The sequence below is a fragment of the Acipenser ruthenus genome, chromosome 10, assembly GCF_902713425.1.
Source record: "Acipenser ruthenus chromosome 10, fAciRut3.2 maternal haplotype, whole genome shotgun sequence".
Taxonomy (NCBI): Eukaryota; Metazoa; Chordata; class Actinopteri; order Acipenseriformes; family Acipenseridae; genus Acipenser; species Acipenser ruthenus.
Window position 1 is genome coordinate 15,531,275 of NC_081198.1, and position 288,358 is coordinate 15,819,632.

General features: G+C 37.3%; 1 protein-coding gene across 2 annotated transcripts; it reads right to left on the reverse strand.

The window, feature by feature from the left end:
* Positions 1-1,898: 1,898 nt before the first annotated feature.
* LOC117413023 (neuronal growth regulator 1) lies at positions 1,899-243,423 on the reverse strand. 2 transcript variants are annotated; one of them, XM_034021722.3, is made up of 8 exons: positions 243,031-243,423; positions 157,988-158,226; positions 115,614-115,739; positions 96,350-96,481; positions 73,963-74,083; positions 70,038-70,189; positions 62,050-62,091; positions 1,899-11,688 (listed from the first exon to the last, which is right to left on the reverse strand). In XM_034021722.3, exons 1-8 carry the CDS (start codon positions 243,204-243,206, stop codon positions 11,588-11,590), a joined length of 1,089 nt encoding a protein of 362 aa, XP_033877613.1. In that variant the 5' UTR covers positions 243,207-243,423; the 3' UTR covers positions 1,899-11,587. The 2 variants fall into 2 exon arrangements, with proteins under 2 accessions (XP_033877613.1, XP_033877622.1); XM_034021731.3 differs by lacking the exon at positions 62,050-62,091 and having other exon boundaries at positions 1,901-11,688; positions 243,031-243,417.
* Between the last annotated feature and the right edge of the window lie 44,935 nt (positions 243,424-288,358).

A 288,358-nucleotide genomic window follows, 5' to 3' on the forward strand; every position in this document is an offset into this window, starting at 1 on the left:
GAGCTCTAATTCCATTTGCGATCTTCTTAGCATAATTAAAAGGATTTTTTTTTTCAATACAGTCCCAGTAGTATTGTGGCAAAAAAAAAAAAAAGAAAAAAAAAAATCACGTCCTTATCTAATTATAAACTATAAGCATATTATAAAACAGTTTTTGTAAGTCAATTTAAGTATACACAACATTGAGCTTAATCGACTGCACTTTGAAGAGGACTTCCTGCAACCTTAGATCATTATGGAGAGCCAATGGAAACTCTGATGCTATTTTATGGACATTTTGTAGGATATAAGAAAATAACAATATATTTTTATAGTTGTCTTCAGTTGAACTTTCTGAGCACTATCAATAATTATGACCCTAAGATAACTTCTGTAATTAGATAGTTACATTGATTTAATGCCAGCACACACATATATTGTACTGCATATATGCAGTGGAGTTATCTTTTTTCCTACTCTGTAATATGAATCTGTTTTTTTGAATTGAGTAATTTTTCCTAGACCTTTATATAGCTCTGCACTGTTGAATGAGTTCATTTCGGACGAGAGATCTCTGAGTTGTGAAACAGCTGCCTATATGCTATCAGTGAATTCCCCCCCCCCCCCCCCCCCCCCCAAAAAAAAGATCTGACATCTAATTAAATGAGTATATATCCAGTAATTCTTTGACAACTTTTAATGAAAAATTGTACTTTTATAAAGCAATTTCACAATGTGGCCAGCAGGTTGTATCAAAATACCTCAGTGTACAAATGGAGAATCTCAAGTATCAGACTTGGAAATCAGTTTCTATCTTATACTAAAATAACTTTTCTTGACATATGTTTTGCACAGTCACAGCTGCCTGATGACAGATCAAATGCATTACATTAGCTCCGAGTAGCAGTCTGCCAACAGATTGATTGGAATATGCCTTTACAACATATTAGTGAAATATTTCCCTGGGAGAAGGCGCTTGCAAAGTAAATATGCAATGTCTGACAAGCAAGTGACCTTCGAAACCCTCTTGTTATGACATCAGGTATGGATTTTACAGGAGCAAGACTTTAGGATCAATTGGCTCTAGTATCGAGCTATATGCCAAACTGACTACAAAGATACTGTTTGCATACTACACAATTTAAGCTATATAACTCAGAGAAAGGGCACACATCCTTGCAAGGTTCCAGGAGTGAAATATATGTTGAGCAGTAAGACAGCATTAGAATAATTGCATTGCCATATTTGGTATTATGCTGCCTAGATACTGTGCTCATAACACATGAATCTTTTTCTGTGCTACTCTGATTAGACCATAAATCTCACTCTCTCATATGTCAAGAAGATTGATTTTTCTTTTATTGTTTCATGAGTTTAAACCTTTATCTCTCTTTTAATAGTGTGACATTCATTTCAGAGGTGAGTTTTTTTTCAATGCAGCAATGTTTGCAGGTCGTTGCAATAAGGCAGTGTTTGCAGTTAGTAATAGGCTTAGTAATACAAGCCTATTACACATTAACAAGTTTAACTGGAGAGATGCATACATTATGGAATACAAACAGTCGAAATGCAGCTTCAACCTGAAAAGCTTCCCTTAATCAGTATTATGAGTATTCACAAATAAAGTACAGTTTTGTAATATGTTTGCTAACTAAACTAATTGTAGAAGTGTTTTCCAAGGCAACTGGCTTGAAGATGATGTAACCCTTTGAAACAGAGAGATGAATATAAAGACATTCAGCACCTCTGGTATTCAGTACACTGAGATTAACAAAATGTTGATAGGATCCTTTCTCAGTCCTATGGGGGGGGGGGGGGGTAATTAAGTTCATAACCTAACTGGGCAAACCAGAACGCTTATTTTAATGTAATTTTTTGATTACCCAATTATTTAAACCCTGAACAGTTACCCCACAACAGATTACGATAACTGAATGGCAGTAAGCATCCTCCGATCCCACAACCAAGCAAGCCAATTTACTCTTTACACCCGGAGAAAACAGAAGGTTCATTTAAAATTGAAAGTATTAAGTGAAATTATACTTTTGAAAATTAAATACAAAGTGAATCAATTTACTTAACATCAATTTACAGTACCGGGTTGTGAAAAAAAACCTAAAACCTGTAGTGAATTTGAGCATCTAAAAAAACAGGAATTTGAAATCATAATAATCTAGCCCAGAGGTCTCCAACCCTGGTCCTGCAGAGCCCCTATCCAGCAGGTTTTATAGGTGTCTTTACATCATCACTGGCTAAAGATCTGGAACACCTGTTAATCTTGACTAATTAAGCCAATAATTGGTAAAATTAAGTAACTGAGAACTCGGTTGAAACGAAAACCAGCAGACCCAGTGGCTCTCCAGGACTGATCCCTGATTCTAGTCAGTAGACTAACAGAAGATGATTCATTTGGTCAGCAACAAAGGGGCACGGTTAATGTGTCATTTCAGCTTCATTAACAATTGTATAATATAATAAAGCCTATTTAAAACACAAATGTACAACCGACAAAGACTTGAGCCTACTTTTTAGCAAGATAATGAAGAATCTTAAAATATTTAAAAGAAGCCAGTCAAACACATAGATCATTGGTTTATATTAATTGCATAGCATGGATAATATTTTTCAATTTTTGAAGTAGAAAAAATAAATAATTATTATTTGCTTGCATAATGCATTCTTTCTATGTGAATTCAAACAACAAAGGGTTCATACTGCTATCTATATACTGTACCATAATAGCTATAGTTGGACCCAAATCAACCTTTAGGTTACTGTGAACAGTCTTCATTGATTGCTATTAATATAATTTTAATATGATACAGAGTATAATAGCCAGAATTTGCCTTTAGCCTTGGTGCCAAGGTTCATTATCTCTTTTCACAATTTTTAAAAAAAGCAAGCCTAGAATAACTAGTGGATATAACATACTGTTTTAATAGTGCTCTTCTTGAAGGGTATGATGCGTATTTCATCGCCAACATGACAGTTATATTAGTATTGATCAGCTCACCTTCATTCACCCTGTAACATCGCTATTTTACTGGCTCAGTTACTTTCCTTCATAAAAAATGAACCATATTTAACAATTTAGCCCAAGCTGGGAGACACCTAAAGCTACCATATCTTATTAACTCCTCTACAGAAATAGATGTGTAACAGGGGCTCAGTGGATCACTTCAGTTAAGGATCAATTTCTAAAACATATCTAAAACAAGTTATTTAAGGCTTTTACAATTATTAATAAGGAATTCCAATTCAATGTTTTTGACACATTACCACTGAAAAGCATCATGTTGTAAAGTATAATATTATTGATTATAACGAAAGTGTTACCACGGAAGCTTTAAGCAATAATTAAAGTATACTGAAAATACACTGTGGTCTACAGACATTAAAAGAGTAGTAGTTTGGAACACCTGTTAATCAAGATCAGGAGCCATCTGGACTGACCAAGTTATTACAATGTATAACATAAAGTACTACAGAAATTGATACATTATAAGATCTGTTGATGTTAATGTAAAAAGGGGGTCGTGTATCACACCATTTCAGAAAAAAAAGCGTCTCCTTTTTTTCTTTTCTGAATTTGTTTACATTTTTGGTTTACATTTCTGAATTGCCTCTGTGTTCCAGGTGACATTATTCCACCTCCTGCTACTGAGGGCAGGAGTCTGACTGTTTAAATGACAGAATGACAAGGCGGCTTTGGAGAGGAAAGAAAGGGGTACACATACAGCTGAAACCAGCTTTATGAGACTTGAACATAAGGGAAACCTGAGTCTTTTTTTTTTCTAATGAAGTACAGTGCAGTGCACAAAAGAGCAACATAAGGAAGAATGTAGACAATAGTCAACCCTATACTTTAATATCAAATTGAAGACCACGGTGGCCGAGTTTAATATTAAGGGTTAGTGTTTGGGTTAATAGGATTTTGCTACCGCTAGAAAAAAAATGTCAAGTTGGAGTTAGTAATTGTTAATAAAAGTTTTTAATAAGTGTACATAGGTTATCCTGCAGTATATATAATGAGACTTGACAATCATATAGGGTGCACAGGTCCTAATTTCAGTACTCTGAACAGTAACTTGTGGCTTTTTGACTGTATTAAGTATTCTTTCTTGCTTAAAATAACAGGAAGAGCCATCTGCAGAATGTGTACTTCAAATCTGTGATGGTAAGTAGTTTACAACCATAAATTTAAACTGTAATTAACATACCTGAATTAATACACTTGCTGTAGAACTTATGTATACATGCAAACAGTTCTTTGTGTTATTTTGGGTGGAACAATTGACCTTGTAGATATGTAGTGCTTGATAAGTCCGAAGGATAGAAGAACATTGTGAATTTAAATAAAAGAATGCCACCTCCCACACCTCTCGCCCTGGTGTGTTGCCCTTTCCAGCATGCAATAGTCCTGGGGAGAACGCAACATTTGATAAAGCTACATTAAGTACAGCAGAAATATTAAGGTATGATTGTAGTAAAATGAAAGGATCATCAAAAGTATACTTAAAAAAGAAACTGCAAGGGGCAACAGCTTGAAGGATTTAAATATAAGTGTCTCATCTATGTCTCGCTATCAAACCACTATGGATTTCTTGTATAATCATGTTTCATTTGAAGTTAACCCTTTTCAGAATTATATTAGCATACCATACAATTTCCTTAAGGAACACATAATCAGTGGTTTATATATATATATATATATATATATATACATACAAAAAATAAGCATCAGCATCAGCAATTCAGCATCTCAGCACAAAAGACAAACCGTGTTTAAAATATTTTGGGTATTGAATCTGCAATAAAAATGCAACATGGTATATAGGAAGTTATATGAAGTTTATATGTATTTCCAAAGCTCAAAAAGGAACATTGGTTTGTGGAGGATGTTGGGAAATGTATTTTGAAAAAGAAGCAAACAATTTAAAAGGTGTCTTGATAAACATTTATTTTAGTTTTAACACCCTTCCATTAAATCTTTGAAAATCACTTTCCAAAAAGTGAATCACATATAGAAAACGTGTAACATCAAGCTCTGACATATCTTTAAAACAAGGAATTAATTACTCTGTGTGTTTAAATGGCACATACAAAGGAGTTTTATCAATATATGATTAATTTTGCCTGAGATTAATGTCTGAATTTTATCAACTGAGAACTTGCATGCCACTCGTGTTTTAAAAGACTTATTTCACAGTTATCTGTAACCCTTGATTTTAAGTATAATAAAAGCAATGTGAATGCATGGTTATACATACATCAAGTGAACAAATGATGGTGACAACATTGTTATGAACAGTCACGGGGTCAATAATATGAATTAAATGTGTTGTTAATAATTATTTACTGCATGTTTATTATATTGTAAATGGATGAAGGAGTTTAGGAGACAAGCATGTGATGGCGTATATGTAATAATACTGTTATTAATGGAACTTCAAGTAATGTGGCATCTAATTATGAATAAATAGAGTAAACTAATACCAGAAAGTATTTTTCAGGGACTTGGGGTGGATCATTAAGTACAGGTAAATAATAAAATACATGAAAAAGAATTGTTACGTCGAGCTCACAAGATAAACATCTCAGGATCTTGTCATTCCAAACTGACAGTGCATGTGATTTTAGCACAATGGTTTGACCAAACAGTCTAAAAAAACACAGTGACATTACAGAATGGAACCAAGTCATAATTTACTCCAGTCTTTTAGCCATTAAAAAAAGGTTAAATAATAATATCAGAATATCATTCAAATTACCTGTGTATCACACAATACTATCAGAAATGCCAAAACACACATTTTTAACATATATTGTACAGTGGTCCTGATATGGCATCGAACCATTAACTATACCCTGGTATGACACTGGGATTGAACAGGGTTGGTTTGTAATATTGTGGTATTGGAATAGCAAAATTGTTTATATCCTTACCTTGTCAAAAATGATATTGCTGTATGTGATATGATAACTATAACTATAATTCTGCAGTATAAAGCTCTGCCAAATTATATGTTTAAAAACCCTGACGCTAGACATTTCAGTACCCCACTTTTAGCAAGAACATATCAATTTCAACTATAGTAGAAATACAGCGATAAAGAACCATAACTGTAAAAATGTTAAATGGCAAACATTTCATTATAAACAGAAAAGGTTCCCCCAATCAATGTTGTTTGACGTGTGGAATATAACTAAGCTTGCTCCTTTTAACGTTTATTTTCCAGGGGCTGAAATTTCCAAGCTAAGGAAAATCACAGCACATGAAACTGGTGTCACTCATACAGGATGCTTTCCTATTGATTGTATACTAGTATCTCTGCCCCACTCAATCATGGTGTGTCAGCTCAGCTGGTTACAAATTACTCATAAAATGGAAGGTGGCGACACCTGTTGTATAATTAGGAGGTGTCATGGTATTCAACCCCCAAAAATAGATGTTGAAAAGAAGCATATAACCACATATTTAATGCAATTGATAGATTCCCCAGTACTGTATAACAACATATTTATTAATTATAAACAAATGCATGTCATTTCACCTACAGGGCACCCTTTGCATTTCTCAAGAGAACCTGGACTATACATTAGGCAAGCATGCTGCCTCGCATATCAAAATGCTAACTATGACCAAGAACCTACAAACAAAAACACATATTCCGATGAGTACAGTGTTTATACAGCACCCTTTTTTTCCAAACTATATTTGATGCCAGAGTATAGTTTACAGCGTTCATAAAACTACTTACATAAACACCCCACGCAATGCATCTCACTCATCATCTTAACATGAAGACCAGGATTGGATAGCGCTGTTACATTTTTAAATGATCTCAAACTCTACATGATTGCCTAGCTAACTTATTTTCCAGCTCACTGAAAGTAATGAGGGGCAGGTTGGCAGATACTTGAAGGAAATCTTTTAAAGCTATACTTTCTTTTTTATGACTCGTGCATTGTAGTTTGGAACATAAAAGTTGTATGAAATTTATGGGATGGATTTGATCATACTATACCACGCTGGGATAAGCTGGATATTTGAAGAGCATTTTACAACACTGGAGAATAGTCCTAGATTGTATCAATCATTGATTTCTGGTTATCCTCGGATTCAACATAAAGTGGTTTACTGCATGCAGTCCAGGGTGATTACCCAGTGCTGCAAAATACTCCAGCTGTATAGGTTGATCAATTCTGACCCTAAAGCTAGTAGACAAAGGTTTGTCTGCTTGATGAAGTTGACTGTTGTTTTTATTTAAAATCTAAGTGGGTGTTTTAGAAGTTATGTATGTATTATAGTTTGTGACACAAGTCTCTTAGCGCATCATTACATTACATTCCTACTTTGTTTTAATAATACAGTTTAATAATAAAATATTCTGCATGTTTGTTTTTTGACAGCACTGTGGATTGTTGGTAAAATAGGACACAATCACATTAAACTTTTAAAATCGTAACGAATCACGCTGGGAATTGCAATACATGTTTGATATTAAGATAAGTTCTATGATTTACAATCCCTTTTTAATCATTTAAAGATACCGGTGGTTGTCCTGTCAAGCATTGCAGAATGTAGGCATTAAAGAAATATAAAGGGAACAATATGAATAGTTGAACATATGTCATAAATAGCAAAATAATAAAATATCATGTTTCAAAAATGAACATAGTTTCCCTTTTAAATGATCTGTTTGGTAAATGTGAGTTGTACCGATATCTAAAAAGTGAGAATTCATGTCCACATAAATGAATCAGTATTTTCTAGAAATTTGAATGTGATATTGAATGTAGTACCCAATTCCAGATATTCTTCCTAAGCTTTTCTTTGGCCCAAAATGTGGTCTTAAATATAATATCAACAAAATACATAGTACTGTATAAATGCCATTTAATAATAATAATAATAATAATAATAATAATAATAATAATAATAATAATAATAATCTACAGGCTGACTGGTCATGCCTTCCCTCCCTCCACTCTTCATCCTCCTGTGCCCACTCCTCTTCCCTAGCCCCTCTGTGGTCGAATCAGCTACTGTCTCTTACTACCTTACGCCGCTTCCTCAAGACCCACCTGTTTAGACTGCACTTGTAGATCTCTTGCTCTACCTATTACGCCCTGGACTTGCCTGACTTATGCACCATCTTACTGGATCCTCAGCTAATACACTATCCTTGCACTACTATGCCATTGTAGATATAACTTGTTGTAATCCAAACTTCAGTTTGTTCATATTGTATTTAGTTGTATTATTTGCACTTACTGTAAACTATACTATTTAAATATGAAGCTTGCCTGTAACACCTGTAAGTTGTCTTGGATAAAGGTATCTGCCAGGTAAACACATAATAAACTGTTTATAGTAAGAGGAACTATCTGTATACAGTATGTCTCTGTAGACTTCTAATGAAAGTCAGATCTTCAGAAAATAGCACCCATTTTGAGATCCGTCCGCTATAGTGAGCTCAACCTCATGCCTGTGTTATTTCTTTTGTTTGTAAGAAAGTTCTGCTGTAAAATTAACTTTACCCTAATTTTAGATCACTGTGTAAGTCAAGGTAAATTGATTTCTGACTTGTTCAAGTCTGTGGTTAATGAGCTAGAACTTTTGCTTTTGTAACCACATTACAGAGCTAAAACAAGGTCACATCAAAGCAATTTAGGAAGTGCTTTTACATGTATCTCCCGTTTAAAACTGAGCATGCTTTTTCAAAGGCCTATAGAAAAATAAAGTCTACAAATATATAACTGAAGTTTTGGATGCATTATAGTTTGTGACAAAAATCTCTTCGCTAACCATTACACTCTGTTTCTGCTTATAACCAGTTGAATAATGAACAGCTCTGTAAAACAGGACACAATCACATTAAACTGTAATATGTAAAACGAATGAGGTTGGGTAGAGCTGTGGGAGATTTGGGTCTAGCTAACAATTGTTGACTTGTTGACATATACATGATTAGGTTTAAGCAAGGACATTTGGGGCCAAAGGCTAGGTTTGGAAATCAAATGTGTCAGTTTGGTGGCAATAACAGAACATCTTGCATGTTTTTGTTCACTATCTTTCAGACTGCAATTTAGCCAGTTGAACACACACACACATATATATATATATATATATATATATATATATATATATATATATATATATATACTGTCATGAAAAAAAGTGCCATTTGATTTTATTTATAACACTACAATAGGAAAACACCTTTGGAAGCCGTGGGATGTGGCCTTTCAATTAATGACATGCATATTTAAACAGCTGCTTCTTAATTATTAATCATTCTTAAAAGCTACAATCATTCGTAAAACAGGTCATGGCATTTTATAAAGAACATTCACCACGACTTCAACACAGGTTTAAAAAATCTACTCTTTCATTAGCATATCAGCTTTCTCAATTTCTCATTTGTTTGCTGTTGATATTTTCCTGGCTTTCTAATGATTCAGTCCATTTATCCTGCCACAATGCTGTATGGTTGATGGAAGTTGCATCTTCCCATTCATTTCCTGTGTTGCAGATCAAAGGACCCAAACCTTACCCCCATACTTTTCCTGGGGTGCCATTGCCTGAACTTACTGCACCCCCTTAATCAGAGTTAAAGTAAAAATAAATCCTCGAAAACTAAAATAGTCAACAGCAGAACATTAACATTATCAAAAGCTGAAGCAATTACATTAAACCTTAAAGGCTTTGTATAGGATTATTTTTAATTAACTGTGGTAAATTGTAACTTGAGCATCATGAAAAAAGAAGACTGGGATTATTATTCATGCATGAATTGACATGGTAGAGGAAGTGCCACTGTCCTATATTAATGTTAGTTTCATCGCCTACACATACTGTATGGCAGGCACAACACAATCAAGCATAGCCCTGCTGCCAATGACATAACGTGGACTATTCTCAGGAGAACTGATATTAGTAAGTAGCAATGTATATTAAGTTAAGCCAAGGTTCTTTCCAGTTATCTGAGATAGTTTTTAAAGATGTGCATAAATCACTTTAGTTTGGTACTGGAAAAAGGAAAAGTCAATATGAATTATTTGCACACCCCCAACAGGTTATACCTGATTTGACCTTCAAACCTCAGAACTGATTTTATTAGTGTGTCAGTTAGTCCAGGATATCTATCTGCTATAAGGCAATTGTTAATTTGTTTATAAATCCTCAAACAGCAAGACATTTCAAACCTTAAAATACAGTATTCTCTTTCTATGTTGACCAAATAAGTTCTATCTGCATCAACATAGTGTGAATGGAAAATTCTTCAACAGAAGCTGACAGGTATGATTTTTTTTTTCTTCCTCCATTTTATCTAAGGGTTAAATTGGAAAAATAAATTCTGGTCATGGTTTATATGAACCAGACAATAGTTAACAGTAATAATCTCTAATTTTCTCTGTTTCAGTGGTGATCTGTTTTAGCGTTGGGACTGTAATAAGGGTAATTCAATTGAACAATATAAAATGATTTAACAATGTATAACAACAATAATAATTACTGTAGTTTATTGCCTAGTTAACATAAACCAAAATCTTCAAATTACTTAGTACAACCTAAAATACAGTACATTTGCCAGACCATGTATATAAACCTTTAAAATACTTTTCAAGTGGTAGAATTGTGGATTTTTATTGATGCAAAATATATACAGCCTTATCCAAATTCAACTGCTAAATGGACAAGAAAACAGCTACCACATACACAATCCATTTAATACATACAGTACTCATGGCTGTAACTTTTTTTATAATCTGTGCAAAAGACCTGACGCAATTTAATAAGTCCTGACTGTGTTCCACCTCACCCCCTTTTTACATGATTCCACCACTGCCTTTTCAAAAGGGCATGGTTGAACCACAGCAGACAGAGCAAAGAAGCAGACTACTTTCATGTTTGATATGTTTTTACTCCCAAGACCAGCAGCTAAACCTTTAAAAACCATAACAGAGAAAATATGCACCCTCGGTGATATAATTGTTCATGTTTTTGACCAAACGAATAACTACTTTCTGAGAATCTTTACTTAAAAATCTTGGAGCGCTTGCCTCCACTGCTTCAGATGTTAGGTATCATTTCATATCAAGACATTTTGTTAGAACAATTTTTTTTTCTCAAAATAGGGGGTTAAAAGGAATGGCATTCAATGGGGTTTAAATTATAGTGTTTTTTATGTTGACTTCTTGTAATGCTGACTGCAGTATTGTTATGTAAATCTATTTTACTTTACATGGGACTTGTCAAACCAGGACATAACATTTTTGAACCATTAAAGATAACAAACACGAAAATGACAATTAATGCCCCCCCACCCCACCCCACCTAAAAAGTAATTTCTGAGCTTTTACGTTTTGAATAGGACAATGTGTACTGATTCACAAGGTAGATAATCAGAAAAAAAGTTGAATTCAGGTATTTACATAATGAGCAATTCTACAGGTGATCATCCCCACATCATGTAATGCTGATTATATCCCACGCTGCTTTTAACAAACTGTACCAGATTGGATCCAGTCATCAACCATATCAAATGATTCGTAAATGCTCTTAGGGTTCTTTACATTCCTTGTGAGTGGTGATCTTCATTTAATATATGCTGATGTAGGAGGAAAGCGCCAGCACCAGGTACCACCAGGAAAAAATAACTTCAGCACTTCCTGTAATCCCATATTGTGCAGTGCTTGGTGCTAGAAAGACAAAAGAAACTGTCATTAATAATCGTATATTCCACAGCAATCCTCTTAAAAATGCAATATTTTATGTAATGCTGTGGGTGAAAAGCTGTGTTCAATATAATTACAGGAAGGATGTCTTTTTAACTGGAAAGTGTTTCATTATGTTCATGCTTGACTTATCTATGCAACCTTTTGCAATCATTTTTGCATTATTTAGACAATGAACCAATTAATATTCACATTTAGGTTCTATTCTTACATTCATTAGGCAATCCGTCTCAATGCTTTGCGTATTACAATCATTGTAAAAACAGTTTAGAAGTATTTCAATAAGTGACATGCTCACATTTACATAAACGGTGAATAGAAATACTTAATGCCCAACTGAGACTATTAAAAGAATTAGAGAAAAGCTGGTGTATAGAATGGTAGCCCTGTTATATGCTATAATACATTAATAAAACTTGTAAAATATGTTTAACAGTTTAATGTCTATTACGTTACATTAATCATGACTTCATAAATAAACATGGAGACAGTTTCTACTACTACAGCAAAAAAAAAAAAAACCTTACATTATAAATACTGTATAACAAAAGCTTGAATAAATGAACACAATTGTTCAAATGATATTTTGTTAGAATTCACATATTTATCCTAGTTGAAAAAAGAATATAGTTAAAAGAATGATACTCTTTATTACAGTATGTGTCACTGTGGACGTTCAAGTATGATGTCATCACAAGAGCGCTTAGACCATGAAGGCCACGGGGGATCATGAAGGATGTAGCAAACCTTTTGCCAACAAAAAAATGTTTGTGAACTATTTATTTTTTAACAACAACAAAAAAAAGATCACATACTTAACACACACGTTGTAATAAATTGACATCTCAGCCCATTGAGTTCAATGGAAAGGCAAGGACTGGACAGAAATTGTAAACCTCACAGTTCAAAGCCAAACATCTCACCATTCAACTAAAGAGCAAGCTTGGAACGTCACGATTCAGAATGATCCTAAAACTATTTATGGGTCAATGTTAAAAAAAAAAACGATATAGATATAAGATCATAGCAACAGTGAAACACGTTTTAAACATAAGTAATGCTATTTTCTCTGAACCTTTAATTATGTGTTGCAATTGGGATGGCTAGAATTGTTTGTTGTTTATAAGCTGGCAGACCCAAAAGTGCCAACTTCCCAACGTTTCAGTATGTGTGTGTGTGTGTGTGTGTATATAATTCTGGCCTGTAATTGGTTAAAACCTCATCAAGGAGCAAAAATAGATTGAACTATCGCCCTGACACCCTTACACCACCGGGCAATAGTCTCCCTCTGTCATGTGATTGGTTCACATCACTGTCAGTCCCGCCCCCTTTCAAATGAACGCCTTTCTCCCCTGCACTCCTCAGAACACTGATTCTTTGACTTAACAGAAAATGAATTCAAAACATACTACAAAAGAAAGATGCTCCAAACACTAAAATGGTGATTAAAACATCACTGTCACTGTTTTCAGACTTTCTGAAACTCAAACAAATTCAACTTGACGAAAACAAACATGATGGGCTGGATATAAACTGGATTATGCAGCAGTCAGCAAACCAGATGGAGACGGAGAAAAACTTTGATAACTATACGGAATGAACTTCAAAAACAATTTTTGTTATTTATTAATTTACTTATGGGTCATTCCATGAAACCGGTACGATTTGAGTCCCTCTGACCTTTTTAAGTATATTTTAAAAGCTTTTTTTTTATATAAATTGAACTGTCCCCTGTAATGAAGTGTAAGAAATATTACATTACTTTCATCTTTAATATCAGAAAATATCTTGTTTTCAACTGACACCAAGCTTTTTGTCATGTCCTCCGTGGCCTTCACTGAATTTGTACTTAGAATATGACTAATAAAAATACCAAATAATGCATACATTTTGCCATTGATCTAAACATCTAAATGCATGATTATTGATTAAAATCACAATATTTAGTTGCGTACCTCAGTCTACCCTCAACCCCGTTACGCCAACCAATCTCCCCCCATAAAAATAGTGAACTTATCCTTATGTGACATCTTCAACTGGAAGCTACATCATACAAGTCTTCTGAACAACATAGTGCAAAGACAGGCATGTTATCACATTATTTTATATCTATATTTCATAGATTTTTATTGTTAGATTGGGGCCGTCGAGCTCAACAACTCAACTCTGTTATATGAAATAGAGATAGAAAACTATTACTTATCAAAACTATCTTTTTTATTGTAAAAATATATGCAATTTCTTAATTTCATGCATGCCATGTGGTCTCCTGTTCTTCACCACATGAGGAGCAGTGGCCATTTTGAGCCAAAGAACTCAACCCCGTCACACTCAACACTGTTACTCAACACCTACTTGCACAGGTTTAAAAGACACTTGTTCAACATTAAACAGCAGTATGCTTACTGCAGAGAGCTGAAGGAATGCATGTCAATGGATGAGGCCTTGATCCATGTAGACTTTTCAGAAAACTACACCTGTAAATACAGCTCTGAGATACAAGCTGTCCACTTTGGGCCTCACACCAGCAGGCCACTCTGCATACGGGGGTGTTGTACATAGGTGAAAAACCAGAGCCCATATGCTTCAGCACCATCTCCCCCTCCAGGCACAAAGGCCCTCCAGCAATATGGCAACACCTCGATCCAGTGCTGGATTACCTTCAGGTCACACATCCGCAAGTGACTGTGCTGCACTTTTTTAGTGATGGCCCCTGTACACAATACAAGCAAAGAGGCAATTTCTTCCTTTTCAGCACAGAATTGGACAGAAGAGGCTTCAAGGCTGGCATTGGAATTTTTTCAAGTCAAGTCATGGCAAAAAGGGGCTCCTGATGGTGTCGGGGGAACCTTAAAAAGAACAGCTGACATGTTGGTGGCTAAGGCCCGTGATATCCCTGATGCACATGAGCTCTTCAAGGCCCTGACTGAGACAAACACAACAGTGAAATTGTTCTTTGTGAAGAGTGAGAATGTAGAGAACGCATTGGAGAAGATGCCAACCCAGATACCAGCAGTGCCATCAACAATGAGGATCCACCAGGTGATTACTCTTGCTCCAAGAGAGCTGGTATATCGTGATGTCAGCTGCATGTGGTCAACACAGAAGCAACTCGACTGCAAGTGCTTCAACACACAGCATTTCAGTTTCAGCAGGAAGGTTCCAACTGCTACGCCACAGCCAGCCAGTGAAGGAAAGCCACAACCAGTGAAGGAAATCCAGTGGGGAAGTCCAGGGCTGCTTGGGCAGTGGTGTATGCTCAGATACGATGAAGACCTATATCCAGGCATCATCCTTTACACAGATGAAATGCATGTCCAAGTAAAGTGTATGCATCGCGTTGGATCAAACAGATTCTTCTGGCCTGTTCGTGATGACATCCTCTGGTACCTGTTTGATGATGCCCTTGAAATCATTCCACCCCCACAGCCTGTGACATCATGCGACGTAGAGATCTTGAAAGAGGCGTGGGACAGACTTTCGGGATGACGCCATGAAGCAAGACACACACACACCAAAAGTATGTACCTACCTATGAAACCAGCACCATAGTGCTCCTGAGTGTCTCCATGTCCATGTGCAGACAATGTTTTTATGATTCTGATGACCTGTTCTAACTTGTTGACCTGTTATTAATGTCTGCTATGTTTTTTTTTTTTTTTTTTTTTTTTACTGCAGTTGGGTTAATAAAACTCAGTTTAATTCAAATTGATCTTTCTATTGTCCTCATTACATGGTTATATATATATAAGAAATACAATGTTTATAGAACATCTTTGAGTGAATTTGAGAGTAAACAAAACCAATTTATATGGAAGCCCTATTTGTCTCTTCAACCCCGTTACCCTAGTCTCAACCCTGTTACATGACAATTTTGTGATAAAATGTTGGAAGGTTTATGGAATATGAATTCAATGTTTGTTGAGCTCAGTCTGAAATGTTTAGAGCAATCATGAGAATGTTGATTTTAGTTCAAATTCTGAAGTGAAACCATACTTTTGATAAAAAAAATGATGAGGCCGCTGACACACAAAGTGTCAATTTGAGGCTTTAGTATAGCAAAAGTGTGAGATTTTATATGAATTTTATATTTGCAATTATTGAATTCATTTGAGAGACATATGATTAATAAAAAAATGTTGATTTTATTACAAGAATCTTTTAAAATCATATTCAGACAACTTCCATAGTATCCGTAACGGGGTTGAAGACAAATGGTGTCCATATCACAAGAAAATGGCTGATAATAATAGGGCTTTGATGCCTGAGATGGGGAAATATGTTTTCTTGGAGGTTAAACATGTCCTTCGTGTCATGGGGAGTTCAGAATAATTATTTATTTTGCTAAAAATGTCAAAGTCCAAATCATACCGCTTTGGTGGAATGACCCTTATGCAGTATCACCTATATTTAAACAAAATATATGTTAATATTTATTTACGTATGCTATATCAGCTATATTTAAACAAAATATATACAGTCGTTTTTACTATCCAACCTTGCCTCACTTATTTTCTTATTAAATATCTACTGCAGACTCAGCTTATTGGCCAATATCTTTTGATATCCATTTTGTCATGTATTGGGACTAAATTAGAGGAAAAACAGCCCCGTAGAAGGATATTACCTCCTCCATGCTTGACAGTAGGTATGTTATTCTTTTCTTTGGACTTTCTCCAAACGTAATGACTATCAGTGTGACCAAATAGCTTGATTTTCAAATGCTGTTCTGCAAACTTTAAGTGATAGTCCTTGTGACATTTTCCTAAGAGTAGCTTTTTCTCTAACACTCGACCTATGGTTGAAATGGAAACCCCAGTCCCACTTGCAACCAAATCACTTTGAATATCTTTGGCATTCAATCTCGGATTGTTATTAACCTTCCTCACAATTCTTCTACTTGTTCTTGGTGAAAGTAGCTTTTCTTCCAGACCAAGGGAGCGTTGTGGCAGTACCATGAGTCTTGTACTTCTTGATAATAGAAACATTAGTTGAAATTGTGAAACTCAAATGCTTGGAAATCTTCTTGTATCCTTCTCTAGCTTTATGACAATAAATCATTTTCTTTACTTTTTTCCATATTGACTTATTGGTAATGACAGCAATCATCCTATGCCTAACCCTTTTATACTCTCTAAGAATGTTCACCTACAATCCAACATTTGGTAGACTTTTCTAGAATTAGGTTCTGCATTATCATATTGAAATATCTAGCTCCTTGTAGACAATACTATCATATCATTAAATTGAATTAATACTTTTGAATTAGCATTTTTGGAGTTTTGCAAAAAAAAAAATGCTGAAATAATTGTAGACATCTATTTCTTGTAACTTTTCTTTCTCATTCACAAAAACAAAACTTTTGCTACTAAAGATTTTTCTAAAAATTCTGTTTTCAAGACATTTCTAGAAATATATTCACAGATTATAGCTGCCTTGAGCGACAGCTGCTGTCGTCCCCAAAGCTAACTGAACACATTTCATATTATTGTAATGGTGTATGTCCAAGCGTAGAAAAAAGCAGACCTAAGCTGCAACTAGAGAAATAATTTAAATTGCTGCCCAAGCTCAGCGCTAACAAGATTTAATTGGCTAAACTCTATTTAAACAAGCCATGTGGGCAGGAATACAAATACAATTACTGAATATAAAATAAAAAAGGCAGATGAAAACAAGAACATAAGGTATGTATTGTAATCCCAGATCTAGAGTGTAACATTAATGTGTACAGTCAAATAAGTAAAGAAAAGGGTCTATTGAATCTAAACAGCGGTGAGCGTTAATACCACCACTGAGATCATTAAAATATATTCTCAAAATCAAACATCTAACTGTGTATGTGAGTCTGTATGTTAAATGTCAGAGAAGGTCCAGTTTTGTTATTTAAAGAACAATGGTAACATTTAATAGACCTTACAATGTGATAACCATTGAGCCAGTGAAATTAGTTTGATGGGCTCAACCTAGCCTCTAGTGCAGTGGTACTCAACTCTGGCCCTTGAGATCGAATCCAGTCCAGGTTTTTACTCCAAGCAGGCTCTAATGTAGTTAATTGAAGCTGCTAAGAGGCAATTACCTAGTTTAAGACCTGGTTGAAATAAAGACCAGGACTGGAATGGATCTCGAGGGCCACAGTTGAGTACCAGTTGAGGCCGACAAAAAACAAAGCCATTAATTCAATAAAATTGCACCTGGAGAGAGTCCTGAGACTGAATGGCATGGTCCGCTTACAGAACTGTAAGGGGAACAATGTCTACATGTAGTCAGTGCCATTTTCCTCACCTTCACAAAAAAAGAAACAATAGGAAAAGACTCCTGGCCACAAACAGTGTTTAACTATCACTTACAATTACAAGGTCATTGATAATTTTCCAAACCTTGTCCCACGGACAAAGACAGACAGGGACATTAAAGCTTAAACAGGACTAGGATCAGGTATTCTCAATCCCTCAATCCAAAATCTCACTGTTCTGAATCCCCATCATAATGATGGAAGCCATGCATATAAGCAGCGTTACAACCTCTGACCTTCAACTCAGGAGATTTTATTCCAACCTTACGAGTCTCATTAGCTGCTGTCAAGTTTAAATATATTATTTAATATTGCATTTTCAGCACTTCCAACCTGCTCGCAGATAGTGATGTGGTTAGGTAGGAATTTTCAACACAAGCTGAAACAAACAGGATAATCTTCATGTCCATAGGGATGAATAAAACTGCATTAAGCAGCGGCCAAGGGGTGTTATCTGGGATTTACATATGTTAGACTGCAGGCTTTGATCCTGCAATATTATTTTACACCTGTACCTTGTTATCATGCCTATCTGGCCAAATGCAAAATGCTGAAATGCAAAGTAATATACTGGGAAATGGGAAACAGCCATGAGTCAACAGAAACCCCTCAAAGCCACAGACTGCTTGTTTCAAGATGAACACTGCAACGATTAGAAGGAGAGTAGTCCATATTTTCAGATACTTGGTACAGTTTCTGCAAGTGTTGAGAGAAACCTGACCACTGTAATACTTGCATTGTGTCACCACATTAGCAATCTGGGTATTGCTGTAGCTAAGTGGTGGCGGTAACCAAGGAGACCAATTCAGAGCTTGCATAGTCATTTTGCTAGTGTCAGAAGATGCACTGCTCATCAAACAAGATAATTGACCTGCTGTGCAGCCATTTTACAAAGTATCAGAAGATTTCACTTCTCTTCCAGCAAAATAAATTGAAGGCAAATTGATAAACTATATAAATACAAGAAAATAGAGGGGTATTGGAAAGTAACATCTATACAATAAGTCAATGCAATGCATTATTGTCTGTTCAACATAAATTGACTTGAGCTTTGGGCGTGCCCATTTTAAAGCAGTCAGGGGAGGGTGACAGATTTTCAGAAACAGCGGTTAATAAAAGTGGTTTGGACTGATTTGTAATTACTGTTAGTTGAACTAAAATTAATAAAATTAAGCCAGCTTTTGATGAGGCCGTATCAGAACATGAATTCATTAACTTAAAAGGAAAGTGTTTTTCCTGGTGGACAATACTTGAATCACATTCATCATAAATTGAAATAATTTGAATAATTTAAAGGAAATACCAACATCAATCATCTACATACTGACCTCAAACCAGTCCCCCTATTCTAGAAATGTCACAATTAATGATGAATGAGCTATAAACATTAAACTTGTGGCCTCATTGCCACAGTGATTGATCATTGCTATGCAAAACAGTAGGGCCAAAGCCTTCTGGTATAATACATTTGTGGGGTTGTCTATAGAGACAGTGAGGTCTAATCTATCTGAAACAAAAGCACATTGGAAATGTGAAAAAACGGCAAGTTATCAAAAGTGCCCAGCCATTTAAAGCGGAGCTATAACAAACACAAGCCAAGTTTCAAGAAACCATTTGGGGCAACGTTGGCCAGCACCAAGCAAATAGGCACAACTGTAAAAGCGGTGGGGGTCAAGGTTGCCCCAATTGTTTCTACTAACTTGGCTTGTGTTTTTGATGCAAGTCTGATCCGCTTTTATTGTGCCTGAAAAAAACACAAGCCAAGTTAGCCTATTTGCTTGGTGCTGGCCAAGGTCGCCCCAATGGTTGGAGTGAAAGTATGATTAGTTAGGGTTCAAATCCTGGCATATATATATATATATATATATATATATATATATATATATATATATATATATATATATATATATGTATGTATATATATATATATATATGTATATATATATACACAGTATTTATCAATTAACAAAATGCAAAGTGAGTGAACAGAAGAAAAATCTACATCAGTCCAGAGCACCTGCTGCCATTTTTCTGCACCCCAGTTCCTGTGTTTTCGTGCATAGTTGAGTCGCTTGGCCTTCTTTCCACGTCGGAGGTATGGCTTTTTGGCCGCAAGTCTTCCATGAAGGCCACTTCTGACCAGACTTCTCCGGACAGTAGATGGGTGTACCAGGGTCCCACTGTTTTCTGCCAATTCTGAGCTGATGGCACTGCTGGACATCTTCCGATTGCGAAGGGAACTGAGCATGATGTGTCTTTCATCTGCTGCAGTAAGTTTCCTTGGCCGACCACTGTGTCTACGGTCCTCAACGTTGCCCGTTTCTTTGTGCTTCTTCAAAAGAGCTTGGACAGCACATCTGGAAACCCCTGTCTGCCTTGAAATTTCTGCCTGGGAGAGACCTTGCTGATGCAGTATAACTACCTTGTGTCTTGTTGCTGTGCTCAGTCTTGCCATGGTGTATGACTTTTGACAGTAAACTGTCTTCAGCAACCTCACCTTGTTAGCTGAGTTTGGCTGTTCCTCACCCAGTTTTATTCCTCCTACACAGCTGTTTCTGTTTCAGTTAATGATTGTGTTTCAACCTACATATTGAATTGATGATCATTAGCACCTGTTTGGTATAATTGTTCAATCATACACCTGACTATATGCCTAAAAAATCCCTGACTTTGTGCAAGTGTACCTAGAAGAACTGATGCTGTTTTGAAGGCAAAGGGTGGTCACACCAAATATGGATTTGATTTTGATTTTTCTTCTGTTCACTCACTTTGCATTTAGTTAATTGATAAATATAATCTATTAACATGTCTATTTTTGAAAGCATTCTTACTTTACAGCATTTTTTCACACCTGCCTAAAACTTTTGCACAGCACTGTATATATATATATATATATATATATATATATATATATATATATATATATATATATATATGCATGTTAAAGTTACACACTTAACAGACAACAAGTCCTGCAACAAAGCAATTGTCCGGGTCATTACAATATAAGTATAAATATATGAAAGCATGGTGACCTTCATGTACACAAATCTTCAATAATATACAATTAAACAAGAACTGTTGAGTATTTATTTTCGTTTCAGTATTAAATGGCAGTTTTTATATCTGATAGTGAAAAACAAATAAATATCAAGATAGATAAAGAAAGAAAGAAATGTCTATGTATTGATTTATGTATTCATTTATTTCAATATTTATTAATGTATTTATTTACTATTTATTTATGTTTTACTTTTACCAAATATATAGGCTAACTAATTCTCAGAAAAATTAACATTCCTTTTTGTCCAGTGGGGACCACAAATAGCGTTACTCTCATCAACCAGTAACGAGAGGAGGAACCGTACTTCCTTATGTCAATAGGGACCACAATGAGCATTACACTGACAGGAAACCAACATTTTTCCGAGCTCAAGATCAGAATCTCAAGATGATGATGATGATGATGAAGAAGAAGATGAATGATGACTCGAAAAATCTCGAGTCCAGAGAATTTTCAGCTGGCTGACTTCATCTTTCAAAATACTGCTTGTTTTCGCAACTAATCGTGTATCGTGTAATAATATAGCACTGACAGTATAACACAAAATACTTGCAAACTGAAGGTTATAGTTTCAAATCCCATGCATGGCAGACCTTTATATATATATATATATATATATATATATATATATATATATATACCATATTACTTCAATTTGGCGCCGCAGCATTTATTTTAAATTGATCAAAATTACTGCGGCCCATAAAAGAGGGCGACAATTATATGAGGACGGCCTTTATTAATAATACTATGCTTTACAAACGCTGCAATATTTTATTAAATGATTTAAGGCATTTTAGAAACGGCGCCATGAGAAGCTCAGATCTGCAGCACTATACTCTTGTGTGTTTTTGGGGCTTGAATACAGTACATTTACTGACAGTTAACGAGAGCCTATTAGGTGGGAGTTGGGAGGTCAGGGGAGTACTGTACCAACGAATCAGGAGTGTGTATTGGTTGCTATGGGGCGGGACAAGAAGAGGAGAGAGAACGGTATTTGAGTGTGATGCAGTTGTTTTTCTTAAGGAAAAATATTACCTCTGAATAGCGGTTTGATTTCTGTTAAAACTAAAATATATCCTATTCGATAATTTTTTTATTCTCACTGTAATTTACCTGCTTGTTTGTAATTTCTCTGTAAGAGAAACCGAAACAAAATCTTCTCATAGATAGTAAGCATGTTTTTTTAAAAATATAATTGTACAAGGCTGTAAAATTCCAATTGAATAAAAAACAAAACAACTTAACCCCCTACAAGAAGATATCTTCAACCAGCTTTCGGATAGCTCTTAGAATGACTGGCAAAGCTCTAAGTTCCTCTGAGTTTAAGTTTTCACCATCCAATCTGATGAAGAGGTAAACAGACAGCCCTTGTTTTATCCCCTGCTGTGTTGGCACTGAACTCTACTGGAAAAAAAGGGACGTGAAGGACTGCTGTGCTGTAAGTAGTTCATCTTGGGTTGTCTGTCGGGACTGTACTATAAAATAACAGTTGCTTACTAAGGTGGGTGTACATTAGTTTGTATTACATGCTGGATTGAGGCTGCAGTCTCTTCGGGGGTGTCATGTACAGAGGCAGAGTTGCGTGTTTCTTTCTTTATTTTTTGAGCAGGGGTAGAAAAAAAACACCTTTACATTTCTTTATTGAGAGCGGCGTTTATTTGAGGGCTGTGTTAATTAATAAGTAATACGGTGTGTGTGTGTATATATATATATATATATATATATATATATATATATATATATATATATATATATATATGTTGTAGGCAAATGATCCATTTTAAAACATAAATAAATCATTTAATATAAATGATATAGACATCAAAATAAGTGTATTCAAAATAAATGCATTCTAGTATATGTCCATGTTGACAAAACAAGTTAATTGTCATTAAACTTGGATGTCCTCTAATATACATATATGTAGATAAAAGTGCCTGGGGTCTGCAAAAATCTGCAAAAAAACTGGCAGAAAAAGGAGGAGGAGAAGGACATTTTTACCTTACTTTAGCAACTTATTTCTCTTACTGTATGACAGGTATTGACTTTTTCTGAATGTCACCTAAGAGTGCTGGGAACTACAAATTAAAACTGAAATGGTGCTTTTGGCTGATTTACTTTTGCTGCGCCAATACCCTGACAACACGTAAACTATCCTTGCTTTATAGAGAGTCTTTGGCAGTTCTCACTAATAACTTGGCGCGAGGAACTACTGTTCCTCTCAATTGATATGGAATAGTGCTGGATCCAAATACTGGCACTACACTGAGATAATTAAAATCTGAGAACCAAGAAAAATCAAACATCTAACAGAGCATTTCTGTCTGTAAAAATATATAAAATGCCAGAGGGTCCTATTTAGTGATATAAAGGATGATTGCATAGTATTTAGATCCACCAATGTTTAGATCAATTGAATACACTTCAGTGTGTAAAGGGGTGTATGGTAGCAAACAGACGCAGATGTCCATGGAAAACATACAACATTCCTGTCAGTCTGCCTGGGCAAGATGGGAATGGGCTAGTTGCCACGTACTGTAATGTCAACACAGAGACAGTGAAATGGGAATCCTTTTTTAAGAGCTTACTGCTTCTCATATTTTGACTGACAGGCGATTATTTGTTTGGAGACTTAAGGGCAAGTGATATAACAAGGAATGTTCTGTCCACGGGGAGAATTACATTTAATGGCAAAATACTCCTCAAGCCTATACTCAGAGAATAGCATGGCTTGGTTTTGCTTAGCTGCTAGAGGCGGTCCAGTGCCCAACTGAACACATTGTGAATTTAGGTGAATAAGCCCAGGGACACAAGGCATGCAAGGTGACCTTCATCATAGATAATGCCGTTAAGAAGTTTTAATGAAGCATTGCATGCATTTTTCCCCATAGTTTTGTGTTAAATAGAGTAGATCAAATACAATCTTAATCGTGGATCTCCTTTATATAAAAATGGAAAGAGCCCATTGAGTCCGACATGTCTGTTACAAGAGACTTCTGGCAAGGCAGCCAATACAGTACTTCCAGCCGCAGCATCTTACAATTTACATAAACACATTCATCCAGTTAATACCAGCACACATCAGCATAGGATTAAAAACCTGTTATTTAATAGTTTGCTGCCAAGAAACCACTGAATGACCCTTAATGCATGTCAGAAATGCAGATACAGAGATGGTAGAACTAATGGATACAGGGAGTTTATTCCAGAAGCAAAGGGTGTAGCTAAATCAAAGTCGATGTGCCAAATTTTGCAGCAGCCTTAGGAATCACCAATACTGTAACTAGCTGTCAACTGATCACAAGTTGGCTCTTAAGTTGGAACTTAAAGTTGAAGTGCCTCGTAATCATATTCAATTTCAAACCATAATATAGTTAATGTGTCACATTTGTAACATTGGCTACTAGGGTCAAAAGTAAAAGTTCTTGTAGTTCCCTGAATATTAAATATTCGTTACCAATGTTACATCTATATAGGTTTAAATATAGGTGAATGATAAAGTAACAACGCTTTTGCTTTGATTGTTCTACATTTAACCAGAATTTTCAGTGCAGAAAGACTACTACCAAATACTTCAATTGAAATCAGAGACAGAACAATTAATTATTCACTTAATTGAAATAACAATAATTGGTAAAACGGTATAGAAGGAAAACATATCATGTTGCTTCGGATTAGCCTTTTTTATATACTATCTCTTTACCACATTCTAATCAGAAAGGCCACATTAGTCACAAATTTTAAAGGCAATCTATTCAGTTTCTGAGCAACCAAGGCATTCACGATTCATTGAAACACAAAGACCATGTGAAAGACAAAATCAAATGGTCTCAAATTTGGTGACCTCCTCTTCAAAATAAGTGTCAGGATACTGTAGTGCAGAATGGATGAATTATTAGCTAAGATGAAATAAGGTTAGGCACAAAAAAAGCCTAACATCATCACACTCCATCAGGATATGTATTTAGTTTACAAGTTCAACATGTCGCAGATCTCTCAGAAGAACATTGAATAAAAGGATAGCTATAATAACGTTTAAAAGGCTGACTTTTTGAAAATGAAGGCCAAGCATCTTTATCCCTCACATAACCAAATGTGTTTTTTGCAATGAGTACCTGCAACATATTCCTAAATATAAAAGTGTACTGACTAAACTATGGTATTACTGCCATTTTTCATTTAGTATAGATTACTATATCCTGTTAGCCTTTAAACAAATGTCTTCTAATTAGAATGTCTTTAGGACTAAAAATACCATATTCAAGCAACTTGCAGTATCAATAAAGGATAACACATCATACTGGATGTGTGGTGCTGTAGGTAGTAAAGCAATTCGTTTTAGAAAATCCCTTTCCTGGTATTATGCCTTCATATTCATTTTGGAACCCTACAGTTAATGTATCCCAAATCTGTAGATGCTCTATTTTAAATACAAATATAAATTGAACTACTGTACCATTGATTCAAAATTCAGACTATGTCAAAACATACCTTGTGTTCCCTTGTTGCTAAGCAACTCAGCATATGTGTGGTTAGGCTTCAATCTAAATAAAAATGTGATTTCTTATCCTGAATATGTTGCAAAGACCAGGCCCTTCTCTTTGGGAAACCAAACAAGGAATTGTGAGAGTTAAAGTACACAGTAGCCTCAGAAGATATGGGGTTAGGGCCTATTTCTTTCAAAGACTTTTCTACTATACCAGCAAGATTATCTGCTCACCTGACAATAACCCTAAACCAGTACGATCTGACAAGATGTCCAAAGAAACTGAAGATTTAAATCCCCTACCTTCCTACAGATTGGTATGGTATAATCTCAAAACTGTCATTTCATAGAAAAGCCTTCCTTGCTCTGGACTGACAGATGGCTAGAATTGTCAATCTGTCAAACCTGTATCTTGTAAAAGCTGTAATCCTTTGAAATGTAATGGTAATGAGTACATGTTTTATTAGTTACCTAACTTAATCAACTGCATACAGTACTTCTGTTTTTTTTTTTGTTTTTTTTTTTAGCGTACAAGTGACCTGCATATTTCTTATCATATGTTTTAGCAAACATTAATCGACCTGGACAAATTAAATGAATGTACTGTACTCTGGTTGTACTGCTCTTTTACGTTCTGACTGCAAATGTTGATATGCTGAAACTGGAGGTGAAATTATAGCTAAAATCATTTCCCAAACAATACAATAAGAAAACAATTTACCGTCAGTTAAACACATACTCATTAGCTTATCTGCCAATACAGTAACAATACTATTTTCCAGGGAACATACAGACGTGCTCAAATTTGTTGGTACCCTTACAACTCATTGAAATAATGCTTAATTCCTCCTGAAAAGTGATGAAATTAAAAGCTATTTTATCATGTATACTTGCATGCCTTTGGTATGTCATAGAATAAAGCAAAGAAGCTGTGACAAGAGATGAATTATTGCTTATTCTACAAATATATTTTAAAATGGCCTGGACACATTTGTTGGTACCCCTTAGAAAAGATAATAAATAATTGGATTATAGTGATATTTCAAACAAATTAGTTTCTTTAATTAGTATCACACATGTCTCCAATCTTGTAATCAGTCATTCAGCCTATTTAAATGGAGAAAAGTAGTCACTGTGCTGTTTGGTATCATTGTGTGCACCACACTGAACATGGACCAGAGAAAGCAAAGGAGGGAGTTGTCTGAGGAGATCAGAAAGAAAATAATAGACAAGCATGGTAAAGGTAAAGGCTACAAGACCATCTCCAAGCAGCTTGATGTTCCTGTGACAACAGTTGCAAATATTATTAAGAAGTTTAAGGTCCATGGAACTGTAGCCAACCTCCCTGGGTGCGGCCGCAAGAGGAAAATCGACCCCAGATTGAACAGAAGGAAAGTGCGAATGGTAGAAAAAGAACCAAGGATAACTGCCAAAGAGATACAAGCTGAACTCCAAGGTGAAGGTACGTCAGTTTCTGATCGCACCATCCGTCGCTTTTTGAGCGAAAGTGGGCTCCATGGAAGAAGACCCAGGAGGACTCCACTTTTGAAAGAAAAACATAAAAAAACCAGACTGGAATTTGCTAAAATGCATATTGACAAGCCACAATCCTTCTGGGAGAATGTCCTTTGGACAGATGAGTCAAAACTGGAGCTTTTTGGCAAGTCACATCAGCTCTATGTTCACAGACGAAAAAATGATGCTTTCAAAGAAAAGAACACCATATCTACGTGAAACATGGAGAAGGCTCGGTTATGTTTTGGGGCTGCTTTGCTGCGCCTGGCACAGGGTCAGAATCTGTCAATATAGTGCCTGAGGGCAAGACCCAAGCCTTTAATATAGCAGTGAAGTGGTTAATATATTAATGTACTTTTCTACTTTGGACTAAACAAAAATATGACTGTCATTAAAACTTTAAATCAACAAGTAACATTCCATTCAGACAGCTAAATTATTGATTGAAGGTGTCAAAAGTTATAGGCACTACTGTAGGAAGCAGAATGTTACAAAATCTATACATGCCAGCAGCCAAACAACATCACTGATCCATAGACATACCTATAACTGTTCCTCTTTTTCTGGTCGAGTGCATACCTAAGTCCGCTGGCAACACAACAGAAGGTATCTTAGATTCTCAATACACCCTACTTATAGCCAGCCTACCATGACTAGATTTTTAAAGACTTTAAATGAATGTAAAGAATAGAAAGGGGTGAGCATTTACACTGGCTGAATAGCTAAGAATAATCAAGACTATGAAGACTGGCCAGTTACAGCACAGCCCTCAAAGCAATGTTTCATAAAAAGGCACCACAGTCTGAGATCATGGTGTCAGTGAATGTAGCTACCTAGTTTTAAATCAGTATTTACTATACATTGAAAAAGCATCTTTCATATGTGTCGGATTACAGTGACACTTTAAAATAAGCATTACATTTGTAAATAAAATCTAGATTAACGATAACTTTACATTTGGTGTCTCTAACTACTATGTATTTGCGTGGTTAGTAATTACATTGTAAATACACAGCCACGTGTGAAATACAGTGTAATAATTGCAAAGACTATGAAAACTACCAAAAGTGTTCATTTTTTAATTAAAGAGCAAGTACCTTCAAATGTCATTGCTATTGTTTTGTTATTTTCCTTGCTATTTTATGGTGTTTGTAACCATTCTGAATGGTTCTGGGTTATGTCTCTCTCATGTAGAGTTATGATTTTAATCTAAATCTGCCTTTGCCTTTGTGGTGGAGTATCCCACCCCTTTGTTTATTATTTATTTATATTAAGATTTTTATATGTTTTATATTACGGCGAAGCGCCGCTGTAACAGGGCGATGTGCCCTGTACATTCATTTGTTTATTTATTTTCAGAACGGGGGTTCCCCCTCCGCCCTTGTGTTATTTTGTGTTTTTTTATTATGATTTATTGTATTTATATGACGGCGAAGCGCCGGTTGTTTTGTATTTTTACGGCGTAGCATTTATTTAAAAATTCGTGCAGAAGGTGGCCATCTCCCGAATTAATTAGGTGATTTAATTTGCTGCTAATCGGGAGATGGTCACCTGTTATAAAAAGCCTGCAGCTCTCCAGCTCGGGGTGGGAGTTCAGAGGAGGAACGAGAGAGCAGAGAGACGGCGAGTAAAAACGAAAACGAAACTTAATAAAAGAAACATAGGAACAGTGAAGGCAATCTGCCCAGCCTGACCTTTGTTTATGTACTTTTGTGTTCGTGATTTTGTTTTGTTCAAACCTTTTATTTTCGCTCTGTGAGCAAGTGTTTTTGTTTGAACGTTTTATTTATTTTTGTTAATAAAAACGGCAAACGCCACCTTTAACTGCAGTGCTCCTTGGTGTCAGTTTCCCGTCCTGCTTCTGCCTGACGTCACCACACACGCTATCCTGTCACACGTGGTGTCCTGCGTGGGATCTACAGCGCCTCCAGGACTCAGGCCAGATCGGGAACCGCAGTTTTTTTTTTTTTTGAAAAAAAAACAAAAGGAGAAGAAATGGGGAGAAGAGGCTGGAGAGGAGCACAGGAGGGCAAAGGGAGAAAGGCGGAAGCAGGGCTGTGGTGTTTCGACTGTGGCCAAACTAGCCACACCACCATACCCTGCTCCGTCCACAGGACCCTACAGGCAATGGCCCAAAGACTGGGCACATGTTGGCCCTATGCCCCATGCAGGATGAAGAAGAGGAGCCCTTGCTGCCACGTCCTATGCCTGAGCGGGAGGAGCCTGAGCGTCCACAGCCCAAGCGGGAGGAGCCCGAACGTCCTACGCCTGAGTGGGAGGAGCCCGAACGTCCTACGCCTGAGTGGGAGGAGCCCGAACGTCCTACGCCTGAGTGGGGGGAGCCCGAACGTCCACAGCCCAAGAGGGGGGAGTTGATGCGTCCACAGCCCAAAAGGGAGGAGTCGGTGCGTCCACAGCCCAAAAGGGAGGAGTCGGTGCGTCCACAGCCCAAAAGGGAGGAGTCGGTGCGTCCACAGCCCGAAGAGAGGGAAGTCGGGGCTTCCACAGCCCGAGGACCCAAGCTGCCAGCAGAGGGAGAATGCCTGCTGGTTCCACCTCCACCAGCAGAGGAAGAATGCCTGCTGTTCCCACTTCCACCAGCAGAGGGAGAATGCCTGCTGGTTTCCCCATCACAACCAGCAGAGGAAGAATGCCTGCTGGTTTCCCCTTCAAAGGCAGAGCCGCACCAGTCCCCTGCAAGAGAGGCAGAGCCGCACCAGTCCCCTGCAAGAGAGGCAGAGCAGCACCAGTCCCCTGCAAAAGGGGGAGACTACACGCTGCTCCCACCTCCGTCGCCAGGAGACTACACGCTGTTCCCACCTCCATCGCCAGGAGACTATACGATGCTCCCACCTTCACTGGCAGGAGCAGAGCAGCCGGAGCTGCCTTTGCCTCCGCCACCTTCACCGGCAGGAGCAGAGCAGCAGGAGCTGCATCTACCTCCGCCAACTTCACCGGCAGAGCAGCAGGAGCTGCCTCTGCCTCCGCCACCTCCACCGGCAGGAGCAGAGCAGCAGGAGCTGCCTCTGCCTCCGCCATGTCCACCAGCAGAGGGTGAATGCCTGCTGGGTTCCCGTCCACCAGCAGAGGGTGAATACCTGCTGGGTTCCCGTCCACCAGCAGAGGGTGAATACCTGCTGGATCCCTTTCCACCAGCAGAGGATGAATACCTGCTGGTATCACTTCCCCCACCAGCAGAGGATGAATGACTGCTGGTATCACTTTCCCCACCATCACGAGGAGAGGAGTGGGAGCTGCCTCTGCCTCCATCACCATCAGGGGGAGAGGAGCAGGAGCTGCCTCTCCCTTCAACAGAAGGACCAGGACTAATTGCTGGCAGTCCAAGGAAGCATGGGGAAGAACTGCCCGGCCGCAGAGGTCGAGAAGAGGGCCAACACCCGCACCCCAGCTTGTCCTGACTCCCTGCCTCGCTTCGCCCAAGGATGCCTGCCTCGCTTCGCCCAAGGATGCCTGCCACGCTTCGTCCAAGGATGCCTGTCTGGCATCGCCCGGGGCTGCCTGTCGCGCCGCATCGCCTGGGGTTGCCTGTCGCTCCGCATCGCCTGGGGTTGCCAGCCGCTCCGCATCGCCTGGGGTTGCCAGCCGCTCCTCATCGCCTGGGGTTGCCAGCCGCTCGCATCGCCTGGGGTTGCCAGCCGCTCCGCATCGCCGGGGGCTGCCTGTGGCTCCGCATCGCCGGGGGCTGCCTGTGGCTCCGCATCGCCTGGGGCTGCCTGTGGCTCCGCATCGCCTGGGGCTGCCTGTGGCTCCGCATCGCCTGGGGCTGCCTTTTGTTCCGTACAGGGTACGAGGGAGAAGTGGAGCTCCCGCTGCCGCCTCCATGGCCAGGGGCTCCCCTCCTGAGTTCGCCTCCCGAGGGTCCGCTGCTGCTGCCGTCGCCTCCCGAGGGTCCGCTGCTGCTGCCGTCGCCTCCCGAGGGTCCGCTGCTGCTGCCATCGCCTCCTGAGGGTCCGCTGCTGCCATTGCCTGGGGTCGTCGAGGATCCTGCTTCGCCTGGGGTCGCCAGGGATCCTGCTTCGCCTGGGGTCGCCGGGGGCTCTGCTTTGCCTCGGGTCGCTGCACTGTGGCCGGAGCTCCGTGAAGGGGAGCTGCCAGACATGAAGAAAGGGGGGGAGGTCAGGAGACCAGCTCCTCCAGCCGCATTTTCGCGGCCGGAAATTGGATGGCCGGAGCCCCACGGAGGGGAACTGCCGGCCATGAAGAAAGGGGGGGAGGTCAGGAGACCAGCTCCCCCAGCCGCACTTTCGCGGCAGGATAGAGTGTGGCGGGAGCCCCGGAAGAGGGAGCCGCCGGCCACGAAGAATTGGGGGGTGCCGTACCTCCCACCATGGCCACCCCCATGGACACTGTGCTTCCCCCTCTTCCGGGACTTTGAGACTGAGAGGGGAGGTGGCCGTTGAGGCCAAGTGTGCGTTGCACAAGGGGGGGGGGGATATGTAACAGGGCGAGGTGCCCTATACATTCATTTGTTTATTTATTTTCAGAACGGGGGTTCCCCCTCCGCCCTTGTGTTATTTTGTGTTTTTTTATTATGATTTATTGTATTTATATGACGGCGAAGCGCCGATTGTTTTGTATTTTTACGGCGTAGCATTTATTTAAAAACTTGTGCAGAAGGTGGCCATCTCCCAAATTAATTAGGTGATTTAATTTGCTGCTAATCGGGAGATGGTCACCTGTTATAAAAAGCCTGCAGCTCTCCAGCTCGGGGTGGGAGTTCAGAGGAGGAACGAGAGAGCAGAGAGACGGCGAGTAAAAACGAAAACGAAACTTAATAAAAGAAACATAGGAACAGTGAAGGCAATCTGCCCAGCCTGACCTTTGTTTATGTATTTTTGTGTTCGTGATTTTGTTTTGTTCAAACCTTTTATTTTCGCTCTGTGAGCAAGTGTTTTTGTTTGAACGTTTTATTTATTTTTGTTAATAAAAACGGCAAACGCCACCTTTAACTGTAGTGCTCCTTGGTGTCAGTTTCCCGTCCTGCTTCTGCCTGACGTCACCACACACGCTATCCTGTCACAGCCGCGTATTTGTTATTGATTTATATTTATATTTTAAAAACCTTGTGAGGATGCGTGACTGATCAGCTACTGATTATTTAACTAGCTGACAGTCACGCATCCTTATTAAACTCGTGCAGACTGTGGCCGAGGGGTAATAAGATAATTAACAGCTTGCGGCTATCTGCGCAAAGTGGGGAGTGTACAGAGGAGAGCATGGGAGAGCACGGGAGAGCGAGCAAGTTTTTTAAAATATAAATATAAAACAATAACAAATACGCAGCGCTTCGCCGTAATATAAAACATATAAAAATCATAATATAAGTAAATAATAAACAAAGTGGCGGGACACTCCGCCACAGCCTGGCTTTGATCTTTGAGTTACATTGTCTCAGGGTTTTAGTAGCTTTTTGGATTATCCAGACAAGTCAGGTAAATGCATATTTAAAGAAATATTGCAATTACTCAGTACTGAAGCAACAGTACCTAGAACCACAGAAATAGTGTAAGCATCATAAAATTGTAATAGGAATATATAAAAACACAATTAAAATGACATTAGAAGCTGCCTACTCTTTTTTTGCACTGTACTGCAACTACTGTACATATCCATATGTGTAATTATTGGGTTCTGACAGCATAACTACAGAGTAGTTATGGACACTTAATGTAAAGCTTTACAAACTTAACATTCAGCTTGACAGCTTCAGCAGGCTTGTATTTATTTTAGACATCTAGAATAGTCAATAGTGAATCAAACCAATATCCTTACAGAATACAGAAAAAACACAGAGATTTGGATAATTAGCTGTGAAAAAGCATTGTAAAAATGTTTAGCAATCTTTAAGCTCCTAAAAATAATGCTCTTTCTTCTTGTTGTTACCAGTCCCCTTCCAGTCACTCTATAATACATGTTCTTAAATGACTAGAAATGGAAAAAGAATTGGTGGTTTTAAACATTGAAAACTCTACAATTGCAATTTATGTCCCAATCCTAAACCTTGAATCAATAGCACATTTCTGTAGTTGACAGCTTAAGTAATTGTGGCGGAGTGTCCCGCCCCTATGTATTATTATTTGTATTTTTGTTTGCGGCGCGGATAAAAGCGCCACATCTTTTATTATTTATATTTAAAAACCCTGTGAGGATGCATGACTGATCAGCTACTGATTATTTAACTAGCTGACAGTCATGCATCCTTACCAAACGCGTGCAGACTCTGGCCGAGGGGTAATAAGATAATTAACAACTAGTTAACCCCTCGGCCAGAGTATTAGAACCTGCAGCTGTCCGTTCTGCGGGGGGGAGTGTACAGAGGAGAGTACGGGGAGAGAGCGAGAGCGAGAGCGAGGAAACATAACGACATTTAAAAACGACTGCTAAACAGTCTTTGTTTATTCATTTGGCCCTTGTGCCTTTTTGTTTTGTGTTTTGTTCATTGTTTAAATCTTTTGTTTTTGTTTATTTGATTAATTAAATACACTGAATGCAGTAGCATTCAGCTTCACCCACCCATCCATTGTTTTGGTTTCTGTACTTCCTGGTCCGTGACGTAACCACACCTCACCACTGCGAGCCAGCCTGTCACAGTAATACAGTACATTACCTGTTTTAGTGTTATAGCATATACTATACAGAAGTAGCTGCCATGCCCACCCTTATGAAAATCAGAGCAGCATGTTTAAGAAAGATGATTGCAATCTTCGTGGGGGGGTGGGGGGGTGGGGGGGGGTTACTAAAAACCTATTACTCATCAATATTGGAACCATCGGCTCTTATGTTTCTTGAACATTTGTCTTGAACGTGGTGTGTTATATTAAGTATTCATGGGATTGGAGGTAGTTCAGAAATTGCTATCACTTTTCAATTTGATGGGGAAAAAAATTGTGAAAATGCTGAGCACATGCACAGTTTCAAATAAAGGTCTCAGAACAGGATCACAAGCTGCACAATGTTCTCCCAGCTGGTGCCTAGGGATGGATTTGCAAGGAAAGGTCTGGTTCCCCCTCCAAAATTGATTTATGATAACTGTCTCTATTTTGGTCAGAAAGGATTTAACTGCTTTAAATTATAATTAAATGATTTGTCACCCTGAACATGGAATTTGTCATTTTGTAGCTAAGTGCCATGTCATTATCAGAACATGACTTAAGGGTGAGGCATTTATCTTTCCTGTCATTTTAACTCACATTAAGATAATTTGGTGTCTGTGTTGCAGTAAAGTTTGGAATTAGTTCTTGCAGTCTTCAAATACCTTTACCAGGACTGTATTGTGTCCTAAAGAATACAACATGAAACTAATGTGTTCCTTAATTAAACCCTAAGACTTATTGTGCACCTGGTGATTTCAATTTCTTATACGGCGGGTTTATTCAAATAAGGTTTACTTTGAGCTTGATAGAATATATACCCTTTCACAGAAGGTGATAATAATTACATAATTTAACTACAAACATGTTTGATAGGTCGGTGAACTGTTTCCCCTAAACCGCAGTCTATTGATGCAGGTTTTTTGCAACCTGCAAGCACACAGAATATGCTATCGTAAGATGAGGAATCTTTTGTCAAAAAAAGATAATTGCTTCCTTTGGGAGGCATTTTATAGTAAGTGTACCACCCACCCTTCACACACACACATGAATAAGCACATAATGTAACATTCTTATCAGAACATCCCCACAACATGTAAACTACTATACGGATTGTTCAATAACAGCTATATTTTTATTCTGTCCAGCATTAAGACGACAAATGAAAACAGGACAACAATGTAAAAGGATAAGCTCCACTGGTTTATCAACTGATTCCCTCTAAAGTAGATGGCTTGGCATAAGATCTAAGCAAGGAGACAAGCGATTTGTTGACATTTTCCAGATATTGGCAATACATTGTTGGTTTTGGAATCATGATTTGGAATCATGATCACACAAAGTAAATTGTTTAGCCCTACAGACACTGTGGTCAAATGTGATACCCTCAAAAAGATTACTTTCTATTATGTTAGTGTTCAGTAACGGCGCTAGGATTTATTGGGCCCTCTCCAAAAATAAATAAATAAACAGCACTGCTGCCTCACAACCTGGTGGCTTCTCTTATGAACTTTCAGACGAAATGAGAAATTTAGGTGTGATCTTCAACCCAAATTTTTCTTTTGAGACACACATCATGAATATTAATAAAATGTTTTTCTATCATCTAAGAAATATCGCCATATTGAGAAGTATTCTCTCCCACTCAGATTCTGAGAGACTGATGCATGCTTTTGTATCTTCTAGAATTGATTATTGTAATGCCCTATTCTCTGGTACTCATAGCCATGTTATATCTCAACAGCAAATTATACAAAATGCTGCAGCGAGAATTTAAACGGGACAATGAGACAAGATCATATTACTCCTGTGCTAGCTTCTCTGCACTGGCTTCCAGTCCAATTCAGGATAGATTTTAAGGTGCTGCTTTTAACTTATAAGGCATTAAATGGCCTTGCACCAGCATATTTAAATCTTTTAATACCATATATTTCTAGACATCCACTCAAAACACAGGTGGTACAGCATTCAGTTATAGGGCCCCAAAACTCTGGAATGATTTGCCTAGCTCTGTAAGGGAAGCACCAAGTATCACTGCTTTTAAAACAACATTAAAAACACACTTTCATAATGTAGCATTTATATGCTAAAATTATGTTCCTTTTATTCTCTGCTTGTTTTACTGTTCTATGTGTTTCTTTTGTTTTTCTTGCTTTTCTTGCATTCTCTTATTAATATTTGTCAGTGTTTTTATTCATGTGAAGCACTTTGTGGCAATCTTGATTGTGAAAGCCGCTATATTAAAAATAAAGATTATTATTATTATTATTATTATTATTATTATTATTATTATTATTATTATTATTATTATTATTACTTTAAAAAAAAGCCTTTTAAAAATAAATACATCAGCTGCAAAATCTGAATCGTTCAAAAAAGTATTTTTTTAAAAAAAATTTCCCAACAAACCACATTCTAACATTATTTGAAAATGACTGTGAACAAGACAGTAATCAATCAACTAACAGTAATAATCATTTTAATTTTAATAATTAATTACGTAACAAGCTTAATCAATTTGATTAATAGCTCGATTTAGTTAATATTGAAACATATTAATAGCTTCAAATTAGTCAAAAAATGTATTAATCATAGGCATCAATTGGATTTTTTAAATTAATGTTATCAAGTACAAAAGTTAGTATGAAAATGTTTCTATAAAATAATCCATGTCTGCATCTCAACTTAGCCCACAATACAAATACATTTGTTACAACTCATAATCGAAAACATAATTCTATGAACACACTTAAATTAACACTTTTCAGTGGTGTTACATTTATGGGCATATCTGGTCAACTGATTGAAATACCGCAGGTTAAATTTAAAATAAAATGAGAAATTACATTTTCTATGTAACTTTAAATCCCTGGAAAAGTTATTTCTTAACATAAAACAAATTGTATATGTCTCACATTGCCAATATGTTGACTGTATATGAAGAAAATAAAAATTCTAACAGTTATGTTTCTGTAACAGCTCCTTAAACATTATTATTAAAAATAAACTTTTTTTTTGCCTTTGTTCTCTATTTTCTGACCCCTCTGCACAAACTGTATCAAAGGAATCTGGAAAACTATATATATTCTGAAACTGTAGGTTGTGAGGATTACAATGGTACTAGACTCATAAACATGAAGTGAACTTTAACCCCTCTTGCAATGCATAGAGTATAACATGCCCAATTTTCAAAATTAAGGATTACCACCTCACATTATAAGGCATATTCTAACTTGAAAACTTCAAATTGGCAAGATAACTGTCAAATGTTGTGCTTGTTTCAAAAAGTGCTTTACAAAAACTAGAACATTTTATACTTGTTTAAAGCTTTTCTTGCTCTAAAGGGCCGACTATTGTTAACCATACAAAAAATAATATGCACAAATCAAAAAATGTCATATTTTCTCCCATTGTGCCACAAAAGCTAGGTACATGAACTGCAAATGTAGATTTCCTCGTTCTGCAGGTTCTAAGGTTTGCAGGGATACCAAACATGTATATTTAGTATATTGGGTTCTTGCCTGTCACACCCCCCCAAAATCCACTGACACCCCTAAAAGAATATTTCCATGCAGTACCGGATGTTTCTTTTCCAGCACCATCATCGGATCCCTGGTCTTTCCCCTGTCGCCCAGCACAACAACCGGCTCGCTCTCCTGTCCACCACAGCTCCTGCTTGGCCACTCGTTCCTCTGCAACCCCTGACATCAGAGACTGGAAGATCCCCAGGCTCTAGCATTATCTCTGTAGCAACAACATCCCCTTCAAATCCGCAGCATGTAAGGATCATTTGTTTAATATTTTTCTCTCCACTCTGCAGCATCCTTCCCGTCTCAGTCGTTATGATGACAGCACAGATCGCTGCTTTCCAGCTCGCCCTGCACCCACTGCCCCAACTCCACAAAACTCTGCGTCTACATCCGGAAGACAACGAAGGTGGGACCTACATAGCACCAGTAAGGCTCATTCAGCAGTTTCTGAGCATTTGGATCCAGAGACTGCTTCACAGTCAGGAACGACTGCTCCCGCCACTGCTATCCAACATGCCCCCCCTGTACCTCCAACTTTAACCTTTCAGGTTACTCCCCCCCCCCCCCCCAACAACTGCAGGTGTCTAACAGGCCCCCATAGTGGTCCCTTCCCTGTCAAATGCTTTTATTCCTTCCTTCTGCCTTTCCAGCTGCAGGCTTTCATCAGGGCCCTGCAGCCCCCTTCTATTCCTTACCTTAAATGGCTGCCCAGCAGGGCCCCACTTTTCTGTCCACTCTTCCCTCCTTTCCAGCTGTCCAGCAGGCCCCTGCTTCCTTTTCTTTCCCAGGCTCGCAGCCTGTATTTCTTACTTCCTTGCTGGGTTCCCAGCAAGCCCCCTCAGTAGGTTCTGTGTTCCCACCTCAGCTGGGCCCAGCTCTCTTTTCCTCTTCCTTCCCCACGGGAACGGGCGCCCAGCAGGCCCCCATAGCCGCTCCCTCCTCCTACCTCGCCAGCGCCCCCCAAGTCCCCCAGTGCTCCAGTTTTTCGATAACCACCCTTTACTTTCTCCCTCCGCAGTGTCCGTTTTTTCTTTAAAAAATGCCGTGGCCCTGCCTCCTCCTAGAAACGCCCTGATCTACAACCCAAACCTGTCCCTTATCTTACGTAACCAGATTTTAGCAGGTGTGGATATTAACTTAGTTTCTCTACTCACTAACACATTAGATTCTGTCAGTACCAGGGTGGTTCAGTGCGCCGACCTCTCAGTTGAAACCTCCGACCCCCGCTTATACAAAACACTGGCCATTTCCCGACCGCTGGTGTGAGCTGGATGAGTATTTGTCCATCATTTTTACAAATACCACAAAGCCTTTTCTGCCAAAGCCGCTGCCTGTCTCTAACAATGGAACCAGAGGATCTACTGGGGTGCCCTGGATCAAGACATATTCTCGCGTTGTTTCACAGGTCTCCGGCTCCTAGCATGCTCTGTATGAGAGTCCACTGCTCACCTCACCATTTCCTGCTCCCTTATTGACCCTCCACCCCGTACCCTCATGTCCCTCCCTCGCAATCCTCCCCATTCTTTCAGATCAAACAACTTCAATCAAGGAATCTGCTCCTACCCTGCCTGTAACTTCCTCCACATATGCAGTCATTGCGGGAGAGCCCATTCCCAATTAGTTTGTCGCCACAAACCCCAAAAATCAACTCCAAAAAAACACTCCTAATGTTCCAAAATGTCTTAAAATTTCTGTCCACCCCTATTAACATTAAAACACTAGCCTCAGAACTACACAAGCACCCCAACCCTACTTTTCTATTTTACTTAACCCTTTGCGGTCCATTTATTCACTGCCTGTCAGGTCCAATTTATTTTCACATGCGCTGTTTATTACAAAGTAATTTTATTCATAGTAAAACTGGTTTAAAAGGCACTGCATATCAACAGGACACTCAGTACTGCATCTCCAGCCCCGTCCCACCCCTTGCTCGCTGTGTTTTTCACATACCTCTTATAGCAGTGCATACTGATAAATCATCTCCTGATCACTCGTTTCATCACCAAACTCCTCAATAATGCTATCCAAGTCATTCTTTTATTACTATAACATCTCAAAAAGCTTGGCAAATGTCTGTGATATTCTTTGAGCGCTGGATGCAGAAGCAGCTATCTTGTTTGTTTATTTTCGTGTTATGCCTGTGGTGAAGGGACTATGTGTATTGCTCAGATCCACCTACTTATTTTTTTTTTGGCTTTTTCCAGAGAAAAAATGACTAGAGACCTGTGCTTGACGTCTTTTTTTCAGACCGGAAAGGAATAATTGTAATGTCAGACCTGGTCCGACATAGGACAGCAAAGGGATAATTAACAGTCTCACTAAAGTGTTTTCTACTGGTCTCTTTTCTTTCCCTACCTCTTCCACTTTTTGTAATCTCCAATCTGCCATCTTAGACCCTGACTGATGTTGATAATTTACTAAAGAAAGAATCAGACAACCAGTTTATGATAGGTCGCTTTGAATCCCCTCCTTTTCCCACTCTTCACATTAACCCCATCAGGGTTGCAATAAGGAAATACTTGGGCAACAAGAGACTGATAATTGACCTTTCCGCTCCCCATAACTCCTCCCTGCAACATGCAACAATCGATCACGCCATATCTTTAATCAAAATTGCTGAAAAAAATGCATGGCTGGCTAAAGCCGATATATCAAATGCATTAAAAATCATGTCCATTGATACTGCACTCTGGCACCTCTTTGGAGTACAGTGGTGCTCCAAATTTGACTTTTCTGTTCACCTGACGTTTGGCTGCAGGAGCAGCCCCAAGATATTTGATACCCTGTCAGAAGCTCTGTGCTGGATCCTTCTTAACAACTACTGCATTCCCTTCCTGCTATATTTCTTGGATGATTTTCTTATTGACTTTCCCCAGACACCCCCTGCCCAGAACATAACAATTCTCAAATCATTATTTTCAAATCTCGGCATCCCCCTAGCACCAGAAAAGACCTTGGGTCCTCTCACTTCCATCAAGTTTCTAGGTATCACCCTGGATTCTCAATCTTTTTCAGCTTTGCTCCCCTGAGAAAAAATAGATCGTATCATATCTATTATTTCCACTTTTCTTTCCGGTCCCCCTCCTACCAAACGTGATCTTCTGTCCCTGCTAGGCCATTTGAACTACCCCATGAGAATAATTCCTCAAGGAAGAGCTTTCATCTCCTACCACCTTCTCCTGATCCCTTCTGTCGATTGCCTTAATGACATCATATTCCTGGACTCTTTTTGCCACAAGGAACTACTAAAAACCTACTAAAAGAATGGAACGGCATTACATTCTTTTATAATGACTGCTTCCTGCTGCCCAAAGACATTCAACTGTTCACAGATGCAGCTCCCTTTCTCGGCTTTGGAGGACACTATAAGGGAAAATGAATTTCTGCTCCATGGCCTGAAGAATTCAGCACCATTCCTACACCCGATCAGTCCTCGTCATTGTATGAGATGTATCCAGTCGCTGTAGCCGCATTGCTTTGGGGGTCCTTCTGGGCCCAAAAATCCATTCTTCTCCACTCAGATAATTCAGCTACAGTCCAAATTATCAACAAAGGTCGTTCATCCTCCCACCATATAATGAGAATATTCAGAAGGATTATCTAGTTATCTCTTAGTCATCAGTTCATTCTCTGAGCTCAACACATTCCCAGCCACCTGAATGTAATCACTGATTCTCTTTCTCATTTTCAAATGCAGAGATTCAGAGCATTAGCACTGGAAGCCGGCCTCCAGCCAACTCAGATTCCTCCCTTTTCAGACTTGACATTCCTGTGAGCCACCCGCTGCATTCCCTGGTTCTGCAGGCTCGAGAAACAGCTCCCCACTCACTACAAACGTATTGGTTATCCTGGAATTTCTTTGAAAATGTTCATATTGCATTCAACATTCCCTTCCCTTCAATTTCAATGCCTGTAGTATCATCTTTTATTATATCCCTTAAAAATACGTCTATAAGAGTTTCCTCCATCAAAGTTTCAATTTCCGGTATCCAGTTTTTCCACAAACTCATTTTCGGTGCCCCCAGCTCTACACTCAGCAATTCACAAATTTCACAAATTTCCTTAGATGCTCTGAGTTTACTTCACATTCAAATAAATTCAACCCCCAGATTCACCCCTGTATCTCTGATCTATCTATCATATCTTCTGATACCCTGCTCAAAAGAAGTAAAACTTACCAGGAAGGACAGTGTTCCCTAGTCTATTTGTTTAAATTAAACTCCCATGTTAGCCCTTATGAACCCCTTCTCTCTTTTCTCCAACTCCGCCTTTCTCAGGGCGCATCACCCTCAGACTCGTTGTTTATTAACGAAAATGGAGCAATTGTCACCCGCAATTGGTTCCTCTTTCACTTTCGCCAGATTCTTTCCGGTTCCGGACTTGCAGTTGAGCAGTTTTCCGGTCATTCCTTCAGGATCGGACCAGCTTCTTCAGCTTCTCGCCACGGAGTTCCAGACTCCCTTATCAAACAGTTAGGTCATTGGTCCTTGTGGCAATGTGCCCTGCCCCTGTGTGCATGTGTGTGTTAATGTTGGTGTATAGAGATTGGTACACGGAATATAAACGGGTCTGTGTTTCACGTGTGATTTAAATTGTATATTTCTGTGCAACCCCGTGCTCACATACTATACTTTAAATGCACGTGCAGTGATGTGCAATCCCGTGCCTAAATACAAATATACAATTTAAATCACACGTGAAACACAGACCCGTTTATATTCGGTGTACCAATCTCTATACACCAACATTAACACACACATGCACACAGGGGTGGGGCACATTGCCACAGTCCTCCAGTGCTTACCAAGTTTACATTAGAACTAATATTAAAATCTTAAAAATGCTTTTACCAAAATCTGCTCTTAAGTGTTAGTAGCCTGCCCGGAGGAAGGGCAATCGGATCAGCCCTGGATTCCCAGAGGTTTATCTCCCAAAAACTTCCTTGAGACATCATTGAGACCTGCTTATTCTTTTGGGGCTTCTCTACCTTGCCCATTCAGCCAGGCAGCGAGTCCTCAAGTTAAGTTAGGTTTGATGCCAAATTAATGTTACAATCAATGTTATTCTGTATTGTCAGTCCCTTGCATACTCTGCATTCTTTAATAAATATTTTGTATCTAAAGCACGTGTGATTGGTGTTTGCCCCGAACTACTGAAATCATTGATGTAGTAAACTTACTTTCTAATCACCCTGTATATATATTTGGAGTTTAGATGTATTATTATACCATTTGTCTGCAGAATATGATACATTGCAGTTAAACCTGAGAGAAAAATATTATAACAACTTATAACATACTGTAGGCATCTGTTAAAAAAAAAAAAAAAGTATGTTATGAGTTGTTTAATTTTCTGATGCTGAACTGACCTGTAATAGGAATTTTCTGTACCTCAGTTTCCACAGCGTAATCCCATTTTATTTTGAATAATTTTTACATAAAGAAAGCCATACCAAGCTGTATTGTGAAAAAGGTTAATAGTTATAAACTGTGTTTTTAAACAGTGCTCATTCAGACAGCAGGAAGTGAGTAATACAACAAAAAATGTTTTAGATAGATGAATGACAGGGTGTAAAAGGTACAGAAAGAAGCTGAGATTACTGGCAGCGGATACAAGGATAATTGGAAGCCAGAATGTCATAGCCTCGCTACTTCAGATATGAGGGACAGCCAGAACCAAGGAAATTCAACAAGAAAATCAACTGTCCAAGGCCAAAATGAGAAATACAAAAAAAGTGTCCTTACAAGTTAACAATAACCATACAAACCCACACAAAACAACAAAATCCAGGAAACTACAAACTATGAAGCATTCTCAATTAGTTTACACACATATGATTAATAAGGTGTAAACAGATTCCAGTTGGGTGGGGTGTCTATGTACCATATAATGTCCAAGAACCCAACACATGTCTAGATTACATTTGTGATTTTAGAGCACATAACCCTTTTGAATCTGTCCATAAATCTAAAGTAGGCAACTCGCTGAATTCAATTTATATTCTTTCAAGACAAATCACTCTTTAATACTAGCCTTGTAACCCAATAACCTATTTTGCATCACGTACCAACTGAGCAGTATATACAGCCAGTCTTTCAAGATACACCGTGTCCTTGGCAGATTTGTCAGAATTATTGAAAGGGCCATTTTAAAAAATATGCAGGAATGAAAGTCTGATTGTCTCACAATTACATTATGCTTGACAGCAGTCACAGGGAATCACTAAAAATGCACAGGTTTTTTAACTACCAGATAAATGGCCTACTAAAATGTAAATTGAACACATCCTTTATAATACTAATAAATAAAATCAGACTTTTTACATACAATAAAGTTTGTGCCTTTGAAATAACCTACTTTACCACTTGCTTTAAAATAAATGATTTCTTTGTGAGCCCTCAAATCAATGGATAAAGCATATAGCACACTAACCAGTTGCAAAATTTACCTTTACACAAAGACCAACATTGAAAGCTATCACTGTTCTGTCTGTCTTTGAAAATGTAGATTAATGTTTCCTTGACATATATCCTTGAAATATTGGATTCTATAGGCCTATATGTATTTTACCATAAAATGCAACTGGTTTACACATTATATTCATTTTAAAACCACTTAAAAGTTACGGGACAGTGCCACAATCCATATAAAACAACATGTTTGTGCTTTACCACAGTGAGGCTTGTTTTTGTATACAGCTGTTTGCTGATTGTACTTTGTTTTGTTGCAGACTCCATTTCTTGTTATTGACTTTTATTTGAGGCTAAAAACCTCTTCATTTTCAAATGGGTTAAGTATTTTTTTTAAATGAACAATAACCAAACAATTGTTGACATGCCTGCAGCGAACAACAGAAACCTGAATTCTCAATCAGCCAGCAGCCCAGAAGCACTGAGGAATGCATGTAACGATCCCGATTTATCCACGTGAAAATATGTAGATTAATTATCACCCCTATATAAGAGAGAGCATGAGAGAGAGACGAGAGAGACCAGACAGGAAGCAATACGTAACAGAGCAAGCAAAGAGCAGAAAGAGAGCTGTTTTCACATACTGTACTGTTGGCGAACTTGGGCAGACTTGAAGCACAGACCTTGTGTTGTGCTGGTGCAGATAACGTGATGGCTGGTGTAGGCATCATTGTTATCAGGAAGTCGGAATCCCCGTGGGACGCGGAGTGCAGCTTGGTTGTGGCAAGTTCTCTCTCCCTTTCACTCTCTCTTGTATATGTCTGGTGACTGATTATTGACGGTGTCTTAGTTTGCTATTTTATCATGAATTACTACTGTGGTAGTGTATCTTAATTATTAGCATTTCAGCGATAACATGTTTGTTTTCTAGTGTAATCTTATTCCTGAGATTAGAGTATTGCCAACTGGTATATGGTTTTATTTCTTTGTTGATTTGTTTATTATTTACTTGAGTTATACCACTCTGTTTTTGTTTCTTTATAGTTTATATAGTATGTTAGATTAAAATGTGTGTGTTTCACTGTTCATACTTTTCATAGTTGTGTGAACTGTTTTAAAGGGGCTTGATTGGCTTCTATAACTTGTTGGTTTATCCGTGTGCGGTCCTATGTCGGACCTGGTCCGACATTGCAATTATTCCTATCAGTCCAATGTCGGACTCTGTCCGACATCATCAAAAAGATGTAAAAAACGGGTTTTTAGTCGTTTTTTCTCCGGAAAAAGTTTAGAAAACCATTCAATGGCTGAGTGGGAGCGACAGGAGTCGAGACAAGCCGAAAAAATAAAAAAAAGGGTGTATCTCATGAATAGTCATACTTGCCCCTGGCATCTGATAATGGAGGCCATAAAGAAACAAGCTGACTGTGACTGCATCAGCGCTCAGAGAATATCACGGACATTTGCAGAGCTTTCTTCAGATGTTATATTAATAAAATAATGACTTGGATCGCATTATTGAGGCGTTTGGTGATAAAACGAGTGATCAGGAGATGATTGATCGGTATGTACGACTATTATTATTATTATTATTTATTTATTAGCATATGTGAAAGCTATAGTGAACTAAAGGGTGGGGCGTGGCAGGAGATGCCTAGTGAGTGCTTTGTTGATATGCAGGGCCTTTTAAACCCGTTTGACTGTGGAAAAAAAATACTTTTAAACAGCGCGTCTAAAATTAACTGCGAGTGTGAAAATAAATTGGACCTGACGCACCTGACGTGCACTTAATAAATTGACCGCAAAGGGTTAATGACTGTATGTATATTGTTTTTATATTGTGTTGTGACTTATTTTAAAATTACATAAAAGCTTAAAATGTGGCTTGGTTTGATTATCCTGGTTTGTGGCAACGCCTTTCTTGGTTCCATCCCTCTATCAATAGGTTCCTCTGTAGTCGTTCACTTTGTCTAAACTCTATTTTTCGCTTTATTACATTTTGCCCCCAGACTCTTCCGTTGTTTGTTCTTCCCCTTCCCTTGCTACCACCCATTAGTTCCCAGGTTTCCGGGTGGTGGCAGCGGCACATTACTGAAGGGTTTGAGTTCGACGGTTCCCTTGAGTCCATCAAGACGGCCATTATTTCTCCCTGAACCTTTTACATGTGAAGGACAGGATTGGCTGGAGCAGTTTGAAGAGGCTGCTGAGATAAATGGTTGGGATGAACCAACAAGGTTAAAATTTTTGATGGTGCTGCTTAAAAAGCGAGCACATGAGATGTATAGGGGCATTCTGCCAGCTGCTCCTGTTAATTACCAGCCATTAAAAGAATTACTAGTGAGATATTTGGGTCCCCCAATAAGTGAAGAAGGGGACACAGTATGTTTTCATAGTTTGGTATGGAAAACTGTAGAGAGTGTAAGAGATTTTGGTAATGTTGTTCAGAGAGCAGCTGATAAAGCTTACCCAACCTTAGAGTTCCCCATCAGAGATGTTCTGGCTCGGCACCATTTTATTATGAATGTGGGAAAAGGGGATTTGTGGATCCAACTTAGAAATGCTAAACATGGCAGTTTGGAAGAAGCAATTAATTTGGCCACAGAATTGGAAATGATAACAGATTTTGAGAAAGAGATCCCTTCGTGAAACTAGAATAAGGGAGGTACAGGTGGGGCAGGTGAGTGCCTCTGGTGGAGAAACTGCGATGAATAAGGTTCTAGAGGCCATAGGACAGCTACAGAAGGATGTGCAGCAGCTGAAGTACAGGGATTCCGAGAGAATGGGTGCTACAGCGTGTTCTGGAGTATATAGAGAAAGTAATTAATCTGTAAGGGGGCCTAACCCAATGCTGACTAGAGGGGATCAGAGGAGTAGAATTTGTTGGAGGTGTCAACAGGAAGGCCATGAGAGGGAGGATTGACCCCAGGAAAACTAGAACGGGAGGATACATTGGGTCAAGTGTCTTCCCCCTCTGTGATGGGACCTATGGTTAGTGAGTGTGATAGCTTAGGGACAGGTGTTTTCTTGAGAGGAAAGATTAAGGAAAAGTGGTGTCAGTTTTTGGTAAATACAGGTGCCCAGGTATCTTTAATTAATCAGGAATTCTGGGACCAGTTTGGGTGTCCTACCTCAGAGGTGACAGAGTATAGTGGAAATGTATGTGCTGCTAATGGAAGCATGTTAAGTATAGCTGGGGTGTGGACAGGATTAGTTGACTTTGATAATTTAATGTCTTTTTAATCGACAGCAATTCCAGGCAACGAGCATTGCTAGGGATGGATCTTTTAAGGAAGTTTGGAGCCAAGCTTGATGTTCAAGGGGAGATTTGCTGCCTTACAGGTAGGAAGTTTCCATTAATTTGTGTAGAGAATGGGGTAGAAGTTAGAGTAGTATCACTGGAGGACAGTTATACTGGTTGCCACGTTATTCCACTGTTTTTAGTATGGGGGATAATGACTTAGGAAGAACTCATCTGTCTTGTCACATAATTAATACAGACGCAGCAGCCCTTGTTCGGCTTGGGCCTCATCATGTCCCTGTCTGTTTCCAAAAGGAGTTCCAGGAGCAGCTGAAGCAGATGGAGACCAGTGGAATTTGTTCAATGATCACATAACCCATGGGCTGCTCCAGTCATCCTGGTAAAAAAAAAGATGGACACATGCGTTTTTGTGTGGATTATCGGTGCCTGAATGAGGTGACAATTAAAGACGCTTACCCTTTACCTAGGATTGATGACACATTGGATGCGCTGGCTTCCTCAAAATGATTCTCCACACTTGACCTAATCAGTGGTTACTGTCAGGTCGAAGCTGACCCCTCTGATAGGGAAAAGACTGCCTTTGTAAAAAGACAGGGTTTGTTTGAATTTAACGTCTTACCTTTGGACTTTGCAATGCACCAGGTACATTCCAGAGACTAATGGAATTGATCCTGGCTGACCTTCAATGGAATACGTGCCTGGTCTACCAGGATGATATCATTGTTCTCGGTAGGTTGTTTGAAGAACACCTGGGGCACCTTGGAGAAGTACTGGGTAAGCTGTGACAGGCTAATTTAAAAGTTAAACCCAGTAAATGCCTTATTTTTGCTTCTCAAGTTCGATATTTAGGACATGTTATTTCTGAGAAGGGAGTTGCAACTGATCCTCAGAAAATTGAAGCTGTCCAGACTTAGCCTCAATCAAAGTGTGTAACTGAGGTTCGGAGTTTCTTGGGAATTTTGTCATACTATAGGCGTTTTGTGGCAGGATTTTCAGAGGTGACTCGTCCTTTACATCGTTTGACAGAGAAAGGAGTTGCGTTTGTATGCATTGCATCATGTCAAGCTGCTTTTGGAGAACTAAAATGTATCCTGATCCAGGTAAAACCATTATATTGGATATTGATGCCAATAAAGAGGGAGTGGGAGCAGTGTTATCCCAAGGGGAGGGGCCAGGTGAACGTGTCATTGCCTACGCAAGTAGAACTCTAAATAAGGCTAAAAGAAATTATGCTACGACAAAGAAAGAACTGTTGGCTGTGATAACCTTTGTTCAGCATTTTAGGCACTACCTCCTGGGGAGACGGTTTTTGCTCCGCAAGGATCACAATTCTTTGAGATGGCTGCATAATTTCAAAGAACTGGCAGGACAGATCGCCAAGTGGCTGGAGTAATTAGCCCCATTCCAGTATGACATTATGCATCGGCCTGGTAAGTTACACCAGAATGCAGTTGCTCTGTCATGATGCCCACATCCAGCCCTTGTGGAGGCCAGTGTGGAGGAGGTACGGATAACCACCTAAGCAGTCCAAGAGGATAAGACCTTGTGGGACTTAGCTGCTGCCCAATGGCAGGATTCTATCTTGCAGCAGTTAAGAAGCTGGAAAGAGGAAGGTAGAGAACAGATGCCTATGGAGACAATGCCTGAGGGAGTACAGAAGTTTTGTGGAGTTTGGGATCAGCTGTAAGGTACCTGGGGGGGAATTTGGCCAAAATAAGGCAGATGGTTCTTCCCAAGTCATTTGTACCGCGATGCTCCATAACAATTTTACTTTGGGACACCTGGGGGTCGAGAAGTTGAAGGGAAAGATTAAAGCTCGGTTTTATTGGCCGGGTTGGCAGAAAGGGGTTCAGGAGTGGTGCAGAATGTGTGTGGCTTGTGTCTCACGTAAAACTACAGGGCCAGCTCCTCGGGCCCCATGTGTCCCTCTAGCACTTCATGAATTTTTGAGAGGGTTGCTATAGATTTAGTAGGCCTGCTCCCAATAATCCCACGACAGAACAGGTACTTCAGATACTTCTCAAAGTGGACTGAGTCTTTTCCCCTGCCAAATCAAGAAGCTGCTAAGGTGGCCAAGACAGTTGTTGAACAGTTTATTCTCTGATTTGGGGATCCCCGGTCAATACACACCCACCAAGGAGCAAACTTTGACTCGGTCCTGTTTAGAGAAGTTTGCAGTTTATTAGGAATTGTCAAAACACATACCACACCATATCATCCTCAGTCAGATGGGTTGGTAGAACATATTAACCGGACACTAACTATTATGCTTTCCTTGTTCGATGTCAACCAGACCAACTGGGATGAGCTACTGCCGTATGTTATGGTGGCATATTGCAGTAGTGTACATGCTACCACAAGACACATCTCATTTCAAGTTGTTTTTGGGAAAGAGATTACCTTACCTGTGAATGTAGTCATGGACATAAACCCTGTTGAGTCCTATCGCTATGCTAGCAATTATGTTGCCTCCCTAGCTGGTAAACTTAGGACGGTGAGGCAGGCAGTGCAGCAACATCAGCAACAGGCCTCCACGAAACAGAAGTTTTATTATGATTTTAAGGTCAGTCACCAGTCATATGCTGAGGGGGACAGGGTGTGGGTTAGAGATAATGTCAGGAGATAGGGTCGTTGTCCTAAATGCCAAATGTGATTTAGAGGACCTTATGTGGTAGTTCAAAAGATTTTTGACCTCTTGTACAGACTGAGAACACAATATGACTTTTGTGACCCACATTAACCGCCTAAACCTTATGTCAGTGACTCTCTTACAGAAGGCTCTAGACCAGGTGCTCCTGCTCTGAGAGACATGCATCGTCCAGTGCTGTAAATTCAAACCTAGCCTATAGCCAGATTTACAGAATGGATTGTTTTTTTTCACTATACTTTATGAGCAGGGATCCTAGGAATCCGTTTGCTGCGGAATAATGTGAAAAAATACGGATTTTCTATGTTGTCTGAGAATTTTTTTTGTTTGTTTGATAACCAAATCTATACAGTTATCATAAGTAATCATCAACACAGGCAATTTTACTTTAAATGTATGTAAACATACTTGTTCAATAAATCTGCTTCTGGTGTACAGAGGTCAAGGAATTCTAGCTCATATTGACTGTTTATTGGACGTAGAATGGTAAATTGTTCTATATTAAATGGTATGCTGATTTGAAAGGCAATCTAGATGGTTTTTAACCTAAGCAGAAATCAATGTTTAGTACAACAGCTTAATTATAAAAGGTCTATTATACTGACTTGGCCTTCTCAATAATGACTGTATGACTAAAGAACGAAGCAGTCTACATTATTGTACCTACCAAACGACCTCAGCTTTAATACTTAACTACAGTAAAAGGGTTGGTATATTCATTGAACATACAATAAATAGCTTGATTATGATTGTTCATTAGTTGAACCATTAGAACACCACCAACCAAAAAAACATTATAAATAAGCAAATCCAATAACTTTGAAGTGCTCAGGCATATACTTTCTTGATCGCCTCATTCCAAAACTTCACATGATGGAGTCTATTAAATTTAACCACAGCAGATTTAAATACCACGATCATTGAAGTCAATAACAATAAAACCTACTATGAAAAATAATAATAAATACATTTCCCAGTGCTGCCGGGCAATGTCCCGCCTTCCTGACTTGTGGAGGAAAATTATGGAATTCTGACAAAATATATTTAACTGAATAGGAAGTGCCTTTCAGTCTACAACAGACAGTGATTACATCAGCTGAAGCCTAACAGTTGAACCCCAAAGCTTCTGGACAATATTACCCCCCACCCAAGGCCCTCTGATAAGACTGGCTCTGTTTTGATCTTATCTTGTACCACTCCCTATCCCCCTGTCCTACTGGACTTTCTGATAAACACCGGCTCTGTTTTGATCTTATCTTGTGCTACTGACCATCCCATTGTTCTACTGAACTTTCTGGTAACACAGACACCAGTCACACCCTACTTTCCAGCTTGTACAAACTGTATAAATATCAACTGCAAACCCACTTGCGTTAACAGTCTCTTGTAGACTCTTCCCTTGTATACTTTGATTAAAATATCTGGAGCTGATAATCAACCTGAATCCTGAGTCTCTTTGGATAGAGTCTAAACTATGCTCACAGGAGTAATAATGAATGCAGGCTGGTTGGATGGTCTTTCGGGACTTATGTTTTGCTTGTTGATTCAAGAACGGCTGGTTCATTTAAACTTCTACATTCAGTTTGTATGAGTTTCACCGCTTCTTCAAAAGTAAATTAAGTTCCAGCTGCAGTCACCTTGAAATAATTTCTCCGCTGTGGTACGCTGTCCTGAAATTCACGATTCACACGACTGCATCAATTGATTCAGCCAGCTACATAAACCTGAAGTTCTTTACAATATGCCGCACAGATTTGTCTGATCCGGTTACTGCTTTTGACACCCTTGTTTTATATGTAAGGCACCTATCTGGCTTTTAAAATGGTATGTTTGCTTATCCAAATGCATTTCTAGTACCACAAGATTTATTTTAAAAACTCCATTGTGTTAGGCACACTTCCACTTACTCCAGTAGACTGGTTAACAATGTAACCCTTATCTGTGCTGAACTTCAATCAACTCCATTCTATATTTCAAGGACTGTAGTATCAGTATCCAGCCTTCAGAACATTTTTGAAAATACTGTAGCCTTTGTCACAATTAAGGACTTTTTATAAGGGGTGTTATATCTCAATCAGCTTTTCCAGGTGAACTAATCCTAGAGTAAAAGCTAATTGTGTGAAAACCTTCAATGGTTTTCATGACTAGTGCTTCAGGTTTTACCAGACAATTTCAACTATGATTATTGCTACTTCCTAAGATTGATATAAAAATGGGAAGGGATCATTTTTTTCAGGACAATGCATTTGTCGTATGCAGTATAAAGCTGTTTTATATTTGCTGACTATTTTGGTTGGGCATGGGAATTATTCCCTTGCTTTGATAACTGGTCTTAGAGAGAAAAGGTACATTTGGAGATATTGCAATGGAAGATCAATGGTGTTACTGAAATAATTAAATATCAAACCATAATAATGCAACTACCGTAATGCCAGTATTTCAGAACAAACATCTGCGCTGAGAATATGATATAAGACATGTACTCTGCTTGCTTGGACAAATGTGCGATGGGATTTTCAGTTTTCTGCATGAAACATGGTTTTCTACATGGTCAGTTGATACCTGCTATATGGTCAGCCTGCTTTACCCTTTTTAAAAAAAAAATTTAACATAACATTTAATCTAATCGTGCATTCGCCGATACGCGTTATAACCAGTAACTGAACCTGAAACGCTCTGCCAAAAAGGATTATCTTCAGATATGCCACAGAATGTCATCTTACACATGCCGTGGAAATGGATATCAAGAGTTTCTAAAGAGAAGGTTAATCTTCTCGAACTGATTTTAATAATAAAGATAGGCAGTTGTGTCCATTAGGGTGTTACTTGAACATCTCGATCTGTTCCACAAAGTAATCGCCAACACTGAAGAGGCACTAATGCATGGTTTACATGATAAAGTTCTGCAATTAATCAAATAAAAAAAAGTAATTAAAATCAAAGCAACAGATCTAAACTTTCCAGTATATTGCATTATGAGCATCAATAAAGATAGATATTTATTCAAGGGCACACAAAAGAGCTGTTCTGGTGAGACTCTAATAAAACGTTGCAGTTTACGTTGTCATGTTAACAGCCTGATTTGCAAGGAAATACGGTTTCCTCAAATTCCTATTCACGGATTATCATCAACTCCAAGACACTTGTATAATTGAAACAGAGTTACATTTGTGTAAGATGTCTCTGTAATAACATGTTGCTTCTTAAATTGTATTACCGGTATTATAAGTAGGTTAAGCAATAGAACCCCAATTAGACTGCATTACTGATAAGGTAATGTCTGATAACCAGGGGTTTATTGTGAATAGAAAGTGGATAACAGTGCCGTTATTATTATTTTTAAACATTTTATATCTCTAATTTACAGAATTATTTACATTTTCATTGTTTTGTTTTCCTTCTGTATACTTTTTTTTAAAGGTAGACATTCTAGTTTCCTTACAAACAGGGCACTCCCCAGTTTCATCCTTGCAACCAATGTAATTGCCACAATGTGAACAGCAGATGTGAAACTATAGTTTTCACATGGGAGAGGACTTTAAAGAAAAATACTTTATTGTTGAATTCATTTTGGTTACATTCTGGTGGCTCTGTAACATCTGCAGTGTCTTCCGCTGGATCATTGTCTGCATTGATGGTGATATCCCCTTCATCTTCACTACTACCTTCCAAGCCTTCCTCTCCCTCTGAGACTTCAGTCATGCTGTCGCAATCTTCCTCTACATAAGCAGTTGGCTGTCCACTTTGTAAATCATCAGTTCTAATGGGCCAGTGTAGTATTTTTGTAGGTCTTTTATTATTATTATTATTATTATTATTATTATTATTATTATTATTATTATTATTATTATTATTATTAATAAGGTAAATGCTACAACTATTTTTTTTTTTAATTGCCCATTTATTAAATGTAATTTTATTATCTTTTGAGAAAGACAAATATTTATTTGGCAGATGAGGCATACAACTAAATTCAGGCAATACATGCAGCTGACACAAAAAATACTAGTACACTAGCTACATGTTTTTTGGGTTTTTTTTTTGTTTTTGTTTAAATTAGATTACTTCTGCTTCCACCGTCGAAGTGTTCTTTCGGGAATGGAGGTTTTAGAACACAGTCGAGTATAGCTTTGTTTAAAAGATTTACTCATTTTCTAAAAAAACAAACAAAAAAAAACAGTATAGTATATTATCTGGATTCAAATTCACAAAATGAAAATGTAGAAAAATAACTTTCTAGTACAGTATCTAGCAATTACAGAACTCACAATCTTAAAATAACATCATTTTATAATAAACACAGATTTGTGTAACATTATAATCCAGATATATTTTAATGGTAACTATATAAAACAGAATTGGACGTTTTTGTAACTTATTTCTCCATATTAGATTAAATATATATATTAATTGAAAAACCTGTTAAGTACCTTCTGTTGCCACGCATCTCCTTGGCAAATAATTTGTTATAAACAGGAAATGCATCTTATTGCTTGTTGTTGGTTTATGGGAGAATTTGAGAAAAAGCCATTGGATTAAGCGCGAAGACCTTTCATTTTCATTTCATTTTTTTCATTTCCAGGAAGTTCGCATTGGGAAGTTGGGCTGCTGGTCTCGATAAAGAATGTGTATAGTCAGAACATCGTGGATACTTGGTTTTAACCCCATCGACCTTGATAAAAAATACTTTGTGGAATGCCAAGTTACAGGAAAAAAGAAACCTACCACTGGATGGCCTTCAGAACAAGTGAAAGTACTGAAAGTATCAGGTGAGTAATTCGTTTTCACTCAAATTGACAAAATGTAATGTTGCCATATTTTAAAAGTAGTGAAAATATTATCTTTACAAACTACTGAATACTTTAGTAAGGGCTTAAAGTCAGTTAATGCTATTGCAAAAAACAGACTTTGTTCTATAAGCGTGGTTTTAAATACTGTATACAGTGATGTGCTTAATGGGGCTGTTTGCAGATATGTGCAGACAACTAGCGAGTAATTCAAATAAATATAAATAAAAAAAATGACGTCCATAACTCTCTTTTAGCTCGGAGCACGTTGGATGCTGCTGAGACATTTTGAAAAAGTCATTGCATGCTCCCTGCCTCATCCCCGATACTTGTTTAGTATTTTTTTGTTTATGCAGTTGTTCTTTTATGACACAATCAGGAGTGCCTTCAAGCAGAGAGCCCGGGCATTACGTGCCTTTTCCTATTGAGCCGAGCTCAGAGCTGCCTCGCTGGAGGTTCAAAATGGCCGACCTGCATGATCAGTGCGGTAGCTGCAAAATGATTTTTTAAAATATGAATTTATATCACCAACACATGTGTGATAAGTAATATTTTTGTTGTAATTTTAGATTTTTAAAACAGATTACAGTCAGCACTCAGATATAAACACTCAGATAAACGTCAGTTACGTTTTACCATCCTTGTATTAAGAATAAAATCAATCCTCTTACCCGTCATACTCGATTTCCGACTCTGTCACCAGTTTTCTGATACAAAGCCCAGCTCTTCAATGTTAGAATTGACTTGTTTAACCGTCACTGCACTGCAGTTATACAGCGCTTCGTCCAAAAACAAATTGAACGAGACAAGGTACGGTAATGTAAAAGTTAAACATTAAACAGTTTTAGATACTGTGATGCATTTTTTTTAAAAATCTATTTTAGTTGTTTTTGTGCATTTTCATTTGCAAGTGAACTGTGACATTAGGGCTATATCGAGAACTATGTTCTGCAATTTTTAATACTGACTTTAGATATGGTTTTAATTCTGGAGACTGTTTTTATTTTTTAAATCTTTCCCTAAATTGTATTGCATTTACGTTTTAAGCAGTTCTGTGCATAGGTAACATTTTGATTTCATTTTGCTGTTGGGTCATTAATGGTAACTGCTACAATACGTACTGGATTTAAAAATATGTACTGTATTACAGTCCATGTGTCCAGTCGTCTCTTTTGGCAAGTGATATTTTCAGAATCATATCGTTTACATATAGTGCGTTATATGTGGTAAGTTAGAAAATAAACCCTTTTATGTTTAATTGTTCATTTAAATACTGCGTTTTGGCTGTGCAGATGTTTGATATGATGTGCTTGAATAAAACTTTTGAGTTGTATCCGATAGTTTGTCTTTCATTTTAATATTGATGTTGTTTAAAATGTAACCATCATAATGACTGCCGGCGGGGGTTTTAGGTACCGTATGAGTATAACCGTGGTGGGTCTAGTGTTAACAGGTGTTACTTGTGTTTTTGGAAAACAGCTTTTTTTTATATCTGCAAAAAATATTGTAAGCTTTTGTAACCCTCTTTAAATATTACTTAATTCCTTTATGTGCTGACTGCAAAGGTTTAACATCATAGAGTCAGACTACAATTAAGTGTGCAGCCACATGTTTATATTGGCGATGAAGAGGTAAATGAACTGCATTTCTTGGTTGATTTAAACAGACTTGGATCTGAAGATCCCAGCGGCATACAGATTTAAAAAAATGAAACAAAAAAAAAAATTGCTATAGCATTATCGTTTGGCACCTGCTTCAATTTTGCGTAGTGAAGCTGTTCAGATTCCTATTAGAACTAAAGTGACCCTGAAAATGACAACATCAAAAGCACATACAGACCAATTTGAGTCTGAGATGCAATGCTGAATATACTGCCAGGACCAATTGAGACAGTCAATAGTTTACTATTAAGATGTAAGCTAACCAGTTTCTGGTATGATATGAACACCCCCATCTTCTCAAACACATGAACACCAGTGCCCTTGAACCAAGGGGAATGTGGGAGCGGAATGTATAAAATGAAATAAGATTATAGCTTGAAGACTAATTCAGAGCCCCACGTAAGCATAAATGTTACAATTATAATTTTTCCATCAGGCCATTTTATGACTTTTCCTTGCTTATGGCGAAGAACATATACAGAGATAATTATAGTTTTTCCATTTTTAGCATATGTTTTGGATCAGTGTGACAAATACTATGACAGTAGCCACAATCTCAGTGGTAAAGTAATATTAAAGATTCCAAGCATCGGTACAGTAATCGTTTCAACAGTTCAGGAACCAGGGAAGTCTCTTTTAAGAGAGATGTTTTTTTAAAGAGTAAGTAACTTCACGCCAATGTTAATTCACCTTTTTGTGACTTCTATAAACAGTTCACGATCGCATAAAAATAAATGAAACTATTCTACCTCTCAAACTCCAACTACAGCTTCATTTCTGTATGGAGATTTGCAACAGGTTGAGTGGTGAAGTCAATTCTCAGACTATGTCCTTATTTCCTGCATGCCTTAGGTGTGTTCTTAGTGCCAACAGAACAAACGGGCACAGGGGGTCATTCTTACTGGCTGAGAAACTTGCATGCAGTCATACTTCCACAGGTCCATAAACTACTAGAAAAAAAATCCAGTTAGCTTCAGTATCTAGAAAGAGAGTGTGCTGTTTTCTGTGGAGCCCGTGGGGCACATAAGCAATAGAACCCTGTTTGGAGAACATTACTGTCTGGTCGTCAACCACGTTGGAAAGGTAGGGTTACATTATAGACAACTAGCCAGGTATTTGCCTTTTGATGCAATTAGAAACTGGTAAACAGGGCCTGCATTTCTATTTAAAGCTTTAATTTAAATTACAGATTGATGAAACTTTTCAATATATATATTTTTTAAAGCTAAAACTAGTGCCCGCTATGTGGTGCTTAGGTTTCTATTAGCCAGTAAAACTCTGAATAGCTTCAACCACAGAGAAGTGGTACTATAATTTTGGGCAGAGGGGTGGAATGGTCCAGAGCTTGAAAGGGAGGAACAATCTATGTTAATCCAGTTAGAGTTCTGCATTTCTTTTTGATGTGCATTCTTATGTCTGCCTGTGACAGAGAGCGAATGAATCAGGATCAACAATTTCCCTTTCGACATGTGAGGGCGCTGTACAACAAGAACTGTGCACCTCATACTAAATGGTTGGGCAGTTCATTCCATATGCAGTCGGAAGCCAGCCATTCAGGAAAGGGGCGGAGTCACAGTACCAGGAGTCATTGCCCTAGTATGGTGAGCGAAGTGTCAGGTGACTGAACTAGCTATCGGAGGAGGCGGGGCTTAGGGTACTTTAGGGGGACGTGACACCATAATCGGTTCCTTTGTTGTGGTTAATGGGAGGTAACAAGGATTGTGGAAAACGTGAGTAGAGTTTCTAATCTATTGACGAAAAGTCTGTATTTGTCTTTGTCAGACAGCTAATAGGAAGCTGGGAGCTGCAGCACAAAGCCAGCGCTAAGCCTGGACCGCACCTGTATATATTCACCACCACTGCTGAGAGCACCGCACCTGCACAAAGAGCACACACAGTCTGGGGACGTGTTTTTGTGTCTGTTGTGTGTTTGTCTTATTATTTCGGGACTGCGACCCCTTTTGTTATATGCTGGAAAAACCCATTGTTGGGTAGAGCCAGCCTTATTATTTGACGGTCTAAAAACTGAGAAAATTACACAATTAAAGTGTGTTGTTGGAGCACCTACATCACCTGTACACCTGAGTACTGCAAACCACTCGTTTACACTGACCCACAGCGACTCCTGCTGGTGAACATTGATCTGAAGTGGCTGGGGGATTCCCCATGACATGTGCTGGCTACCTTAGTACAAAGCAGCCAGGTCTGTTGTTGGAGTTAATTTACCATGCTTTCCCTTTTGCCTATGGCAAACCCTTAGCACTTGTCTGCCACACGAGATCGATAACTTGAAACCTGCCACGGCCTTGGACCAAATCCAACATCCCCGGCTGACAGGCCACACTGGATTTAACTATAATGACATTCTAAGGCAGCCTGAGCCTGCTTTTTATTGTTTGGATAGAAAAATGCTGTATATACATATTAATATTCTGGTAAGAAATGTGTCAATTAAGTTTATCTAAGCGGAGGCGGCAGATCTATATATCACCTCTGTTTAAGCAATTAAATCAAGTAATTTTACATTAATAAGTTTTACAGACAGAAGAAACTTGCATGCACGGTTACATGTTGAGATGTTTCATAACCTTGATGCACAAGGGTTATTTTGATCCATTGTAGCCAACTGAATAGACCAGTAGTTTTCTACCCTACTCCTCAAGTACCCCCAACGGTCCAGGTTTTATTTTTAATTTGCATTGTACTGGTGATAAACATAGTGTAACTACACATTGTTTAAATTCACAGAGGTTGCCTAAAAGTACTCATTAATTTGCACTGGAAAACCATGTTTTAAACAAATATTGAGTTCCTATTTGAAGCATGAACATGGACCATTGGGGTGCTTGAGGACCAGGTTTAAAATCTATTGGAATAGACCCTGAGGTCTAATATTTTTTGGACCATATAGCTTATGTTCATTCAATCAGTAACAAATTATTAATGTACCCGAAAACGCCCCCTCCTTTGCCTCTTCGGCGTGCTTCCATGTACCTCTATATTGCTGTCGGTAGATTCCTTTAGACTATGTTGTAAAAAGCTACCTAGGACCCTCAGGGAAGATTTATTGGGCTGATGAGGTCATCAAAAAGAGGACGGATTTTGTTCTTGAATGACTATATGCCCATTTATAAATTTTTATGAATATCAATGCGGATGACTCATTCGTTTTAAACGAAATGCTATTAACTGGGACAAATCGGCAAATACTTTTATGAATAGACCCCAATGTCGTCTTTTAGGTAAACAAATGTATTTAATTTTGATTTTAGCTGAACGTTAAATACACAACTTCTGGGGTGCTGTGTTAAATACTTACTTTGATTCTGTTAAGTTGAAAAGAAATTGTGAAAAATAATTAGCAGTGCTTTAATAAAAAAACAGTAAAGAATACATCATAAAAAATCAATGAAAAATGGGGGTCAGAATGTTTATTATTTATTTTATAGCAAACTAGTTTGATATGTTCAGTTTGTTTTGTTTGTGCATTAGGTCACACAGAAGTAAATAATTTCAGTTGACTTTTAAAGGAATGAGATAATGACATATGACATGTACTGGCACTGAAGTTCATTGCTTTGTGATGAAGTCTTCAGGGGGTGGTCTTGGCCTCTGATGTTTTTGGAGCTTCAGAGGTGGCATTTAAAAGAGACACATTATTAATGCCTTTGAGTTGACAGAAATGCAAACTACACTACAATCCCATCTGCACTTTATGTGAACTGATGCATGTTATTGACTCTTTGAAGACACTGAGATAAATAATTTCCTAACTGAAGGTGATAGCTTACTTCATTTATGTTGTGCTATAAACAAGGTAAGCATTTGGCAGCTATACCAACAGAGAGAAATACAAATCAAATTACAGCAAAGGTGTGAGCTTTAGGATGTACACGGTTGAGCAGGCATTTATGTAAGCACATCTACAGTAGACTTAGGCTTACTTTGTTAAGTAAAATTAATGCAAATTCTCAGTACTTACAGTTACTGCTTGCTGTATACTGTGTACTGTTGACATCTAAAAAAATACAATTGCAATTGTTTAGATTTTTTTATAATTGGTTATTATTCACACGGGGTAATTGTGAAGCAATTGCAGTGTCTACAATTCATCTGACTTTGGGGAATGTGATAATGCAGTGTGTTTCAAATATAAGTCCCACTCAATTAGATCACTGTCCTCTGTGTTTACACATTAGAGGGTAGGCTATTTTTCACGTGTTATACTCACATACATGATCAAATGCAACCAGATGGCACAGCGAAATCCAATGGACGATAGAGGTTATGGAATAAACATACTAAAAATAACCCAAAACCACTATAATATCATGTAAGTAAAATTTAAATATCATATTTAATTAAAAAATGTGTTTTTCCTCAGACCATTTTATGTGGTACGGTTTTTGGGGTTTTGTTTTTAGTTTGTTTATTGTTCTTCTTTTTTTGTTCATCTGTCAGGTTTGGAAAGCATTCAGGGCATTCAGGCAGTGGTTTCAGTGCTGTTATGGTCTTATAACATGAAGTTTTGGGGTGTTGTTATACTCTGTAAACCACTGACATTTTCAAAACAACAATTGGTATGAACTTTATTGTGCTTAAAAACAAATTTCCTTGTTGGATTAATTTCCTCTTAATGAACCATATTTATTATTGATTAACAAAATTGTGACCAAGGACTGAATCCATGACCTCGGAATTCAAAGACTTCTATAGTAACCAGGTCCTAGTGTACAATAGAAACAAGCAAAGACTTCCACCAATACAAATGATTAGGAATAAAAACATTTACAAACCAAGAAAAATGTTCCAGCACATTATTTACTGAATGTTTAACACCATTAATCTAACTGTAATACCTTATTGGTATTGAACATATCTTATCTGAGGATATCTATAAAAGCTGTACACATTTACTGATATGTCTTTTTCACTGTACTGTACTGTATTACAGATTTAATTATATTCCAAATGGTTTGGATGTACACTGTATGCAAACATTAAAAATCAATGGAATCTTATTGACTCAATGTATTACCTGTTGTGACAGGAGCCAATAATAATTTTTATACGGCTAAACTTTTCTAAACTGTTCTTCTGGGATATTTCTAAATAACCCATGAAGGCAATTTGGAAACAAACTAAACAAAACAATAGCTCTAGGATATTGAGTTATTGTGTTGATATTGCAGTGTTGCGTTAGAGCATGAAATTATCATTTGTTCTGCAAGTATTTACATTGCATGAAAGCAGAGAATTACATATTTTCATTGAGCAGATAGTTTTGTGATTGAGAAGAAACCCCATAGATAATTATATTCATTTAAAATAAACGGCTAAGGGACGGAGGAAGAAAGACACAAAAGGTCAATATGTCCACAGTAAGGACAATAACATGTGGATTACAAAATGGTGATGGAATTTAATCAGATTGACTGTGTCATATATTTCAGAAAATAATACCAGCCAATGGCTGGTACCAAATCAAAACTTTGACAACCCGCTAATCTTACTTAACAAAACTGTATTTAATAGCGTTTTCTTTTTATGAGTAGAAGAAATAAGATACTTACATTTAATTCTCTGAACAGTATCCTCTTTTCCCTATGGCATGACACCATTGATTAATTTATTTTTTATTTTTCATGTTGCCTTTTCATATTTGGTTCATGGTACTGTATAAGCAAGCTTCCATTTGCAGGAACACCAAAAATAAACAATAAATCAAGTAAAAAAAAAGAACAGACTGGTTATAACCAGTCCCTTTTCATGCAGAGCTTATTACATAGAAGGAAGGGGACGGCAGGCACAAAGCTTATAAACAGCATTATAGCACACTGCTCTCCGAGCCACAAGAGACAGTCACGAATGAAACCACAAGCTCTTTTTCACCAATGGGCTAAGTGAAGGTTTAATTATGAGGTTTGTAATGACACATCTGCCCACAACACGAAAGCTAAAGCCAACATCCAGGATACCCATTTTTATTTAAAAAAAGGGGCCTTGAGGTTACTGTTTACAGTACCCAAATATACTGATTCAGTACAGTATGTAGATACTGACCTGGACTTGACACAGGGCTAGTAGTGGTAGGTTCAATATATGCTACAGAAAGGAGGAAGAGGAAAAAAAGAAAGAGGACATTCATGTATTATTAACACAATGGAGACACAAAATAAAGTAAAATAAAATAGAAAAACAAAACATGCACAAGCAACAGACAAGACATCAAGACATTATCATGAGACACACTTGTGTCTGGTGATTGATAACACTCTTGTATAATAATTCATTGGCCGTGCTCCCCAAGCCCCCCCACAAATAAAATTAATGGTACATTAATTTCATTACATGGTAATAATATAATAACTACCAACGTGTCCTGCTCTTACATGGTAACCACTGGTGGAATACGTGTTTAATTACCTGGAAATGGCCTGTACCATCAGGTATCAAAATGTTGCTCACAAGACCTTTTCTATGTAATTATGCAGTAGTTACAGTGTAATCATAGGGACCATCAGTAAGTTATTACAATGTATATAATCTACATTGACCTAGGTGCATAATCTAAAGTACTATCATAAATTAAATAGGTACTGTATTTAACTAATTCAGATTAGATGTTACACATTTACTATTTATGTTTAATGATTACCGGTAGTTGAATTTAACACAACATACTGTGGTAAGCATTTAAGCAAGACGTTATACAAAGCTTTACTGCAGTACATTAATATCTGCTATGCTGTGACAATTTAAACTTCTCATTAAAGTTTAATTACAGTAAACTTCACAGCACTGGCACAAACTTTTACATTTGTGTTTTGAAATGCAAATGCAATTGTACTCGTATTAATATGGCTTACCAAGAAAAACAATGTAAAGCATTTCTATTAGCTATAATAGATTTACTTAAATACTAAACCAAACGTCCTCCCCCTTTCCTCAAATAATCTGGTCTAATGTGTATTTTATTGCACTCAAAATCAACTGTGCTATCCTTCTCACCAGATTCTCTCATACTGTATCTGTGATTCTATTTAAGCTTCCAATTGCCCAATATTTAAGACATATTGTAGGTTTTGGAAGACTGTGCCTCTGAAAAGAAGTTCAATGGGCCCTATTCACAAAGCTTAAACCCTTGAGTTATTTAGGATGTCTGTTTGGATGGATTAAATAAAGTTTGATGTTCAAGCCTAAACAGTTGTATGCTGTTTCCCATCTTCCCGGATCACTTGAAATAACTTTCAGTACTTTTTCGGCATTATGAACTTGTATTTACATGTTTATACATGATTTCAATAACTCATACATAGAGCTTTGTGAACAGGGCCCACACAGAAAATGTATTTTTGTCATTTAAAAAAAACAAAACTTTGCTATCTGGTATCAGGGGTTTTATACTGTCTCTAATTTCTGGGTCAATGCTTACACAGACACACACACATGACAAAGCATTTCAGTAATCCAAGGATCAGTTTCCTTTTTTACTCTTTTTCACTGATATAATAGACAGTAATAATAGAAGTAACAGTCTTTAAGTACGAGAGCAAGCTAGGCATAATTGGTGTAAATCTGTATTACTTTGCAAATAGGCGAATTAGCTGCTTTTTGGGTGTGCTTTGTTTTCTGTGAAAATGCAGTTACACCAGTGCCTGAGTAGAAGTGTGGTGTTAGAAAAATACCATAATAGGCCTTGTAGGTGAATTTCTAATAGATTTTTCTTTCTGTTCACCTCTTTTCTAAAATACAGTAGTGCTCCATACAATTATCTCACATGTTGGTACAGCCACACAACATAAGCATATGCACCTATTTGAATAGTTATACGGTACAAAAGAAAAAAGTCAGTTTACTACTCTGAATATTGATTTCTCATCAAGTGTATAGCTTTAGACTCTGAAGCTTTAAAATCTGCCTCCACAATACATAGACATCACAGCTGTCAAAACTATACAATATTACAGGCCACTATTTCTATGTATACTGTAATTTTCCACATAAAACCACAGTTCTAATTAAAGTATAACCCTTCAGAGTGGAAACATGCCACAGGATATATTTTTTAGTAGGACTGATGTACCAGTTAAGATAATATAGTGGAATTATTTCTAAGCTACTTTGAACCTCTTAGAAAAAAATATTGAATCTGATTGGCATTTAAACCATATTATTACCTTAAAGCAGCAATTTTAAAACTCCTAATTTAGAAAGAAACTTCACTTATCGTTATAAGAAAATGTCCTTAACTCAAAAATTTGTGAACTGTGGTATTGCTTGACATATCGAAAAGTACGGGAGTCTGATCAGCATTTCCGATCTGTCCAAGCTGGTACTGTTTGTTAGACACGCTGAAATTGTAAAAACTTCTCTATGAATTCCTCAGGAAGCTAATGACGCTTCTTTGAAAATGGCTGCCTGTATGTCATGGATGATTCGAATTTGGGCAGTACCGTTTTGGTTCGTTTTTTCTTGGCAGTCAGTCTCGTTGCTGTTTGTGTACTCGGGTAGTCATGTCTTTTGTTGGTGAGTTTAATACATGTATCTACTTTACTGTACTTGAGCTATTTTTGAGAAGAAAAAAAAAGAATACGGTATATATATATATATATATATATATATATATATATATATATATATATATATATATATTCCACACAACACTTTTAAAATACATGCAAGGAAATATGTAAATAGTTGGAAATATTTTTTTCTGATTTAAAGCCTGTATCACATCCATATAAATTATAACAATACCTGTATGATGAACTAGACCTTGCTGTGCTGTTTCCTATCATCCCAGATCACTTGAAATAACTTTCAGTACTTTTTCTGCATTATGAACTGCTTTGAGCAACTCTGATCTATATTGAAGCTTGGTGATATGCTTACATTTGCACCATGATAAAAGTCAGTAGATGCATCTATTTTTCAGGTTGCTAAGATAGTCTACCTTGCTTCATGTGTAGCAGTGTCATCTAGGATGAACTAACTCAATAGTCTATTGGTTTTATTTTTGTATTTTATAGACACCATTGAAACAGAATTTTAAAATGTCTGTAAAATGCCTACTGCAATGGTAAATTAAATACCAAGACTACTCTGGTCATTCTCCACCATAAGGAGGCAGCATTTGAATGACAGGTTACTTCTATTGTGGTGAGCATGCTAATAAAATAGAATATTGTACATTATATTCAAAATAAAAACATGTATTGTAAAAGGCAGTCAAAATGACTGCTTTGGCGGTTCTAGGTGGGTGGGATTATAACTTCCTTATTTTCATGATCTTGCCTTTCAAATGTCGTCAGGGTATTGAAGTGATAAAAGTGTTGAGCAGCATTCAGCCACTACCTAATTTAGTTTATTGTTGGTGTTTATAGTTTACTAACAGTCTCCAATCATCATGTAGACAATGTACATATTTCTTTATTAGAATTACATCAAAAACGTGTGTCTTACTATTCAGTGTTTACACAAAAACCCTGTTTTTGTGTAAACAAAGATAATGAAATGTTCTGAATATTTAACATTGTATATCCTATTAACAACATGTCCATATAAATCAAACCTCCAAATTGTAGAAAAGGTTTTAATAGAAGACACTTAAAACTAACCAATTTTGAATTTACTCAAATTTACATGATAAATAGAAGATGTATAAGAAATGTAACCTGCCCTGTTTCAAACTAATGAATTGTGAGCAGCTGGGCGTGTAATTAATCATAAAAATCTATGTAATGATTAAAAAATAATTATGCCAATATGAATATTAATAGCAGCACCACAGAGTTCCATTATTGTTTGTATCCTCACAGTTTTTCTGTAGTATAGAGCTTTAGGCTGTATCTAAGTACGAAGAATCGATCAATGTTTTAACCTGGCAGACCATTTATCCTTGAATGATCCTATACCTGGAAGAATTTTTCCAGCAGCAATAAGGCTTTTCAGAAGCAACAGAACATAAATAACCGCGTAATATCATAGTAATAATCAAATGTTTCCTTCTCTTTAATGGTAAAGACTGGTGGAATACAGTAAAGGTGAAATTACATTGGTCTAAACAATGGTGATCTGTACAATGGTATTACCATGTAGTTACATCAAGAAGACGATGTAATTACATGCTAGTTAACATGTAAGAGCAAGAACCATTGGTAGTTACCCAATGTTTACAATGTCATTGAATGGCTAGTCATGCCCTGTAATATAAAGGGCTAGTGTTTTTTCTTGCCTGGGTATCCACATTTTCTGAGAATGGAATGGAAAATTATCCGAGAAGGGCCTTACAATCCAGCCAATTTTGTTGCTGGAAATGGGATAAATAGTGATAGCAAACCATTTCAAATTATAATGGGAAAATGCATAATACTTACCTATTACCTGATTACACTGCACACCATGCATATACCGTGCACTCTGCATATAAGAAATGCTGACGCTATGTGTTCGCATGTTGCATTCCTAAAATTACGATAATACTTTTAAAACTAGGGAGAATCAACTCAAAAACGTTTAGGTAATGTATCCTTTTGCAACAATCATTACAAGAATACTATTTTTTTTCAGGCTAGACACAAGGGCCATCTCAGATGCTGGTATTTAATTTGTTAATTTTTTTTATTTATTTAGTTATTTGCATGGCATGAAGTTTATTTTTTAAATTACTTTTTCGCTCCAAATAATAATACTGATTCATTGCTGGTAAAGGTCAGAGTAGGTGCATTGTAGTCCTAAAGGAGTTTTTCAGTATCACAGTATACTTCAGGACAGCATATAGCTACATTTGGGTCTTGTTTAGTAGCGCACAGGTGTTTGGCTAATCACAGTCAAATAAGTTTTCATGCGTAACCTAATTCATGTACCCACAATCACGAAATGCAGGTTCGATATCATGAACCTAGCAAGAAGTAACTTTGTTGTAAGTTGGAGCAGGTACATTATTGTTTTGCGTGGTGGAAGCACATTGTATTAAAGTGATTTGTGCTCATCTTTTACTGTACTTATAGATTCCCCTCTATTCTCTTTTCACAGTTATGCACCAAGAAACATGAACACTCACAGCACAGCGTCCATGACACAATGCAACATGAAGAGACTAGGAGAAATGACACATATGAACCACACATGATTGATAAGCATGACAAAGGAACAAGTCATTCATTAGCTGTCAACCAGTGGAGCCTGTGTTTCCATAGACACATCTGAACGACAGCAAGGAACACGGTGTCTCCTCTCATTTCAATTCATTGCTGTGCATAAGCTTTCACAGTATCCATCACAAGATAACATTTTAGAACGCAGAAACATGTTAAGCATGAGGCACTTGTAAACGGCTGAAAGAAAAAAGAAGCAGCAAGCAAAAGAGGAAGGCATTAATGAGTTTTTTTTGTAAACCAACAATATTTACTATAGTAAGATAAACACATGCATTACTTACTGCAAACTAAAGTGCTACCCAACCCTTGTTGTGCCATTAAAAAGGCATTTATTTTAACATTTGCAATTAACATAGCAGGCCTATTACTAAGTCAAGACCTCATTCAAGACCATGCAATAAGCAAACAAACTAGCTATTTGTGCTCTCAAGACATCATACAGTGCCATGCAGTATTATGTGCTTTCCTCCAACAGTATGTAAAGACAAAAACACAAACGGCTAAAAACCTAGTGCACCTGTTGCAAGGAACCTCATATTTATTTAGCAGGTACATCTGCGCTCCTACTGTAGGTGTCTTACCAGATAATAACAAGAGACATATTTATAGCTTCTCGAGATAGCGGGTCATTTACCTGTATAATTAATATTTTCAGTTAGGGAAAAGTTTTAGGTTATGTGAGAATTAGATTCTTTATTATTCAGTTAAATAAAGATATGTGCGATATTCCTTTAAAAGAAAAAAAAGTCTGCTATGTGTGATGTGTCTACAAATAGATCTTTGATGTTGCTCAGAATGCATATAACATCTTGGTGACTCAGACTTTCATTTAATCTTCACTTGATCTTTTAGAACTTTTTCACATACTGTCTTTTAAAGCAGAGTAATTTATAAACTCACTAATCAAATCAAATATCTGAATATTAACAAGACATGTATATCAAATAATTTCAAATATCTGCACAGGGTGCCTACTCTCAGCTATATTTCATTTTTATATTTAGATTGTATAAATATCATAGCAACCAGAACAGAAAACTAGCACATTTCAGCAATATCATGTTGTTAATAAACAGCATCTGTTCACACCCCACTTGATGTTTTTTTTTTAAATTTCTTGAAAGACTGGAGGAGGACTTTATTATTAGATGAACAACACCTACAACTATTTGATTTACTAGTGTAGTGTGGCACCAGATCATATCAAGACAGTAGTTTGTAACATTTAGTTTTTTGGAATATAAAATAGGTTGAATTGTGTAAAACTTTCCTTTGAACTGTAACATACAGAACTATGGACATTGTTACTTGCAAAGGTGTATATATATATATATATATATATATATATATATATATATATATATATATATATATATATATATACACATTAGCTCAAAGAGCCAGCTGCCCAACATTTCGATATGTTGTATATATCTTTCTCGAGGGAGCATGTGTTTGAATCAAAACATTGGAGGTATTTATAGGTTTTTGACAGCATGACAACTACCATAAAAAACGGTGTATAAATCGCACCGGTGTATAAGTCGCGCCCCCCTTTTTGAGACAACAATTTCAGGAAAAAGCCTATAGGTCGCGTCGGTGTATAAGTCGCTCCCCTCTTTTTAGGACCCCCTAAAAATACCTAGAAAATAGACTTATACAAAGGTTTTTACAGTACTTGTTATTGTTTATATTCAAATCCATGATTTATTCTTACATGATGTAATGGTGTTCTATATATTGTGACATCGTTTTTACTTCTATCTTTAAATCTGTATTAATTCTAATTAACATTATTTTATATAAACTTATATTTATATTATCATGCAATGCTGGCTCTGAGGATCAGCCTTGATTTGGCCTCCCCAGCGCATCAGCATGCACAACTTTTGAATGAATTTTGTTTATTTATTTATTTATTTAAGTGTTATATATTTAGTGGCATTAATTAGTTAATTCTTTTCTGTTGAGTCCCGCTGGCATAATCGTGTTCAGTCTATTTATCCATTTACTTTCTATTATTCTTCTATATGTCGCATTGTTTTAGCTGTTCTAATACTATAGTACACACTTTACATAATTTATGTCATGATAGATACAGATATGCATATTCTGAGAATGTATTGTCTATAATTTAGATGCAACTCCTATTGAAATAGTAACATGAGCTTTAGTCCAATGTAAAAACTATAATTCCCTCAACAAGGCAGATGAATTCTACAATTCTGTGAAAAGTGGAATCTCACTGCTAGTCACTTTTATTCAGAAATTCTGCTATCCTGCAGTAGAACAAAACGGTACACTTTGAATAAACAAACTTCATAAAGAGTTTATATATTAACAGCACAGCAGCAGCAGCCTGTTGCACAGCCAAAGTTAGAGTGTAACGGCTCTTACCTGACTTAAAAAACAAAACAAAACACAGACCTTAAAGCAAAGACCCAAGCATTTGTCAAATAATATATAGCTGGAGAAGGCAATGGATGTACTTGGAGATAACAGTTTCCCTCGTTAGTATAATATCCTTGACTTCAACTTCAAGATTTAAGGTTGTTATCACCTTGTATTGAACACTCGAGGCACCCTGTTGTTACTGCTTAGTTGAGCAAAATACAGATAAATGAATGAGTTTATACAAAAAGAGAATGGGAAAACAATGTAATAGATAGTTATTAACCTAAACTTTGCAAATACAGAAAGCTGAAACATATATACAGTAAAAGCACACTGAAATGTTGCTATGATAGAAAGGTAAGCATAAAGAATAAGACGGTATTTGAAGGCCAAAAGTCTTACAAAGTTTTAGGCAATTATGTTGTTAGCAAATCAATAGTACAATACATCGCCACAGTAACAGATCAGCAGCTAGTTAATGTTCTTGTGACTTACGGATTAGAGGCAGGCTGGCGTTGGCTGTTCCGAGCTTGTTGACAGCGACACATGTGTAGTTACCATAATGATCCTCTGTCATGTTGGACAGAGTGAGAATAGATCTCGTGCTGTAGTTCTGAATAATAATCCCTTGTCGCCCATTGGAAAGCCTGTAGAATAACACCAGCAAGGTCAAAATAAGAGACACATTTGACAGAAGCAAACGCCTGTGTAAGATGCTGAGCATGTAATGATGGAAAATGGAATAAATATATTTCCATTTGACTCAACCGTGAATAATTTCGATTTTTTTCTTAACCCATCAAAAAGAAAATTTCACTTTATATTTACTAAGTAACGTAGTTATTATGTGGGTAATTACTGTTTTTTGTTTTTTTTGTTTTTTTTTGCTGGATTGGGAATGTGTGTGTGTTATTATTAACGATCTTGTGTCGGAGATTGCTTGGTGTCTTAATCAGAATGCTGTTAGCTCCATTCCTATCTCTGCTATTGAGGCAAAAAACAACATCTTATCATTCATCACAATGCAAAGGACAGGGCACATATTCCGTAGTAATTACTAAAAAAGTTATTCTGTATTAATGTTACTAGAAGGTACTGTACCTATTTTAGTATGACTTGGTAATGTGTACTACCATAAACTTTAAGAAAGAGGTATCCTAACTTAACTCAGTTACAATGTGCATACCCGTTATTTGAATGGATTTAATAATAAAAACAAATACAGCACCTGCATTATATCCCTATTCTGTGGCGTCATTCAATATATTTCTTAAAGGGGCACAATATAAATATAATTTTTTATTTATTTATTTTTTTCATTGAGTACAAGCAAATGTTAACAAACGGTTTTGCAAATGCAATCACTTGTTTGGGGTATGTCCTCCTATGTGGCAGTCTGATTGAATGTCACAATAGAATGGATATAATGCAGTTCTTAAAGCAGAACTCACTTTTTCATTGACTCCACCACCATGTAGCAGTAATAAGTATGTTATTACTACAGTACATATCTCAGTGGTAAGTCCAAATATTAGCTTTAGGATCAATTTTTAAATTGATCTATAAATGGGTCAGTGAAGGCTCTGAAGATTATTAACAAGGACACTGTTTATTGATATAACATTCGTATTGTAAAGTTTCATGTCATGGAATGACAATGTTTTAGTTGTTTTAACACTGTATAACTGTCAAATGCTTTTTGTAACATTGTTTATATCACATTTATAAATTATAAATCTTTATTATAACCTACTAGGCTTAGGCACTGCATGATGGATTTAATGATCAGGCATATTGTTAAACAAGAAAAGCTCATTGTGAATAATTCAAGACCTCATTTTTAATGACCTGTGACACAATTGATGTGTTATCAATATGATTCTATAACCTTTTTAATTATTTTCAATACTGATGTATATTTGAAGGATAAACGCCATGCTTCCCCACACTTGTTACTGAATAATGTTCACATTCTCCTGAGAATGCAGCATGTGCCATTGGATAGCATTAGTATTCTGAACACATAAGTGTAGTGGCAAAAACACAAAAACAATACATCAAAGAAAAGATGCATTATTCAAAACTCTGCTCTGTCACACCAATTTAAAAATCTATTGTTCGTAAAATGCCACTTAGAGACACAGAATACAATTATACAAACGCCTACCAACAGATTTAGGTTTCATTTCCTTTCAATTCAATGTTATTTAATAGATCTGTCAATTTTATGCCTTACTTGCTTGCCATTTTGAAACTATTTCCTAGCTATAAGTCAAAATACCCATCACTGTGTGTGCTTGTCTCTGATTGGAACAGATTCATTTAAAAAAAAGGTTACCTTTTATGGTAACACTTTACATTAAGTGTCTCTAATTACTGTGTACTTACAATATCAAACATATATAGACGTTAACTGATATTTACATATGAAAAGCAATAACTTACTTGCTTTGCTTCACATTATCCATGGAGAAAAGCAAGGTCTTGTTATACTGTTTTACTATTCATCAGCCATCTCAAAACCGAAATATTTCTATACTTCACTGCGCACAGACTTAAGGCAAACCGGAAGTAATTGAATTGTCAGCTGCTCTGTGTGTACATGCTGACTCACTAAACCTCTAAAAGTATTAAGTAAGGTGTCATGCCGAATTTTGCATTTTCAAATATGTTTTGATGTTTTAAAAGGACATCTCATTTATAATACCGAAAGTTCACATTTTAAAAATACATTAATAATAACGGAAGGAATGAACTGCTGAAGCATGTACATATCTCAAAATAATGCAAAATGGATGGCCAATGGTGCTTATGCAGCATGCAAATAATAGCTACCTTTGTGACTATAAAGGGGAGTTATTACATTTATATCGATTTCTTTATTTAATAAACGTATCTTTTGGAATGTTTTTCAGCCACATTTGTCTCGTTTTTTCATGCACAGGAAATTAATGAAAACTTACTGTTGAATTGTACCGTGCTGAAGCTGAGCATAACATAGCAGTGATCACTGCAGTTTCCTTCTCGTTGTTGATATTTAAATGCTTTTGTAGCTGTGCCTGAACTACAACTCATCCCTTTTCTCTCAAACAAGTAAAAAAAAAACAATTTTAAAACCGTTTAATACAACAAAAGGAAAAGATGTAAACAACAGGATTTCAAATAAACTGCTCATTCGCCGGAAACTGAGGTAACACTATCCTGAAATATGACAGCACTTGGTGCAAATAGGGTACACAATGGTTAAATAATACTCTAGTGTGTGGTGTTTGTCTATGCGACTGACCACGATTGGTATGTATAGGGTTTGTTGTATATTAATATAAGATACATTTAATTATATTGTGTTTGATTTTTTTGCAGTATTAGCAATAAAAAGAATGTCTCTGCGAGTGTATGTGATTTTTTTTAAATCCCACGATATCATGATATGGAAATTCTGCAGTTACCTTCTACTTAACGTGCAAAACTTTTTGCACAACATATGCAAGTACACAATTGTATCAGAAAAGGGTTAGGTTTAGAGTTAGAGTGGGGTTAGGGTTAGGTTTAGAGTTATATCACGCAAAAAATGCTACCAAATAGAGGGGTTGCGAAAAATTTAGCATTACACGCCCCCCAAGTGTTGCAACAACAATTTAAATAATGTACCAGTATTTTTTATTTTCATTGTTAACATCATGACAACTTTTTATACTTAGAACTTTAAAGTTTCAAAGCTCTTTTCAAAATGTTCGCTCTAGTGCACTGATGATGTAAGTATTATTATTGCCAACATTGTCAAACAGGTCACACAGCAATAACAATCCATGATATGGAACGCTACAGAAAAGCCAGAGTACTTGTTATTTATTTATTTATTTATTTATTTATTTTTTAATTGCTCCTGCAGTGATCAGAGGACAGATCTCAAATCCCAGTGCACTAGAGCATTTTGAAGGTACATTTTGAAAACAGCTTTGAAACAGACCTTAAAGTTATGTGTAAAAAGTTGTCAGGATGTTAGCACGTGGGGATGCAAAACGCTATATTCTTGTAACCCGTTACTTACTCTAAGTACATTGTAACTATGCATAATAACACTGTAATTATGTGTAAGTACATGTGCATTACTAAGTAACTAAAATGTAACTACACAGTAATTACAGACACAATGTAAAATGTTACCAATTGTATTAGCACAGCTTATTTATTTCCATGAATATGTTTTTGTGAACTTCAACTGCAAAAAATAAATGCAAGAAATCCACTTTAAATCCAAATGTATTTGAAATGCTTACAATTGCAATAATTGAATGTTTCTTGCAATATAATCCATTTGGATTCAAACAGGGTCCTCAACTGACTCAATCAAATACAAAAACAGCATTCATATTTGGGTACATTAGATCAATGAGCTAGTGTAGAGTACCGTACTTACTTTCTTTCGCCTTTGTACCACTCAAAGAGAGGAGCTGGCACTGCAGCTGTTTCACACCTTATTAATACAGTGCGTCCCACACCCACTCCAGCATGCTTCATTTCCAATATTGCCGGAGGAACTGTGGAAACATTACAACTTGGTCACATCCCTGTAAATATGTGTATTACAACAGAGCTGTCACACCTTGTTGGCTAAAGAGCCATAGCGATGACAAGGGAATTCTTATGGAACCCTACAGACACATCACAAGTTTTACTAAGTTTGACTAAATAGTAGCAAATAAAAAAGAAGCAATAACCAGGAGATGTAACCAGTTTCAGTATTTTGGGCTCATTGTTGTTTAAGGACAACAGAATTTTGCTACATTTTGCTTCTACCAAAGGTGACAGATTGCCCTAGTAGACTTTTCAAACTCAACCTTGAATAGGACACTTTATATCTACTGTAAATCTAAAGTCATGTTGTACCTCCGTGAGCCATATAGGGATCGAAAGCCATCCATTAGACACCCCTAGATTAGGACAAGCTCAGAATCATCTTTTGGACCAGGGGGTTGCAAAAGTTGTTACCTGTGAGAATTCTAGATTCAAGCGTAACAGACTGAGCATGAACAAGTGTTTTAGGTTATTCTCAGTCTCACTCAGGGATCAGCAGAAATCACAATGCCTGTTACACAGTGAAATGAATAATATCTGTACCTTTAAGAGTGAAGGACCAACAAGTTATTTGTTATCCCCTGGTCTTGCGTAAACAGTGTGTTCTTACCTGCCCAGCAGAGAAGCACATGTGTCAGGAGAGAGTCTGGTAGAGCAGGCAGGGTATATAGGAGTAAAGGCTAGGGGTTAGGATTTATTATTTTGTTTACAACATGTAAATTGGCAGATGGCTGTGAGACCTATGTATGGCTACAAGGACTAGGTATGGTCCCTAGCATTGGACAGTATTGATAAAAGTACAGAAGAGTTTTCTACCCTCTAACCCTCCATACGGGACACAATCAGTTACTGCTGAAAAAAACCTTGACATGATGTAACAATACAAGACTAATGCTGTCTAATGTTTTTGATTTGATTTTTCCAAAAAGTATTCCTTCTCTATTCCACATGAAAGGCTTTTTCTTGAAAATTAGGTTTTAATCTATTTTACAGGACTTTTTTTATTAGATTAATTTTATTCTAAGTATCACATAAAAATGTCCTTTTGTGAGTTGGATGGATTGAAGTATAACAATATGAAGCATTGTCAAATAACCTGAAGTACTTTAAAACTCTGAAATCTGCTTAAATGAAATATTCATAAAAGACCAGAATTGTGTTAGTAATGACATCAATAATACAATTACTGGTGTGAGATTCAATATTTTACCATTCTTGTACTTCTTGTCCCACAGCTGCATCACACAGAAAGAAAACATGTTTTTCCTTGGTTGAATTTCTAGCTGCTAAATTGCATGCAAGTTGCTTGGAAAGGAAAGAAATACTATACTTCTTTGAGGATGGAGGTACTGTACTCTGGTTTACACAAAACTACTGGACAGTTCCATTGTAGATATTTGTAGTTTGTTGATATTTGATCTTACTAGGATTACACACATTTTGTATTTGAAATAAATATTACCAAACATTGTTAGAAAAGTACTGCGATTGAGGTGCTTACTTGAGGAGTGCAAGTCATCAGATCATACCCAGCCTCCGCTCAGGGCTTTTGGAAAATTAAGTGGTAAGTGAATCCCAAATTGCATGTACTGTAAGAATGCTCAAATTACAACAGTGCTGTATTTTGAATATGATAGCTATCATATAATATGTAAATCAAACATACTATAAATACAGGCTATTATACCAGTCTTCAAATATCTGCATTTGTTGCCAGCTGGCTTTCGTATAGATTTTACGATTCTGCTCTGAACCTACTCCTAATGTAAGTTTGTATTGTATCGTATCGTATTGTATTGTATTACTGAACCCATGCATCAGTGTCAAGTTCAATAATAGGTGAGGTAAGTAGTTATTTGTGGGGCTCATTGTTCCTTTTCTAAAGTGATTACCTTGCTTGTAGCATAACCTTATAACATAGCATGCTAACACAATCAAACTAATAAACACTGTATTTGAGTGCACAGAATACTACTTTCAAATAACTATAGTGACTGTGATGGAACACTACTCTAATGATGGTGGATGTAACTCATTACTCACTATATTTACATGGCAAACATTTTCCAAGCACTTCAGAATGATCTTATTACATGCAATATTTAATTATTATTTCATATTTACTTAATTAGAAAGTATTTGGAATACTTGCCTTGTGCATGCATTCATAGAGCCCAGTAAAGGTCTTTCACATGTACAGAAAAAAGCAGGTATAGTTCTCATTTATTTATACAGATAGTCAGGAGTCATAGTTAAAAGCCAGTGTATGTTATTACCCAAACAAGGTAATACAAGGGCTTGAAATACTATACTACATTGGCATTAATACAGTATCTCTGTGTGTGCATCAGTATTATAGATTTAGGTCTCCTAAACTATACTTTAGAATTGTTAGCATTTAGAAAAGCTATGTCCGCTAATGCATTTTAAAAGCCGGGTCTATTATAGTGGCTCAGGAGACTTGGTGGTCCAATGGTTAAAGAAAAGGGCTTGTTACCAGGAGGTTCCCAGTTCAATCCCAGCTCAACCACTGACTCACTGTGTGTGCTCCTGAGCAAGTCACTTAACTGCGCCGTCCTTCGGATGAGATGTAAAACCGAGGACCTATTGTAAGTGACTCTGCAGCAGCAGTTGTGATGCATAGTTCACCCCCTAGTCTCTGTAAGTCACTTTGGATATAAGCATCTGCTAAATTGCTATAATAATAATTGCAGTCAATTAATAAGAAATGTATTTTACTGCTCACCTCATTCTGCACTCTGACTGTTCTGAATAACAGAGCTACTTGTGCAGCGACGGCTTTTCTTGGTAACTTATCACTGTAGGACGTGCCTACCTTTGTGGTGTGGGCTGACCTTGGCAGCCTGCCTGCTCGATGTTGGTGTAATTGACCGAGATAGATTTCTTACTGCTTACTGTGGCAAACCGCAAAGTTCACACTAGTATTATCCAGCTTCATCTGAACTGTGGAGGGGCTGACTCCTTAATTGGAGGAAATTATAGAACCAAACTGAGATTAAAGAAAACCACCTCATTATTGTTATACCTAGTGATATTGGATTTAGCACTGTAACATTTTCCTGTGAAGCTATCTAATTATCAAGATAAATAAACAGAAGCCTAGGTATTTCATGTTTCCTGCTTATCTCTCTACAAATCCAAACAAGCAAAGAATACCAGTATGTTGCTCATTATAAACTTACAGGCTGTTGTTTCATGCTGTCGTCTTCTTTTGCAAAATGTTTAAAAGGTATTACGTAGCTTTAACTGCGCTTCTGAATTTAATGTTTACTGATGTGCTAGTAAAATGCACACCAGCTGACTGTCTATTGTTACAACAACAGCTGGAGAACTAGTGCCAGCCAAACCACCCTACTCAAGCTGTTAGCAGTACAATGTGTCTTACAAAGCAGTACAATGTGGTTTTAGTTACATTCCTTTACAACTAAAGTTAAAAATGATTCAAACCATGAATACTAAACATGGATTTAATATAAATGTACATCTGTGTTATGCATTAATTCAATAATGGTTGTTATGAGGTAAATGGTTTCCATAGTAATGCTATTTGTATTTCTATGTATTTTCCTAAGCTGATTATGTAACAATGCATTGCAGTGTAGCATATTGCCAATTTTAAACTTGGAATATTATAGTGTATATATTAACATGTAATTACTTTATTCTACAGTCAAGCTTGGTAACAAACAGTTATGCGGAGGCTGGGCATGAACCAGTAAAATCACTGCTAGGTATATGTAACAGGGCAGACACTATGGATGATTATGCACAGCCCAAGCAGGCATCTTAACCACTATGCAAAAGAGCAAGGCTCAACTGCGGGTGTGGTTATAGAGCTTTTAACCTCCTATCACTAACAGGGGTTAGAATATGTAATATTAGTGCGTCACACAACACTGTCTGTTACTAAGAATAAAGAATATTAAAAAATGGATAACCAATTTGGTAAATGCATACTACAATCCTTCGAAAAGCATGGTAAAAGCCACATTTCCTGTGCAACTGATAACTATGGTAAAACAAGAGTGTGTGAGCATCCCTGCATTTGCTACTGTGTTTTAAGTCATGTGAGAGAGAAGCAACAGAAGAAACCAAGTATACCAATTTGACTTCGACTCCTGAAGCTTTGCTACCGTTTTAGTTAGTGGATTATTTATAATCGAAATGCACCTTTGTCAAACTGTTTCCTTCATTGATATGTGACAAGGTAGGTCTGAACTTACAGTGGTAATAGATTACGAAATATGTTTACTGGCAATAAACACTTTGAAGGTTGTCAGTTTAGAAAATGAGTTTAAGCCCTCAGACATAAAGAAACACTTAAGAAATCTATAAGCCTTTTTGTGCTCAACACAAAGCAAGTGGGAAACAAGGGCTACAGAAAGCACTCAAAATTAAAATGACTACAGCTCTGTTAATCTCTTGGAGGAGAGTCCTACTGGCGACTTGATACAATAATTATATGGAAATGGTCTTGGTGGAGCCCACTGGGGATTGACAGATTACCCTTAATCGCTGAGACGTGCTGTGATTGCAGCACACAATAAGTCTCTCACTTACATTTATGTGTGTCTATCTAGTAAAGATGCATCCATTACTTATAAAAAATAATAAAATCATTTATATTATTTATCCATTACAGATTCAATTCTGATCCAAAACATTCCACACCTAAAAACAAAAAATATCAAGTTTAAAATATTTACTGTATATCAAATGTGCATTAGGGTACTAAAGCTCAACCCTATGGGTAAATACTTTCTGAAATTACCATCTACCATCCTAGATTGCACTTATACAATAAGACACACCCTAAACACAACGTATTAAGAAAACATCAGGTAATAACAACACTCTAAAAAAAAACATTCTACTAAACACATCCAGAAGATTTCAAACAAGAGGCACCTCACCCCCCACCCCCTAAAAACATTGAAACAAATGTAGCATCTAATCTTAATGGTGGTGTGAGCACTGTGAGGCTTTGCCAAACTGTTCTCCTTGACTTAGCTAACTTCAAAGAATGCTCATGAAATTTAATTAACTGGTCTTGATAATAAACAGATGCAGTTAGGCCTGCGTATGCTCATACTTCGAATGCCATTTAATAGATATCCATGAAAAATCTTTTCTACATCCTGGCTATGGTCCTGGCTAGTGTACAGCCAAACTAAATTTATTTACCTAATGTGTTTTGCTGGAGAGCAGCCTGTAACAATGGCATGTAAAGGAACAGTAATAATACTGACAAAAAAATGAGGCAGGCCAAATCTAACTTAAATTTAAAATGGGAACATAGTATGATTTATTTATCATAGTTTAAGACTCAGCTACAGAAATAAAACAGTGCACTGGGGAAATATAAAGGGACATCAGTCAGTTAGGGAACTCAATTTGTATAATACAAGGTACATTGCGTCCCCTTTATAAAGTGGCCCGTTATACTGTGGAACAGGTTATAAGGCGGTACGGTCATGAATGGAACACAAACAACACCGTCTCTTAACTATGGCTAACAGCGTTATAAAGGGGGATTAGTAGTAATTCCCCAACAAAGTGTTGTAGGGGAATTTAGTTATTTTGTTTAGATCTGTAACTTTCAACACTTAAAGATTCCACTACTGTATTTACTCCACAATAACAACTTGATTCAACCAGGATTTGATCTAAACAATCAGCCATCTTATGTTTTGTTTTTGTTGTATACACTGTCAAATCATTTTGCAGAGCACCCAAAGCCAGCACCAAACAGAAACCTTACCACTAAACTCTGAGTGGCAGCAGCACCGATCCTCCAGACTCCAGGTGAAAATACCAAGGAAGGCTTACAAACAAAGAAAATGAAAATATGCGTTTTCTATAAACGGGTCAAATGTAATGATCTAAAAAGCGGCTGATCTAAATAATGCCATCTTAAAACTTTTAAACCTGTATCTATCGTATTTATTAAGTAATGCTAATAGGGTGGACAATAAATCAAGCCTGAAGGAAAATACTTGTGGGGTTAATATAGAAGTAAAGGGTGATTTAGATCTGCCACTGTGTAGATCATCAAAATAGACCATATCATGTGTCTTTCCTCACATTTCACACCTACAAAGAGAATGGAAGCTGAGAACTGCTTAAAAGGTGATTTATCTCCCCTGCTCATAATGTAATTTGCATCAGTACCATTCAACTACTACCTCATTGTGCAGTTCTACAACTCTGTCTCTGAAGGTACAGCACAAGCAGTCCAATATATAAGAATGTATTAAACAGACACCCCAAAATCCTATCAAATACAAAATCACACATATTTATAACCTTACATTGCCACACCTTTAAGGCAAAATATAACTGGGGAACAACATTGATCTAAAGGAAGCAATGGGACATCTAAAACGGTAATGGCAAGCCATGTGTGAATTGCAGAAATGCAAAGCCAAGCAGCTCCACTTTCAATATTTTAATGGGCCCGGGGAATATATGCATATCTGGCCTAATTGCTCATTTAAATTCTAATGTGCATTTTTATAATTCATTAAAAATGATTATAAAGATTTGGTGGTCAATTATTATTAGGGTTCATGTTATAAGGGTATTTTTTACTGCCTTAATATTTACATTGTAAAGCTGTTCTTTCAAATATTATATTATAAAGGTGAAAATGCAGTGTTTTTGTTTTGGTTATTCCCTTTGTCATACTTTCACTCATTTAGACACCTTTAAAATTAAATCAATAAGGTACAAAATGTTAGGCATTTATCAGATATAAAAGTCTAAATTGCTTGAAATATACTTAAAATGGTGTAGCTTTCTGTTAACTACCAATTTACGTACATATATGGATAAATAATTCTTGCAACGTTATGATTAGGGTTAGTAATAATAATAATATCTTTATATAGCGCCTTTTACAGTGGACCACCAGCACAAAGATATCACATTATACAGAGACCACATGTTTTACATACATACAATTACCCATTTATACAGTTGGGTTTTTACTGGAGCAATCTAGGTAAAGTACCTTGCTCAAGGGTACAGCAGCAGTGTCCCCCACCTAGGATTGAACCCACGACCCTCCGGTCAAGAGTCCAGAGCCCTAACCACTAATCCACACCGCTCAATGATGCACATAGAGGCAGTTACATGCTATGTGCTGCTTCTCATTTACAGTCGTGATTACTCACACCTGTTTTCCTCCCCAATTTGTCACATTGGTTGGAATGTCAAAAAATACGGGGGCCTGATCAGCATTTCCAATCTGTCCAAGCTGAAATTGTAAAAACTTCTCTTCGAATTCCTCAGGAAGCTAATTACGCTTCTTTGAAAATGGCTGCCTGTATGTCGTGGATGATTTGAGATCGGGCAGAAAGGTTTTGGTTCGTCTTTTCTCGGCAGTAAGTCATGTTGCTGTTTGTGTACTTTGGTTGTCACATCTTTTGTTGGTGATTTTAATATACGCATCACTATACTGTAATCGAATTTAAGGCGCAGGCTATTTTTGAGAAGTAAAAAATGGTTTAAAAAGTGCGTCTTAAATTCGAAGAAATACGGTACTTCTCCAATGGTCTTTAAGTGAACATATCAATATAAATTCTGCAGAGTTTGCTGTTTTTTGTACCATATTAACACTAAGAGTTGGTACAGTAAAACAAATATATAATAATGTGTTTCATTTTAACCAGGACACTGTGCTTTGCGGCATTGTTTTTGTTTATATCCATTGATTAAAAAAATATAGATTTTTTTTTTCCTTTGGTGCTGAAATTCTGAAATCAGACCCTCAAAGACCAATATTGTAAACTAAAAGCCTGCAGTGTCGTCTAGTAACGTTTTACATTTTACATACCGTAGTTTCATAAGCATAATAAAGGCTTTGTTACTTCTCACAAAACTACAGTAGGTGGATACCATGGGGCCAAGTCGATCAAACTAACTTCCTTGCAACACAGTACTGAAACTTCCCCAAAGCCAGTAAACCTTAAGAGTAGCGGGAAGTTGCAGGGAAGTTTAAGAGAGTTCAGCCAGTCCACAATATGCAGATTGGGAGTGGAGAACAGCCAAGCCACTTCCCCTGAATAAACTGGAGAGTACCGTACAATACATTTAGCTATTTAAAACCGGTTCACATTCATTAATAAAACCCCACAAAATAACAAGGCAATTAGTTGGCAAGGTGGCTGTGGTCATTATTTGCCCCTGCTGCAGTTTGTTTTGTTTTCAGGTTCATTCTGCACTAATCCTATTTTAATATGATCGGTTACATCTATGCAGAAGTCTGAATTGTTTATTTTCCAACTTCCCGTTATCAATTTCACCTACTTTTATTTGGGGAAGTTTTCTTAACAGGAATGTTTGGCCAATTTGTTTGATGGACTACCGGGGAGTAGGTACTGTACATTTTGGGATGTTACTGGGAAGTTGTGCAAAGCTGAGTTGATCGACTTGGAGGAAAGTACAGTTAGGGGGAAGTTTGCAAACTAAGCCCTAAAAATGTACTTCTCTGCAGGGAGAATGGTACCTATGCAACATCGACATAGCACATTGGAAGGCTCTGTTCAAAAAATGTCCAAATGTAACAAAGCAATATACAGTGTATGGTGCCTGCCCATCATCCACAGAAAGGTGCCACTTGAGGTTTTAATTGGCATGATTCATTATGCATAAACTAAATCATTAAAATGCCTTTTAGCTTTTTAGTCTAATAAATAATGAATAATTATATTTGTGTTTGTTGTTTACCCTCAGAACTGTCTCCTTGTTTACTGCATAGCTGCTGGTACTACACTGGAATTTACCCAGCGGGTTTCTGATATTGAGAGATCTTTCAGAAATATGTTATGACAGGAGCTCTGTGGACAATAACATTTTCACAAACAGTGATGTGGCAAATTTCCAGACAAACACTGCCTGAATCAGGCACAAACAACCAGTAAATAATGCCCATTCTCCTGTACAGTACAGTAATTCCATTACAGACAAAGATATTTCCAATAGATTTAAAATGTTTCTGAGAACAACATGGAGAAACATACCTTCATTTACATTTTCCAGTGTGGTGGTTAGATGTGTTTTCAATTAGGGGCTGATTGAATGTTAACATATTAAGATGTTTTTGTGATTTGTCTTCCTTTGTCTGGAAGTTGGATCGGATTATGCAGTAGAACAGGGAAGTATTGCGGTGCTGATGTATCACTGTAATAACATTAAAGGGAAGGTGTAAGATGGTATGTCCAGGCTGTATATATATAAATCAGTCTTTATAACACATATCCAAGAATTCTGGGATGGCAACTGTCCAAAGATGTCAACTCTTTGTTATTACACTTGAACACAAGAACAGGAAATGCATTTCCAAATAATTACATGTCTTTGTTAACATCCAGGAAGACCATCTTCTATATGAAAAACAATGAAGAAAAACACAGACCCTTATGAAACTCCAACATTAATACTACAGGATTGTTTTATTTAAAAAAAAAAAATGCTTGCTGCATCTATTGGTCATGTCAGATGTCAACATGGTTGTGAGCTGCTGAGATGTCTGCAGGAAGAGAACGAACGTAGGAGTGGACTGCTGTTGATGACCAGCGACCCATAGTTTTTATAAGGTGATGACTAACATTGTCTTTTCCTGCTGATGAGGCTGTGCCGATCCTAAATGAGTGTGGAGTATAGAAATGGGGAGAGAGACCTGCTTTGGAGATAAGAGAAGAAAGGAGAATTGCAAACCAGTGTCTTGTAATGACATTATGGGAAAAATCGATAAACGGGATCTAGGGGACTGAAGGGCAGAGATCGGAGTTTATATCGGATAATTGAATAAATTGTCCTTGATGAAGCTGGTCAGTCTTGGATGAGTGAAGGAACAGAATGAAATGATTATCAGGAATTATTGAAAGATCACAAGAACGAATACCTATGGCTGGGAAACTGGATAGTGATGGTACTGTGAATTCTGCACTTCTTAGAAAACCGAAGAAAGCTGACAGGCACATAGCTTCCATCACCAGGCCATCAAATGGGTTGAAACATCCTGGGCGCAAAATTGAAATTAATTGGGAAAGGATGTCTGTAGATATGGATAGTCTGGATGGAGATGATGGAGGAAGCCTCTTGGAAATTCCTCTGAGTGTGCGGTGCACTGCGGGGATGGAAAGAAGTGCCGGCGAGGGGATAGACAAGCTACGATAATAAAATTGGATACCTGAGATGTACGATTTTATGAATGCTAGTGAAAGATGAAGAATGTCTCCTGCGTGGACGATGAAAGCTACAATCCAATTTTCATTAAATGGGGTAGGGGATATTCGGTTCTGGGCGCAGAATGAAGAGAACAACCTGTAGCGTAGGAGGACCTGGTAGATGGAGAGAGGGCTGATGACATGTATTCTCTCGCAGATGAGAGTAAATTGGAGAGTGATGGGTTTAGCTGAATATGAGATGGTGGAACTGGGGAATCTTCTGCCTCATCTGACCCACTTCTGTTATTTTTGCTTTTTGTATACTTCGAAACATTTTTTTTCTTTTAAATATTCATAAATTCATGATTTCTGTTTTCCCTCCATTCTAGGTTACAGGGTGCGTTCACAGAGATCATTCTGCACAGATTCTGTGCACAATCTGACCAATTTAGCCAATGGGTGCGTTCACGGAGATCATTCTAGAAGATCATTGGCTAAATTGGTCACATTCTGCCCAGAATCTGCGCAGAATGATCTCCATGAACACACCCACAGTGTAAGGCTGCTTATTACTATGTCAGAGTTGAAATAAAACAGCATTTTAATCAAAATATTGTGTATTTCCTAGAAAACAGTACCGTGAAAATATTGAATAATAGATAAAAATTGGGTATAAATCAGTAAAAAAACTGTGTCCTGTTAAAAATAAAAAATCCTGTAATTTTTTGGTAAAATTCGGAATAAACGTCCTGCAACGTTACTGTAGATTACTCCCGAAAATCATCTGTTGACAGGCATTTACATTCAAGTGTTCACCGAACGAGAAAGGCAGAAATCAACAGCAGTACCGCAACTGCTTTACTTGCAAAGAAACAAAAAACTCCACTGAAAACCGTGAAGCATGAAACACATAAAATTTTGACCTGACAGAGGCGTTTGTTTGCGCAATAATATTTGGATAACCAAAAGTTAAGTAAATTCTTCAGACTGAGTGTAGCAAATGGTGGAGTGATTCCTTCATCAGCCCAGCTGAGACGTGAATACTTACAGTACCTAAAATTGTGTGTCACAAGCAGGAGATTATGGAATTGGTAAAACAGTCTGGTTGCTTGTCAGTGGTCACTGACGAGTCGACTGATGCCTAAGATCAGTATGGGTTACACATTGAATTTGTTTTGCAAGACCTAAATGGTGAACATGTATCTGATGTACTAGAACTGAAAGCTGTCCTTGCAGATACACTTTACCTAAAGGCTGTTAATTACAACACTGTTTCACAAGCTATTGTAAAGTGTTTGAATAACTTTGACATTAATTTTGTTGATGTCGGTGCATTTATCTCTGTATTGCTGTTTAAAAAAAAAAAAAAAAAAAAAATAGCTGGACACATCATTTATAAAATAGTTCTGTGCACATTCCGCAAAATACGATACTTTACCTGTGACACTGCCGTGAATTAAAAAAAAAAAAAAAACAGATTTTCACAGGGCCTTAATTATTGTATATAACAGTATACATTATAGTATAACAGTTATACTATTATGTCACATACATTTTAAAAAGTACTTCTGGCCCGCATACTCTTAGCTTTTTTCCCCAATCTGGCCCCCTTAAAAAGCTAGTTGAAGAGCCCGGATATACATATTAGTCATCAACTTTTTAGTCATACTGATAGCTCTAATTTTGAACTTACCGTCGTGATGGGGTCGTATGTTCCCGACTTACTCGTTAACACTGGAAAAATAGGCAGTAAAAATGAGAAGCTTCCAGTACTGTAATACTTAAAATCCCTTGTGTTTCCCATTCAAAATAAATGACTAAGAAACACATTTTCATAATACAGCAGTTAACATTCTTAGCTGACCTTTTAAGGACAGTGGGCTCACAATGCATGCTAATTATGGGGATTTAATTGGCAATGTAATACAATTCTTCAGAGAATTTACAGAATGTACTGAGTGCAAACAAAGCCAACTATCATTTAATAAAGGTCAAAGATGTTTCTGACATTCTAATTTTGCCTTAGGTGCACCAGTTTCTAGGTCTACCATTGAGGTTTAATGCTGTTCAGAGTCAGCACTGAAAAATGTTATTTATATGTGGCAGTATGTTTTATTCTATGAACTATCATGGTTGTTTTTAGTAGTTAGCATTTGTATGTAGCATTTGATGTTGATAACAACATACATTATCAGCTGGGTCATGCAAAGAAGATGATACTGTGGGAAACATGAAAACAATACATTCATAGTATTATTTAATTATTATATATTTTTTTTGGTTAAAATCCTCGAATAGCCGGGTAGATTTGTGAAAATATTTGACAGATTTCAGTTCTTGTATCATTTCAATTAATGCTGAGATTTACACATTTCATTATACTGTCAAGTACAGCATTGCTGAAATTAAATATGATGGGGAAACTTCAGGAGGCAGAGGTCAATGCTTGTTGTAACAATGCCCTAGTGTGGACTGACCTGATTCCCTACGCTGTTTTTTGAGCTGGCCACACAATAGAGCTCCCAAATCAACTTAAAGCAATCTGTATGCCACCACTGTTGATCCTCTTCATGGCCTGCTCCATTCAGTTGGCTTTCAATTGGCTCCACTGTTTATCCTCTTCTATATCCAACACCATTAATGATCAATATACCGGCTAAACCAACAATGCCATTTGGTCCTAAACCCTGCCCACGTGTGAAACCAGAATAATTCTGTAAAACAAAGCAATCCACAGAGATTAATTTAGCAAGGGCCCTCAACAATTAGTAAGAGAGTCCAACAAACCCCTCCATCTGAGTTTCCCCCCTGAATTACAGGAGATATAGTGACTGAATGGGAATGTCTAAATATGTTAGGACTAATGTGTACTTTCTAGGTCCCAGCACCAGTTACTGTATTTAAAATTCATGGAAGAAAAAAAAAATCAGTTTCCTTATGAAATGTGTGTACAGCAAGAAATGTAGCAATGCTGATAAAACAGAAAAACAAAAAGCACATTCAAATTAGGAAACAAGGTACGTTTTCATATATATTTATAAAATGGGTATTTTAAATACTCTGTCCTGATTGATATTACAGCATATCTCCATGGGTCGGCACTTATTTTCTAAAAGGGGCAAATCACTGGTCGATATCCATACACCTCTAGAATTTTTTTAAAAAGCACTGAATCCAGGTTGAGCTGCTGCAGCCTGCTGCGTTGCAGTTTTCCTGCTGAAGCGCTGTGGCTAGCCTCAAGATGAAATCTCTCCTACTGATATTTTCCCCTGTGCATTCCTTATACAAAATGAAGGAATTGATGGCTGCCAGGTCCAGTAGAGATAACAACAGGCTTGTATATTTTTAAAAAATAGAATATTGTAGGTTATATTCAAAATAAAAACATATATTGTAAAAGTCAGTCAAAATGACTGCCGTGGCAGTTCTAGGTAGGCGGGATTATAACTTCCTTATTTCCGTGATCTTGCCTTTCAAACACCATCAGGGTATTTAATACACATATTTAGAAAAAGTCATAAACAGACAACCCCATAACTTTCAGACACGCAGAGTAATTTAAATTTGAAAACCTCAAACCATCAAAATGACTGCCGTGGCAGTTCTAGTGTAAATGCATTTTTGGTTTTTTTTTTTTTTTTAGCTCAGTTTTAGGTGAAAGGATATTTAATTTAAAAAAATAAATACTTTTTTGTTAATTAAAGAACGTTCTTCTTTTTTTAAATTTAGTAAGTTAACCCATTTTATACAGCACTTCAGTGTGTGTGATATACTCTAATATCATCATGCCACTGGAGGTTGAATCCACTCGACTTTGCCTCGTGACTTGCAACGCATCCAGGGCGTGGTTATATTACAGTATATCACACACCCTGTCCTGCCTTATTGCTTACATATAAGCATGCATTTGTAGCCAAGTGCTTTAATGAACCATTCACAGAAATACTTTTTAACATACCGGTAAGTTGCTCATATCAAATTAACAAAAAGTGCCTCTAAAATATGTGAATAGGTGTAAAGAAATTATACAAATGTTATACAGTACTTTATATTCAAGTAATTATAATGGTAATCCATAGACTGCTTAAAATTCTCCTGTCAGCACACATTACTTTCAGGCATCCATAAAATAGAATTAAACATCTGAGATAATATGCGACTCTGGAAAGCCATGTTCTCTGGAAAGTATGGATTTTTTTTTTAGCAATGCTGCTTCACTTTTTGTAAAATATTGCTGATATATGTTTTTTGTTAGATAACTAGGATTCCAAGAATATCCTGTCAATACCTACAGAACAGTAACAGTACTTTCATGTCCGTAAATGAAAGAGGAAAATAAGTGGGTGGTTTTAAAGACCAGTGGCTAGTTCAATAACGCTGAGGAAAATCTGCACTTTATCTTGAATGGGCACTCAGGTAAGCCATACAACCAACAGATGTCTAACCAAGACAGAACATGCTACTGCACATGTATATTGCAAGGGGATTTCTGTATTTTGAGTGACCATTTGTTGTTAAAATCAAGATATACGTATTGTCTGTTTTTTTAAAATTCTGTCTATTATAATATCATCATTTTCTAGTAACATCCAATTGCAATTTGTGCAGTGCATGTACAACTACATTCCATATAACTTGCTTTATTAACAATCCAAACATGTATATTTTGCATTACTTTATTTACTTTTATTTAGCATGGCTAATCTGCAATTACCCTTTAGGTCAACCATGCTCTTACTTAAGAGTTGACTGAAATATTTTTGTTAGGGGGGGATGGTAGTTATTTTTATTTATTTATTTATTTATTTATTTATTTATTTATTTATTAATTATTATTATTATTATTATTATTATTATTATTATTTTAATTAGCCGGTGAATTCCTGTGTTATTGCTTTTATTTCTGTGGTATAGCTCTTTATGCTTGTGAAAAAACTGAATAACACTTTGTGGCAAAGTAATTTGCAGTGTGCAGGTGTAGAGGTGATGCAGTGCTGAAGACAATGACAAACAACACAGTACTGGTGAAATGGTGGTTTATTTATAATCCCAAGTCTGATGACAACAGTAAAGAAATGGAGGGCTGGAAATACACAACAATGTGTATTGCACAGTTCAATAAACAACGGGTTGCAGTCCCGAAATAACAGACACAGTTAAACACACACACAAAACACAGACACGGTCACAAGTCCAGAGTAAGTGCTGTAGTGCTTGTGGTGAAATACAATTTTAATCCGTGAACGATGGTGCAGTCTTGTCCGGGTTTGTGCTGGCCTTAAGTGACAGTACCGGATTATGTTAGCCGTCTAATAAATAACAAGCAGTACAATTAGACGATACAAACAAACAAAACACACCGCAGTTGTGCCCCCTTTCTAGATGGCCGACTTCCACCTAACCCTGGGAATGAATTGTCAGGCCATCCAGTCCAGGGCACTCTGTTCCCTTTATACAATGCCCTCACAGGTCAGGAGAGAGATTTATCACCAAGAATCATTCTGTCTCTGTCACACTCTTTTATAAATAAACATATTTTTTTAAAACCCTTAAGGTTTCTCAAGATAGTTATCCGTCTACTGCGTGATCACTTAAAACACCTCAATTCTTAAAGCCTCATTTAGAAATAAAGAATTAAAACTAAAGTGTCTCATACACACATCCCAAGACATAGTATAAACATGGATTTGGATACCCTTAGTCCCTTGATTTCTCTGGAAAGCCAAACTAATGCCGTAGCAGAATCGCTGACCAAGACTTCAGCCATCTTCCAGGACCACCACAATCACCAGATCTTAATCCAGTTAACATGAATGAGGAATTCATCAACCAATCCTTCCCAGCACCTTGTGGAGTCTATGCCACCTTGTCAAGGCTGCGATCAGGTAAAACATTGGCTGACCCGATAGGTACAGGTACTAATAAAGTAGCCAGGCAGTGTTTCTCTTTACTGGAGAAATGTTTAGAGGCCAGACTAAACAAACCAAACTAAGTTGGTCTGAGATCTGAGCCCCAGGACCACTATCAGGGTGATTTCTGTGCCCAGTTTGTTGTAATTGCCAGGCAGGAGATTGAGAAGTAGTTCTGTATGAATGATATCTCTCATCACTTGAAGACATTAGCTCAACACCATTAATTTGTTTGAATGGTTAAAAAACTATCTACGCATTGTGAATTGAATTGTTGTGATATTTTATTATGCAGTTCTTATGTAAAGCCCTAAAGGCTTTTAAAACTTTTGCATAGCTCTGCATTTGCCATGTAAACATGAAGTACAAAAACACTCATAATGGAATATGGCTTGAAATAAAGTCTGCAGTGCTGGGGGGAAAAAATCTACTTGAGTGGTATTTAAATAAAAAATATATTGTGTGGTTCATACAATGAATATGCATAGAGAAATTTGAGTAAAAGGGGAATCACCTAATTGAATGCAGCCTTGTTCTATTGACACACACAGAAATGTTTTTTTTTTTTTCCCCCCGAAGGTCATTTTTACTGGTCCAGAAAATATGTTTTTTTTTAATATTTTGCAAACCATTTCTAGCCCTAGAGATTAATTGAATGAGGACATATTTTACATTAGCATTCTCTGGTTATAACCAACATAGATAATTGGTCATATAGAATATCTAATCTAATAATTGTAAGCAGGGTTAGAAACTAACAATATTGTGCTACTAGTCCAAAGGACAAGTACCTTTTAAAACTTGCTAGTCCTGATGTAAACTTGCTAGTCCTTATGTCAAGTGCCTAATTTGGAATCAACAACAGTTGGGGTCTGTGACAGTCTGGCTCGCAGTGGTGAGGTTGATGACGTCACGGACCAGGAAGTAACTCAAACCAAATCAGTGGATGGGCGGGTGAAGCTGAATGCAATTGCATTCAGCGTATTTAATAAACAAAAAATGATTTTAACAAAACACAAAACAAAAGTGCACGAGGGCCAAACGAATAAACAAACAAGTAAGTGTCGTGCTGGATAATCCAGCACGTTTTAGCAATTGTTTTTAAATGTTGTTCTTTCTCTCTCCGCTCCCCCCGAGTGCTGAGAGCTGCAGGTTTATATACTCTGGCCGAGGGATTAACTAGTTGTTAATTATCTTATTACCCCTCGGCCAGTCTGCACACGTTTGGTAAGGATGCATGACTGTCAGGTAGTTAAATAATCAGTAGCTGATCAGCCATGCATCCTCACGGGGTTTTTAAATATAATAATAAAAGACGCGGCGCTTTTATCCGCGCCGCTAAAAATAACACAAATAATAATAATAGGGGCGGGACACTCCGTCACAGGGTCCCAAAAAATAGGCTTAGATTTTATTTTTCTAAAAAATAAACACAGTTTAAAATTTAGATTTTAATTTTTTTTAACAAAGCACCTTCGTAAACGCTCATACAGATCGATCAATCACCTGTTTGCACCTCGTTACTGTGCGACTACTGTACTGTGTGCTGAGAAAATGACACTGACAGCACCAGACAGGATGACAGAGGAAAGAATTCTCTCAGCTGTGTCACCTTGCCGACCATGAAGCTCCGCCTGAAATTGAAAATGTATATTTCATGTGTTGCTATTTACAAAAATGCTTGCTGGCTATGAATTACTATCTATCTATAATTAATGTACTCACGTACACATGTGGTCTTCACTAAAGTCCCAATTCAAAGACAGTAAGTTTCACTGTAGCCCTCGGCAAGTACAGAAGAATCTGCCAGAACTGACGGACACTGTATCTAGATTTAGATACTAATGAGAGCATAACGAAATACAAAAGAAAAACGAGGGAAACACAGATCTTTTCAAGAAAGCTGTGAGAAATGGATTTTATATCTTTAAATGCTGCAATAACAGTTCGGCTTTTGAAGCATCCACACTATAATTTGGCAGAACAGGTGATTTATTTGCACTGTGCAGGACTTTATTTTCCCCCATTAATCCTCACCAATACTGTACTGGTATAAGAAAAGTGTGTTTTAAAAAAGTAATTTCAGCTTCCAATCACTTAAAATATGCTGACAATAATGTAAAAATCATCAAGCCACAGACAGCTAGTCCCAAGCTTTAAACGTGTTACTGTTGATAGATAAAAACTCAACATTATTATGACTGTATTGTGTTATTATGTTTTAAGAAACATACTACGATAATGTTCACTATGGTAATTGTTTGTTTATTAGTTTTAAAATGTTTAGTAAAATGTTACCTATTGTTTGACCTTGTTAGTACAACCGGCCCCCTTTGCTAATGACATCTTTAGTCAGGGTCGTAACACAGTATAAATCAACACATTTTTGTAAAGTGACTTTACACTTACTTCAAAAGATGCAACACGTTTCTGTAAATTCAAACGATAAACTTTGCATCCTGCGCAGAGGGAGAACACAAACATAAAATGCCATTAAGTGGGGTTGGAATTGCAGGGGAGATGAAGGGAGGTTTGAGTTCTGAGTGACTGTTTTCTGAGCATTATTTGTGAATGTTATTCACCACTGCTACACCCTGTTAGAAAATTGACTTCCCTGCATTTTCTTAACACAAGACTAAACATGAGAGTGTATGTGTACATTTGTTTTAAGTACTTGCCCAGAGGACTATTGAGACACAGACATTAACTAGGCCTCATCAGATTTAATTTGCCTTGGGTGAGCGGGAGTTTCTAACCCTGGTAAGGATATGATAATACATCTATAACCACTTTAATAAAGGTTGGTAAAAGAGTAAGTAGCAGGGTTCCGGAAAAATGTAGCGATACACATCCCCACGTGTTGATACAACTGTTTAAATAACATTTTTCTTTTCATTGTTAATATCCTGACAACTTTTTGACACTTTAGTCTATTTCAAAGCTCTTTTCAAAATGGCCCCTCTAGTGCACTGATAGTGTAAGGGTTATTGCCCTGTTGTCAAACAGGTAAAACAGCAATAACGATCCATGATGTGGCAGGGAACAGAAAAGCCAGAGTACTTCTTGTTATGTTTTCCTGCAGTGATTAAGAGGACAGATCTCCAACCCCAGTGCACTAGAGCGGCCATTTTGAAAAGAGCTTTGAAACAGACTTTAAAGTTATTGTAAAAGGTTGTCAGGATGTTAACAATGAAAAGAAAAATGACAGATACGTTATTTAAGCAGTTGTAGCTACACGTGTGGACGTATAACGCTATACATATATATATTTTTTAACCCCGCTACTTACTCTTTAAGAATAGAACAAATATCTATATAATTGGATTTTTTAACTTGTGTATTAACAATAAAGCAGTATGTAAGACTTAGATGAGGCAAGTGTCTGTGTAAGGTCAGTGGGTTTTCAGACTCGGTCCATTTACTTCTATATATGCTGATGTTTCCTCATACACAGAAGTTCTATTAACATAAGACAGTCAATCAGTCTTGTTCATACACAATGGACTGTGTGTGCTAGAAATGGCAGGTGTTTCCAAGTTTACACTTTTTCTGTCATTCATTCAGAGCTAATTTGTTTAAATTGACAGTTTATCGTGTGGTGGCTAGACAATTACTGTATCCAGGGAACAACAGTGCAACTTATTTCTTTTAGAGGGGAGTACACATGGTACTTTTTCCCTTGGAGGGCAGTAAAAGTTTCATACAGGTTCATTACAAAGAGAAGAAGATTTACAGCACTTATAAAGTTACAGTGACTGCAAGATAAATCAGAGGAAAAAGTGATAAATATTTGAAGATTGCCATCACTACAACAGGATTTACCCCCCCTTAATAACAAGGATGATTATCAGTACTGCTTGAAATAAGTGTCGAGATTTGAAATAAACACATTATTATCAATGTGTATCAGTGATTTAAAGAACTAGGTATTTTGAAAGCTGAGTTTGTTCTGAATCTTGGCTATGCTGACGTGGGATTTACTCTACTTCTCAAATGTAATCAAATGTGAACTAAACTTTCCTGCTAAATTCCAATGAGGCAACCATTCTTTAACTCATTCACATTTTAAAAACCGAATCTTATAGTGCAAACTTTTTTAATACTGACTGCTGCCCTTTGAAAGACAGAAAGACCTAGTTAGGGTGTACGTTGTATAGCTGTATACCTGTATGTTTTATAGTTGAGAAAGTATTTTACTTCTACTGCTTGTTTGGGATTTTATCATGGATGGTGTTTCATAAATCTTGTTCGGTTGACTGGCTTTCGGGAATTACTTGAATTTGGATTAAACAACTGGAACACTCTCAATTAATTTTGTTATTCTCAATGTTTTAGGAATAGGAAAGACTGTCTAAGAAGACTTGAGGAAAGATACAGCGAACAAGGCAAAGTATGCAATTTGCTATAAATTAGCAAACCGCTTAATTCTTTATCCACATAGAGCAAATAACATTTTCCATTTCTCTGATTGAAAACCAATAGTCTTAAAACAGATATTCTTTTGATGAAACTGTTGGGCCAGGTGTATTTTTCCTACAGAAATATACATCCGTAAACTTGAGGCTTCTTTTACAATACATCAGAAATAGGTAATAGGTATAGCAGTGAAGGGGGACACCTGCTGGATTTAATACAGTACGATAACATAATAATTTAAACACATTACTGCAAAACTGTAATGAGACCTCATAGTTCCTAATATACTGTACATTCAATTAGCCAAAGGAAGGCAATTTATTTAAGTGACTGTACCAAAATTGTAGATTTTTGTATATATGTTTTTGAAAATGGTCACTGAATTACAGTATATCATATTGTCCTGGGGTGACCTTTTAAAGTTGCATACAGTATTTGCAACTGTCAGTTATAGGAAACATTAGTCCTAAGTAGTTCTGAATTTTCTGTCTCATGTCTACCTTATGTACATAAGCAAGTATTACTGTGTGTTATTAAATAATTAAATGAGTTCTACTAATCATGTCATGAAAAGCTTGTTAGCACTGTGTGCTGTGGAGGAGACCGGCAATGACAGATTACTTGCAGTATGTTAAAGGCAAGACATTTTATTCATGCAGGCTGCACCATTAGCAGAAAAACAACTGCCTTATTTTTACACACATCCTAACAAATAAACAGTATAACAAGAGTTATACAAAAATTATATAACAACGTTAAGCACAATACAACGGTACTCTGAGAGTGCATCTGAAGCAAGTCATAAATTAATAGAATAGTTTACTAGCTGTTTCTTGTTCTACATTTCTCCCGATCACAAACAAAAACTGGAATTTTAAATTGCATATGGCACTGGTTAAACGAATGATATTCTTAAAGACCTCAGCAAGTAGCATGGACACACATCTGAGTGTCTACTAAATGTTTTCCAGCAACAATTTACAAAACATTAAAAAAAATACCTCTGAGACACCATTATAATACCATTGTATACATTTCAGTGACATGTTTCTCTAAAATAATGGAACTCCCCTGTTGAAGAAAAAGTTCCATTATTACCTTGTAACATGGCACAGAAGTATGATTAATAAAGTGCTTTCTCTCAGCTGTCACATAGTGCAACACAAACTGACGGTACTACTACACTACGTATTTCAACTAACAGTTAGCTCACACAGTATCTGGGGGTAAAGAACTGTATTTCAAGAGACGCCTTCAAGATTAATTTTATCAGCAGTTATATGTTAGAGGATATAATTAAAACAAGACTGTCAACAAAACAAACCTGCACCTTTGGATTTCAGTGTTTCATAAGACAGTGATGTGCACACTCAGCATAACACATTAATGTGTATAGTGCTCATTATTACATCTTGGCACCCATAAAATAAATTCAATTTTGCGCCATTATGTCTACAAGGGACATTTTCTTAGGCATATACTTTTGATAATAATTTCTTGAGACTCCTGTATTCCAAAGCATGTTCCTAGATTTATCAATTTAAAATGATGTACCAAAATCTGAGAAAGCTAATTAGATGTGAGCATAGGAAGAGACACCTCACAGTAAGGGTGGGGACGGGAAAGTGATGGGATCCTTGGGATGTCTTTGGTCAATTCTGCATACATTGTGTTTTATTTAAATAAGAGAAACGCGCCATAATATACTTACAGTTTACTGTGACTTTCACTTTCTTCATATCGGGGAATGATGCATCATTTTCAGCGCTGCATTCATAGTCTCCGGCCTGGTCCTTAGTGATTCCAGTTATCACTAGGTACTCTCCAGTTTCAAACGTCTTGGCTAAATTGAAAAATGAGAGTGCTGTTCAGTGCAGGCACAGTGAAATGACACTTGAATACCAGCTAGATGAGGTTGACAATATTGTTTACCATTGCCACCATTTCGATTCATTTTAAAGTCTCACAAAGAAAAGGCTGCAGCCAGAACCAGATGAACTGTATCTAAAGTATCACCAGAAAAGAATATAATCGTGTTGGTGGGTGATAAGTGTGTATTTATCAGGGATTCGAAACAGAACCGGAACGATAAATGAAAAAAGACAGACCATTTTTATTGAACAGAAATAAAAAACTAAATGAAATTCATTTATTACGTTTTGGAAAGAAAACGATATTCAAGATTTTATTTATTGGTTAATATCATTCTTTTTTTGTTCCCTGACAGCCTGTTCTCTCTGTCTCTTTCCATTGTTTTCAAAAAGTGATAACAAACCACAATAATCTGAAAAAGAGCTCTTCCCATGGTCTTACACCTCAGTGGTCAACGACAAAGCATTACATCACAGCCAGCTAATGAAATTCAACATTACATTTAGCTTGCTTTTTCAGATCAGCCAGAGAATCAAATAGCACTATATTTGTCTTCAGTTCAGGCTTCCACCTTGCGGTCAGCTACATGCTGGATTGATGTTTTGTGATCAATCTTGTATTCGCTCAAAATAAACAGGTACTGTTATTAACTTATTATTAAGTTATGTACACAGAAAACAAACTGTAAAAGTATGTCTGGCAAGTGAAGCGCTTTGTTATAATCTGAGGTTTGCTAGTTAAGACATTTTACCGTCGATCTGAGAAATCAGAAATGTTTATTGTAACTATTATTTTGTTGTATTCTCAATCATTTAACGATTCATGATTTAATTGTTCAGTGTTTCATTTTCATTGTTATATTCAAAAGAACTTTGTAGAAAAGTTGCACGTGTGTACATGTTACATTTGTTGTATACTCTTAAATGTACATACCGATAATAACCATGTTCTCCTTAGTGCTTAATAATAAAGAGTGTTCATATGTAATTGATTACTTGGAGAGGATTTTTTTCTGCATATCTTCTGTTTAAAACATAGTAGCTATGCAATAAGAAATGTGTAGGGTATGGTAAATATATAATGCTTTGAAGGGATGTTTGTCACAATTTTTTTTTCTTTTTGGTATTGCCTTTCAAATACACGGTAGATGTAAAAACCACTGGGACCAAATCATTCCTATACCAACCAATGTAAAATAATCCGCTTGTAAGAATCAAGCAATCCGCTTATAAGAATCATTTCGGGGCAAATGTAATACGGTACTTGATCAAGTTGAATGACGTGTACAGCCAATAAAAGCTGTTTTTGAATTTGAATTTGATCACATCTCCCGTGATTAGTCACGTATGCAGCGTGGGTCGTGCAATGATGCAGGAAACACTGCATTATTTGTAATCAAACGTGACTGCGCCACTGCATTGTGCAGGTATGTTTTTTGTGTTCTCTGTTAGTGAAAATGTGTTTCAATAAAGTGAATACACGTTCATTGAATACATACTAAGCACAGCAGTGTTACTGTGTGATATGCATGTAGACGGCGCGGCGCGGTGAGGAGGAGGAGGGGAGATGATTGCTGCGCTTTGCATCTCCGTTTAATGAAAAACTGTGAGCTTTGTATCGCAACAGAAAATAAGTAAGCCATAGATGTTTAAATGCAGTGGTAGTCCTGACAGTAACATACTGTACTATAATGTCATTTTAATTCAAAGGCCATTACACATAACACCGCACGGCAGTTAAACTAGGCACCCTCACGAGACGATCGCTTCTCAAGTATACTGTAGTAAAATAGGATTCTGCAGCCTTGAGTAAACATAAGTCATAACCGTGATCGTATAACAAGCTGCTTACCCACAAGGACTTGTTTTGATGTATTGTCCTCAGTGATTGAGCACCATTGTATACTGTATTTAAACTGCTGATGGCATGCTAATTGTAATACAATATAGTGGCCAAGGGCAGTGTAAATTATCAGGCTGGAGTCTTGATTTACAGTTTTAGTGCCAGAATTTATTTTTTGTTGCAAAAAAAACTCTATGTACATAACATGTACAATAAAAAAACACTTTTCTGTTCCATGAATTGAATGACAAAAGTGTTCTGTAACGATATATTTTAGGATGCGACATCACAAATCATTTTTTTTTCACAATCCAAACAGCGAAACGCCAAAAAAAAAAAAGTTGTCGCTCCTGCTCATCAAATTAGTTGGCCCACCACTGGTATTGTTAGGATTATGACAAGACATGGCTAAGCAAAGGTCAGCATGCATCTACCAACACCAACAATAAAGCACAAAACCAACTAGTACATGAGAACTTTAAGTGTATATGGAAGCTACTGCAAAGCAAGGTCAGTATATTTAGTTTAGAAACAAAAATGCTATCCCTCTTAAATAATTATACGATCCGATACCTTTTTGTTTACAAATTAACCTCTGAACATAACTAAGAACCAATGATTGTAAACATTGCAAACAGTAAGAGAGAGGTGGACAATAACAGCCGGCACAGTACTGATCTGCATTTATCTTAGATACAATATTGCTTCCTTACTGCCACATATTAATATACCGCTACACAGGCAGAGGATCTGTCTCCTTAACGCGCCGAGATATAGTACTCTCAGGCATACTGATAAGAGGCACATCAAGATATCTGACTCAGCATAAATACAAAGAAAGCGCAAGCTGTCTGCTGATGAAATGTGTGCCTGCAAGCCACCAGGGTAGCATAAAATGACAGACATTGAAGGAGAGCAGAAATTTGAGTTCCCCCTCTCCTGCGAATAAACTCAATTGCCCGCTCAATCTCACAAACCTTCAAATTCCCAGATGAAACACTCAACTTAGAACAATCCTGCCACTGCTTCCTCTGTGGCTTTATGACCTCGCATATATAAAAACAAACGTGCCATTAAAATTCAGACGATAAGATGGCAACAGATAAGTGATTAATCACAAATTTGAAAACTCTCTGTTGTGTAAAGCGATGATGAAGTAGTGTATGCTTTTATTGTCATGTAATGAATGATCACATGTGATAACCCCCAGAGCTGCTGCTCACTTCAGGGATACACCCACTGTGCCAAGACTTCATTTAAGGTGCTTTTGGTATTCTAAATTAAGATGGAAAGAAACCTGTTTACACAAGACGTAAAATGTGATCAGTCATTAAGCACATTAACGAAACAAATTGCTCTCTTGTAGCAAACACAGCAACCTGCCATTTGGCTTGTATTCTGGCTACACCCCCCTTACCAAGGAGTGGTTAGCAGAGAGAAATACAAGTGAGCAGGGGAACACTCTCTGTGATAGCGCACATAAGCTCTCTTTGTTTTGGCTGAGAAAGACATTATTAAATTATTTATTAAATTTGAATTTGCAGCTTGATGGTGTGTGTGTGTGTGTGTGTGTGAGAAGAGTTTGTGCTGTGTTCGTTTGAATTAATAGTGGTCTTAACCAGAGAAACTCTGCCTTACTCTGCATGACAACAGGAATACAGGTGTATTAGAATTCAAATGTCCTGTCCCTTTTATTGTGTTCATGCAGCATGTAATCCAAACTCAATACAATGAGTCTCCAGGTGCATACATTATGTGCACCCACCTACAGTTCTATAATTTTTTACTGTAAAGTGGTACAGGTGAAAATGATTGTTTTATATTTTCACCTGTACCACTTTACAATAAAAAAACAATAATAACTGTAGGTGGGTGCACATAATGTATGCTGCCTAATGTATGCACCTGGAGACTCATTGTATATGAAAAGCAGGGACAGAATGACAGGACATGCATCAAGTTATGAGCTCTTTTCAATCTACCAGAACCCAATTTTCTTTGCCTACATGATTTGGAATCATTTATTCAATAAAAATATTCTAATGTGTTTTCTGAAAACATGCTAGGAACATGTTACTTATTTAACAGGGAATTGGCAATTCCGACTCAGAATTCACATATTGGGAATAATCCTGTCATACAAAACATTGCAACGATTTTCAATTGGAAAATAAGAGCAAATGAAGTCATTGAGTTCCATTATTCAAAACCATGTTCAAGGTGGTGTTAAATGAGGAGCAAGCTGTGTAAACCCTGTTCAGATTACATTTCACCAGCTCCTAATGAGAAGTTAATTCCAGTCAGCAGACCCCATTTGGAATCTTGTGTTGTACACTCCTGGGGAAATTTGAATTATTATTATACATGTCATTTACAGTTCAATCACCATTCACATAGTTCTAGAACTATTTTGTTAAAGCAATTGTATCTAAAAAAAAAAATAGTTCAGTACAATTTCTCCGCAGTGCACATCTATTCATCTCAAATATGCAGTTTTGAAAGAAACAAATGTTACAGCAAACATGTACAGTAATCCGTCGTATATCTGCCCTAACCATTTATCCGCCGTGATCGAGCTCTTTAGCACAGTGTGTGTGTGTGAGTGAGAGTAAGCGAATGAGTGAGTGAGCGAGTGAGTAAATGAGTGAGTGAGTGACAGAGAGAACAAGTACCAGGGCTGGATACCGAAGAGGGAGTAAGCAAGTCGAAACCACCGACAGCCAGGCAAGTAGCCGGAGTTTGTTTATTATTGAACAGAGAAGATTAGTTCAGATACTGTAGATCCCACTAAAGTTTTCATACACTGTGTGTTGTAAGTGCTCCATGCGCTACCATTGCTGGTAGTGTCAAGTGAGCTGTTCAGTGTGTTGATATATAAATAAATCCTGTTCACCTGGGGGGTGTACCACCAACCTCCGTCTCGGTCTCCTGCCTGTCACTCAGCAGCGAATGCACGCACCCAGACAGGAGACGGCTACCCTGTCACAAGGGATTTAGGGGAGCTCCCTAATAAAAGCTGAATCTCAAAACACCTTACTCTGGTCCCAACGCAGTTGGATACCTGACGTACTACTGTATTTTAATTTCAAAACATAATATCTGGTATTACACAAGGTTAATGAAAACTCTGTTTGGAAGCCATGTCTTTTGACTGTCTTGTACTTCTTGGGTAATTTCACCTGGACAGTGAAATTTCCCCCACCCCTACTTCTTTCCAGTTAATAACCAATCAACTGCTTCCCCTACTGAGTGACACGCTTTCCACCAGTAACATACTTTGACCCAGAAGAAACTGCCGAGTTGAAATGACCAAGGGAGTACAAGTGCAACAGATAACCCCTTCCTTTAACTTGAAGTAGTACCAGATACAGTGCTACCCCGTTATAACGCCACCCGGTATAGTGCAGAATCGCTTATAACATGGTAAAGTTGTGGCTCCCATTTCCCCCATAATGCAATTTGACTCACAAATGCTGGGTTTTATTGTTGTTTTATATTACCGTATTTAAAGCCATTTAAGTTGAAACTGGGACATATAATACTTATAAAGCTCCTGTATTTGCACTGTATTCAGCTATATGCACTATGTCCTGTCCATATGACATACACAATTACAATAGGGTATGAAATGGTAGTGTTTATAAAATGTTTTTTTTTCAACTATCCTTATAGTTTGGGAAGCGACTTCATTTATAATCCAAGTTACAAAACAGCCTTTCTTCAGCTGTTTATATGCAGTCAATCATTATCGTGTAATCTGTGCATATTTTTGATATTATTGATATTCTTATGTTTTATTAACGGTAACTGAGATGCATTACTATTATTGTATTTTGAGTTATACTGTCTATGCTGCTACTTTAAAAACTATCTGAGCTATTGTTTATACTCGATCAAACTGTGAGTGACTTTAATCTCCCAGCCCTTTCGGAAATTAGAAGTGGTTTAATTTAAAATGCACTGTGTTTATGTGTTCACAAACAGCCGCCAGAGCAGCAACACAGAACTTCCGCTTTGGTGGGTTATGGAACCATCCACTTTGTTGTACATTTTCCGTATTCAATGGGGCTTTGTCGTCACACCATTTTATAGAGTATAGTAAAAACAATATGTCATATACAATCAATCAATCAATATGTCTTTTATATAGTGCCTTTCATAGTGGACCACCATCACAAAGCGCTTGAAACAATATATATACACAGAAATTAGATATTGTAAGTACACAGTTAAGATAACTGTACATAACAAGGTAGACGTTTTATCTAACAGATATTGGGTTTACTGAAAATGTTACATTCTGTTGTTTAAAAACAAGGATTTTAAAAATAGATTATTTTAATGTTTTTCTCCTAACCCACGGGAGCGCCAGAGTCAACGCTCCCTTCGGAATCCCCAGTGAAGACTGGCGACTTCGCACAGCCAGGAGGTGAAGCTGCGCTGCATGGCTCACCCTGCACACCTGTGCTGCCAAATACTGCATTACCGTGCTTTGTTTTGCAACAATTTTCACTGGTTTTCTTTGTATAGTATACATGCAATAAAGCACTTTAGTATTTCGGACACACTGATGTACCTGACATTGTTCATTTATAATGCCACCACATTAATAAAGCAACAATGTAGTGTAATGACTCCCTCTGAGAGACGGTATTTTTACATATCCTGGAACCAATCGGATATGACAGGTTCTACTGTATAAGCTGAACTTTTCTACCTCTCCTTAATATACTATATCAAATATCCTTTAATGTCCTGTAAAGAACATGTTGTACAATGATATGTAATTTAAGGGAAAGGTAAATATAAAACTTATTAAACCTCACTAAATTGAAGAAGCCACATCTTATCATCCCAGCTAAGTGGTGAATACAGCTTATAGCAAGTGCATGTGTTGTTACAATGCATTGTTACCACAGAAACATATATATTTTCAGGTGGGCAAACGTCAAGGTGAAAAGCATTTCTCACAGACTGGTTTGGCACAGCAGGTCTTTTGCTTCACATAGAACCCATAACTTTCCAAATCAATTGACAGTCTATGGCTATTTACTCTGTGTTGGGTCTCATTCATTAAATAACTAAGAGTTCACTGTACAGTAGTTGGAGGAAGGATTGACGGAAATAAATCACAGCACAAAAGGAATTATAGACTGAGCACCTGACCGATGGAGACAGTGAGCTATAACTCACAGACAGAGGAAGAAAAATGGAAAGGAAGGCACAGTAATAAAAGACCAAACTAAACAGCAGGGGATGTGAAGAAGTGACGATAATTGTTCTTGAACAAAATATATGACCATGTTGGATGGATCCGTGACAATTTTTGCTCCAGAAAGAGCAAGGCCTAATACCTGAAATTCACTCAAATGTTTATTTTAAAAGCTATGCCTTACAAAAAGTTCAATGGGATTTGTGGACTGTCCAAGACAAATGTTACCAATATAAGATATATATGAAATATGATCCTGAGTTTTTAAACAAGAAATCCCCAACCTGTGTAGTCTGGGAGTGTCCCAGGTAGAGTGCATCTTCCAATTTCCACACAAACAAAATTTTTTTTTCTCTATGCATTAAGTAACGCTGTTTCACAGGAAAATCATAGCTGCTATCCATTTACTCTATAAAATGTCTTAAAATCAAGGTGGTGTTGGGAATCACTGGTTTAGTCTTTGAAAACTAGTTTACTTAAAATCAGTAGAGCTAAAGCACAGTATTATATTGCTCAGTCACTGTTCCCCCCACTTGTCTGCGCTCCCTACTCAAAGACACTTTATTATCAGCAGGCCTGAAACAAGTCCTAATTTTCTTTACTTTCCCTGTAGGCCTTATGGTGCAGACTGAATTCCTCAGTACTGTCACACACTACTCATCACTGTTACTCACACCCAACTCCCTAACTTCCCACCCCTTGATTAGGATCATGTTCCATCATGCTGTGATAACCAACCCTAACCTAACACATTTACATCCATGGCAACAGACCCAAAGCAACCATGTGATGTTAAATGTAAAAAATATTTGTCTTTGCTTTATTTGTCAACTATTGGGTTAAAACTAGTGCTGTGTGAACCGGTACCTTTCAAACAGGGTACCCGGTTCCTGCTTTGGAACCGACAAACCATATCCAAATATCAAGGCTCCGGTTCCAGTGAGTACTATAATAAAACTGATTATTAAAAACATAAAACCATTACAATGATCAAAGACTTTTAATTTCTGTCAAACACATTTGATAACTATAATTGACACATCACACAAGAAAAAAACATGCACTTAGCTAGACTATATATTTGCGTTTTGTTGTCCTTGTTTTGGACCACTGACTGATCGCGGCTGTGATCTTAGTTTGACTTATTTTTTGCTTTGTGATTGTTGTGGTCGTTCTAATGTTTTTTATGCTAACGTAGACCTGTAATGGCGGCAGGTTTGTCCATTTTTTGGTGGTGCACAAGGGTGAGTGGGCAGATTCCCCTATATGGGGTTAGGGAGGCAAAACTGGCAGGCACTGTTTTTCCTCATTGCACTACAGTGAACCATGCTGGCCAAGCGCCCAGTGAACTCAAAAGCGGACACCTGCATGGCTGGCCTTTGTCCTCCAGAGGTCAGTAGCTCACTGACATTCGCTCTCTAGTTCCTGGGTATAAAAGAGGAAGCTGGCACGGTTGTGGGATTGGAGGACGCCCACTGAACCTTCGGGTCTGCTGAGCTATGTGGGGAATTGCTGCGGTGAGGGAGAAAATCAGGGGTAAAATAATTGGGCACACTAAATACATAAAATAAAATAAACTATTTGGCAATCTGCAGTCTTAGTCAAGTTAATTTAGCATTTAGCTATCCCTTAATTTCTCTGCTAAATACTGCCACAGTAAGCAACTTTCTACAGTGTTCATAGCACTGAATACATTTCCAGCAGGGATGGCACTAACAGATAGGAAATGCACAATTGTAGAAAGTATTAAAGAGTGAGGCCAAGGCTTCTGGCACTTTCTTCCTCACACTAAAAATAATTCAGCCGGTTATATATTTCATTACTTTAATAATAAAAGTTAAAAAAAAAAAAAACATTGCCTCCAAAAAAGTGAAATCTTTCAGTGCAGCTGAGGTTTTGCCCACACCAATGCAGCTAAGATTGAAGTACATTCTGCTGAGTTACAACTGTGAAAAGCTATTTAGAGACTGTCAAATACTAATATGTGTTTTAGACAGTTTTTACTTTTTTCTTTTTCTGGAGGGCAAACATTCTTCAAATGCTTGGGCCTCTGTGAACCTGAACCCATCTGTATTAATAGGGTGAATCCCAGGACAACAAAGCTCACTCTGGAATGTGAAACACAGTCAGCCCCAAAGGATATTTTAACCAAGCCTTGTATAGCAGCTGGGCCCAATTCACAAACTTTAACTCATGAGTTACTGAAAGACTGCTTTAGTTGGTTTTGATGAATATAATAAAGTTTCATAATACTGAAACAGTTTCAGGCTGTTGTCTATAGTACATTAATCACATTAGGTCCTGTAAATAATAGGAAGAAAGTTAAAATGTACAAGAAACTTTGATAGATTAGTTGTCTCCAGGCAAGCTGGATCCTATCTTGGATCTACAGTATAACTATAAAACCCTAAATCAGCGATGTCCAATCACGGTCCTGGATGGCCATTCCGTCCAGGTTTAACAGGTAAACTGGGGCAATTAACTACTTTAGGGTTTGGACGGAGGTTTAATTTGTTCAATTAAACAATTTAGACCAGGAGTGGAAGGGCCAACTTTGACCATATTGCAGTAAATGGTAGAATATGTAATGTGACAAAGTGGTTGTTTTGTCACTTGCAATAACCAGACTGTATGCAGTTTCACCATCGGCCACCAGGCGTGCTTATTATTTACAAGTTAGTGCTGTGCAAAAATCCCATCACCCCAGACTTCTCCTTAAGCTCTGCAATTATATTGAAGTTGGATAGTTTTCCAATGTCTTTTTGGGTTGATTATAGTGTACTGATTCCAGAAATAGTTTGATTTGTTTGAAAGTCTTTCCTTTGTCCAAAACCCACTGGCTGATGAGGTCCTGAGGAAAGTGACCTCTAGTGGTCAGTGGCAGAACAGTGGTTTCTTCTTGAAGGTCCAGGTGAAGGTTTTCCAGAGATCCACAAGGTGGCAGCGAAGGCTCCCAGTAGGAACCATAGGTAAGTATTCTCATCCCGCTTGTTATATAGTTGCCCCTTGTGGTTTTCTTTCCACAGATATCACCACTAGATTTCAGAGTGAGCATTAAAACCGACAACCAACTACTATTGTGTTTAGTCTTTTCTTGAATTTTCCTAAAATTTCCATGATAGTTCCTTTTACGCTTTGCCCATAAAACACTTTAAAATCATGGCTATGTTACCAAAAATGACAATCGTAATGGTGAGGTTCAGAGTGGTACTCACATTGTCTTCCTTGGTAAGAAGCCAGGTTAGTGCTTTCTCTCCATGGCAGCAGTGTAAAGCAGTTCCTTTGTGTTTATCCTTCGTTCCAGTAAACTGCAGCTCGACCCACTCGCTGAAGTCCTCGTTTGGTTCCTTGCAATCCACTGTTTGGTATTTAGTTATTTTTTGTTAGCTCGACCCACTTGCTAACTGAAAACACAAACATAAACAACTCGACCCACTCGCTGTTCAACTAATAATATAATGCTAATGAAACACCTTCAAAAGTTTACAAAATAACAAACCAATGTACTAATTCCTTGTGGTTTTGTTTTGTATCACGGAGAAGTTTTACTCACAAGATATGCTCCTCCACACAGGGTATTTCCTGTTTACTTCCTATTTCCCAGTTACGACCAGCGGTCCAGAACAGCTTATCTGCCTCCCCTCCCACTTCCCCTAAAACTTCCACCAACAACTACATCTCCTAGAATACAATGTTTTCAGTTACTGGGAAACTGTACACAAGAAAACCAACCCAACAAATAGTATCCAATCTCTGGCTAGCCCTGTTATCTTTGCAGCCAATCACAGTAAGAATAAAAAAAATTCGAAGCTACGCAGGTTGAAGCTTAAAAACCCGAGACCAGCTACAAATCCAACTGGAACCATCGTCAGAGGCAATCGCTTAAAAAAAGGTGCCTATAATATTAAACAAACTGTTTTATAACTTATTTACGCAGTTCCTTATTTGATTTATCTGTATGGCTTTATATTGAAGTTTTAACATGTTCACTGAGTTTAAGAATGTAATATTAAAATATAAGTATTGGAATTACTTTCCAGACAGTAGTGGTTTTAGACACATGCAGCCCATGCAATTGCATGGGGCCCCCTCAGTTACTATAAAAAAAAACATTCATCTCAAGTCTGCACCAGAATGAATGACTTATTAGCCATTTTACCATTCTTTTTATCTATACGCCACAAGCCATGAACAGAAAAAACACATTGTGTTGGGATTTAAAGCTGTGCACAAGTTTATGTCAGTATGTGCCGTGTAATTATGTAACCCACGATTTAAGATAAAAATGATAAGACATTTAAAAATGAACTAATTTCTACACACTACAAAGTTTGCTTGCGTGTGCCATCAGTGCTGCAAACGTGAGGGGAATACATGTATAGGTGTCGCACACATGTAGGGCTGTGTGTTTGAATTAACCTGGAAACAAATTAAAATAAATGCGTTTCCAGCCAATGTATCGTCCTCGCCTCGTGCTATGCTGACTACATCTAAGGGAAATTTGTTGGATCTGTATCCTAACCTCAGTATTTCCTTGCGTCTGCTTTTGACTGTGCCTATCATGTCAGGGGAGTGAAGCTTTTCATACCTGAGTATGAAATTAATCAAAAACTATTTACTTTCCACAAAGTCACAGAACAATGTGCACCAGATTTGACGAAAGATGGATTATTCAGCTAGAATTGCAGACTTTGCCGCTGCGAAAACACAAAAGGTTTCACTGTCTTTGTGAGTGTTTTTTGCGACTGCTCTAGTACAGGTGTTCTCAAACCCACGGTCCTGGGGACCCCCTGTGTCTGCTGGTTTTCATTCCAACTGAGCTATCAACTACTTAACTACACCCTTAATTGAACTGATAATGTGCTTAATTGTTTTCAGCTCTAAACAGTTTCAGAGTTCAAGTTACTTACAAAATGTTATAGCTAACTTGAAATCTGCAACTGTAAGAGCTGAAAACAAGTAAAAAGGTCTAATTAAGCAAATTATCAGTTTCATGACAGCTTCCTTTTGACTCTCTAGGAGGTGGAACTTCCTGTACCCCAAACCAATCAACATAAGCTAGCCCAGAAGCTTCTAGAACCAACTCTAATGCATGTCTTTCCCAGACCAAATTAAATGCAAACTTTAAAATCCCAAATATCATTCCCAACCCTATATAAATGATTCTGGACCAGAGGTTTCAGCCTCAACCTCCTATAATATATATATATAGCGCCGTTCTATGACTTTGCCACATAGTAATACTAATAGAAATGTAGTACAATTCTTTCAATTAGAATTCCTTTTCAATCCATCATGTTAGATGAATAGTGTTTTCACTGCACAAGTTCACTTTTTTATGCAGACCAGAAGAAGCTGATAATCCTTATTCATGCTATATCAAAGGAACAGGTACTTTTAGCTCTGGAGAAGCAACAGGGAAGAATGGAACCTTTGGTTGGTATAGACTGGTATAGACTGGGTTCTCTGAATATATTGATTAGTACAGTGACTTCAGGACCTGGAAATGCTGGATGATGTTGCATTTCTATTGCCAAGAAAATGCCTTTCTGGATTATAATGTACTGGTTCACCATGCAGCATGTGCGAAAGGCTGGTTTAAAGAGCATGATACATTTCCATTATTTAGAAAGGCCACATGAATCTTCTAACCTCAGTCCTATTGAGTGAAATTAGGTTCAGGGGTGTGCAATTTTTGAAAAAAAACTTGTTGTCCAAGTGATTAACAGGGGCAGATGCCTTGTAGCTTGACAGGTTCACTAAATTCTTCAAGATACACAAAAGGTTCCCTGTGACCCCACCTCACCTCAACAAATGTATACCATACTTTAAGGACATGTTTCTTTCAGTGCAGTTTGGAACACATTTGCTAGTACATTTAAGTAACATACTAAGAGTACAACTACAATAAGCAATACTTGGGAGTTATTCAAGTATAAAAATAGCTTCTGCTGTTTTTTTCCACTTTCTCCAACTCCTGGTGTACAGGTGTTTTAGTTTGTTGCGTCACAGATACAAAATCATTGCCAACTATTACTGCTGCTTCGTGGAATTCTGATTTATCTTGAAGTTTTCACTGATGAACCTCAGATTTTTAAAGGACATGTGTATAAACTGTCAAGTTTCTCTGCATATTTTACTGTTTTTCTACCAAAATGCAGTACAGCATTACAGTAGGCTCCATCAAATTCTGCAAAGAATTTTTATTTTTATTTTGCATATATATCAATAAAATCAATGAATTGGAAACTAAATTTGCACTTTTAGAATATAATCAACAAAACTATTTTTCTGAAACTACTGTAGTTGAAAAGAACTGAATCTATTCCTCAGACAGCATGCACAATTTTTTATCCATAGGGCCAGACAAAACTATTACTTTAATAGTAGCAGATCCAGTCATTTGCTTGCTCTAAGGCTACGCAATAATGAGCGCTTTGCAGACATTTTAGCAGTTAAATCTACCCAGGGAGATATATTGTCAGACCCTTCTCAAATAAACTCTGCGTTCCGTTCCTTTTATTCTAAACTGTACAGCTCTGATATTTGCTATGATAAGGAAAAATGTCAGCGATTTCTCCAAAACCTCCAATTGCCACGGCTCTCGTCTGATGATTCAGCGGTGCTCGGAGCGCCATTGTCCCTAGTGGAGCTAAAAGATGCGGTGCAGGACATGAGAAAGGGGAAGTCAACTGGTATTGATGGTATTCCACCTGAATTTTTTCTTACTTTTTGGTCTCAGTTGGGCCCCCTCTTATTAGATATGATGCAAACTGCTATTGAAAAAGGTTCATTTCGAAGAGATGTAAACACTGCTATCATATCTTTATTACTGAAAAAAGATAAAGATCCCACATCTTGTGCAAGTTATCGTCCCCTATCACTGATAAACTCGGACGCTATACTGTATATTAAAGTGCTTTCGTGTCGCCTTGAAACCTATATGACTAGATTAATCCATCATGATCAAACAGGATTTATTAAGACCCGTCTAGCATCTGATAATGTCTGTTGCCTTCTTCATATTTTGCATGCCGCTGTGGATGTTGGCGATTCTTGTGACGTTCTTTTGTTGCATGCCGAAAAGGCTTTCGATCGCTTAGAGTGGGAATACCTCTGGTCGGTATTGGATTATATGGGTTTGGGAAAATAGTTTATAAATATGATCAATGTATTATATGCTAATCCCTCTGCAATGGTACTCACAGGCAGTAAATGCTCTTCCCAATTCGCTATTACAAGAGGCTCCCGTCAAGGCTGTCCGCTTTCCCCTCTATTATTCACTCTTTCACTCGAGCCACTCGCTCAGGCTGTCTAGGCTCCACTATGTCTACCCCTATCACTGTTAATTCCACTCGGCATCTGTCACAAAGACGGCCGGAGTGGGTGGCGTCAGACCAGAAGCAGGAAATAAAACGAGAGATTTGGGGTTTTGATGCAGCTGTCATTTAATAATTAAACAGAACAGAAAATAAAAGGTTTTAAACACAAAACAGGACACGGCACTTGAGGCCTAAATAAATAGACAAACAAAAAACGGACTAACACTACAAACGGTGCACGGACAGACACACAAACAAACATGGTGAGTCTATAAACACGTATTATTATTTCGCTTTTCTTTCTCCTTCTCTCTCTCTCCCGTTCTCCACTCTCGAACACCCAACCCCGAGTGAAAGAAATGTGCACCTATATATACTGTTGTGCTGGGATTCAATTACTAATTAATTATTCACTTGAATCCCAGCACGTGAATTAATTCTGTGCAACCCGTGCTCACATACTATACTTTAAATGCACGTGCAGTGATGTGCAATCCCGTGCCTAAATACAAATATACAATTTAAATCACACGTGAAACACAGACCCGTTTATATCCCGTGTACCAATCTCTATAAACCAACATTAACACACGCAACATACAACACATAACACACAAATGCACACAGGGGCGGGGCACATTGCCACAGCATCACATTTCATTATATGCAGACGATGTGTTGTTATATGTTGAAAATGTTTCTCAATCGTAGTCACACCTATTAACGACTTTTGACGATTTTGGTTTATTATCAGGCTATAAAATTAATTGGTCTAAATCTGCCTTAATCCCCTTGAACGCTGCGATGGGGAGAATTGTCTTGCCTCCGAACATACCAGTGGTTAAGCACTTTAAATATCTTGGTATAGAGATTTGACCCTCCTTACATTCCATCACATTGAATAACTTTAACAAAATCTTTAATCGGGTGGAGGCAGACTTAAACAGATGGATGCACCTCCCTAACTCGCTGCAAGCTCGTATCTCTATAATAAAAATAACAATAGGTTACTGGGATAAATTTGCACAATATGATTTCCAAATTTATATGGAAAGGTAAGCGTCCATGTATTAAATTCTCCACTCTGCAAATTTTAAATTTTATTTTTGTCTGCTAACAGTATGGTTTGTTGAGAATCTGGTATTTCCAAATAGGCTTCAAGATCTGATATACACAGGTGTCCCTCTCAGACAGTGCAGATTACGTTTTGGCTCCATAATTACTCATTTAATTACTGTTTGGCGCTTTGTGGAAAAACATGCAAAACTCCAAATTAAATGGCATCCTCACACAACTATCTTTCATAACTATTCGCTTCTTTCAGGTGGCTGCCCCTTCTCATTCTCAGATAGGGGTATACATATTCTTTCAGATATCTTTAATGATGGCTATATTCGCACGTTCATTATTTACAATCACAGTTTGATCTGCCAGGTTCTTTTTTTTTCTATCTTAGACTTCGCTCAGCAATGCGCGCCTATGGGGTGCCCTGGGGGACAGAGCTGCCTTCACATTCACTCATAACATGTTGGACACAAGGGGTAGGACTAGAGGAGTGGTTTCTACCATTTATGTATACCTCTTAAAGGCTTCGTATAAACCTTTTGCAGCCATATGTACTTGGAATAGGGATTTAACTTTAGATCAAGAAATTTGCTGGGATACTGTTTGGAACAATATAAACATTGCTTCCAGGAACCCTAATCATCAGATTATTCCTTGTTATTCTTTCGTGCTTTTACTAAGTGATGATTCATCCCTTGACTTTTCACTGCAGCAGAAACGTATCTGTTTGGCTGGCCTCACAGCAGCTAAGAAGAAGATAGCTCTGCGATGGCAACCCCCGCATTCCCTTCCTTGGCAGCGATGGATCCTCTTTTCTAGACATTATATATTTAAAACTTTCTACAGATCGGGTCCATTACGCTAGGGAGGGGGCTGTGGAGGTCTGGCGAGCTGCTGCAGAATCTATTAGATTTGTTCTGAACCCGACTCAGCTATCACTGACTGAATTAGGCTTTGAGGTCCTCTGAGGGGAGGGGTTGGATGGGGTTGTAGCCACTAGTGGGTGGGTGGTTGGGATAGGGGTGGGACGTAAACTTTTTAAAATGTGTGTGCTTTTGTGCTAGACTTCCGCAATTCAGTTTTCAGAAACTTGTGTGGTTCTCTGCAAATATACGCAGAGTGTCTTTCTAGCAACAGAACGAACACAGGAAAATAAATAAATAAAAACTGTCCAACGGACAAAGTATAACGCCAAAACTTGTTGTCCGTCACTCACATCTTGTTGCCTCGGGTGTCGGGCTATCTGAATTACACACCGCTGTAGGTTAGAAGCTCTATAACCACTCCTGTTATTCTGCATAGTGGTTAAGACACTCACTTGCGGTGTATGTGGTCAGCAGTTTACACCCAGCCTCTGTCCTGTTACAAGATAATTTATAGGATGTTTTGGTGTGGCCTCTCACCCATTGTCTCAGGAAGTGAGGCTGTGCTGCAGCACAGGGTGTGCATTTTAAAATATTTATTGTCACTTATTTAATGGCTCTGCACTGAATTTTGCCTGTCATCGTATAACTGACAGGTTTACAAAAGCTGCTGCTGTCAAATACAATCATGAAAAACAAAAACAAAACAAAAAGCAGTTACTAAGGTTCCTAACAAAAAACACTCTCTCAAAGAATAGTAAAAATGACAGCTGAAATATCAACAGTCTCTAAAATTTGTTGGAAATTAAAAAATACTGTCACTGGTCCTCAGTCACTACTTCTTTTCAGTTGACAACAGCAACATTATACAATACAAAATATACAACAACAATACCTAGTTAGGAGTGACACACAAACAAGGCATGCATATTTGAGGTTGTGGCAACATTTAAGCAACATACAATTATTACAAGTTTCCCTATATGTAGATTGACAAATCCAAATTTTACAAGACAAAAAAAAAAACAACAAAAAAAAAACATTTGATTATGATTATATTTAATTCATTTGGATGTAATGCTTTTATCTTGTCCAATTATAATTTGGTGCAGCATACTCCTGGTGGTGACAACTTGTTGAAATGTTTGTCATTTTCTTTTTTGACAGTAGCGTGAAATGTTTGCTATTATCATTTATTACGGGAATGTCAAAATAACAACTTTTGCTTTAATATTGACATTTGTCACCAGTATGTCAGGGAAGATTGTAACATACCGTGTTGTTCTTTGTAGGGTTTAAGAAAATAACTCACAGTGTCTGTCTATTTGTAATGCCTGGTTTCCAACGTATATTAAATGGTTAGTAATGTTTTCAGGGTACATATTGCACAGAAATTATTATTTGGGCAGTATATTGTAATTCAAGGAATGCTTTCTACATTTCTGAATATTTCAATGTCTTACATAAATGACATTATTATCATAATTGTAATAGGCAGTTACTAAGTAACACTATGATAGCCAACCCTATAAATGCGCTATTTATTACTTGGTAAAGGCTTAAGCAACAGAAGCTGAAGAGGACTTTACTATCTGGCAAGCTGTTCAGTGATAACTGGGGCTGGAGTCTTCCAATTTCTGGGGTTAACCAAATCATTTTCAGTTTTTTATTTTGCTTTTTATTTTTAGGGCTTTAAGATTCCGCTCAACACACACACAAACACACATCAGATTCCTGCTTTTTTTAACAACACAAAGAGTCTAAGATTATACAGCTGTCATCAATACATAATTAAGGGAGCCTATCTAAGTCATTTTAAAGTATTAAGCAGTCTTTTATACTAACAGCTGTCAAGATTGATTTTTGCATGATGATTTTGAAGTATACTTGAACCCTTTTCTTTCTTATTAATCTGACTGTATTTCTTAATGTTAGATGTGATCACCTCCTAAAATAAATTCAAACAACTGTCTAAACCCATTTACTGTACACAGAATCAAATACTCATGTGTAGCAGTATTCTTTTTCTGGTTTTAATCATTATGCAGGCGTGTATGTCTGACATTTTGCCTTGTATTTCAAAAATGTAATCACATTGGTCGTGGAAACAGCAGGATGCAAGGTTTTATTATTCACATATAGAAAATGCCCCTGACATCATTCATTTCACTTTCACTGTACTGTTTCAGTTCAGACGTTTTTTAATCATAAATATGTAATAATCTGATTCTGAACATTATTACATTTATATTTCTAACTGATGGTTTCCATCACTGGAAACAGATACATCTCTAAGCTTTGATAAGCATGTTTATTATTAGTGGCTTTAAAGAACAAGCAGCTTCAAATGTCATTTTTGTCTTTTTGTTCCACCATTCCTTTGTCTTTTTATGATGTTTGCAGTCATTCAGAGAGGTGAAAACAGAAATAGTGAAAAATAATAACTCAATACTGGATCAACAGAACCCAGAACCGCTCAACATAGTTGCAAACATCATAAAAAAGCAAGGGAAAGGTTAAATAAAACAAATACAATGACATTGAAGCTCATAAATCGTAAACATATGCAATACTGTGAATATGGTTCACTTTCCTTTTAAAACCTCTTTAAAAGTAATGCAGTTAAACATTTATATCCAGTTCTATGTAACAGTTTGCTTCTGTATTCCCTTATGGGGAAACTACTGAATATTGTGACAGAACATCTTCACATCTACATAGATAAGTGTCTATGGATATGGCAGGTTCCAATTAAAAGATATTACTGTATCTATGGGATTCTACATGTTTCATGCTCACCTAATGGGGTTATATGTCTCCAAGAGATAGAAGGCTCCGGTTTCCCACTGGCCAGGCAAATAAGTGTGATGTTGGTGCCTTCATTAACAACAATGTCAGAAGAGATGTCATATATCTTCGGTGGAACTGGAAAGACACAAATAAGATAGCACTGATGAATAACCTGTTGGCTTTACAAATAATCTACAGGACTGGTCATTAAGAACGAAAACATTTCAAGCATGTCTCAACATTGTTAACCAACAAAAAAAAAAAAGACCTTTCATATTTTAGAAATAGCAATTACATTAAATATTAAATACTCCAAGGATAAGGATTCATATTTTCTTTTTCAAGAGAAAAAGTTCTGCTGAGCTCACTGCCAATTATAAGTATCAACGCTGCACACTGATTTTAGAACTAAAATTCTAAGTATTCCTAAAACCAAATATATGACACTTCTAAGCTCTTCAAGTGAAGTGCAATCTTTCCAAAAAACTTTGTCTTAAAATGCTATGCTGCTGGTTTCACAGACCCCAATTAGCATGTGTAGACTACACACACACACACACACACACACACATATATATATATATATAGCAGAAAACTTTAATTATGCATTGATATTAAAACAACAAAAGTAGGGAAATGCGATGTTAGGGTTTTTAACCCTAAGCATTCCCTCCCACCCCCTTACAAGAAGTGGAAGGGGCAAGGCAACACAAGCGACCACAGACAGCCATCATCAGTTAAGACAAATAACACACAACTCTCTGCAGATAGCACAAGAGACATCCATCATCATGGTCCACTAGGTGTATGAGGTTTACTGCCATGCCTATGTAATTGGGGGGATTGTGTATATCTGGGCACTGCTTATGCAGGTCTAGTAGGAGACAGATGCATAATAGTGGCACCAACATCACACTGTACCTGATTCAGACGAGGATAGCTGCCAGTTCGTTTTAGCAACAGTCAGTGGATAAACCCGCCTACAATTCTCTGTGATTGGTTGCAAATATGAACGTTGACTGTTCAGTAATTCTTCAGATTTGCACAGCGCTGTACAGCTGCTTTTTAATGCTGGTCGTTCAGCCTTCCCTTTAGTCACAACAAATGTCATTGTACTGTAGATATGCTCGTAACACAGCAGCCTGGTATGGGAACAAATTATAATGGTCTGGGGAAAAAAAACGGGACGAAATGTGCGTACCAAGAAAGGTTCCCCAAAAGTGGGACTGTCCCGTCCAAAACGGGACGTCTGGTCACCTTACGTGTGACAAAAAAAGATTTAAAAAGATCAAATAAACACATTTCCCACTCACAAAATTGCTTAAGCTATTGCTTAAAATGCTGCTGCAGTCAGAAATCAGAGAAAGTAATTCCACGTAATAACCTCTATTTGAGGAATTAGTTCCTTCATCGTGTCCTGTGAATGCCAGTTCTTGCTTGCCAAGGTAAACAACAGAATCAATCAAGTGTTTAAGAACCTTACAATTTTTTCTTACTTGCTCATTGTGATGTATTGTATCCCTACGCTTCTGCTCATCCAGCTGACCAGCAATCCTGGTTTGTACAAAAGTTCTGAGTGTTACAGTGGCTCGCAAGTGACTATGGGGACACACACATGTTTTTGTGCTGACTTCGATAGACAACCTAAATTGCTGTAGCCAGTACTGTTCCATATCGCTTTTTCGGTACTGAACAAAAGACAGTTCCAGCAGTATCTTTTTTTTTTTTTTTAATTTACAGCTACCGGTAAGCCACAGATACCTTTCATAATGTCAATGTTGGCAGTGGCTAATCCATTCCTGTGTCAGTTCGGGTATTTGTGGTCTATACTTTTTTTTTAAACGATCTCCAATTTTTCTGAGAAAGTTTTCTTGAAAATTGATTCATAACCAAATCGACTACGATGTCTCCGTTGTCTGGTGACATATCTCTTTTTTTTAATTTGTAAAAAGCAATTGTAAATATTACTTTGAAGTTCTTAATATAATTCTCAATACCGGTCTCTATAATATTAGCAATATCGCGCAAATTCAGCTATTCTTACACTGCACACCCTGGCATATATTTGTCCCGCCTCTGCTCACTAATGATTGGACAGCTGCAAATCCAGGGCAGGTCTCTGAGTTTCCCATTGGTTAAACTCACAAGACCTTCAACTGAAATGGAGACTACCTTCCACGGTGTATGTCTCACTCATGATTGGACACCTGCATAACAATGGGGAGATCTTTGAATCTCCCATTGGTTAAATCTACTCAAAACCATCAACTGTTTATGTCCCGACTCTGCTCACTTATGATTGGACTGCCATGGAGAAAATGCAGGTCTTCTATTGGTGTATTTTATTTTATATAAAAAAAAAAATCTGCATGATTAAATTGTAAAAAAAAGAATCTGCGATCAACTGTTTAGTTGATTAATCGGTTTGATTAATCTGTTAATCAGAGTGAGAATGTGTAACCGTGTTTCCGTTTTTGTGAAAAACAAGTATAAATTGTAGCGTGTTAGTTCTGCTGCAGTACACTCTGTTTATAAGAATCACATCCGTCCTGGATGATTTCATTCTTATAAGCGGTTGATTCTTAAACGCGGACCGATATGATTACTGTGGTGCAGAATCAGTATGTTAGTATGAGAATGATAAGAGCTTGTTCCCTGCAGTGTAATGGGTTGACCACTAGATGTCACGAGTTCCTGCATGTATGCACACCCACAAAAAATCCACAGCTGCTTTTCCTTAACAAATTAAGGATAATGGTCAATTGGTTAACTGTCTGCTTGTTAAAGTTAATGGCACCTCGATAAAAAGGGCTTAGCCGACAGCTTTGTGATGGGAGTATAGAGAAGAAAGAAAGAAAGAGAAAGAAAGAAAGAAAGAAACCAAAATGCGAGTAAGAGATCTAGTGTTTGTTCCACACACAGTATTGTTTAGTTAGTGCTCCAACTCAGAGCTAGCTTTATTTTGTTTGTTTTATTAGCGGTTGTTTCGCCACCACAGTGTAAGAAAAATAAAACCAACACCGGTTTAAAACTGTAAATCAATACTCCAGCCTGATCATTTACACTGTCCTTGGCCACTCTGTCGCATTACAATTAGCAAAAGTGTGCCATCAGCAGTTTAAATATAGTATAAAGATGTCAATGGTGCTCAATCATTGAGGACAATACATCAAAACAAGTCCTCGTGGGTAAGCAGCTTATTATATGATCACGATTATGCTTACTCAAGGCTGCAGTATACTTGAGAAGCGATCGTCTCGTGAGGGTGCCTAGTTTAACTGCCCTGCGGTGTTACATGTAATGGCCTTTGATTTAAAATGACATTACAGCGCAGTATTTTACTGTCAGGACTACCACTGCATTTAAGCATCTGTGGCTTACTTATTTTCTGTTGCGATGCAAATCTCAGTTTTTCATTAAGTGACGATGCAAAGCTCTGCATCCCTCCCCCCTCCTCCTCACCGCAATCCCACTCCCTCTACATGCATATCACACAATACACTGCTGTACTCAGTATGTATTCAATGAACGTGTATTCACTTTATTGAAACACATTTTAACTAATAGAGAACACAAAAAACACACCTGCACAATGCAGTGGCGAGTCACGTCTGATTACAAACAATGTAGTGTTTCCTGCATCATTGCACGATCCACGCTGTGTACGTGCCTAATCATGCGAGATGTGATCAAATTCAAAAACAGCTTTATTGGCTGTACACGTCATTTTGCCCCGATTTTGGTTGGTATAGGAATGATTTGGTTTTGATCACTATATGCGGTTGATTCTTATATTAGTGATTCTTATAAACAGAGTGCAGTGTATTTTTTTAATTTTGAATGCAACACAGCAAGCACCTTGTCATATATTGTAGATATTTTTATTAGCACAATTGGAGTGCTGTTTTAGTGAATCAAATCAAATCAATAAAAACAATATAAACAATAAAAACAGCAAGCGAAAACAACATTTTTAAATTAAAGCAAATAAAAGCAACAGATGAAGAACTCAAACCGAATAAATAGGAATAAAACTATATAAAAAAGAAATAATATAAAGATTAAAAGCCCTATTATAAAAGTATGTTTTGAATTTATTTTTAAAAAGTTGCCAATGTAGGTGAATGGCAGTTTACTTTACAGCTGTACATTTCATTTTTAATTCCCTAAATATTTAGGTTTATTTGTTTGTTTGTTTTTTTCTCAGCAGTACACTTACTAATTAAAGTAAGTATTTTTTATGCGTTCTGTTTTCACCTTTCTGTTCAGTTTGAGAAATAAACATTGTTTTCCCTGCAACAGCTCACCCTGCTTTAGTACAAAACTCACGCTACATTACTGTTTTTCATTAAATTACCACTCTTGCTTCTTTGGCAAATCGTAGACTACCAGGAACATATTATATATCTATATATATATATATATATAATGTTCCTGGGAGTCTACGATTTGCCTGGCGAAAGATAAGGTTGATTTATTGGAGTTCACACACAAAAAAAGCTTTTTGCTGCATTACAGCCCTTCATTAAAATTATTTTCTTTATGTTAAGTTTTCAGGGCATTTTGTTAATGGCACAACATGTGCAGCACACAAACCTTGTATATTTTGATTTCCACTGTTCTTGTTCTAAATTTCTTGAATGAAACTGTTGATTTTAAGCAATTTTTTTACACAACAGTACTCAGACACGTTTGGTCACCACGAAACTGGCGTTACCGTATTCTGCAGGTGTTACTCAGCACCTCTCTCTTCACTGAAGCATTTGTATATCAGCTGACAAGGGGCTCAGCTGATATCCCGTCATGCCTTTCTTCTTAAAGGCGTACAGCCTCTATACATGAACCCCAATGTATCTCTGACAAGCACTTGGGTACATATTTTTCTGCTATCACAACAAAGGGAATATGCTTTTTTGGGAGGGGCACGTATGCATTATTCCTCTTCTATGACATTTTCTTTACAAACTGTCAAAAACTGTCAGGTGTTCCCTCATTAATGTTTCATCACAAGATTTCTGACTTCATCCTTTGACCTTTCAGGAACTTGAACTGTAACCAATTTAACTGTAAATGTCTATACTCTCAATTCCACACTCCACTCCTGGACTGAAGAGTGCTCTATGTAATCTTTTGCTTGTCTTCTTTCTTAAATGAATGGTATTGTACACTCTAAAATTCCATGGTCTTATTACTAGTTCCAAGCAGTTAAACTTTTCAGAGATAAAGACAAATCTTGTTATCCCCTTCCTATCCTTTGATACTGAGCTCCCAATTACATCGCCCCAGTTTACATGTTGGGTTTAACCTAGTGGTGCTTGTATCAAGGGTGCTTTAAACTTCTCAAAGCCTTTCTGGTCGATGTGCTTTAATGGATAAAATCTAACTCTCTTCCTTGTTCTAAATAAGTAACCATCAATCATTTCTGTAGTTCTCTGCTGAATGTCACGGTTGTATAGTTGAATGGCCACTTGGATGTTGCATTTTGGAAATCGTTCCAAATCCTAGCACACTAAGAAAAATTGCAGGAGGATAGGAACTATAGTAAAAAGAAGTAGACAATCGATAGCTTAAACTAACACAGATTAGTTTAAAAATGCCACTGATTGATATTCTAAGCATTGTGCATCTAGATGAAGTCACATTGTACAAGCAATTTTCTAATAATTGTCCCTATTCACAAAACCTTGTTTCTCTTTAGTTAAACTGTGCTTTGAAAATTGAAAATAACCTACCCTCTAACCTTCTCTATAAGTGTTTCATGAACTTGATTTAATTATTCAAAACGGCTTTAAAAAAACTGTCCTGAACAAAAACATTTTTTAAAGCAGTCGTTTTGTGGATAGGGACAAATGTTGTGATTAGTAATACAGAGTGCACCCTCGCTATAACAAACCTGTCGGGGTCCAAGCCTTTTGTTCGTTATATCGAGGGGTTCGTTATAGCGAAAGGACAAAAATGAATGACAAACTGTTGGAGATGAGATTGTGAATAAAAGTAGAATTACATTTACCTGTTCATTTCATGTATGTAGTATTCTGCCTTTGCTTTATCATCTTCATTAAAGAATTAAAACACAGTACAAAAAGCAAAAATCCCAAATTTAAGCTTTTATTCAAAATCAGTCTGACACGAATTGTTTCAAAGTGCACCAAATCTTAATCCAACATGCAAGAATCCCGAACTGAGCTTTTATTCTAAATCAACCTGACATGAAAAGTTAATCAGCTCCTCAAGTTTTTAGGGTTTTTTTTTTGGTTTTTAATCAATTTTGCTTTGCCGCATGGTTGCTCAACAAGCCCAAAGTGCTTTTTGACAACCTGTATTCACAGAGATGACTGCGTTACTACTTTTTTCAAATTATTTATTTATTTCTTAGCAGACGCCCTTATCCAGGGCGACTTACAATTGTTACAAGATATCACATTATTTTTACATACAATTCCCCATTTATACAGTTGGGTTTTTACTGGAGCAATCTAGGTAAAGTACCTTGCTCAAGGGTACAGCAGCAGTGTCCCCCACTGGGGATTGAACCCACGACCCTCCAGTCAAGAGCCCAGAGCCCTAACCACTGCTCCACACAGTTTTGTTGGAACATAAAATTATTTTCGTTTTGGATGCAAAGTTACACAGCGTGTGCTTTTTATTAAAAAAAAAACCTGACCACTGCGGAGGTGGCATCCCTTGCGTACAGACCGGGATGTTAACAGTGTGTGCTTATATTATCTTTTTTATATTTTTTTATTTGGGGTCCAAGGGCCAGGTTCGTTATAGCCCAAGGTTCGTTATAATGAAGTGCGTTATAGCGAGGGTGTACTGTATAGAAATGTTTTAAGTAAGGCCATGTCACATTTTGTAATATCCACTGCAAGTTGTAATAGGCCTTTTCAAATTGGGTTGTACCAATCATAGATTGCAATAAAGCCCAGTTTAATTTTGTAATGCAACTTTGACGCTCACATGATGTATGCAGAATACTTCCTGGTGCACACTGATAGCATAATACCTAGTTAGGTTCAGCAGCACAGTAAAAGCTTAAAATGAACTTAGCCTTGATAATCTTGGTTTCTGAGCAATTCTCCTCCTCTAGACCACCTATGGTACACCAATTCTTGGTTGTAGTTCTACCTATCAGGAGCAGCACACTGTGTAGTTTTTTGCTTTATTATACTGCACCCATAACAGTGGAATTCTTCACTTGGAAGCTGAATCTGTTGTCGCTATTAAAACCAGCCTTACTTTCACAGACTTATGCAAGGTAGCCAAGTTGGATGATGTTAATGTTTTTTATTAATTTTATTAGTACAGTAGTCCCTCACTAATATATACACTGTTGTGCCATACATTTCGATATATGCCACACACAACTGTGCCCCAATCATGGGGTGAAATTCTGCCAGTACTCACCGGTACTCAGTACTGGGCACCGGGACATTGTATCTGCTTTTCATCCAATGTGCATGCATTCCATCCACTCTTACAGTCTCATCACAGAAACTAAACAATCATTAAAATATTCTCGAAATGAACCAATGACAATGGATGCGCTATTTACCTTAGTTCTTGGCAACAAGATCATGAGGAGGTGTGACAGAGTACACCCCGCCCCTGTATTATTATTTGTATATATGTATGTTTTGTATTGTTGTTGTTGTTATTATTATTATTGTATTTGTATGCGTATGCGGGCGGACAAAGCCGTCCATCCTATTCATTATTGTGAATATGTGCGGGCGGTCGAGGACCGTCCGTCTTTTATTATTTACAGTTTGAGACCGGCGAAAGAGCCGATCTTGTAATATGTAGTCGTGGGGATGGGGTTAAAACCCCTTCCCTAGAACTCTCGTGGGAATGTGGCTGGAGCCTTAATAAGGTAATTTATTAATAGGTAATTAAGGCTCAAGCCACGAATATAAAAAACCCACTCTCGACTCAGAAGACGGAGAGTGTCAGAGGCGAGACGTGATTTGAAAAGTAAGAGAGAGAAAAACAATTGCTATATACAATATACTTGTTAACGTTATTGTTTGTTTGTTTGTTTGGCCCTTGTGCCCTTTTGTTTGGTGTTCTGTTTAAATCTTTTGTTGTTTTATTTAATAAAACACTGAGCACAGCCATAGCGCTTCAGTTTCAGTGACTACTTTGTTTTTGACAGCTGCTTCCTGAACTTGACATCACCGCCCACACGCCACACAAAGCCATCTGTGACAGGAGGTTATTTGGCAGCTTTAGTCAGTTTCATCCGCCTATGGATGAAACTGACTAAAGCTGCAAATAACCTCCTCATAATCTTGTTGCCAAGAACTAAGGTAAATTTAGTCTCCTGATTTATTGTTTTTTTTCTTCTTTTAAACCTTTAAAACAATGAATATGATGGAATTTTGAAAACATTTGTCTGGGGCACGTGAAATAAAATTGGTCAATAACATTGTCGGTACCTTCCCTGATCGACGACTAATTCTTTAAGAAATGGAAAGCAAGATGGTTCATTAAAGAATGACATCTGAAGTAAATTTACTGTTATGAAATGTTTAATTTAGTCTCCTGATTTATTGTTTTTTTTCTTCTTTAAATTTCTTTTAATGTTTACACCTGGCTGCACATATGAGTACCTGCATTTTTTGTTGAGAATTTCACCCTTGATCCCAATGATAACCAATGAAGTATGTCGATAGGTCACTGAGTTGAAAACAGACACGCTGAAAACAACCAAACGGTTGTTATACTGACACTAAACACGAAAACTGAACAGAACAGGTACAAGTTGCCTACTGAATTGCTAAAAGAGGGCATATAAACTCATACCCTACAGAGTTTAAACTAGCTGCTATCAAATGGTTGGAAAATATTCATGTAATTTTATGCTGTACTGTAAACTTTATATTATAAAATGTATTGTTAGAATGCTGCATGCTGATTGGTCAATTCAGGGTTACAAAGCCGTGACAATTTCAGATTAAAACAAAGCTAAGTATGCCACTATCATGGGCTTTCCATGCGGGTGAATTTACAATTTACAAGTGAAATGGCGATTTGTAGCTGAAAAAAACGGCTAAAGAGAGGGATATGGTAAATCTCATTTACTTGTGTAAATGACGAAACACACGGGAAAATTCTCTCCCAGTTTCGCATGGAAACTCGCATTTCATGTGTAAATGTTAATGAGCGTGTTTATCCTTAACTATAAATATTGCAAGTGAGCAGGTCAATTGTTACTGGGGATTCCAAGACGGCCGAAAGTAGTGGCTGATGGGTGATTTTATGGTTAGCAGTGGTGTACCTTTATGATAATGCAGGCGGTTTTTTGTTTATTATAGTTTTTTGCTCTGTCTGGTCTGTCATGTTGTATATCTCTTGTGGGTTTACAGTTCTGTATAAAACCACTTGCCATGGACTGTGTTATGCCCTTGTTATAGTATTAAAGCAGCTGTTTGAGAATACCCTTGCTGTAAAATCTATTCTAAAGTTAAACACAAAGAGCAAGTCAGCTGCTTAAATGTCTAACTGAATTAATTTCCATCCTTTTTTTTATTCCAGCTATGTCCAAAGACAGCGCGTCTGCCCTCCACGTCAATAAATGTAGTTGGTGAAGTGGATGTCATGAGCCAGCTCGATCGCCCAAAACAGAGCAACAACATCCAACAAGTTGTTGATGTCCTCTCAGAACTGACCAAATAAAATTGCAAATGAATGTATTGATTATGTTTTATCTGTTTGCATCATTAATATTTAACACAACAGTAAATCCAACACAACTTAAAAGAAAGGAGAGAATCTCTGACAGCACGAGCCTCCTCAGATCGCTGCTGTCCAGTTGAAACTGGCAGCTGAGGTAACCTTCACAGTTGCCAGGTCTGCTTATAATAAGTGCAGTTGGGCTTGTTTTTTGAGAGTTGCGGGTTGGAATTTGCATAAACACCCATACACTAACATGTGTTCACTTGTTTTGGCCTTGTTTTGAAAGGCAGTGCCGCTTTATTTTTCTTGTGAGACTTGGCAACACTGGTAACCTTCCCGGTCTGTCTCACTGCCAGCCACTGATTCCTGAACACCTCATTTTGTTGTTGACAACAGTTTGTGCAAGATACAGCAGGCTGTGGCAATTTTGGGAACAAACTAATGCTGCACTTCAGTCTGTTTCACCAGTATCCGCCACCTCCCTTCCAAGTGCCCACTACCTATATTTGCACAAGCATGTTGTTGAATGCTTCCTCAGCAGCTGTCAGCCACCTGGACACGTACGGTTTCTAAGCCAGGGTAGTATACGCAGCATCACCTGATCCCCTATATGCTGTATTGCCTGAATGAAAGGATAATATATATAATGTCTTCTCCAGTTTTCAGCCATGGTGATCTGCAATACCTGTTGGTCAGTTTCATTTTATACCTCTGAGTTCATTTTTAATTAATGAGTCGTAAGATAAATTAGTCACTACTAACGACTTGACACCCCATTAATGACATCTTAAAAACAATTTGGGAAACAGCAGTAAAACACATTACACTATGTAACACAATTTTTGTTCCTGGGTAGTAAATGTTATTTCCTAATTGCTTATGCCTCAAAAGTATAGAAAATGGCTATTATTCCCCACAAACTTTGCTTTTGTGACCAGGACAATGATATTTTGAAATTTACCTATTTCCAATGAGAAAACGGGCGAATTTGTGTCTTTTCGTTCACATAAAGTCAGAAAAAAACAACATATGAATCCAAATTAACATGTATTTATACTAAAGTAATACAAAAATGACTACAAAAGATTTAGAAGTGAGTAGTTTTTCGAGATTTACGATTATACTGTAAATCACTTTCACGAATCAGCCCCCAAATGTAGTCTCCCATCATGTTCTCGTTATACTGTCCTTGGTAGCGGCGTTCAAAGTCCAGTATATCCTGGTGGAAGCGCTCCCTTTGCTCCTCCGAGTACGCTCCCATGTTCTCCTTGAATTTATCAAGATGAGCATCAAGGATATGGACTTTGAGGGACATCCTACAGCCCATTGTGCCGTAGTTCTTCACCAGAGTCTCAACCAGCTCCACATAGTTTTCGGCCTTGTGATTGCCCAGGAAGCCCTGAACCACTGCGACAAAGCTGTTCCAAGCCGCTTTCTCCTTACTAGTGAGCTTCGTAGGGAATTCATTGCACTCCAGGATCTTCTTTATCTGTGGTCCGACGAAGACACCGGCTTTGAACTTTGCCTCAGACAGCTTAGGGAAGAAGTCTTGAAGGTACTTGAAGGCTGCCGACTCCTTATCTAGAGCTCTGACAAATTGTTTCATAAGGCCCAATTTGATGTGCAGTGGTGGCATCAGCACCTTCCGGGGGTCCACCAGTGGCTCCCACTTGACGTTGTTCCTCCCCACAGAGAACTCTGTCCGCTGTGGCCAGTCCCGCCTATGGTAGTGCGCCTTGGTGTCCCTGCTGTCCCAAAGGCAAAGATAGCAGGGAAACTTGGTAAAACCGCCTTGGAGACCCATCAGGAATGCCACCATTTTGAAGTCTCCTATGACCTCCCAGCCATACTCATCATACTTCAAGGCGTCCAGCAAGGTCTTGATGCTGTTGTAATCCTCTTTGAGGTGCACCGAGTGAGCCAGGGGAAGAGACGGGTACTTGTTACCATTATGGAGCAGCACGGCTTTGAGGCTCCTGGATGAGCTGTCAATGAAGAGGCGCCACTCATTCTGGTTACAGGCGATTCCGATTGCCTCGAACAGACTGGTCACATTGTGGCAGAAGCAGAGCCCATCTTGACGGGTGAAGAAGCTGGAAAAAGGTTGGTGACGCTTCCTCTGATCTGCGACTTGCACACTTTCATCCAACAAGTTCCACTGTTTCAGCCTAGATGTCAAAAGCTCGGCATTGGACTTGGTGAGACCAAGATCTCTAATCAAGTTGTTGAGGTCTTTTTGGTTGGGGTAGTATGGGTTTCTCTCCTCAGCTCCACCTCATCTGAAATTGTCATCTGGATCTACAATGTCTTCCTCGCTCTCTGACTTGCTGCTGTCTTCTAAAGACGGCTGCTCTCTCTCCGGAGGAGTGGGTACAGGGAGCTCATGGCAGTGTGGCACCGGGGCGATGGATGAAGGAAGGTCCGGATACGTGATAGCAGGTGCATTCTTGCCTGACGTTTGGAAGGGTCCACCATGCAGAAGTAGCAGTTGCTTGAGTGGTCAGTGGGTTCCCGCCAAATTCTTGGGATAGCGAACTTCATGGCTCTCTTTTCCCCTCTGTACCATCCTACAAAAATACATTTATTTCACCCATGGCTAATGTGTAAGAGATTCTCGCAACATTTTGCATATATGATATATTTTTTCAATAACATTGAAAATTGTAAAACATTTTAAAATGAAAAACTTTTACAATTTTAAAAATTTTAACAAATTTTATAACATAAAATTCCAAGCAACAATTGTCAATCTTACCTTCCAGAGTTTTTTTGCAGTGCTCGCAGTTGAAATGAGGTGCCCAGGATTTGTCTTGATCCCCGACAGGCATGCCGAAATATGCCTTGTAGGCCTCACACATCTTAGCAGATGCTTCCACGGAGTACTTTTTCGCTCTTGTCTTGATAAATTGGACGCAGACATAGCAAAATGTGTCTGCCGGATGCTTGCAGATATGTATCCACTTAGGCAGCTGGAACTAAACTGAACTGGTGGGCTTAAGGCCCCTGTATTTATACTACTATTTATATTACTGGAAAGTTCTAGAAAGTTCTGGAAGTTACTCCAAGTTTACTCAGCACTGAATCTATCTGGAATGTTCTGGAAAATAGGTACATTTCAAAATATCACTGTCCTGGTCACAAAAGCAAAGTTTGTGGGGAATAATAGCCATTTTCTATACTTTTGAGGCATAAGCAATTAGGAAATAACACTTACTACCCAGGAACAAAAAAAAAAGAATGTGTTACACGGTGTTATTAACCAACCAGGCACGAGGTATTTTGCTTTATTACAGCAGCTTAGATTCACTTGTGTACTAGTTCTTTGTGCATGGAAACCAAATTTTTACAAAATTTCACTAGTAATCTTCAAAAATAATGAGTACTTTATGCATAGCTAATTTACATATCAACCCCCACTTTTCCCATTCATTTGTATGACGTCGGGTGAAAAGCCTGGTTTACTCAAGTAAAATGGAACAACAACAAAAATGTCACGCCGATTTATACTTCAAGAGTCAGCTTTGTGTCCAGTTGCTTCACTGTATAAAATAAATAGATACATTCTGCTTGCCTTTTAGTTTTATTTTCATTGCAACAAAACAAAACAGAGCGCCTTCAATTCTTCCGATGTATGCTAGCTGCAGCAACACTCTGCGGAAATCTCTGCGGCATCGCCAAGTAAACAAATATGATTATACTTCTTAAATGCCTTTTTTCAATGCTTCAATTACTGCTGCAAATGACAGTTACTTTAATGACTGTACACTTAACGTCAATATTCAAAATAATGTCTACAAATGTACAGAAACGCAACTAAGCAAGCAAATTATAAAAAGTTATTTAAAAGTTTTTTGGTTATTTAAAAGTCCTTATTTAAAAAGTTGAAACTCAAAACAACAAAAGAGAAAATATTGTGAATATTAAAAGTTCATAGGAACTATTTTCTGTTGTGGAAGGTTATACTTCAAATGTGTTAATAAATATTCAGAAACTGTATCAATTCTCTTTTCTGTGTTTATAAAAAATTTGGTAAATCTGTTTTATAAAAGCAATAAGGCACTTGAGGGGCGTGGGTTATCGTGGATATTGTCTCTGCTTGGTTGGTTGCAGGCTAACAATGCACCAAGCAGTGACAATATCCACGATAACCCATGCCCTCTCATGCTTTATTGCTTTATTATAGGCTACTGTACAGCTCTAACATTATTTCAATTTCTTATATAATGTAATGTGTACAGATTATTTCAGTTCAGTGATTTATACATTTAAAATAAATAAATGCATACATCATTTAAAATACTTTTTTTTTTTTTAAACCAGACACCTCATTATTTCAGACAACCTATCTGACCCCAGACATGTCTGGTTTACATTACTTACTTATAAAAGCCACTTTAAACCTCTGTCTCTATGGTTTTATATGGCATCTTGATTATTATTATTTTGTTTATTTAGCAGACGCCTTTATCCAAGGCAACTTATAGAGACAGCTGCAGAGTCACTTACAATTACGTCTCACGAGAAAGACAGAGCACAAGGAGGTTAAATGACTTGCTCAGGGTCACACAATGAGTCAGTGGCTGAGGTGGGATTTGAACCGGGGGACCTCCTGGTTACAAGCCCTTTTCTTTAACCACTGGACCACACAGCCTCCTGATGCATAAATCTTTACTTTAGACATGTATTTATTTCTCTCCCTGGTTCCTCTGAAATTTATTTAATTTCCATGTTTTTAGATTCAGACTTAATGGCTATCATGTGTGCCATCATTTCTACCTGTTGAGTTTGAGACCAGAAAGTAGTTACCCTCCCTCATTTACTTATCTCTATCAAAAAATATTATTCTGAAAAACTGACTGATAAATATCATAATAACTGCTCCAAATACACCATTACTTCTAGTCAAGCAAACATGAACATGAGTACTGATAGGCTGCAATGTGTTTCAGTTCAAAGCCTCATGAATATTGAGGCTCCTGAAAATCACTACAAACCTGCTGCTAGCTATGATGATAAAGAGATGTCTAGATTTTGCAGATAGAAGAAGGAATTTTCTTAATATCACAAAGCAAGGCTGCCTTCTGCCCATTGCTTTGTTTATAAAAAATGTACAATGATTTATTATTATATTTAAATATTAATCATATTATACCTGTTCTAACTGGGATATCACCTGGCTTTGGAAAAAGCTGCACTTGAAAAAAAATATATAATTGAACTGCAATTATAATATCATTGCCCTGAAGAAACCCTAGAACAACAACAACATCAGCAATGGCAACACAATGTATCTGATTCTGGTACAGTACTAGTAGTTTCAATATGGTACCATAGTACTGCAGTGTGTATTGTGCTGTCCTTGTGTGACCATTGTCCAAAAAGTGCTAACCATTTGTGCTGCAGTCCAACAGAAGATCATTTGAGGGGATACAGAGAACAGTAATGAGATGACTAAGAAATGGAAATTAGTTCCATTGTGACCATTTTTTTTAAACCACTTACTACTGTTAGAAAACACAGTAGCACTTTTATTACAGGTCATGAATAGTCACTTACTTAATACCTGGACATTTTAAAAATAATATTTCAAAGGAAAAACAAATATATATATTTTTTTAAATAATTGAGCACTAAGCACAATATGTGGGTTTACATTATGAAAGAAGCATGAAAGCATCACTGGTATATTTACCTATCAAAACAATATACAGTACAATGTAGTCTACTCAAAAACATCGTTTTAAAAAAGTGTACTCTTGAGTGAATGCTCACAAGATATCAAAGAAAGAACTGCTATCAGTTTAACAAAATGACCAGCAGCAAAAGTACCAATTAAATTAAGCACTTGCTTTACCATTTCAGAAAGGCCTAACATTGTTGCTGAAGTAACAAAAACAGACAATGTACACAGACTCAATCAACTTCTATGTGTCTGTGTCTGTATTATTAATGCAAGTCCATTTCTTTTTGTCCCTTACCTTTATTATACATGCAAACATTTTATCCATTCAATTTCCCTATAGTTAATTGTCAGCAAAATGAATGGCATTGTGCTTGATTTTCTGCTGAATAGGCAACATCCACTAGTAACTGCAGGTACTTTATTTTAAGGTACACTGTTCTAAACACTGAAATGCCAACACAGTACTATAAAAAAAAGGCAATGGAAGAAATGAGAGTGTTGTTTTAACATCTCTTGAACGAGACCTGATACCACAAACACAAATAGGGGAACAGTATTTATTTATCCAAATGCATCTTTGCACAATACAGTAATAGCTGTTGATACAATGTGGACATTGGTCTCTTAACAGATATTATAGCAACACTTTTGTTCTATTATTACAGACATAAATACATGAAAAGCAACAAAAATGTACCAGCTGTACGAAACCATTAGCATTCTATTATCACAACAGCACATCATGGCACAAAAAAGTAAAAACTGAAATATAGGGCCCAGATAAAAAGCTTGGCTTCCACTTAAATGTGTCACTAGTCATAGCTGCTTTATGTCATATTCAACTCTTTTTAATAGATTAGGGTCAAAAATTAAAAGTTTAGACCGATGAAGTTCATCAGGGATGTCATGCTTGATTTGAACACTAATCACCATTTTTGCAAAAGTTGCAAGAGTAACCTGCTCGCCTAATCACTTGATGTTTGACTAATTCAAGTACTGGTGTGCATCTGTTTGGTAATGCCAAGTCAATTGTCTATTTCCCTGCTTGCCATTATTCAATCAGATTATATAGTGTAATATCCAATAATATTCTACAACAGACAGTCATAAAAGGTTTGGTGAGCTAAAAAGATTTAGCTTCACAATAAGCAATGACAATGGAAACATATTGAATACATGCTTTCCTGTTTGTTTTTGAATTCTTATTATGCTGATATGTATTTATGTTATGTTAATGTAAAGGGTCTATAACAAAAGAATTTCACCTACAAGGGATGGTCAAAAATGAAATATTTACGTGGAAGTTGTGCTTGTTGTTTAGGATCTTCCTTCCCCCTGGCGCAGTGTCTATTTGGCACACAGCATGACATAGTGTGGAACAGCCTTTGTGGAATGTGAACAAACACAGTATAGAAGAATGTAGTAAACAAACACTCTCTCATCAATGGAACATTGAACAAGAATGTGGGACACCACAGCTGTAACCCACCACGAACAAAAATGTGTTTTTTAAGTGTCATGGAGATTCCAATCTAAATGGAACCAAACTAAAACAGATTCTTATTTTGCTAGGATGAAAGCCCACAAGTCAAACTGAAACTCTCATTGCCTGCACTTGTACTTTCTGTCACTGTTGACAAATCATCATGGTGACTGATAACATAAATGAAAAAAAAATGTTGGACTTGTCTGATGATTGTATCTATCACTAAGGCAACCTAAAAACAATGTTTGGTTTACAAACGTAGATAAACAAGCTCACCTAAATGGCCCTTGGAATCAGTGATGACTTATAATGAAAAACAGAAGGGTGAAAAGATAGCTGAGATACATCAGGGAAAAGGTGACAATTCTCAAAGTGGTTTCTTTTAAATTTAATTTCCTTCAGAAAAATGTCATAATAACAAAGTGGAGTTGACGTCAAGAACCTTTTTAGGAATGTTTTTTTATACACATTGGACCTTAATCACAACACTTCAATGAATATATTTTTAAGGAGTTTTTAGGGTCATTCAAAAAAGGATGCTTCCATTCTGTCACACTCTGGAAGGTGAACACAATAACTGCTTCGATTGGGCACTGAAATTAATCTGCACTAAACTTTTATTATGGACTCCTTTTGTTTTGGATTGCATTTGGAAATAGTCCAATGAACACTCGGTTTTATACACGATTTTAATAGGGTATGTAATGGTATGTGCATGGACTGTTTATTTTAAATTGTGTTTATAAACATTGTCTTAGGTTAAACTATGAAAATAAACTAATACAACCATCTCTAAAATTAAAGGGTTTCATGAACTTCAACTTTGATTTAATTATTCAAAACGAATGAATGAAATGAAATTATTTTTAATTGAATTATAGTATTTATATTTCAATATGAGCCAAAATAAATTCAGTCTTGTATTATTGCACAAGTTTCCCTTCATCCTGTAAATTTACTGGTACCTAAACTATTCAGATAATGATCTCTCCAAATAGGTGTCTGCTTGAAATAATGTAAAATCCACTTCAGATTTCCCAGCGAGCAAATTTTACAAAAAACATGTTCTGCTCTCTATTTCTAACCATCTTCAGTGACAATGCCGTGGCTTTCATAATGGCATGAACCCATACACACAGGTAGTCTAGTACACTGCCACACCAGGACCAGTGTGATGCTGTTATTAGGAGCACTGTTCTATATTTTTATAGAACTCCATTGTGCTGCAATTGCTGGCAATGCTGTGATGACCTAAAGGTGCCAGTGTTTCTTCAAGGCAATACGCTATGGTAACTAGAGATGCAACAATGAATTGGTTATTGATCGCCATGACTTTTTATTTTAGCCTCAATTAAACATTCATTGATCAATCACCCTGTTGTTTTACTTGAAGGCTCAAGTATCTATGCATGTTTTCAGTGAAGAGTCATTTGTTTCTTTTTGCTTTATAATAATATTGTTCTCAATGCATCGGTTATCGTTGATTATTAACTGTCCAATTTTCGATTAGGAAATTGCAGATTGCACCTTTAATGGTAACCCAATGGGACTTTTCTGTAAGGGTTTGCACAATAATAGCACCTCAACATGGGGTCTAAAGCAGCCCACAGCCCACAATTTAAAACATTTATATTTTCTATAATTATCTATTTTCATAATTTTTAAGGGCAAGAAGACATTCTATATATAAAAAAATACATTAAATAAAGTCCAATAATATACCTGATATCAACTGAATGTTTATTTTGTTCAGTTTTTGTCTTCCCAATCCCTATGCAGGTTCCAGAAGCACAATCTAATGATCCAATTAAAAATGGCCTTTTTAGCATCAAAATTTTCCTTCTACAGACTAACATGGTCCTTCCAAGTCTTTAAAACAGCGATAAACAATAACTTTAAAACCCCCAGTCTGCTTGCATTTTACACACACAACCTATTTATTGCTGTGTGATTGTCATGTTTGCTTGTTTTATTATAATTTACTGCAGCTGCCCTGCAGGCAGTCCAAAGAATATGAGGCAGCATTTGATCTCAGAGGTTCCTCCTGTTTACAAGTTTTAAAACTGAATAAATAAGTACATAAGAGCGCCACTTTGAATTACGAGCGAGCCTGTACCTGCGCGATTAGAATGCAGGGGGGCTCTGCATACAATGGAAGACATGGCTTCTATATATGAATGCTGACAGGTTCAGATAGGCAGGTAGGTGCTATTTAAATTGCAGGACCCCATTACTTTACACCAGCTGCCAACCCACATTCCAATTACAGAAACAAAGGCCTGCAGTTTCCTGTCATAGTTCAGACAACGGAGAGAACAGCGCCAGTTTTACAAGCTGATACGCTTCTTCTGGTTCTTTCTTTCCTTTCATAGAGAGCTGAGGGAAGCAATATTTATCTCTACTGGGCCTGTATAGTGCAGTTGCCTCAAATCCCTTCTGTTTTTTTTTTTTGTTTTTTTTTATAGGAACAGGCCTGTATCTAAAGTAAAGCACAGTAAATACAATAAAAACCACATATTGCAATGTTGAATATGATGTATGTCCCTAGAATAAAAGTCAATATAGAATCCCACGTGTTATGCTTTGTCTTTCTGGACCAATTACTTTTTCAGATCTTGAATGTTTTTGTTTGTGTTAAATAAAATATGAATTCCTTCACAGCAAACCCAGAGGAAACAGTATCGTCTCACTGCTGTTCTGCTGTGCTTTTTTCATGAAAGAAAGTGTGAAATTCAAAGTAAAAACTAAATTAAAGAGAACATCTGAGGCTAGCGCAAAACAAATAAATGGATTCAATTGTGTAGAAAAGCAGGGATAAAATAGATCAAACTTGCGCTTTCTGCAAACGCTCTTTCAAGACAATATAGATTGAAAGGGCTTTGCATAAAATATACAGCTTTAATAAGCTGCAATTTAATGTTTGCCATAGAACAGGGACATTGGATCCTGAGAGGCTCACCTGGTAAAGGCACGGCCACATGCTGTGTAGGGTGAATCATAAAGTTAGGGGAGGGCAGGGTCACGTCCTGGCTGTGCAAAAATGTCAATCTTCGTGGATTCCACAGGGAGCTCTGCATGGGCTCTGTTTATACTACTGTGCATTATTTTAGAGGTAAAAATATCATACCAGAGTTCAGTTTATTTGCTGCTTCAAAATGCAATTTTATTTTAAACAAACTACATTCATTTTAAGTATATCAAAAATATAAAAGAACTTGCCTTAGTACTGCAGAGACATAAACACTAGCTCTTATATCAGACAAAAACCTTAGCTCTTACATCAGTTTAGTGAGCACATAAACAGCTGTAATCTCCTACCTGATCCACTCCTTGTTGCTTCTCACTGAGCTTTGATACATGTGGCCAGAGTAAACTGCCAATCAATTACTAATTTAACTTGACTGTATTCTGCTGATTGATTTCTGTTCACCTCCCATTTGAAAACAATGTGTTTGCCTGTCCGATTGGATGGGAAAAACGTACTATTCAGTGGTGGGCTTTTAACCCCATACCTGCTGAACCCACAAATATTAACAAGTATTAACTACGTGCAGAACCTTTACCCTGGCACAGATCTATTATGTCTAATTGACATCCATAGCGTTCATAAAGTAAAAGACAAGGCTTTAGATGGGAATTTTGACATCCCAACATTGTATATTTCGTTCTAATACTAATACAAACAGCTTCAGTCTTTCGCATGTTATTTACAATTATGAGATGCGATCAATTAAAAGATGATATTGTTGAAAGATGAAGCTCTCATTAAATAGATGCAAAGCAAGCAGGAAAAATCCCCATCTCATAGACCCTTGTCCATTAGAAATTAAATCACAGTGATTGTGGAGTTGGAGCAGGTACATCCAACAAAAGCCACAGTTGTTGAGTGTAAAGGTATTCCCTGCAGATTGTAGAGTACCACTGGGGACTCTCTATTTCAAACTGCTGAGATAAAAAAAAAAAAAAAAAACACCAGCGTCCTTTGGCTCAAAAAGCATTTTAGATTGGTTGCCAGTGAATTTGATAAACAATGTTAATCAGACATAATGCTGGCAATGCTACTAGACTTTCCCTTTAATGCGTCTACAGTAAAACCCTCCTGGTGCTCAAACAGGTGTTGCTTTAAAAAACATCCTTTTAGATGTGATGATTCATCTGAACTCAAAGCATGCTGGTATGTCCCAATCACATATAAAAGTTATCTGAAACATTATACAGTACAATTGCAGTTCACAAATCCTTTTCTGAATAGACTTCCAATTCCACGTCCTGCTGCAGGCAGTAAAACGAAAGATAGCTTGTTAAAGTTGCTAATTAAGAGGTGTGGGAACAGCAAACCAAGACAGGAAGGGATCCACCAGTTATAACAATAATATAAAGAACATATATTTTCTGTTAAGTGTGTTATGCAGTTTAAATTCTATGACTGGGGCTGGGATTAGTTTTAATTATGGTGCCACTATCACTATGGCAGCTTTAGAGAATTGCCACATGACAATAGAATAAAAAAATGTAAGTCATTTAAGTTTTAGGCAATTTCAGGTTTTATCATAATCACAATGATCTCCATCACTAGATTTTAAATTAAAGCTTATATAAGGATAGCAGCACCATAATTATAATGTAACCCTAACTGTAGTGTAAATATAAATTATTATAAATATGTTATTGAATCATAAATGAGTATTGCGTGTGCTGTAAAGAGCAACTTTTGGGGGGGGGGGGGGTATAGATTATCACACTTATCTTAAATAATGTATTTTAGTTGTTGCTTTTTTATTTGTTGTTGAATATCATTCTGTCATTCCATCCTGGTGAATTTCAAAACACCCATGTATCCTCTATAGGACTCTCAAACATGTCTTCTCACTGTGTACAGCTTGTGCACCCATTAATCTGTCCCCCATGCAACACCCAGTGAATGTAAGAAACAACACATTTGTACTATAGCATGTCACTGATGTAGCAGCACAAAACTTCTTGTTAAAGTTTTAAAAAGTCACCAGTATGTAATGACCTTTTATCTGTGAACATGGAAGAAGTTTATTCGACATTCAAGATGCACCATTTTCCACAATCTGCAGAGTCTAATTTACAAGATTTTTCCTCGTTTGCTGTCACCGGAGGCTCTGCCCCAGTAGTATTCAATAATCTACTTTGTCCATAGAGTTTATAGATCCTGCCAATAGATAAAGAAAGTGAGAAGGTTGCTGAATCTAATTAGAGGTTTGAAAATGTACTTTAAAACATCAGTTAGCCCACCAAGTCTACAGGACAGAATGGCTAAATGAGAGATCATATTGTATTCCAACCCAGCCTCACTTCCAGGGCACCTTGACACATTTCTATACATCAGTTCCCCAAGGCTGGATCCTGGGATGCAAACGCTAACAGAGAGGTTACAGCATGAGTATATTGCACTCCAACCACTCACATTACCATATAACTTGGGAACTGATTATATTAGTTCTTCTTTAATGGAAAAAGCTGCCACAAGCTTGTATTAGTTAAAAACATTTCCATGGAAAATGGCAACAGTTGACACTCAAGTAACTAAACACATTTTAATTGAAAATAGATATAGGCTGCACAGATTAGTGCCTCTAAGGCATATGACACTGAATTCAACCCACAATCTTCGATCTTCACCACACGCACCTACATTCTCAGAAATAATAGGGGGGTTTGTTATGAAGCATTCTGTGTTTAATCATTACAATTTTGTATTGCTATACAATTTTGAAATAAGGAAAATATATCTAACTATTACATTAACAGTGCTGTAATAGTGTAAAGGGATGTGCAGAATCTGAATAAACTATCTGTCTTCAGAATGAATATGGGTTTTCATTCGGAGTGACAAATATAACTTGAGAGAGGATAAATAAATTATAAAAGAAAACAATTGCTGTTGTTTGTTAGTGTTTTGTTTGTGTATTTGTTTTTGGCCACTGCACCGTTTTGTTTGTTCTGTGTTGCTGTTTTGTTAAACCTTTTTATTTGTTCATTTACAATAAACTGGCGCAACAGCGCGTTTACTAAACAGACTGTTCCTGATCTGATGTCACCGCACAAGCCATCGTGTCACAGTGCTCAAGGGAACCATTTGCTCCATGCACCATAATTAATTTATTATCACAGTGTGCAGATGTTTGCTGTTTTAAGACATCTGTGTGATTTTTAATATTTATAATTAGGAATTTTACTGATGTTGGATTGTTTTTCAAAGACGTTTTTTACGGGTTGAAATCCAAGATACATGCCAGACAAACCATTAACTTCTGTTTTCATCTTAATACTCTTCTGAACCTAATAACCAGTATCAAATGCACAACTGCTGCACAAGTGCCAGATGCTCAAATATTTAAATGCTTAATGCTATCTCACTAAGCTTGGTTTCTAATTAAGAACCTACATATTTATTTCAAATCTGCTCTTCTTTCCATGGAGACATTGCAAACAGTCTCTGCAGTGTTGGTCAAGTAAGAGTTTAACACTACAAGTTTCCACATTGTGACACTGTTAAGGGCTATTCACACTATAGCGTTTATTCGCTGCGTATTTTTTTTTTTTTTTTTTTTTTTAACGGCCGCTTCTAGAAAGTGCATGCCATGAGATGCCGTGGGCAATTCCATGTATTCCATGCACAGTTGAGATACCCATCTTATAGGAGTTGCCGGTAACAAGGTATAAAAAAAATAAAAACAAAAACACATCAGAATGCATCAAAATTATTGCATTTGGTAGTCCTGTCTGTATTTCTAATTTTGTTTTGAATAACATTGTTTGAGATTATTTGTTATCAATACAGTGGCCGATCTGACCCTTTTTATTGGCACCCTGAGCTCAGGGTGCCCATTCGCTCTACACACACCCAACCTATCGGGGCTCCCTGCCCTATATATATATATATATATATATATACATATAAAAGAAAAGTGCATAAAAAGCAATATTGTACAACCAAATAAGTACTTCAAGAATGAAAAAAAAAACGGTAAAGAATAACAACATGCATTTCTGTGAAAACAGAAAATGTGTAAATGTGATGAATGGTGGCCCATTTTAATCTCCTGCTATATCCCTTTCCACAAAAGAGAGTGTACATGCACATTAAACTTTATTGTCTAGAAACCTGATTCTGATGTAGACAGTTGGCCTAATGGCTTTCTCCTAGTCATTGTGCTCATTTCAGTATGCCATAATGCACTTCTTATTACATTAAAGTTCACAAAGCTGGGGGGGGGGGCACTTTACCTGGGTATTTGACCTCTATTATTGATGTTTGAGAGCTCGACTAAATTAAGGATCCATCAACCCTGCTGTATCCAACTACAGATTCCATTATACTTCATGTATTTTAATGGTTGGTGGTCATCAACATACTGTACACAATTTAAAACTAAAAACATAAATGAAAAAAAAATAAACAGACAAACTAATTATTGGTGAAAGTATTCAAAAGTGTCATTTTATAGTACCATTGTTCAAAAAAACATCACATACTGTTATAAAGCCTTTAATTGCAACATAAACATCAATTATAAAGCCAGCATTACCAAGGATACAAAGGGGGAGTGGATATCTATGTTAATGATCTAACCAGCACTGGGTCTTGTACTGCTGGACCGTTTTTCTTTTCTCTGTGTATCAAATCATATGAAGTCCCACTTACAATGTTATTTTTCCTACTTTGCATCCATTTTTTTCGGTAAATGTAAAAAAAAAAAAAACAACAAAAAATGACCGTAAAATGAGCACGATTGCAAAGCCTATTGCACATAGGTTTGGATACATATGGAACAAATATGTGTGGCAAGATGTACATAACCTGTAGATATCACATATATTGTCCCTATAATACTTGTATTTGTTTATGCTAATAAGAGATTCAATAAATCCTTCCTGGAGGAAACGCTTGCAGCATTAAAGGCTGGCAATTTTTAAATCAGTCTTCAGAGCCACAGTGCATCCTGGGAACAAAGTGTTGGATCACCCTGATATTCAGCCTCTAATGCACCACAGCAGGTGTTCCTGGTTTATAAATTACTGATGGTAGCAGGTATAACAGGTCAAGACCCAGTTGAGATTATCAAGTTGGATATCATGTCTCGAAGGAGAGGGCAGCTTGACTGAGAGAGGGGTGTGACATATTAGCAGGAAGAGACATTCAAGGGACCAGTGAGCTAACAAGAAGTATTAAATAGGTAGATACAGTTGGTGAAAATAATAGATTCTGATTAGCTGAGACCTTCTCCCTAGCCATTACATAGCTGGTGTAATGGGGGCATTAGCAAAGATTGTAATGAGAAATGCATTATTCAAGTTCGTCCCAAACATTGGATTGAGATCCGGGGATGGATTGTGGTACATTATCATCTGGGCAGTAGCCATTGCCATCAGGGTACAAGGGTAACACTGTTGGGCAGACTTGTGCAACAATGCTTAAGTAAACTATGTGAGCTATCATGTCATTTTAAATTATCAAACCTCATTTGCATTTGTAATTCAAGGCAATGTCAAATCCAATTGGGTTGACAGATCTCAATAAAGTAGCAGGACAGTGTATATATCTAGTAAAAAAAAAAAAAAAGGTTACCAGAGTTACATTTAAAAATGCAATGTGCATTTCTTCAATGTGTAAAAAGGCATGTTGATATCCTAAATGTGTTCTGACAGTTTATGCACCCAAAGCAGCCCTGGACAGTGCACTTATATTCTTTGCAATGTTTTTGCCTTTCGGAGTAGATTTTAGTAATGATATCTGTTTTAAAAATGCTTTTCTGATGATTGTTAAGGGGCCATCCAAAATGATCAACATTTTCTGAAAGCTTACAAAGCGGGGACGGGACGGGGATGGGGACTGAGGGGGGTGGGGGGTGGTCGAGAGTCGAGGGGCAGCGTGCACTTTTAAATAAAATAAAAAAATTATGATTTTCTTATACAGTTTGAAATATTCGCATGCCATCCTGCAAAAGAACTATAGCCACCAGATATGCCCTTAATGTTCAGGATATTTTACTTTTGGTTGGAAAAAAAAGTAAAGAAAGTTTCCTTTCCAGCACACCAGACAGCAATGGAGCGTTGGCAAGCTCCAGTTATTTTTCTCAGGGTATATGTTTAAAACTTTTCTTGAGCCTATCAAGTACCTTTCTGATACAATGTTGTTAGCAATATCAGTGTATATCAAGGGAGATCATTTGAATGACAAATGGTACAGAAAAGACAAGTACATTAAAATACAATTTATTGTTAAATGGTGGAATTTATCTTTTTTTTATCTGTTACTGTATTCCACCAGATTGCAAATACATACACAGTTCATTCAAATATATACAATAATAATATGTCCAAAACGTTTTTAAGGTCATTAAATTACAGATCAAGATTGCGAGCCACAGAGAGAAAAAAAGATTATCATCAAACTTTGAACCAGTGCTCAAATTCTGCAATTTCTACATGTCTGTGTACAATATAGGATACAGTAAACCAGTCAAAAGTACCTATTTTCATTTCACCGTTGGGCATGAAAGCGATTTCCACTCTTTGATTATGTAAACCCAAATATTCTTTATTGCTTAGGTATGCTTCCATAACCTTTCACTGCTAAGTTCTACTTAATAGTTAATCAGAATATATACAGAATAGTATGCAAACGTTTTCAAATTAGGATTCAGCATGAGAACGATACCAACGTTCCTCAAGTGTTAACAATGTACGCAGGTTCCTTCCCAGACTTCTCAGACTTGACAAGCCAATATTTAGCTAACATTTCTAACAAATAAATCTGTGAAAAAATACATGTAACAAATCTTTTTTTTTTAAACTTTTCAACATTTACCTAATAGATAAATCTGAAAAACATCATCGTTCAACAATTAAATCTATGAAAAAAAATCAGAAAAAAAAATCAGGGTTTTCACAAAACAAAATATTTATTTTGCCAGCTACCGGTAATCTGTAGCTAACATGCAAGCCCACGGCCATTGATGTGTTTGATTTGGCACTGCTGCAGAGCTGCCTTACTCCAACTTTTGTGTTTTTTTTTTAACATTTATGTATTTAGCTATGTATTTCACAGGGCGCCTTAGAGAATTAGTAGACAGACAGGACAGACATGACTCTCACTATTTGGAGATCCGTGAGGAGCTTCCTCGGTGGTTTGGGAGCAAGTTACCCATGAGAGCAAGCGGTTCCGGTATGGTTGGAACCGAAGAACATATAACACATGGAGAGTCCCTTTACTGCTCGGAGGACCACGTTCTAGTGGTCTGGGGAGACGCGCTTACCCATAGGGATGGAAAGGTCGTAGGCCTGGAATAAGAAAGATTTAGACAGGGCTGGCACCAGGTGGCAACCTCGTGATTGAGGTAAAGCTGGCGTACGGTGCCGGGTCACGTACCCTGAAGGAACCTGTGAATAGGAGACATAGAGGCCAGAGCTAAGACATATAGCTGGCTAGAGGAGAACGATTAGGATAGAGGGCCTGCGTAGGGGGTAAAAAGCGTATAAGCTGCGAAAGTACAGTTGTGGCCGGGGGTCCCCTCTGGCTCCTGAAAGAGGTGTGTAGGCGTATGGGCGATGAGCTCACTGCTATCCCAAGGGGGAGCCATATGCATTGTTTGCAGTATAGAAGAAAGAGGAGGAGGAAGGAGGAGGAGGAAGAAAACAAACGCAAGACATAGACCGGATTTAGAATCGTGCTTATTTAGGTGAATATAGATTGACAGATAAGATAGCCAAAGAGAAGCTCCCACTCTGCCCACCCGGGACTGATGAATCAGCGGGGCGCAGCTTGAGAGTCAGGTTTCAAGACGGAGCTTGGGAGAGGAGGCAGAACCTTGCTACCCAGAATTACGCGGGAGGATTGGATTGAGACAGGATTGAGGTAGGAAATGGAGATCGTAGTGAGAGAGGGGCCCTCTCCGATACCCCCCGAATTTTTGCCTGAAGGCTGACATTTATGTTAATCAGAACTTTTCTTGGTTAAATCTTGGAAAAAATATGTGATTTACACTAGTCTAGAGTACCCTACGAGACTGCCTAGAGTACACTATTTACTCTATTTCTTAATGCAGTTTAACCTGAATTGCTTGGAATTTTTATATTCTCACATATTACTATTGTAATGAATCCTCATACCAATTCAGATTTAACCCCGAGTATATGGATGTCTGTGTAGGATATCTAGCTATTCCATGGGAGCAACAACATCTCATTAACTTAATTTGGTTTTAGTTCAACGGCTGGATTGAGTGGATCTATGTGTAGCTGATAACACATATACATAACATAATAGCTGAATTTGGTGCTTTGGGGCTTCATTAATGCAAACTGCAGAAGCTTCATCTTGCATTCTTAAGAGATGTCGATAATATTGCAGCCATGCTAAGTGATGGCGTAAGAGGAGCAAAGAGCCTGGAGTAATCAACAATGATTTTCAATTTATTGATGCATCACCAAAAAAAAGAAAACCTTGAGGCTTCTTATATGTCAATTCATTAACCTCTGTAAGTTACTGGGTGATTGGTTTAGGAAAGCTGCCTTTACTTTGTAAGAACAGGCTGCAGAGAAAAATAACTAAGTGATACCCTTATATATCAATTGACTGCTCAGGATGGCTAGCTCCACAATTCACAGGCTTTATATAGTATAACATGTGCTTTGTTCTATAAACTAACGCTGTTAATTTACAGGAATGTTTCTCTTACACAATATATCTGTGCAATAATAATGCTACACAAAAAATACAACCTATTTTTATTGATACATTCAGGTTAGCAATGCTGCTTTACAGCAGCTGTAAAAGCATCCACATTGTGTTTCATGGTTAGGACATCAGACTCATATACAGACAATATGCATTGTAAACAGAAACTCTGATCCCTTGTATGCTATACAGGCAGATTTATGTGGTCACATTGATGTGATCCACTAGACCTATGGTTGAGAGTTGTGAGTGACTTCACAAGGGGAATAGACTTGCTTGTCCCTCAAAGCACTGGTTGCATTGACCAGCCTGTCCATTACTGGACAGCAAGGCTTAACAGATTGGGCCAGTATACAAGCAACAGACGTGCTACATTGGCCCAAACCTCAAAACAGGCGAAACACACTTGTTTTCTCACGAACAATGCTAACATTTCAGCAGCTCACATACATGTAATGACATTAGTTTATACCATATAAACAGGCCATAGTTTTACCTCTAGTCTATGAATATCTACTTGAAGTTTAAAGTCCTTCCATTGTTCTTATTCTCTATAGTATGTTCTTGTTCCAAGCTTTACATTCAGTTTAACCTTCCCTTATCAAAGACAGGTAGCAAGTAGACATGAGAACTGTAAATCAACCACAATTACAACTTCTGATGGCTGCTGGCAGCTCTTTGCTGTTCTGTCATTGCTAGCAGCTGCTTTTTCTATGGCGACGCCTCATTTGGTTGCTGTTGCTTCACAAGGTGTAGTGGAGAAACAGATACAGTATGTTGACCTTATCAAGATGTGGAATACTTGCAACAGATTTCACAAACAGACGGCATTTGTTTGCAATCTCAAATCTTTTCCATCAAAATATTTCTTACGGACTAATGCTTTTCAGGAATAGTGAATAGTGAATAGTTATTTTCAGTCAAATCCTTGTAATAGCACTTAGTGTAAAAGGGACTGCGGAAAAATTAGGACAATAAAAACATAGAAGAAATGTTTATGCGATAAATATACAGTACCTGTTTTTCTGTGGGGGAAAAACATATTCTTCAATATACAGTCTACATACTGTACAGATTCAATAAACTGTGATAATTAAAAACAAAAGAAAGCAAAGATACACATTGCATTGTTTTGTATGTGCTACTTTATATATCAGAACATGTCACTATAGCACAACAACTTACTTACATGTAGACCTTCTAATATTATTCTTTGTTTCCCAAAGTGGGGTGCAAATCAGCCGTATGACTGATACACCGAGTGAAATCAGAAGCTTGTCCGTATTGACTCCCGTTATATACATTTCAGTGTGGTGATAACAAGCAATGAATGACATTAACACAAGTGCTATTGAGAGGGGTTGACTGTATAGTGTCATGTAGTCATTCTAATGGTTATAATCGGTTGAAGTTTTTTTGTTTGTTTTGTGTTCTTGACAAATCATGTGACATAGTGACCTTTCAGCTGTGTTGCCTCCACCTACTACATGGTAAAGTACAGTATAAATGTCATTGGTAGGCCACTTACAAAAATAGCAATTCTCAAAATAGGGCTTGTATATGTCATAGCTACCCACAAGAGTGGTATGTGGTGGCAAATGAGGGGTGGAGGAATTTAATCGCTACAGCTATCACCAAAGGTTTTGCAGCACCCTATAGAATTAATTACTTTGGCTTCATAAAGTCGAATGAAACCTGCTGAATAATGTTACGTTAAAATACTGCTTTGTAGTTTCCCATATACTTAATGAAAAACTGACATGAAATACTACTATTATGGCTTCCGGAAGACAATATCATTTTGTAGTTTCTTTGATTACATAATGTTAAATAAAACATCTAAATAATGTTCATATACATATCCTGTTTTAAATATCATTATACACTGCTGTAACAATTACTATATTCACAAATTGATTAAGATTTGAGATTCAGGTTTTATTAGGGAGCTCCCCTAAATCCCTTGTTTAGAAAGATACAGGGTATTAATGCTTGTGACAGAGTAGCTGTCTGCCACGTGGGTGCGTGCATTCGCTGCTGAGTGACAGGCAGGAGAGCGAGACGGAGGTTGAAGTTGATACACCCCGCAGGCGAACAGGATTTATTTAAAGAACAGCTCAAGTGACACTACCAGCAATGGCAACACATGGAGCACATACAACACAGTATACAAAAACTTTGGTAGGATCTACAATATCTGTTCAGTAATAAACTTAACATTGCTGAAGACGTTGATAATGGTGAATAAATGGTATAATAATTAATTAAGTCTCAGTACTAAAATTCTAGGGCTTGCAAAACGATTGGCCAGAGCTGTACAGCTAAACCTGCTGGTCAAACCGAATCTGTACCTGTGCCCACTGCATGTAATCTAGAACAGATGGTGAGGCGATAGATAGTTTCAGGGGGGGACGAATTTGGCTGATTAGAAGCACAAGTGACTGTCACTGAGATAAAATTATTTTAATTTGACATTTTAGACATCATTACTTAAGTAGCAGGTTAATTATAAATTGCCAATTAGTCTTATTGTGTTTTTTTTTGACAAATCCATTGCAGTAAGAACAGCATCAGGAAGAGTATTTATTATTATCTGAATGCATACAAGTAGAGGAGAGATAAAGAAACCATCTGGTCTGTGTTCCTATTAAAAGGCCAATATCATTCTCACAAAATTCAAGAAGAATTATGTTATTGTGTTATTCTTTTCCAACAATTATTCATGAAGATTATGTATTCATTTTTTATAATAGAAAATACAATATGGTCAAATAATACAGTATTAGGGTAAAATTGATATTTTACTTTATACAATCTGAGTACATTTCTTTAAACACATTTATGCTGCATTCTGCTCATCAGTCACTCCCAATACAGTATTAATAGAACATGGTAATTATAAGATGCCTCTATAGAAAATGAATGTTAATATTCCTCCAATGACAAATTACATAAATTGCGTTTTGATTAACTGCCCATGAAGGATAAATTACATACATGTAGTGCAATTCAGTACATATTTTTATTAGTAATGTGTAACTAGTGAACACTTATTTGGTCTATTTATGGTTTGTGCTAATTAGGCCCAATTTGCATACACCTAATTAGAATGTTTTAATAAAGATTTACAAGTCAACTTATTGTAACAAGAACAATTGCTTTCATCTATACATTTGCACAAGTAACACGGGACACGTGATCCTTACCAAACGAGTCACACTGGCCATGGCTCTGTACTGAGGCAATCTGCTCCAGGACAGCTATATTGGTAAGAGCAGTGGCGGAATTTTACCATGGTGTTAACATGCTTATATTGTGCCGTAGCAATGATATAAACCACGAGACATCAATAACACAGTGTAACAATTTTTTTTTTTTTTTTGGTTCCTGGGTAGTAAGTGTTATTTCCTAATTGCTTATGCCTCAAAAGTATAGAAAATGGCTATTATTCCCCACAAACTTTGCTTTTGTGACCAGGACAGTGATATTTTGAAATTTACCTATTTCCAATGAGAAAACGGGCGAATTTGTGTCTTTTCGTTCACATAAAGTCAGAAAAAAACAACATATGAATCCAAATTAACATGTATTTATACTAAAGTAATACAAAAATGACTACAAAAGATTTAGAAGTGAGTAGTTTTTCGAGATTTACGATTATACTGTAAATCACTTTCACGAATCAGCCCCCAAATGTAGTCTCCCATCATGTTCTCGTTATACTGTCCTTGGTAGCGGCATTCAAAGTCCAGTATATCCTGGTGGAAGCGCTCGCCTTGCTCCTCCGTTCTCCTTGAATTTTTCAAGATGAGCATCAAGGATATGGACTTTGAGGGACATCCTACAGCCCATTGTGCCGTAGTTCTTCACCAGAGTCTCAACCAGCTCCACATAGTTTTCGGCCTTGTGATTGCCCAGGAAGCCCCGAACCACTGCGACAAAGCTATTCCAAGCTGCTTTCTCCTTACTAGTGAGCTTCTTGGGGAATTCATTGCACTCCAGGATCTTCTTTATCTGTGGTCCGATGAAGACACCGGCTTTGACCTTTGCCTCAGACAGCTTAGGGAAGAAGTCTTGAAGGTACTTGAAGGCTGCCGACTCCTTATCTAGAGCTCTGAGAAATTGTTTCATAAGGCCCAATTTGATGTGCAGTGGTGGCATCAGCACCTTCCGGGGGTCCCAGCCGTACTCATCATACTTCAAGGCGTCCAGCAAGGTCTTGATGCTGTTGTAATCCTCTTTGAGGTGCACCGAGTGAGCCAGGGGAAGAGACGGGTACTTGTTACCATTGTGGAGCAGCACGGCTTTGAGGCTCCTGAATGAGCTGTCAATGAAGGACAGTATAACGAGAACATGATGGGAGACTACATTTGGGGGCTGATTCGTGAAAGTGATTTACAGTATAATCGTAAATCTCGAAAAACTACTCACTTCTAAATCTTTTGTAGTCATTTTTGTATTACTTTAGTATAAATACATGATAATTTGGATTCATATGTTGTTTTTTTCTGACTTTATGTGAACAAAAAGACACAAATTCACCCGTTTTCTCACTGGAAATAGGTAAATTTCAAAATATCACTCCTGGTCACAAAAGCAAAGTTTGTGGGGAATAATAGCCATTTTCTATACTTTTGATGCAAAAACAATTAGGAAATAACACTTACTACCCAGGAACAAAAATTGTGTTACATAGTGTAATCTGTTCCTGACCAGTGAAATACCACTGCTGATAACGCTGTGGCTCTTAATACCCCAAAAATACGGCAATACCCAGTAATCAGGGTTCCACTGCTTAAATACTCGGGTATTATAAAAAGCATACGATGGAAAATGTGCTTTTACCACTGCTTCAAGGATCCCCTCAACTGTATAACACTTACATTGTATGAAAGGACTTACACACGTCAGGGGACGTATAGGTATATTGTCAAAGTGTTCTTTAATTAAATCCTTGGCAGGTGTTCACATTTGTGTTAAACCCCTGTACATACATATGCAGCACCATAAACACATACATTAGAAACTATATATAAAAACTTTAATCTCTTATTTACACAACATGTAATGCATGTGTATTTACACCCATGTTAATTAGATCTCATTTGTTCAGGCAAAGCAGGGTGTGAAAAAAATCATATTCCTAATGGACCAGTCATTTTCAAGCAATATTTGTATAGTACAAGAGAAATTAAATTGTGTTTGAAAATACACACAAAATATTTTTCAGCTTATGCTTCCCTAATTATACAAGTGAGTATATAATAAATATAATTTATATATAATTATCTTGCATTCATTCAAATACCATGACAGAATGACCAGGTGAACCTCACTGTTACAAATTACGTTGCGTTGCAAACGCATATGCAGGGCTTGATCTGAGTAAACTAATTATCTGAATTCAGCCATCTAATTAAAGTTCAGACACGTTTTCTTTTCCATATATTGTACTTGTTATATAAACAGAATACTCCATTGAACATTCATGCTGTGTTTATTTCAGTTGTGAGGATGTGCATTCAAGGGCTTGTTCGTCCATCTTCATTCCTGGAACAACTACAGGACTCCTTGGGCATTTAGGAAGTGTTCTCTACTTTAAACATACATGCACATTACCTAACTACACCCAATGTGGATGATGTTGTAAAAGTGAAGGACACTAATAATGAGTGGGTGTTGTCAGTTTTTCACATAAAACAAATATAAGAAAATGTAGGATAACAGAAACTGTTACCAAAAATGAACAGCATTTTATTTGATTAACTCTACTGTCAATATTTGTCAATGAAAGACCAGTACACTGAACACACAGCAGGTACTATTGTGAAGTCTGGGAAATGGGGGGCTTGTGTGAAATTTGCCAATGGCTAATAAGAGCAATCGCTGATCACTTCACTATGGTGTAATTCAGTTGAGGTTTTCCATGCTGAATTTGTAGGTGATTAACTGACCCTGCTGGTATTGCCTGTCAGCCTTAAGTGTGATTCATGAGGCTGAGTGGCTGGTCCTGATTCCAGTGGTAATTAGAAATTATCTAGAGGGTTGAAGCAACAATAAAAAAGCATACATGCCTAGTTGTACTAGTATACTAGTTATCTGGTTACCTCGAAGAAATAAATGTTGTGTGCCAAAATTATGCATTGTTCTCCCTAATCTTGCAAAATGGACAGTGTAGTAGAGTTTATTTCACCTAATAAACCATTTTTTCCAGATTGAGTACAATGAACAATAATTTTACAGTGCATGAAAATGGGGTATCTTAAATCTTCTATTCAACTGAAATGTCACCATCTTTAAATGAGTAAGAATCAGGAGGTTTGAATATGATAAACAACGTAGTTATTTTTACTTCTTATGCGGTCTTTCTTACCATTGCAGTCACGAAGTAAAATTTCCAGTCTCTGGTAATTGTTTGTTTTAATACTAGACTAAAGACACATTCTGACAAGTGTCTTTCAAACAAACATTTAAAAAGACACTTGTCAATATGTTTTGTTTAGTTTTACTAAGATTGTATGAATGGTTTTGTAATAAACTACAAAAGGACAATCTGCACAAAAAAAATACTTTTTTAATAATAATAAAAACAAACTGACAGGTGAAATATTACTCATCAAGCTGCTGCAAAATAAATTATCTTTCCATTTGTGGGTAAAGTTCTAGCTAAAGATTGGCAGGCCTTTACAGGCATTTCACTGTAGTCTTTAAGTGTACCTACTGTAGCTACATGATAAAAAAAGCACAGTCACATTTTAAAATATGCAAAAAAAGTACATTTAATTCAAACACAGGTTACATCATTCTATCAAATAGTGCAGTGCTTCCCTGGTCCCCATAGCAATCTTATTCTAACAAACAGGATTTGCCTAACCTCTGGACAGCTACCACTATGCTGCAGAATACTAATTTTTGGCTGAATTTCAAGACCACTGCAACCAAGAAACCAGCCCCATTGTTCTTCTCTCCAAAAAAAATAAAAAATACTTGCATATTTTTTCAAACTCTTGTACTGTTTATGAAGCATTACTTGACCTGACTAAACTCCAAGCTTGCTTCATGGCTCATGGCAGTCTCAAAGCAAACTTATACAATTACAGGATGAGGGGACTGCTGAATTGTTATGTACAAATTTCCAACATTTTAGTCTTAAAAAATACAAGAAAAAAAATGTAATGCATGGTTTACAGCTAATGTCATTTCCGGTATTGACTGGAATAAAATGCTTAGTACGTATATTTACAAACCCAAATCTATTTTAAGTATCAGCATTAAGTAACATTGTAAAAAGAGAAACGGACAAATTGAACTATATTTCCCATGTAAACTGCAGACAGGTCTTGTGGTGCCCCTATATCATCTTTAATGACTTGTTGCCATGAAAGTTTGCTTACAAATACCCCTTATGTATATTACCTGCTTTGGCATGTGATCCCATTCTTTGAAAGACTAAATATAGTTGCATCACTTGCCCTTCTTACACGGCCCCAATACATAAGCAAGAAAGCTTTTAAATTCAATTTCATACCACTTACCAGCTACCATGTCTCATGGGCACCAATTGTATAGCAATAAACCTAAATGAAAAAAATGCAGATGCAAAACTATAATTTGGTGAAGCTGACATTGTAAGTGCCCAAGGAAGATAAATGCTGCAGTGGGATTAAAGCATTTATCTTAAAGGGCAAAAACCCTCTTGTGCAATAATTTGTTTTAAAAACCACAAACCATTTGACACTTCCAATTCAAAAACATCTCTGTATGAAAGACTCCAACTGTGAGACAGATGAGTGTTGAATGTGCACATATATGTCCACATATGGTTATATTATCCAAAATGAGGACTACTTAAAACAGCTGTGGTTTAATTAAAAATACCTTTTTTAATCAAAGGATCTTGTTGAATTTGACATATACTAACATGACAGTGATAAGGAAATTAACCTGCCATGCCTGTTGTCTTAAATTTCTTATGAAGTCGTTAAAAAATGTTCTTAATTCCTCAACAAAATCAACAGGAAAAAAATTATATTCAGGCAAGTAAACCCTTTAATATAAACTAGCTTCTGACAAGTCTTGGCAAACCAGTTTTTAAATGTAAATCCACAAAAATGGTACTGTAGAAAGTAAACACACATTTGTATGCACATTTATTAGAACACTCCATTGCTTCTGTAGTTTAATTTGTTGTGCATATGAAATCACTAACTGAAAATCTTGGAAACTTTTCAAAATAGGCAAATTAGTGATTGTCTAATTTAATTGATGACTTTAATAGCACACATGCAATTAATTTTAAATAGTAAGAGAACAGGAACACATAGCCACACATGGTAAAATGTGTGAGACTTTTTAGAAGTTGTTTAAGATTCCTAATTAAAGCACAAAATGGTCTAATAGTTTCACACATGAGTGCTTATTGTTTCTATATCACTGATTACTGACTAAAAGTTGAAATTCTCACACCGTGAGGGTTTCATGCAAGTAGGTATATAAAGCATATAAATGACACATCTTGAGGTGTTCTGATACATTTGCACACTACTGTACATTCTTGTTTTCATACAGCAAGTAGCTACCATGCAGAGTCACTCTAAAAATACATTTTGTACAGTACATGTAATTCCTTGCTTCCACGACTTGTCACGTATGTAAATGCATAATAAAGTATGTGGGCTTGTTCACGACTGCACTAATAAGAATAGGCTGGTGAGTAGATGGACAAGCCGACTGAGTCCTCAATTTCATCAGGTATCATCCTATAATGTACACATTACTGGAGCCTTTCCAATAATTACATCTTATAATGATCTGCAATTGAAATGCAGTGACACAACAGTGGTAATTGTTCTGTACTAAAGGGCAATGGTAGCACATGTGCAGCATTTTATATTTTGATATACCTAGGTAGGAAGCAATACACAATAATAATAGATTGAAGTATCATAGTATCAGTACTATCTGTCCACAGATAGTTAACTATCTGTCCACATCAAGGCCACAGTACAATGTTTGTTTCAAAATCTATTGTATTGCATTGTTTGGTTTTCTCCTCACTGGTATTGCAATATTATTCCAATTGTAACTTTTAATCAGCTACTGGATTATACTTGAAAAGAATGCTTTAGACTAGGAAACCATTGCATAAAATGCAATTGTGTTTTGTTATAATTGTACAGTGCATTGTACATTTATTTGTCTTTCTATGTTGGCTGACAGAAAGTAAGCCTGGCTCTGATAAAGACAGCTCACATAACTCTTCACAAGACACTAACTGCAGTCAATCATTCCACTAAAAGATTTTTACCCAGTGCTCGCTGGCTGTCAGTCCATTTTGCATCAGACAAAAACTGGTTATTTAGAGTCTGATCAGATCTGCATGCTTTAGAACTTGACATTCCGGAAAAAATATAGAACATGGCATTTGGGAGACAGATATGCTATCAGGTCACTACCCAGCACTTTTTCACAAAATGAAAAGGCATTCAGGCATTTACGTACTAACTGTGCCAATTATCCCCCTCTGCACAGACAGTGATAATGCATTGCATATTGTCAATTAGTACTTTGAAAGCCTGTCAAGTGCTCCTTGTTTTGTTTTCATAATGGAAATTAATATCTTTATTTAAATCTGTTTTGTAAGTATGGGTTCAGCTTCGGTCTGGGGTCCTTAATGTTTGGGAAGTGGAGGTCATCACCCTTTAAACTGTCATTGTCAATGAAAAAGAAGACCTGATTTAGTATTTATAGTAATGTTTATGTTTTACAATAGATAATATACCTTGATTTTATATTCAGTATCCAAGTATAGTGGATAACACTGCATAAAGATAATATAAATATTGTAAGGCAGCGCAAGATCCTCATAAAACATTTTTGGGACACGAAACAGTGCATGAGAGACATCCACCACCATATTGTTTACAAGTTTAAATGAAACCTTTGGCAAATATAACAAAAGTGGAACCTTGAGCCTTTAGATTTGTTATTCAGACACCAATGTTCCCCCAATACTTTTATTTGTTTTAATTTAAAACTATTTTTCCAGGTAAAAATAAATATCACGGCAATAAATTCAAAGTGTCCAAAAATATTTTTAAAAAAATTGTTTATGTGTTCCTTTTCTCTTAATTTTTTTTTTTAATTCATTGCATGTGTGGCCTATTAAAGTCATCAATTAAGTTTGACAATCACTAATTTGTCTATTTTTACAATTTTACAAGATTTTCAGTTACAGTGGTTCAATATGTTAACGCATAATTGTGGTTCGGGGGTCGGGGGCTAGGCTCCTCCCTATCCTTTTCTCTCCTATCATCAATCAAATCTGCTGCCTAAATCTACTGCCTTTAAACCATTAGTCACACCCTATACCTTTGTCTTGTGTTTTTCCATTTCCTCCTCCTCCCTGCTCCTCCTCTATAACTCAACCGCCTTTGCATTGGTCTCCTCTGGGGGGTTCGTGAGTCGCACTTCCCCGACCTTTGTGCAAGCTACACTTCCTTTATTATTATTATTATTATTATTATTATTATTATTATTATTATTATTATTATTTATTTCTTAGCAGACGTCCTTATCCAGGGCGACTTACAATCGAAAGCAAATACATTTCAAGTATCACAGTACAAGTAATAATACAATTAAGAGCAAGATAAATACAATGACTTTGGTTCAAGCAAGTACAAGTGTGACAAAATACAATTCAAAGATACAGCAGATAAGTGTCAGTGATAGTTACATCAGGATATGATTAAATACAAAATACTACAGCATCTCATGCGCTATCGCTCCCCTCGCAATCCGAGGATCTAAGCTTACTCTAGCTAACCTCGCAGAAGGAGCTCTTCCTTCGTAACACGAGGCAATCTTCTCGTTTCAGGTTCTCTGGGGGTGCGTCTCCTCCCCAGCTTTGAAAGTCTATAATTCATCTCATCGAGGGCAGCTCTCAACAAGCTAGAGATACACTTCATTTCTTCCTTTCTTCCTTTCAGGTTCTCAAGCCTCTATTTATGTGCAGGGCCCCCCAAACGAGGGGGACCCCCTTCTATATGCTGGACCATCGCAAACTGCCGGGCCCTGTCATATGTTTTCAATCTTTATTAACTCTATGTCCCTGAGGGTGCCGGACACCCTGCCTTGGAGTTAGCTGCATCACGACACAGCCCTTTCATAATCTGCAGCGGCGACTTCACCACAACGCGGACCTCGTCCTGCCGAGGGCTTGGTCCTAATGGTGGGTGGCTCTCCGAGAAGTCAGGCAACATCACTACAAGTAGCCTGGCTCCCATCCTGTGAATTAGCTGTTACATGACTAACACTTGTCTTTTTTGGCATCTTTTTTTTTTTCATTTAACCCAAATTGATATGAGAGTTACAATGTCAGTGCCAAGATTGTGTCTTAGCAACTGGGTTTCTCTAAAACCTATATCTGCAGTTGCCTAGTTATATCATTGCATGTTGTAAACTAATTGACACTACAAGGCAAATACATGTGTGCATCCATACATTGTACATTCACTACTGATAAATTTCACCATTTTGTTAGTGTCTGAAGGCCTATAACATCTGTCCCATGAGCCCCTTATTCACATTGCAGTCTAAACTGATATTTCAAACTAGAGGCAGGCATCCACACAGCATTGTAGCAACCCTAAGAGAGGGAAATCTACAAGAAATGGCAGAGATGCTTTTTAATAAATCATTGGATATGACACATTGGAGCAACTACATTGATGCAAAGGATGCAATTTTGTATTTTAAAATACACTTTAAATTTCATAATAATGTTTGTACATCGTACCTCTGAAACCAAAACGTTTTTTTTTTTTTTCTAGTTGACAGTTTGTGTACTTATATATCAAGCTATGCTAAAACTAGGTTATCTTCAAACCTCTGTTATCCAGTAACCTGCCATGTTTTTTTGCAATGCTGTTTGTTGTCATACAGAAAGTACTATCTCTGCTATTTACAGAAAAATGCAGTTCTACATGTTATGTACCGGTATTTAAAGTGTGAGAATTTAAATTTTCAGTCAGTAATCCATGATATAGAAACAATAGGCAATGATGTGTGAAAATGTCAGACCTCTTTGTGCTTTAATTAGCCATAATGCCCAATGTGAAGGGTCGTATTGCTTTTGTACTTCAATGTTACAGCACAATTAATTATCATTTTTATTTAATTGTATATTTTTTTTACATAACCTTCGACATAAGCACTCTAAAATTAACGTTTTACAAAACATAGTCCTCCATTATAACGCTAATTTCTAATGGTCTGCAAGTATACCAGATATTTGTATTGGTTGGATCTAGTCGGGTTCTTAGGTAAAGATAGAAAGCTGGCGTATTCGGATATTTCATTCTATATTTCTCCAGTGACTTGATGGGGCAGTTTGGATCATCGAGGCACTCATACATTTAATGATCATATTTTGACATGTTGTAAATAAAACATTACCCTTTAATTGATGCCACGTTTTATTGCAGTACGGATTTAATGCACTGGGCAGCTGCTCAATCGGTGCCTTCCACTTTAGACAGTTTACTGCCTCAGCACTCCAGTACAACAGGAAAATAATCTTCCAACCTGCTTTTAAAACACGGCAGTCAACTGCCATTGATTGGTACTCAGTTGGAAACGTGAGGCAGGACAGTTTTTCTTGTTTTGAAATCAACATGTCAATGAATGGATTTATTGAATGCTGATAAATGCTTCTTAAAGACAACAACGAGTACAAGTGAGCTCATGAACACTCCTAGTTCTGAGCATATATGTGTTCATAAAACTCCTTCACATATTTTGAGTTTTAATGACACCATTTTCCAACCTCAATTTTCCCTCAATAACCAACGCAGTTTTGCATCTAAATGCATTTTGTAAATCAAAGGGACTCAAACATTGTTATCCAGTTGTATGTATTTAGTCATGTGTAAAAGAGAGTTCTACAGTAATTGGAGGAGCTTATAGCTGTACCATCCCAAGGAAGCTACAACCACCCTGGTTCTCAATACTAAAGGAGGCATGTTTACATGTTATTTTTTTCTTGCATTTTTATACAAGGCTCAGATTCTCCTCTAAATTCCCATTACAAAAAGTTTCAACTTTCCCTTTGCTGATGGATGAGAAATGATTTGTCCAAAAAAATTAATTTACAGGATATGGAAAATCATTAAGTCTCTTCTATTTCCCTACTACAATAACACAAGGGGATACATAAGAATGTCTCAACTGGTTAACACATACTGAACATTTTGTATAATACTGCTGGAGCATGCCAAAAAACTGGGTTAAAGGATTACATATGCAGCTCTAAGACCAATAATTAGAAACAACTGCCATAACACTGGTGTTTTAATCATTCTGGATGGATATATTCCTCAATGATTAACACTTCTAATTCCTTCAGGGGAGTTGGAGGTGAAAATCTGTCCTCCAAAATGACTCATGCATAGGCAGTTTGTGCTGCATGTGTGATGCGCTGCCATCACTGATTCTGATCCCTGTCGAGTGTGGCTTATTTGCTATGTGGTTCTCTTACAATATGAGTGGTGGCTGGATCGTGCCCAGCTTCTGCTCTGTAACACTGGTGCCGTGATTCAGATCTCATATACTGTCTTGCGGTGTGCATGGTTGCTGGTTCACACCTAGCCTTCGCCCTGTTTCAAAACCACTTGCTAAACGTGCATACTAAAAACAAAAAAAAATAAACTAAAACTGACTTCAAACATCTTACATATCCTTTTAAAAACTAAATTACATAGACAGTTCTCCAGCAATGTATAAAGAGCTCTTATTATTTTCAGATTAAATAAATAAATACATACCTTGTACTGTTAAATGCACCTGCACTGTTCTTGGATTGTGCTGGGTTTGTACTGAACATGTGTATTGGCCATCATCAGGAACATCCACGTTCTTAATCTGCAGGCTGTACTCTCGTTTACTGCCAATAGTCGATACAATTGATACGCGAGGGTCCACTGACCACTTATCATCCCCGGCAAAAATGATACTGGACCGATTCAGCCAAGCACCCTTTGAGGTACCATCTGAAAGGTAGCACCTGTGAAAAAAAAGAATATCAGTCAGACTTTGTGAAGATAGTAAGTACTACAGTGATGAAGGCACTAGCCAGAACATTAGTATACTTGACTTACAGGTCGATATAACCTTACTGGACATGCCACCACATTTTATTAGAGTATCCACCTTGATTTTATCAACCAACCTCCATGGTTATCCAAGGATTACCTAAATCCAAGAGGATTCACTGGTGCTGTAAAATGCTCTAAAAATCAAGGAGTGGCTCAACCTCTTAGCTTCTTACAAGTCAAACAAATATAAATAAAAAAATATGAATATTTTATGGTAATTCATACTAGTCAGGTCACGAATAGTTGCATTGCTTTAAAAATACACATTAGGCCAATAAACAAAAGGTAATAATACTTTATTGAAAGAGATTATTTATGACTCATAAAAGTGTACTATTTTCACTTTGTACCTCGATAGCCTCAGGATAAGCGTGTCAGTAGTAAAATGCAGACTTTGCTTGTATACCTTCAAAAATGACATACAACACAGTAATGCTAACGCATGTGTCTATTAATAGCTTCTCTTGCCACATAACCCATATTTAACAAGAAATGGCTGATGCCGAGTGTGAATAGTGTAAAGAAGTTTATATTAGCTCTTCTTCCATTGTTGAATAATTGAAAAGTTGTCACCACATCCAGGGCATGGATTCAGGCAACATATCAAAGGAGGAAATCATCTACATGACATGTGCCAAAATAAGTGCCTGATGAGCCAAAGAAATGTCAGTCACACAAACAGGAGATGACGACAGCTTTTCCATCATTGACTTAATTTGCCCCAAAGAGACATGTGGCTTTGGGCACAATGAGAGAGTAGAGTGGTCAAGGGTAAAACTAGATAATCACTCTAGCAGAGGAAACTTTCAGCACCACACACAGCACAGTATCACACAACAGCTGTCCAATCACTATTGCTGTTGGCTTCTCTTTCCGCTCTGAATATCTCTGAAGCCAACCCGAACACTTGCTTGGCAATTGAAAATTGAAAAATTGCTTTGTACCCCAGAAGAGAGCAGGAGGCTACAACATGCAAAATATCACAAAACCTGGAAGCCTAGCTGGGAATGGGTCTGTCTCCTTTGGCACCTGCTGTGGATTATTTTTTTAAATATATTCTGGCAACTATGAAATAATTGGGGTGCTGGTTTTAAAATGCGTGATTTTACAACCCCAAATGAGTTGAAAGTGCGTTTATCAACAAGTGTGGTTTAAACAAAGTAATAAGTATTACACACTAACACAATTACACATATACATGTTAATAAGCATATTTAACATACGTACAGAATATAAGCACAACATTAAAAGACTATTGGTGGATACACACAGGAACCCATATTGCATATCTATTGGCTGTTTCTGTTTATAAACATGTAACTAAACTTAAATAAATGGGTACTAGCATGTCAACTACAGACATTTCCCAATACCAAATTCCGGAGATTCAGTTCAGGTATACGAATTCTAAAGAGTTATATTTGGTTGTCTTTTTTATCCTGAACTTTTGATATGAGCATACAGAGTGCAGTAACAAGTGATTTTGTTTTAAAATATACTTCTATATAATACAGAAATGTGAGTTTGTAATTACAAAACTATCTACTTTTATTTGCTTCAGAATGAACAGATGGAATTTGTTGAGAAAAGCAAATGCTAACTGATCAGTAATGTCAGTAAATAGTTTTTTAAGCAGAAAAATGTTCTGGGAATAAATTTACTCCAGGAAAACATTTTTCTAGCAAAACTGTGAATAACCGCTATACATCTAACCAGTCTCAGTACATGTTTGTTTCAATTACGGTCCTACAGCAGACTGGCTGATGGCCTCATCACATCCAATCACAGTGTCCATGACTTACTCACCTAAAGCATTAGAATCACTATTGTACCTACAGCAGCTCCTTTTCTTGTAGCACTGACGCCATCATTTGAGTTAATTTTCCTGCCAATGCCCTCAATACTTTGCAGTCTAGTTTAATGATCTAAACGGGATTTAAATGCAGTAACTCAGAAGAGCACTTCTGATCTTGTTGGTATTGTCCCCGTGGGGTTATTTATTGACCCCCTTTTAAACATCTCTATATACATTACGAATACAGTGGAAAGAGCAAGACAACACTGTTCATTAAACCATTAGGTACCATTAAACCTGTTACACTGATTAGTCAAAAAAAATGTTTACAATTGTATCTTTGGAATCAGTAAAATAGACTACAATGCATCCTTCCTTGGAGAAGTAGTGGGCTGGCATGGCCTGGGATATATCCACACATGCACTCCCATTTCTAGCAAGAGGGGGTGCTTTTGATATGTGCATATCACATGAACGGCTAGACAACTTTGTGATTGAGGACTGAGCTCATTCATTCAGCATCTTAGCACTAAGTGACATTAATACTCACACTTGATTAACCACATGCTACAGGCTCCAATTTATTTTTTGCGTCATTGGGTTGGATTCTCAAAGCTATTTACTCCAAATTGTCATTAGAGCAATTTTTGTCTGAAAGGAAAAAAAAAAAAATACTACATTTCTAAAATGGATAATAAACAGCTAGACTACTCACAAGCCCCTCAACCCAAGCCCCTACATTAAAAGTCTGAGTTGTTTATTACTGGTTTGGTAGCATATGTTTTTGATATCTAAAAACATGCCAGTGACAATTTGGAGAAAATACCTCTGAGAATCTGGCCCACTGTGTTTCAAAACTACCCACATTAAGCACATATAAATATTAGTGCTCTACAACTCTATATTAATCAGCTGGATTCTTCCCACAGGAGTGATTTATAGACCTACTTTTAACATTACTACTGTAGGTACAATACAGAATTCAATGAAAGGTTTGTGGAAAATCATGTTTATACATATTAGGATGGAGGTATTAAGATCTGCCATTGTTTGGATCATTAAAATAGACCCTGATGTCAGCTTGATAAAGAACAGCAAGAGTGGATACAAGTAATTCGATTGCGCTCCGGATGGATATATTGAACTTGCAGTGGTATCTCTGGGAACTGAATTTAAGATGTCATTGTTTTTAGTTCTGGATGTTATCACAAAAGGATTATTTTATGTTTTATGTATTTGATCTTTGAAGAGGATATTCTTTCTTTGCACCTTTGTTCATTATCAGATTTTGTAGTTTTGCTACCCCACTGTTCACAAGCTTTACCAATTTTCTAAACATCTGTAATTATGCAGAAAAAAATCAGCAGGGAGATGTTGTAAACCTTCTATGAATTGAGGATGATTAAATACCACAGTTAATTACAGTATGGCAATCATTAGGCAAAGTAGGCGCTAATCCTTTTATCCAAACTCATTTAGGCACTTCACGAGGAAGCCACAATTATATCTGCAGCATGGTTTTGACCCAGTTTTCTTGAAAGCTCTATCTTAACCCTATTTAATGGACCAAATAGAGCAAAACATACCATAGGATGAGCTAGAGCATCTTAAACATTTGGTTCTGCAAACAGGGTTTGCCGCAGTATTTTTTTGTTTTTTTCACTAAAAGCTAATATTAACACTAGGCTATGAAAAGATAAATGTACTTTGAAAGCATTTCTCTTGAGGCAAAGATTAATATATCTAGTAATGACTTGAAGTGACTGTGCTGAAAATAAGCTTAAAGCACCATCTCCCAGCACTGTATTTTTTTCTTTACCATAACAAAACAGTAGATCTCTCAAGGTCTTTCTTCTATTCATGTAGACGATCTTGAATTGAAAAGCTACTTTCAAAAAGCCAAGTTGCTTTTCAAGACATTCCTTAGCGGAAAACTGTGATTTCATGACCCACACTTTCATCCTTTTATCCTATCGAAAGCATAATACTATTTGTTTACAGTACACCAAACAATGCCCAAAGGTATCCTAACTTCACAGCATACGTATTATCTGAAATATTTTAAATTAACCATTGAAAACAATGACATTTAGAAGCTGCAAAAAATACCCTATTAGCCTTCAAATAGATATGTCTTAAGGTGTTGCAGGTTGTCAGGTTGTCAATTAATCCTGTAATTAATGTTCCTGGAGCATTCACACTTTGAATGACATCTGTTCTACAGGGTGATTAGAAAGTAAGTTTACCACATCAACACACTATATCATTGATGTGGTAAACTTACTTTCTAATCACCCTGTATATAGAATAATTTCAATTGTCCTGCTGAATAGCTGGTTTGCAACCTGATAGTGACTTTAAGGATAGGATTCAGTTAAAGTTTTGAGATCATATTGTGATTAGAGTATGCCATGTTCCTTTAAGCATGGATGTTCCTAAAGCACTTGGCTCTGTATGGAAAAGTGCAGATGCAGCACAGTTTAAAGACTGACTTTGTGACAGTTTAATAATACACATCACTTCGACCATAGGCTAATTCTGCAATTGAAGTGTTACGAGATAAGAAGTGGCAGAACGAAGACTGAATAAAGATGGGCTTCCTTAAGCAATAATTTCAGACAAAGATAGGCAATAGTGCTGCATTTAAATGTATGGTGTTCTGAATTCATTTATTTGCATTTAGGTACTGTACATTTTCAAACATTTTCATGTTTTGTTTTTTGTAAAACTGAGCAGTGTAAAAATCGGGAGGAAAAAAATCTCAGTATACACACTTTACATGTGGAATATGATGCGTAGCAGTTCTGGTTTCTGATTAATAATGTCCCTGGCATGTATGATGAAGCACAATCTGCGCAAGTCGAAGCCATGTTTTCCAATGTTAACTGCTACTTTGCGAACGTTTGGGCAATCGCTGTGCTGACGGAAACAGTATCTACAGAAGGTATAAACATGACATCAGCACAAAACAAGCCAGGTTTATTCGCCTTGAAATCATAAAAAGAAAAGAAAATTGACAGAACTGGGTGGTGCAAGCCATCGGGAGACGTGTCAAAAATCACACTGGACATTTGTATCAATGCATATAAGTTTACCAACTGAAGCGTCACCATTTTCTGTCAAATATTTACGATTAAGATTGTCGGCTTAGGTAGTGTTTAACTGATGGACAGACAGTACTGTCGCATGAAGTCACCAATACATACCTCTCTGCAAAAACTGGCTGTCCAGCAAAGCACAGCACTCTGACAAACTCATTAACACAGTCATTCTGTGCTCTCTTTTTATTAAAGCGTGTGTAAAAGTCACATAAATTGATTGCTTGCCTCTCAGTTCATTTTTTTGTTTTAGTGTAATGTGCCGCTTATTTTCATTATGTTCCTTTATTGTCAGCGCGAACATGTACATCAATGCAGCAGTATTTGCAGCGCTATGCATCCTCTGCCTCATCTGACCCACTTGTGCTATTTTTGCTTTTTGTACACTTCAAAAAATTAGTTTTCTTTTGAATATTCATAAACTGATTTACGTTTTCTTCCCATTCCTCATCCACTAAAAATATTATATTTTCGTGTATTTCAATTTAGTTTTTCATCCTAGTAGTTACTATGCCCAGCAACTGCCACAATAATCAGACTTTGATTGGCCAACATAATCAGGTGGTTTGTGAAGCGACAGAGAACCACATTTGAACGTTATTTGTCCTCTGAAGTCTAAACGTCTGCTGTATACAAGTAGGATACAGTGTAGGGCTGCTTATTACAATGTCGGAGTAAAAATAAAATCAAAATATTGTGTATTTCCTAGAAAATAGTACTGGGAAAATATTGATTAATACACAAAAATTGGGTATAAATCAGTAAAAACTGACTTCCAGTTTTAAAAAAATCGTGTAATTTTCAGGTAAAATTCGGAATAAACTGGAAACGCAGAACACTATGTATACAGCAGACAGATTCCTACGATATGCACACGCTTGAGAAAATGGAAGTCTGGTTAGTTTGTTAAGCAAAGGGCACCCTTGCCCTTTATTCTGTAATATACACTGAATGTGTACAAAACTGAGTTGCACTCCCTTTTGCCCTCCGAACAGCCTCAATTCATCGGGTCATGGACTCTACAAGGTATTGAAAGCGTTCCACAGGGATGCTGGCCCATGTTGACTCCAATGCTTCCCACAGTTGTGTCAAGTTGGCTGGTAGTGGATCTCTACTCTGAATAGCTCGTTCCATCTCATCCCACAGATGCTCAATTGGATTGAGATCTGGTGACTGGGCAGGTCACTGCAGTAAGCTGAATTCACTGTCATGTTCGTGGAACCATTCCTGGACAATCCTAGCCTTGTGGCATGGGGCATTATCCTGCTGAAAAAATCCATTAGCAGATGGATACACTGCTGCCATGAAGGGATGCACCTGATTGGCAATGATGTTCAGATATCCTGTGGCATTCAAACGTTGCTCCACTTTTATCAAGGGGCCCAATGTGTGCCATGAAAACACACCCCACACCATCACACCACCACCACCAGCCTGCAATGTTGACACACGGCATGATGGATGCATGTACTCATGTGGTTTTCTCCATACCCTAGTCCTCCCATCAGCGTGAAACAGCAGGAACCGGGTTTCATCAGACCAGGCAATGTTTTTCCAATCCTCCAGTGTCCAGTGTTTTCATTCCTTAGCCCATTACAACCACAGTTTCTTGTGTTTTGCTGAAAGAAGTGGAACTCTGTTAGGTAGTCGGCTGCCATACCCCATTCGTGTGAAGGTACGACGAGTTGTGCATTCTTTTCTGGGTCTTTAGGCACCAATGTTGTACTGGACAGTCAGTTGACTAACTGTAGCCTGTCTGTTGCTCTGCACAATTCGTGTCAGCCTCCTTTGGCCTCTTTCATCAATGAGCCGTTTACGACCACTGGCCTGCTGTTGGCTGGATGTCCTTTGGGTGGTGGACCATCATTGATACACATGGGAAACTGTTGAGCGTGAAAAACCCAGCTGCGTTGCAGTTCTTGACACACTCAAACTGGCGCGCCTGGCACCTACTACCATACCCCGTTCAAAGGCACTTACTGTAAATCTTTTGTCTTGCCCATTTACCCTTTGAATGGCACACATACACAAACCATGTCTCAATTGTGTCAAGTCTTAAAAATCCTTCTTTAACCTGTCTCCCCTTCATCTACACTGACTGAAGTGGATTTAACAGGTTACATCAATAAGGGATCATAGCTTTCACCTGGATTCACCTCGTCAGTCTATTTCATGGAAAGAGCAGGTGTTCCTAATGTTTTGTACACTCAGTGTATGTAATCTGTATCCCCATGTTGTAAATCAGTTTAATACACATTTTGACTGACTGAGGGATGACAGTATGTTCTTATGTATCCAAAACTGCACAAATCTTGAGGAACAGTAAAGTCAAGTAGATATATGTGATTTCCATTACACGAGAGTAGATGTTAAAACTTCATGCTGATTTGAACTCGGTTCTCGCCAAGATAAGCACCAACTAAGACGTAGCTTTACAGTAAACTAATGTGATCCATATGTGTCTCCGTCCATTTACGTTTCCTTCCATATGATGATGTAGATATCCTTCTGTCTGGTGTTAATGGCTGAAGTGTAATGCTGGCTCCAGGGATCAGCTTATTTTGCCTCCCTGGCGCATCAGCACACACAACGGCTGCGATGCTGGCTCCGGGGATCAACCACAGTGCGGCCTCCCCAGCGCATCAGCATGACAACCGTCTGGATTGAGCTAAGTAGGGTACATCTCTGGGGTCTTCAAGTGGGCACCTTCCATCCTCAGTGTTTCGTCGACTAGCCCACGACACCTCAAGAAGGCTCGACGGTGATTCTGGCGTCCCAGCATCACCCCACTCTGTCCCCCACTCAACTCAGCCCAGCTTACTTACCTGTACATCAGCATTTCTTTCTTTCTATTGTGCTTGAGATCCCCAGCCAGAATCTTTCCGTCTCAACCACAGCCAGTTGCTGCTCCTCTCTGCTGTTTCAGATAAGTTCTTCACTGTGCGACGCAACTCTTGGCCACTGAATCCGACTTCTCTGAGAAACCGGGTTGTAGAGTGTGCCACAAATCCTCGACAACCCACTTCCACTGGGTAAACCCGGACTCTCCATCCTCGCTGTTCCGCTTCAGTGGCTAGTTGAGCATACCGCAGTTTCTTCCTCTCATACGCCTCATCTACAGCATCCATGGCACTGCTAACTCTATCAGGTGAACAAGGCATGCTGATCCAGACCACAAGACAATATCTGGTCGAAGGTTAGTGGTGGCAATCTCAGGTGGAAAAATAAGCCGTTGACCAACATCTGCCAGCATTTTCCAGTCTCTAGCAGCTTCCAGTTGTCCTGGGCGAGGATTAGTTTTAACACCTTTTCTTGGTGGTTGATCTCCTGGGCGGAGGAATGTTGTCTTTTGTGTGTAATGTTTTGATGGAACAGGTGGCAACTTATTGGTCATGTTACGCTTGTCTTCCAATGCTAAGGCCAAACATCGCAGCACCTGGTCATGGCGCCAAGTAAACCGTCCTTGGCTAAGAGCCACCTTACATCCTGTCAAAATGTGCCTTAATGTTGCAGGTGATGAACACAAAGGACATGAGGGATCCTCTCCTACCCAGAGGTTTAGGTTCTGTGGTGATGGGAGAACATCATATGTTGACCTGATGAGGAAACTGATCCTACTCTGTTCCATTCCATAGGTCTTGCCAGCCAATCTTGCATTGTTCCACACTCTCCCATCTCATCCATTCTCCCTGCTTGGCCTGGGAAATGACCTTTATACACCTCATCCTCTCCTCCTGCTTTTGCACCTTGTTGACTACCAGCTTCCTCCTTTGAGCTGGGGCTGCCTTGTGCCATGTAGGAGGAGCTGAACTGAGACCAAGACCCCCTTTTCCATGCTGAACTTGCCCCATGATATCACCAATTCGAAGGGCAGCCTTTGCATCTTCCACAGCTTTCTTTGCCGCCCACTTTCTTCCAGTTTTCAACACAGGTGCTGCCTCCCTTACGCATTTGTCGCGTGACTCTACTAATGTCATTTCCAGTCTGACCTTGGCGCACTTAAACTCCTCGGTTAGAGCGGAGACTGGTAGCTGCAGTATTCCTTTACCATAAAGTCCCACTCTGCTGAGGCAGCGTGGAACTCCCAACCATTTCCTGATGTATGAACTGATTAAAGCTTCCAGCTTCTCTACTGTTGTCAAAGAAACCTCGTACACAGTCAGTGGCCACAGCAACCTCGGCAGTAGACCAAACTGAAAGCACCAGAGTTTTAGTTTGCCTGGTAGAGCGCAGCTGTCTATGCTCTTCAACCCTTCCACTGCTTGTTGTCTAACTTCTCCCACACAAACTGTGTCCTTTAGATCCCCGTCGTACCATCTCCCAAGACTCTTCACTGGCTTCTCAGACACTGTTGGTATTGCCTCACCATTAATGAAGAATGTTTTATCTACTACTTTGCCTTTAATTATAGAGATACTCCTTGATTTAGTGGGCTTGAATTGCATTCGTGCCCATTCAATGTTATTGGTTAATTTGCCCAATAATCGATTAGTGCAGGCTACTGTTGTAGTCATGGTTGTCATGTCATCCATGTATGCTCGAATTGGTGGTAGTCGCATTCCAGAAGCCAAGCGCTCTCCTCCTACTACCCATTTTGATGCCCTAATGATTACTTCCATTGCCATGGTAAAAGCCAGTGGAGAAATGGTGCATCCTGCCATTATTCCAACCTCTAGGCATTGCCATGTAGTGCTGAATTCTGAAGTTGAAAAACTAAATTGCAAATCTCCAAAGTAGGCTTTCACTAAATTTGTTATTGTCATCGGTACACTGAAAAAATCAAATGCTGCCCAAAGAAGTTCATGTGGCACTGAACCATATGCATTAGCCAAATCCAGGAATGTCTCATGGAGCTCCTTCCTCTCCTTTTTAGCTGATTGAATTTGTTGCCAGATCACATTGATGTGTTCTAAGCATCCTGGGAAACCTGGAATGCCCGCTTTTTGTATTGAAGTGTCAATGAAGCAGTTCTTTAATAGGTAAGTTGACAATCTCTGAGCAATAATGCTGAAGAAAATCTTGCCTTCTACATTTAATAGGGAAATAGGACGAAACTGACTGATGCTTGTAGAATCTTTTTCTTTAGGTATAAAGACTCCACCTACTCGGCGCCATGCTCTTGGTACAACCTGTTTTTCCCATGCCACTTTCATCAATTTCCACAGAATTCGTAGAACTCCTGAAGCACTCTTGTACACTCTGTACGGAACTCCATTAGGCCCTGGAGATGATGAAGCCCTTGCTTTTTTCACAGCTTGCTCTACTTCTTTCCACTTAGGTGCACAGTCCTCCATTTGGTATTCTGGTGGATTGATAGGTGGGATGTCTGACGGAATTGACATAGGCTCCTGCCTTTTTGAATCTGTATGTGTTTCCTCCAAATATCTCTCCAGCTCAACCTTAGATGCTTTTAATGTGCCATTCTTCTCACTGATGAATAACTTCTTTACAAATTTGAATGGGTCTTTATAAAAGTTAGCTCTCGCACACTCCTTCTTTTTGTAGCGTTTCCGTAGGCGCTCAGCTCTGCGCAATGTTGCAAGCTTATCTTTTATGACCCTTTGTAAGAGATTGAGTCCCTCCTTTTGACTTTGTTCTTGAGCTGTCTCCTTTCTCTAACTAAGCGTTCAATCTCCTGCTGCCGTCTAGACTTTCCAGGAATAGTTTGTACTTTCTCCTTCCTTTTTTCAACTCCAAACCTCTCACTTCCATATGCATAGATGATGTCCCCAAATTTATCCAGCTTCTTTTCAACTGTTCCACTTAATCTTTCCAATGCAAAGCAGAGATCTGTGTTTACTGTGTCCCATGCAGTTTTCTCACAAGCTCTTGGCCATTTAACTCGAGGCTTGTGCCCGTTGAGGTTCTTTTCTCTCTTATGCTGGTTTGTCTGACCGGGTTCACAAGGATCATTAGGTTCATCACAGTGTCCATGCAAGTCCTCCTCACGTCTATGACAGGGGTGCTGATATCCTGCGAACTGTGGTTTGCTTCCTGTCGCTGGATTTCATTCGACTGACTTGACTGACTTCGTAAGAAGTACTGATCAATGAAAACACTGATGTCAAAATGTCAAACTGAAACAAAGAACTTGATTAAGAGACCATGCGACCAGAACCAGAACTGTGAACATATTATACACTTGTGAGACCAGCATGAGAACAGTAAGACTAGGATAACTACATGCAGTATACCAAATGGCATTGTTTAATGGAAGGGGCCTTAAACAATTAAAAAAGTAAACCATTATCTAGCAATTGGGGATTGAAAGCCAGACATGGCTAATATGAATACAGCTACATTCACTAATTCGTCCACACTGCAGAATGATGCTGATCATATGACATTTTGGGTGTGTACAGGAGCCAAGTAAAAAAAAAATGGCTTAGATTCATTTTTTTTCATGTGCAGCCGTATTATTGAGGAAGGCTACAGTATCATAAAAGGTTATATTTCAAACAGAGTTCACTTGCCTTTTTCCTACAGTATCTTCTGTTCCAAATAGAGTGGAAAAATAAATAATTCATTCAGAACGTTGATAACTGCATCATAAAAAACAAGCAAGGCAATCTCCATATTTACATTCCACACGTCTCTCAAATTATTCATTTGGAAGGAAGTGTCTGGAGCTCAGTGTATTGTGAAGGCCGTAATTTTTAAACAGAGATGTTCATAGTATTTAAAGGGAAACTACCAGTATTGAGACCAGTGAGGTGCTCAATTTTAGTTTAAAGTTTATGTATTTTCAAAGAATTAAGCTACTGTAATAGTAGCAGACTAAACAGAGATGTTTATGTGTTTCAAGTTTGGAGCCTTATTTATAATAATTGCCCTAGAAGAGTATTTGCAGTATTTTTCTCAATAGCAACTTGATAGTGTTAGTTTACTGAAGTTTAATACTTTAAATAATTAATTAAAAAAATAACAATTGGCCTTGACCATTGGACACTAAACTCAACCAACTGAGCACCAAATAATTTCAAATAATATGGTTATAAATGATATTAATATTATCTGCCTTTGTATTATAAAGAAAAAATGATAAAGTAACACATTTTTAAAAAAAGGTTTGAAATACCAAGGGACTGGTTATCCTCTGATCAACTGCTGAGGTAGTTGTGACACTTGAAATGGTAATGTACATGCTAATGAGGGTAGAGGTTTAAGAATTAGCAGCAATCATAAGAGATAATTACAGAACTTGATATAAATATTACACTGTGTCCTATACATTATTTTTTAGAAAGAAGGATCATTCTTTCACATCATGTATCTTCACCAAAGATTAATTTAAAACAGTATTTAAAAATATTAGTTAATGCAGGGAATTAAACTGATGTTTTAAAATCTGTGAACTCTGATGGCACTATGGCACATCTTGACTCAGAAACACTGACTACTTTATTAGAAGTACGGCCAGCAACAAGTGTAGATCACTGAGGTTGACCAAGGTTGGGGCCATGAATGCAAGGATAAAGCTCATATCACATATGCTCAATAGGAATGTTGCCAAAGAAGATCTTCCTTATGCCCCTCGAAGCAATCGTGAATAACTGATCAGCAACAAAGTTTATTTCTCTGTCAAATTGCTGGTTTAAAAAAAAATAAAGAAAATATTGCAAACGGCAATCCTAAAATGTTTTCTTTAATTATATATATATATATATATATATATATATATATATATATATATATATATATATATATATATCATGCATCCCTCTGTTGCAGATCAGTTTTATTCACAATGGACTTGACAGTCGCTCTCATGTCAAACTTTGCAGAAGGCTTATACTGTAGTGGGTGTTTGTGTCTCCAAGTCCTTCTGTATCCTTGATACCCAAATTACTGATATTAATGAGGAACAGTCTGAAGATTGATGACTTCTGGAGAACAGATTTTGCTACAGATTTCCACCCCCAATTTCCCTGAAGCAATTAGAGGAATGGTCACATATCCATCCAGAAAATTTTAAACACCTTGCAGCACTGTCTTGTCAAATCATTTCCCTCTTGGCTACCCACTGTAGCCCTACACCTTCTTAGCAGTGTATTTTCAAGTGTTTTAATTTATGTTGTCAAACCCCTTGACTATTCTAATTTTGGGGTCATTTACTTCAGTCTTCAAGTAAAAGTTACTTATATGTGTACCTGAAGAGTAATTACAAAATAATTTATTTATATTAAAATTTTAAAACCACAAAATTATCTTAGGACACAGTAAATTTCAAAATAAGTAAAGTCCACATATTTAAGCAAACTGTTTGGCTTTGCAATAATTTATTACACACAGAAAAAAAAAACAGGGAAGGAAAGACACCAATGAAACAGAGAACTTATATTCCAGGCACAAAAACAAACAAACAATGTCACATTATATTATGTAACCGAGCAACACTCACTCAGGTTCTCACTCAGCACAAAAACCCAACACACACAGAACTTTTAGTTTTTTAATACTGTGTGTTGCACAGTGTTTTTATTAACAACTACAAAATAAATAAAACAAAATAAACACCTAGCTCCTTCAGAGTGCTAACTAAACATTTGCAGGTTCCCTGACTAACTCGCAGAACGGCGAAGTCATTTACCTGACAAATAACAAAAACGAAACAGTACACACAGTTCCTGTTTGCTTACTCTTAAAACACACAGCAGTTGCCCGGAAGAGAGTGACTGCTCTCCTTAAATACTCTGCACCTGGCTCTAAATTACAATAATAGCCAGGTGCAGGTGATAATTAACAATTAAATAAATTAACAAATAATAATCAAATGAATTAAACAATAATGAAAGACAATTAAACATTTTATGGCCAGGTTTTCTGCCTGACCCTTCCCCTATCCTTTACAATAGATACCATAATATCAAGTGAGACAGAAGAGAAAAATGTGAAGCAATTTCTAAATTAAAGACAGAAGACAAGAAGCAGTATTAATTGGTAGTAAATTTGAATACAGAAAAGGTAAGCCAGAAGCTGCGTTTTGTTTTCTATTTTTTCATGTATTCAATTTTTTCTCTTGCATTTTATACAAAAAAAAAATCCACAAAAAAACAAGACCAATTTTAAGTTTCTAAAAATATTCATGGAACCAACCAGTCCTTATATACGTACTGAGTCTGAGTACTTTTCCATGGCGCTGTTTCTTATTAACTACAGTCAGAGAATGCGCAAATGCATTAATAAATATATAAATAATAATAAATAAATAAATAAATAAATAAATAAATAAATAAATAAATATGCACTTGTGAGAACTGCGATTTCAAACACTGTTTATGTTACCGTTTTAAGAAGTTTCTATTGCAATTTCTATAAACATTAATGCGATTTCTACAGTAAGTTGGATACTTTTTTTTACTTTGTTTTTAATATTTTTTCAGTTCTGTTAAATTTGTAAAATAAATACAAATAATAATAAATAATGTATTGGCATTTACTTGAATAACGTAGCTTGAAAGTAAAATTCCAGTACATAAATATCAAGTAAAAGGCATATGAAATGATTTATTATATGGAAAAGAGTAATGTTGAAACGTAAAATCACTTTGGTCTGCAAATTACATTTATGTACTCAAATGGTTTTGGATATTTCTTATTCATTTTATTAATGCAGATTGGCACAAACTGACATAAGCCTTCCCACTTCTTTAGCATGAGCTACTATAGGAAATCTGGAGCAGCTTCCCTTTTTGGCTGGTGGTTGCAGTCTGACATAAAACACTGCAATACACATCTTAATAGCTTTAATCTGTATTAAATTATAGTAAGACCACTTGCTGAAGAAATCACATTAATGTTTATGTAAGACCCTGAAAAACGGTAAACATTATTAACGTACATTGTATAGTCTATTTAAGACGTTCCATATGTAATACTTTTGTAGCTCAATAGCGCCAGAACATGAGGCACTCGGATCGATGAGCCGACTATACAGTTGGTGAGTGCGTATTATTATTTTATTTATTTCTTAGCAGACGCCCTTATCCAGGGCAACTTACAATTGTTACAAGACATCACATTATTTTTACATACAATTACATTATTCTTTTACACATTATTTTTCCATACAATTATCCATTAATACAGTTGGGTTTTTACTGGAGCAAGCTAGGTAAAGTACCTTGCTCAAGGGTACAGCAGCAGTGTCCCCCACCTGGGATTGAACCCACGACCCTCCGGTCAAGAGTCCAGAGCCCTAACCACTACTCCACACTGCTGCGTAGGAGTAAAAAGTTTCAAAGTGAAAGCAAACGCAGAGTTAACCCATTAATGCCCACATTTTTTATACTGTGTATCTATGTTTGCCTCTGGTCTTTTAGCACCCTAAGTGAAGGAATTTGACATTTTCAAATGTTTGCTTTTGGAACAGCAAATTTTGACTCTTGAACTACTATTTTCAATTATTACTACTATGAATATGATTTTTTTAAAATTATTTTACCAATTTTATTGTAAGTTCTATGCATATATGCATTAATGGGTAAGATATTTTGTGTTCATATAAATTATGTTGTAAAATATGAAAATATGCACAGTTACATCAGTAAAGAATCTTTTTAACAAAACAATGATTAATACTGCTAAAAGGAGGAATTAAGCTGCTGACAACAGGATTCAACTGAAGTCACAGAAAATGACTGGTATTTACTGAAATACTAAAACAAAACAGCACTTTGTTTACAATCAAAATGAAAATCTGGTAACCCTAGTTTTGATGGCAATGAAACACTGTGCACTCAAAAAGAAGAGTCATCGCATAAGCTTAGTTATAGCTACTGAAAGTTTGCAATAAAAATTATGACTAGCAATACGTTGTGGCATTACTCACCTCCAGTGAAAAAAGTGTAAATCGATGATTGACTTGATAACCACTTCATAGTTCGGCCTTCATCACCAACATTGCTTGTAAGCTCAAAACTGATTGGTCCATCGCGATTCACGGTGTCCATGGAAACATAAGTCGGGAAATAAAATGCCCTCCGAGAAGGAATGTTTTACTCTACTTATATAAGTAATGAATTGTGGAAATTGCTGCTATTTTACTGGAAGAAAATAAACATTTTGAATTCTATTCCATGGAACATACGAGCACTGTAAACTCATTTGATTTCCTAAACATATTTTTTTTCGAACTGCATTGTATTAAGCAAGAATAAAGAGTAGCTTCAGCTGTCACGTGAATTGCTTTTTTTTCACATCCCCCTTGCTATTTTATGGTGTTTGTAATCATTCTGACTTATGTTGCTCTGATAATGAACTATCATTTTTCTCCAACTCTGCTTTTATCTGTCTTTGAGCTGCTTTGAGCCTGTCGGTAGAGTAGGTATGACTGGCAGAGTTGAAAGCTCATATCGTGACATGATTTGAATGGAATGAGGAAGGCTTTTCAGTCCCAACACATTCTCCAGACAAGCTCAAAACTAGTTAAAAGCATATAGAACCAGTACATTACTTAATATTGGAGCAACAGAACCCAGAACCACTTGGAATGATCGTAATAAATCAATAAAAATGTCATCTGAAGCTACGTATTATTAAAAATATTTTTTTCAACGCAGCAGTGGTTTCTTTGTTGCAACAAAGAAAAGCGAGAAAGGAGGAGGGATAAAATCATGCATAAACACTCATGAATCTAGGGCCACAAAGAAAAGAAATTCTGAGGACTCGGACTGAGTCGTGTTAAAATTCAAGTTTATTCCAGTTTGTAAAAACAAAAACTCTGCAGCTATACACAAAATAAATATGGGTAATATGTTGAATGATTATTTTCTAAATAAGTACAAGGATGTCATTAATCTCATCAAACCTGTTCTGTCTTCTCCTCAGGGGGTTGAGATCGCAAGACTCATAATGAGAATGAATTACCCAGAATCTCTTTTCAAAATATGCTGCTTCCACAAGATATTCCATGTAAAAAGATTCTAAATGGCCAGAGACGTTAAAAATAAAAATAAATCTCAACAGACCAACTTGCCTACAGTTCAGCTACATAGGCAGATACTCCGCTCTGAAAGCATGCCACTCTCCCAGACATTGACACTCTCTCTGCACTCCTCATACCTTACAGTACCCTAAACACCTAATGAGTTTCAAAAGAACCACATTTGAAAACCCTTTTCATATAAACTGATTACTGCGTTTTTAGCTTGACGATTGTATACAAACAATGCACGTTTCATTTAACCTGATTTAAATAAATAATGTTGGGAGTTTGTAGATCCCTGGAGTAATAGTTCCTGTATAGATTAACCACGCTGTTTCTTTTATACAATTATTTTATATCCCCCAGATACAATATGACCTTTAAAGGGCACATAAGTACCTTTTTATTTTATTGTATTACATGTTCCATGTGTTACTACAACTGTTTACGTAAGGTGTGTGTATTATTTTATTTATTTTTTTCTATACATTTTGACCACCTTTTTAAACTTTTAAATTGCATTCCCTGCCTCCAGATGGCTTCCCATGTACCCGCATGGACCTCTCAGAACTACATTTCCCATCATCCTCCTGCTTACATACAGTATGTAACTGAGATGGATTTACCAGTAAGGTCAGAACTACTAACAGTTTTATTATATGCCTGAGTGTTTGCAGAATTTATTGTCTCACATACCAACAGCATCTTTAAACAGCATCCCTGTCGCTCCCAAGACTGATATTTTAGTTGTCAAAGACATTTTCAGGATTAGCATCCACACAAAATGATCTTCTACTTGTACTACTCTGCTGATAATTAAAGCTAGGCTATTCATTTAACCTGGACCAGGCACATTGTTTTGCACAGGTTCCTGCATTTTTATACAAAACAAAGCAAGTCCTTAGGTTGAAACTGTTATGACAGCAAATTAATATCACTGAACTACTTCCCTTTGTATTCTTGCCAACCAAAACCACAACCCTGACTTGCTCTCCAAAATTAAATCTTAACTGTGTACGGCAAATACAAACTATTCTTCTCTGAATAAAATAGAAGCTTTATAAAGAACAATTGGTAAGCCATCTGTTTTTTTTCCCCACGCATAATATTTCGCCAATTCTAAAGCCCTAGCACAAGTCTAGAGACTATTGCCATAACAACCGTTGGTCTCATAGTTTCTTCTGAGCCTGCACAGTCTGCAGAGAATCACTGAGTAAATGTCACAAATAAGAATGGCCAATACATGCATAATACAGTATCAAGTGCAGCATACCATTATCTCAAAAACATACTCCTTTTAAGTGGAGATAACACATAATTGCAAGCTCCCTGTATATTTCAGGTGAATGCCATTTTGAGCTTATAAGTACTGAACTAGATAGTAGCTGCAGTGATTACCAGAGATTTGCTAATGGCATACAGTATGTGCCAAGTTAATGTATTTGTAATTATTATTATTGAGGCACACTGACCTTTAACAGAATCTCATTGGGATCTTCTTGTTTGCACTTCAACAGAAAAGCACTAATCGTTTTCCTTTGCTCATACTAGTTTCCACTTGACGGAAACACTGACCTGGATTCTACACTTCCCCTTATTAAAGCACAACTTAGTATGGGTAAAAAATATCATATTTGTCTTAACTGATCTTAATCTTTGTATATAGTTTTCTGTTTCAGTTGTCAAATCCTGGTGACATTAACCTCTGAAGTTTAAAGCACCCAAATATCCCCAAAAAAGCTCTCAAAGATGTCTTTAAATACATAGCAATACATTAGTAAGAAATACCCCATAGAACAATGTGGTATTTCATACATTATTATTATTATTATTTATTTCTTAGCAGACGCCCTTATCCAGGGTGACTTACAGTCATAAACAAATACATTTCAAGAATCACAGTACAAGTAATAATACAATTAAGAGCAAGATAAATACACTGAGAGTTGAAGGGGGATAGGTTAAGGGTTGCACCATGGTTTACCAGCAGTACTTAGAGAAAAGAACTGTTTCTCAGTTTTAAAAAGTCCCCAAGATGGAATGATTTTCCAAGGGAATCTAAACAAGAAGAATGCCTTAGTAAAATAACTGATATTTCAGACCAGTACCAAGTTACTATTTTACTGTTGAAAATGCCCCTTCATAAATATCCCAGTCTAGGGTGAATACAATGTGAAAATAAATGTATGGGTAAAAATAAAACATGAAAAAGATGTAATAACGGAAAGTGTAATAATACTGCAGCACATATGCTGGCTTTGCTAAATTAAAGACGTCACATTTCGCAATTTCCTATTGCTGCTAAGGTACAATTAATTTCTATTAAAACAAATGCTGACAGTGTCTGCAATTCTTCTATTACTGACCCATTATTTAGGATGGATTTAAAAAGTACTTGGATCACTCCAGTGCTGGGGTATCCATTTGATCCTGCAGTTTTGTACAGTACCTGGTAATTTTTGGCATATCTTTTATTACCCTCCCGCTAAGCATTATCTACAATGTAAAACAGAAAGTAACAGATGTAACCCCTTCCCAAAAGCCATTTCTCAAGCTTCATTTAAAATTAGGTCTTGTCAAATTTGATTCACATATGGGCACATGATGGGAATTGTGATATGGTGGATAAATGATTTATGTATACAGTATTTGCAGTATCAGAGGGCCATGTCAGTTTGAATCAGGGCTCTGCGTGTCATGTTGCAATGTGATTCTGGTTTGAATCAGGGCTCTGCATGTCATGTTGCAATGTGATTCTGGTTTGAATCAGGGCTCTGCATGTCATATTGTAATGTGATTCTGGTTTGAATCAGGGCTCTGCGTGTCATGTTGCAATGTGATTCTGGTTTGAATCAGGGCTCTGCATGTCATATTGTAATGTGATTCTGGTTTGAATCAGGGCTCTGCATGTCATGTTGCAATGTGATTCTGGTTTGAATCAGGGCTCTGCGTGTCATATTGTAATGTGATTCTGGTTTGAATCAGGGCTCTGCGTGTCATGTTGCAATGTGATTCTGGTTTGAATCAGGGCTCTGCATGTCATGTTGTAATGTGATTCTGGTTTGAATCAGGGCTCTGCGTGTCATGTTGTAATGTGATTCTGGTTTGAATCAGGGCTCTGCATGTCATATTGTAATGTGATTCTAGTTTGAATCAGGGCTCTGCGTGTCATGTTGCAATGTGATTCTGGTTTGAATCAGGGCTCTGCATGTCATGTTGTAATGTGATTCTGGTTTGAATCAGGGCTCTGCGTGTCATGTTGTAATGTGATTCTGGTTTGAATCAGGGCTCTGCATGTCATGTTGCAATGTGATTCTAGTTTGAATCAGGGCTCTGCATGTCATATTGTAATGTGATTCTAGTTTGAATCAGGGCTCTGCGTGTCATGTTGCAATGTGATTCTGGTTTGAATCAGGGCTCTGCATGTCATGTTGTAATGTGATTCTGGTTTGAATCAGGGCTCTGCGTGTCATGTTGTAATGTGATTCTGGTTTGAATCAGGGCTCTGCATGTCATGTTGCAATGTGATTCTAGTTTGAATCAGGGCTCTGCATGTCATATTGTAATGTGATTCTAGTTTGAATCAGGGCTCTGCGTGTCATGTTGCAATGTGATTCTGGTTTTTGACTGCACAGTGGGCGGGTGGGATAGTTATTTGCACAATGACTCTAATTATGCTTCTTCCAACAGGGGTAAAGATATTAAAGTGGCACACAAGGTTTTTGAGATGCCATCCAGTGGTATTTAACACAATCTGTGAGAATTCTTTGACATCAAGGATTTTAGTTATTGAAGATGTATATTTAACAAACATACTGTTTACCTTTAGGTGTCGTAATAAGACTCACCCTTTCCCTTTGGAAAATGAAATATGTCCAGGCGTAAGAGAATACATGAGATGAAATGGAAAAGCACCTTTAGAGGTGCTTCCAGAAATGAGAAGTATACTTAATGTTTCCTCAATGGTTCTAGTATTTGGGAGATTTTTTTAAAAAATCCCACATATCTGTTTTCATCAATGCATACTTCAGTACACAGTTTAACATAAAAAAAGTGAACCGCAATCTCCTTCCCTGGTAGGGTTTGTGACAGAAGTTTCATTTTAATATGTCTATAAAAGCAATGTCCCCTGACTGCATGATTGCATCTAAATTTCCACCCCATACAAATATATAAGCTAGCAATGCATGACTTTGTAAATCAGATGATTGGAAAGCAAGCATATGTGAAATTGAGACAACTCAGAAAAACATGACAATTTCTTTCTTTTAAATGCGGGTTCAACTCATTGATCATTACAAATCTGTTTCACAACCACTTAAATTGCATTTCAAAAAACATTGTGCCACAAACTGGGTTAAAATGCTTATGCTGTAGGCACAGATGGAGGCTTACTTTGCATTGAACAAGGTTGTGATATCCCTTTGTGTCCAATAGCCATAGCCAACAAACTCGAGATGTAAAGTGGTAGGCTCCATAAATCTTAGCTATCATGCACTTACATGTGGTATACTGTATATGTCTCAAGTGTGCAGGTTTGAACACAACACAGGCTAAAGTAAACATGTTTTTTTATTTTAAAACATGATATCTGGTACTACACTAAGTTAAAAAAAAATGTTTCTGTGTAAGCCATGGTTTAAGATAGTGGAAATTGCCCCCTCCCCTTTAATGTCTTCCTTCCTGTCATTAACCAACCTGCTGCTTCCCCTATTGACTGACATGCTTTCTTCCAGTAACATGCTTTGACCCAGAAGACACTGCTCAGGTGAAATGACTTGGGAAGTGCAAGCGTAACAGATTTCCTGAGACTAATATTTCACATTTGAGAGCTATGTGGCTAATGGAAGTGCAGAATAGGTCTGATATCTGAGCATCCTGGGAGCCCGTTCACATTCTCCAAGCAGTGTTTCTTCCTGATTCATTCATTTTGAAAGATTTGTATTTACAAGAGGAATTTAGCATTTTTCTGAGAGCAGTCAAGGAAGTAGATTGCTCGGTGCAACTGTCATCTCCACTCAGCTGGTGTTCTTTATCTTCTTCTCACAGATACTCACATTCCTGCCCCAGTAATCCAGTCTGAAGAACACAGCCCAGGAACACTAAACAGAGTTGCTTGCAGCATAATCATAGCCATTGATTGTGACACACTGATAACCAGTGAAGAATCTTTATATCACTAGGGCGATATTATATGGTAAAATACACATTAGTGTTTTTAAGTTATTAAATATAACAAAGATGAAGACTGTACAATTAATGATAAAAAAAGAAACATTTTTGTTTGCTTGTTTTACTTTAGAATTGTGTTATATTAACTGATTTCTCAGATGTGAATTTTGATAAAATAGACAGCTGTTATGTAAATGCTCTGTAATTCAGTATAATCCATCTGATGGCTATTAATCCATGTTCATCTTATTGAACTTCAAAACATGGTTTTGTTGTACCTTTAGAGATGCTTTCAGAAATTAAAAGTATACTTAACCAAGAGAAGTGAGCTCTATTATAGGAAGACAAATTAAAAAGTCACAGTTACCATACCTTTACCAAAAGGTATTCAATGACAGTTACTACCTTGAGGATATATACCTGTGGCAAAGTGGTGAGTGAATACAGGTGAGTGCAGTGCAGAGCAAATATAAAACAGACAGACAATGATTTCCATGTGCAAGGGTGTTTATTGATTTAATTAACAATGTCCAGAGCCTTATGGTAAACACCTGTAAATAATAATGTTGGAGTGATACAGCAGAGTGTATCACTTGGTATTTGTAATTCCCCGGGTTTGACCCGTAACCAAAAAGTCCAGTTTTACACACCAACACTAAACACAAAACACAAACACAGTTCTTAGTGACAGTGAATACGTGCAAGTGGTGTAATACAGTTCTCCATGAAATGCAGGGGTGAAAGTGATGTCCGGGTTTATGCTGGCTTTCACTACAGCTCCGAATCGTGCAACTGGTAGTCTATTAAAAACAGACGACAGTTAACAAAACACTAACAAACACAAGACAAAACTCATGGTTCACGAAACAGCACACAGACTCCTTGTAGGTTTTTAGCACTAACCATTTACCAAGGACCAGATCACGTATGCTAAGTCCCCTATTTATATCCTCGCTCATGACCCCTAGGTTTACGAGCGCATCCGCTCCTCCAATCCTCAGATGCCATGCCGTTTACCGTCTGGGTCATAGAGTTTCGATACCGTAGCTGCTCCCCTTTCCTAAATGACCAACTTCCACCTACCCTAAGGAATAAATTGTCGTGTCATTTAGTTAAGAGTACTCTGTTCCCGTTACACAGTGCCCTCACAGGTCGAGAGGGAGATCTAACACCAAGCACCATTCGATCTCTGTCACAATACCATAACTTATTGCATGCTAAATATAAAGTGTGCCCATGTTTTGAAGGTCATTTCAACCAAATAAAGGACTGGAGGGAAATATAGAAATATAAGAAATATAAATCACTGCTTATGCCAAAAACTAGCGCATTTAATCACAACTGATTTACAAGAGATCTATCAGTCTTATAGTAAAATAATCATTAGCTAACGCTATATTTGTTTGACGTACATTTTTCAACTGAATTGGGTACTTGTGGAAAGGCCTTACGGCAGGTTTAAATGTGTTTTTGGTCCATTTAAAAACACCACGTTCAAAGGGCATTCGACAGCTTGAATGCCACAGGCAGCTGACTGGATAAACATCTTTTAAAATTCTAAAAAGAAGATTAACCCATTTACCCCTTCTATTTCCAATTCTAAAACAGCATGCAGATCTTTAAAGAGTAATCCAGCAGATGATACATTGTATAGTTGTTGCTTTTATGTAACTTAAGTTTATTTTTTATTATTATTGTGAGTCCTTATGACTTTTTGCAAAGTCACATGTATTGCAATTATTACAATTTACTATTTGCTATATCCAGTCAATTATTAAGATTGTTTTAATTACCAGACATGGTAATGGTATAAGGGCCCTGAAAAAAGGGCCCAAAATATATATTTATTTTGTTTTATTTTCTGACCACCAGTATAACTCCTTCTGAATCATGTCAGTCATATGGTCTTGGATGACTCAGCCCCTCAATATTGAATCCTTTGTTGCCAGCCGGCTCTTGTCTAGAGCGTTTGTCACTTTGGATTAGTCAGAAACAAAATCAGGTATAGCCATTACCAGTGCACAGTACAGACGATACCAAAAGTTAACTTATGAACCTAAAAATATAACTAAACTTATGTCCAAAATATGAAATATAAGAGGTGGGCATGTGGTCTATTCGAAAACTGGTTCTGCTCATATATTCTGTGTTCAGTTTGGGTTAATGTCCCCTGTACTGAAAACATGTCAATTAAAATTTGGTTAACTTCTTTAGTGCTTTGTAAATTGTGTAGAGCTAGAAAGACTCAACAAAGGTCAAAATAAAAGTTCTACAGGAGAGACAAGCACTCTTTCAGTTTATTTTTTTCTGATTGACAAATGTAAGCCTCCACCTCTTCCACCTAATAAATATGAGCACTAATTGCACATATTCATCTCAAAACCCCCTTTTGAGTATGAAGTACATTGCTGAACAAGTCTAACAATGCAGTAGGAGTTTGAATCTGAAACACACCATGTGGATGGGTCAGACACTTCAGTGAAGTCAGCCCATCATCTTTCACTACCAAAAGAATAGATGGCTGCTTATGATTAGAGTAATGACAGGTTCTGCTGCCTCATAACTCACAATATGAAGAGCAGTTGGAGTTTAGTGGGTTGTCTTGTTGCCAACAGGAGGCCAATCAGGGACTTTACTTTAATCAAATTAGGTTATATAAACGTCACAGTGCCTTAAATCAAATCCTGCTGGCAAAATATTACAATAAAACATGCTGTTTTTTTATATTTTATTTTTATTCTACTGTAGTCAGTGCAGCACATTAAATATGACTTTAATCAACTGTTACATAAAAATGTCTAGATAAATGGTCTAAAAATAACAAAACATTAGGGAAATAAATAAAATAATGCAGTAAAATAATAACTTACTATTTTTTTAAAAGATTATTATTCAAATGTCCAGTGTGCATTAATGTCATACAAGGTTAAAAATAATACAAAGTACATCTGTGTCTTCCAGGTCTGATTCTATACTAAGAATTGCATACCATGGTACTTGACGACAAGTGAATGTAAGTGAAGTAATCCTGGCTCAGAGCCACATTACATCCTGTAAGAACATGCTTCAGGATATCAAGATGAACACAAAGGACATGCAGGGTTCTCCCCTACCCACACATTCAGGTTCTGCGGTGACGGAAGAACATCATATGCGGACCTGATTAGAAAGCTGGTCCTCCTCTGTTCTATTGTCCACAGTTCTCGCCAACCAGTCCGCATTCTTCCATCTCACCCACTCTACCTGCTTAGCCTTGGACACATCATCCTCTCCTCCTGTTTTTGCAGTTAACTACCAACTTCCTCCTTTCAGTTGGAGCTGCTTTGTGCCTCTCGGGGGAGCCAAACTGAAAGCAAGGGCTCTTCTTCCTTGTTGCAACACTGATACAAATGGCAGCCTTTGCCTCTTCCACCCTGTCATTTGCCACCCACTTTCTCTCAGTTCTCACTATGGGTGCTACCTTCCTCACATACGCACCACGTGATTCCATCAGTGTCTCATTGCCAGTCTAGAGCATGTGAGCAATACATAGTTGGCGATGGGGAAAGGATAACGTTTAAAAAAAAAAAAAAAAAACAGATTTGCAAAAACAAGATTCAAAATCATCTCATGATAGTATACTATAGTATCGGACAGGCACGTGTTATAAGCATATGTATCCCAATGTCCCAGGTAGAAAACCCAAGGTCAACAATTTGTATTGTTTTCTGGTTTAGGGTCAGTACTTACACATGTATTAATCTAGATAGCCCTGCCTGCCATCACAGGTTATGAACCCTGTAGGTGACATGAGGTTAAAACCTTATATACAACAGTGGCGACTGGTGGCCAAAAACAATGGGGAGACAGAAAAAAAGCACCTGTCTGATTTAACCAAGATCGCTACATTGGTGTCAGTGTGGGATGCAGGTACCCTGGCACGCACTCGTCAGACTGTAGCCTGGGGGCGGACTTGAGGCTGGCAGGGGAGAGTGTAGTCTGCACGGCGGAAGGCAGCAGCAGGGCTGGTAGATGACGTAATCACACATAGGGACATAAGCCCCAATATACGCTCCTTGCAAAGGAGCCGGCTTTTTTGTACAGCGGCATCGGCGCTATGCTTTAGTGCGAGAGGTCCCAGGTTCGCGCCAGCCCTCCGCCTATGTGTGGATTGCCTTGCCCTGTGTGATGCGCCTGCCTGCATTAACCGAGATCGCTACAATACTTTGCAAATAATATTTTCTAAATAAAGTAAAGGTAGGAGAAAGTCAGATAAAAAGCAAGGGCATCCTAGCGACTTAATTTATTAAACGTAAATAAATGACCAACAAAATAATGACATGCCGTTCTATACAAGTGGTGTCTGGTGGCTTGAGTCGCAATTACACTCAGACCAGTTGTTTCATCTAATCAATCTGCCATGCAAAAAAAGGAGCTTCCTTGATTTCTTTATTGATTTCTTCTAGCACACTAAAGGACATGGATAAAATCAGGTCATTCTGTAAGGTTCTTGACATCCTAGTAAATACGGTTCCTTATTTCAATGTGAGCAGCAAGTAACTCGTCATATCGAGCAATTATTTGTCCTGCTGAATTGTGCATTACTTTGGAATAGGCCAGAGTTTCATACTAATTTATTCATCGCCATGGTTTCAATGTGAACTTTCGGCATTGTAAATGGAATGCACTTTTTTGACATCAAAACAGTATAAAAACACCACAACAAAAAACATCAAGTGAAAACTAAATTAACACAGTAGTTGTTACTTCCTGTTCTGCCTACTTTTCATTGATAGTTCTTATTTGCATTGAAATATGAGCTATATCTAGCCTCAGACAACTCAAAGGTAAAAGCATTTAAAATCATCAAAACGTATAAATCCTTTGCCATTTTCCATACACTGCATTTCCATACACTGCATTAGGAAATATAACCATGTAATAGGCATAATATTTATTTAGTTATAAAACGAATGCTGAATAAGATGTCTTATTATTATTATTTATTTCTTAGTAGACGCCCTTATCCAGGGCGACTTACAATTGTTACAAGTTATCACATTATTTTTACATACAATTACCCATTTATACAGTTTTTTTTTTTTTTTTACTGGAGCAATCGAGGTAAAGTACCTTGCTCAAGGTTACACCTCCTTGTGCTCCGTCTTTCGGGTGAGATGTAGTTGTAAGTGACTCAGCAGCTGATGCATAGTTCACACACCCTAGTCTCTGTAAGTCGCCTTGGATAAAGGCGTCTGCTAAATAAACAAATAATAATAAATAATAATAATACAGCAGCAGTGTACCCCACCTGGTATTGAACCAACGACCCTCCGGTAAAGAGTCCAGAGCCCTAACCACTACTCCATACTTCTGCCTACTATGTCTGTGTTATAAAGTGCCAGCGCAGCTTTTCTTCAGTTCAGATACTGTATCAAAAGGGAGAGACAGAAACAGAAGTTCGACTCAGAAGTTGTTTATAGTTTGAACAACACCAGCACTGTATTTACTGTAGAAATATTGCATGAATCACTAGTATAGGAAATTGGAGGACATTCTGTAGGAGCGTTATATCCGAGTCGGGTTGTAACCGAGAGCCTTATAGCTAATAGATAGATAGATAGATAGATAGATAGATAGATAGATAGATAGATTGACAGTCACTTTGAAATTTTGAGGAGGCACTGCCTCCCATGCCTCCTCTAAGGAGCCTCCATTGTACACCATTACTTCAAAGCAACATTCTGCTAAATGAAGCAAACAATATAATAAATAATATAATCTACTACTTTTTTAAAAATTGTTTTTATTTTAAAAGACAACAAATCCTCTTGTGATTTTGATTTTTTTTTTTTTTAAAACTGCATTGCACTGACTAAAGAAACAGTGGGATTTCTCATGTTTATCAAACTTGAGATTCAAACACTTAGATCTGGAGCATACAATTGTAATTGCTGGTTTTATTTGACTGGCAGCCCCAAGTGGTTGTAATGTGATATTTAATTAGTTTACTTCTTGAAGATGGCAAACACCTAACTTTTAAATACAGCTATAAGGAATTCATACATAGTCTTACACAATTTACACATAAGATTTACAGAAGTACTGGCAGTACAATTAAACAAATGTTTTGAAGAAAAACACTTTATACATGTTTATTTATGAAAATGGCAAGTTTACTGTATCTAAATGTAAAACTGTGGTTTTTTTTTGTTTTTTTTAACAAGCTGTGGTTCTTTAAGGAAACAATACATAGCAGTAACATGACAAAAAAGATATAATCATTTAAGGAAAATGCAGTGTTAATTGATGTCAGGTTACACCAATATATTTTAATAATCCAAACTGCAACAGATCTAAATACCATTGTGCTTAAACCTGCCTGTTTCTCCTCTGCATCAGTGATGCTAATAAGAAATGACATTGGGGGAAACAGCAGCAGGTTTAGTATTTCATTATAGGCCTTTAAAATAGACCTCCTTACATTTAATATTTGTTCACTAGCGCTGCCGTTACTAGTATATTCTGTATGCTGTAAACATAATTATCTAGTTAATAAATCTGTCATTAAACACCTAAATGATTTAGTATTTGAAGCTCAATCTTCTGCAGTATAATAATCTTAAGCAGTTGCAAAATAAAGATGTAGATACTTTAAAAGCCGTGTGGATAAGAAGCTCTTTGCACCTTATTAACTGTAAATGAATATTCTCACTGAACCTTAAAGCAGCCACTCGATAAGAGCAGCTGGGGATAGATCTGCAGAATACTGATTTATCCAGTAATACTACAGATAACCCATCAACACATAGCATACTTCTTGCTGTCTGACTCTATGAAGAAACCATTTTGAAAATCTAGTCGCTTGATGACAGAAAACTATCCTTTAACAGGTTATGAGTGGGAATGCATAAAAGAGGACAATAGCTGACATCAATCCATAAATATTTAATTCAAGGAGTTGTGAACAGAAGTATGGTTCTTTCTTGGGCTGAAGAGCTGATGTTCATTGCTTTTACAGTGATTGAAAACAGTAGAGTTGACAGTCCTTAACAATTGCTTGGGATTGTGCTATTCAGGACAGTGATAAAAAAAATGGCACTTCTACTGGTAGCACCTTTTCTGTGCTATGCACAACTGAGCAGTCATTCCAATCAAGTTCCTCGACTTCCCAATGTCAATGCTTACTTATCTTTTGTGGGTTCATTTTTATTTCTTAGCATAACAGATGTGTCTACCGTTATTCAGATGTTCATCTGTGAATGACTTTTCTTTAATAGTGTTTGGTAGAATATGTGCAATGCAAGGCTATTCATGTTAAGATAATCCAATAGCATGTATTTCTTATTCAAAAACAACAACAAATTTGACATTTTTATTTTAAACTAAACAAATGTATCTGATCATGTCTGATCTTTGCTTTACTGCAAAGAGGACAATACTTACCTTGCAATATTTGCGAAACAACACTAGCAATACAAGCTTCAAAACTGCTAGCAGAACTGTTACTTCAAAACCTTGGTAACAGTTCATCCGATATATTCTCAGTGGAAATTACAAAGCAACACTATAAGGACATCTACTACAATAATGCAATTCTGTGACCTGTAAGATGCAGCCCAATAAAGACAATACCTAGTACTGACGCTGATTCTTTATCATTGAGAGAACTGTAAAAACAGTACAAGCAGAGCTGCTTTCTGTGTTACAATGTTAAGCAGAGTGATTTAGCAGAGTATCTTACTTCAGTATTTCCAGAACTCTGACACAGTAGTTAATAAGTCTTTATTAGTCTATCGTGTTTTATGGTGAAGCAATAACAATTGCCTTAAACAACAGTGAACCGGGTATTGTTTTAGAAGCGACACTAATATTACAATATGGACTTACCTAAAGGCTTCTTATACTGTAAGTACGTTGTTTTGAATACAATTATGTTTTATGTACAGTCTGTAAGCAGAATGTCAAGATTGTGATTTCCAAGATAAATTGAACAATGTTGGGCTTAGAATATATACAAATGTACAATCCAGGATATTAATTCTGTAGAGATGGATTTAAAATATTAGTTACTGTAGAAGTCTTTCTAGTGTCGTATAAACCAAGATAATAATAATAGTCACTTTATGTTCTCTCAGCATTAACAGAGATATATCTTGCATAGAAATTTCTAATGTGGGGCTAAACATCCAATTCATTTTCATTTTGGTACTGCAATTTGACACTTCTGCACATCCACCTGCATTAATCAATTAATCTGCGCCAACCCAATGTAAAGAAAATGACACAATTTAATTCTATAAATGAATAACTTTTACATCTATAATCAAGTGATTTTTTTGGATCACAAACCCTTTGTAAGAATGTGGCATGCATAATAAACTTCCTCCTTTTTAATCAGTACAAGGAAAAAGATAGGATGTTATGATTCATCAGTATAATTACATACGGTTTAATTATCAGAGGCAAGACTTTGTTATACTCATCTTTTTCTAACTTGGGTATGTGTCTTTTGACATCCTAGCAAACACGTCACAAGTGAATAGTTCTAAATCGTGTTCCAAAATATTGTACTGTGAAGGTGACAGAATTTAAAAAGCCCATTGACACAGAAAGACTGATTGCAAATAAAAAGGTTCACATGCAAATGTGTGATTAAAAAGACGTGTTATAGTTCATTGTGCATCTGTGATAGAGCAGTTATATAGATAGAGAAACAAAAACACAACATTTTGCTTATTTATTATCCAGTTTACAGCACAGCCATTTTGAGCTGGAGAAAACATACAAACAACAGCTTTCACTCGTGAAAAAAGCTTTTTTCTCATTTTTCTCAAAAATCACTGTTTAAAATTGTCATAATAATATGTCCATATTGACAGACAGCTAAACAAAGAAACTGATTAACACTATCACAACTAATAGAATGGTTATAGTAAAGTTTTTCAGTGGATATTTATTGCATCCTCGGGCCCATCAAATTATGCATTTGTGAAGCGACTGAAATGTGTGAATTTTGCAGCTGTGTTATGCAAGGTTTATGTGATGGAATTTAGGAAATCAGCATTGGTTATATATTAAGAAAATAATCCTTCCCAGCTTCACTACTTTTTGTCATGACCTACTGAATTGCATTACAATCTGTCAGCATGGAAAATGTAACCAGAAAAAAAATAACTTGTTTTCATGAGCTAAGTCTGTTTTCTAAAATGGGGAAAATGGAAAATTGATGAGGGGTTGTGGCAGGCTAGCTGCAGTGATGACGTCAGACCAGAACGAATCACTCACAGAGGCAGAAGTGATTAAGTGAAACTGAGCTGCAATGGCTGCGCTCAATGCGTTTAATAAACAAACAAAAAGGTTTTAAACAGAAAACAGGACACGACACTTGAGGCCAAATAAAACAGACAAACAAAACGGACTAACATTAACAAACAGTGGATGAACAGACAAACAAACACGGTGAGTCAAACAAACTTATATTTACTTTTTCCTTAGTTTTACTTTTTAGTTTCTCCTTCTCCACACTCGTTCTCCACTCACCGAACACACAACCCCGAGTGAATGAAATGTGCAACTATATGTACAGTTGTGCCGGGATTCAATTACTAATTAATTATTCACTTGAATCCCAGCACGTGAATTAATTATGTGCAACCTCGTGCTCGCATATTAATTACCTGAAATGCACGTGAAGTGATGTGCAATCCTCGTGCTTAAACACAATTATACATTTTAAATCACACGTGAAATTATACATTTGAAATCACCCGTTTATATCCCGTGTACCAATGACTATACACCAACATTAACACACCACACGCAACATACAACACAGAAATGCACACAGTGGCAGGGCACATTGCCACATATACCCCCCCTTGTGCTCAGCACACATGGCCTCAACGGCCTCCTCCCCCCTTAAAAGCCCAAAAGTCCAGCACAAAGTCCTAGGCCAGAACCAGAGGCTTCAAGGGGCCCACAGGTCGTAAGGCTGTCAGCAGCAATGCTGACAGCGGGGTAGCACACTCCTGCCACTCTTCTGCTGCTGGTGGCAATTCTGGCTGAGACATTAATAGTCCCCAGTCTGGCTCCTCTAGCCGGGGCAGTCCTGGCAGCGGAAAGGCTGCTTGGGGGGTGGTCTCCTGACCTCCCCCCTTCTTCGTAGCCGACAGCTCCCTCTTCTGGGGCTCCGTCCACAGTATCTCCTGCAGCGCAAGTGCTGTAGAGGGAGCAGGTCTCCTGATCTCCCCCACGATCTCCGGCAGCGAAACTGCTGTTGGGTTGGTGGTCTCCAGACCTCCTCCCACTTCTTTGTGGCCGGCAGCTCCCCTTGATGGGGTTCCGGCCACAGTACTTCCTGCTGCGATGCAGAGCAACAGGCAGCCCCAGGCGATGCGGAGCAACAGGCAGCCGCTGGCGATGTGGAGCAACAGGCAGCCCCAGGTGATGTGGAGCTCCAGGCAGCCCCAGGCGATGCGGAGCACCAGGCAGCCCCAGGCGATGCGGAGCACCAGGCAGCCCCAGACGATGCGGAGCACCAAGCAGCCCCAGGCGATGCAAGGCAAGCATCCTTGGACGAAGCGAGGCTGGCATCCTTGGGCGAAGCGAGGCTGGCATCCTTGGGAGAAGCGAGGCTGGCATCCTTGGGCGAAGTGAGGCTGGCATCCTTGGGTGGTGCGAGGCAGGCATCCTTGGGCGGTGCGAAACTCAGCTGCAGCTCCTCTTGTGGTGGAGGTGGAAGCAGCAAGCAGTCCTCCCATGTTGGGGAAGGCGGAACCAGCAGGTATTCACCCTCTGCTGGTGGAGGTGGGAGGGGCAAGCAGTCCTCCCATGACAATGAAGGCGGAACCAGCAGGTATTCACCCTCTGCTGGTGGAGGTGGGAGGGGCAAGCAGTCCTCCCACAACAATGAAGGCAGAACCAGCAGGTATTCACCCTCTGCTGGTGGAGGTGGGAGGGGTAAGTAGTCCTCCCACAACGGTGGAGGCGGAACCAGCAGGTATTCACCCTCTGCTGGTGGAGGAGGCAGCAGAGGCATCTCTTGCTGCTCTGCTCCTGCCGGTGGAGGTGATGGAAACAGAGGCAGCCCCTGCTGCTCTGCTCCTGGTAGAGGTGGTGGAGGCAGAGGCAGCTCCTGCTGCTCTCCTCCTGGTGGCGAAGGTGGTGGAGATGGGAGCAGCGTGTAGTCTCCTGGCGATGGAGGTGGGAGCAGCATGTAGTCTCCTGGCGACGGAGGTGGGAGCAGCGTGTAGTCTCCTGGCGACGGAGGTGGGAGCAGCGTGTAGTCTCCTGGCGACGGAGGTGGGAGCAGCGTGTAGTCTCCCCCTCTTGCAGGGGACTGGTGCGGCTCTGCCTCTCTTGCAGGGGACTGGTGCGGCTCTGCCTCTCTTGTAGGGGACTGGTGCGGCTCTGCCTCTGTCTTGGAAGGGGAAACCAGCAGGCATTCTTCGTCTGCTGGTTGTGATAGGGAAACCAGCAGGCATTCTTCCTCTGCTGGTTGTGATGGGGTCAGCAGGCATTTTCTCTCTGCTGGTGGAGATGGGGACAGCAGGCATTTTCCCTCTGCTGGTGGAGATGGGGACAGCAGGCATTGTCCCCATCTCCTCCAGCAGAGGGAAAATGCCTATACACCAACATTAACACACCACACGCAACATACAACACAGAAATGCACACAGGGGCGTGGCACATTGCCACAGGGGTTGATAGTGAACTTGTTTTTATGTATTTTGTGGCCTCCTGTTCTGAGCAACAGAGGCTTCTCTGGTTTTCAAAAAAGAACTTGTATGTAAAAACAAATCTTAACATTAGATGTTGTGAGACAAGCAATGACAGAATGTAATAAACTGTTAGATTGCAATCCTACATGGAGTAGGCTCTGGTGTGGGCTTTAATCAAAGTCAACCAGTCTAATTTCCCAAGTAAGTTAATAGACAGTAATGCAGTCTGACAGTGTAGAAAACTAAACAGACTGACATTTATTCTACAATGTCTAATTTAGTATAGTGTAAGATTCTGACTTCAGAAGAATTGAAGAATTTGAAAAGAAGGAACAGGAATGTTCTCCATTTTATTTTCTGGAATAAAAGGCCCCTTCAGGGATGCACATTTAATTATGATGTACTGTCGATATAGCAGAGGCGCCCATCCGTGTGGCATCTCACTTTTTATAAAGAGCTTTAATGTTTTACAAAAATCCTGTTACAATCTCTTATGAGATTTATAGTAATGTATGTTGATATTGCCAGCTGTGTTAACAAACATACAAAATGTACAATCATTTCTTTTGTAAGATACTCTCCTTGTAACACACTTTTTTGTCACCTAACGTCATAAAAAGTACTTAATTCTTTCAAAAATAACCTGTGCTTAGAAAAACAGAAATTTGCAATGATAATTGTACAGTGCCAATGTTTGAATAGAAAGTACCCCAACTCTAGATACCTGATATGGTCTAAAACTGTCAATTTAAGGTTTCTCTTTGAAAGTGATCCATGCCAGGAACTGTAAGACAGTGAAATGAATACAGTAGTTTACTGGCTCCTAATAGGAATATGTCTGGTATTTCTACTGACCTGTCATTTAGCTTAAACTAGAAGCAGCACTGGTTTTGAATCAACAACCAACTCTGTTACAACCAAGGTCGACCTGGGCTTGTTACAGCTTGTCACAGGCATCACTTTGCAGGCATGGAGTTTGGAGAAGAGGTGACGTTTCCTGGGAGCTTTTCTATAGTATGCCCACCAATGCTCTCCCTGGCATGATAAACCATAAATAATAAATGGCAGCTATAGATCCTTGCCTATAGTAAAAATGGAGGTAGGGGTAAGGAGATCAATTCTGTCCTACAGAAGGGAATCTCAGAAATCTCTGTGATGCAGTTTTAAGCTAAATAATCTTCCCAACAGGGATCCAAAATAACTACAGTTTTAATCTATTTTAGCGCCGAGGCCAGTCTTGAAATATGCAGACGCAAAAGCTGCTGCATGCTTGGGCATGCAAACAGGTCAAGATATGGAAAACTGGAAGCTGTCATCTTCTTTTTAAATAAGTACTTTTCCGTAGCCAGTTTACCATATGAATGGACCTATCAACAGAATATGCTGAATCAAATCAAATCAAATCTGTGGCTTAGCCCATGTGATTAATGATTCTGATGCCGGTGAAAACTGCAGTTCTCAATCTCAGCTGGAACAGACAAAGACCACCTTCTTTTTGAGAGACAGTTTTAACTAGTAGCTTCTACTGTACAAGTGTTGACAAGGAGATTAGCCCTGTAACTATTACTTCACAAGATAAATTGCAACTCAGTTCAATAGACTTCCAGTCAGACAGACATTTTGTAGTGATTTAAAAGAAACTCCATAAATATTAGCGGTGAAAGAGAGTAAAATGATTGTACTGTGTAGTTACAGTTCAGCACAATTCTGTCGCTGCCATATAAATTAGGCCAGAGGTTGGACACGAACCGGGTTGCCCTGATAAAGCTTTTAACCTCACCTGGACAGGGCTTCAGAATCCATAACGGAAGTGGATCAGACAACACTGCCTGTTACATACACCCACTCATCCAATATGTTGTAATCCTGCAACTTGAGTTTAAAAAATACCTAGTTCAGTTATGTACATCTTTACAAAATGTCATGGACAAACTAAGGCTCTGATTAACTGTTAGCGATTGCATGGCTGGCAGGTATTGTTGCACTTACACACTGTTTGGATCTAATTTAGTAATCAGAGTGAAAACCGAATTTTGTGATTTTTAAATTGCCTATTTTATAAACACAGTAACACACTCCAGGAAGTGCAATTTCATAACCACTGCACACCCTGTTGTGTGTTATTGCTTACTTCATGACTTAGCCCAATAATACAGTATGTCCTGTTTCAAAGCAACAACCTTACAGAAAATGATTAAAGTGCTGTTCTTCACGCTACTGTTCAGTTAACCAAACTTCCACTTCATAACACTTCAGTGAAAAAGAATTATCAGAGAAAAGGCAGACAATTATGCTTTTCATTATCTACCATACAGGGCACATGAAAGTGTATTTTCAGAAAGATGCCACGCTTGGTTGATTTTTGAGCTGTAACGGCTTTCCAATCAGGATAAAAAATCCACATAGGTTTAATCAAAGCAGCAAATCTTTGCAGAAATGGTAAATGCAAAAAAAAAAAATCCAGTAACACTTTATATTAAGGTGCTGCTTATTAATGTTTTATAAATATATACTATATGCTTAATAACTATGTTATAAAGTATTAACAAATCATTATAGGTGGTTTATAACCATACAATAGCCATAGACGGAATTACGTTTAAACATCCCAAAGTACAACAGGTGGCTAAAAACTGTCTACTTTATAACATTCTGTCTGTGGCTGGCTATTGCATGGTTAAACATCCCATAGTAGAATAGGTGGCTAAAAAGTTGCCCCTTTATAAAACTGTAATTCCGTCTATGACTATTGCATGGTTATAAACTATCTATAATGCTTTATCTAGTATACATTTATAAAACATTTATAAAACATTAATAAGCAGCACCTTAATATAAAGTGTTACCAAAAATCCTTATCAAAATGCTTAAACAATTAAAGTATATCTTGGTGTATTAAACTGACATAATTAAATTTCTTTAGCAATCAGTGTTAGACCAGATGGATAATAGTGTACTTTTTAAAAGGTGACATTGATGTGTGACAGAAGCAAATTTCTCAAGTTCCCTTTGAATTTGCAGACGACCACCAAAACATACTTATAGGATATGCCCAGAGCTGCTGATAGGCCCCTTCCTGGGGTGACGTCCTCGGTCCCGCCTACCGAGGGATTAAACAGTCAACCCACGGAAGCCATGTTCTCTTTTTACCTCTCAAGATGGTGAGGTAAGACCTCTGTGTTTAAAACTGAGCATATTTGAACGAGCTTTTCAAGTCGACTGCAGTTCCCTTGCATTCGTGCTGGAATCTGGTTTGCCACTTTCCTGGAATCAGCGGCTTCATTCTAGCTCTTCTTGTGCTTTTTCTTTACTGTTTACTGTCTGTCGTATGTGAGTGACTACCTGTGCAGTATTATTTAAAAGTGTGTGTTTGTGTTGTCTTTTCAGCCTACACTCTTTGGGAGAACACAGTTCCTCCACCGGGGCTAGGCTCTGCCGTATCCCCGTTGTTGAATGATTCCGCCGACTGCCGTGCACGCAGTTTGGGCAAAATATATATAAATAAAAATTAGTTGTACTGTTGTTGTTGCATGTCCACTGATGCGTTGACCCTGTCGCACAACCCTGCTTTGCTTGTGTTGAGCTGTGAATTTTAGCTGCAGTGCAGTTTTTTGTTTTTTTTAAAAAAATACATTTTAAAAAAAGCCAGTCAGGCGTGTAATTTCTCAACCTGTCCTGCTGTAGAGTAATCCTTGCTGGCTACCTCGGCCCACTCACCACGGTGTGTCAGGCCTATATATATAAAAAAAAAAGTGTTCTTCCCGTTGTTTTTCTTTTGCCCACTGTGGCTTTCAGCCTGTGTGTCCCTCTGGTAAATGCTGCCCACTGACCAGGTGTGTGACTACACGTGGTCAGGGTAGGTACCACTACATTAGCTGCTCCCCAAGTGGTTCAGTACCTCGGTGCACGCTCAGCCCTTGCTACTTCGGTGCCTCAGTGTGCGTGGTGCACATGGAGCATACGATGCCTGGTGCTCACGGTGCTCTGTGCACATGATGCTCGGTAAGCATGGTGTCTACTACCTTAATGCGCGGTACACTTGGCGCATGCAGTGCGCACAGTGCTCGGTACGCACGTTGTCCAGTACCTCGGTGTGCATAGCGCCCTCAATGCTTGACACACTCGGTGCATGTGGTGCTCCGTGCACTCAGTGCGTACGGTGCTCAGTATGCACGGTGTCTAGTACCTCGGTGCTCAGTACACTCGGTGCATGCACTGTCTCGATGCCCTCTGCCTGTAGATGGTGCTCCACTCCGCTGTAGGCTACACGCTGCCCAGGTTGTGTGACTGCACATAGTTCAGGCTAGACACCCTTGTCCAGTTGCTGTGATCGAGCCTGTGTAAACAGCTCTCTCTCGAGTTTTCTGGCGTTCCCCTGCAATGTTATTGCTGGAAGCCGGCTTGCCACTTCCCTGGAATCAGAAACAGAAACTCCAGCTATAAACACTGCAAACTGCACTGTGTTTACTCTTTCTTTCAACAGCCTACATCGCTTTGCGGGTCACTGGTTTACAACAGTGGACTGAAAGAATTATTATTATTTGTTTATTTAGCAGACGCCTTTATCCAAGGCGACTTACAGAGACTAGGGTGTGTGAACTATGCATCAGCTGCAGAGTCACTTACAATTACGTCTCACCCGAAAGACGGAGCACAAGGAGGTTAAGTGACTTGCTCAGGGTCACACAATGAGTCAGTGGCTGAGGTGGGATTTGAACCGGGGACCTCCTGGTTACAAGCCCTTTTCTTTAACCACTGGACCACACAGCCTCCTATGGTAGTTCATCAAAAGAATGCGTATTCCACATCCCTATTTGCCCAGCATACAGGAAGTATCTCCGCTTCGTCTTTCAGGGGAGCGTCTTCGAGTTTTCCATGCTGCCATTCGGCCACTCCTTAGCCCCCCGCACATTTTCAAACTGCATGGCTGCCATCCTTGGTGGCAGCCATGCAGCCATGATCAGGGTGATGAACTACCTGGACGACGGGTTGATCTGTCCTAGTCGCAGAAAGGAGCAGTGGCCCACACAGCGATTGTGACGAAGCATCTGTTAAGGCTGGGTCGCACCCTCAATGATGCCAAGAGCCAATTTATACCGGTGCAAAGTACGGTCTACTTCGGTCTCCGACTGGGTTCCCTTATAATGCAAGCCTACCTGTCAGACGACAGAGTAGCTGCCATTCGCAATTGTCTAGCCCTGTTCAACAAGGTTTCACAGTACAATTGGTGTTGTGTTAAAAACTATTGGGTCTGATGGTCGTAGTGTCATCAGCCATCCAATTGGGGTTACTCCACATGCACCGATCCAAGCGTGGCTCAGTGCCTTCGGCTACACCCTAAGCGCGACAGACACCATCGGTTGACCGTGTCTCGCCTATGCTGGGAAGCCCTACGTTGGTGGAGGCAAGCCTCTCACCTGAGCAGAGGTGTAAAGATAAGTATGTTGTGGTGGTCGTCTTCTCTTTCAGGGAACCAGAGTTACGGTAAGTAACCTAACGTTTTAAAAGTATGTTTTTGCATGTTTAAGATTAAGGCTGTTTTCTTCAGTTATAACCCAACGATGGGTCACATTGTTTAAATGAAAAACCTGCATCCCATCAAAACAAATACTTTACTCTTTACTCCTATCTGTGAGTGATTTATGAAAACATTCTGTGCGCAAAAAATAAACTGTGAACTAACAACCCAAATTGTAACCAATACACCAAATGGATAAAGAAGAGAGTTAACAAAATGGTGGTCTGTAGTTTTCTTCACACTGATTGATTGGTTAACTGAAAGTGTGTGTAGGACTGTTGAGACAATTGGCTGTGTGCTCTTTAAATCAGAGGAAACTGGAGACACCTGGGGGAATGCTTCTGGAGAGCTGAAAGAAAGCTGTTGGGGAGAACACTGCTGCTGCTTCTAATATTTAATAGGCCTTGGTTCTTTTAAATAAAAGACAATCTTTGATAAAGTAATTCCTGTTGCTGATTTATTCAGCACTCTGCATTTGAATGTTACAATATTTACAATATGCCACAGGCTAAAAGAAAGAAAGAAAAAGATTATCTTCCATAATGCATAAGGAGCAAAATAAATGGGATGTAATATGTTATAGGTTCAGGTTTGAACATAAACTGGTCTTTCTTGCTTCAAGAATAGGATAAACCTTATTGGAAGAATCTGCTTGACATTCATCAGAATACATTCTCTGTATACAGGCTTTCACCAACTCACCATTTCAGCACAGATGTTAACATGAGATATGCTGTAAGTCGGAAAAATTAAATATAAAATGAGTCAGAGTGTCACATTTATACAATATGTATCTGTGTTCAGCTGCTTTCTGGTATGCAAATGACTTCTATGTAACCTTAAGGCAAAGCATTAAGTTGATGACTGCAAGATTTAATATGCATGTGTTGCTGGCAGGTTCACTGCAAATTGGCTTTGGCAATAAATGCTTATCCACATTGTCCACAAGCTTTCCAGGAGGGGATACGATTCCTTAGGGCGTAAGGGGAGAGGTTGAATGTCTAAACCCTGACAATCACTGTTCTTTAGAAAGTTTACAAACAAGAGGAGGCCATTCGGACCATATGTATACTTCCTATAAAGGAGACATCGCTGTTGGACAGTCCAGTACTGACTGTGCTGGTCAAAACTGGCAGCTTTCTGGTTCATAAGACCAAACCTGGTTCTGTAAAAGTCAGTCATTGTATAATCTAATGACTGTATATACCTGCTGGTTACTAATATAACAACTGCTGGGAACATAAAGAACCTGTTTGTCTCTTGGTAGCCAAAGATTTGCCCCAGGCTTGAATCTATTTTTTTTTCTGTTCCTAGTGTGTTAGCTCTAACTGCTTCACCTGGTAAAGTTCACACACAATTAATTTTGAATGTATCAAGCCTGGCTGTTAGGTGCTTGGAGTTATTCTGAATGCATCATTGACGTCAGCTTGTGCCCACGTTAACTGTACAGTATGTACAATTAGACAACAAAAGGGGGTGATTGTTAGGAGAATAAAATGGGCAATTATATTACAGTGAAGGGGAAAAGCAGACATGGACTGTGCTGATTGGACCCTGGGGCCTCTCGAACTGTTGCATGATTAGATAAACTGTTTGGCTGTATCTGCACAAATGTAACAATTTGGGGGGGTCGAGTGCTATGTTAGCCTGTGAGCTGCAGTGAAGTTGTTGTCTCTTCACTTTGCTTGGTGTGTACTCAACAAAAGAGCTCCATTGTTCTCAAAGATGCTGTTTCCAATCTACTCCTTCACTCAGAAACTGCTATGTTGCAATATTAATGCACTTTATAATTATAACATCTTTTTTTTTTTTAATTAAAATAAATAAATGCAGGATTTTTGCCAATGTACACTAGATGGCTCCCTGTGTTTTTTGTAAACCTCCATGAAAATGTGAAAGAAGTAATTCAAACAATGCAATGACAGTTTTACATAATCCAATATTGTGTTTTTTTTGTACAAGCAAGGAAAAAATAAAATAAATTAAAGAAAGAAACTTATACATCTCTATGACATTGACTCTTAAACAGAAATGTCAACACCTTTCCATATAGTCCTATAAAATGCAATTAAAATTTTTGCTCAGCAAAAATATATTCAAGTTGATAACAAAGGAATGTTAAAATCAGCAAACATGACAATAGTTTTTATTTAAAAAGTAATAAAGACCACAAATTAAATAAATAAATATATAAATCTGATTTCTTCATCAGTTGAAACATTAATACAGTTTTTGATTTACATGAAAAAAGCCTACATGAATTTTCAAAATAAGACTTGAGTAAGAAAATGTCTCTAGATAATGCAATATGAAATTATGTTGATCTTTCTCACCGATTAACATCGTTTCTAAAGGATTATTGTCATATAGCCTGCAGCCCCAACAATCTCTCCCACACCAAAAGTCCTCCCTCCTATTCCTTCAACACAAAACAGGAACAAGATCAATCAATATAACCAGCTTCTCATAGCTAACAAATATTATTATTTTACCTCTTTCCATTTTCCATGACTACCAAAATATATACAGTATATTAGTGATAACGAAAAGTGTATACTTAAATTCAAGTTGAGTTTCAAATTAGCTTTATATATATATATATATATATATATATATATATATATATATATATATATATATATATATATATATACTGTATATATATATATATATATATATATATATATATATATATATATATATATATATATATATATATATAAACTACATTTGTAGAAATTGTTCATTCATTCACTACTATACAAAAGGCACATTTTCTAATTGGGTGTGTTGTTCTTGAAATCCCTTCAACAGACTATACAACTATAAGCCAAAAATATATGTACAATATCATTCATGCTTGTATCATAGCTGACATTTTTGTGCACCAGAGCAAGGAATCTATGCATAAGTAAAAAATGGAGGATTTACAAGATGTTTACTGCTTTTAACAGAACAAGACTTCAGCAGACATTACACTCCCTTGCTCCTGGCTCTCTTCATCTCAAGACCTTTTAGCCCTGCTACAGTCGATCCTAGCACTCCCCTTAGCTATCAGGTAGCTAGCTGCTGCTACAGGGCATATTTCTTACAGTACCTCACTTGCAGTTTGGCTCAGAATGTGATAAAAAGAACCATCTTTCCTTCTTAAGTATGCAAAGGGTGGAATACTGATTCAGCTCACTGGCCTGAAATGAAGCAGAAGTAGCCAACCTGGAAGTCTCCACCTCATTACAGTGACCAATTGTGTTTAACCCTGTTGCCATGTTTAAACAACATTCACTAATGGTTGTGCTGGATACATGTGTATTTCATGGGTATGCAATAAACCATGTAAGTTAAGTTATTAAAGTACCAGTTTTAGGATCAACAAATATTTAATGCATTATAAGACTACTTTAAACCTTGATTTATTAAGTGTGGGAATAAAACTAATATATTGTCATTATCACATTTCTATATTATCAATTGACTGTTTATTAACATGTTATTAAACTTTGATAATTGAATAACAATTAAATGTGTACTTATGCCAAGGAAAATAACATTGATTGCTGCAAGAATCTACATTAGTAATCCTTGCCACATGTTACATTTCAATGGATAAGTGGAACATAAATACATAAGTTGATAAGTTGAGTTGTAGCAGAATATCAGTTTCTGGGATCATCGAGTACTGTTGTTGCTGTAGCTGATGTTTATGCACAGATTGAGAAGTTAAGTCGACTGCAGCATATTAGGAAATAATTGCACGTTCTGGTCTAAGTGATGTAGCCTACAGCTGCAGTGCATAGATTCAGCTTCAGAAGAAGAACATATCAGTTTAGGCCATTATCACTCCAATAGACAGCATTCCCCTACAATTCAGCTCTCAATACAAAGAGGATAATACACATTATATTTGAGCAAGTGGCTTCAAATGCCATTTTATTTATTTGTTCTGCTGTTCTCTTTTTGATTGTTTGGAGAATTCTAACTGCCTAGCACTTAACAGACTTCCTTATTTCATTCAAACCATTTGCAAATTGGACCATTTACCTCAGATGGCCCAAAAAGACAAGTTGGAACACCATTTTGTGACATAATTTGAATGGAAAGAGGTTTGTTCAGTCCTAAGCAATTAAAATTAATCTCCAGACAAGATAACATACACACAATCAAACATCATACAAAGGCAAGGCAAAAGTTAAAACAGTTTATAAAAAAAAATTACATTAGAATCTAGTTCTCTTTAATGCCTTGGGACAGAAATGCTCCAGGGAATTGTGAATTCTTAATTAACTATTTCTTCCCATATTTTATTTTCAAAGTCATGCTGGTGGTGAGGGATATGTGCATCATTAATCTACCACCATATTGATTCCCCTGTCAAGAAGCAGGATATTGAAGAAAAAAAAAATACAGTCTGCTAATCTTCTAAACAGTCACCTATTCATTTAAAGCTACACATGTCCCACCAAAATGTCACATTTTACGCTAAAATATTATTCTTCCATTGCTTCTTCCCTCTTTAAACCCGCTTGCCAGCAGCACATCAGTCTGAGAAATAAACAGTAGGAGACTATGGTTGTTAGACTTGAAATCAGTTGATACTGTTTTTTTGGGGTTTCTTTGTAAAAAAAAATACAGACTAAGGTAACAACCTTCTTAAACATATTGTGAAGCCATACATATTTACCTTCAAAACACCCATACAATCTATTTTGTTCCAGAAATGTTGGTGACCTGTTGCAATATCCGAAGTATGTATTGTTAGTGGAATTTGATATTCATGCAAAAAAAAAAGTTTTTTTTTCATACACGAAGAATGCACAATAAAAGGCTTGCAAATATTTATGTCTTTACTATATATATATATATATATATATATATATATATATATATATATATATATATATAATTTAAACCTTATGAAACACTACACATTTAAGCACAAAACAAACCCTAAATTAAATGTTGATACTGTAACATAAATCAAGACACAGTATCATTTTGATACCTGCCGGAGAAAAGGTTTGTTAAAAATGTGTGTGTTATTTTGACAGGGAGTAAGGCTGAGTTGGGTGAATGATGAGGTCTTGAGGCCTGGAGCCCAGCTGGCTCTTCTCGCTCATTAATAACCTGATTTCTAAACTATTGTGAGCTGAGATTTGAAGAAATGCTTTGCAGGATGTGCTTGTATGAGGGATGTGGAGCACAAAAGTACCAGAACCAAAAAAATTCAAAATACTTTTCAGCATCCATCACCATACAATCACTGCTAAGCTATGGACATTGACCCAATACTATCCATCCCATTGCTTGGCTTTGTGTTACAATTGTTTTATTTTCAAGGCCTAGCCCAAGGAATTGAAACCAGGTGAATGAGGTGGTCAACCATTCATCCATTTAACCTTTTGTTTCTGAATAGAACAATTCAAGTTAATGTCAGTTCTTAAATGACACTAATGATTCTGCTACAAAAACATGGCTAGGCAACTCCCTTACCACTCCTCTGGTCCTGGTTTCTGTTCTGGTTCAAATGCTTTAATTACTACTTGGGGCTGGGCTTTAAGTTACAGTACACACATTTAGGGAGTTGAATAAAAGGGACAATGAATCATCCCTGGCTGAAAACACCAGTGGGATTTGATCTGCTACTGTTAGACTATTAAAATAATACAGATACTCAACACACATACTCAAACAATGGTAGCATCTTTTACTACTTGGTTTGTCTTAGTGTTTGACAGATAACACTATGTAACACAATTTTTGTTCCTGGGTAACGTCCTTCATTAACAGCTCATCCAGGAGCCTCAAAGCCGTGCTGCTCCATAATGGTAACAAGTACCCGTCTCTTCCCCTGGCTCACTCGGTGCACCTCAAAGAGGATTACCACAGCATCAAGACCTTGCTGGACAGGGCTCCCGAGTGGCTCATCCAGTAAAGGCGCTCCGTGCGGAGTGCAGGATATGCCCTATAGCTTGGAGATCGCAGGTTCGAATCCAGGCTATGTCACAGCTGACCGTGACCGGGAGTTCCTAGGGGGCGGCGCACAATTGGCTGAGCGCTGCCCGGGTAGGGAAGGCTTAGGTCGGCAGGGGAATCCCTGGCTCAACGCGCATCAGCAACCCCTGTGGCCGATAGGGCGCCTGTGGCTCTGCAGCGGAGCCGCCAGATCTGTGTTGTCCTCCGGCACTATAGGTCTGGTGGCATTGCTGTGGATCCGCAGTGCGAAAAATGACGGCTTGGCAGGAGCACGTTTCGGAGGACGCGTGTTCCAGCCTCCGTTTCCCGAGTCGGCGCGGGGGCTGTGAGTGGTGAGCCGGGGATACAGATAATAATTGGGCATGCTAAATTGGGGTGAAAATCGGGGTAAAAATAATTGGCGACCACTAAATAAAAAAAAAAAAAAAAGACCTTGCTGGACGCCTTGAAGTATGATGAGTACGGCTGGGACCCCCGGAAGGTGCTAATGCCACCACTGCACATCAAATTGGGCCTTATGAAACAATTTGTCAAAGCTCTAGATAAGGAGTCAGCAGCCTTCAAGTACCTCCAAGACTTCTTCCCTAAGCTTTCTGAGGCAAAGGTCAAAGCCTGTGTCTTCGTCGAACCACAGATAAAGAAGATCCTGGAGTACAATGAATTCCCCAAGAAGCTCACTAGTAAGGAGAAAGCGGCTTGGAACAGCTTTGTCGCAGTGGTTTGGGGCTTCCTGGGCAATCACAAGGCCGAAAACTATGTGGAGCTGGTTGAGACTCTGGTGAAGAACTACGGCACAATGGGCTGTAGGATGTCCCTCAAAGTCCATATCCTTGATGCTCATCTTGATAAATTCAAGGAGAACATGGGAGCGTACTCGGAGGAGCAAGGCGAGCGCTTCCACCAGGATATACTGGACTTTGAATGCCGCTACCAAGGACAGTATAACGAGAACATGATGGGAGACTACATTTGGGGGCTGATTCGTGAAAGTGATTTACAGTATAATCATAAATCTCGAAAAACTACTCACTTCTAAATCTTTTGTAGTCATTTTTGTATTTCTTTAGTATAAATACATGTTAATTTGGATTCATATGTTGTTTTTTTCTGACTTTATGTGAACGAAAAGACACAAATTCGCCCGTTTTCTCATTGGAAATAGGTAAATTTCAAAATATCACTGTCCTGGTCACAAAAGCAAAGTTTGTGGGGAATAATAGCCATTTTCTATACTTTTGAGGCATAAGCAATTAGGAAATAACACTTACTACCCAGGAACCAAAGTAATTTGCTGTGGTGCCACATGAACTAATCAATATAGCAAGTCAACATTTTTCATGCGCTTGGAAAACAAAAATCGTATCTTGCATGTACTGGTTTTTAACAGCAGTGAGCTGCATTTTATTTATGCCATATTAAATTGTTTCTTATAACTAAAATCGTGACAACAAATTTGGGCTGTTGTTTAGAAACCTGGACACATCAGTCAGGCGTTTTGTATCTTATGAAAAATATAATAACAATCCTCTAAGCTGCAGCAGTATTTAATGTAGTTCCCCAGTGTAATGTTACATTTTACAACAACAGATACAGTAGTTGTTGGTTTGTATACTTTCTCCAAAGGTAGTATTTGCTGTAAAAAAACAAAGCTCCACCACCCTATGCCCCTTTAAACTTATAAGCAAAAAGAGCTCTTACTTTTTACTATCCATTTACTACCATGCAGGCCTGCATTTTACCTAAATGAATGGGTTGTAGTGCCAGTCATGATATAACATTGAAATAACAGTATTATGATCAAATAAAGACCAAATGTCCTGACAATCATTATGGGGCGTTCGAACCACCAGAGTCCGTCATCATTTTATAAGCTTCTTGCCCTTTTCCAACCGATTGAATGCAGTTAGTTTAAACTCTGTAGAGTATGTTTATATGCTCTCATTTGATCATGTACTTCATTTTAGCGATTTAGTTTAGCGAGTTATGTTTTCTTACGTTTTTTTCATTAGTAGCGAGGGACTACAGGAAAGTTAATATTCTGTGCAATGTGAACGGTACATTCTCAAGAAATTATTATAATTGCCTCGTTCCTGCTCCTACTCCTCTGTATCAGTGCACGTTGAAGCTTCGTCTGTGACTGGCTGCTTGGGCTTCACAAAACACACTTGCATTTAGACATCGCAATTTCCATTGCTCTTCCCGCGTGTAGCCTACATGTCTGCTCCTGTGCCAGTCAACTGGTGTTAAACCACCGAAATAAACCTACACTGATAGAATATTTTTACTTGTTTGTACAGTCGACTGACAAAAAAAAAGGAGTGGTTGGATCTCATTTAAATGTGTGATGTATAACCAGAAAGCATATTGCTTTGTGTTGATAGAACTGATACGCTCAACAATGCATCCAACACATAAACCAATAACTTGCACAGTAGGCGAGCCATTACATTTCCGAGCAAATAAGTTACATTTCTATAATTCATACTCCATCTATCAGTTTGCGGGACTGGCTTCTAATTTGTTTTAGATGCAATTGATTATTTCTAGCCAAATGAAATACCTCTGAAGGACCGGTAAAAACTCAATGAAAGGAGTTGTATTCATTAATCATTTATGAAAACATAAAGATGAAATATGAGTTACCCCCGCAGGCCACACATGCAAACCACAAGATGCCAGAGATTAAATTCAGTGTGAAAATAAAATACACTCTAGCGTGTATCGTGTAAATGTACGAATGGCATATATGATAACAAAATAAGTATATCTAGCAAATATCTAAAATGGATCTCATTTATATACCTGAATATATATATAATTATACATGGCATGTGGTGATTCATCTTATGTAACAAGAAGTAACAGAAGATAATTTGCTTTAGCTGTTAACTGATACTCCAATTATATTTATATGTGGAAAAATGTTTTTTTCTTGACATTTGACATTGTAAGCACGCTGAACAAGCTAGTACAGAAGATCATTAGATATAATTGACTTTTCTACTTTAATTGTGACAAGCATTATGTTTTATCACAGACTGAAAAGTCCTCTCTTCCTTGTGATCAATGACATCTGCAAGCAATCTGTTCGGAATTTCTTCATTACATCTGCTTAATATTTCTCAATTAAAAAAAACGTGGGGAGAAATGTTTATGTAACTCTACCATCTGAGGTTATATGTTTATGGTTTAGAAATACAATACGCTTTTGTTTTTCCATAACCCAGTTATACACATGTATGTATTAAAAGTGTGCTGCTTAATTTGAACATACTTGTGGGATGTGGCAGCTTCAGTGTACAGTATGTATCTACAAACCAAGAACCCAAGACTATGTATTTTTTTTTTGCCAAGATGAAACAATAAAATGAATAATGTCATTCCGAACTAGTATGATTATACAATGATGTGCTTGATGGTATCCCTAACTGGGCTGTATACACTGTATTGTGCCACTGCGGTACACCTGGCTGTAAAATAACAAGAAGTCTATATTGGGTTTGCATCACTTGTCACATGGGGTGAAACCTACAGCATTGAGAAGCAATATGTAGGAGCAGCTTATACTCACAGCCCCAGTATTAAAGGTACTGTATTCCGTTCATGTGCGTCAATCAGAGGAGCAGTGCAGCGCAATGAGGAGTGACATAAAACATGGGAACATTGTGGTGCCAGCCTAGCCTTGAACTACTAACTTTGGGAATGTAAACAGACTGGAAAGCTAACAAAGTTTGCTTTCAGCAAATACCATTAAACTATGGAAGCATATATTACTCTGTAGTAAACAGCCATATCATATTTTAGTGATAAACTGAAGATGATTTGGGGACTAAAACGTGTGACTCACAATTAATTGATGTATTGATGTTCTCAGTTGATCTGGAAATGAATAATGTAACTTGTACAACCTGTTTGCTTTATAATTACATTGGGACGTGTGTACAACAGAAAAACAGGTAACATGATCATCCTGTACTGTAATTATTAGTACACCAGATTGCTCTACGTGATCTCCATAGAAAGGTTTACACCATATTTAATATGCAATTTGAATATAATCTCAGAAGCAGTAAGGGAAATAAGAGCCAAGATTACATTTCATACTGTAATTATGTTTGATCATGACTTGCATTACTTATTACAAAGTCAACTTAACTCTGTAAATAGTTGTATTACAGTAGGTGAATCTTTGGATAAAAATGGCTGAGACAGAAAAAGGCTGATAGCCCAAGCATTTAGACAGAGACATTTAAGCAATATCCTTCCAGACAGGAATTCAAAATGCCCATCAATTGACTATTTAAAATCGAACACCTTTTTTCTTCAAATTCCACTTATGATGCTCTGAGCTTGGTGTTGGTAGTCTGTATTTAAGCACAAATTACTACCTAAATTGCAATTTGATACATGTATCGTGTCCTAAATATAGTTTGCTGTATTTGGATCATTAGGAGTTGTCAGGAACCTTTTTAAGTTGGTAGCGGATTTACATTTAAGTATTTTAATCTGTTGTACTGTACCAACTTGATAGTTTTGTTTCCTTTGGATAGAAACTCACAGATGTTTTTATCTGTCAGCATTAGTGTTGCCACCTGTCCCCATAATTCCGTAACACTGCGAGACAGAACAGGGTTTTGAAATTGCCTTTAAACTGAAGGAAATCAACACGTGAATTATTATTATTATTTGTTTATTTAGCAGACGCCTTTATCCAAGGTGACTTACAGAGACTAGGGTGTGTGAACTATGCATCAGCTGCAGAGTCACTTACAATTACGTCTCACCCGAAAGACGGAGCACAAGGAGGTTAAGTGACTTGCTCAGGGTCACACAGTGAGTCAGTGGCTGAGGTGGGATTTGAACCGGGGACCTCCTGGTTACAAGCCCGTTTCTTTAACCACTGGACCACACAGCCTCCTATATTGAGTGCTAAACCTTTGCTAAATTGATTCTGTTGATTAATTATCTCGAGGCAGCATGACAATACAATAATAGCTTTTAACAAATTAAATAAATAAATAAGCACCATCATCAATATTTATTTTATTAATAGTTTTAAAAATATATATTTTAAAGTTTCTTTATAGTTTCTAATAGTATATCGCCTTCTCCTACTCAAATCATTAATACTGGCCAGCTGTTCACTATTCCTGACACCAGACAGCATGAACACCTGATCAGTGTTATTATTTAATTGGGAGAGTGAGTGTAAATTAGGGCTACATGTCCAACCTGTCCAACCACTCTCTGCTCGACCCTCTCCAATCTGGCTTCCGCTCTGCTCACTCCACTGAAACCGCCCTCCTGTCTGTCACCAACTCACTAAAGTCTGCCCGAGCTGCCTCTCTCTCCTCTGTCCTAATTCTCCTCGACCTCTCTGCTGCCTTTGACACTGTTGATCACTCTATTCTACTATCATCTCTTGCTGACCTGGGGATCTCTGGCACTGCTCTGGCCTGGTTCTCTTCCTACCTCTCCAACCGCACTTACCAGGTAACCTGGCGTGGAGCAACCTCCACACCTCGTCCTCTCTTAACAGGAGTCCCCCAAGGGTCAGTCTTGGGTCCTCTCCTGTTCTCTCTCTACACCCGCTCCCTGGGCCCCCTCATCGCATCCTATGGTTTCTCATACCATTTCTATGCTGATGATGCTCAGATTTTCCTCTCCTTCCCCACCTCTGACTCCACCATCTCCTCCCGTATCTCTACCTGTCTGTCTGCTATTTCCTCCTGGATGCACTCGCATCACCTCAAACTCAACCTCTCTAAATCTGACCTCCTTTTCTTTCCCTCCTCCTCCTCCCCGTCCTCTGATCTCTCTATCTCTATTCCTCTGGAATCTACCACACTCTCTCCCTCTTCCTCTGCTAAGAACCTCGGAGTCACCCTGGACCCCTGCCTCTCTTATTCCCAGCACATCTCCACTCTGCACGCACTTGCCAATTTTTCCTGAGCAACATCCGAAGAATCCGACCCTTCCTCACCAACTACGCCACCCAGCTCCTGGTCCAGGCCTTGGTACTCTCCCGCCTAGACTACTGCAACTCCCTCCTGGCTGGCCTCCCTGCGTCCGCCACCCGTCCGCCTGCCTCGCTTCTCCCACACAACTCCACTACTCCGCTCATTCCACTGGCTCCCGATCACCGCTCGCATCCAGTTCAAGACTCTTGTACTAGTCTTGTACTATATATATACACTGTATATATACATATACAGTGCCTTGCAAAAGTATTCAGACCCCTGACCAATTCTCTCATATTACTGAATTACAAATGGTACACTGAAATTTCGTTCTGTTTGATATTTTATTTTAAAACACTGAAACTCAGAATCAATTATTGTAAGGTGACATTGGTTTTATGTTGGGAAATATTTTTAAGAAAAATAAAAAACTGAAATATCTTGCTTACATAAGTATTCAACCCCTGTGCTGTGGAAGCTCCCAGTTTACACCGATGAAAGAAATTGCCCTAACAATGAAACAATTACCTTACCATTGGCCTCCACCTGTGAACCATTAAAGTTGCTGTCACATTTTTTGGATAAAAACTCCACTGTTGAAGGATCATTGGTCAAGCTGTGAATCTGAAGGAAAATGAAGACCAAAGAGCATTCTACAGAAGTTAGAGATAAAGTAATACAAATGCATGGATTAGGGAAAGGGTACAAAATAATATCCAAGTGTTTGGATATCCCAGTGAGCACAGTTGGATCAATAATCAGGAAGTGGAAGCTGCATCATACCACCCAGGCACTGCCAAGAAAAGGCTGTCCCTCAAAACTCAGCGCTCAAACAAGAAGGAGACTTGTGAGAGAAGCCACAGAGAGGCCAACAATCACTATGAAAGAGCTACAGAGTTCAGTGGCTGGGAGTGGAGTAATGGTGCACCAGTCAACCATATCAAGAGCTCTGCTTAACACTGGCCTGTATGGGAGGGTGGCAAGAAAGAAGCCGTTACTCAAAAAGTACCATCTGAAAGCACATCTGGAATTTGCCAGAAAGCATGAGAGTGACCCAGCTGCGATGTGGGAAAAGGTTTTGTGGTCAGATGAGACCAAGATAGAGCTTTTTGGCCAAAACTCAAAGCGCTATGTGTGGCGCAAACCTAACACTGCCCATGCCTCAAGACACACCATCCCTACAGTGCAAGGTGGTGGCAGCATCATGCTGTGGGGATGCTTCTCATCAGCAGGGACTGGGCATCTTGTTAAAATTGAAGGTAGAATGGATGGAGCAAAATACAAGGAAATACTGCAAGAGAACCTGCTTCAGCTAAAAAACTGAAGCTTGGGAGGAAATTCACCTTTCAGCAGGACAATGATCCCAAGCACAAGGTCAAAGCAACATTGGAGTGGCTCAAGAGCAAAAAGGTGAATGTCCTACAGTGGCCCAGTCAAAGTCCTGATCTCAATCCCATTGAGAATCTGTGGCACTATTTGAAAATTGCGGTCCACAAGCGTCGTCCAACCAACCTGAACAACCTGGAGCAAATCTGCCAAGGAGAATGGGCCAAAATCACTCCGATCAATACTTACCCCAAAAGACTTAAAGCTGTAATTGCAGCGAAAGGTGACTCTGCAAAATAGTAATATGAGAGAATTGGTCAGGGGTCTGAATACTTTCGCAAGGCACTGTATATAAATGACCACTGGGTCATAGTGTGTTTAAGTTTGTGCTTTAAATGTCATGTTTTTACATTTCCCATACTACTGTATGCTGGATTCTGTTGCTCCAACATTGAGTTATTTTTTCTCTAAATCTGTCTTTACCTGGCTTTGAGCTTGTCTCAAGTGCCAGGACTAAATAGCCTTCCTCATTTCATTCAAATCATGTATCTGTCTGTACTTCCTTTAGAAGCGGACCATAGTAAAAGTGCAATAAAGCATGGTAAAGCATAGGTAAACATTGTAAAGTATAGGGAAGTATGGTAAAATATATTAATAAATATGGAAAACCAGGGTAAACTTTGGTAAAAGCATGGCAAAACTCCAAAAATATGGTGGTGAACCTTTATAGGGGTGGGCCTGACAGATTTGAAAGGTTATACTGTCAAATGATTTGAATGAAACAAGGAAGGTTGTTAGTCCCAGCACTTCGGATTCTCAAGACAAGCTCACAATCAGATAAAGGAAAAATGTGAAGTATCGCAAACACGATAAAATGCATCTCTCTAATTACAAAATAACAGTACATTCAGACATAAAAATGATTGATTCAATACCTGAAACAACAAGGTGTCCAAACTGGTGGCTACCACTGTATTAACTCAAAGATTGCAAAATCAGCTTGTTTTTTCATATCGGACATTGCTGTATTTTCACTAATCTAAACAGCAAACCAACATGAATTCCCTGACATGGACCATCTTTTTAAGCTGTATCCTTTGTCGACTAAGCTGCTTTCCAGCTGATCAGCTGACTGAACAGCTCTCTTTACAGGAGTCAGACTATCCTAGCTTTGGGGTCTATCAGCTGGCATCACGAAAATCAAACGGCCATTGCACAAGACACGACCTGTGAGATTGTTCTCATTTTCAAAGTCCAACAGCAAGTAAAACATAAAATGAACTCAATCCATCAGCACTGCACTAAGGTTTACTGGTAAAGAATAAACTACCTTTGCACCTAAAGCCATTTTATTATAAACCCACATTGATTTATAGGGATATCAGAAATGTAAAACTGCCATGGGTTTCCTAAGGGTAATAAACTGGTATTAATCTGGTATGTTTTTTTTTTTTTTTTAAATAGATCCCAATTGAAGAATTTTTTTAATGAAAAATGTAATTTGATATATGGTCATATATATTAAAGGCATGTTAGGGTACAGTAATAAAATCTGCTGTATGACATGTTCAACTGGGAGTCTGCAAACCATATAAACATGCCCACATTTTGACAGCTTACATATACATACAGTATATGCTACATTTCTCTCTCCAAATGCTTGTATGGCAGAGGTTATTAGCTGACTGTTGTTCTGTACTCCCATATCACTCCATCTCCTATTACATATAGAACACTCTGAGCAGAGATTGCTGCTGCATTTGAGCAAGTGGCTTTATCCACATGCACATGGCTCTTTGCCAGTTTTAATGAAGTGTTTTTTCTAAATTGCATGTCTAATTTCGGTTTGTTTGTTCCTGTACTGCACGTCTGTCTAAGAACACGTGCCCGGTTGGTTATAAATATAGAGACTTCCAGAGAAGCCAAGTTATGTCACGTTATTTACTTCTTACTGATGTATTATGCTGTCATTACCATTAGTACAACATAATAAAACATCTGCTACAAATATTCCCACAAAGTAAGGCAGCAAATGCCACTTAAGTCAGAGTGCACAGCACCTGTTATGAGATTTACCCTAGTGCAATACAATACAATTATGGAAACAATTTAGTCTCCTGTGTAATCCATTCTGTTTTGACTGCAGGCTAAGAGATGGGATCTGAGTTATTTTTAGGATATTAAAATATACATTCATGCTCATTTAAATTTAGTGTATTCGGTTTACGTAACATGTAGGCCCTGGTAAAAGCGTATTAATCTTACCTTCTCGAGTTTGCAAGGCAGCTACACTCTAACCTGGTAACAGCACCAGGGAGGCTTTTCATTGTCCGCTTGTCCCTTCAGAGCCATCATTGTTTTCTAAGATCAGAATGGTTGAACACAGGTGGAGATAAAGACCAGTAAGCAAAACATACCATGCCCATGTACCATAAGTTGAAGATATACAGGTTCCAAACATCATCTCATGAGATTTCTTTCTCTTTTTTGTTTTGCAAGATATAAGAGATGAGCTGAATTTCCTCTCAGCTGAAATGTCCAACCACTACAGAAGTAAGAGATTACATTGTTCTTGAAGATCCCAATGGGGTCATCTGGAGATTCTTTACAAAAATGCAGTTTTATTTCTGCAATTTACTGTGTGGGGAAGCATGGGGTAGATTTCTAAAGTCAAATACAATTAGCTTTCCTTTTGTTCAGTTTTCTAGCTGGTCTTTTCAGCAATGTCATTTTTCTATACAGCAACACTGTTATCTGCCAACCCACTGAACTTGTACTTTAGAAGTGCTCCCTTTCTTTGCCCAAAGCCCTTATTCACAATCCACAAAATATAATACAAGGTTCTGAAGTTAAATTCATTTTCTTCATGTTTTGTAGACAACATAAAAGTAACAGCTTTTAAATCAACCCCTGGGCTCTAGGTGTCTAACTTATTTTGAAATAATTAAATAAATTCTCATCACATTTTACAAGGCAATTGCTAATTGGTTTGCAGAGTCAAGGGGGTGTTATTGTCACGATCCCCACATTGATTTAGTTGTTCTTTCTGACTTGCACTCGTTTAATTTGCATTTTGCAATTCTTTTCTACAACCTGGAGATAAAGAAATAAATAAGAACAAAGAAAGAGAGAGCTTTAATGATGAAAGGCTATATTCTGCCAAATTTGGGTCTCAAGTACCTTTATTATTTCAACCCAGGAATCATGTACATCTATGGTTAGCAATCCCTTACAAACAAACAAAAAAAATCCCCACAAAGCCATTTCAAGGTATTTTTTATTATTATTGATTTCTTATCAGACAATTGTTACAAAATATCACATTATTTTTACATACAATTACATTATTGTTTTACACATTATTTTTTACATACAATTAACCATTTATACAGTTGGGTTTTTACTGGAGCAATCTAGGCAAAGTACCTTGCTCAAGGGTACAGCAGCAGTGTCCCCCACCTGGGATTGAACCCACAACCCTCCGGTCAAGAGTCCAAAGCCCTAACCACTACTCCACACTGTACATAATGAAATGACTATGTTACAGTCATTTCATTATAGTTTAGCCATTTTACACATTGATTTTCATCTCACATTAAAACTGAAATTTTCATTAAAAGAAAAAACGAAAAGGTTTATATATCGATTGGTTTACTGCGGTACCCTGAGGGGGACAACACTAAATCAGACAAATCAAGGTCCTATGTTACTCTTGAATGCCAATATTGAACATGTTTTTTAAATACTAGCTGTCAGATTTTCTTGGATACTAAGGAGCCATTACTTTTAATAGAAACTGAAATACAGTGCCTTTCATAAGTATTCACCCCCCTTAGACTTTTCCACATTTTGTAGTGTTACAACCTGGAATTAAAATGGATTTAATTAGGATTTTTTGTCACTGATCTACACAAAATAGTCCATAATGTCGAAGTGGGGAAAAAAATCTACATATTTTTCAAAATTATTTACAAATAAAAAACTGAAAAGTCTTGATTGCATACATATTCACCCCATTTGCTGTGACACCCCTAAATAAGCTCTGGTGCAACCAATTGCCTTCAGAAGTCACATAATTAGTTGAATGGAGTCCACCTGTGTGCAATTAAAGTGTCACATAATCTCAGATTAAATACACCTGTTTCTGGAAGGCCCCAGAGTTTGTTAGAGAGCATATCTAAACAAACAGCATCATGAAGACCAAGGAGCTATCAAAACAAGTCTGGGATAAAGTTCTGGAGAAGCACCAATCAGGGTTGAGTTATAAAAAAATATCCCAAACTTTGAACATCCCCAGGAGCATCGTTAAATCCATTATTAAAAAATGGAAATAATATGGCACAACCGCGACTCTGCCTAGAGAAGGCCGTCCACCAAAAGTGACCAGGTAAGGAGGGCATTAGTCAGAGAAGCAACCAAGAGGCCAATGGTAACTCTGAAGGAGCTGGAGAGATCCACAGCTGAGATGGGAGAACTATAACCCGGACGCTCCACAAAGCTGGGCTTTATGGAAGAGTGGCGAGAGGAAAGCCATTGCTGAAAAAAACCCATATCAAATCCCGTTTGGATTTTGCCAAAAGGTTATGTGGGAGACACAGCAAACATGTGGAAAAAGGTTCTCTGGTCTGATGAGACCAAAATTGAACCTTTTGGCCTTAGCACAAAACACTGCTCATCACCCTGAGAACACCATCCCAACGGTGAAGCATGGTGGTGGCAGCATCATGTTATGGGGATGCTTTTCATCGGCAGGGACTGGGAAACTGGTCAGGATTGAGGGCAAGATGGATGGAGCCAAATACAGGGAAATTCTAGAGGAAAACCTGTTTCAGTCTGCAAGAGACCTGGGACTGGGGCGGAGGTTCACCTTCCAGCAGGACAATGACCCTAAACACACAGCCAAAGCTACATTGGAGTGGTTTAAAAACAAGAACCTGAATGTCTTAGAACTGCCCAGTCAAAGCCCAGACCTCAATCCGATTGAGAATCTGTGGCAAGACTTGAAAATTGCTGTTCACCAACGGTCCCCATCCAACTTGACAGAGCTTGAGGAATTTTGCCAAGAAGAATGGCCAAAAATTGCAGGATCCAGATGTGCAAAGCTGGTAGAGACTTACCCAAAAAGACTCACAGCTGTAATTGCTGCCAAAGGTGCTTCTACCAAGTATTGACTCAGGGGGGTGAATACTTATGCAACCAACAAATGTCTTTTTTTCGTGTTTAATTAACATTTGTGTCACAATAAAAAATATTTTGCACCTTCAAAGTGTTAAGTATGTTGTGTAAATCAAATGGTAAAAATCCCAATTAAATCCATTTTAATTCCAGGTTGTAACACTACAAAATGTGGAAAAGTCCAAAGGGGGTGAATACTTATGCAAGGCACTGTAATAGGTGTATTTTACAGTAGGCTACATTTTCAAAAACATATTTTAAAACATGATATTAAGGTACCCGTTCAGCACTGATATTTGAAATGATCCTGCAGACATTCATAACTACTGCCCTCCGTACTAACCACAGGATCATCCCCAGTTAGTATGTTACTGTTAGTACGTTGCAATTGACCAAGTAAGACTGAAGCCTCATTTACTGGAGTTCTGGCACAACAACACAATCAGACAGTAACAGTCAGACTGTGTTCAATTAGAAACACAAGTAGAAGACATCATAGTACTTCAATATGTAAACAATATGAGAATTCATGGACCACATTAACGTATGGCCCAATTCAATTACCTTTTATCTGGATATATACATAAACAATATGAGTGAGGAGTAATATTTACTTTCACTCGATTAACACAACACTTCAAATAGATCCAAATGTTCTCTGTTTATTGCATGCACTTATATTCCCCTGAAAAAACATTTTCGCAGCTAAAAGGTAATTGAATTGGGTCGTTTGGGAGCTTAACAGAATGGGAAACAGTTTAAATACAACCTACTGTTGAAAGAAGGCACTACAGGTTTCAATATGCTGGTATCTGTTCAATTGAACTTAAATAACACAAAATAAAGGGCACAGGGTTAAAAAATTCAAACATCCAACTATTCATAATAGTGTCTTTATTTGTGTCTGTAAAAATATGAAAAAAACTTAGGAAGGTTAATATTTTTGTTATTTTAATGACGGTGGCATTTACATTGACCACTGTCTGGCATTTGAGGCACTATCTCTGCATGAGGCTTAAGCCAGCAGTAGTCAGGGTAGCAATGATAATTGGTTTCTAGGTCCAATAACTTTCTTCTTTGTTTTCAAAGCAAAATATTATGAGAGCTGCTCATGACACAAAGCCATATACAAGTTACAACCAATAACATTAAACACGTTTTATTATCTTACAGTTTTAACTTGTTTCTGTACACTGTAGTCAACTGTGTGAAAAATCTAACCTGTTGATGCAATAGCTGTGGACATCACCCCGTACCAATTGTATATAATACTGTATGTTATGTTTAATTTCCCTCATGTTCACTCATGGTATAATTCTCTGTAAATAATGAAGACCCAGTACATAACTTATTTATCTTGCCAACAACCTGTTACCGATATATCAACATCTTTTTCCTGGTTAAACAAATATAGTACATCTATTGCATTGAGTTAAACAAACAAAAGAATGGGGATAACTTAACTCCTGATGCAGTATTAACAACAATATTATTGTCTATGTGTCTTTTAAAATGCAGCATTAACATTAACAATAAGTTCATGTTTGGTTAAGTCATTCAGTAAATATTTGGTGAACTGAATGAGAAAGGACAGTAGTTAATAAATACTGCACTAAAAATAAAGAATTGTGTTTTATCACACATTTTCTTTATAAATCATTTGTTTTTGTAGTTTTTTAAAAAATTTTAATAGGTAGTCATTCCAATAAGTGCCTGTAATAAGTTTCTTTCTTTCCATTAAAGCCACACCAATTTACACAGATTTTGACTTTAAATAATACTATAATGCATTACTAGCTCATTGCTTTGTACCTGTGACAGGTGGCTTGCAGTGTGCAGGTGTAGTTGGTGCAGTGCTCAGGAATAACACACACAAGACAGTGAAAGTTCAATAAAACAGCTCCTTTATTTGGCTGGGTTGCATGTCAGCAACACTTAAATAATAAGCACAGGCGTTACACAGCAATGTGTATTGATCCGTGTGAAACAATAAGACACTAATAACTAACACACAACACAGACGCGGTCACTTCTCCAGATAGTGGGAGCTCTTGTGCAGGTGTGGTGAAAAGCAACAGTTTGTGAAACAGTAGTGCAGTGTAGTCCGGGTTTGGTGCTGGCTTGTAGTGACAGCTCCCACTTAGTGTTTAGCCATCTAACAATGAAATGCCAAAACAGTTAATACAACAAAACAAACAAAACACGAAACACTCACGATAATAAATTACTTCTGTCTCCTATACGGGTCCTTTCGGTAACCACATTAAAGGAACAGATTACATCGTCACATCCCCTATTATACCTTCAGTCACACCCCGAGATAGCTAGTTCAATCACGTCTCCTCCAACCCATGACTGACACTACGCGTACCGCATTAGGGCGTTGACTCCTGGCATTGTGACTCCGCCCCCTTCCTGGATGGCCGGCTTCCGATGACCCTGGAATGAACTGCCAAACCATCCAGTCCAGGGCACATTGTTCCTGCTACACAGCGCCCTCACAGGTCAGGAGGGAGATTGTTAACTAGGATTCATTCACTCTCTGTCACAGTACCCTGAGTGGTATAAGGTATACTGCATTTAGTTACAGAAAAAAAAAACAACAACACTAACTTGGCCCTTGACACCTGATAAACAAACATTACTTTCTCTTCCAGCTTAATAAAGCTTGTCCTTGAATCAGTCCATTGAATTGAATGAGTAGAGGTGAGGGAAGACATACCAGTAACTTTGGAAACCTATCCCAATAAAATTCCATTCACACTATAGACTGCTTTTAATATAATTTTCAATGCAGTGCTATATACATTTTTGGAATATGTATTAAGTGTACTGCACTTTACTCTTCCTGTGGTGCTCCGACTTCCCATGGAGAAAGCAGAGATTCACTCGACCAAATCCAATATAACTCCTGCTGAATGCAAACTCTGTTATATCTGGCTGACCAGGCAACTGGCCTCAGGTTCAGAAACAAGCAGCTTCTTGCAAGTGTGCTTTATGATAATAAGTGAATACATCAGTGTTTTCTCTTGAGTAATTGTAATATATGCACAGTAGACTCCACACAAAAAATCGTATTGATGAATGCATTCACTTTGCATCCTAACCCTCCCTCCCCCCGGGCAGCACTCGGCCAATTGTGCGACCCCCTAACAGGGAGCTCCCGTCCTCAGTCGGCAAAGGAATAGCCTGAACTCGAACCGGTGACGTTCAGACTATAGGGCGCATCCTGCACTCTACACGAGTGCTTTTACTGGATGTCCCACTTAGGAGCCCCTTCTGATACTGTGTTTTTGATGAAAACTGATACTGTATTGGTGTCAGCTATGCTCTAGCCTCACTCTTCAAACAAGTAGCCTTTGAAAGTGAACCCCCATGTACAAACACAGTAAGTCGACTGTTGAAACACAATCTTTAATAAAGTCCAATTGTGGGGCTGTTTGGACGAGATTCACGCATTCACAGAATCACGTGACTTTAGGGACGACTGTGCTGTCTTGTGTGAGGGACTCTCAAACCTGTTTGAGAAATCAAAGGTCATTAGAGAAAGCAAATACAGAAGTGCAGCCGTGTAGTTGAAATATAAATTGCAATAGGCTGGAATCTAAAATTAGAAAATGAGTGATTAACTTTCTAGCTATCAGCTGATTAATTCACTCCCCTAATTCGTCATGAAAGCTCTCATTGTACCAGTTCTTCACATGTTGGCAATCTGCCCTGAACCAAGTGTTAACTCCAGCTTAAACGCTCTCCCTGATTCAGGAATAGGGATGTATCCATGTGGGCGGCACGGTGGCACGGTGGTTAGCGCTGCTGCCTCACTGCTCCTGGGTTTGATTCTGGCCTCAGGGGTCTGTCTGTCTGGAGTTTGCATGTTCTCCCTGTGTTCGTGTGGGTTTCCTCTGGGTACTCCGGTTTCCTCCCACAGTCCAAAGACATGCTTGTTAGGCATATTGGCCTCTCTAAATTGCCCCTTAGTTGCCCTGCGATGGACTGACGTCCCGTCCTGGGTGTTGTCCCGCCTTGTGCATTATGTCTGCCGGGTTAGGCTCCGGCTCACCGCAACCCTCTATAGGATTAAGCGGTTACAGATAATGGATGGATGGATATATCCATGTTACATACTGTAAGCACATAGGGTATGCATGTGCTTTAGTTCCACAGCAACAGGGTGCAACTATCATACCATCTGGACTACTGTTTATTTATAGCCAGAAAAAAACTAAATTTTAGCAAACAATGATGTCTGGCTGAAAAAAAAAGTTTCATCCCCAGAACTCTAATTACACAGCTAAAAGACGACCACAATTCACAAAAGAATCATCATCACCCTGGTAATTATAATTGTCATGGTGCAAAATGGGAATTGATGCATATAATCTATAAACCTCCACCGCACGCACGCACACGCACACACACAATGAAATAATGCATTCATTTTCAAAACGCAGGTCAATATTAATGCAGCTTGTCACACAAATGCCAACACATTTTAAACTCAATTGCAATTTGTTTAATGAAAAATATTTTACCTGTTTTGTTACTTAATGCATTAAGAACAGAAATTAAGGACACTAGTGAATAAATTACCACCACAAATCATGGATGCGGTAATCTCCCTGTAGCATGACAGCTCTGTTACCATTGTAGACTCCCAGTGGAGACAAAGTCTCAGCTCAAAGATATTGATTCGCTCTACTGCTTCGTCTTCCACTTACTAATAATTACCAATGCAGTCCCTCCAATTACTCAGCTCAACTAAACATTAACAGCAGTCTACAATCTTCACATTCATTATGCAGATGGCACACAAATTCAAGACTTGCACACACTGACTCTAATTAAAACCTTTTGACCAAGGAATACATAGCCAAATAAATTATGACAAAGCTGCCTATTTTTTTTCTTTTATATTATTAGAGTATGCGGTTGAGCATAACACAATAATCAGCCAAAATGCATTCACAAAAGAGGTATTTACTGTTAAATTACAGACATTTAAAATTCTAACAGAACGCTTACAAGCTAAATCTGACTGACTCAACCCACAGTCCTTTTGTTAAGAGCTCAAAAAGAAAATTGTAGTTCATCACAATAGCATGATTTAAAAAGTACATTCTGAATGAAGGCAATCAGGTTCTGCATCTTCTAAGGAGCGGGTGGATGTGACACTTCATTTCTTTCCCTATCACCTGCTGACAGCTAAGGAATGTTAAATACTATTGATGGATGGGTAACAAGGCATTGTATTGTCATATGTAGCTAGAAAGCTTTTAATCATGTCCTAATAACGTCCTATCAAGAACATGTCTTACCTCTTGGCACAAAGAGGAAAATAGCAGTTAGTCTGCCAGGCCTTAACTTAGATTTTTTAAATGATTTTCAAATCTATTTTTAATAGGTTTTTTTTTTTTTTTTTTACCACCTAAAAAATTAACACTTATAAATTTCAATTTTTATTGCATTGAAAAAACAAACAGATACAATTATTATTATTATTTGTTTATTTAGCAGACGCCTTTATCCAAGGCAACTTACAGAGGCTAGGGTGTGTGAACATTAAACACTAATGTTCATTCCCAGATACATTGATTGGGTTTCTGCATCTGCCTTCCCCACATAAAGTCTGTCTGGACAACATAGTTGACAGCATCCTTCAAGTAGCATATCACTGCCTCAGTAATGGAACTATCTGTAGAATCGTCCGACATAACCCACAAATATTTAGCAGTTGCCATTCTGGTTAACTGGGCTGGACGTTGGATCCTCGCAATAGCATGTATACACTCCTGTACCTGTTTAGAATTTCTATAGGTTTTCCCCATGTTTAATCCATGTGACCTCATCCAAGTCACACATCCATTCAAAATCAGAATACGGTGGTGCAGACCTCTTCTTAAGAAACACGATCTCTCCCCTGAGGTGTTAAGAAACTACCAACCTATTTCCAACATACCATTTTTGGCAAAAGTAATTGAAAAAGTTGTTGCTGACCAACTTTATAACCATCTCAGCAGTAATGATTTGCTGGAAAAATTTCAATCTGGTTTTCATTGTGGTCGTATACTGAGGCTGCTTTATTGAGAGTTTGCAATGATCTTCATATGGCTACAGACTCTGGAGTGCTTTCAATTCTTGTTTTGTTAGATCTCTCTGCAGCATTTGATACCATTGATCATGAGATTCTGTTAAATTGCCTGCAGTCTCATGTTGATCTTTCTGGGAAAGTTCTTGATTGGTTTGTTATCTATCTCATCATCGCCAATTTATCTCACTGGGCAACTGTACCTCTGAAATAGGTACTGTACAGTTTGGCGTTCCTCAGGGCTCTGTTTTGAGCCCTTTGTTGTTCAGTGTATACATGTTACCTCTTGGGGACATTAGAAAATACAATCTTGACTTTCGTTGTTATGCTGATGATATACAAATCTATGCATCATTTCCTATGCAGGCAGATATACTTACAAAGTGTTTAACATAGATCCAGTCATGGATGGCTACAAACTGGTTGAAAATAAACCCAGACAAAACTGAGGTTTTGTTAATTGGTTCTAAAATGGGTTTAACGAAATGTAATCCAATCAATAATAATTTTGCAATTCCATTTTACCTTCTACTAGAGCGAAGAACCTGAGTGTTACTCTGGGCCCTGAGCTTTCTTTTGATTTCCATATTAATTCTGTTACCAGAATAGCTTTTTATCATTTGAAAAATGTTGCCAAAGGGATTCTGAGATGTTGATACATACATTTATAACTTCTCGTCTTGATTATTGCAATTCTTTGTTTGTTGGTTTTCCTGCCACTAAACTCAGAAGGCTTCAGCTTGTTCAGAATGCAGCTGCCAGACTGCTTTCTCATTCTCGTCGTTCCCCAAACATTACTCCAGTGCTTAGGTCCTTACATTGGTTACCTGTGAGCTACTGAATTGATTTTAAAGTTGCTGTAATAACTTATAAGGTCCTTCATGGATTAGGATCATCCTACCTCCAAGAACTACCAACTCTGTATGTTCCTAGTCGCTCTTTGAGATCAGAAAATGCAGAACTTTTAATTGTTCCAAAAAGTCGTTTTAAAACAGCTGGAGGCGGAGTTTTTTGCTGTTGTGCTCCTCAGTTGTGGAACTCTATTCCGATTACCATTAGGCAGGCTGAAACACTGGATTCTTTTAAATCTAAATTGAAAACATACTTTTTTTAATGTGCTTTTAAATAATTGGTTATAACTGGAGTGTATTGTGTACATGAGCTATTTTGCCTTGGCATGAAGGGCGCTATATAAAAATACATTTGTATTGTATTGTGTAAACTTTGCAAGGGCGTGAGCTGTTCTAAAAAGCACTTTTAGCTTTAAAATCACAGAGGTGTTTATGGTGTGTAGTAATTGCAGGAGACGTGATTGCACTCGCTACGAAAGGGGCCGTGACTGAAGGTATATCAGAGTGCGTGGCCGAGCGATCTGTTCCTTGTTATGGTTACGGAATGACTGTGAGAAGTGAAACGAAACTGTGAGTGTTACGTGTTGTATTGTCTGTCTCATTAACTGTTATTATTTGTTATTGTAAACGGCTTTTTTATATTATTTCGGGACTGAACCCCGGGGTTTTACTGACTATACACATCGTTGTGTATAATCAGCGTTTTTATTTAAAAGCCTTAATAAAGCTTTGTTATTTATCACTGAACTGTTGTTGGACTGTTGTTTCTAGCACTGCATCACCTCTACACCTGTGCACTACAAACCACCTTGCCATACATATACATCAGTTTCAGACACTTTTATAAAAGCAACATAAACATTAAAGCCTCATAAAGTTAGAACATACAACATCATGCTATGAAGCTGTTTTTTTTAACATAATAGTGCCCCAGTGTAAGATGTCCTCACAAATTGCTGTTTTCAATGCTAACAGCTGTGACATTTGATCTCCGGGCAGAAGTTGCGTGGGTGTGACTCTGTGGAGAAGATCACTATGTGGTGTGCAGAGGAGCCGTTACTCATATTCCTACTCCTATTGGTACACTGAGCTGTCATACTCTTGAAGGTAATCTGAAATAGGTGGGATAATGCCTGGCACTCAGAAAGTGACCAGACAGGGATTTAACATTACTTGACAACTGAAATAACAACAATTGCAAATAATACACTTTTTACTTGAGTAGTAGTCTGAAAATGTACATTATCTTATAGAATATTGGTTTGCTCTTGTCCTTTGACCTACCCCTAAGACTTATACACAAAGGAAAATAACTTTCAAAGCATTTTGTTGCCCAAATTCAACCAACTCAAACCCCCAGAGTGGTAAGTTTAGTGCACATTTGCAAAACCATGTAGAAAGTAACTGTACCTCGGGGTAACTAACCACTATTGTATACCACCATTTATTATCATGATCATGATGAAGATTGTGGTTGTTCTCAACCAAATACTTCAAGGAGTGTAACATTTACAAGTTTTTGCAATGTATTTACTGTTTTTTTTGTTGTTGTTGTTGTTTTTAATATTCATACTACTGTAGCTCACATAGCTTTTCTTGATGTCCAATGTCAAATACCAGTTTTGTCTTCCTTAAGACTTGAAGTGACACTTTTTTATTCAACACAACAACTAAAAATTGACATAGCAACCCACACCTCAGTGTTCCCTCTCAAATGCAGAGCAATCCAGTAGGTCAGCAATTACAAAGATTCAAAAGGATTCATCACAGGGACTTGTAAATCCATTGTTCAAGATGATAAATGTTGCCACTAAGTTGCCACTAAATGTTGCCACTAAGGGTAGATAACCATCGGCTATCGGTATCGGCCAAGAAAATCTTTATCGGTGCACCCCTAGTTTAAACTTAATTTTTAATAAATTGTGTAAAAGTGACAACAGTTATAATGCTGCAAACTGAGAGCTTTGCATGCTTGTTACAATATAACAAAGTGTAAATGCAATCTGTAGGACAAGGTCTGTATTCCTGCTTCAAAAGACAGATACTTCAATAAATAATTTAGGGATAACAAGTGATGCTTTTTAATTAGCATCTGACAGCCTTTCTTTCACAAACTGTTAGGCATGCATGACTTCATTTAGTTTTATTCAATTGACATGTTTGTTTCTTTTTCTGAAGTATAATTCATGTTCAGTGTACCCGTGTCTGTGGATCAGGAACCAATTTGTATGAATCAATGTAATTACCCATTTTTTATTTATTTTAAACCATAAATCACTCCTAATACATCATCAAGCATCTCTGAATCATAATAGAGTTACAAGAGGCTGTATAATGTATGCCTAATGCTGACATCCATAGAAATGTTAATGATACTTAAGTCTGTTGGACGAGTGTATCTTACATGATTACGGCACGTCTCCAGCAGCCAATGGGCGATTTAAAATCAGAGCTGTTTGTTTCAGCAGCAGCAGAGATTTAAAAAAAATGTTTTGAAGCGGCGGGTTTTAAACCTAGATTAATATGTGTTAAAGGCAGAACAAATTAATTAATCAAACATACTATCAGGAAAATAATGAAGGTAGATGAAGGAATTTCATGTTTACATGACATATGTGCATTTTAGTAAAAGTTTCAATTAAAGAGTTAAGTTGCCTTGTTCATTAAATAATTTAGGGAGAAACAAACTTCCTAAATTACTCAGAACGGATGTCAGTAACTAATAACGATATATAAACTCTGTTGTTTGGTCTATTTTTCATTAAATGTTTCCACCAAAGCTCTATGCTTAGACATTTTATTCAGCATTTTACAAACAGGCCCTATTCACAAAACCTTAAGGATGGTTTTAAGGACAGTTTTTTGATACCTCTCTTTTTAAAGAAGGTTTATTAGTTTCTTCTCATTTTTCAAAGCTAAATCACTTCAAAAAGAGTCTTTTGAAATAGTCCTTAAAAGTTTCATGATTTGACCCAAAAATGTCAAATGGTCTGTACAAACACTTCTAATCATTTTCACGCAGACAACACACCATTGCAGAAATAATGGAATATGTTTGGTGTTTAATAAACTGTTCTCCATATAGAAATTGAATTTTCTGAGCTACTGTGCCCACCTACCAACATGTTTTTTTTTTAATTTATTTCTTAACCCTTATCCAGGGCAACTTACAGTTGTTACAAGATATCACATTATTTTTATATACAATTACATTACTATTTTTTTTTACACATTATTTTTACATACAATTACCCATTTATACAGTTGGGTTTTTACTGGAGTAATCTAGGTAAAGTACCTTGCTTAAGGGTACAGCAGCAGGGACTGAACCCACAACCCTCCGGTCCAGAGTCCAGAGCCCTAACCACTACTCCACACTGCTGCCCTAACATGTGTGATGATATTTTGTAGCAATATCGAGATATCATGCTGAGACAAAAAATACCCAGACAGTCACATACAGTATTTAAGGAACAAAGTTATGGCTGCATTTGAGATTTTTTTATTTAAAGAGTTTGGTGGTATGGAGGCAGGGTTATTTAGCAGTGGTCCCCAGAAGGGGAAAACTTTGTGCAAAGGGCAGTTGGCATGCAAGAAAGAACATGGGAAAGATACAGCGTCACTTCAAGAGCACAACTGCAATATACCTTCATAGAATTCACTTGTAAAATACTCTTCACATTTTTTAATACAGACTTAGTAACTAAAACCATTATTATTGAAGAAAATGAAAGATAAAACATAAACTATCTCACCTTGGTATTCCGAATGTATTTGGTCATTATATAATAATCCCTATGCACCCAAACATCTGCATAATGCCACACTGCTATGTCCAAAATCACTGTTCTCAAGCATCTTTTCTGAGCCAAAAAACATGACTTCCGCATGTACCCTCACATGTACTCTGAAATGTACCGGCGCATGCCCAATGAAGCGTTGTATAAGCTATGGAAACACGCTAGTCTGTGTGACTGTGATGGCGAGCAAAAATCTACAAATGGAAAGAAAAACATACGGAAGTCATGTTTTTTGGCTCAGAAGAGATACTCAAGAACAGTGATTCTGGACATTAGCAGTGTGGCATTATGCAGATGTTTGGGCCCATACAGATTATTACACAATGACCAAATACATTTGGAACAGCAAGGTGGGACAGTTTATGTTTTATCTTTCATGTAGTGCTGATGTACCCTTTAACAAATCATCATGTGTGCACTTTTCTTGTCCAACCAACTGTCCTCCTACACTAAAAAGCATCAGCTTTGACACGACTTTGTTTTCTAAAAAGTAAACCACTGAAATTGTCAACGGCTGCATATTCTGAAACTTTAATTATGTACAGTAATTTGTTGTGTATCTGACTGCAGTGGGACCAGAGTAAAGACTGATATGTAAAAAGGTGGATAAATGAATCCTGTTTTAAATACCATTATACACAGCTGTAACAATTACTAAATTCACACAATTATTGTTTTGAGATTCAGCTTTTATTAGGGAGCTCCCCTAAATTCCTTGTTTAGAAAGATACAGGGTATTAATGCTTGTGACAGAGTAGCCGTCTGCCATGTGGATGCATGCATTCGCTGCTGAGTGACAGGCAGGAGATCGAGACGGAGGTTGAAGTTGATACACCCCGCAGGCGAACAGGATTCATTTACATATCAACACACTGAACAGCTCATGTGACACTACCAGCAATGGCAGTGCATGGAGCACATACAACACAGTGTATGAAGACTTTGGTAGGATCTACAATCTCTGAACTAATCTTCTCTGTTCAATAATAAACTAACATTGCTGAAGAGATTGATCATGGCAGATAAACCGTGCGGGTATGCGACAGATTACTATATGACTAATTGATGTTTCCTGCTATCTGCAGTTGCTTAGAGACTCGCATCTAAAATGGAGCAAGATGATTTTGGAAGTATTTCTCCTGAAATATCGTTGTGATGAGGATTTCTACTGATATTCGTCCAAATTTAAATTTTACAAAATCAATAATCCACAGTAGAACTGACATCTAAGGATCTTATTCATCAAAGTTAGCATTAGTCTTGGATACTTTCTGATATCCTAAACATGAATGGGATGAAATTAATTAAGAATTTTCTCTTAGCACATTGAAATTAGATTTTGTTATGAATATAGTTGAAGATAAGACTACCAGGCATGTCATAATGTGTATTATTTTTGTCTTCAAACACTCTTTGCTGTGCAAAAATCTAATCTATATCCTAGATATCTATAAAGGTAGGGTGACCAGACGTAAATGTATTTTTAACGGCGATCTACAGAATGTATTAATATTATAATTATTATTTTTAATAACAAACTAAATATAAAAGTAGCAATATGTTTAACACAATATGGCAAGTTAAACTAATTAGCCACAAATTACACCCAGGAGTGTACTGAAATTAGCTAGCTGCTTAAAAAACAAAAGATAATACTAAGAGTGAGAGCATGTCTATTTAAAAACCAGGACACAATGTGTCCTGGTTTTCAGCTTTGAAAATCTGGTCACCCTATATAAAGGTAATCTGATTACCTAATAAAGGTAATCTAATTACCTAATAAAGGTAATCTAAAACCACATAATGTACAAAAAACAATCTGCATATGGATTGGAATAGATATTTGAGTGTTGGAATCAGAATTTTTTTTTTAACACATTTTGGATTTTTGGTATCTGTCAATTTAAAACTACCAATACTTGGTATCAGTGTAACGTTATCTCAGAACTAGCCTACCTAATATCATCATTGAACGAGCAACTTGTTATTGGTGTGAAATATCAGTGTATTCTTCTCATTCTTCTAATTCTCTTTGTACACATATCTGTTTCAATTATCAGATCTTGGTGAAGTTTAAGTCACATGTTTAGCACCCCTGTGTCCTCAATAGCGTCACATCAGAGTGTAATCATCTGTCTGTACTTGGCGGTTAAACATTAATTATTATTATTTATTATTATTTATTTCTTAGCAGACGCCCTTATCCAGGGCGATTTACAATCGCAAGCAAATACAAATACATTCAAGTGTTACAATACAAGTAATACAATAAGGGCAAGAAATACAATAATTTTTGTTCAAGTGTGACAAACCACAATTCAATAATACAGCAGATAATAGTGATAGTTACATCAGGATATGATTAAATAGTGATAGTTTCATCAGGATATGATTAAGTACAAAATACTACAGGTTAAACACTTGGCAGATTACAGTATTCTGAAGTACAGGATTAAATGCAGTAAAATAGGGGGCAGATAAGAGCAAAATAAAGCACATTTAAATGAAGGGTGATAGTGTCATAGGGAATCTCGTAGTTAAGATAACTCTGGTATTTCACACTCGTGTAGTCCTTTATATCAATAGGGTTTATGAGTTTTAACTGATAAACAAAACCCCAAAACAACAACAACAGAAATATCACCTTTACAGCCGTTCACGGTGCAGTTCATTGTATTGTGTTAGAGATACTGTACAGCACTCTCTGTGATTCCCACCTGTGCTGTTACTTGATTTCAGCAGTCCTCAGGATGCCTCAACACATCTAAACTTCACAACAGTACTTCTGGACAATAGAAGACACAAACGCTCAATTCACTTTTAATGCAGTATAAAAAAGAAAATCCCTTTACAAAAACATCTAAAAATAAACAAGGGGACACCGAAAAAAACCGAAACGCCACAGACATGGTTGTATTCTGTGGTAATGTTGTTGTATTTACTTCTTCACAGCACTCTTCAGAAAATTCTTAATAGCACTAGCAGTCAGTAGGGCCACCTTGCAACTGATTTACAATAAAAACCACTAGTCAGAGAACGATCAATCTCAATGTGACCCTGAATCTGCCAGCTCGGTTTTGGGCTGTTGAAGCCACACATAACCTTCTCGGTATCTCTGCCCCTTGGAGCATTTCAGACCAATGTAAAACTGTAAGTAAGAAAAATACAGAATGAAAATGCCTTGCTCTCTGCTGCCTTAAAAATAACTACTGTAACAAACCTGGTTTGCAATAGGCTTCTACTTAACTCTCTATACCTAGGTATCCTTATAGCGGCTTCAAAAAGCATACCAAATAAATGCCTGACTAATTACAGCTTCACTCCTTACTGCAGCTGTTTGTTTTGTTATTACAAACTTTTTTAAAAGCTTCCATACAGAAGGCAGCCCCGCAATTAAAATGTATTCCCAGATATGATGCTACCTGCCATAAATCTGTAGATATGATGTATGGCCAGGTGATTAAATTGTCCTACCTACTCTGTTCAGGGAAGCTGAGGTGAAAATCTGCAGCAATGACTGTTCTTCAGAATGGTCCAGTGAGTCCTTACTATTGACAATGTTCCCTGTGTACTGTTAGTGATATATGAAGTTTAGGATACGGCTGTATCAGCATTCTACCAGACTGTCTTACACCAGGGATGCAGCTTTTACCTAATGTAGCCTATATATTACAGAATACACAACAGAGTCAGCCATTTACACCTATTGTGATATTAGTATGTATAATTACTTTTTCAGTCCCAGAATTAAATATGAATCTTATGTTTGCATTCACAATCCATTATTTTTTAAAGTTGATTAACTTTACAATAAAAGTAATTATTATAATTAAATTAGTAATAGATATAAAGAATAATCATTTTGTTGTATATCTGCTTTACTGTAATTAAGCATCCATTCCAGCTAATGTAATCTTTCTCCTCTCTGACATTTGTTTTAAATGTTATAAAAGAATCCATGTGGCATTAATTTTGAAGCCGGTTTTAAAAAAATGCCTTGAGGCCTACTTAATGAGAAAGTACACTGTGCAGTAATTGTTTGCCCGTTCAAGTGATAAAATAATTTGCTGGAAGATGGTCATGGAGCTGGTAAGCACACCTCATCTAAAAAATCAAGGCTGTGAAGACATACACTTCTTGCTGGTCAGTATGCAACACATTTTACTTAACCAAATACTTCTATCAGATTTTTTAAATCTTTTAAATATCTCTCTTTAACTGAATATACTCAAGCAAATTGTAGAACTTTTTCACATAGCCATGGTTCTAATCTAAAGATTAGCCATAACAACGGCCAGAAGTAGACGATGATGCCTCTCAATTGTTGTTAAAAAAAAAGACAGGTTTATTAATCTAATATTATCATTTAAACAGCAGTGGGTCTAAATACACATATTGTTTAAATAGGGTCTGTGGCAGGACGGAAGCCCTGCAGTGTAAATAATGTGGTGGTATTTTGAATGTAAGTTTGGCAGGGGTGGGGTTAAATCCCATCTCTGCCAACAATCACATGCTAATTGGGGAATGGCCACATGTATAAACAAAAAATTAAATAATTTGTTTGATGAAGGAGTTTAGGAGGAGTTTGTGGTGAGTGTACGTACTGTGGTTTTGTGGAAAACAATTCAGTGAAGGCCTTTGCCCAGCCTGAATTGAGGTGACTGTTATTTTGTTTTGGCACTAGTGCCTCTGTTTCGTTTTTCTGTGTTAAATAAAAGTGTGCAAAGTGAGCAGTATTGTACTTTTAGTGTTTCATTGAAAAATACCATATGGAAAATACCAGTGTGTCTGTGATTTAAACACTATAACTTCTATTATTTAGCTCAATTGAATAGGACAGTAAATAAAGACAGATATGGTGCATAGCATAGAAAATCTCCCTGCTTTATACCTCCAGCATCATGGTCACATATTACTTGATATTTGGTTTATGATAATGGTTTCGTTTAATGGATGGTGGTTTTGTGATTTGCAACCTGTATGTGTCTGCTGGTGTGTGTTCTTGAAATTGAGAAGCAGGTAATGACTGTAATACATTCTGCAAAAAAATCTTTGCCTATCTAGATCCTGTCACGGCATATGCCATTTTGTTCAAGGGACAGGGAAATATATTGCAACCTGCATGGAAGACGTCCAAAAATGGGTGCTTTACATTAATGGTAAGGCTGGGCAATCTAAAGAAAACGCACCATGTGGCATAAGAGATAACAGTGAACTCATTCCAGCTAGCATTGATATAAACCTGAAAGAGAAAGGCACTTTTTAGATAAGTCTCGGTCATGTAAACCTTTAGTCAAGTGATTCCAAAGATAACTAAGAAAGAAAGGTTATCTCTGAGGGACTGCCTTGATAAAGACGAAGTAACATGAGCAGGATCTTGAAAAAAAAAATGTGTGAAAGCAAAGAGAAAGCTCCCATGTTGTTCACATGATGGAATCTGAATGTTGGGGTTGTCATTTTTGTTGTTGTTGTTGTTGTGGCATTCAAATTTTAATGTAGCGCAGCATTTAAAAGCAAAATGTCAGGGACTGCAGGAAATTTATATATTACCCCTGCCTCTATCAGAACTGATCCAGAGTTTTGTGTCAATATTAATGGCGTAAACATCAGAGTGAAAACTGAGGTCTCAAAAGCAGAACCCAAAGAAAAAAAAAATTACACTGGCAGAATCCCCATTCTATTTAAGACAAGAAGCCTTCAGGCAAGTGGTATTTACAGGGCATTCTAAACAAGCCAGATAACCACAATGTTAATTTGCTGTCTTCAGTGTAAATAGCTACTGTATAGTACTCAGGGGTAGCTAACAAAATAAATCCATAAATATAACCTGTTGTTCTATTTGATTTATGGTACTCTAAGTCAAATAAATCTTTAGATTTTGGTTTTTTTTAGTAATTTAACCTGAAGGGTGAAATTGTCCTCACCCCTTAAAACGGCTTATATCCTGACCTGCTTTCTGCCAGTAAGACGATTTGACCCATTAGACATTAGTTGAAATGACCTAGGAAGTGGAAGTATAACATATTTCCTGAGAGGAAGGCATGGAAACTTTTAACATTCTTTAACCTAATGCAGTACCAAATATCATGTTTTAAAAAGAAAATACATGCTTCATAGAACATGTGTCTTTCAAAACTGCACATTTTAGTCCATATTAACTAATGGGAGTACAAACAGGTTAAGATTATGGAAACAGGTCCAGTAAGATATTTGGAATCACTTGTTAGCTGCAATCACTTGTGTTTTATTTTCACTAAACAAGCTGCATTGGAAACACTATTTACATATTTTGCCCCTTGAGCATGCCTTATGCGTGCACTGGAGTGACCACATTTTTTGGAAACGAGGTAGTTAGTCTCCATGACTTTCCAATGATCCTAGAGCATGATCAATAGAGCAATGATTTCAAGCATGCCTGTATGTAAAGCCCAGTGCTTATTGTGCTGGATTATGTGAAGGTTTTGTGATATAGACTACTGTTGACTAAAGGCTTAGTTGAGACCACCAAACTAATTTGACTTGTGATACTGTTTGATAAACGTGGGCAACAGTAACAGCAGATTGCAGGGGAAGAAAAAACACCCAGAGTAATGACATATTTGAGCTCTCATATAGTATTTAAATTGAAATCAGTCTCTATGGGCCTATCTGTCTGTTTAATATAGAACTCTCATCACAAGTTTCATCACAGGACCTATAGTGTACGCTTTAGGCTACAGACTTCAATATTTTATTTGCAACTATTTATTTTTCATAAACTGAGTGTGTAAAATCACATGAGTCATTTTCATTCATGCTATATAGGTTATATACAGTATGCACCATTTAGTTTGAAAAAATAAGCAAATAAGCAAACTGGTAATGTTACAGAACTAACATGAAACAACTAAGGTGCGTATAGAATTTTAACATCAAAATTAAAAAATATATATTTATTATTATAAATGTGTTCATAAAGGTTTTGATGATTATTAACAAGGAATAACATTGTAATGACATTGCTGAAGTTTATCATGTCATATGGAACTACATCTTTCTTATATTTTGCTATGTATTATTATTATTATTATTATTACCTGTCTAATTCAGCAGTATAGCATGGCAAGATCAGCCGTTGTGGGATTTCACCATGCCATTATTAAACATCTATAAATGCATTAAACTAAGTTTTGAAATAAAATATGATGGAAATAGCATTCAAGAAACAGCTTCACCCTAATATAAGGAATGCCTTTTACATTAAATACAATTAAATAATGTAAACTAAAATAATTGAACAGTACAGGCATTGCACAGTTTATGCAGTTTATTAATGACTGTGTCTAAAACTGCTGGTTGGATATTAAAATATATCGTTATAAACACTCGACACACTGCTTTTGCTTTGGAAGATTCCTAATATTCAGCTAACTATATTATCAACACAAGTGTTGACATGCAATGTGCAGAGCTATGAATATTTCTCTTTTATGTAATCACACTTCATATGCTCAGAACCCATAAAACACATCACGATTAATTGGCAAAAAAAACCATGTTAATTATGCCAGGTTTGCCGCATGGGTAGTTGTTTGTAAATTAAATACAGCAAGACCTTCCAAAGCATATTCAAGACTGGTTCTACATGTTAAGTGAAAGTATTTGTCACAGCTTACTAAATTTCATGACCTCATCTTCAGGCATCTTTAGCTGTGTTGAAACAACACACGGTTAAGAATAAACCTGGTTGTTTGTTTGTTTTTTAAATCCACAAAGCTTTTCAAAATCTGTTTTAATTAATACAAAAACAGGTGATATTTGTGAAGACTAAGAAACAGTCTTTGACAGTTTCATGAATATGAACCTTGATTTAATTAATAAAAACAGACTTTTACATTGCCTGCAGTGTTACCATGGAAGAGTAGATTAGATTAACATCAGCACTCTAAAATCAAGGAATATTTATATTATTCGATACCGATACCATACAAAAGAGTATAGAGCTATTGTAACTGGAAGCAGGTTAGTGATAAAAAAAGAGCAATCAAAATGGAATGCATATGTTTCCTAGCTTAAAAAGTAAGTAGCTTCCAATGCCATCTGAATTGTTGTTTTATTTTATGATGTTTGATATTATTTCGAGTGCTTCACAGGGTTTTGTTGGTCCAGTATTGAGTTAAATAATCTAAACCTTTGCTTGACTTGTGAACTATATATATATATATATATATATATATATATATATATATATATATATATATATATATATACAGACGTGCTCAAATTTGTTGGTACCCTTACAGCTCATTGAAATAATGCTTCATTCCTCCTGAAAAGTGATGAAATTAAAAGCTATTTTATCATGTATACTTGCATGCCTTTGGTATGTCATAGAATAAAGCAAAGAAGCTGTGAAAAGAGATGAATTATTGCTTATTCTAAGTATCACACATGTCTCCAATCTTGTAATCAGTCATTCAGCCTATTTAAATGGAGAAAAGTAGTCACTGTGCTGTTTGGTATCATTGTGTGCACCACACTGAACATGGACCAGAGAAAGCAAAGGAGAGAGTTGTCTGAGGAGCTCAGAAAGAAAATAATAGACAAGCATGGTAAAGGTAAAGGCTACAAGACCATCTCCAAGCAGCTTGATGTTCCTGTGACAACAGTTGCAAATATTATTAAGAAGTTTAAGGTCCATGGAACTGTAGCCAACCTCCCTGGGCGCGGCCGCAAGAGGAAAATCGACCCCAGATTGAACAGAAGGACAGTGCGAATGGTAGAAAAAGAACCAAGGATAACTGCCAAAGAGATACAAGCTGAACTCCAAGGTGAAGGTACGTCAGTTTCTGATCGCACCATCCGTCGCTTTTTGAAAGTGGTCTCCATGGAAGAAGACCCAGGAGGACTCCACTTTTGACAGAAAAATATAAAAAAAGCCAGACTGGAATTTGCTAAAATGCATATTGACAAACCACAATCCTTCTGGGAGAATGTCCTTTGGACAGATGAGTCAAAACTGGAGCTTTTTGGCAAGTCACATCAGCTCTATGTTCACAGACGAAAAAATGAAGCTTTCAAAGAAAAGAACACCATACCTACAGTGAAACATGGAGGAGGCTCGGTTATGTTTTGGGGCTGCTTTGCTGCGCCTGGCACAGGGTGCCTTGAATCTGTGCAGGGCACAATGAAATCTCAAGACTATCAAGGCATTCTGGAGCGAAACGTACTGCCCAGTGTCAGAAAGCTCTGTCTCAATCGCAGGTCATGGGTCCTCCAACAGGATAATGACCCAAAACACACAGCTAAAAGCACCCAAGAATGGATAAGAACAAAACATTGGACTATTCTGAAGTGGCCTTCTATGAGTCCTGATCTGAATCCTATCGAACATCTACGGAAAGAGCTGAAACTTGCAGTCTGGAGAAGGCACCCAACAAACCTGAGACAACTGGAGCAGTTTGCTCAGGAAGAGTGGGCCAAACTACCTGTTAACAGGTGCAGAAGTCTCATTGAGAGCTACAGAAAACGTTTGATTGCAGTGATTGCCTCTAAAGATTGTGCAACAAAATATTAGGTTAGCGGTCCCATCATTTTTGTCCATGCCATTTTCATTTGTTTTATTATTTACAATATTATGTTGAATAAAAAATCAAAAGCAAAGTCTGATTTCTATTAAATATGGAATAAACAATGGTGGATGCCAATTACTTTTGTCAGATTCAAGTTATTTCAGAGAAAATTGTGCATTCTTTGTTTTTTGTGAAGGGGTACCAACAAATTTGAGCACGTCTGTATATATATATATATATATATATATATATATATATATATATATATATATAGTATGTGGGGCTGGAAAAGCTGAAAGGTCATATTGTCACATGGGCTTTGGATTCTCCAGACAAGCTTAAAGCAGCGCAACAGATAAAGGCAGATTTAGTGAAAATAGATAATAACGCAATATTGGAGCAACATAACCCAGAACCACTCAGAATGAACACCATGCAAAACTAATGGCAATGGAAACAAATTGCAATTGAAGCTCCTTACACTTTAATAAAAGCTAAACAATAATTTTGAACAAAATTATATTTAGTTCTAGATTTTAGTCAAATCATCTTTAGGGATAATTAATTTGCACCTGCAGCTCCAGCACCCATTTCTTGGTGACGCAATGCAGTCTTGGACAGGTAAGTTATTACATATCAGGAAGCACAGAAAACAGAATTGTACAACAAGCTGTATAAAGGAGTTTTATCTGGCCATCTGTAACCAATGTTGCATACATTCCAGCAAAGGAAGAACATAACAAAACAAAATAATGTTTGTGTCGTTCTTGTGAAAAGCAATGCAGAAAGCATTTATTTGAACGGTTTTATTTTAACAGCGATTTCTTTTTTTATATCCCATCATCTGCTGTGAAGCAACCTTGTCAGAAAGAAGAATTGTGATGAAAAAATAAAAACTGCAAGTAAACCTGAGAAGAGCAGTAGGGCAACCCCTTCACAATGAACCAAGAGCAAGAGAGTAAACAGAACAAATAGGCTGCACATAACAGACAATGGCAGTACCAAAACATGCTGCATGCAGTTTTGTGCATCCCCATGTCCTAAATATATTTAAGCTGGGAAGGGGCGAATATCAAGCACTGTAAAAATGGAGCCTCGTCTTGTTTACTGTTGTGTACCAAAAACGTGTTTTGTATGTGATAGTGACAGTTCAGCATAGGCTGAGGGAAAACCATTACTGAGGACCCTTAATTGTAGTGTAAATATTGCATGTATTGCACAACATTCGTGTTGTGTGCTCCTCACATAGATGTAGTGGTCAACAGGGCTAGGGAATGCATAGGCCGGTCTAGGCTTGGCACCTTGGGCGTGTCAACCCAGATCATACCTACTTGTACAAAAGAGCCAAGCTTACTTTGACCAGCAATTACATGTATTACCTTTTTGTGCGAGAAGTCATTTGCACCAGTCATTTTTGCACTAACTCTTCCCATATATCTTACTCCCCCTGACACACTACACATTATATGAAACAGATCCCCTTCTTTGTTCTGTGTGAATGAGTAGAGTGACTACTAAAAGAAATATACTGTGCAGATATATTTGCAATGAATTGTGTAACTTTAAGACCATGGCCAAACTTTCATTTTGGGGCTCAGCCACCATAAGTGTCTAGAGTACCAAACCCTTTATCAACGTGCAAAAGAGCATCACAATGTTCATGGATTATAACATGTCAATTTAATGTAGAAGAAAATGAAGAAAAATGTCTCTCCTTTGATCAAGTAGGTATGTTTTTGCATTTGATTGAAATAATCTTTAAGTTTAAGGATCCATTTATAAATATGTAGCTACATGTTTACTGATTAATAACAAGGAATACTATTACAATATCATTTTAGTGACAAATCACTTTACGTCATGTAATAAAGTGATTATAAGGTATCTAATTAGAGACTTACATGAAGGTACATGTTCTTATAACATTGAATTGTTATAGCCTTTTTCAAATATTGCTTTTAACAACACATTTAGACACAAGCTATTAAAACAGATCCATCATGCTGGCCTTGCTCACTGGCAGGTTCAAAGCATAATATCGAACATTTACTTCACAGCCTCCCATCAAAGCCTGTAACAGTTCTCTGTGCAAGCTACCAGCGCTGGTACACATTGATCGGAAGCCTTGGATTTACATGCCTGTGCACTTCATCCCAGAAGAGATCAACTGAAAACAATGTAGTATGGTGGCCACATCATAGTTGCCATCACAAACACACTTTGTAGCCTTTCCAGCTAGGCACAGATGTTTGAGCTGAGTCATTGCTATAGGCTGAATCCTCAACTGTTTCCAAAGAATACTATGATAATCCTCTCAGTGGATGGTACTTTGGAAGGTTACCAACAGCTGCAGTAGTGAATTGTCCCTAATAACATGGTACAGAACTATAATTAATTTTACCAATTCAAATGTCAAGAATGAGGGAAATCATTTTATGACCAAATACAATTGCTGCTTACTGCATTACAAAGTCTTTAAGCATGACCTAGTTATTACTTTTGCCATCACAATGCAAAATGTAGTGGTCAATGGTAGTGGGCAGGATGGTGCTAGGCACGCTCACAAAACAGTTCTTTATAAATGGTGGAAAAAAAACACAGAAGACAAAGTTTCTTCAAAAGTCTCTTTTTAAAGGTTTATTTAACACAATAAAAGCATAGCCCGCTGGCCCTTTAATTACACACAAACAAAACAATAAACTGTAGCTCCAAACAGGGAGCCAAACTAAACAATTAATTGGGACAAAAAATGTGTGCTCTACGTAAATGGTGCAGCAAGCTAAAACTGCTGCACTTTGCACAATCAAACAAACTTGTACACTTCCAGTTTACAAAGAAATCATTTTTCTTTTGCTCGTCTTTCTTTGGACTTTTCTTGGAGCACTTCATCCAGCAAACCATCCTCCTGGTCTCTTTTCTGCTACTGACAAACCCAGCCCATCCAAATACCCCTTATAAAGTAGGACGTGTATAGTTAACCTGTTGGGAGTTTCAATCAGCCTACAAGTAGCATGGTTTCCAAATAAAAAACTACATAAATGTCTGACAGTGGCCTTCCCTTCCACAGGGCCCTAATGCTCCTTAACTATGCCTATACATTCCTTCACACCATCCCATAATTTTCTTTTATCAACATTAGCCTTCAACTTCATATCTCCCCAAAACTGTGCTTTGATTTTAAATCATTTGTCTTTGTCAAGGTGGTTTTAATTTTCATATTCTTTTCTTGTTAATCTAATTGAAATAATTGAAATTTTCAGCCCCGTTATAGTGTCACCTGGTAGATGAAGGTATTTAACTGTTTAGAGCTTTTTTGTTCCACTATGAAACATTAGCAAAAACAAATTAAATAATAATTGTTACATTTTAAAGATAAGCCTGTATTTATGTTTCCTTTGTAAGGCATACAATAGGGCATATTCCTCAGCTAGAGTGATTGTTAGCATTTCTCACAGTTGTTTAATAGAAATAAATGAGACAAGATTTGCACTGACAAGAAAAAGTTATTAAAATCACGAAAAGTATTAAAATATCATTGACTGAATTGGTGTATTTGTAAATACTTTCGTTTATGTAGCTGAAGCTCAGATGAATGTCTGTCCACAGTATACCCCAGAACATTTCACACTTATTAACCACTCTTTAAGCTAACCATAGGCTGATAAAGCTCAGCTAAAGTGGAGGTGAAAGGTCTGTAATCTGGTATTTGTGATACTTGACTATGTGTCTATGCCTGTGTTTCTAGGAATTGTAGTAATCCCTTTACTGCCAAGTGCAAACACCTTTATTCATTGGAAAGTAAGATACACCCCCATTGATTGTCCTGGATTGGATGCTGGGGTTTGGTTCAGTTTGAACAGCAGGGGATTGGGGTGACTGCAGCTACAGCAGTACTGCTTCAGTAAAACTGGGGGAAAGGTAAACTTAGAATATTAATCTGCAAAGCTTTGTCAGGTTTCTTTTTTTTTCCCCCAGCATATCTAGTGTATGAACCTAAAATGTGATTAACTTTCATTACCCTGAAGGCATTGTTACAGGCTGCACAAAACAATCCCCATAGTCAACAAGTCTGTACCCTAATTCTAATAGCAGCAGTGTGGAGTAGTGGTTAGGGCTCTGGACTCTTGACCGGAGGGTCGTGGGTTCAATCCCAGGTAGGGGACACTGCTGCAGTACCCTTGAGCAAGGTACTTTACCTATATTGCTCCAGTAAAAACCCAACTGTATAAATGGGTAATTGTATGTAAAAAATAATGTGATATCTTGCAACAGTTGTAAGTCGCCCTGGATAAGGGCGTCTGCTAAGACATAAAATTATAATAATTGTTTTTTAGTGCAGATGACAGGGCCATTGTAATTGTATAGTATTTCCAATGTGTTATATTTCTGTAAATACTGTAGATTGTAACAGCATGTAATCAACAAATACCACCATTTATTTTGCTAAAAGAAATCCAGTTAAATGGATGTATGTTTATAATGGAGATTTATCTGCTTCAGAAAACACTGATGACAGTCTGTAGAACCTTTTCAAATGTACAGCAAAATACTAGAAATTATATTTACTTATTTGTAAGTGAGGGGTATTTGACAGTGTTATTTCTGAAACCGGAGATTTTAAAGGAAGATTATATCAAATACAAGTTCTTAATATTTCATTTCTTACCAGTTTAATATCCTATTGTGTGTGTGTGTTCTATTATCATTCTCTATAGGGGGTAGAAGTTACATTCGCAGTAGAGCAGTCGCACATAGGGGAGCATAGCATTCATTTTCCATGGCAGAAATAAGGTTTAGCAACCTTACCATACAAGGGGTATCATACTGTCCAGCAAATGTCTTTTCCAACAAACGCTACTTTAACTACTGTTCAGCTACCGGGCCAATATAAAAGAAATGCCTAATCCACAAATGTTTGCCATATTGAAAATATAGAACTTGTGTTAACTCTTCTGTCTTGATCAGAGGCTAGACTGTTCTGGAATAAACCTCTGATCCAAGCTTGCTGCAATTCAGCAGGGACATTTTATTTTGTAATATTTTAGCAAATGAAAAAAACTGTGCTCAGCCATGTCCGCACAAAGGGAAAGAACACTGAATGATAATTTGCAGAACTGAACACAGTAATCAATCGCAACTTGTGCTAACATTGTGGGCTGAAAGTTATTTCCTAGACATCTAAAGCATAAGGTTGTGTGACATAACAGCCTTTGGGCATGCAAGCAATATGGCACATAATGGTGTGCTTCACATACCTCACTGTTGCTAGGGTAATTGCATAAAACCCTATACACTATTAATGGTATCATCAAGTCAAACTCATTAAAGCTTCCGATAATGCATTCAAAAATTAAATAAATGGTATAAATGTTTTGTTTTTTTAAGGTTCATTTAAAAAGGATATGATATATGTTTATAGGAGGCTAATAGGTTTTACTGCACATCCACATGAAGCCACCCTAAAGTGAATATATATATATATATATATATATATATATATATATATATATATATATATATATAGATAGATAGATAGATAGATAGATAGATAGATAGATAGATAGATAGATAGGCCTATAGATATAAATGTCACCATATACATTCACAATATATAAATATGCATGAGAGAAAATTGATCATTTGTTTATGTATAATACATATTAAATACGCTGTTTCATTTGGAAGAAAAAAAAACTGTGACACTTTCTTTGTGTCATTCCCATCATGTCTCAACAAAGATTAATGACTTAGCTGCACGTCCTTTTTTTGTTCTTTCTTTCATTGTTTCTTGTCAAAAAATCTGTATTATTATCTATGCTTGGGTATTGTTCCTTTTCTACAATTAAGATGCTTCTGTTTTTGCCAATTATTTTCAGTAGGTTAAGTTTTTTCTCAAAATACAACAAATAGATGTCTAATCTAAAAGTGATCACCAAATGTATTTCCATAATCACTTATAATACTATTACACATATTGTTAAAATAACAATACCATAACCACATAAACCAATGTGTTAAATTGCATACAATCATACATGCAGACATACATGCATGCAAACAAAGACTGCGCTGGCATTTTCCAGTCAAAGTTATAACTTTTTTTTTTTTCTGATAGGAAATGCTTCTTTTTATAAGCATACAGTGTTGAAATTATACTGCAAGTTATGCAATGATAAATCAGTGAAAAACTGCAGCACAGATCTTTTCACCTACTAATACAGGACAGAATATTTATTTACAAAGTACTACCGAGCATCATAAGACAGTTTAACAGATCAGTACAAAATTAGGGAAAGCATCCCATAGTCACCACTAAAAATGCTCTTTTGAGAACAACACCTTTAAGCCATCTATTACGAGAGTAGACCGCGGGGGATAAACAGCAATATCTCTCACCTCACTTTTCTGTCCATGTATTAAGTTGTTTTTTTTTTTGTTTTTTTTGTTTTTTTCCGAACTTCTGAAGAAATACTGGATAAATGTAAACAAAATATGACAACCATACAGAAAAGGAAACTTGTAAAGATTGAGACGTACCACAGATAGAACTGTACATATGATCCATTCTAAAGTGCTGTCCCCTTTCAACTTATTTAAATTTGATAACACAGTTTGAATAAGATTACGGTAAAGTTATGCTAGAGTGATATTCGTTTTACCGCAGTTGTAACAGTACCAAAAGATTTATTAGAAGTAATACAGATTTTTTTTTTGTTTGTTTGTTTTATTTATTTTTTTCTGCACAGGTAATTAAGCAGTTAATTTTTTTTTTAGCGTGTCCTACCTCAGAACAGCAGTGTCCCCTTGTCTGGCAACCAGATTGTCCACCGCAGACCAAGGAAAGTCCACACGTTGTACAGCTGGCAGGCAGGAGGGCAAAAAGCAGCAGAGACTGAGAACGACCGCAGTAAACCACTGGCCAGAGCAACAAGCATCCTGCACCATCACCATTATGTCCATTGCTGCTAGAATGCTTCCTTATCTTCCACAAGCCTCTAACAGTGTTCTTATTCCAGCTCTTCCCTCTGTGAAAAAGCTCAAGAAATGTCCTTCCAGAGACTTTTCCAGGTTTGTTTTGTCTAAGCAATACTGTAAGAAGAAGTCTATTCTCCAGTGGCTTGCACACCATCTAGTGAGGAAATGTGATGTAAAATGAGAGCAGGCTGAACAGCAGACAGCCCCCAGGCTCTGATCCGGTTGCCATGCGGCCGTTTCCCAGGCAACCCTGTCCCAGAAACTAGTGATGGAGCAGTTAAAGCTGGTAGGTATTAATACAACAAAACAACATAACACCAATTAAAGATATTGATTGTTGAATGATACTAACCTTATGTTGTGCACAATGTAACATGGTTGAGATTTATTAACCATTTGTTTACCAAAAAGACTCACTGAGATTAACTGAAAGCAAACACATTTCCTTCTATTTGGATTCTCATAAAAAAAAGGCCTGAACTGCTTTGTACAATTCAAAGTAAAAACGAATATTGTCAAACAATTGTTATCTGCAAAATCCATGTACTGTTAAATACTATTAAGTCGACAAAAATCAGTATCCTACAGACAACAAATATGAGGCAGCAATTTAACTAATAACCTACCATAAGAACGACAACATGTTTTTGTACAGTTTTAACATAATCAGATTATAAATATTTACCAGGTCAGGCAGACGGCAACCCTGAAGAAATTCCAGTGCAATGTAGCACACACAGCATCTGTTCATCATTTCAGGGAGGTACTGTCCAAAAGCAACAGTTCCTATCTTTCAAGATCCTTTACCAATGGACAGGGATACGGAACTGAACGGAACTGGAACCGGAAAGATAAACGAAATTTTTCATGGAACAAAAGCAAACAACTAAACGAAATTATTTATTACGTTGTGGAACGAAAACGCTATTCAAGATTTCGTTTATCGGTTAATAACGGGTTTTTTTTTTTTCGTTCCCATTACATTTAGCTTGCTTTTTTTGTAGCAGCCAGCAGCGAATCAACTATATTTAATTTGCCTTCAGTTCAGGCTTCCACCTTCTGGATCGACGTTTTGTAATCAGTCTTGTATTTGCTCAAAATAAACCGGTACTGTTATTAACTTATTAATAGTTATGTACACAGAAAACAAGCTGTAAAAATATGTGTGGTAAGTGAAGTGCTTTGTTAGTAAACTGAGGTTTTCTAGTTATATTTAAGCTTGCTACTTTTCGATATTAATCGGTAAAGCTCGTTAAACGTCAAATTCCCCAAAAATGAGAGTTCGACTGAAATAAATTTATATAAGATAAATGTCGGTAAAACCACTCGATATGTTTTATTTTCGTACCAAAAATAACAATTTACAAATCATCCATAGTTTTAGTTTTTATACTTACTGCCCGTCCCGTCTCGGTTCCACTCTGGATGGCTAGGGGTCGCTGTCAGTCATCTCTGAGGCTGTGTGGTCCAGTGGTTAAAGAAAAGGGCTTGTAACCAGGAGGTCCCAGGTTCAAATCCCACCTCAACCACTGACTCCTTGTGTGACGCTGAGCAAGTCATTTAACCTCCTTTGAGGTGAGACGTAGTTGTAAGTGACTCTGCAGCTGATGCATAGTTCACACACCCTAGTCTCTGTAAGTCGCCTTGGATAAAGGTGTCTGCTAAATAAACAAATAATAATAATAATAATCTCAGTGATCTGTTAGTATAGTTTCACTGTCATTTCACCCTGTTCTGACATATCTCTTTGACTAAAGCAGCACTAGAATGCTCTCATTCATTTAAATGACTGTCAATCATCAAGGCCTGTACCGACTGTGCACTTTAATTTTCCAGCTCAAGCGCCTGTCATTCAAAGTGCCTACTTTTGAAATTAGTGGATTAAGGTGTACGTAAGCTTTTGCTAGGTATACGGTGACAGTTACTGGTTTGATTTGAAAATGGGGCACAAGAGGAAAACGCTTAGGGGTAGATGTACTAAAATGTTGCGTCTGTCTCAGTCGTCTTAAACCACATGCAAACCAGTCGGAAGTGTAGCGTGAAATGTACTAAACAAACACAACACAGTTAACATAATTTTAACGAATGCTTTGCATCCGCAGTTCTTATTTGGGCTTTAGCCTTAAATTAATATGTAATGCTGGGCGTTTCTGCAGAAATTTACAAAAACAGGGTGAAGTGCAAAGTCCGCATTTCAGTCCGCTTTTTTCTCGTGTGTAGCCAATTGTGCTCAATGCATTTTTGAGACGAACACTCAAGTACTTAATTTTCACTAAAGTCAGGGGTGTGCTTATAAGCCTTGAAAACAAATGTATAGGACCATGATCTATTGTGTGTTAATTGTCTAGGCTACTAAATAGACCAAGTTAAAAATAATAATAATAATTAAAATTTTAAAAAAAAACTAAAATCATTTAGTTTAAATTTAAAATAATATTTTATTCACATTGTACACCAATGTGTACAATGCAGCAGCATGATTTATTTTGTGTTACCAGCAGGCTAAAGTACAAAAAAATAAAAAATAACTGCCAATATCATGCTGGGGTAAAACCAGCACGCTTATTTGTTTATTTCTATTTGTTTGGCCAATGTGCCCTTTTGTTTTGTAGTGTTTGTTGTTTGTTTAAATCTTTTGTTTATTTTATTATTTAATAAATACACTGAGCGCCGTAGCGTTTCAGCTCTCACCTGCTACTTCCTGAGTCTGTGTTTCTGGTCTGTGACGTCACCACACCTCACCACTGCAAGCCATCCTTCACACATTTTTATTATTTCGGGACTGAACCCTGTGTTTATTGAACTGTGCAATACATATCGTTGTGTATTGCCAGCCCTTCTTTACTGTTGTCATCAGACTTTGGATTATAAATAATTCACCATTTCACCAGTACTTTGTTTTTTTGTCATTGTCTTGAGCACTGCATCACCTCTACACATGTGCACTGCAAACCACTTTGCCAGACAGTGAGAGATATTTTAGCTATTTTAGAATGACAGTTGAAAGGTTTGACGATCTGTCGCAGCTAAACGGGGCTGCTGCTGGGGAACGAGGTTCCAGGTGGATGCTGTTTTGGAAACTGAGTATGGTTAGGTTTTGCAGCCATACTGGTTGAGTGTGTACGAGTTAGGACTGCTGGTGCGCTGAAGAGAAACATACGGGACTTTTTGCTGGTACATTTAGAAATTAAGGGACTGTTTATTACAGCTGTTGTGCTGGAGAAGAGCGTGCGGGACTTTTACTGGTGAATCTTCAAAACGAAAAAACTGTTTATTGCTGCTGTGCTGTTTTTTTTTTTTATTAAGTTAAAAACACCACAAAATTGAAACGTGGAACAGAATGGGGAAAAAAAGCAAGTGGCATATTTGATGGAGCCATGATCTCGATTAGCTGCAGAGTTTATTTCAGATAAACATTGCATTAAGTTACTATGTTGAATGTAAGGGTGGTAACCCGTCAAGATTGTTGGGAAATGTAGCTGTTTTGATTTTTTTTTTTTAAACAAACAAGTTGTAAAGTCGAACTCAGGCAAAAGGAAATTGTAACGGAGAAAAGAGAAAAGAACAATTGTCAGACTGCTGTCATTTTGGTTTAAAGGCTGCAACATAGGCATTGTTTCTATAGACAGGAAGTAATTGCATTTATTGATACAGATGGATAACTTGTCACACCGTTTTACTTTTGAGTTTACTGTATTTCATGCTCTTTTGTTTAATTCAAGAAAATAAAGACCTATGAACACCAATACAATAGCCTACTTGGCTAGAAGAAAACTTTTTCCTACCCTGTCAATTTTTCCTACCTTGTGCACTGTGCATGCCCAAAGCTTTTATTCCCTTGCAGCTCAGGAGAGGTCATCAAATTTTGCTTCTACTGTTAAATATCGGAATTTGTTTCATTCTAATTATTCAGTGGCTGCAAAGGTTTTAGTTATTCATGACTACCTAACCAATAAAATTTATCCTGAAGGCTACAAAAAAGTCATAAAGCAAAATTTGAGATGTCTGGCTTCTGCGTTTTCGGTTGGTACACTTTCTGTTAAATGCTATGGCTATGTGTTTTTTGTTTTGTTTTGTTTTTTATAACATTTTTATTAGGAGAACATAAAACTATACGACATTTCATAACTAAGGTAGGAAATTGACAAAAGGGACCAGCCATCAAATTCTGCTTCACTGCCCTATTTCATAGCTAAGGTAGGAAATTGACAAGGTGAACAGTCATCCAATTTTTCCTCTTTTGAATGTTTATACTTTGAGACATTTTGGTGTAGGTAGTAAAATTTGACGAGGTAGCAAAATCTGACAGCTATACATGTCATATTTTTTTGGGGGGGGGGGGGTGGTACTTGTACTTGGAAGTGGGTGGGGCTAAAATCTGAAGTATCTTACAATGTACTTCTGGCACTCAGAAAGTAACCACAAAGTGCTTTAATGTTATCTGACAATTTCCCTAAAGAATTTCCCTAAAATACGAGTAGTAAGGTTTGTATTATAGGTGCAGTATTACTATGGTTGTAAAGAATAAACATGGTGAATGTGTAATAAATTGTATTATTTAATTGGAAAGAACAATAATGTTAATGTTTAATTTCCTAATAGAAACTTACTTTGCATGATATTAAATAAAAACAGAATCTTCAGAATGTCTAAGACCATTGCTCACCATGTTTTATTCAGTTTTGAGTGAAAATGAAGATGGGGAGGGTATTCAGTAGCAATTAAACAGATGGCCCATATTGTTGAAAAGGATTACTTTATATAAACCAGACTAAAATACAGGCAGCTAAATTCAAAACCTTCAGAGGTTTGCATACATTTTTTTTTCAAAATTTTTTGTCAATCTGATTTTATAACGGGCTCTTTTAAAGAAGACAGGTGTTTTGCCTGGATGATTGGCAAATTGTACAAAAGAGAAATCCTCCTAGGTGAAGATAAAGCAGTTAAAGCAACATGTTACATTAATACTTTTAACATCCTTGTTCATCATTTATTTATTACAGTTTTAATTAAAACGTATTAGTTAAATTAATTGAGTATGGGGTACGATTTTTCATTCTGGCATGAGTACATTGATTTTAAAAAAGTACTCTTGAAAGCTACAGATATCCTGTTTTTGTTTGTTTTTTTTCTTATAAATAACTGGGATAATACTAATTGATTATTGTTATGGCATTCAAATTCAATATTTTATCTTGTAAAATAATACTATTTTAGAGTTTGCCTTTAATACATATGATATGTTCATGTGGCAGGGCTAAAGCCCTGCCAAGGCACGTGTGTATGTGTTGGTGTGGGGAATAATGGGTTGGCAGGGAGAGGGTTACATTTCTCCCTGTCAAAACATGTGGGATGTGGCTGGAGCCATGAATCAAATAAGTGATTAAATAATTAAGGCTCCAGCCACAGGTGTATAAATAGGGTGATCATGGGTGTTAGTTAGTGATGGTTAAAGTAAATGTTGGTGAAGGTGTATGCATGTGTTCTGTGGTCCATGCTGCATTTACGTCTGTGTCCATGTTTGTTTACTTTCGTGTGTTTTGTTAAACCTGTTTATTTTGGCCACTGTGTCTTGATTTGTTCCAGTGTTTGTGTAGTGTTATTTGTATTTATTATTAAATGTGTACAATAGCATGTTTAAACCTGCAGGTTCCTTGTGTCTGAGACTCCCTTCCTGGTCGAAACAGCATTGCCAGCGACACTGTCCTGTTACAGTTCATAATAACTGATCATCCATAAAAAAGGAAGACAAAAAAATGATATCAGTTTTCTGCAGACTGTACCAATTAGTTCAAGTATCAATCCAAAGACAGGCAGGCGATGCTGCAAATGTCTTGTAGTATGTCCCTTATATAGTCTTATTTGACTGTTTTTAATTGAACCACAGTGAAATTGCATTAAGCATAGATGAGATATTTCCTTTAGCAGCTTTATATTGGCTACAGAAAGGTTTAAAAAAGAAAGGCTCTTTAAAAGCCCTTCAAATTACATGAAGGAACCAGCTTGCCCAGGCATGAAACTACTATAATTACTCTGGCTCCCTTTAGTATGTGCTGGCAAGTGCTGCCTGGAAATGGAGAAGAATGGCAGTGTTTAAATGTCACATAGTGCAGTGGCTGAGTTTTTTTTTTTTAACATAATGTAACTGTCACACCTTCCCAAGGTTTAGAAGAGCAAGTCAACGGGGCTTTCCTGGCCACCAGAGTTTCATGACACAACCGGCACAAACTAGGACTTGGAATCCTTTTGTTTAAAAAGAAAAAGCAAAAAAAACACCTACTTGACTTGGACTCAAAACTACTGGACCCCAGTGCATTGCTGCCAGCCATACTGACTGTCTGCTGTGACTGTATCTCCATCCAAAGCTTTTCCTTTGGGCTTATCCTGACACAAAACTACAAGTCTGAAGGAAGCTTGGACCCGCCCAGGCCTATACCCTCATCCCTACACTTGATATGTGTTTAGCGCAAAACCTCTATCCACTGAGACTGATCTTGTAGCTTTTTTGTAACCATGGGGATGGTTCCAACGGGTGCCTACCATTAATCAGTTTGCTATTTAAACCCTAGATCATGCCCTTCTCCTTGTCTGTGCCAGTTTTGCACCCCAGTCCTACCCTCTTCCACCTCTGCAACTGCATCTATCTCTGGCTTCACCTCTGTCTCTGGTTCTCAGCAAGCCAAAAGTAAGACAACCAGTACACAAGCACAAATCAATGTGCTCCTGCACTGACATTGATCCTGTCCAGTGAATTTAATATAAAAACTAAATTATTGGTCAGAATTTGTGCCGAGTGCTTGGCTCACAGTAGTCTTAGTTATTTTTCATACAGTAGTAGGAATAATAAGCAAGTAAAAAGGACTGTTACTTGTGCTTGATAGCACATTGTTTTTCCATGTAAAAAATATCAACACAACACAATAGTGATTTAAAAGTTGTCAAATGTTCTTATAACAAAGAAAAAAAAAACTGTAAAAGTTTAAATGAAATATATGAGGATCTACAATCATTCACAGCATATCTGGACATGTTCATACTAAAGTGATAATGTAAATACAGCTTCTTGGAACTGATACATTCCTATCTATATCCAAGTGTGGAGCAAAAACGAATTCTAGCAGTAGGACACAATTTTGCGTTTGATGTGAAGAAAAAATAAGCCCGTCGTTCAGGACAGTCTGGGATCAATGAAAATATGATTAAAATCAATAACTGATTAAACAGTCAATACAAAGATCCCATTTTTGTTGTTGTTTGTTTATTTACTTTTATTTCAGCCTCATACCCTTTTTTATTATTGGAAATCAATAAACGGCTTTTCTGTCGTACAAAGGAATGTTGTATTTTCATCAGGAATCAAGAGCCTAGATTTAACATTATATATATGTATATTCAAATTGAACTCACAGAATGATAGGCAGGACACAAGGAGTACAAAACAACAGTAGGTTTTACTTTCTCTTCTTCCCACAGCTTGGTAAAACAATCCAACACAAAACAAAGGGCTTAACCCAAAACTTAAAGTTCATCAAACAATAATTATAATAATAACACACAGAAGTTCTTGTTGTTTGTAAAGTCCAGAGTTGTTGCAGAGTTCGACTCATTGTCCACTTAGACCTCCTGGCCTGGAACTGCATGGTGAGTGTTAAAATACCGTTCAGGATTTAAATGAACTTTTGAATGGCTTTTAAACAGGTTTCCAAAAGCATTCACTAGAGGCCGCTACTGAGCCAGGACACACAGGTGAGTAACAGTCCAGGTACGAGAATAAAGCAGCACAGGTCCAGTGCTGCCTCTCAAGGGTCCAAGAGGTGTTTCCAGGATGATGGCTCACAGCTTCTGGGACTTAGTGGAACCAGCGTGCACATTGTACTTGTGTTTTTAAACAGAAAACTCTGGTCATAAAATAAAGTTTGTTTTTTTAAATGCTGGTCTCGTGTTTTTCTTTTTTCTCATTTCACTGTCTTTTGCCCTCTCAGCCCTGTTCCATTAACATCCTGAGGAGATTCACAGTGAGAATACAAAGGGTACAACACAGAAACAGTGTCACACACAATTATAGTTTCCCTTTGTTCAAATATTACTCACTGTTAGTAGTTTTCATTATGCCTTTCAATGGCATTCTAGTGTACAGAAATACTCTTTGAAAATGTATAATAAGCAAATCCAGTTGCTGGCTTTTAAACAAACACAGTACTTGTGTTTAAATGGCGTTTTGAATTACATGCCTAAACTAGCATTTGTGGTGGTAGAGGACTTACAGCATGTCTTCTGTTAAGATTGTAATTTGCTTCTTCGTCCAATCTTTACAGCGTTCTGCTTGTCTTTCTGCTACTTCTGTGTTCTTGTTATTTTTTATATTGCATGGATTTTATAAAATATAATAAAATTATATTGCATGGATTTGTCAAAATATAATAAAATATGTTGTTCAAAATATCTATCAATACTAAGAATAGAACGTACCTTTCGGGTTCACGGTTCACTGTCGTCTTTTAACATACAATAACAAATGTTGAATTCAGAATAGTATTGTTGTAATCTTGTTAAAAAGACGCCACCTACCAGTCTATAAAGAAAAGCCAAGGCATGTTGTCCAAGGAAATGTAGCTCTTTATTAGGCAACAATCCCGATCCCCAGTTTCACAGTCTGATCAGAGCCTCTGTAGAAAGGCCCTGCCTCTACAGCAATGTTGCTAGGAGACAACAACTCAAGGAGAGAGGGTTTTTATGGAGGTCAGACCACTACACACAGTGCCAGGTTTGTACTCACTGATGTCTTTCTTCATTACTGGTAAGATTTAGATAAGATTTTACTTATCAGTTTGAATTGTTAAAACTAGAACAACCGCATTTATATGCATACCTAGAACAACCATGAGCGGTCAATTTGACCGGCTTATTAAAAACAACAGAAATATTACAATGAAAGGACAAACAATTTAATATAAGTCGTATTTATATTCGGGAATGTCACATAAAGCATCATACATTTGAACAGAAATGTGTTTATAGACATATTACAAAAACGCAACCTCAAAAAACTGTAAAAACTAAATAAACAAATATTTGAAAATAAATTTGTGTATATACAAGTATATGATGCACATACAAAACAACTGAAACAATGCAAATAAGTATCTTTTTTTAAAGTAAATGGGTTTATATTGCCTACATAACAAAGCGCATATACGCAACTGAAGTTATGCATTTATACACAGACATACTATAATCAAAATGACATAAATAATTAAACATTTGAACAGAATGGGCTTCATTTACAATCGTTTACAAAGTCTAAATGCTGGCACAAATCACACAGATCCTGCGCTTTTTAACATATGCAGTACATTTGTCGCAGACTGGCTGCACATTTGGCAAAGCTATCAACAGTCTTGTTGCCATTACATTTTGCAATCTGTCATTGTCGTCTCTTGCGGCTGGCTGCTCGTTCACTGTAATATTCTGTCCCGGTTTGTAGCAGAGAATGCTATTGTCAACGAAGGTCCAAATTTCAGAGGCCAGGGCAAATTTATGATTTTGGAGTCATGTCTTTTTGTTTGCTTCAGATCGAAACAGAGAAATCACAAAATTTCACAAAAAATAATTTCGGGCATTGTCTCTGAAAAAAAAAACTCCCCACTTACTGGACCACAAACTGTACAGTGGCAGGATTCTGGCACCAAATGCTCCACGGGCATATACTAGTGCAATGAAAGCTTCTAATTCCTCCAAGGGCATTGACCAGGAATCATCTTGTAGTTGTCGGTGGGCTTCTGCTTCAGTGCAAAGTTGTATGTGGTGAAGCATATGCATGTCAATCAATAGGCGAAAAGCACTCCATGCACTCTCATCAATGTTGTGTTTTGCATATGCCGTGGGCCCTGGAACTTCCCTCAAAATATTATGTTCACCGCTTCTACATGCAGCTTCAACACCAGGATTTATAGTGTTCCAAACAGTGCCATCATTATTTATTTATTTATTGCATTTATATAGCGCTTTTTATACAAAAGTATTGCAAAGCACTGTACAGTACATAGCAGAAAAAAAGAACAAAACACAATACGTTTGTATAGCATGTCACACATACAACAGCTACAATCAGACCATTTCAATAAGTTTAAATAACAGCATACACATAATACAAAAGCAGCAATTTTAAAGTTACATTAAAACCCGCTAAGATAAGAAAGCCATTTTATAAAAGTGTGTTTTTAGTCTTGACTGAAAACTGTAATGGTCCCAGCTTCCCTGACAAATGAAGGCAGAGAATTCCATAATTTGGGAGCTCTACAAGAAAAAGCCCCACCTCCCATGTTGCTTTTGTTGACCCTAGGAATATCCAGCAGCCCCTCATCCTGTGATCTCAGTGTGTGGTTTGGAAGATATGGGATCAGTAACTCCTGCAAATAATTAGGTGCTAATCCATTCAGCAAAATCTTAAAATCAATTCTATACTACACAGGAGCCAGTGTAAGGTGGCCAAAACATGCATAATATGTTCATTTTTCCTGGGTTTAGTCAGAATTCTAGCGGCGGTATTCTGAACAAGCTGCAAGCGGGAAACCACATGTTTTGGGACACCAGAATAAAGTGCATTACAATAATCAATTCAAGATGAAACAAAGGCATGCATTAGTCTCTCGGCATCAGATACAGAAATAATTGGTCTAAGTTTAGCTATATTTCTCAAATGGTAAAAAGATACTTTAGTAACTTCCCTAATGAGAGCCTCTTGAGTGCCTGGTGGTGCTGGCGCTATTACTGGAGAAGCAGCTGCCTCAGGTGAAGTAGTGGCTGGATCAGGTGCAGGGGCTGATGCAGGTGAAGTGGCTGGCATCCTTGCAGAGGCTGCCACAGGATTGCTTCTTCTCCCACAGGATCTCCTGCGCCCACTTCATGCACTCGGTCCTGGCACTTCGCTGGCATCCTCCTCACTGTCACTGCTGCTGGAAGATTCATCTTCGCAAACCCAGTCTGCTTCAGAGCCAGATTCGTCATTGTCTGTCTCTGCTGCATCACATTTGTTGTTTGGTAAGCCTTGCAGTGATTCCAAACACTGCTTTGCTCTCATGCATCTTCCGTGATCCATTTTCAATGTGTATTAGGGTAACAATGAATTTTTAGAAAAACAAGTGACTTATATAGTAACCAGAGTGCATCTAAAACATAGATGATAGACTATCCCACAGACAGACAGCTGGTAGCCATGAGCTGTCAAGGCTGATTAATGGGTTAACAGGAGGCTCATTGAAACAATAGAAATGTCAGAAGGCTGCTCACTTGAGGAATGCAGACTGATATGTTATAATATGTTTTATATGTAGAGGTCAATTTGGCAGCTCCTGGTTGGAATAGGTATGACTGTATTATATCTCCCTAATTTCTGCAGCTACATGATTCTTTCTTTGTCAGGGTAATTAGTACATATATTTAGGAAAAGTCCAGAAAGCACAGCTCTGTATCTTAAACACGCACCGCAATTTAAATTTAAATTTCAAAAACTGTCAAAATGACCGCCTTGGTCGTTCTAGTGTTAAAAGAATAATTAGTTCTAATCTAAAAAGAATAATAAAAAACTATTACAAAATTCCTACATCAACGTTGGAGTTAAAAGTGGTATTAAAGATGCAGTACCTGACTGGCAAACAGTGTATCTGAGCCAGAACCAATGGTATGTGCTCTGAGTTTAGAATCTTACACAATGCTTTTGGAACTAGCTTCAGGAGATTGTACGAGAGAGGGAAAGAAGCCATTATAGTAATCTAGTCATGTTGAAAAGTTCTTGTAGTGGCTGTCCACATTACACCTGACTGTTATTATTATTATTATTATTATTATTATTATTATTATTATTATTATTTATTTCTTAGCAGACGCCCTTATCCAGGGCGACTTACAACTGTTACAAGATATCACATTATACATTATTTCACATTATACAGATATCACATTATTTTACATACAATTACCCATTTATACAGTTGGGTTTTTTTTTTTTTTTACTGGAGCAATCTAGTTAAAGTACCTTGCTCAAGGGTACAACAGCAGTGTCCCCCACTGGGGATTAAACCCACAACCCTCCGGTCAAGAGTCCAGAGCCCTAACCACTACTCCACACTGCTGCCCAACTGTTGCCTTTCATCTTTAGTGTGCACTGAATTCACAATAACAATAACAATAACACAATAACAATTTACATGAGGTGCAATCACATGAGTTTCTTTTTGAAGAATTATACAAAGAAATTCTAATCCTTGTGAGACACCAGCCAATTTGCAATATCACCAGACCTTCCTATCCATTACATTGACAGAGGTGCTTACATTTAATTAAATATTGGGACTTTTGTAAGATTTTACACTGCTATTTGGAATGTATCCAACAAACACGACATGTTTGCAGTTAATTTAAGGGAATTGCAAGTAAAAGATAAGCCAGAAAAGCATGATGAATGAGCAAGATATTCAAAGGTTTCACTGGTCCAGTACTGCAGTGAATTTCAAATAAAACAACCCTAGTACAAAAAGTACCAGTATTCAATGTGAACTGCATACAAGTGTAACTATATAGCATTGGAACTAGTTTCAAGCAACCATCAATTGATCCCTTTAAATGAATACTTTAGCATGCGAAGCACTGCATTTCAATAAAGGTCATACCCAAATGGAGACACTTTTGATAAAGGGATAACCTGTACTGACAGTGTCTTCTGTTATAAAAGCTCCCCATAGTAAAAGTAAAGCAAAGTGTAATAAAGCATAGTGAAAGCATGGTAAAGCATAGGTAACCAATCCAAATCCCAGAGAGGTATGGTAAAGCATGTTACAATTCATGAGAAACCGTGGCAAACTATGGTAAATACAGAGCATAACCATAGGAAAAACACAGCAAAACTGCCAAGTTACCATACAAGTTTACTGTGGTAAACCTTTATATGGGTTAATCAGGTTTGTATTATAACTTATAACTTATTTTAGTGGAACATATGTTTTTATGAGACTGCTCCTAAACATTTTTACTTGAACTGCACATATGCTGTATTATATAAAAGCTAGTTACAAGTCAATTCAGTCATGATGGGCAAGACAGCAGAGCCAACAATGAAAAGTGGCAAGTGCTTCTGTATCTAAGACTGCACACATAATAATATTCCTCAATTTTAAACAGCCTTAAAAGAGATGACCAATCCAGGTGAACAGACTTGCAGCAGTTTTTCATCTTTGATGGCGGTAAAGCCATTTGAGGCAGTAATCGTTGAGTGGGGGCATATCTTTTCTGAATTGCAGACTGGTCATGTCGTGAAATCCTGTTTGTCGGGTGGCCTTACACCCTATTGTTTATAAGGATTATAATTTTTTGTCCAACTCCTGTGCTTTTGCCTTGTTACCATTCAATCAGAGAACTTCTAAATGACTGTCATGGAACAGAAAGCTTTCAAGACCACCCCAAAAATCGTTATGGTGTAATTTCCCAAGTAGAAGTGAATAGTATCACTATGGCTAGATTCTTGCAAAGATTAGTGTGCCACAGTGGGAGGTGCATTGTCACGCTGGGCAACAGAATCCAAGTTAGCATTCAGGCACAACATGTAATCTAACATGATGGACCAAAGGGAGAAAGGCAGAAGTATTTGTTGTGGGAATGTTGAAATAATAATAATAAAAAAAAACTACTTACAAAATGTCCCAGGGTGCTTTACAAGAAAACATAAAACTATATTGCCAGTGGGAACAACAACAGTCAGCAGGTGGGCGAGAGGACATTGAATAAATAAATATCCTATAACCTTTTGACTTCTATCACTATCCATACACAGTGTATCCTGCTGTTAAAACATGAAAGAATTACCAGCCATAAAATGGGGCATAACCTTGCTTTAATTTGTGAACAGAATTTTACAGCATGATTTTCCAAGAGATATGTCTCAATGGAATCGGGTAACATAATGGACAATAAAGAACAAATCATGTTTGATTGGTTGGCCAGGTCAAACAGAAGAAATGTTGGAGGGATTTGCATTCTGAAAGATGGACTGTTAACATTACTGTTGTTATCTAACCTTGAAAGAGGGTCTTGGCAGGAACAGCATTGACAAATTAAGGATATCGTGAATGCAATTTTACACATTTGAAGGTTTAGCCCAAAACCAATTCAATCTCCAAATTCTTCCAGCAAGAGAGCAATTATCCATCTAAGTGTGACTGCTTGAGTTGGGCAATGACCCTGTCAGGAATTCTGCAGGCTTTTTAACATCATTTTGGCTCATCCAAGATTTATTGTCAGGCCAGACAGGCCGTTAGCACATATACTGCCCCGGGTTTGTGACATATAACAAAGATATATATATGTGTGTCATGATTGTACATAGCAAAGTTAGGTTGTTCCAAGAAATGTCATTTCCCAAAAGCAAAGTGTACTGTAGATTAGGAACAGGCTAGGGCTGGGAGGCCAGGTACACTACCAAGCCAAGCTCTTACACCACCAAGGAATGCATGTTTGCTGAAATAAATTGGCCACAGTGGGAAAGGGAAGCATGGAATCACTCCATGGAGGTAACAGCAAAACTACCCACATTGCTATCAACATAAATTGTCATGGAGACACTGGTTTGTCTGGGATGACTAATAATAAAGATAAAATGAGAAGATTAATATGGAAATGATATGAACTGAGTTTATATTTTAGCTCTACTGATACCAATGGAGATAAACAGAATTGGCATATTGCGGTGTTCTAAAATAAGCCTCAAGTTGAATGGCGTCCTACTGTTCTTGTGTGCATGTGTGAAAACCCCTGTGTGGATTCACAAAGTAAAGTGAAATGTGATTGATTGGATATATAGTAGGTCTTGTTGTGCCCAATGAAAAAAAAGGAGTTAGTCATGCCATAGCAAATAATGTTTAACAGGCTATGGAGCAGGAAAGGTTATATCATTAACAGATATTTATTCAAGCATTAAAAATAAAAGTATACACCATACAGTATAATACTTAGACGTGGTGGTCCTTCCTTATTTCACTGGCTGTAGAAACCCAGTGAAAAGGATTGGGGGGGGTGGGGGGCAAACAATAATGAAAACTGCATTCATTTACATGCAATTTTGGGCTACTTGAAAACTGAACAGAAACTGTTATGCACATACCTTGCACAGCATAGTCCTTTAAGTACAGTATAGCTGTCACTCACTTAAGTTGATTTTACAGGAACCAAAAAATATACAGACCAGTTACTGACGCTTCATAGTCCAGGGGTACTCAATAGGCGGACTCCGGTACGAATCCGGACCGCAGTACATTTTGACCAGACCGCCAAGTCATATGCCAATCTATGTTTTACTTGCATTCACATTGGAAATGTGATAGTAAGTAGCAGATACTCAGTGCAAGCTGTGAATGAAACAAAATGTACAAGTCAACAGTATTAGCAGCTCAAATTAAGTGAAACTCAGTGTGTTCGCTGCTGTGGCGTCAACATATCCCTTCTCTATGGCTAATAAAACAACCGTCATTAGTAATTTTTTTTGAAAGTACACAAGAAAGATACAATTTTTAAACCTTATGGTACGAGTTCAGAAAATCGTACTTCACAAACACCAACAAAACAATGACAAGTACTGGTGCTACCGGTAAAACATACAATATAATGCTCTTTTTAAAAACACATATGAGTCAATGCATATTTGTGTTACTGTTGGTACTCCTGACTCAGAAGGAAAGCACACAATACGGTACTGTACTGTACTACTTGTGTGTACGAAACTTCACTTTGCAAGCAATGGTGGCGCAAGGGATAGGACCCGGTCAAGACAGATATCGCATCATTCTACCTTCCACCAAAATGTGCTGTGTGCAAAACTTATTATTATTATTATTATTATTTATTTATTAGCAGACGCCCTTGTCCAGGGCGACTTACAATTGTTACAAGATATCACATTATTTTTACATACAATTACATTATTTTTTCACATTATTTTTACATACAATTACCCATTTATGCAGCTGGGTTTTTACTGGAGCAATCTAGGTAAAGTACCTTGCTCAAGGGTACAGCAGCAGTGTCCCCACTTGGGATTGAACCCACGACCCTCCGGTCCAGAGTCCAGAGCCCTAACCACTACTCCACACTGCTGCCCTTAGTAATGAGTATGCTGATTGTATTGCCGATTAAAATTGTCAGATTCTGCAATCCAAGTCAGGTTTACAACACATGCAGTTAAAGTGTTTCCTGTCTTAAGTATCTGCAGATCACAAGATGTGTGCGGATATTTGTTCTCCAAGACGAACATTATTAATATTAATATCAGCGTTCTGTCCTGACTGATTCAAATCTCTGCATCTCTGTATTGATCTTGCTGAGCTCACCTGTAACTCAACGCCTTTGAGGACCTGCCACTTCTCCCACTTACTGTATTAGCTGATTTATAAACGTACTGAATGTAAAATTACTGTATTTTTTATTAGTTGTAAGGTGTTTTTATTTTGAATTCACTTGAAAGAGAAAGCACAGTGATTTTTCAGTTCAGTTTTTTTCTTCTGTGCTTCAGTTTTGTTTGATACAATTTGCTTTGTTTTTTCAATGGTGAAACACGTTTGGCTCTGCAAACACAGACAAATAAGAATACAATAGTTATACAATTCTATCGTTATGGCAGTGATTGAACTCCTTCAGTAACAAATCAATAAAGAAGGCAGACTAGTAAAAATGAGACAGTTTTGATTCCTTTAAACCTAGTGAAGGACTCTCAAACCAACCACATGTGTAAAACTATATTTGTGTAACTCTGTTTGTATGTCGGTATGGGGATAGTAGTGAAAAAGTGCTCCGGACCTTGGCCTTGCTGTAACCAAGAATTGTGGACCTTCACTAAAATAATTGCGTACCCCTGCTCTAGTCTATACTAAAAATGTTTGTATATATATAAAAAATAGAATATTGTAGGTTATATTCAAAATAAAAACATGTATTGTAAAAGGCAGTCAGAATGGCTGCTTCGGCGGTTCTAGGTGGGCATAACTTCCTTATTTTTGCGATCCTGCCTTTGAAACGTGCTTTCCGCTTAGGGAACACTCACATATGTTCAGAACAGTACAGCAGGAATTTAAGCAAAAAGAAAGTGTGCACTTGTCAGTGCTTTATGTCAGTGCTGTATAGATCTTGCTTGGCAGTATCTGAAAAAATTAACGAGCACATTTTTGTTTGATATGTCAACTGCAAATATACAGGTATGTCTAGGCTCACTTTTGTGTTCCAACTTTATTTACTAAACACTCAAGTTTGCTGAATTGGATTTTTTGTAACCGATTTACTGTAAAACATTTTTACATATACATGTATATAAAATTGGATCATCCTAGACCTAATAGCTGAATTGAGGGATGAGCAAGACCCCAGCGCAATCTGGGGACCGCTATCCCTGCACATGTGAAAGTGTTGTGTTCTCTGCAATACTTATGCTCTGGTTCCTTTCAGACCACAGTTGGAATGTCTGGAGTGCTAGGCAAATTTCTAGATGTCATGTTGAAAAGGGCAGGCCAATACATATATAATTTCCTAAGGATACTAGCATAACTGACATTGGCAGAGGCTTTTCCAAACAACTCTGTAAGGCCGTAAGGACTCTCAGCTGCTTCTCAGGAAACTTTTCTTTTCTTTTCGAAGAGGACTTTGCTGCCCTTTTTATTTTTTTGGTTTGTATTTTCATACTCCACAAATGTCATACAGTGCCTACTCCTCTCTGTACTCCTAACCGTCACCTGACATATAGGCATAGATGTAAGGATATGCGCAAAGGGCAAATATAATTAGCAAATACCTCTTTCAATAGAGCATGATTTTGGAGAGGAAACCAAATCAATATGAACGAGATATATTCACTTTCAAGTTATTGAAAGTGTTTCCCACCTTCCAAAATAATTTATCTTCAGACAAAACTGATTTTGAAAAAAATAAAAAAAGAATCCTTGACCAGTCTGCTCATGCAAATTTAAACCGAATACAAATACATAAGATTGAAGAACAGCAATATGTGCTTTGCCTCAAAGTGCAATTACATTTTAAATGACAAAAGCTGAATGCAACAAACAGTTGATTTAACCCCTTGTTTGACCCGGTCTGGGGAGTTCAGTATTAATATAATATCATTATTCATGTAGTTGATGTAATTGATCCATTGTTCTATTTATCTATCCAATAAATACAATCTAAATAAAAAATGATCAAATGGCATAATTCAGTGGACAATGTCTTCAAGTGACTTTTGTCCGCAATGTGGGTGCAATTCTGAAATTCTTTATTTACAATAAAATTATGAATTTTCCCATTCCACCCCGAAGGGCAAGGAAGTGAGATAAATTTGGTAGGATACAACTTTTAAAACAGGTGTTCAGCCATCAGCTGTACACGAAGCACCACATGTTCTCTCTTGTTGTGTATGGGTCATGTGCTATTTTAAATAATATAAATACAAAAGAAACAGCAACTGTGGTTGACTGAATATCATTATATAATAAATATAAGTGGCTTTTAAAGGATGAAAATATAACTAGTCAATACTGATACCGAGCATTAAGATGCAACGCTGCCAACAGTTTGAGCGTATTCACTTCATGCTCATAAATATGTAGGCTGTAAAACTTGGTGTCTGATCTTCACCCATTCTGCGCATGCTTGTTTTTCTTTTTAACTACCTCTACTCATCACCTACCAGTAACTTTTCTGTCATCTTCCATAAATGTGGTTTTAAAAAAAGTCTAAACATACTATAGCTTAGAAGCTATTATAACAAACAACTCTGAATATTCATTTAAGGATTAGTTTCACTAGTCATGTGAAACATTGTGCAAATTGCATTTTTTTGTGCAAATTGCACAAACATTGTGCAAATTGCATTTTTCTGTAAAGACCAAAGTGTCAATCTGGTCCCATTGGTCTATTATTTTTGTTAAAGTCAACTTAAACATTTCACATACAGGAATGTACAGTATGCCCCCCGAAATATAAAAATTACAGTAATAGTGACCAGGAACCATCTCAGCAAACTTAGATGTGAGGTTCACAGCCATAAATCAATCAAAAGCTAAAAGGATGGGAACATAATCATATAATCATTCTAAGCGCATCTCTTACAGATAGAGATCAAAGCAATGTTATAACAAAGTTTTCCCCAGAAATGCAAAATATAACCCTCTAACATCTGATTGGCGTGATTACTATCTACATTTTTTCTGAACTTGTATTTCATTTATATATTTCGTCCTCTTTATGCTTTCTTTCCTCAGTATAAACATATTTTTTCATTTTCATTATTACAAATTTGCAGTACACGTTTACTGAGCATATAGCGTAACGTTGTATTTTCTTAAAATAGATTTGTTACATTTTCTTTCAGTTTCCTCCATTAAATATTATAAATATCTTATATGAAATAAACTAATCATTGTTACAGATTTGTCAAAATGCATGTACATCTCATGCATGGAACATACATTTTAATGTTAATTAAAAAATAGTAAAATATTTGTTTTTGTGGTCAATAATACATTAATAATGTTGCATAGAGTAGAGTAGAGTAGTAAAATGTAATTTATATACGTTAATATGTTGCAACCACAACTGTACTTCCAGGCACATTCTTCACAGTTACAATCATGTGATGTCAATCAGTCGACTGAGGTCAGCCATTCAGTTTCTTAGAATAAAATACATCATTATGCAGTTTGTGAAGCTCAGCTTCATGGTCCTTTCTCTTTTACAACAAGAGCAGGGTCCCCATCCATGGAGATTTTTTTTTTGCGATACAGAGTTTTTACATTTGTTTTGTGCAACAGGTCTTAGATTATGGTATGATCATAATCTCAAAGTGTTTTCTTTTTACGTTAGAGATGTCAACATTTGACAGAAAATAGCTCATTAGAAGACGTGTAGGCATTATTTGTTTTCACTAAAATCAGTTTCAAAACTGCTTCCCTTATATGTAATCCCTAAATCACATTTCCAAAAGACATTAAAAAACATGAGCAAATAACCTTTAAATGTCTCATTATCTCTACAGACATAGTCAGTGTGGAAACATAATGAACAAAAGAGCCTTTCATTCCACTTGGGTGCTGTCTCTCCCTTTCTGAAAGAAGATGTTAGAAGTATAAGTATAATAAAAGTAGATTAATAACAATTGTCTAGTTAACAAGTCAACATGAATGCCACTGAAACGAACCAGCCCCTAAATAGATTACAACAATAAACCTTTCAGAAATTTCAATAGCCTGGCCCTGATAAGCCAACTTGCTATTTTATAAAGTGCTTCAGATCAATTGATCAAATATATACTTTATAAAGTCCTTGTTCCTTGAGTGGACTATGTTCCCCTTGATATGCCTAACAAACTTTACCCTAATGTGCAATTATCAAATCATATATTGAATGACTGCTTTTAGTGAACTAAAAGCTCCTGCAAAATCAACTGAACAATTACATCAGTACTGGCATAACATGTATACTGTTTAGTGTAAGTCTCAGAATTTAACTTTTTGCATCATGGATATTATTTATTTTACTTAAACCATGCAGATTAACATCTAGAAGCCTCCTTAAGAATCTCCATGAAAACCACATCCGGTACCCAGGTCTGCTCGTTTTTTGTTTTTTTTTGTTTTTTTTTTACAAAATGTTGCAGACAAAATTGCAGTAACTCATTGAAACATTTTTTTTAAATGTAAAAGTATAATTGCATTCATATGAAAGGTTAGAAGCAGACATGTGATATCCTGTTGGTTAAAAGTCTGTGCTTTGTATGTCTCAAAAATAAATAATATGTTTGCTTTCTTACTAGTCCTGGGAATCTTTAGGTTCTTTACTTGGATTTTCTACTTTAAGTTGAAATATGCATGGCTGCATTTTGCAGACAGATCAACACTATAGATAAGTAGATAGCTAGATAGATAGAAAGAGTTTTAATTTGTTGTGTAACATTTCCCAAAAGACTGTTAAGCTGCTATCACTTGGAGAAAAACCTAGTCATCTTTTTCTTTAGGCTACGGAAAACTTATATATATATATTTTTTAATATTTTTGTTTTGCCTTTTTTCATGCTTTGTTAAATAAAGTGCACAGCTATTTTACAGCTGCTTGCTAATCCCAAGAAGGTCCTGACAGGTAAATGAAAGGTTAGACTGGGTAATAAGACTAGAATCTGAAAGTCGGACCCAGACATAAAATCAATGGGCCACACAAAAATACAGGTTTAATAAGCATAGCTATGATGCAAGGGAGAGTGGTGTGGGAGTTTAATTCTCCTGACAAATAGTAACTCAATTGTTACCAGTATGCCTTAAAAGGTCTTTAAATTAACACAATGATGGTAAAATAAGCCATTTAGTCTTTTTTTATTAAAGCCTTTCCAGCTGGTCAATATTTGTATAAGGATGAGGAAAAGTAAACCTTCATACATGCTAAGACCGGCTGAGCGATAGCATTATTCATTTGTAATCTAAGCTTGTTTGTGAAATCATAAATTATATACCATTTTCTTGAAAGGTAATTTAATTATTGATTGAAAGTAAACCTTTAGGGTGACTTGTAAACGAAAGTGGGGGTAATGTAACTGATCCACCGTTATTAATGGTACAGTATATTTAAGCATGCATTAACCACATTTATTAATGTAATAAGCACTTGTTCAAAAAGTGCACACATCCTTGTACATGCACTTGTCACATTATTAGGACCTGTCTACCAGATTGGATTTGTCATTGCACTGGTGTGGGGCATATTATCCTGCTATACCCTTGCTTAGTCTGTAAGACTAAATGAATGCTGGTAATTTACAGCACTTAAGCATCTTTGTAGATCAAGTGCACCCAAGAGTGATGGAGATGGCTACTTTCAAGATGATAATTCACATCCACCATACAATAATTCTGTGTGAAGGGTTAAGGAGCATGAGACCAGGCATCTTCCATAGCTACCACAATCCCCAGATCTCAATCCAATTATGTGTTTGGGATGAACTTGAACAAGACATTTGTCACGATCCTCTGCCTTCCACTCTGCACCAATTGCATGATATCCCTCGAGACAGCCACTTTGTGTCCAGACTGTGATAAAGTGGCCTAACCTTATATTAGGTACAGCTCCTAATAAAGTGTATATTGTAATAAAATGTGTTATTAATACATGGACCACAAAATAAAAGTTCAATTGTTTAATGCCTTCCTGACTTTCACTGAAAAACACAATACCCCTCCAAGGGATCTACCAAAACAGTACAAGTACAGCTCTCTTTTTCATATTGCTTTTTTATACGTCTATACTGTATATATAAATATATTGAATACATGCATTTATTAAATACAGAACTAACGTGCATACAAAAGGAATTACACATCTGATTCAGATGCATTTTAAACAGATTCAGCTGGGAGTTTGATTGACATTCCTAATGACCAACTGTTTCACAGAGCCAAAAGCACTGGAATAAGAATGCTGATTTTATTTTCACAAACAGCTCTGGATATAAACATTATTTAACTGCTAACTAACAAAGTGTTTTCGACATACTGTACTAAAATAAACATATTCATTATGAGAATTTAGGGAAAATAGAAAACTAAACAGCACACAACCTTACTCAGTATTTCTATATTTTGCGGATCCGTTTAACTTTAGTTGAAAAATTCTGAATATACTAGGAGTGTTTGCCTAACAAGGTATATTACCTAACTCTGGGTTGACGAATGATTATGCTCAAAGATCTCTTAATAGCCAGTGGGTAGGTGTTATGACGGTGTATACTTTCTTTAGATCAGTAAGTGTAAATGATAAGAGTAAAATGCCTTCATAGAAACAAACTTCTAACATCTATACAATAAAGTGAAGATAAATATAAACATAATAATGTATTTATATTTTGGTTGACATATTTTTATTTATGTGAATTGTGTTAATACAATCGAATATTTGTTTTCGAAAAAGATATCGCATGTGAACTTCTTTGGTCTTGTTGGTGTCTGTGTTACATGGGTGAGGGAACCTTCTGGCCAGGTGTATTGAAAACATTTACAAGTTTATGCAACTCAGGTTGCAGTTGTGGATGGCTGCCACTCCCAGCAATGGTAGCCCTATCATGGGGTTGTTTTCCTGTACCAGCTGTGGTAACATCAAGTTGTGTGAACAAATACACAACCACAGTGCATAAAAAATAAATACAAAAATGCTAAAATACTTTGAGAAAAACACAGTTAAAGAAACAAAAGTGTGCCGACCAAGCAGCTGAGCGCTGCCCGCACTATAAGGGATTGTATTATTTTTAAACCTAATGTAGGCTTATAGGGATTTGACATATTCACATTGTACAGTTAGACGCACATTTGGTTATATCCTCCAAATGTAATTGTGAGTGTTTAAAGTTACGGATGAAACATATTTTCCCAGATTTATCAGATTGTCTCTTTTCAAAACATTGTAACCCTCATTTTAGGCATAATTATTGCACTTGTAAGAAGCTCATTCTTGTCACAGCCCCCTTCACAGTTTCATCCAAACTCCCATTTATGAACCCTGGGGCATTTAGAAAAGAGTGATACAGTATTTTTCTTCCATAACTATAAATCAGTCACTGGTAGAATATGCAGTAAAGCTGAAAAAGCATACTAATTCTTTGGATGAAGGTTAAACTGGAAGTCTGTGCTGGTCTTGTTAGTATCAGACATTAACCTATGAAGGTGTAGGAATGGTTTTCATTTGTATAAGGTTTGAATGAACTGTAATTAAGCTTGTTAAGATATTGAGAGTGTATGCATAAGAATAATAATTGAGAGTCCAAATGTACTATAATATAGAGCACTTGAATTGCAGAATAATACAGAGAGATATAGAGGAACATACATATGTCATGTTAATAACACATTTTTTGATTTTCTGTAAGATGCTGGCTTATAACAATTTTTCTAAGTAGGTCACGATATTATGGGAATGTTTATATTGTGAAATAAGGTGTAATGACAGCTCTGCTAGGAAGGTTGCCATGTACCAAGAAATGTATTTATGAGAAAGGATGTAACTTAACTATGATGAATTCCAGTTAAACACATAACAATGCCCACCACCATCCTTGCATCAGCTGCATATAAGAGTGTTTAAGACTGTGAATCTCAGAATGTGTTCTTCTGATTCTCCAGACAGACAGACACCACCTCCGTTGGCAGAGGGGCACCCAGGATACTTGGTGATATAACCTTTCATTCTTTAACTGGACTATGATCTATAGACTGATAAGGTTTATATGTAATTCTGTACATCGTGCTCACTATACATTATGTTTGTTTGATGGCTGGTAAAATAAAGTGGACTGAACCTTATACAACGAGTGCTGATCTATTTCTATTTTGCATGCTGACATATTTAATCCTGATTATTTTATATTACTGTTTTGACTGTAATCTAGTATGTCATGTTTGAATATAATTGGATACATATCAAATTACTGTGTATTGCACTTCTAATTGTACTGGACTTGTTACATATCAATTTGAGACAAAAAGCTACATATGTTGAGCTGGACTTACAGAGAATAAAACAATGGTCAAATAAATCCAACAGAGGTGTGAGCGGGTCAATTATCACAAAGTACTTTCAGTTACATGTTCCATATTCAAAATATCACCTGATATATTCCAACTCAGCTAAAACCCTGCCTGTTTATACATGTGATCGAATACATATTCAGACAATGTGTCATTTTGATTGTTTGCCTTTTACTGCAGTTGTTTATGAGTGCTGTAAGTACGATATTTGTTTAAGGTGTTTATAACAACAATGTATGTGTAAGTTGCTGCTGCTTCCTGGCCCTAAATCACTTCATGTGTTGTAATTCAAATGTGCTGCAATAAGTCAGTTTCTCTACAGTATACACAGTACTTCTGTAGTTGAAATACAGTATTTGCATAAATAAAATATTGTCAGAACAAAAAAATGTGACCAGTAATAATGTTATAACTAATAAGTAATAAGAATGTGAGTTTCAAAGCAGCGGCGCTCTTTTAACATAATCTAGAATACTGAAATTGCCCACCCTAAAAGAGGTGGGTCATTAAAATGGGATGATGTTATTCATTAACTGGCTACTGCTAAACAAATAATACTGTACACAACCGAGAACATTCAGTCCAGTCTTATTTCTTCATTTGTTTTTTTAGTTTAATTTGCATATTCACAAAGGGTCTTTGATTGATTCATTGGTAAAGATATTTGATCATCTGTAATTGAAGGCAATACAACACCTGAGTAATATATTCATTTTACAATTAGATCTTGCACACTAATGAACTAAGGAAAAATGCCTCATTCTCTTACATGAGAAATATTTAATATTAATAAATAACAATAGATTGTAATGATTTATTGCTTAGAACGATCCAGGGCCAACTTCACAAAGTCTTATGGCATGTTAAAACAGTTAGAACTTCTATCATCATGTTAACAAATTTTGCGGCACTGCTTTATTCACAACCGTACTGGCAACAATGAGGGTGCAGCTGCTTTCTCAGGGTGCTTATGGAGGTACAACTTATTCTAAAATAATTTGTGGCATGTTAAAATACGTTTTGTTATCCGACACATTAACACGTAGTTTGAGTCGGTGACAAATTGTCTGACCCAACCTTTGGGAAATGTTGGCATCAAGCTCTGAAGGGTTCTTAAAAACAAACACACACACATGCTAATGCATATACTGTCTATCCAGACTGGCTGCTGTCATTGCAAAACCACATGGCTAAAAGAGTACAACCGATGGTTCGGATTTCATTTAATTCCAAAAAAGGACAATCACAGTTCCCTATCCATATACCACAAGTCATTTTATAAGCACAATAACACGCTTGAAAGTGTGAGATGTATTGATACTACTCACTTCTTAGTCTGTAGGTTTGCTATGTATATATTCAAACTATTTAAATGTATGTGTTAATATGTATTTCATTGACTTGGTTATCCTACCAAACAAAGAATAAGTTAATGTAGTGAATATTAGCGAATGGTAACATAGCTGGTTAGTTAACAAACTGTACTGCTGAAGAAGCTAGCTAGACTATGATATAAATACACTGTTAAGGGCTAGATGTGATACATTGTTTTGGACACAAGAAACACAACAAGAAGATACATGAAAATCATAACATATGTGTTTGTGAATGATGTATTGTAAAGAATTTTGGGGTTAGAAACAAAGAACAAAAAACACCTGGGATAGTACTGGTGAAAAATATCTAGCTTTGGGATACATATTCAACCAGAGCTGGTTGCGAAAAGAAGATAAATGATATGAACAAAATAAAAATCAGCCCTAAAGCTTGTGTGGCAGATGTGCAGCACAAGGGGGGTGATCAAATGGACCTCACTAAACAGAAGATGTAGTCACTACAGTACTGTACACACAACTTGTTTCAGAAAATAGATACTTTCTGCCTGGAGACGCACTCTTTAAGATTAGCAAATGACAGAAATGCAGAATTAGGAAGAACCTCTGAGCTCAATGGAACGCGGGTAGTACTAGCAACATTTTATTTACAGCTCCATAGAGATTATAGTAGTATGATCTGCTTTATCTGTCTCTCTATCATATTGTGCGGTTGTGTTTTAACTACAAACATCCTATTAAACAATTATTGAAAAATGAAACAAAACAGAAGCAGTCGTCACTAGTGACTACTGGGCTGATTTTTTCTTTGTCACTGTCAAGAAACATTTGTAATTGGCGAGAGTGATGAGCGACAGTGAAAACACTGACTGCTTTACAATAATATATACAATGTATTTTTAATATAGGCCTTCATAAACAAAATAAGCCACACAAACTTAGTCAGAGACGTCATGTTTTTCCCCCAAAGGCATGTGTTTAAAACAAAATTAAATATGTATATATGCATTCTTGGTATAAACAAGATAGCTCATTAAAGGCTATAACATACAGTATTTTTATGTTATTGCCACATCTGCCCATGAAAGAAATACCATATGTCATGGTTTTTCATCCTGGGCCCTGGAAAATTCACAATATCACGAATTTCACGGAAATAGTGTATTTGACTGCCTACTGTAAAAAACATAAACTTTATTTTCCTTACAGTATTTTACATTACTCTTCACCTCACTGGTTCATTTAATACTTTTATCAATCTTCACTATCTCAGTATTTTAAGTATGTTAACACTTTGACTTCTTGGTTTGCTGAAAGCTCTCTAGGACTAAATGTTCAGAAAACAAAGGAAATGTGCTATGGAGGGACTCAAGCATTAGGCTCACCACATCCCTTCTTTAAGCCACTTAGGATAAAGGGACAAGAGGTGGAACAATTTTCAAGCTTTAAATATCTTGGTACTGTGCTAGACCAAAACCTTATGTTTGCTGGAAATGTTGATTACATATACAAAAAAATGTATTCCATCTGCAATTTCAATCCTTAATGAGGAAAAGAGGTGGACGACCTGAGAAGTGTGTGTACACTCTGTGTGTGCGTGTGTGTAGGTGTGTACACTTTGTGTGTGCATGTGTGTAGGTGTGTACACGTTGTGTGTGCATGTGTGTAGGTGTGTGCTTGTATGTGAGTATGGTATGTTGCTGCTCAACAATGAGCTGCTGCTGTGCTATTTATGCTAGTATGGATTATTGTTTTATAATTATTATTATTATTATTATTTATTTCTTAGCAGACGCCCTTATCCAGGGCGACTTACAATCGTAAGCAAAAACATTTCAAGCGTTACAATACAAGTAATACAATAAGAGCAAGAAATACAATAACTTTTGTTCAAGTAAAGTACAAGTTTGACAAACCACAATTCAATAATACAGCAGGTAATAGTGATAGTTACATCAGGATTTGATTAAATACAAAGTACTACAGGTTAAAAACTTGGCAGATTACAGTATTCTGAAGTACAGGATTAAATGCAGTAAAATAGATTGTTATTTATTGATGCTGTGTGCACATTGTTGTATATGTCTTTTGTACTGAGCCACGGTGTAAGCTGAAGACAAATTTCCATTTATGATCTATTTAATGGACAATAAAGCTTTTTTGAATTTTGAATTTTGAGTATTAGCAGTGCTACAGTAGTTGTACACAGTCCGGTGTCTATGCCGTGCATTTGGTTACTAGGGCAACGGGGTCTAACAAATATCGGCTTCACGATTGGTGAATTCCTCATATTGTACAATGACATTTCTACATACTACTAGAAATGTACAATGTGTATAACAAAAATCCACAAAATCGTCGGTTGTGTAATTTCAGGTTTGCAGTTAACGTTTCCCCTGTGTTTAGTATTTTGGGATTGGAAGCAGTAAAATAGGCTATGGGGGTTACACGGTCATTTTAATCAATGTGTCAACATAAGTTTTAAAGGTTTAGAAAACTCAAAAATATTGCTGAATTTGTCATTCAAGGTTGTTTTTGTCTGCTTGTTACACATCATTTACTAAGTCCTAAGTGGAGCAAAGTTAAGCATGTGCAAGTTATGGAATGACTAGATGCTCACTTTAGTACATATCATTATGCACAGGCGCTTCTGGTCTGCATGTGTAATCAGGAGCATCTCTGAAGTCAATGAGATGCTTATGACCTATCTTCATATTCCCTGGAGCATCTTGCAGTGAAGGCCTAGTGTTGCGCTTACAAATTTGTGCATTCGCATTTTTCGAGATGCACTGGGCATTTCCCTTTCGTACATACAGTATGTCGCAATTTTGTGCATGTGCAAAACATTTTGATAACTTGATAACTCTTAGTACGTAGGCCCCTAGGGGTGTATTATTATTATTATTATTATTATTATTATTATTATTATTATTATTATTATTATTATTATGTATTTTTTTTTATTTTACTTGTATTTTTGCAGTTATTTATGTACTGTATTTGCTCTTTTAACTTTTTTTTAAAACTTCACATTTGATTGTACTAATGAAATCTGAAAAAAATGTCTACCAACATACCCAAAACTCAGGGTAATGTTTAGAAACTCTAAATTCTCATGTTATGCACATTTCTCACGTTGTAGTACATACGCGGCCAAAACATGGTACAGCTAAAGGGGGGAGGGGTCGTCTTCTTATGCTAAAAAGTCATGCTAATTGACTAAAAACTTAAAACCAGTTTAAGAAAGCTTCTCAATCTCAGTATTCGCACAAGGCCAAATTGAATTACTGACAGAAAAATGTAAAGATACCCTCCCATAATTTAATTTTAATTAGGTCATTTGAATTTTAAAGAATCATTTCTCTCTCTAAAAGAAAACTACAAGTAAACCCAAATTGCCAAAAGGTTTTTTGCATGTACATTAAACAAAGGCAGTTAATATGTCAGTAAATTTATTTGATTTTAGCTGCAATTGTTGTTCAGAACATGATGAGAAATAAGTCTGCTAAGAAATAAATAATAATAATAATGATGAAAAGCCTTGGCACGCATGTAAACTGACTTTTTTATACTTCTCAGTTATTCAGTAGAATTAATTGCCAACCTTACAGCCTGGTATTTTGGTAATATACTATTGCTCATTATCTAAAAACTATTAAAATAATACTGTAGCGGTTTCAGGGGTTGTGTTGTGGATGGATGTTATGTGCCTGCAAGGTTTCTTTCTTTTTTGACTTCCAGGACCACGGACAGCAATGCAAAGGATTCCATTGAGTCAGGACCACAGACAGCTCAGTGGAAACTTCCAGACTGCAGCAGAACAGCCACACCTGTCTCCAGGTGTAATCAAGGCAAATCTGCAGACAGGTGATACCAATCAGTCTGCTCTATTTAACTGCGCCTGTTAAAAATAAACAGGTTTTAAACTTTACTTGTTCTTGTGTTGTGTGGTTTTGTGTGTAATCCCTGCCTTACAAAGAACCCGCCCCAGGAAACATCACAATACATTGAGGATACTACAGTATATCAATTTGTATGTGATGTAAACTTTAGTAAAACATTATTTGTGGGTAAAGTATGTGTGCTGCACATTTCTTGTTTACAAAGTACTGTATACTGATATACTTCTCAAATGGCCAGCCCCCTAATAATAATGTTGCCAACATCGCTCCCAGCATAAGAATCTTGCTGCTCTACTTTAACGTGATGTTCAATAATATTGTCATCGACTTTGTTTGTCCCTATTTGAAAGTCAAGCTGTATTCTAATGGGCTTTCACAGCTATATTGTATATCACCACCAGCTGTGGCAAGGCATGTGAACTTTCTCTTCAAAATGGCAGTTGTTCTTTCAAAGACATTTAGTAACCTGGGGGGCTTAGAAGCTCACACGCCAGCTGCGACTTAGTAAAAGCGACAGTGTGCCACTATCATGCTCGATTGTGCACTAAAAGATGATTCCTAAGTGAATGTTTACTACATTTTTCTATAGTTTCACCTTCTGTGTGCCGTGCTTCATCAGAAACCAGGCACTACTGCAGGCACACCACTCTTCTGCCTCCCTGAAGCTTTCTGACCACTCTGTGAAGTAAACAAGCCATCCTCCTGCTGCTACCTACATCAAGCTTTCAAGATGGCAAATACAAGCTCTGTTTTAGCTCAGGGAAGCTTAAAACCATATGTAAACCAACCGGAAAAAGTGGGTTACTGTTTTTTACTATTGTTTGAAGAACTTTATATTTTAAAGAAACCCACTGCCAAAACAAACTAGTACGGTAACAACAAACAAACAAACAAACAAACAAAACAAAAAAGCTAAATTAAACAAGTCTATAATCCTTTGTCTGCGCTAGATGGTTCATCACCAGATTGTTGGACAGAGATTGGACAACAAAATAGCAGATGCTTAAATGCCAAGGAGCTCACTGTCAGCTCGGATGACTGCTAAGTAGTACAAACAGCTGAAAAACAGCCTACAATGAGGAGTTTTAATATGATATTGAGACATTTAAATATTGTGTGAGATTTATTGACGCAATTAATAGCATGCAGTTAGTAATGTATTTTTAAGGTTGAGCATGTGCCTTTGCATTTCCAGGCACTGTTGACACTGCTAAATTAAAAATGTGTCCAGTTTATCATTCTTCTCAGTGGTGTTGAAATATTTATACATATTTCAAACATCCTTCAATAAAATAGTTAAAGATGAAGATAGTAGCTAGATTAAGATGCCGTATCTAGCATGCTATAAATCATAATGATTAAGGACACACAGTACACCTACAGTATAACTTAGTATATACTGTATCAAGTACAGTGCAAGTAGCTTCCATTTAAGTTAACGATTATGGAATGTAGTGACCGATAATGTAATTAAGAATAATCACAACAGTATTGTAAACATAATCAACGATTTATTCTTCCATCATCTTAGTGTAAAGTCTCACATAAAACTTCATAGATTCTAGAGCAATCTACTATTAACTATACTGCATCAAGTAGTAAATTAGCTTACTGTTATCAGACACAACATGCACTTACTGAAATTAGAAAAAAAGGCCTTCCAGTAATGGTATAAAAATGAGGTATTCCGGGTCAACTGTAGATAACTTTGTACATTTAAAGAAAATGTTGCATGGTTTTCAAAGACATTTTGAAGTTCTTATTTTCATTTGTTTTACATTTTATGAGTGCACACTGAATTATGTTAAATAAGGCTGTATCACTTGTTAACTGATTGTCCAATATATATTTTATATACTGGGGTACCTAATCACAACTAGTGAATAAAGAACAATATGGGCTATTTACTCCAAATCGTCATTTGCACTTTTTTTTTCTGAATGGCAAATAACACCAATTAAAACTAATAAGAAACAACTTAATACATTATTCAAGCCCCCAAATTAAAAATCTTAGTTGTTTATTTCCAGGTTGGCTGCATTTATCCTTTCTGAATTTTTTTTTTTTTTTTTTGTTGCTAATAACGGATTGGAGTAAACAGCTTGAGAATTTAGGCCCATGTCCTTATCAGACATTGCTCTTCAGTACTGAATAAACCTTTATTTTACAGTTCCTTATTTATATACGTTCTACAGCCTAGCAATCACAATATTGTTTTTCTGAGATAGAGCAACCAGACACAACAAACCTACTACATTATACCATTTGATATAATTGATTTATTACACAGCTTTCAGAAGCAAGTACCCCGAAGCTCTTCTAAGAGACTTTTCTATGCCTTAATACAAATGAATATGATTTTAAAATAATTTAGTACTCATAAATCATCATAAACATGAATTTGAACAACAGATATCTACTGTATATGTGCTCGTCAAATCAGTATTGTAAGTGTATGCTATGAAAAATCCCAAGACTAATCAAAGCGATTAATGTTAAAGAATAACTCTCAGTATGTGGCATTCATAAGATTTATTAGAGCGCAGGAGAGATGGGGGATGATTATAAAACACTAAAAAGGAGGGGTGAGCACCAATATCAATATTTTGATATGATATCGATAATAATTTCCATATCACAACATACTTTTTATTGCTAATACTGCTTATAAGCTAGAGAGTCTGTGCGCAGTGAAGTATAGAAATATTTCGGTTTGGAGGTGGCTGACGATGGAATAGTAAAACAATATACCTTGTTCTCTTTCAATTTTTCAGTTTTTTATTTGTTAAAAAAGTTTGAAATATCCAATAAATTTCGTTCCACTTCATGATTGTGTCCCACTTGTTGATTCTTCACAAAAAATTACAGTTTCATATCTTTATGTTTGAAGCCTGAAATGTGGCAAAAGGTCACAAAGTTCAAGGGGGCCGAATACTTTCGCAAGGCACTGTATATCTACAAAGAGAGAAAAGAAAGGTGTTTTTCTCCACCGGGACACAGCTCTGCCTCACTCACTGTTGAGTTAATGCCGATGGACATCCCTGCACATAAATGCGCTGGAAATGCTCGCTCTCCAGCATTTCCTCCCAGTGCTCCAGAGAAGACATATCCTTGTCTGCACGGACAACATGTCTGTAGTAGCGTATGTCAACTATGATTGGCCCAGGACGCTCTTGTACACATTCCCACCAATACCGTTGCTCCTGGCCTTCCTAGAGAAAGTTCGGAGAGAAGAGGTGACAGTTCTCCTGGTGGCCCCCAGATGGCCCAGGAGAATCTGATATGCAAACCTTTGCCAGCTGCTGCAAGGCCAGCCCTGGGAGAACCCGCTGGGCATGGATCTCCTCAGTCAGGTGAGAGGCACTCTCTGGCACCCAGAACCAGGCAAACTCCAACTGTGGGTCTGGCCCCTGAACCAGACCATCTGTCTCCCTTAGGGATCTCAGACGCAGTTGTCAGTACACTGCAGAATACTAGGGTCCCCTACACAAGGTCACTGTATGCCTATAAGTGAGGTATTTCCAAAATTTGTGTATGGCCAGAGGTGTATGGCAGAGCGCTGCGTCAGTCTGACCAGCTCTTCGTCTGTCATGGTGAAAGGACCCTGGGTCAAGCCCTCTCAAAGCATCAACTGTCCCACTGGATTGTGGACACTGTTTCGATTGCATATACTAATGCCAGCCTACCCCCACCTGGGTGGCCGCACACTCTACCAGAGGTGTGGCTATGTCGTGGGCCATCTTTAGAGGTGCCTCATTGACTGATATTTGTACTGTGGCTAGCTGGCACAAGGGTCCTTGAGGTTGCACGCTCACACCACGAAGATTAGATTGGTGGTAGTGAGATGTCCTTCATCTGCTGTACGCTCATGCTCGCTCACCACTTTCCCAAAAGTATTGTTGTTGGTCTTCTTTGAATTGAAAGGGAACGATAGGTTACGGATGTAACCCCGGTTCAACAAACCTTGTGAGGTCGCATCACTCGCATTCGCGGGTTCGATGCAAAAGAGAACATTATTATTATTATTATTATTTGTTTATTTAGCAGACGCCTTTATCCAAGGTGACTTACAGAGACTAGGGTGTGAGAACTATGCATCAGCTGCAGAGTCACTTACATCTCCGCGGAGTGACTACTTAATCCCTCGGTAGGCGGGACCAAGGACGTCACTCCCCGGAGGGGCCTATCGGCCGCTCGGGCATAAAATGCTCAGTAAATACCTGACCTGTGGCAGGCATATCCCAAAAGTATTGTTGTTGAATCAAGATGGCTGCCAGCCACAGAAACCCATATATTTTAATGTGCAAGCCTCTGCCCTGTCACATAAACATTTACCATTTTACCATGGGTTGCCATGTTTGTTACAATGCTTACCTGTGCTTTACCATATTTTCACTAAGGGTGATTCAATTTGTGAATTTAAGGCTCATAAAATTTAATAGACAAAAGCATTGTTTATTGTTAGGAATGATGCTGGCAGGTGCTCCTCCTTTGCTCTGTGAGTGCATCTCAATTCTGACCTGAACACTCCCTCTTATTTGGTACTGGTTTTCTTTCAAGTAGTGACTGCCTAGTGTGCAGAATTGTACCGAATGATGTTTTGTTGTGATGAATACCCAGGCTCCAGCTGACTTCAGCATTCTGAGGACTACAAGGAGAGCAACATCCTCTTGTGGTAAGACGGCCCCAGGCCAGACAATGCTTTGTAGGTTAAAAACACTCTTAAAATCATGTTTACAACAACAGACTTGTGTTATTTGTGACCTGAGCCAGATTCAAACCCAGGCATTCAGTTAAAAGGCACGAGGAGCTTATGAATAAGTGCTCTTTGCTACCTATAGTACTTCATATTCACTGGTCTTTAAATGTTTAAAACTGTGTACCTCACAGAACGTGATTCTTCAAATCGTACTGCATACAAATGACCCTCAGCAGCACACCAGATATTTACATGGTAAAGTACATTGCCTTGAGTGTAATAATAATTTATCAGTTCAGAAAATTTGCTTTAAATAATAATACATTGATTTGCTCATATGCTGTTACTTGCACTGTCTGCAGCAGAACCTACATGCTTCAAAGAAGCAATACAACTGCCAGTCAGTATGCCTCGCTGTGCTACTATCAACAACTATCTTGGCTTTAATATGACATAAATGAGCTTGTTTAATAGCATACGTGCACTGATAACTGGGCTCAAATACAAAGACAGCAGCATGCCATTCATTTACTAGTATAACATCTCTATTCCCATTTAGGATAACTATACAATGATTGTACATGCACAAAAGATTGAAATACCTGTAACAGTGTTCTGTAATGCGTTGTCAGAATATGGTTTTCAATCTAACATTACTCTTGCTACTTTTCCATGGTTAAAATATTCAGCTGAGCAGTTCAAATCTGCAGGTAAATGTATATATTCTGGGGGTCTCTGAGTGATTCATGTGGTAAAGGCACGGCCACATGGAGTGTAATGGAGTACATGTTTGTCTGAAGTTGCTGGTTTGCACTGGGGATTCGAAAAGGGGAGTCATGTTGGTCTCATGCTGTTTAGGGATGTCAAATTGGCAAGGAATGCTTCTCCTCACCTTGCTACAGTGGACCATACTGGTCAGGCACACAGGGCTGGCCTTTGTCCTCCAGGGGCCCGCAGCTTGCAGACACTATCAAGCTCCTGCATGTAAAGAGGCAATTGGCTTGGTTGTGGGATTGAAGGAGGCCCACTGACCTTCAGTTCTTATGAGCTGAGCCACAGCAGTGGTGAGGAAATGTAATTGGACGTTCAAAATCGGAGGGAAAAAAAAAATGGCACAATAATTTGAAATACTGTATATATATTTTTTAAACTATCAAAATATGAAATGTATAATTATAACACAGATGTGTCAGACAAAATAAAAAAATATGGGATTTATGGACTATGCAATTGTTTTATATATTTTTTATATACTTCATATTGCTTAGCTGACAGATGAAGATGAGATCTGCTGTATGTCGATTTCATAAACGATTTGTACTCACAGTGAGTGACTTTGCTGTGCTTTACACATGGTAGAATGATCAGTAAAAAAATCTTCCTAATTCATTACACAAAACAGCTGCACCCTGGAAATTGGAAGCCCACGTTATCATTTCAGAGGGATGTGCAGTCATTCAATGGCATGTGCTTAAAGACCAGAAACAAACCTGAAAAGAAACCTCTGGTTTCAGGGCTATCTCTCTAGTATGTGATGTTTTTTATTGTGCAGTTTTAATTTGTCATATAAAAGCAGATGTTTTCAGTGTTTGTGTAATCTCGTGGTCAGTGCACTGATGCTTGAGATGGTTCATTACGATATTATGGTACAGTGTAACAAAAGTAATGAGTAAAGTGGTAATAATAAATAACAGAACATAATGCTATGACTCTTAATATACTTGTTCAATGTATCCAAAGGGGAATATGTAACGCTGTAATATGTAATGCTATTGCCATGTATAAAATTAATTAATATACTTTACCAGCAACTATCCCTTCTAGGAGAAACTTAGAAAAGGTTATTTATAATGACCCTATTCATTACTCTTTGGTATATCTTAAAGGTCACAGGCAAATATTCTCACATGTGTTTTAAATAAAACCAACAGTTTGAAAGTAAATATGTCCTACCTTCACTTTACAGAAATATCAAAGATGTTTGCAGTTTAAAGCTTTTGACATTTACCTATCTGAAGGTCCTGGTAGGGGAGGGGGTAACAATACTGAAGTAAATCTCTGAATACGAAAGCCTGGGAATGGGAAATTGTTTTGAAAAGTACAATATATAATTCATATTTTTTTTAGAAAAGCATACATGTTTTGAATAGCAGCAATCTAGATTTAGTCTACAGTATATAGTTGTGTTTTGAAAATAAAACACAGTAATAGATAACATAGGCTACAAAATATGGGCAAATACATTTTTACCATGCAATGCATAACCTCTTGTTAATCTTGCATATCTCTAATAAATAAATAAATACATCATTGAAATTGTATTTTAGTGTTCTATGCATGGGATGGCATCTGGAGCTGTACTGGAGTTTTGACATATCTGTGATTGGTTGATTTTTTATTTACAAAAAAAAAGAAAAAAAGATTGGAGACAAATCCAGATGGATACCAAGTACTGAACCATACCGAATTCTGGAGGATTTGGTATTTTGCCCAAACCTGAACAATGTGGCTTTATTGATATTAACTGCTTGAGCAAACTGTGTGTCTGTGTGCTGTGGATATAATTTTAGCTTGGGGATTGTGAGGTAGCCAGTTCATACCCCACCTAGACCACTATTTTGCCAGGAAGACAGTTTTGTTTAAAACAAAAACGAGAGGGCATTGTAACCTATATTCATCATTAAATCCCTCTTCAGAAAAAAAAGCAATTTTTACATTATAGTACAGAACAATCGTATATACAGTATGATACTAGATGCTGCGGTCAGTACACAGTGATATAGAGGTTAGATCAGGAATGAGATCTTTTTTTGGTTTCTAAAGATGTTTGTAAATGGTTGACATTTACATAGACCTGAAATAAATGCTCGCATTCTGCAGCTGAATGGAATAATAACAATATGTATAAGTGACAGAAAAGCATTATTCAGCCCAATTTCCACCGCTGGAAGACTGCACTGTAAATCTATGGTAATGACCACTGCAATTCTAGATAGCAATGAATCCTACTGATCAAACATCCATTAAATTAATGTGATTAAGGTCAAGACATAGTGCCTGCCTAAGAGCAGAGTTTAACAGATCCTTTTTAATGACATTCTTAATCTCAATTTACATTACACAGCATGTGGACGTCTTTATTCTTAGAAAGGGAGATCATTTCTTTTTAACTTTGGAGTGTGAAAAAAATTGTTTTGGTTGCTTTTTTCCCATGGGCCCGGGTTTGAATCTGGGGCACAATTCAAACAAGTATACTAGTTCTACGATTAGAATGAAATAATGATTTGTTGCATTGTTAATATTATGTAAGAATTGAACTCTTAATGTTGCATGGTCTGCTTGGTTCCTGTTTAAATTAGGAACTGAGAGTTATCAGTAACTGTTTTAAATTATACACCATGGAGCACCTTAACCAATCAGGTTCTGAGCTGGGTGGTTGTTACCCCCACTGGTAAAGCCCATTGAGCAGAATCTTGAAACCCCTCTAACAGGAGTCTGAGGGTCTGTGTCATTCAGCAGGTTCATTCACAACCTTCTTATGTTTTAACCTCTTTAGGCATGCTTTAGGTTAAATAGTTTGGTGGTCTCAACCTTGATGTTAGTGGTAAAAAGAACACTACTCATTTAGCAATCAGGCAGTGTTCATCTCAAGCTCCTTTCACACTGGCATGCTCTACCAAGGTCAGAACCTACCCGGGTCAGGACCCATTGTCATGCGGGTCAGGTACATGATTTCATACTGCTTTTGATAAAGCAGGGTTGACCTGGGTGACAGACACAAGTGCACAATGTGCGTTTCAATGCCCCAGAAGCAGCATTTTACTGATGCTCCCATCCAAGCTTCTCTGGATGGAACCATTGGCCCAAATGTTGATTATAGCAAATGTTTCTACATCCCTGCTGCAATCTGGCTCATGCTGTGAAAGCGACATCAGAGGTGTGCTATAACTGCTGGTTTCACAGACCCTGCTTAGCATTAAGTATGTTTTCCACTACAGAAAAAGATGCATATACTTCCAATCAGTTCACAATAGCAATATTGTCCTTTGTTCTTCTTGTGATACATATACTGTAGTAGTTTAAAGGCAGCTTGTGAGTTTCCTGCTATAGTGGTGTATTCAATTGATCTAAACGGTGGCTGATCTAAATTATGCCATCCTTTATTTTTGCAGACAGAATATAATAGAATAGAATAAAATATAATAGAATAAAATATAATATAATATAATATAATATAATATACTGAACATCAAAAGAAACTTATCACTTATAGTTGAGCATCAAAAGAAACTTATCACTTATATTTGGATAAAATTCACTAGATGTGATCGAAAAATGACAAACTCTGTTTTAGAGCAGGTTCAGTGACTTTTTATTGTGCTGATTAACAATTGACATCACGAAGATGCTGCAAAATGATCTGTCGATCTTGGGCAGTTGTTGTGACTCTTGGTCTCCCAGTTCGTGGCCTGTCATTGACAGAGTGCGTCTGGTTATACCATCTCGCCAGCTTTGAAATTGCTGGCTGTGAGCACCCAAGACACCGAGCCACAGTACGCTGCCCTAGCTCAGCCTCCAACATGCCGATTGAACGAAGGCGCTGCTCTCTTGACAGACGTGGCATATTGTTTTTTTTCTGTGATTTTCTTTATTGCTTTTATTCAAGCTTGCAATTCAACAGCTGAAATCACTTCATATCCAGTGTCCAATCAACTGTCTCACTAATTAGGTGATTAAGTGCATATGCTTCAGTCATAGTCACTCAAGTGTGTCATGGTCAAGGATGAATGATCGAGTGATTAAAAAGAAACCAAAAATATGTCATCAATGTCCATCATGTATATACCTTATTTTTTTTTTTTTTAAATAAATGTGTTATAATAGTGATAAGTTTTTTTTGATGCTCGGTATATAATATAATATCAGTTGTGATATTTAGATCTACCACTGTTAAGACCTATTGAATTGACACTATATATGGTTAAATTATATCTTGTTAAAACTGTTCTGCAGTCCAGTAATTGGTACAAGAACAAGAATCTGCCTAAGCAAGAAACCTCAGTGCAGTTCTCATATTCATTCTCTGGGAAACATATTTTTGATTGACAGTGGCTGAAGTGTCTGGTACTATTGTTACAAAGAGTTGAGCTTTAACAATGGATGAATTGAAAGATACTGTCATTCTGCTGACAGCCTATATCTCACATCCCATTGATAAAAATATCATTGTCACATCAATTTAAGAAATATTATTTCCTTTGTGACTAAAGCTTTCAGCAGAGTGTTGATATACAGTAAGCTTTTACTAAAAAATAATGCAAATAATAAGGTTTAGATTATTGTACAACACATATCTACATAATTGTATATTTATGTTATATGGAAATGCATGCATTGTTTATTCATGATTAGATTATAAGATAAGAAGCTGATCGTTCTACTTGAGAGCAGACATCTGCCAACATATTATTTATTTATTACAAAAATATTTGGCGTAAAAAATACATTCAAAAAGATGAATGTCCAAATAAAATTGAAAACAATCTATTCTACCACATTTGATTTGTATGATTGAAATATAGCTTTTGTAAGTAATTAATATAATATGGGTTTTATGCTGTAGCATTTGGTATATCTAGTAATAGTATAGTATTTAAATTACTGTGGGGAACAAGTGGATAGGTATGATGATAATCGTATTGAAGTTTTCCTTCTGATTAAAAATGAATGACAAGCCCCCAAAAGCCTTGCATAGCCTGCGGCTTGTATTTCAAACTTTACTTGTTGAAAAACGTTCTCTGGAACTGAAAATGACTTACCGGGTTTTCCCTGAATCATGTTGCTTGAGGTAGGTGTCCCATGCCTTCCCCAAGAAACACCCTGAAGCATCAGTAACTATACAATCTGAACTGATAGAAAACTAAAATACAATATTGAAGCCAACTAAGGAGGCGCTTGTCATGTATTGCCGTGTGAAGGTGAACAAGAGGACACACAGACTGATTTTCTTCCTCCATTCCTCGGATAAGATAAAACAGAATCTTTTTTTCTAATTTCACTAACGAGAGGTAGGTAGAATCAACTACACAGTGGCAATATTTAGATCCATCAGCAGTATTCAATTGAATATAATATACTAGAAAGCAGCTGTATATATAGTATCCTACGAAGAAAGATGAATATAGTCAAATGTTAATGCTGGCCATCATGGGCACCCTTGGTTAGCGGACCCTCTCTCTGTGACTATAAGAACCAAGAGAAATAGCAGTGTTTGGCAGACCCTCAGCTGCCCTATTGTGCTGAAACAGAAGAATGGAGCATCTGTGGGGGGAAAAACACACAGCCAGTGGTGTGGTGCTATATTTACAAGTAAGGGGTTGCTATTATCTACCCCCCCCCCCCCCCGCTATCTCAACCCTACCACACCGCCTGTAGTCCAAGTTTCCCCATACACTCAGGACCACAGTTTATCACTAGTAGTTACGGCATTTGAAAGGGCTAACAAGTGTACCAATTGATTACAAATTCAGACAATCAGGTATTGCAGTATTATTGTAAAGCAAATAGACTTAAAGGTATTTATATTGAAGATGAACAAATAAACAAATACAGTACATATTTTCACAACCAGTTTCATACATTAATACACACTGTCATTATTATTATTATTATTATTATTATTATTATTATTATTATTATTATTATTATTATTATTAATAATAATAATAATCCTATGTGTAACCCCCCCCCCCCCCAAGGCCACAGGTACCCTGTATTTATTTGTTTGTTGCGATTGAGTTTAATCTTTTAAATACATGTTTAGCTTATTCTATATACATTATTTCTTATGTATGGGTCTAAAGATAAAACCAATTATTATATCTCATTGTAAAATGCTGACACCTCAGCACAGTGTTAATACAGGTTCCCTTCACCTCTCTACATTATTCACACCTGTTGTTCCAGACCAGGCACGCTATATTCAAACTTTTTTCATTATTTATCTCTCAGGGGTTTCTTATGGCTATTGTATTCTTTGGTTATTTGTATGGGTTATACACATGTATATCTCCATATATTAATAGGAGCAAAACAGTTCAATATTCTACATGTGAAGTACGGAAGCGGTTCTCTCTCTACCCAAGAGAAGTGGGGGGGCAGCGTTCCCCCGTGACCCCCCAGCACTACACCCATGCACACAGCTGTTTAATCCTTCAGATAATGGCCAGTGGGGTAAAATGGAGAAACTGTCATTAAATAATAGATCTTCAAACCAAAAATGGAGAAAAGAAAACTGCACAAAATGCATGTCTCTAATTAAAATGGTGGTGGAATAGTTCTGTGCAGATATTTCATTTTAATTTCTAGGATGCACAAAATACAATCAAAACACTTAGAAGGACACAGATGTGAAACATATTTTATTAACAAAATTAACAGTCAGTAACCCATTTTATTAAACACATTTGTATATGTTTTCTAAAATGTGATAAGTTAAAGTTGTGTTCCAGAGTGGTGTTTCTTCATTTTTTAAAAAAATTTCAATTCCACTTTATAATTTAAAAAAAAAAAAGATGTTTTAGAGACAATACCTTTTTGAGAAAATGTTTTATATCATGCATAATGTACATATCGACATTGCCTAAGCGGTCATAACATTAAAATGAGTTAGGGCATTCTGCAATTCTGCATTGCATAGATAGGATGCGTGTACACAATGTATGTATGTATGTATGTATGTATGTACAGTGCCTTGCGAAAGTATTCGGCCCCCTTGAACTTTGCGACCTTTTGCCACATTTCAGGCTTCAAACATAAAGATATGAAACTGTAATTTTTTGTGAAGAATCAACAACAAGTGGGACACAATCATGAAGTGGAACGAAATTTATTGGATATTTCAAACTTTTTTAACAAATAAAAAACTGAAAAATTGGGCGTGCAAAATTATTCAGCCCCTTTACTTTCAGTGCAGCAAACTCTCTCCAGAAGTTCAGTGAGGATCTCTGAATGATCCAATGTTGACCTAAATGACTAATGATAAATATAATCCACCTGTGTGTAATCAAGTCTCCGTATAAATGCACCTGCACTGTGATAGTCTCAGGGGTCCGTTTAAAGCGCAGAGAGCATCATGAAGAACAAGGAACACACCAGGCAGGTCCGAGATACTGTTGTGGAGAAGTTTAAAGCCGGATTTGGATACAAAAAGATTTCCCAAGCTTTAAACATCCCAAGGAGCACTGTGCAAGCGATAATATTGAAATGGAAGGAGTATCAGACCACTGCAAATCTACCAAGACCTGGCCGTCCCTCTAAACTTTCAGCTCATACAAGGAGAAGACTGATCAGAGATGCAGCCAAGAGGCCCATGATCACTCTGGATGAACTGCAGAGATCTACAGCTGAGGTGGGAGACTCTGTCCATAGGACAACAATCAGTCGTATACTGCACAAATCTGGCCTTTATGGAAGCGTGGCAAGAAGAAAGCCATTTCTTAAAGATATCCATAAAAAGTGTCGTTTACAGTTTGCCACAAGCCACCTGGGAGACACACCAAACATGTGGAAGAAGGTGCTCTGGTCAGATGAAACCAAAATCGAACTTTTTGGCAACAATGCAAAACGTTATGTTTGGCGTAAAAGCAACACAGCTCATCACCCTGAACACACCATCCCCACTGTCAAACATGGTGGGGGCAGCATCATGGTTTGGGCCTGCTTTTCTTCAGCAGGGACAGGGAAGATGGTTAAAATTGATGGGAAGATGGATGGAGCCAAATACAGGACCATTCTGGAAGAAAACCTGATGGAGTCTGCAAAAGACCTGAGACTGGGACGGAGATTTGTCTTCCAACAAGACAATGATCCAAAACATAAAGCAAAATCTACAATGGAATGGTTCACAAATAAACATATCCAGGTGTTAGAATGGCCAAGTCAAAGTCCAGACCTGAATCCAATCGAGAATCTGTGGAAAGAACTGAAAACTGCTGTTCACAAATGCTCTCCATCCAACCTCACTGAGCTCGAGCTGTTTTGCAAGGAGGAATGGGCAAAAATTTCAGTCTCTCGATGTGCAAAACTGATAGAGACATACCCCAAGCGACTTACAGCTGTAATCGCAGCAAAAGGTGGCGCTACAAAGTATTAACTTAAGGGGGCTGAATAATTTTGCACGCCCAATTTTTCAGTTTTTTATTTGTTAAAAAAGTTTGAAATATCCAATAAATTTCGTTCCACTTCATGATTGTGTCCCACTTGTTGTTGATTCTTCACAAAAAATTACAGTTTCATATCTTTATGTTTGAAGCCTGAAATGTGGCAAAAGGTCGCAAAGTTCAAGGGGGCCGAATACTTTCGCAAGGCACTGTATGTATGTATGTAGCCAAAAGATAAATGCCAAATGTTGCACTACCCTCATAGTCTATTATCCTTAAAAACCCAAGGTTTTAAATCTATGTTCTTACCTCTTCTTAACACCTCTTTCAGTCTGCACTTTCAAAGGGTCTGTCTAGACAGGAACCTAAGAACATAAGAAACATTTGGAAACAACAAAAGGCCGATCAGTCCATCGAGGCTCGTCCTTTCTGAGCACTTAATTTGCCCCTGCAAGGAGTTTAGAATCAATGTGGACAGAGTCTAGTCGTTTTTTAAATATTCCCATTGTTTTAGATCCTAGTACTTCACCAAGTGAGCTATTTCATATATTTATACAGTAACTCTCTTTTGAAAAAATGTTTCCTACAGTATCTTCCATTCTAAACCTACTTTTACTCAGCTTCCATTTATGCCCACTCATTCTACTCTCTAAATTTGAAGTAGTGACTTGTGTTAAAATTATCTATTTTAAAGTTTAATCAAGTCCTTTCTTTTGCTTTTTTATCAGCTAAAGATATTTCATTCTTTTAACCTTTCATCATAGCTCACATCACCATCTTTCCTGATAATATCTGCATGCTTTATTGATATTGTAGCAAATCAAAGGGGAGTACAGAGGCAAAGCTAATTTTCAACAACCTAATACAAGGCAACAAATTAGGATTTGTACCCAGAGCTAAGCTTAACACATGATTCAACAGCCATTACCAGACCTCAGAACAATACTATTAACATAGTGGTGCCACGTCACCAGCACCCACACAACAACTCACAGGACCATCAGGGAGGTGGTATAACAAACACAGGAGGGTAAAGAGCCATATTTCTGCCCCATTATGCATTATTACTAGCAGCTCTACATGTGCACATCTCCATTAAATTATACAGATTAATGCAGGGCAGGGCAAAACTGTTACAGTATTATTTTGTGTTATTATTATTTAAAACTTATGGTTTCATTTGTATAAACATGATGTTTTGTTATAGTTGTTTTTGCAGCATGGATGGGGTTAAACTTCCCCATCCATGCTAAACCCGTGCAGAATGTGACCATCTCCAGATTGATTGATTGATTAATTAATTTATTACTAATTTGGAGACGGTCACATGTATATAAACCTGCAGCTTTGGCTGATCCAGGTGGGTTGTCCAGAGGAGGAAAGACACTAGTAAGAACTGATACTGAAAGTAAACAATTGCTACTCGTGCTAGCTTTAAACCAGCCCAGCAC

Excerpts from the sequence above, each read along its gene's own strand:
- LOC117413023 (XM_034021722.3), bottom strand. The coding sequence starts at position 243,206 with ATGGACATAATGGTGATGGTGCAGGATGCTTGTTGCTCTGGCCAGTGG. Across the intron at positions 158,227-243,030 it reads GGGGACACTGCTGTTCTGAG|GTGCTACCTTTCAGATGGTA; the intron begins GTAGGACACGCT and ends TTTTTTTCACAG. Across the intron at positions 115,740-157,987 it reads GGTGCATTTAACAGTACAAG|TTCCACCGAAGATATATGAC; the intron begins GTATGTATTTAT and ends GTGTCTTTCCAG.